We start from the raw sequence: 283,239 nt of genomic DNA, 5'->3' as shown, positions 1-283,239 counted from the left end.
GCACAAGGGCCGCGCAGTCAGTTTGCAAATGCATTCGAAATTGGCGCAGCAGATGCTCAAGTGCTCCTTCGGACTTTGGAACTGACCGATCGATGCAAATATCGAGCATGTTGCTCTAGTTTATACCACTTGAGATTGCCCATCAATATTGGTACACTTGACACACTTGACGTGCTGCAGCATAGAACAACGATGAATGTTCTCGTTCAGCTTCGATTGGCATTTGATTAACATTTGCTGCAGCAAAAACAAATTAAAAGTGTTGCACAAGCTACTTGAATGAGCAACACACTTTACAGCTTACACTTATTTTTAGTTCGATTTTATGAGGTAACGTAAAATGCTTCTTTTTTTACAAGTATTTGATGGAAGACGTTGCCAACTTGTATGTAGTATAAATGCCAGCTGCTGCCATCAATTGACTTGCAGCTTGAATTTCCTGTCAGTTGCTCTTATCCTGTGGCTGTTGCTTTAGTCCTTAAGCTTTGTTCAAGCCTGCCAAGCATATAAGTAGAATAATCTCCTCATTTTATTAGTTTTTTGGCTGCAACTGTTGCGGTGGCTTGTGTAAATTTAATCAGTCAGCTGCCAACCTGCTCGTCTCTACTTTTTTATGCACTGCATCAAATTTCGAAATTGAATTAAGTGCATTTGGCTTTCAGCTCGATTAGGTTTAGGTTTGCTTTAAGTCCTTAATTTGCGGATTGTCTGCCGGCGAGTCATCAGGCGATTAATCAAAATTATTCTCTATGCATGCAGAGTTTATATTTAAGATTTAGTCAAAGTAATTAAGTTGACTCAGCCGACTGAGCCGATCAATCAGTCGTCGTCGTCTTCAGTCTGTCAGTTGGCTATTAACCCTTGCATGACAAATCGCTTTTGACATGCCGTTGCCAGAGAGCTGAGAGCATGACAGGGCAATGTCTGCTCTTCAGAGTTCCAGTGCCAGCTCGAGTTCGAGAAACAGAAGAACACTAATTGCTTTTCAAAGCATTTGCCAAAAGCGAGGGAAAACAAAGCTTAGTCAACAATTAGTATTTGCCTCGACAGCTGAAGCAGGCAAACAAAAAAAATAGCCATAAGAAAATGTAAAGAAAAATGGGAAAGCAAAATGTTAAAGAAATATGTGAAAAGGGCGATTGAGAAGGATTTCATGTATGGCATCGATACATGTTGAGGGCATGTCTAAAACACGTTTTTTAGTGGCCAACATTGCGGCTTTAACTTGCACTAAAAACGAAATCAAAAATCCCCTTTTTCCAAAGCAAAAAGAGTAATGCAAAACTATGCCACAAATATTGTGGTGCGCTGCAGCACGTTGACAGTTCTCTCGTCGAGTGTTTGGCAAAAGGCGTGTGGAAAAGTAAAAGTGTAAAAAAAGTATTGAAAGAAAATTGTGAAAAACTCTTTCTGTCTCTCTCTCTCTCTGTGTGGCAATTGCAGCTGCAATGTACGCTCTGTGGGAGCCACACACACACAAAAATTTTAGGCCTGCATGTCTGAGCAGGACAATTGGCCCCGACGGTTAAAAAAAAAGAGAAGAGGATTGCCCTCAAAGGCAATAGGAATGCCAGATTTCGAATTTAAACCGCAAAAGCATATTGAGCTAAAGGCTTTAAAAGTTTTATTTTGTTTTTCACTGCAGATTCTCTGACATGCGCAAATTTACAAAATCATCTATATAAATTTGCGCCTATTTTGCAGCTAAATAGGCAGCAATATATTTCCGACGATTGCCGTCGGTAGCGTCGACAAAATTCTGCCACCTAAAGCGGCCCCCTGGGTGTAGTCGAAAACTTTTCAAAATGCATAAATTCCCTCGTTCTTGTTTTTAAAGGGGGCAAAGGAGACGAAGCCCCTTTAGCAAGTTTTCTGTAGCGGTTTTTCGGTTTTGGTTTTTTGGGTTTTATGATTCGTTTTTCTTTTTTTTTTGGAGGTTTTTGGCAAACAATTTGCTGGCTTCTGAACGGAAAAGTTTCAATCATTTTGCTGGCCATTGTCATTTATGTGATAAACTCGACACGTACATCATGGTTATTACTTAAGCGCTAGACTAATTTGATCGCAGCTGTTTTGAAACTTTCTTTTCTGCAACTTTTCCACAATCCCATTGGCCATAATCGCATTGCTAAAGACAATGCATAAATCTATACGGCAAAGGTAGGCCACAAAGGCATAAATATCCAATATGAGGCTATATATATTACACACACCCCCGCTCCCAAGAATTTCCCGCCGACTTTTCCTTAACGCTCTGCCGCAGACAGTGGCTTGAGGGCATCATTTCCCGCTGGGCTGCCAGCAGATTTATGATGAGACAAAGTCGCGCGCGTGTGTGACTCCATTAAATGTGTTAATAGGATAATGTTACAGCGCAAATAGCAACGAAAAATAACGAAAAAAAAACAACAACAACAACTGAAAAAAGCAAAGCGGATATATAAAAAAAAATATGCTTTGCGTTTGTTTCATATTTTTCTTTATTGTGTGCGTTGCGGCTCCCCCGCAGTTAAAATGCAAATTTAAAGTAAGGCGCACTTTAAACCAAAGCCCGAGTGCGTAAATTGAACTTAATACACTGATAGAAAATCAGAGCTACTGCTAAAAAACTAAATCTAAATTCACTTATGAATAAAAATTAATAAATAAATTTATTTTGCAGATGAAATAACTGATTTTTTGTAAATAAAAATAATATTATAAATTGATTATATTGAAAGCACATTTTTAAAAATAATATAAAGTAAAAAATACCAGGTAAGTTTTATATCATTTTTAAATTGAATTACTGAGTAAAATAGAATTTGCGTTTTTTTTAACTAGCAGAGCGTAGGGGAATTTATTTTTTAAGAATTTTAATTAAAACTCTTTCAGCTCATTATTTTTTGAGGCTTTTTAATTAATATAATTTAATTTAATATAATACTTTATAGACGACAATTGCGCAACAATCGCAGAATGTGCCCACGGCTAACTAGATAGAGTAGAAAGTGGACCCAGCAGAAGAAGAATAATTTTTGATATTTTTCCATGGGAAATAATGCGCATTATAGAAACTGCATCACAAACCCTTAACAGGGGAACTGAAGTAAGCCTTAAATTCATTCTATAAAATTCTGGGTCACAATCTGTACAAGCAACTGAAATACCAGGCGAACTGAATAGAGTAGTAAGTGAGTTGATCTAGAAATGCAGCCAAAAATGCCTTGTGATTGGTCAATTTCTCATTTCCGCGTGCTCTTGCATGTGGAGCCTAAGAACGGGAGTGTGAGAGGTTGCATCTGATTGGGCAGAATTAAGCCAAGTGGCATAAGCGATTTTGACTACAGGCACCTACTAGTCGCTTCTGTTAGCCTAGTAGAGAATATTAAATTAATATAATTCTGTGCAAAATTTAATGTAAAATGTCACGTGGAGCAGGCGAACATAATAAATTAGTAATTCGCAAGGTTTTCGGCTCTTTGGTAACAATATTCTAATAAATTTTGTTTTTGCTCATAACTCAATACGTATTTTCAGCAGCCTTCAAAAGCTTATTAAAAATGAAAGCAAAATTAAAATTTCAGAAGCGCTTTTTCGTGAAGTGTATGACAAATGGCGGCACACAAAACGTTACCCAAATACAGACGCAATACGCTTACTTACAACAGCTCCTACACACACACACACACACACATACTCATGCATGAGGGTAACCAGAGGACAAACCTAAACACGTGCTGGGGGAGGCAAATAAGGTAAGGACTCGATGTTGCATACATACATATATAGAACATATAGTAGTATAACAAAACAGACGGACGAACTTAAGCACGCAGCTTTGTGTATTGAACATGTCATCGGCAAAATTGTGTCAAAAACTCACCGCAAATACCGAAAGCGTATGACGAGAGTGAGAGAGGGAGGGGATCACCTCACCTTGCAGCTATTGTTGTGCATCAGGCATTTTCACAATATTTTTCAACTATGGCCCAGGCAATGTGCAACGTACAACATACAACGTGCAACGTGCAACATGGCTCGCCACTTTCCGCTTTCGACCAAACCTACCTTCATCTAGCTGACTGCCAGCCTGGGCTATACATCAATTTAACAAGCAAGCATGCACATGGGAAATTAGCTAGCAATAACGGTATTTTCGGGTATGCTGCGACAAAACTGTGCTTGCAACACACACACACATGCAACACATTTGCAGCATGGCATCAACAACTTTGCGGTGTTCTATCCACAAATTGTTGCACATTCTACTATCAGAAACAAGTCCTTTGGCTTTGTCGCTACTACATTTTGTTGTTATTGTTGTTGTTGTTATTGCCGCTGCATCTTCTTCTTCTTCTCTTTGGCCTTTTAGCTAAATTTATGCAGTTTGGCGAAAAATATTTATCAAGTGTGCCAAATACGGGAATGCGTTAAAACATGCTCGTAAATTCAGTCGTAAATATCCTAAAGACTCGACTTTCAATGCAGACAAATAGCTGATGGCCCCAAGTCAAGGGGCCAAAATGCATATGTTGAGCAACCTTTGCAAAAGTGTCAACATGTCGAATTAAAGTATAAACAATTACAAGCAAGTTGCCAATAATTTAAGCAGCATGAAAAGCTGCCAACGAGGGAGTTTCAATATTAAGAATAATAAACGTTGTACTTTGGAATATACCGTGAACGGTAAATGGCACCATTAAAGTATTCCCTGTTGCTCACAAATTTAAATATATAGTTTCTTAAATGCTCGTAACTTTTGTGTTTTTACAGATAATAAAAACATTAAGAGATTTTGATATAGATGGAAGATTGAAGCAATTTCAAATAACCAACTTTAAGTTTAACCAACACTTGAATCGAATATTCGACCATATATCAACCCACAGCTGAACATAATGCAATAAATATAAAGTATAAATCAAATAAATGTAACTTGGCTTAACTAAGTGTTCGCAATGAAATGAAATGACCACAGAGAGACAGCAGTCAGTCTCCTAATGCCCTTAACCACAACGCGTTCGAGGCGCACTGGCAAATGCAATTGAATTTGATTTGATTTGAAAACGAGTGAGAGAGTAGGAGACGTTGTCGGAGAGCCAACACAGACAACAGCTCGAAAGCAATCGCCACAGCCGCAGTGGCAGCCACAAGAGTAACAGCAACAACATGTGGCACAGACGGGCAAAGGGAAGTGCTTTTGCCTTTACCTTACGCATCAATGCAAATGTCAAAGCAATCATTGCATGACCATGATGTCGCCAACGACAGAAGCAGGAGGAGTGGGAGTGTCCAGGGTTGGAGTAGTTACGTCAGACACCATGTGCAATTGAATGGCGTCAACACGAGGCCCACCAAGGGAAAGCCAAAGCCAAAGCTAAATCCAAAGCCAAAGCCAAATACGTAGCCATGGTCCCTCACATAAGAGAGAGCACCTAGAATCGCACCTTGAGGCACGCACAGTTACACGGAGTATGTGTGTGTATTTGTAGATATGTATATAAAGAGATTTGTTCACTCACGATTAGTTGACGCTGGCGCACACAGTTTCCGCGCCATTTGCTGTCACTTCGCCAGTTTGCACATCGTCAGGCACACGAAGATGACGTCGCCATCGACATCGCCATCGCCATCGCCTCGCCATCGCCATCGACGACATCGACGTCGCCTGCCAAGTTCGCTCATGCAGCACTTGAGCAGAGTATTTTTTGCTTTCTTTCGTTCTCTCTGACTCTGTGTTTTGGGGACAACTCAGGATCTTAGTTCTTCCTTTTGCTAATGGTAACTGGAAATGGAAGCGACTGTGGCAACGACGACAACGTTGATTGCCGTTTGTTGCTGTTGCTGTCGGTCTTGTGCCCCAATCTTTTTATTATTGTTGTTGCTGCTGTTGTTGCCACTGTTGACATTTGCGTTTTTTTGTTGTTCTCTCACTGCAATTTTACGTGCTGTTGGCCATGATAATCGTAATACTATTGACAATGTTGATGTTCAATTTGCCCAACTGGCCTATAAATTTTCAGCTACTTGGCCGCACGTGTCAAAAGCAGCTGCTACAATTTCGGCTCAACTGGCCCCTCGTTTATCAACTTAACTTAACTTAACCATGAGCTAAGGTCCAATGCCAATTGGCTTCCAATGGCTGCATCTACTTGAGTGCCATCATCATACAACCACCAAAAACCAAAAACCAATGCTGTTATTGTTTGTTATCCTTCTGGAGTCAGCCAAATATCAATTGCACTTGAGCTGACTCCAACTGACCCTCCACAATTGGTGGAGGCCTGTGCCGCGCCAGAACCATTGCCAAATCATGCCAATCACTCTGATTGCCCAATGCAATTTGGCTTTCGCTTTTGTCTTGCATCTGGCAATTGAATTGCCCGAAATTAGCTTCAGCATGTGGCAGCATTCAATCTACTTCCATTCAATGCGATGACCTCAGCTAATCTTCACTTTCGGCGAGACATTTTTCAATGGGTAATGCATCTAAGTGACACTAATAAGAATTGCTTTAATTGATTTCTTTAAATTTGCCAACATTACTTTTAATATCTCTTCTTGAGTGATTTATTTACAGTTCACATTATATTTAAAGTCATTCAGAACCTGAAAATTTAAAGTTCATTAAAAGTTATTAAATTTAAAGTATTTTAATGAGTTTAGTTTTAGTTTCATACTTCTAACGATGTCTTTTTCTGCCTTGTTAATTGCTTCATTTATTTATGTTTAATTAAATTTAAAACTTAAGCTTAAGGCTTTTGCACCTGGTGCTATAGAAATAAAAAATGTTAATTGAAAATATATCCAACTATTATAAACAAACAAATGATATTTATTTTCTTTTACCTACATCTTTCATAGCAAACGTTTCTCTCTCACTCAACGTCACCAAGGTAAGCGATTGCAAACAATACCAACTATTTCTTAAAGCTGCTCTGCTTCATTCTTCACTACACGCAATTGCCTTTTGTTCTTTTGTTTTTCGTGAAAATCTGCTCAGCGGTTACAGGGTATTTCATACTCCCAGCACGAACACTTTTCGTTGTCTCACTTTTCGAGATGAGGGAGCTAAGGAAGTGGAATTTGCCAAGTTGCACAATTGCGCGCAAATAATTGAAGTTGGCTTCGCTGTTGTTGCTGCTGCTGCTGCTGCTGCTGCTGCTGTTGTCGTGGTCTTTGTTGTTCTTGCCGCTTTGTGGTTGTCCTCGACGGCATGTGGCTTTAGATTGTAGTCTAAAAGTGTGTGTGTGTGTGTGTGTGTGTGTGTATGTGTGTGCGCAGTTCTCTGGAGTACTAAAGCACTAGTTGGTCTGGCCAAAAGCACTTCGACTGGGACTTATTGTTGCTGCGGTCTGTGGGCGCTTGGTTCTAAAACTTGATTGATTTCGAGTGCGCTTTAAATTCACATTGCAAAGCGCCTTAATGCAGAGAGGGTAGCAGAATTATTTTGAAATGTGTGTACTTATAAATGAAGAGCTCGCAATTGTCTATTACCTCGAATGTAATTCCCACATTTCTTAGCATATTGGACTCGACTCGACTCGACTTGCTGGCCGAAACATGATAATATCTACTACGCCACACTTTGCTTCAATTATATACCAACTAAGATATTTAAAAGAGGCCTGGGTGTAGCCACGCCCACACACACACACAGTCGTAGACACACACAGAGTGTGTAAGTGCAAAAGTTTTGCTATTATTAAGAGCATCGCCTCATTGTCGGTTTTGTTGGACCCCACGGACTGCCCTCCACTCAACTACATGCTAATGCTACGTGTCGACACACACACACACACGCCCACTCACACACGCACACACTCTATTACATATAGAACCACACAATAAAGCAAAATATATGTTGCACAACTTTGTTCATATTTTTAGTGTCAGGAGTACAATAATTACGTTCATTGACTTTGCTAAGTAGCCAACTTTGTGTTAATGTCATTTAGTTGTGAAAGCGAGCGACAGTGTGGCCAGACTTTCGGCATATTTTCTGCATATTTACATAATTGAATGTGCGCCTCAAATATGTGTCCTCCACATATTATATGAACAAGTATTAATAAAGTCGTAATAAAGTTGTTTAGACAATTTCTGTGGTATTAGATTGTCGAATTAAATTAAAGTATTTTGGGTGCAATAAAGTAATTTTAATAATATTATTACTTACATAATAATTTTGTAGTTTAAAGAGAAGTTTATTTCCTTAATTGGCTTTACATTTGTGCTCTAAAAATAGAATTGTTTTATATTATATTTAGGTTGTCAAGGAAGAGGACTTCCTCACCGACATTAAAAATATTTAGAGTCTGCTAGTCATCATTTCTATAGAATAACTTGCTAATTGGCAACACATTCATTCAACAGTAGTCTCTTTTAGTTGCTGTTTACAAAATATGTAGATATAAATGCTGGCGTCATCTACCATGGTCTATTCTCTCTGCTTCTTTGCTTTTCTCCACTCATTTATTGACGCCACATTCATTCATTAAATTAAAACAAAAGTCTTTAAAGTATCTTTTACGCACTTGCATGCATTCATGACGCTCGCTAACAATTGAATTAGTACAAATTATGAAACAACTACATGCTATCTATTTCGCTTCGTCTGGCTTTTTATAGCTGCACGTAATAATTGTTTCCAATGCGTCACACAAACAATTACAAAAGCAAACAAAAGTGCAAACAAATAAGGAACAAAAAAAAAGCAGAGTCAAAACAAGGCAACAATTGCACGCACGCTCTATTGATTTTGTTCGTTATTTCTGCATTGCTAATACGCCATGTGGTACGTTTATTTTATTATTTAATGGGAAAACATCGATTTTTTTTTTTTTGCTCTGCTGTTGTAGGCAGCTGCCGCCACTGTGGCCAATGTCAATATCAAAGGCAAAGCCATTGGGGAGAAGCCCTACAAAAAAAAATGTACCAATGCCTGCAAATTGTTTAGATTCTGGAATAAATGCAACACTAGACCTGTGTTCGCGAGCTAATTGAATTTGCTGAGCTCGTGCAATGCCAGGTATAAATGACGGATTGCCGTTGACCGCTAATTGAAAACGACGCGAACAACGCAACGCGGCGTAGTTCAAATTTTTCTTAGAAAAACCAAAAACTAAAACTTAAAAACAAGAGAAAAAGAAATTTAACGGAATATTTTTAAACGAATTTTTTGAAAACTATTTAAAGACAAAGACAAATAAGAATTCGATTGCAAAATGGTGGTCAACTTCAAGGTGTTTAAAAAATGTTCGCCGAACAACATGATCACGCTGTACATGAATCGGCGTGAATTCGTGGATTCGGTGACCCAAGTGGAGCCTATTGGTAGGTGCTCTTTAATGTGGAATATGAATTGAAAACTTTGATGGGGAGTTGGGAGAGAAATAGTTTTGATAGTGAAAAAATACACTGAGAATTGTTATTGATAGATGGAAATTATTAGGAACTTAATCGTTAACTTGAGGAATAAAGCAAATCTCAATGACTGAAAGGAAAGAAAATTAAATTATAAAAAAAAGTAATACTTAAAGAAATAACATTGAGTGGCAAAAATTATTCTGAAGTTAATCATGAACTTGAAGAAAGAAAGAAAATGGAACGAAAAGAATGAAAATTATCTTAAAAATAATATTAAAAGTTGTATATGCAAAAATCTTTAAATATCAGAATATTCCACAATTTAGTTTGTTTTGAACCCAATTATCAATGCGGTTAATTTATTTTGTGCAAGTGAGTAGAATAATAGTATAGTATTTTGTAATAAAGCTGTTCTAAGGTAAGCTAGCAATCTTAATTATCAAACAGAAATAATTCTTTTATGCAAATAAATTGCGACAGTAATTGAAAAGAAAGTATAAAGCAACATTACTTTTGTTCGAACATTAAGCCTACTATATTAGAAATCATTAGCTAATCATTACTGCCGAAGCAAATCAAAGTCGCTGCTAACAACGATATGGAGTAGATTAAGGAACTCTGTGCGACTTGGTTAATCGGCTCATGCAGCAGGACTTTAATTAAATTAGGGCTTAATTTATGCAGAGCAAAACACAGAGAGAGTACGAGGCAGTTACAACAGCCACAAAGCTGCTTATTAGTTACGTGTTAATTGGCCAAGCATGGAATATGGCCAAGACACGTGTCTTGGCCACTGGACACTGCAATTGTGATTGCGGCACAGCCACCGAATGGGATAGTTGGGTCCAATTAATTTTGCGGGCTATTTGCAGATGGCATCATTGTGCTGGACGATGAATACGTGCGTCAGAACCGCAAGATTTTCGTGCAACTCGTGTGCAACTTTCGCTATGGCCGCGAGGATGACGAAATGATTGGACTGCGCTTCCAGAAGGAGCTGACGCTCGCCTCGCAACAGGTTTGTCCGCCCGTCAAGCAGGACATACAGCTGACGAAAATGCAGGAACGTTTGCTGAAGAAACTCGGCTCGAACGCTTTCCCATTTGTGATGCAAATGCCAACGAGCTCGCCCGCTTCGGTGGTATTGCAGCAGAAGGCCAGCGATGAGAGTCAACCATGCGGTGTGCAATACTTTGTGAAAATCTTCACCGGCGACAGCGATTGCGATCGTTCGCATCGTCGCAGCACCATCAACTTGGGCATACGCAAAGTACAGTATGCACCCACTAAGCAGGGCTTGCAGCCATGCACAGTGGTGCGCAAGGACTTCTTGTTGTCGCCCGGCGAGCTCGAGCTGGAGGTGACACTCGACAAGCAGCTGTATCATCATGGCGAGAAGATATCGGTCAACATTTGTGTGCGCAACAACTCGAACAAGGTGGTGAAGAAGATCAAGGCAATGGTACAGCAGGGCGTGGATGTGGTGCTCTTCCAGAATGGACAATTTCGCAATACGATTGCCTTCATGGAAACGAGCGAGGGTTGCCCCTTGAACCCAGGCTCCAGTCTGCAGAAGGTAATGTACTTGGTGCCCACATTGGTGGCCAACTGTGATCGTGCTGGCATCGCTGTGGAGGGTGACATTAAGCGCAAGGAGACCGCACTGGCCTCCACAACACTGTAAGTTTGCTTGAGACTCAAAAGATTCTGAATAGTATTTAATTCTGATGAACATTTCGCAGTATTGCCAGTCAGGATGCTCGCGATGCCTTTGGCATTATTGTTTCGTACGCGGTGAAGGTGAAACTCTTTTTGGGCGCTTTGGGCGGCGAATTGTGCGCCGAGTTGCCCTTCATACTCATGCATCCCAAGGTGAGTTTGCACACTTCGTTAACACTGCAACTCGTTTAAACATTATTCTATTTGCAGCCCAGCCGCAAGGCTCAACTGGAGGCTGAGGGCTCCGTGGAAGCTTAAGCAATTTGTTTACCTCAATACAGAGTGCATAATAATATATACATAACATATATATTTATACGAAACAAATCTTAATCAAAGTGTTTACAAAACAAAAACAAGAAACCAAAGCTGATGTTGCTGAATTGTTCTGAACTGCAGTCGTCGTACTTTTCTTATAACAAATCTATTTTCAAACTATATTAAATTATGTGTGTATGTGTATTATAAACGCTAAACAATTTATCTAAAATTAAAAAAAAAGAGAACGCTATCATGGGAATCATTTTGCTTTGAAATAATTATGAAGTGCCCGCAAATCAGACTCTACAAGCTGATTTCATTAATGCAACACGCAGCACCACAAGATTCGATCTACGGCCCAAGATTATGCATTTATTCAAGTGAATTTGTGGCAACCGAATGTTGCATGTTGCATTTAATATGCCCCACCACATGGGGCAGGCAAAATCAATATGTTATATGCTAATCGCAACGTTTACTTTTGTGGCTTACTAATTTCAATTAATTCCAGGCCCAGAGCAAATAGCTTCAGTGTCTGGCAGAATTAATATTCGTGCTAGGCAACAGCATAACGCATTACGTATACGTAATGAACTGCATAGCTGGGCGTATTGTTTAAATGTGGTCGAAACATTCTTGAATTTAATTTGAATATTCTCCAACGCCAGCAAACATTATATCTCCTCGATGGATAGTAATTAATAATGGAGCTTCGATTTGAAGAGGAATTTAAATCGAATAGTCAATCAACATATTCGACACTAATTAATTTCTTGATAAACTGCTGTAAAGTACTTAAAGTTTTCGTCGTAATTATAATTAACTATGTTTAAGTGCTTATAAACGCCAAACACCTGACGTTTAACAGATAAGATTATTGTTATCTTTGTCAGACGCCCTCACGAACTGCAAGCGATTATCTACGTGGAAACAGTAGTTAAGGCACAAGGAAAAAATTATTAGTCCCACTTATATTATACGCTTTAGCCAGACGAAGAATGCAAGTGTATTTGAGATAAAGTTTGAATAGTTAATATTCGACTATTAACAGTGAAGAAATTATTATCAGTTTATTGACATTGATAAAGTTATTTATGTATCGCAATAACCTTGCTGATCATTTTATTGAATTAAAAATGATTTTCTTGATGGTGATATGTAAAATTCGCTTATCTAAATCTAAATAGAAATAGAATTGATTTAATATCATTATTGTCAGAAAGAAATTAACTTTGATTTCCTTAATTGCAATAATTCAAAGCAAATTTGCCATGCTAACTAACTTTGCTTTAATAAATGCTTACTTCTGCGAAAATTTAGCAATGAAATTAATACCTTTTTTCGCTAAATCATACTTAAAATACCAGTTGAAAATGACTGCATTGTTTCTATGTACTTTTCAATGCCCAATAATCGCTTTAAAGTGATAAGCTAGTTAAACCCTAGAATGCTATCAGCATACTCTAGATGTATTGAGTGCATTGTGCATATATGTATACAAATGTATATGGGTTAGTGAAACGAAGCTATATAGCTTTTGATAACCATGCAATATTGATAATTATGTATACGACCAGTTGGGCGTTCCGAATGATTGAGAAGAAAAAACAAAGCAAAACAAAGCAAAAGGGAAAAATCGCTTGGCGATTAAGCAACGATTATCGCATTGGAAAAGAATAAAATCCGCAGCGATTAAGGCATAATGGGTTAGTTACAGTCTAGAACAGTCAACGGAACGGTCGCAAAATGTGCTGCGATTGCTGTGGAGTGACCCAGCAGAAGGTCTGGGTCTTTGGCATTGGTACGATTTTCGCAATATCCGGACTTTTGTTCGTCATCTGGTGGCCCGGTTTCATAGACAACATGATAATGGAGGTGTGTAATTTAAATGTTATATACTTTTGATTATGAAATACTGTGATTATTACTGATGCAGAGTTTGCCGTTGACGCCCACTTCGAAAACCTATGACAAATGGATTGAGCTGCCAATACCCGTGTATATGCGAATGTATCTCTGGAACTGGACAAATGCCGAAGATGTCAAACTGAATGGTGCTAAACCCAATTTCAAGCAGTGTGGACCCTATGTTTACAGAGAGGCACGTACGAAAATGGATCTGGAGTTTAATGAGAATAAAACTGTGACTTTTAAGCAACGTCGCATTTGGTACTGGGAGGAAGAACTCTCGGGTGGCAAGCAAGACGATATGCTTACGCTGCCACATCTGCCCTCGATTGTAAGTAATTGAATATTTTTTATGCCCACTTTAGGTTAATAGGGTATTATAATTTTGTGCCTCAATCATCGAGACGAAATAGTTATGTTCATCTGTCTGTCTGGCTGTATGTCAGTCCGTATAAAACACTGGATCCGAGAGGCTATAAAATATAGAAATATTTTTTTAAAATCATTTATATTTTCTACCTCGGTATATTTTAGTAATCCGCACTGTTTGCTTTTTATTTTATTTTATAATATAAATTCTTTTAGGCTGCCTCAATTAGTATGCGCAACAGTCCCAAGTTGATCAAGATGTTTTTCAACACAGCTCTGAACGAAAATGGCGGTGCACTCTATGTTACACACACGGCCAATGAATGGCTTTTCGAGGGCTTCTACGATGAGTTTCTGCACTATGCCATGTCCCTGAATAATCCGCTTGCACCGCCCATTGAAACGGACCAATTCGCTTGGTTTCTCAATCGCAATGAATCGAAGGAATTTGAAGGTGTATTTACCATACATTCGGGGGTGGGAGATCTTAAGGAAATGGGTGAAATTAAGTTCTGGAATGGTAAAAATCATACGGGCTTTTATGATGGCGAATGTGGCCGCCTTAATGGCAGCACCTCGGATCTGTTTGTACCGAATGAGCCGAAGGAGAAGCCGTTGACCATTTATATCACCGACACCTGTCGCATTATCAATTTGGAATTTTCGGGCCAAAGCTATGAGATTGAGGGCATACAGGGCTGGAAATATGAGATTACACCGCATACCTTTGACAATGGGCAGCGCAACGGGGACATGAAGTGTTATTGCTCTGCGGAGAAACAGGCGGCCAACAATTGCCCCGCCTCGGGTGCCACAGATCTCGGTCCTTGTGCCGATGATGTGCCAATGTTTTTGTCGGCGGACCATTTCATGTATGCTGATGAGAGTTATGCCAACACAATCACTGGCACCGAGCCCAACTATGAACGTGACAATTTCTTCATCATCATGGAACGGAAATTGGGCGTGCCGCTGCAAGTGAATGCTGCCGTTATGATCTCATTGTTCATTGAGGAGGACACGGACATTGAGTGAGTTAATGTCACACTTAAAAGCAAACAAACTCAGTCATAAGCAATTTTCATCTCTTGATACTTGCAGCATTCTGAAAGGACTGCCCAGTTTTTATGCTCCGCTTTTCTCGTCCACAAGTCAAGCTGTCATCAACAAGGAGCTGGCCTCCGAGTTGAAGGTCCGTTTGACTACTGCTACTTCTATGTTTGCAGTCTATTTATTAGATTTATACACCTTCTTTTTATAGCTTGCACTGAATCTGCCTGCAATTGGACGTTGGACTGGAGTGGGATTCCTTTGCGTCGGCTGCATCCTCCTCATTGTGGGCATTGTGCTAACAATCAAGCGCAAATGGCGTGGCCAGGCGGCAGCTGATAGAGCGGCGCTTATCAACAAGGACTTGGGTTCGACAAGCAACACTCCAGATTAATGCTATCAGTAAGATAGTTGGTATTCATATTAGAGACTATTCTAGTACAATACTTTTCATATTGTGATTATTATGTTTTTTTTTTTCGTTGATTTAAAATAAATATAACTAAATTTAGTATTCTAAAGCGGCATTTTCTATTTAACTGTAAAGTGATTGTCTCATATTTAAATATTTTCTTTTTTAGCTAACAATTTAGAGTGTAGCCAGACTTGCAGTAGGGAAACACAATTGTGAATCTGTGATCTATTTTATTATTATTTTTGATAGATTGATATATATGTATAGAAGTAGATTAATCTAGAGCAAGAGGAAGCAATGATATCCACAATATTATATTCATGTGTATTACGTATATAAATAGTAATGTAGATAGTTAAATAGTAAGCTAGTTAAAAGCTAAAAATTATTTAGTTGTGTGGATCTCTCTCTATGTTTATACCCGCTACCCATAGGGTAGAAGGGTATTATAACTTTGTGCCGGCAGGAAATGTATGTAACAGGTAGAAGGAGACATCTCCGACCCTATAAAGTATATATATTCTTGATCAGCGTCAACAGCCGAGACGATATAGCCATGTCCGTCTGTCCGTCTGTGTGTCTGTCCGTCTGTCCGTCTGTCCGTATGAACACCTAGATCTCAGAGACTATAAGAGATAGAGCTTTAATTTTTTTTTTCGACAGCATTTGTTATGTTTGCACGCAGATCAAGTTTGTTTCAAATTTTTGCCACGCCCACTTCCGCCCCCGCAAATCAAAAAAAATCGAATAACAAGCGTAAGTTTCTAGAGTTGCGAATTTTGGTATATACAATAAATACTACAGTAGTTATGATTCCTGAAAATTTGGTTACGATCAGATAAAAATTGTGGAAGTTATTAAAGAAATACTTTTGTATGGGCAAAAGCGCCTACTTACTAGGGGTCTGAGTTGCTTTGGCCGACAATCTGACACATTGTGCCGTCTATGGTATATTTTGAATGGTGTACTATATCGATATACCAAATATACCATTTGGTATATTTTTAGTATTTTTGCAGTATGGTATATTTTGAGAAAATACCGCAAAATATATTTCTTTTATTCAAAATGGGTAGCGGGTATCTCACAGTCGAGCACACTCGACTGTAGCTTTCTTACTTGTTTCTTGTTGTCATTGTATATATTGTTTAATTTATAATTAGTTGAAGCTGCCCTATTGTTGATAGCAGCATACTAATTTAATCATGAAGAATTTCACTTAACACAAAAGAAGAGAAATCATATGCACAACAGAAAGACATATTTCCTGTTAGCTCCTAAATGTATGCAACACTGAATTGCACCTTCACAAGACCTTGAAATTTGTTTATATTTATGTGCTATAAATAGTTCCACTTTAACCATTTTAATACGGCTACTTTATCACACACTTTTACTACCCTACTTATTAGCTTAAACTTTGAAGTACCTACGATCATGGGGGGTATTTGCCTTTGTATAGAGTTTGATATATACATAGAAATATACAGAGATACATAATACGAATTTTTACAATTTTTGATTCGAGAAATTGATTTTTGATCACAAGTCAAATGTGTTATAAGCCAAGGGTTTAAAAACGTTTTCTATTTTTTATTTAGGTGCTTTATTAATCATAATCTCTTTGTTTACAAAATGCACGGTCTTATCCGTCTCAAGGTTATTGCAGATAATGTGCAGCCACATACATAAAATTAACGAGATTAAGAATAATAATGGGTGATTTTCCAAACTGCGCATTGACCCCTTATTTTAACCGATACCAAGTAAATGGGAAATCACATCAGTGTGCTATTTAATAGATTCTTAACATGAAACTAAAGTTCTGACCAATATTTCAACTATTAATAAAACTACCGCAACTAATCTAATCAATCAACAACTATAATTGCTTATTATTTTTGTTTTTGATAGCATTTGCATTTGTCTATCAACGTAAAAGCGATTAACCCATTGTCAATCGAAATAAAAGTGCTAGAATTATAATCTTATCATATGTGTTCGCAATGTTTAAAGATCTCAATCTCTGTATAAAATAAGGCCTACGGCTCAGTTGAGTCAACAGTCGCCATTGTGCTGGCAAAATGTGTTGTAATTGCTGCAGTGTGCGCCAACAAAAAAATCTGGGTCTTTGGCCTAGCCGGTCTATTGTTAACACTCGGCATAGTGCTGCTCTCCGCCTGGCCGACCATCTTTCGGCAATGGATGCAGAGTATTTTGCCACTGGCACCCAATTCTTTTATGTACAAAAAATTGGATAACCACACCAACGCCAATCTACACTAGTTTCTATTTGTTTAACTGGACAAATCCGGAGGATTTGAACAATCCGAATGTGAAACCAAATTTCGAACAAATTGGACCATATACGTTCAGTGATTATAAAGTGAAAGAGGATTTGGTGTGGCAGCGACCAAATGTTACCTATTATGGTACGCGAACATTTCACTTTTTGCCCGAGCTGTCGCAGGGTAAATTAGACGATGTCATCATTACGCCAGCTTTTGCCACGCTGGTGAGTAAGCTAAAAAAAAACAAGTGAGAAAGCTGCAGTCGAGTGAGCTCGAATATGAGATACCCGCTACCCATTTTGAATAAAAGCGAAACAATGCGGTATTATTCCTAAAGTATACCAAATTATAATACCATAAAAATACTGAAAATATACCGAAGGTTATTTTGGGTATATAAGGTTCGAAATATACAGCTACGCATTTGAAATAAAAGAAAATTAATTATGTATTATTTTTAAAATACACCAATTTTTAATACCGAAAATATATAATACTAAACCGAATTATATTTTTGGTATACCGCTTCCCATTTTGAATAAAAGCAAAACAGTACGGTACTATTCTTAAAATTCTCCAAATTAGTATACCGAAAAAATACCTAATTATACCAAAACCTATTTTCGGAACATCGAGTACAAAATGTACCAGAATGTTAGCCAAAGCAACTAAGACCCTACTGCAATAGGCATATTTCACCAAATGAAAGTATTTCTTAAAAAACTTCGACAAGTCGCGACTCTTTCTTCAAAAACTAAACTGATCACGTGTTTATATTCTTTATGGGATCGGAGCTGACTCATTCTTTCTTTAAAATACATTTCCTATGGGTAGCGGGTATAAAGAAAAGTAAAATCAAAAAATCACAAAATAAACTGCTATCTTTTTGCAGACCGCCGCTCGTTATGTGCGCCAATATCGTCGACCGTTTCGTAAGATTATTAATTTTATGCTAAATCGCGAGGGAGGCAGCACTTATATGAAGCACACGGCCGGCGAATGGATGTTCGATGGCTTCTACGATACGCTGTTTGAGTTTGCGCACAAATTGCATTCACCTTTGATACCGCTGCCGAGCGATCACTTTGGCTGGTTCTATCAGCGCAACAACTCGAAGACCGCTGAGGGTAATTTCACAATACACACAGGACACGGAGATCTGCATCAGATGGGCGAGCTGCAGATGTGGAATGGCAGCGCACACACTGGTTACTACAGCGGCGAGTGTGGCAGAGTCAATGGCAGCACGGGCGAGTTGTGGGCACAACAGCGGCGATATGATGAAACGATTTCCATATTTCTGTCCGATGCATCACGTTTTATCAATATGTTCACCGTGTCGAATGTGACGATGCATGGCATCGATGCCTGGCGGTATGAGACGACCGAGCTAAGCTTTGACAACGGTCAACTGAGTCCAGATACCAAATGTTTTTGTGTCGCCAATCGTCCGTGTCCTCAGAATGGTGTACTCGATTTTTCGCCAGCTGCCTATCATGGTCCCATTTACATGTCACATCCGCATTTCTACATGACCGACGCATCCTATAGAGAGAATACAACTGGCCTGCGGCCGGATGCCGTCGAGCATGGCATGCATGTGATAATGGAACCAACTCTCGCCGTGCCCATGAGTCTCAAAGGACAAGTTATGCTCAGTGTGCTGGTTAGTCGAGACGAGGAAATCGAGTGAGTTGTCAATACTTGGCTTTGCTGGCATTTCTTGTTAACTTTTCCATCTCTTTTCATAGCTTACTTAAGCATGTTGCTTTCGATCATTATGCTCCACTTTTTGTAATACAAATCAAAGCCGAGTTGGATGATAGTTTGCTCAGTTTGCTAAAGGTCAGTTACAGACAATTCTATCAAGTGCAAGTTTAATTTTATTACTTGTTTACAGCTCGCATTGAATGCGGCGCGAATTGGGCAATTTGTTGGTCTTGGTTTGCTTTTAATTGCCCTCGCAATGCTAATTGTGGGCGTGATCGTGACCAAGAAACATAAATGGCATAATGAATGGCAAATGACAACAAGCGATAAAGTGAGTGTATTGCCAGAAGTGAGAGAGAATAGTAATACCCCCAGCAATCAATGATTGGACGTCAAGTGTTGTGCCATTGATAACGTAAATGTTATTGTTATATTTTTGGATGTTTAGTTTATCTGAAGTGCGCGGCCATAAAGTAGCAAATTCCTTTGACACCGTGACGCAAAGTACAGAAATTTGTTGTTGTGTGGTTTTGGCGTGCTGCTGCTATTTGCTGTTGGCTGGATTATCCAATTTGGGCTGCAGGTGTTGCGGTTTGCCCGCAGCTGCGCTCTCGTCTAGAATTACACAAAATTATGGCCTCTCAGATATGCTAAATTTATTAATATGTTAATAATTGTTATTGTTCCTTTTTTGCTCTTTTGTTGTGCCTGTTTGTGTGTGCAACACAACAACAACATCAACAACAACAAAAACCTTGAGCACGTAAGCTGCATACTTTACGGCGTACGAACTCTTTCACCTACACACACACACACACACACTCACCCAGCTAACCAAATTGCTAACTGGAAATTTGAAAAATGCCAACAGAATATTATAAGCGGCTAATTTATATGCGACTGGCACGCAAACTTACGTTTTGCACACACATTGTTGTCGAAGAACCGCAGCAGCAGCAGCAGCAGCAGCAGCAGGACCTTTGCTGTGCCAGCCGGGAAGGACGCGCAGGATGTGGGTGGACGATGGGGACCCACAAAAGTTAAACAATGTATGAAAATATGAAAATTATATGCCAGCAAGTATGTGTTGGCAATAACTTTAATAAATACACATAAGTTATGATTAAGCGTCAACCAAGCAGCTCGCATTTCGCTCTCAATATATTTCAAGCTACTTTTGACAAGGACTTAAGGTCTCACAATAAATATAAGTTTATTGCAACTTGCAAATAGAGAAGTGATTATAAAAAACTATGCAATTTAATAGAGTAAGGATATTTATTATTTATCAACTAAATTAGTTAAAATAGAAAATTAAATGTAAACAATAAAGTATTGAATTAAAGCATTTTATAATTCAATTCGAGCAATTCTGCCTTATTTTTTATTTTTATTATTCTCATTTGCTAGCATCGACAAAAGCAAAATGATGATTTTTCTGGTTGAAAAATGTTTGTATACCCATATTTCTGCGTTTGAATGCATATTTGATAGTCAAATATATTTTAATGTGAAAACAGAGCACATATTGTTGTGGCAAATGCCTTGACAAATACGCATACTATACGGAAAAATGATTTACATTCATTCATTTTGCAGGCTCACATATATTTTTGGTATTTTTAACCGAGAATAATTTACTGGTGACTGTATCCAATTTAAATATGTTTTGTTTTTACTTTTTTTTGCGACCAAGCTTTCATTTTCAGATTAAAATTTATTTATACTTTTTGGGCGAACTATTTAAGACAGCATTTGATTTATGGACCAAACCAATGCCATTTTATTAAATGCCGTGCCATGTACACCACGCATAATAAATAAATGTAATGTAAAGTGCGCTAAGCCGTAGTTTTAAATGAATGCAAATAAAATTATTACCAAAATTGCTGACACATACAAATGTCGAAATAAAAACGGACTGCAAGATTTACGCCTTTATTTTCGATTTACTTTTTGGGTGCCCATTAAATTTGTAGTGTAAGGTACATTAATTGTATTATTATTATTATGAATTACAAAATATTTAATAATTAAATAAACTTGACATTCTCTATTTGTCATTCCAAAGTTTGTGACTATTTTGTAGTCTATATTTTATTTTTATGGTACTTATTATTTGCGTAATTCGTGTACATCTCTTAACTAAATAACTGCCACAAAATGTGCGGTTATGCGAGTAATGTTTAATGAAATATTTTTAAAATGCCACAGCTTCAAAAATAGAATGTAAAGAGATAATCTCAGTGCTGGGTGACTACCTCAAAAGGAACGCAGAAGAACCAGGTGTTGAAATGTCCTCAGAGTTGACGTATTCAAATAAGCACACTGCTTAAGAGAGGCATACAAAATTGCTAACGGCATTTGCAACGCTCTCAACTTACTGGTATTAATGTTAATATTAAGAATTTAAAAATAATGTTTTTTAATATCATGTTCAATTCTATTCTTTAGTTGAAATTGATTTAGACAGAGTAAAAATTGGCCATACAACACTTGCCACGTCCAGTTAATTAAAGTGTATTGAACATTCGGCTCATAAAATCCATTACTGTTTGTTTTTTTCTGTTTTGGGTTCGTGCAACAGATCGAGCCACTGACCGACTTCATTATTTGACTTTAGTCCAACACAAAAAAAAGGCGCAAAAATGTCAGTAAATACAATATGTAGGTGTATATGTATTTGGCTACTAGGAAATAGGTCCGTGATGTAGTCGATGTATGTGTTTGTGTGAGTGAGGCAATTTTCATGTATAAGCCAAATGGCATTGTTGCTGTTAGGACTGTTCGCTGGACGGGTCCATCGTTAGACTGTTGGACTGTCCGTTTATGTCGCGAAAACTTTGGTGTCCTAATCTGCTGCCTGACTTGCATACTAATTTGTTTGCTTTTTGGGCCACTTCTGTCCCGGTTGCCATCTCCACTTCAGCTTCAGCTTCGGCTTCTAACTGGGACTCACTCTTTTTAGATGGTTTTCTTTGCCGCCTTTATGGTCTCTCGCTCTCTCGTTTTGTTGACAACCCATAGATTATGTTGTTGGCTTTGGCTTTTGTGTGTTGTTGCCCCAAAAGCCGAAAGCATGTTTCGCCTGAGTATGTACGACTATGTACTTATGTATCTGTGTATGTTTGTGTGTGTGTGTATAGATGTATGTGTGTGAAAGCTCTCAGTGTCATGTTCGCTCGGCTTATGCATTCAGTTTGGTAACGTCCTTCAGTATCCTGTACTAGAGTGTCCCGTCCTGTCTGTGAACACCATTGGTTGCTTTGTTTGTTTGTTTTGCTTGCCCCTCCGACGTCTATAAAGCCTTGTTTAGCTGCTTAATTTTTCCCTTTGTCATGTTGACAGCCCTTCGACAGTGTCTCCCTTTTATTTTTTTTTTTCTTTTTTTGGGGGTTCTCCGCTTGGGTTGATTTCGTTTCGTTTGCTTCATTTTGCGCACAATTTAATGTTATTTAATTGGCATTTAAGTTTATGAAAATGTTTGTGTTTTGGCTGTGCATCCACAGACTTCAGACACGACCTCTCAAATAATAATAATGTCGAGGTCAGTTTTTATCTAAGGGCTGCGCGTGTATTTCTGCTAACTTGTTTGTCCTTGAAACACAATTGCCAGGAGTTGGTGTTAATGCCTTTCGGTTGTTGAAATTAAAATGAGGTTTGCAAAATAAAAGATAAAATTCTAATTATGTTCATATTTATTTCCATAGTTTTGAAATTACTTAGTTGAATTTAAATATTTACGAACAATTTAAAATAGTCTCAGTAATGATAAACATTTAATATTTTTTTTCTAAATTATTAAAAAATTTATTATAAATATTTAAACACTTTTAAATGATTATTATTATTTACTGGGCATTTGACTTAACTAAAATCAATAAAATGTTCATACTAAAAGTATGCATTAAATTTCGTAACATTGCGATGCAACAATTTTAATTTGACGTCCTAAAAGTATGCTACACTTTCAATCTGATGCTTGTTACTGATCTCCAACTGTTCTCAAACTGTAAAGTGCATGCAATTTATTCAGCACCCTAAAAGTATGCAGCAAACAATATGTAAAATTTTAGTATGAAAAATATTCGCATTGCAGAAACTGTGTCACAAAACCTATATAGGGGGACTGGTGTTGGCCATACAAAAAAAATGCAAACTCATTCTATCACTTCTTGGAGCACTTGGCGCCATCGTAGATGATCTCCCCACCACCACCAACCCCTCCGCTCACCGTCCACATTCCGATGATGGCTTCAGTTACTCACGTCAATCTCGACAAGATCCCTCGCAAAATACCACTTGGAGCAACTGAAAGACCAGGCGAACATAATCGAGTAGCAAGCGGATCAGTGTATTAATGCAGCCAAATATGCCTCGCTGCCATTGGTCAATTTCTTAGGCCGCGTTCTCTTGGATGTGGATCCCAAGAGCGGGAGTATGAGAGCTTGCATCTGATTGGTCAGAATTAATCCACCTGGCGCAAGTGATTTTGACTACAGCCACCTACTAATCACTTCTGTTAGCCTAGTAGAATATGTGGAATTACTATAATTCTGGCCAAGATTTCTGGTAAAATGTCACGTGGAGCAACTAAGAGCACTGTGATCCTCTCAGAGCGAGAGCATCGGGGTGCATTTGTATTTCTGTGTTTTTGCTTGCTGCTAATTTATGTTCGCCTGGTGCTTCACTTCGTGATTTGGCAATTTTTACTTGTACGCGAAGACTAAAATAATGAGCTTTTATTAGCTGTAAAATGTTTTTTTCAAATTTGAATTTAAGGACACATATTCCTATGTTCGTAGAACTAACTTTGTCAATAATCGATCACCGCGATCCAACACTTGTTCAAAATAACTGTAGATCCACAAGGAAAATATGGCAGTATAATAAACTTCAAGAATACTTTGTGTTTGACGGAGGAATCTCAAGAATCTAATTGAGATATAAACTATTTTTTGTATCTAAAATTACTTACCATTACTTACCGATTTCAATGAGCATTTATAAATTTAAAGTTGGCTCATAATTTATTTGTAAATTTTCGATTTAATTACTACAGAAGTGCATTTAAATGTACTATTATTTATTTTCCTCAATTTAATATACAAATTTTCATAGCGTAGACACAATTTTAAAATTTTTCCACAAACTCAATTAAATAAATCGACCTGAAGTTAATTTTCAGTGACATTTTGACCACAATGTTAACCACAATATTCAACAATATTTTACCAGAACTAAATCTTATTTTGTCGTTTTTTAAGCGCTGCTGTTCGCTCCATTCTGAAATTTATGGTGCAATTTTCTATTCGTTGTGCAGTCGCGATGCCTACAAATTTTATTCGCAACCAAATTGCATTGGCCTTTGGTGTCGGACAAGGGCTACAAAGTTGACAGCAGGGCACAGGATGCACAATCTGAAAATAATAAAAAACGGAATAGAAAAAAGTTACTATAAACAACAACAACAACAACGACAGGGACAATGACATTTAAAAATTCAATTCGAAAATGCAACTCGGAGAGCACACAGCACGACTTTTTTATAACACACAAAACAAAAATACTTGATATTTTTTGTTTCAATGAATAAAATTGGAAATTACTGAACTGCTGCATACACATGGGACACACAACAAATTGTCTCTCTATTTTCATTTAGAATTTTTTGATTTTAAAATAATATTTCAGAAAATCCAAACGTTTTTTTTGGTGCACATAATACTTTATGAAAACGATCATAAATATTTTGTAATTATTGCTAAAGGGACGGGAAGGAAGGAAAATATTAATGTAGCAACTTTGTTGCCGTGTCAAAGTGATTATGTATTAATTTATGACTGTTTGTGCGGCAGTTTTTGGTTGGTTTTTAGTTTGTTGAGCGAGCAGAAGCAAATGCAAAAATGCTGTAATTAAAACTGCGTTCAGATAACAATCATTATTCAGCTGCTGGTGCTGCTGGTGCTGGCCATAATGGGAGTTTTCATTTGGTCAGCAGAATATTACGCATACGCCATGTGAACGACGTAGTGCGTTTTAATTGCCGCTGCGTGCTTTTATGAAGTGCACATAAAATGTTCGCATCGAAGTTAGCTTTTGCACACCATCGTAAATTTGCAAAATGCTTTTTTGTGAGTTCCACATTTCGAACACTCAAAGCGAGGCGTGTCAACTTTAGCGACACGCAGAAATTTAATCAGCTATCAGAGTCACTTAAGCGCTGCACTACCAGCCAGCTCTTTGTCAATTTCGATGTCTTGCTGACACGACGCCAAAGGGCCACTTTTTGGGGAATCGAAAGTCCAAAATTGCTGCGCACAAAATTGCAGCATTAACTGAAAAACTAGTGCTGCTGCTGGTGCAAAAACAATTTGCCAAAGGATAGAAACATTAAAGGCTTCCAAGAAGGCAAAATGAATTCAAAGGGATAGTCGCACTCTGTGTCTATGTGTGTGTGAGTGCTATCGAAGGACACTCGCAAGCTGCTGCTGCTGTTGCTACTGACAGTGCTGGCCTTTGCTGACCATTATGCTCAAGAGTTGACTGCATAAATTGCTGCTGCTAGCAAGCTGGCGTTAGGCTTAGCGCCTGAAAGTATGCAGCATATTGGACCTTGTTTGAGCATATGACTATGCATATTTGAATGGCAATTTCCTCGACTTCCCATCACAAGACACGCCTGCCCAGCAGCCACGCTGTCCAGCCGAACCGAGCTGAGCGGAGCCGGGTATCGATGCAAACCCAATTTCATTGTGTTTACTGGCACTTTATAGTGTATCCAGTGTATCAGTATCAGTTTACAGCATCAGAGGGAACTTGTCTTTCCACTGAGTATACGCATAATTGCATTTCGCATTCATTTCCAGGCCATCTGCACATTTGCCTTAGCCTTTATTTACTATACATGCTGAAAAAATTGCAGATGTTAATATACAGCTGTTGCCAAGCATTTAACGATGTTATAACATTCATCCATAACATTTCAATCAATTCAATCGCAAATTTCACTTCCGTATCCGTTTTCCGCAATTTATTGATCAACAACAACAATTGCGACGGCTGTGCAAAAATGCATTTAACAATTTTCACACTTAAACCACAGAATTTTGTTAAATTCACATTAAAAATACATGGCCAGCAAATTGGCAGCTGCAGCTACAGCATCAAAATGTCACTGCGAATTCCATGAATACGCTCTCGCGTCCGCTTAACCAGTCGTGTGGCACGGGAAATACAACTGAATGTAAAAGAGAAAAGGAGGAAGAGGAGTTGAGGGAGGAGGAACAGAAGCACGATGTGGGGTAAAAGTGCCAACAGTGGGCAGGTGAATGGCTCATGTGATAACAGCGTTACACGACATTGCAATTATATATGTAAATATCCACATGCCACTCCGCGTTGCATGTGTGACAACTACATATATGATGTAGTGTGTACTCTCATAGACTGATGCCAAAAAAAACGACGAATATAAATGGGTCAGAGCAAGAAGAAGAACGCGTCGTGTCGCTTTCGACGTGTCTAGTTAAAGATAAGCATTTCTACTGACTGCTTAAGTGGTTGATAATCAGGCGACAACTGACAGTAATTTCCATTAAACAATATTGAATTGTAATTCAAATTTAAACCAAAGTAAAAAAAGATGTTAATTTCTGCGAGTTACTAAAAATAAGTAAGAAAGCTATCATACTTTCTCGACTTTGAGATACTCGCACCTCATTTTGAATAAAATCAATACAATGAGGTATACTTAATAAAATATACCCAATTCATATACCGCAAATACAATTAGCTATATTTGGTATATTGATATAATATACTACATTTAAAATATACCGTGGAATGCAAAATATACCAGATTTGTCAGCCAAAGAATTGCCTGGGGCAAAACGTTTACATATAATACCCTTCTACCCCATGAATATCAGGTGTAATATTATTATATTATTTTCAAACATGTTAAATTACAAATAGATTTTCAAAGGGCGGTATTAATAAAATCATACAAAAGCAAAACTTCTAAAAAAAAATTGTACATAAATACACTTGTCAGAATATTGACAGAGAGTACAAATTAGATCAACACATTTCTAAAAATCTAAAAAGAATAATTTAAACTTTGAACTTTAAACTTGTATATCCAAAAACAACTCCACTATCGACAAGATTTGAAAAGACTTGTTAAACAAAAAAAGATGTAAGAATAACGAATAAACAATATATCTCAAGAATTTGTACTTAAAAAGTTAAACCAAATTTCATGCATCTAAGGCTGAAATTAAAAACTTTAAAAGTGGCCGAAATAACTAAATTTTAGCACAAATATCCACATTCAACATTGTAAAGCCTATTCAAATCAGCCGCCAATTAGTCGACACTGACGCAGTGCATCATTTGATATGTATGTTTATATGGGCATCTACATTGATTGTGCTATTGTCCCACGTTCCTGCCCGCCCACTAAACAATTGATCAGATGATTGTCTATTCAATAATGCAAATACATAGACAACTTTATGCCCTGGGACAACATAGTATACCAGGGATGTTTAATTAGGCAGCTTGTTATGCAACCGTCTATTATAGGCGCAACATTTAATTATGGCAATATCTGTTTTCGATGTTGTTATTACAGCTGTGCTTCTGATTGACGCACTGTGTAGGTGAGTTGAAAGCCCGTCTCCGATGCATTTGTCTGGGCATCGCTCGAAAAGTGAATAACAAACGGAGGCCGGGCGATGAGTCTGCTGCCCGCCGGTTGATTGCCACAATAATACGTGGGCTGCAGTGCCTGATTATTGGCCACATATGAGTTGGCTATCATTAGATAGTCGGCAGCACGTCCCAAGGTTCTCACCGTGCTGTGGCAATCCTCATCGTAGCCAGGACCAAGTGCATCCCCCGTCGATTTTGATAGAGCAAAGTGATCCAAGCTGAGGCTGTAATATAAAAAATAGTTAGATAAGATTATGGATTAATCGATTTATGCTCACCTGATTTCCGTATTTGCGGCACCCGCCACACAGATGGCATACCGCATGTTGGGCATGTAAATGCCACCTGCAAAATTGAAGCTAGCAATGCCGCCCGATGTGCTGCGATAATACTGATCACAGCCAAGCGGTGCTAGCAACTCCAAATCGGCTGCTGATGGAGCCGTCAGAGTCTGAATGAGTTGGGCTGCGGGGCCATTACCCGAATTGCCACCAAAAATGGTGCGTGGCAACAGATTACTGAAGAAAGGCAGCATTGTGCGCACTGTGGGCACGTTCGTCGATGGTTGCTGTTGCTGCTGCTTGGCCATGGGCAACGTGTTGGCCGGACACTCGAGTTGAGTTAGCGTCAACTGCCACGTTGTCGATGGCGAATGGCTGGCGAGGCTGAAGTGCAACTTAAGTGCCTGACCCCGTGGCAGTTGCACGTACAAATGCTGTCCGTTGTTGCGGCCACAGAGCTGAAAGCGCTGCACTTGCAGAAAATCGGCACACTCGAGCACTTGGCTGCTCGCATTAAGGCGCGGCTGTGGCAACTCCAGACGCTCAATATCGATGCGCACTTGACAGACCTGTGAACTCCATGCGGCCACCTCGTATTGGCAGCTATCTAGCGTGCTTAGTTCCCTCGCCGCTGGACTGCGAAGCACAATGCGCTTTTGCCTTATGCTTGTTCTCGCATTGCATTGCAGTTGACAATCGATGGCAGCCAGCCAGCACAGTTGCAACATCAGCAGCAGCTTCATATTATATTTTTGTTATTTGCCAGTTTGTAAGTTCACGTTGATTTAATTTCAAAATATTACCGTACAGCGCCTTTTATCGACTTCGATAACAGCAAATATCTCGCATTGATAACTGCCATTGACATTCTCGTAGTTAACAGATAACAACACAGATGTGTGATAATAAATTGTCTCAGCATCTGGCAACACAATTCGAATACGAGCATTCAAGTATTCGTTCATGTATTCACACCCTTTCTACTCGCATTCGGTCTTGTTCATTCCTTCGGCTTGTCAATGGCAACAAGTTGTCAACTTGCGAAATATGCTGCGACGACAACAGATGAGTCAGCGATGTCTCACATGCTTTGTAACAACAACAATAGTGTCTGGCTAAAGCACAAGAGGTCATGAGTCAGTGACAGGAAAGAACCAACAACCAACTTCATTTCAAGTTAAAATAAATTGATTTCCATTTAATTTAGCTTTTATTTAATACCACACACTTTTCACTAATTTGTATGTATTCAAGATTAACTAGGCCCTAAGGGCTTTTCCCACTTTCCAGGTAAATAAAACCGCTTAAATTCATATTGCATTATTATCATTCATCATTACATATTTCAGTTCAGAAACCACAAATCACTATCAATTATTTAAATTAATTTCTTCCCTGCTTTTGGAATGTGACATTAAAGGTTTAAGAAACTAATATATATTATCTTATATTACCAATCTATTTTTCAAATTGTACTCTCTTCCTTTTGACTCTAGTTTGAATTATCATTGACATAAATAAACATGATATAATCTGTTTATATTTCAAGAAACTTTACAATAAAAATAATAAAAGTTAGACAAAATACTATAATTATTTAAAAATTTTTGCCTATACAAAAAATAATTAAAAATAAAATGTTTTACGATTATCTTGAATTAAAAATTTAAAGCACTCTCTGGAGCCAATTAAAGTTTTCAAGAAATAGTTCTACAGTAATTTGTGGCATTTTTCCCAATAAATAACCAAGCAAGATTCTTTAGATAATTTTCGAAGTTTTCCCCCTATATCTTAAATACCAAAACTATAAATTCCAAAATCGAATAAATACCACTTTATTTGGTCATGCTTTAAATAAAAATTCATTGGCCAAACGTTTTATCAATAAATGCCATAAGCAAGTTTTACGCACATTTTATGACACACACAGACACGCTAACTTACACACACACAAACTCGGGAGCAAACCAATAACTGCTGATGTGAGGCGTTTATGGCAATCTTACACCTTTTATGGCTGCACACCGCACAGCACCACACCGCACATCACACCGCTTCACTTCGCATCGCATCGCCCACCTCAACATGGCAAACAATAAAATGCCTGGCATTTATGTGCACATATTTCTGATTGTGTGTTAAAGCTGAATGCGGAAGTGTGTGAGTGTGCAACTTGTGTGTATGTGTGTGTGTGTGTGCGATGTGTGAGTTTGGTCTTAATTCATTTACGCCATAATTTGTGGCATAGCTGAGGGCGCAACTCCAAGTGTAATTAAAATTAAACAACAGAGCTACCTGTGCAAAGAAACTCTCTTAACGTGTACCGACATTTTAAATATAGAAATATTAACAAAAAAAAAAGGAAAAAAGTTACAGTCGAGTGTGCTCGACTGTGAGATACCCGCAAAAGCAAAACTGTGCGGTATTATTCTTAAGGTATACCGAATTAATATACGCCAAGAATACAAAAATATACCGGATGCTATGTTAGGTATATTTGTATAATACTGTTTTCAAAATATACCATAGGGTAAACTACTAAACTGTAGGTTTTATTGTATGTACACACATATGTACAGAAAATCGCGACTCTATAATGCCCTTCTAACCTATTGGTAACGGGTATAAGTGAACGAATCCAAAGGACAAACGACACGCGTTACAACGATCAGGTAATAAGAAAATTGCATGTAAGGCTCGATTAACATATCAAAAAATAATGTTTTACAGCAAAGTTTTCCAGCTTTTCGCGCATTTTTTGCTTAGCATGCGACAACAAGCTGGCAAAAATATAATGCACACACCATGAAAAACATTCGCGTTTGCGTTTAAGTTTCACAAATTTATGACCCAAGTCGAAGCGCAGCAAAAAACAAGCTTCAAAATTCTGCAGCAGCAAAAAATCGTGCAGCCGGCGCATAAAAATAAAACTACTAATAAGTTAAAACAAAGCAACAACAACAACAACAACAACTACAGCAAAAATTGTTGAATAAAAGCGAAAAAATAACGAGAAAAAATTGGAACGAACTGATGTCGTTAGTAAAAGTAAAAATAAGTACAAACGAGAAGAAATTGCTTGCACTTAATATGAGGAATATTTGATGCTCTAAAGGATAGCTCATGAATTATACGGAAATATTTAAGAAATAAATATGTTACAGATTTAATGACACAATATTTAAAATGTCGGAAATTTTATTTAAATTAAAAAAATTGACCTAAATAGAGGAGTACAGGGAATCATAAGAAATTAAATATACTATATGACACAATATTTATATTATTTGATATTTAATATAAAGATATTCCAAGATTTTTTTCAAGACTGTTTAAACATTTCATAATTTCACTTTTGATAGATTAACAGTTCTGTTAATTTCATTATAAATATCAATGAATTAAAGCTTAAAAACGTAAATTAAATTTTTATTTTTAATATATCCATTCAAGTCTATCAAAATTACATTATTTTAATGACATAAATTTTTAAATTTACATTGCCTTTCACAAAAACTATGCCATAACAATTTCAACTGTACGTAAAGATTCTACAATAGCTTCGTAACAACAAAAAGCAGTGCAATTTACACTAAAAATGTCTCACTTTCTTTTGGCAGCTGGAAGCAAAGTTTATGCCCAAATGGTATCACATTTTTTTGCCCGAGGGCATTCAGCAAAAGTTTAGTAAACCGCAGCCGCAGCAGCAGCAGCTCTTGCTCTTATTTATGTCAATGTTTTGTTTTAGTTTTCGCTTTTTTTTATGATTATTATTGTAGTTGTTGTTGTTATGGATGTAGGAGGACGCAATCACTTGCCTAGCTAACTGCTTGCATGTCGTACCCACTTGTGCTACCTTTGAACTTGCAATGAGCGAAGAACAAAGAAACAACGACGAAACAAAAAAAAAACACCGACGGAAACTAAAAGTCCGTGTCTGGGTGTGGTCTCGGCCCTGTTTTATGTGATCAACAACATGTTTTGTTCTTACTCAAGTTGTTCGTACTATGCTTGAAAATTGCTTCAGCGAGAAATATAAGTGCAGGCACGTCAAAGCCAAACACAAACACACACACACACAAAACACCAACACAAAAATGTTGGCAAAAGTTTTTTGTGCACTTTTCTTGTTAGTTTTGAATAACCACCTCATAAAAGTAATACGCCAATGTCCTTGTCCAATGCAAATTGCAATCGTTGTGTTTGTTTTATTTCACTTTTCTTCTGTGCACAGCTTGAGCATAATAGTAAAAGTTCTTCACAGCGAAAGTAGGTTAAAAGCGTCTCTCTTGCCGATGAATCAAAATTAATTGACATTCGATTGGCTGGCAAACAGATTGCACAAGCTGATTATGCGAATTCAAATACATATATTCGTGTACTTTATACAAATATATAGAGTGCTATACTGCCACGCCCTCTAATCATAAGCAGCTACATCATCAACAGCAACAACAACAACAACAACGAGCTGAACAATAACAGGCATCAATGATGGCGCCATCTAAAATGGAAATCTACCGGTAACAAGGACATGCATATTTTTCCACCTTGTGTTGATTTCCCTTGCCTCTGCATGTTTCGCAGTTTCACCATATTTGCTTATCATGTGAAATGCATGCAATAACAACGGCAACAACAATAACAAGTACAATATGTATGGGCGACGTGTTGCTCAGTTAAGAAAAACTAGCTGTTTCCGGTGCTCAAACACAGCGCCAAACTGATTGCAACACAAGCTAAAAAAAAAAGGAAATAAAAATAAAATGAAGATGGCAGCACTTTTGTTGATTTCGCTATAAATTTAAATGCAATTGCAACAAAAGTGCAACAAATAAATAGACACAAATTCGTTGTGTGTTCTCAACAGCAAAATCAACTCTATTCTCTCGACGTAAACGTAAATTGCTTGAAACATTTTCGCCACAATTGCGTCAATTTTCTAGAGATTTTGCAGTGCAGAATGTGCTGGTAAACAATAAATGTAGCTGTTTTATTGTTTGCCGGAAATGTTGACAAGCGCCACGAAAACAAATCAAAAACTTCATGTAAATAAAATGGGCATAAAGTGAGCTGCTGTGGAAACTACTGGGAAACTGTTGGGAACTGTTGCTTTAGCAGGGCTATGAGGAAAATTGCAAAACTGTTTTTCTATTTACTTGTATTTAATTTAATGCATTCTGATAAACTTTCTCTCTGTCTGTCACTTTGCCTGACAATTTGTTATTGTCTTTTCTCCACACCCCCTTCCCCAGCTAAAAACTTTTGTCCATTCAGCAGCAACAATTGAGTCTGGCTTACACTGCGTATGCGTATTATTTATAGTATTGCATTTATTGTTAATGCGCTTATGCGACGCCTTTTTCTGTGTATATAATAAATGGACATTTCGACCATATAGCATTAAAGAATTATCATGTAAATCTTTAAAAGGCCAACAGCACTCATCATTCAGTCAGAGTTTAGTCCCTGACATTTGCCAGACAAACAGACACAGACTTATTTATGGACGTCGACTGCAGCCATGGATTCACTCAGAGCAGAGAGCAGAGAGTCGAGTATAAACTGCTGGACGTGATGGCAGCTTCTGAGTATTTCCTTCATATTGTGGGCGAGTATGTGTCGGCGACTGTCAACGACAGCAGGCGGCACCCTTGTCTTAGTTAACCATATGATGCACTTCCAGAGACGACGACGCACAATACGTCTTTGATTTCCGTTTATGCTTAAGTTCAAGCACACAAGTGAGGCGAAAGTTGTGGCACACGTCCAAACCTTGAATGCTTTGAAGTGCACTCGCATATTTATGCAAGGGCATTGAATTGGCTCTCAACGCAGCTCAAGCGACTTAGCTTCAGTGTGTTAAATAAATAAATAAAGCATTTATTTAAATTATTGGCTATCTAAAATATCGTAAGCAATTGTATAAAGTTTTATTTGAATACAACTCTGGTAAATAAATATTCAAAAAATTCCTCAAACTTATATTGATTGAGTTAATAATTGCCTAACACAGATTTAATCTTTTATGAATTGCATGACATACATTTAACAAATTCTTAAAATGCTGTGTCTTTTCATTTTTGTTCACCAAACAGATTTCATAAATATTCCTTCCATTGAGAAACATTTAAAGATATGCATTTCAATTAATTGGCTTTGAAATCGTTTAAAAGAATTTAATTTCTTTAAAACCACATAATTTAAATATTGTCTTTAATAATATTATTGAAACTTCATGCAATCTTTGAAAACGAATTGCATGTGCAAATTGTCAACTATAGATTTGACTTCGTTCATGATAAAATCACATGAATTTACATATATTCATATTTATAATATATGCATATTGGCAATAAAGTAAGCCACAAAATATTGCAGTTTTAGTAAGCCAGGTTTTTGCTTTTATCTAATCAGCGTTTTGTTGACTTTTTCTGTGGACACACGCACATCGACATAGGCATAGATATGAACATGAACATGGGCAATTTGTGTTGCATGCATGCATGAAAATATCTTGGAAATTTTGTATTTATCTATGCAGATGTCAATTAATTGATTTGCCGGCCAACTGTTTGCACTCACTTAATTGCGGTGCAAAAGTGATAAGTGCTAAAATGCTAAAGAGTAAATGGTGAATGGCCAAAGGGAATACATTACTAGGTATAAAATTGTATAAAATGTTGGGCAATTTAAAATTTGCAACGATTACGCTTAATACGAAACTGTCTGCACGTAGTGCAAATAAAGCCACAATACTGCAGCAAGCCATGCGAATTTATATATGCAGTCGAAGAAGGAGGCGGCGTAAAGCCAACAAACATACATTCAACCAGCTGGACAACACGCGACGTATACTTAATACACACGTATACGACGCGTGACTGCTGCACTCACTCGTTGAGTATTTTGCAAAAGAAATCAACTTAAAATGTGCAAATTGTTTATATTTCCAAGAAGACCAAAGAAAACACATTGCGAGATGCAATATTTGCACTCACATGCTGATGCTGAGCTGCAGCAAAATGCTTGAACTCGTGTAAGTATGTGCTGGACATTGAATAAGATTAATGAAGGTTTTTGTTTATGCTTCTTGTGCGGTCTTCCAGCCGCCTACTGCGGTATCGCCAGCCGACCCGCAGAATGCTTCGCCCAGTTGTTGCAAGCAAGCTGCCAGTAAGACAGACAGATGGACGGACAGCTGAGCAGCTGGCGGGCCATGTTCGGTTTGCTGGGGCAGACAAAAAACATATTTCAATGATGATTTTTTGGGTTGCACTCAACGAAAAAAGCAAACAGCAAACGTTTTGGGCGTCAACGCAACTGACCCACAAAGCAGACAAGCACTCCCACAAAAAGCGAGAGCCAAGAGAGAGAGAGAGAGAGAGAGAGAGATACAGAGAGAGCGAGAGCTATGTGAAGTGTGTGAGGCAGCAGCAGAAAGAAGCCACAGACAACTGTCACATGCATGTTACGAATTGTGACAATTTGGTTAATGTTCTTGTAGATTTTTATTGGTCTGTCAGTAAAACAATTTCAAATTCTGTTTTCAATTTGTTTGCTTGCGAAAAAACTTAAAAAAATATATAAGATAAATAATTTATAATCAGTGCTCAACACTTGCAACTTAATCACAATATTTATGTGCGATCTCATTTTTCACTTTAAAGCTCCTTAAAAAGCCAACAGTTGTTATTAATTAAGCATTAATTTCATTTCACCAAACTTTTCCCCCTTTTTTTCTTAGTTCGTTCGCGCAAAGTTGTGCTCTGCCAACGATTTATTCCAGTCGAATGCTTGCACACGCTTCATAGAGTTTTTCTCTTTATTTTTGCCAGCAATTTTTTTAGGTAAATTATTCGCACAGCTCGAACGAGAGAATATAACTCATAATAAACACAAAACCGCCAGAGTGAAGCCCCAGACACCTTTAATTAGAGTTGCAGTCAAACTTGGCCAAAAGAAAATAGAGTGGAAAAAATAAGCAGAAATGGATTGCGGGCAAAATGGAGAAACGGAGCAAAATATATAAAAGTAAACAGCGAGTGGTAAGTAATCAGCGCTAAGTATGCACTCCGTACCTCCTAAATAATCCACACGAATTGCAATTTAATGAGCTCATTGACAGCTCATAGCAAAAAAAAAAGAAAGAGTTAACGTGAAAATAAGTTAGTCGCAGCTAAATGGCCCGTAACTCAGTCCGAGAGATAGAAGATTTACGTGAGCAAAGCGAAAATTAAATATTAATCATACTCGTAATGCACAACGCACTCGGGACTTTTAAGCGCCAGAGCGATGAAAAACAAAAAAAATGCGAGAAGTAAATTTAACAGTCCACACATTTTTCCCCAAAGCAACGAATGGGGCCAAAGCGTTACCATTTTTTAATTAACCACCAGGGGGTCGAGCAGCGTGTCGCGGGTCGCGAGCTGCGAGTTTGCGAGTTGCTGGTGTCCTGTGCACCGTCGGGACAACCGGCTGTCAGTAAAGCTGAATGTGAAGCATGTTGACATTTGTTACCTCCATGCAACTTTATATATACATAGCACACACGCACACACACACATAAGTTGCCAGCAAAGTGTGACAGCAGCCACATGACAGCTGTTGCACGAATAGTTTTTTAAGTACTTGCTAATGAGTCTGCAGCTCTCTGTCTCTCTGGCAGCCATCACTTCTCGAGCACCTTGCTGCAAATCGCAGAGCTTAAAGCCTTTGCACTTATCAATCAATGTTCAAATAAATGTCAAGCATATTTTACTCTACTTTAAGCAAGTTTCTTTCTTTAAAGTATGCTCATTTTTTTTAAATCTTTCACAAATTAGGGTAAAATTCTTACATACGCACTTGCATTTATTATACACAGCTGCTCTTAACCCTATTCTCATGTTACTCTCTCAACAAGACAAAATTGTGAATGCCCAGCGGGCAGCTGGGACTAAGAACAATGGCTAACAATGTAACGCATACGCCGCGTGTGCAAGTTTGAGGGGCGGGAGTGAGTGAGTGGCAAGGTTCGCTGGGGCACAATTATGTAACAAGATTTTTCGAGAACTCTGTTGTATTAATTCTTCTTTTCATTTTTGTCTCTCACTCTCATTCTTTTGTTTTTGTTTCGTGGCGTTAAATTTAAACAACGAATTGCTGCGAGTTTACTGCATAAATACGAGCATAGCAAAGCAAGGCACAGCAAAGCGAAGCGAAGCAAGAAAAAATGTATTCACGGTATAAATTTGCACTAAACTGGGATTCGAAATGGATTTTCTAAGCTAAGGAAACAAAAGGGCGGCTCCAGCATAATCGCCATGAATGAAAGCGCAGCATCATCGACTAACATCAAGGAAAGCAACGATGGCAACGACAACGACATCGGCGATGACGACGGTTGATGGGTGATGGGTGACAGCAACATGGCCATGACAGGCGGAACAAACGAGCTTGGCGTATATGAACCAGATCTACAGCTGCTACAACGCAGGCTCGCAATCTCAAGTTAGTGTTGGAGTTGGAGTCGGAGACGGAGGTTCGAGGGTTAGATGTTAGTTTTTCTCTAGTCGTAGTCACTCAGCTTAATATATTTGCATGCTGCTCTCAGCCGGTGTGCTGCGTGGAAAAAGGAAGCTGTGTTATAAATCGCATTAAGTGGATCATACTTTGCATATGAAGTGCTGCTGCTGCTGCTGCTACTGCCCAACAGCCTCAATGTCGACTGCCTTGCGATAAAAAGCAAGCACTCTACTGCTACGACAACAACAATGAATGAGCGAACACCAACGCAATCAAAATTCAAAAGTTTCATTTCACGTGGATTTTCCAGCTTGGGATTTTTAGTGGTGCGACGACATTTGTGGAACAACCTCTGCGTTTTATGCTGTCAATTGTTTGGCAGCTGATGATGAATGATGCCGATAGCGTCATAGCGAGTTGATAGCGAAAATTTGTAGCCGCATTAAGTTGGGCCCCGTGCTAGAGCAAGACCGTCGTTGTACACCTTAATGGCAAACTGCATGGCTGTAAATTATGCAGAAAAACTTTCCAGTTCAGTCATTGCGGAAAAGAAGTGAAAACTTTTTTATGCGAAGCTTAGCGGCACTTTTCATTTACTTTGTAGTATTTAATATTTATTTAAATTACTTGAAATTGCAATCCAAATTAATTAAAGACAAGCACGAGTTGAGAATATACTGTCTAAGGTTTATCATGCAGTTAATTCCACTCTCCACGTGCTGTTTTTACAGTTTATCTGTCTAGACATCTCAAAATAAGACTTTTCGCCTTCAACGAAAACTTCATCTTCATGAGTCGCCATAAACAGTTTGTCATAAATATATATTGAACTGTCTCCTGTCTGCCCCACCCTTTCTAGCCCCCTCTGTTCGATGTCTGTTCTTAAAAAAAAAAAACCATACACAAACATGCAATCATCGTAAAATGGCCACTTAAAGCCAAGAAAGCTAAGTAGCCAAATTTAATTGATTGTGTTCGATTAAAAGAAAACAGAACAACATTTTGTTTCTTCCAACAATCAATTTAATGAAATTAATTTTCATTTTGCAGACAACAAAACTTTACATTCTCTTTAAAGTCAATAAAAATAAAGGTCTGAAATTTTTTCTTATTAAATTTTGCTTTAAATCCACTTCAATTTGTTAGTAAATTTGATATAGAAAGATCTATAAGTTAGATAATTTATAGCTAGCAATACATAGCAAAATGGTTAAAGCCAACCCGTTTAGCATTCATACTGTAAATAAACAAAAATAACTCAAACAAAACCCTTTAAAAAAAACCTTCAGTAAAATAAGCGAACAATAGGCGAAATGTATTACTATAACAACTCCAGCTTGTTAATGAATAATTAATAAAATGCAAAACAAGTTTTTGTGCGCTTGTACATTTTAATTGAAATAAGTATTTAAAGGCCAATAAATTAAAACGTGCTGCTGCCGAGTTGAAAGAAAAGTCAGCAGCGCACACCGAGGGGGCAAGGACACAAAATGATACAATAACTACACGGACAACGACAGTGACAACGACAACGACAACGACAACTACATGGGCAGCCATTACAAGACAATACAGCAAGGACATCGTCAAGTCCTTGCCACTGTTTCCCCCTCTCTCTCTCACTTCTACTTTCGAGATACGCCCACAAATGCCATTAGAGCCGAAAGAAGCAAAAGAAAAAAAACGAACGAATGAAAGAAAGCAGTCTTGAGCGGCATTGCTGTTTGGCGTTGTTTCCTATCGGCAATCGCATAAATCTCGTCCTTTGAGAGTTGTTACCGGTTCACAATGCGAGCTGCGAAGCGAAGCGCAGCGTTGCCACCTAGTTGCAAATTGTACGCAAGGGTTTCCTTTAAGCAATTACAACACGCAGTTTCCTTTTTATGCACTCACAACTCGGACTCGGACTTGGACTTGGACATTCTGCTGACTTCACATTGCGGCAACGTGACTTTTATTGGACTTTCTTGGATTATTTCTCTGTATATTTTTTTTTTGCTACTGGCTTTTGTTGCTGTTGTTGCTGCGTTCATTGCTAAAACTTTTCGTCTCTTGTTTATGGCATTTATCGTGCTATTTATTCAGCTTGTTATGCCTTTTGTTTCACAAAGCCAACTCCAACCCTGCCCGAAAAATGCCAAAGCCGAGTCGCAAGTTCAAGTATTTGCCTAGGCTCACGGTTCTCGACTCCTTCTTTGCTTCTGTTTCCCTTTCCCTTTCCCTTTCCATCCCCATCTCTTTATCCGTCTCTGACTTCGACTTTCGCTCACGGTATACGCATATCCCGCAGCGTTTGTGTAACGCGCCTTGGCGCTTATCTAAACGATTGTCTGTGGAGTGATTATGAGTGTTGGAGCTTGTTAGCATAATTGACGCCCCGTGCCCGTTTACCAACTGCCACCCCCACCCACGGTCCTCAACCCTCCCACGCCACATCAATGAACGAAATGCTACACAAAAGAGCCGACAAAACACTCTAAACGCAGATACTGAATAATAATCAAGTGCTATTTGGTTACAATTTCATGCCTAATAATAACTTTGATTATGCGCACCAAATGTGAGAGGCTCTAATGATGGCTGCGTAAGCGTGTGTGTGTGTGTGTGTGTAAGTTCGGGTGTCTTCTTGAGGATGCATATGTGTTTGTGTAAGTGTGATTTACAAGTGCCGAAACAAAGGTGAATTGAGGTTAATGAGCTGTGGGGCAAACCAATTTGTTAAATTGTATCTAAGCATTGTAAACAAATTGTTGATTTATATTAATTTGATTAAATTAATACCACAAGTAATGTAAATATTAAATACTGTCCCTAAACAAATCACTTTACTAATTCAGAACATATTTAATTTCAACTTTTTAAATTAAGAATTTAATTTGGATATAGTCTCTTCGTTAAGAAAGAAAAAAAAAAATTATAATTTGTGTTTCAAAATGTACGTCAACAAAAATGTTTGTTACATAATATATACTGTGACTTAATTCATTTAAACTTAAAATATAATTAAACAATAATAACAAGTAAGAAAGCTACTGTTAAGAGTGCTCGATTATGGATTCCTCTTTTTTTCAATAGAAGCAAAACATCGTGTTATTATTCTTAAAATATACCGAAGTAATATACCCACAATTTTCAAATATACCATAGACAGTATAAGGAATTCTGATGAACTATTGCATTCAAAATATAATATAACGTGCAAATAGATTGCTACCAAAGCAATTTAGCCTCGACAGCAGCTGGCGTCTTTTGCCAAATAAAAGTGCTCCTTCAATAAATTTTACAACTTTCATCTATTCGCAGCCAAAATTTTAGGAAATCAAAAATAGCATACTATAATTATTATTGTACATATAAAAATCACATTCACAAAATAAATTAGTAACTCAAAACTTATTTAAACCTTTGAAATGATTATTGTAGACTATAATTATTTTCCCATTTGTTTAAAAATTGTAATTTAAAATGAAAAGCACCTTAAAGTAAACATGACTTAAATGTCTCTGAGCATGTAAGTTGTCTGCCATTTCTGTAAGTGAATTTATCTTCATTTTATTTCAATTGCCAAGATTGTTTTTTGCACACTTAACACACTCGACAGCTGCAGCAGCAGCCGGAAATCAGGACAATTAACAAAACGCAGCGCACTCGCATAGAGAACGAAGCCAGCAACCAGCAAAGTAATCATGCTGAAACACCACAAAACACAGCACAAATTGCCGCACACCAATGCAGGTGAAGCCCATTAACACACATAGACAGACTTCCATACTTAGAGCGACAGTGAGATAGTTTAGAGCTGACAGAAGTGCAGAGATGTTCGGCATCAAAACCAACAAAAATAAAAAAAAAATAAATACCTTTACTGCAGAGAGTGAAACATTTGCAAAGTTTTTAAGTAAATCAGTTAGAAAACTGTTTTAACCAGCGTGGAAAACGCAAAAACAAACCAGAAAGCAAACGCCGCGATGTTAATGCCAAGTGCAAACATGAGAAAGACAAGTGACAACATGTTAAGATACCGCTTGATGTTTAAATTCCCACACTGGGCTAAAACTGAAGTAACATGTTTCGCTATCAAGCTCTAATGCTGATTGCACAATCAGCTTGTCTGAAAGACGTAAGCACACACACACACACAGTTATTGCGCATACGACCTGTTGACTGTGGCAACTACCAATCCCCCAAAAAAAAAAGAAAAACACAGCAAAATGCTTTGCGTGTAATTATCGTAAGTGCTGGACACAACAACAACAACAACAGCAACAGCAACTAGCACAGGAGTCCACCTCAGAGCATGTTGGGGGAAAATGTATCTTAAAATTAGTCGCAGTTTAAATTTCTCTTTTGGCTCCTTAAATTAATGCCACAACATGCCACAATGAGGTTGCCACGTTGCTAGCTGCCACAGAAAAACTGATTTCAATGTGTGTGGCAAGCGTTAAAAAATTATTCTCTGATATATTTTCTACACTGCAGGTGGGCGAAGCGTGAGCGCATTATTGCGCATTTAGTATTTGGAAATTTTCTGTATAGTATAGGCATATCAAGGCCTATTCAAGTTCGTGACAGAAGAGTGAGAGAGGGGGGCTTGAGTGGAGGAGGGAGGCGTTGCGGATGCGGATGCGGGTGACGCGCTGTTAGTGACTTTGCCTGGCGTCGGGTGCTGCCAAAAATGCGGCATGCCGCGAAATTTGCCGCTGATGGTTTTGTGACGTGCTCAGAATTTCAAATCAGCGCAAAGCAAATAAATATTTAAATGACTGCGAAAAATCAACGACGAGTTCTATTTAGACTTTTGAATAACAATGTTAATATCTGATTGTTATAAATGAATAAAACAGATTACAGGATTAGCACCAAATGGGAATTTATGAATTATTTAAAAGCAGCTTAGTTTAAATAAGTAAGAACGAAATGAAATGAATTGATACGCTAAGCAAATCTATTAACTAAAAAAATTAAGTGATTAAATATCAAGTTGAATCAAAATAAAAGAGCAAAATATAAGAAATTTAACAAACTTACTAAGAAAATAGTTGTTTTCTTCGGGTTTTCTTCTCAATCTTCTTAATAATGTTTATTTAATTCTATAAATAATAAGAAATCAAAAATTATGATTAACTTTTATTATTTAGAAAATGAAAATGAATTAAACATGTTTAATAATTATTATTAAATGCTACAAGATTCTAAAATATTATTTTAATAAGCTAAATACAAATACTTTACTTTAGTTGCAATTATCTATGCACAATCTTTTTTCACTTTAAGTATATTTAATCTGTTGTGCTTTCTTGACAATCAGCTTAATGTAGGAGAAAATTGTAACCACACACATGCACATCACAATTCCCAGATATTTGAATATTTGTCATCGGAGTCTTTTGAAAACATTCCGCAACAATCACCAAAAAAAAAAAAAATCGAGAAAAAAACGAAGATTGCAATTGCGATTTCCTTTTGCGCAAGCGAGAAAAATCTTGTTTTGCATCAATAAACATTGACATTGGCGCTGTTAAGCTTGCACAAAGTACACACACATGCACACAAAAGAGACTGAGTGTCTGAGTGTGAGTACGAGTGTTGAGCATAAATAAACTTTCGGGGCAAACAAGAATGCATTTGATGTTGTGTGCCATAAATGATGAATGTTGGAAGCGAATGTGAGCATAAGCGAAAGCAGCAGCAGTAACAACAATAAAAGCAACCAAAATGCAAGTCAGACAAAATAGCATAAACAACTTTAAGGCTAATGCATTAGGTATATGCCAACTGATGTGTCTGTCCATCGAAATAACACAAACAAACACATGGAGCCATAAAAACCTTGACGTCTTTTTCCATTATGCTTTAGCTGCATTTTCATAAAATTGCATGCAGCTGCCGCTGCTGAATTCCAAACTAAATCATCTCTGCTCTTTACCAAAAACACCTGCTCAAACTTCCTCTATTGAAATACACGTTACGTATACTTGATGAACTTATTAATAGAGCAAAATGGTTTGCCATATGTGGTGTACTAAGGCAAGTTATTAACTGAGTCGAATTCGGAGGTGCGGTTTAATTTCATAACCACATCCACACACAGGATATTAATCTGAAATTTGCAGAAGCTGAAGAGAAAGAATTACGTAGAAATGATAAAGAGCATAAGCATAAGCCTAAGCCATTAGCCAGGCTTAGAGCAAGGCAAAAATCATAAGCTTCTAATTTTGCTTTACCCGAAAATGTGATGAGTTAAATGAAGATGTGAGATGTGTGAGGCAGAAGGAAGAAGGAAATGTGTGCTGTCTGTGTGTGATGTGGCATGCGGGCGTATACGTAATATGCCTAATGCAAAACGCAAACTCAAATAAAAGTGATATACGCCAAGAGAAGAGAAAAGACGTTACGCAAATGTATTTGTAAGCAGCCACTTAGCACACTTACGAGTGGAGTTTGAAATATGCTTGGCAGCTGACTGCTTTCAGCGCCAACAACAGGCAACAGCAACAGCAAGAGCAACAGCCAAAAGCAGCAACAAGAGCAGTAGTCATAAGTGGAAAGAAACAAAGCAGGCAGCCAACATGAAGAAAAGCTAAAATCCTCATGAGAATTTGACAACATATTCACACGGGGCCCACGAAAAAAGACCCAACGACGAGTCTCATTCTATCAGTGCTCAGTGAGCTCGGTGCTCGGCAATCTCAGCGCGTGCCGCACGCTTTGCGCATTTAACGCGTATTTTGCACTGGCTGCTGACAACAACAGCAACAACAACAACTATGCCATGAGTGTGTGTGGTTTTGGGGCGTCTTTGGGTGTGTGGGCAAATGTTTGGCATATGCGAAAATGCTGCATAAATTGTTTTTTTAAGTCACCAGCAAAAGTGAGTGAAATGTGAGCTGAGCTAAGCTTACTACACACTGCACTGAGCTTTATAGCTGCCCAACCCCTGAGGGACATTGGATTTGCACTTTGACTTTAGCGAATTTGATATAGTACTTTCATTGTGATAGACATCAAGTACTGACAGCAGTCAAGTGAGCTGCTGTCACCGCAAGTTACCACAAAAAAAGCAACTGAATACAGTCAAGTTATTTTGACACTTTCAGCAGGCGTCACTAAAAAATAATTACATCAAATACTAGTCAAAATCACAGTCAACAAACAATGGTTGTCAACTGGCCCAAAAAAAAAAAACAGAAGTCTAAAATTACTTCATCACTACAGCTTTTCTGTGACTTTGTTGGCTGGCTGGGCTGGCTTTAGCTGACTTAGTCAGCGTTTTTCACACGTTTTCAACTTGGCCAATTTACGGCTACTTAGCCCGGAAAAGTCGTCTCTAGCCTGTGCTCCATTTTCATTTCGTTTTTTTCCTTTTATTTTTTCGTTCTCCATCTTGGCTTGAACGTGCCAATGGCTTGGCATTAATTTTCAGTAAAATTTACAGATTTCACCTGAGCATAATACCTGCGGGATTTTGTTGCTCGCCGCTGCATCTAATTTGAAATTTATGTAATGTGCGTGCTTGTAATTTGCTGATTTAATTAGTAGCTATAATTCATTTGTTTTCAACCACAAGATAATAAATGGCATTTAATTGCTGGACATTCTCGAATTGCTCGTACTCCTCCTAATTGCCTTCAATTCGCCATGGGTAATGCTTTGTGTGGACTTATCAAGCATATCATAATAGAGTGCTTAATATGATGAAAATGCTGGACAATAGCACTTAAATTTCAAGGCATTTAAGGGAACTAAATGAGCTGCAAACGAGATTCAACAAATCATAAAATCGAATTCACATTTCAATTTAATTAAATGAAGCATTTGAAATGTTTTGGATTATCATTTTTAAAACAAATATATAATATGTAAGCTCATTATTGCAATTCAGAGATTATGGCGTATATTTCTTGCTTGCTACATTTAATTGCAATAATGATTAGTTGAATATACACATTACTTAATTACCAAAATGGAAAATCACTTCATGGAAATCCTGCCAACACACTCAAACTGATAGATAATGTGAAAATTTACAGTGTGTCCGATTCATAAATCAGTTAAACATTTGTGTAATCGTTGACCAAAATGAATCACCTGCGACACATTGGTATAATTCGAATCTAATATGCGGTTAACCATTTGTGCGACCAATCTCATAGATAGATAATAAACCAATTGCATGGAGTGCAGAGCAGCAACAAAATGACAACAAGCATTCCGCAATAATTAATAATCATTAGTAAGCCGCACATTATTAAGTGGTCGACTAAATATTGAAATTACAATGGTATTAATGCCATCAGGAACAACATAAACAATGCCCTTATTATGGTAACGGCTGCCAGTCTGCCAGTCTACGAGTCACCCAGGCAGCAACAAAAACAACAACAGCAACCACAACAACAAGAGCAATCATTACTGCAGCAGCAGCAGTTGCACCACCAACAGCAGCAGTGACAACAATGTGCAAACTGCTTTAAACAAACGACGAGCGGAAGCTGTTGAGGGGACAAGAACAACAACAACGACATATCCAAAAGCAACATTGTTAAGTACGCACGAATATTTCTGTGTGTGTGTGTGTGTGTGTGTGTGTGTCTGTGTGTGGGTGCATTACAAATCATGAGCATGCGTGTGAATTACAAGAATGTGAATTGAAACAGTGACACACCCATCTCATGCTCAAAACCAAAATGCAAGCTCCATTTCACTGTTATTGCAATGTCAAAATGAAAGCGGTTCTCAGAAACAAATTCTACACGAAAGTGTGATGAAAAGTAAATAAATTATTTTTAAGGAATTCAATTATTTTCATAAAGATGTAAAAAAAATTTTCTAAGAACGCATTCAATTATATTTTAGTAAAGCAAAAAAAAAATGAAACAAATTTCAACATATGTGATCATTAACAACCTAAATAACTAAATAATTAAACTTAATTTAATAAAAAAAAATAGAAAACAAAATTCAATAATAAATAAAATTAAATAAAATATAAAAAAAAATACTAATTAAACTAAAAACAAATTTTGGTATTTTAATGAAATAAAAATAAAAAATAAAAATGCCATAAAATATTATAAAAAAAAAATGATTTAAAAAAAAATTAAATAAATTTATATGAAACTAACATAAGATAAAATAAAGTGAAATAAAAATAAAACAAATCATCATAAAATAAAATAAAAAAATAGTTATAAAACTAAAAACAAATTTTGTAATTCAGTGAAATAAAAATATAAAATTAAAAAAAAACCAAATAAAATAAAACAATTTGCAAAAGGTTAAATTAAAATAAAATGAATTATAATGGAATAATAATACTGTAATATAACACAAGGAATTAAGGAAGTAATTGTAAGGAATTAAATTAAAGAAAATTGTAAAACTAAAAACAAATGTTGTAAAAGTAGTAAAGTATTTTAGTTGGTAATCAGCAACTCACATGCGAAAAGCGTTTTCTGAACGTCGACTGCAATTCAACGCGATGTATGCTCAGTGTTTGTAGGGCGGGAAAATGATTGTGGTTTCGAAGTGTTGCCAGTGCAATTGCATTAATAATACTACAGACGAAGGACGAGCACGTCGACGTACTCAGGGCACAAACAGCGGCGATGGCGATGGCGGTGGCGACGGCGGTGGCGACACCAACAACGAGGAGAACGACAATTGCAAGTGGCGCAGACACAAACCATTGCATACTTTTTGGCGCACGGAATTACATATTTGACAATAATTATGCCCATAGCTATGTGTGTACTTGTATATTAACCTGAGTGTGTGTGTGTGTGTGTGTATAGTGTGAATGTGTGGCATTTGTAGTAGCCATTATGCAACATAATTTATGCATGCTTTTAATTAAATTCCATTACTTGCACTTATTTTTGCATCAATTTGTTTGTCGCTCCCCTCTTTCCAAATCATTTTTGACCCAAATTCTTTAGTCAGATCATATTTTAATTTGCGATTTAATTATATAGGATTTTTAGCAATTTTTTGGCAATGAAAATTAACTGTCAAAATCCATTTAAATACCGTTTAAGTACTGCTCATGCAATTAGACAACATTAATTTTTGCATATTTAATAAAAGCAGCAGTTTGTAATTGACAAATGTTTTAAATGTATTGCAAAATACCGCATAAATAAACACAAGTGTTGCCTAAGCGGATTTTCTTCAATGTTAATTGCGTTAAATGAATATTTGGCAGAAAACAGATTGAGAGCATTTGAAATAAATTATAAAAACTATTAAAAATAACATTTTTTTAAATGCATCGCATATTGCACTTTGTTGAATAATTATTTCTGATATTAAAAGTCAACAAACTATTTAATAAAAATATTTATTTAATTTTTACCATACTAATAAATAATTACATTAGCTTAAGTAATTTCTTGAATTGTTATTTATGGTTGCAAACGAGAAGTAAACAGCGTTTTAATTTGAATGATTTATGCATTTATTATGCAATTGAATCAAACCCATTTTATTTAAATGCCATTTTAATGAGTTTATTTGGTGCTAGTTTAATTATTGTATGCAAACAGCAGAGATATTGCTCATAATATTCAAACAGTTAGATACATTTATATGTATAAATAATAAATATGCCTGTCTGCCTGTGACTTCAAATCGACAAAGTCAAGCGAAATCACTTGAAACCCAAGCCAGATGCTGAACAGTTTATTAGGTTGGCTGGCCAAGGGGATGGACTTCACTTAACTGTAGTAATTTGCCAAGCTCTCATAGAGAAAGAGACAGATAGCAAGGTAGAGAGTGAGAGAGAGAGACGTTAAGCCGTTAACCGGTTCAGCAATTGAGCTGCAATCTAGGCCCCTAAATCAATTGGGCCAAGTGTCAGTTGTAGCATGGTCAACTAATGATGATAGATCAAGCATACTTACACTTAGTCACTCACTGACACACACACACACACACACACACAGGCACACACAGGCATACACATGCTCACACACACATTTGTGAGGATGACAGGATGCCGTCGTTGCCAAGTATCATTATGTGACACCGTAACTAATTTCATTCTCGGACAGCAACGTTGGTGGTCTATCCCCATTGCAGATGTAAAGGACATCGAGTATCCTGCCATATACAACAGCAATAAGAACAACAAGTTTGCGACTAAGCGAACAGCTTTTGCTCATTATTATACCCGCTACCCATAGGGTAGAAGGGTATTATAACTTTGTGCCGGCAGGAAATGTATGTAACAGGTAGAAGGAGGCATCTCTGACCCTATAAAGTATATATATTCTTGATCAGCGTCAACAGCCGAGACGATATAGCCATGTCCGTCTGTCCGTCTGTCCGTCTGTGTGTCTGTCCGTCTGTCCGTCTGTCCGTCTATCCGTATGAACACCTAGATCTCAGAGACTATAAGAGATAGAGCTATAATTTTTTTTTTCGACAGCATTTGTTATGTTTGCACGCAGATCAAGTTTGTTTCAAATTTTTGCCACGCCCACTTCCGCCCCCGCATATCAAAAAAATCGAATAACAAGCGTAATTTTAAAGCTAGAATTGCGAATTTTGGTATATACAATATTTACTATAGTAGTTATGATTCCTGAAAATTTGGTTGCGATCAGATAAAAATTGTCGAAGTTATTAAAGAAATACTTTTGTATGGGCAAAAACGCTTACTTATTAGGGTCTGAGTTGCTTTGGCTGACAATCTGGTATATTGTGCCGTCTATGGTATATTTTGAATGCGGTACTATGTCGATATACCAAATATACCATTTGGTATATTTTTAGTATTTTTGCAGTATATTCGGTATATTTTGAGAAAATACCGCAAAATATGTTTCTTTTATTCAAAATGGGTAGCGGGTATCTCACAGTCGAGTACACTCGACTGTAGCTTTCTTACTTGTTTATTAATTGGTTTTAATGTTGATGGAAATACGAGTAGTTTGTTGCACTTGCTCCATAGTTTCTTGCACAATTCAATTATTTTCAACATGCTCAAACACAAAACCAGCAACAAGTATTTTTTCTCTCTAAATAATTTCAATGATGCATATATTAACTATTTGTTTGCCATACTCGATATAAATATTTCAACATAATTTTAATTAAGAGAGAGAGAAGTGATCGGAATTTGTGTGGTTGGAACTTTGGCATTTTTCAGGTGAATATTTTACATTTTTGCGCTTAGCTAAAATCGAATTATAAGCGCGATTAAAATAGCGAGAGGTGCTCTTTAATTAAAGAACTTAATTGCGATTGTACTGAATGTTGATTACAGAATTGGTTTATAAATATTTGTATTAAACATGTTTTTATTAAAAACGACAATAAACTAAAAACATTATCTCTCGTTAGTTTTGCTGACTATCTTTGTTATCGAAGCTCATAAATAGAATGCTAAGTTGCTTATCAAGAAAATATATTATATACACTGGCAGTTTTCTTCAAATAATCAGACTCTCAATGCAAAAATATTTATACAAAATACGTGGTTGAAATGAAAATACATTTACTCAGTTTAATGCTGGACAAATGCTTACGAAATAAAATTGCCATTTTTTATTTAAAATGTGCCTTAATGTCAATGCTTATTATACTTGTTCACAATTAAAAATGTAAATAAACAACAGTAGGAGTTGATTAATTTGATAACCCGAAATTCAGTCTACTTTTTACAATAAATTTTTATTTCAATTAAATCAATCAAAGAAAATGTTGCGCAAAACTTTGTAGAAACTCAGTTTTAACTTTTTGCACCCAAAAAGAGAACAACCTAAAGAAAAGGCATCACCTACTTCACTACCCCCATAAGAAATGCAAGTCTCATTAATTTGGTTGGCTTGCAATTTAAAATTTAGTGCAGATTGTCGGTCCCCCAGTTAATTAACACCTGTGTGTGTATGTGTGTATGTGTTACTGAAGCAGCAACCAGAGGCGACTAGCTACCAGAGGGGTTTGGTTGAAACCAACCACTTCAGTCACACTTTTGTGCCGTCGCCGTGTTCGCTGACGCAAAGCGGAAGTGGCACTTTGGAAGAAGAAGCCGACGCCGCTGCTGCTTTTGTTGCGGCTGGCGATGCTGATGCTGATGGTGCTGCTGTTGCTGCTGCTGCCACCAGTAAGCGTATCGAAAACCGAAACTTTTGATGGAAAAAGTTTGCAACAACAAACGCATTCTGGGGCCGGCTTTGGCGTCCTTAAAACCGTCAAGCAGCAACTTGCTATAATTCTCGCACATTGCCTCATGAATTTTGATTTTTTTTTCCTCTCGCTTTTTACTTATTTTTGATTTTATTTTTTTTTTTAAAGCGCTGGCTTAGATTTGAATAATGAGCTTTTGCTAGGTGTAAAGGTAGGCGTGCTCTAAGCCGTGGCGGCTAAACAAATTTATGCCTAGATAAGAGCATGTCCAGGGCACTGGGACTGAAACAATTGAAATGTGCGAGATGCAGCACAACTTTTGTTTGAGGGTCGCGACCAAAAGTGCTACGTGAATTGTGGCTCTAGAAATAATGGCAGAGTTCAGGCCTCGACTATGACAGGACCACCATGAAATACGACGGCCAAGTTGCCAGCCACGAGAATTCTGGTTAGTTGCACTTACATAGAAGGCCAAAAGGACCTCTCTCCTCGTAATTCATAAGCAGAGAGCTGCACTGCGTTTAATGTATGTGCGTTTGGTTGCTGTGGGGCCACACATTATGCTTTTGACCAACATGGAAAAGCCAGCAGCCGCTGGCAACAAATTGAATTGACTGTCAGCAATTCTCGAGATTTGCCTAATTGCTCAACAACATCAAAGGCAAACAACTACTTAAAGCTGACGCTGAAGCTGTAGCTGTAGCTGCAACTCATGTCTGTCTCCGTCTCTATCTGCCCCAACATCTTTTGCTCTTATGCAAATGCGCAATAGCAACAAAAACTTTGTCACAAAGCGCAAAAAAAAAAAGGTGGGGGGGGGAGAAGGAAGACAGACCAGAGGGAATGGCGGCAAGCAGAAACTGCAACAGGGGCAAGTTTTTAACTCAGTGGTAGCCGCAGCTAGAATGCTGATGACTTTGGTAACAACTTAAATTGTTTGGCAGCACTCACTGCAGATACTCTTGCAACGAGGGCAAAGTTGAAATGCGTTTAGGGACTGTCGATTTGTAAGCAAACTGCTGCTTCTTCTAATACTATGTCGTAGTGTCAGCAATCCGAATATATATAGTATATATCTAGTGAGCAACGTCAGCCGTTTAAGCCAATTATACCGTCAACTTTAACTTATGACTGCAATATCCCAAATGCACACAAATTGTTATCATACTTAACAAAATTGCTGTCAAAGCTTTTTATTTGTAAAATGTAAAAGAGATTCAGTTGCTTTAGTGCATGTTATATTTAATATTGTTGAAGCATTTTACAGTTCAAATATATATTTTATTCATGCAATCTTCATCCAAAATTTGCTTATAATATAAAATAGTTGTTTATGATATTTATAATATATTTTGATAGCATTTGAGTTTCACTATTGATACTTTTTCTTATAAATAATAATGAATTTCTTTTCACTTAAGCCACTTGAAATAACGAATGGCATTGAGTTTAATTTGCCAGTTTAGAGTAAATGTAAGTGCCCAATAAAATAATCACAATAAATAAATTATACACAACACACAACAGTATCCCCAATCGAGTCCAATTTACCATTGGATTAACTGGCCTGCAAGCAGCCAAAAATTGCCCCTCTTCGGGTAACTGCATTTCCTCTTCGAATTGAGGCACGTCGATCACTGTCTCTGGAGTGCTATCATCATCCCACAGCACTTCTCTACTTTCCCTAAAGAAAATTCGCATTTAGTTGACTATTTACACATAACAAATTTGATTCGATTTACCGATTAGGCATTTTGAAGAAACAAAATCCGCGACTCGACGTTGTTGTTAGCCTAATGACAATGAGCAAACTGATCCCAGAAAACAAAAGCGGAGCTGACCAAAGGCAGCGACGCAACATTATGCTGAAGTCAGCATTTGTTATTCTAAGAAACCATTGGCCTCCCAGGAATATATTTTCTGAATTTGTATATACGACCAACAAAGTTGTCAACCAAACTTATTTAAGTGCTTGAGACCATTTAAATATCTAATTATTGTAAAACGTAAATATATTGTAACATATGTAAAAGCAGCACTTTTGTTATTAGCTTAATTGTAATTCTATATATTTGAAATTATACAATTTAATTTAATTCCAAGCATCAGCAAAATACATTTTTACTCTGTAAATATTTTTAATGCGTGAAAAGAGTATAACGATTTAATGCGGAGTAATGTAACATGAACTAATTGTAAAATTCCTTATCATGTGCAGATGGCTTTAACTCTGCTTTATGCTCTGATAAGGTATTAGTTTATGATGGAAAAATATTTAAAAAATTTCACAACTCTTTCATAAGTCTTTACTTAAAAGAGAAGAAAAATAATTCTTTCATTATGCAACCAAAAAAAAAAATCTATTTATTCAATTCATTCCCCAGGGTATTCTGATTTCCACTCTCCATTTTCAACATTATTTACATTTCGCATATATATTAAGCTAATTATAAATTTGAATACCATTTGCTGGGGGTCATTTGACACTTTCGGCATGAGAAATTTACCGAAAAACACCAGTTGCCGGCACTGTAACATGTTTTATTATCTAACAATTATACAGTGTTTGCTTGTAGTTTAAATCAATACATAAACATATTTAACATATTTGTATTCGTTAGAAATTTAACCATTAAAAATACGATAGTAAATATCAACAGCAAATATTGTTACAATGTAAACAGAAAAGGCATTTGTTTAACTATTTATGTGTTTGTAAATGCGGCCTTTAAATTTGATCGGTTTATGTGGCCAAAGAAGAACAAGTTGCGAGGGAAATCGACTAAAAAATACTCTTTAAAATTCATGAGTCTCGAAGTATGGGTTTATGTTAAAGCATTTTGTATATAAAGCAAAATAACTAATTTAATGAAATTTAGAGTATTTAAAGTTATCGATAGTTGAAATTGTTGGAATACAAAATTAATAATCTTAAAAAAATATCGCTTACCCATCAAAATATGTATCTCCAGCTTATATGAGTGGTATTGTGGTATTTGACTTCAAAATGCAATCTGCAAATATACTGCATAAGAAAGAGCAGCGTCAGAAAGATTTTTGTTTATGTTTACTTATATGAATTGTAGTGGAGAAAAAGAAACTTTCAGCGCGGGCAACTGAAACGCATTTCATTCATGATGAAAGCTAACGACAACAGTCAACAAAAAACCCATAAAATCAACAGTTTTGTATACAAAATATAGAGTTGTCAGTGATATAGTAAGACTTTTTTCTGGCTAGTCAGAAAATTCCAACAACGAGAGAGAGCCACAAAATAATTGAAGTCATAATTGATAAGGTTGCAGTTTTGAAAGAGTCAAACGAAGAATATGTGCTATAAGTATTCTCGGCTTCTCACTTATCTTATCTGAGTCAGAAAAGCACACACACTCAACAGTCAACACACAACACAGTTGTTGAGTTGTTGTTGCCAATTAACACCTTTGTGCTTTGTGATAATGAGGCAGACAAAAACTGCTCACTGACGACAGAAACTGGTCGATTCGAATCGTTGTTGTTGTCGTTGTTGCTGTTGTTGTTGACTTGCTGTTGACTGTTTCGACTGCCTGAGAATTGTCGCTGCTGCTCGATTAGTTGAAAGACGCACGCGTTACGGCATGGACACAGACGAGAAGAAGGCGGCGGGCACATCGTCGGGCCATGATGAGATCGATTTTACCAGCGGCTACGAAACACAATATCGCAAGGAATACAGTCCATTAAAACCGATCTATGTTCCGCCACCGGATAAACGCAATGCCTGGTTTCGCAGTTGGCCAACGATACTGATGATCCTCTTTCTGGCCAGCGTATTTCTCCTTGGCACCATTCTGCTGGTGGTGCAAGTCTTCACGACGAGCGTGTTGCAGGTGCTGCTCATTGTGGCTGCCTATGTGGCGATAGCAGCTGTCATGATCTGGATGGAGGTGCAGAGCATCAAAGTGCGATGATTTCTTCTTAGTCATCCAACCAACTTCGAACAGTGTGACTAATGTGACGAAATATATCATTTTGTTGGGGAACATTTTTAAGTGTTGTGTCAACTTATTAAATATTATCATATCGGAATGAAAAGACTTTAATATAGTTAATACCAATGCCAAATAGCGTTTAAATACTGCGAAAAGGAAACAAATACTGTATTTAGTATTTATATAATACTATAACTTTGTCGTGCTCCTGATACGATATGTATATGTGTGTGTGTGCGTGTGTATCTTATGTACAAAACCTGTTAAGTGTAATCAAACCGCTTTTTTTATGACCAATAAATGAAGCAACCAACACATAAATAAGAAAATCATATATATAGAGTATGTTCTCTTTATCCGTTGTGCAAGATAAGCTAAATTCAATTGAGACCTAAATCACTATTAGTTAGTTAGTTATTGCATCGAGTGACAATGAAATATAATTGGTAACACAGCAGAACTCTCGACACTGAAGGTCATCGAGCACAGAAATATAAACTCATATATAGACAGTTATACAACAAAAATAATTTATTGCAATAAAAATAAAACTTGTGAATCAATGGCGCAAACCACGCATTTATTGACTTTTTATTTCCATCGAAAAGTATGAGAAGTCGCTGAATATTGAAAAAGAATTTTTTCCCACAATATTGAGAGAATAGTTGCCATCCATAAAGTTCACAAAGAATTCAAAAGTTTAAACTCTCGAAATTCTGTGACGCACTTTTGTTTTTATCTACCAGCTTACTTTAATAGCTAACAATTGGAATTGGAGCAATTATAAATTGAGATTGTTTATTGAAATTCCACTTGATTGATTGGGTTGGGTAATCTATCAACGAAGTGTAACAAGTTTATTTAGGTTAATTCAATTAGCAAACTGAACTCATTTAAATTGTTATATATTGCATTCCCTGAACTGAAAATATCTGTTGCACTTTTTGCTACTGCATCAAACGTAATTAAAAACTTGCAGCACCATTGAGTTGCTAATTTGTAAACACAACTTTTAACATGCACTTGCAATTCGTTTTCACTTTTCACTTTTATTTTCGAGAGAAGAGCAAAACATAACAAAGGGAAATCTCATCCTTTAGAAACAAAATAGTGAACGCGTTGGGGCATTAAACTTTAATTTCCGCTGTCAGAAGACAGGACGGGGCAAACAGCTGAGTTACCTTAATTACTCTTTCTCGTTCTCTCAGATGTCGAGCCATGCTAATTATTTGCAGTGTGCAGTACATGTGGATTACTCTCTCACTCTCTCTCTCTCTCTCTCTTCTTTCTCTCTCGCTGGTTTTCTTTCTCCTTCTGCTAGTCCAGACGACGACGCCGGCGTATTTAATTATAATGGCAGAGTGCGCTTAGCTTAAGCATTAATGCCATTTCCGTTTGTTGACGGAGACGGCGATGGCGATGGCGATTGCCGCGCACGATGAGCGACAGACTCGGAACGAAGGATATTCATTTTGTGGGACCAGCTCAAAGAGGCGTGGTCCTTTGTTTTTCTTCTTCATTTTTTTCCATTTCGGTGTTTTTCTATTTTTAGCCACTGCCGGGATAAGAGTGGCTTTCTAATTAGACGCTTGCCATGGCCTTTACACATAATTTTTCTTTGACTGTGCAAAAGATTACGCTGCATATTATAGGTCAAACCTTTGGCATTGCTTTCGCTTGAAACCGTATTTCTTTGGTGTCTACGGCTAATTAAAGTGGTTAATTATTTGCTACAAAATTGTACCGACAATTAATTTTATTTAAAGACAACTTCCCATTGATTGAATCAAAAAAACAAATATTAAGTTCATACGAAATACGAAAAATTCAATCAATGCCTTACAGCGTCAGAACATCTCTCTTGACTTTAATTGAACAAGTTTTTTTCACAATTGTTAAAGTTGCACATATTTTCCAAAGTATTTCATAATCGAGTCTACATTTATACACGGCTTCAGGCATTCATTGATTTATTGCTGTCCTGCCACTTGACCAATATGGTCGATAAATGTTTTATGGCAACAAAAGCAGACTGCGTTTCATTGTTTTGCGAAGTAGTTTTTTATTTACGAATATTTTTTAAATTGTATGCAAAGCTTGAATAATACACAATAGTTTAATTCAAAAGTAAATTGCACAATAAAACAGGCTTCAAGGAAAACAGAGAAAATACTGTTACTCCTTTTATTGGCTGGGAAAATAAATCTAAGGCTTAAGTAAATCTTACTTGAATGCTTTTTATTTAGCTACTCAAGTGCTGGCAAGCTCAACGTTAGACTAACTAAATGGAAAATTGTATCCAAGGCATGCAATGAGTATTTGAAAAGTCCTTGGGAACTGAAGACTCAATATCTATGAGAATATATATGAACATATAATATTCGGTTTGTATGTCAAGATTTAAAATAAAGAAAAACAAGTAAGAAAGCTGCAGTCGTGTGTGCTCAGTACGGTATTATTCCACAAAATATACCGTATTAATATACCGAAGAATATATTGATATGGTACTACCCGAAAATATGAGAAGAAAGTCCTACTTACTGGCATTCTTCCTATACCAAAGAGTTTATTAAATAACTTTAACAATTTTCATCTGATTGCATCCAAACTTATAATACCCTTCTACCTTATATGTAGCGGGTATAAAATATACATTCACTTTAGAAGCCAAATTTAAAGCAGAAAATAACAAAGACTGTGTCAATGAACGCAGCTTATTTGAAATGAGTTCAAGCACCTCTCAACGTACTTTATGCATTCCATATTAAATTGTAATCATATTGTTTTATCAGCTTCGTAACAGATTCAATTGATAAATCGTGTATATGTATCAATTCCGTTTTAAGCAAAAGTGCAAACAAATTTGATTATAGACAGATTGTATACACAAACATACACGAATAAACCTTTAGTAAATATTTATTGTTAATAATGTATGTAAATTATGCACATACGGAATGTATTTTTTACGTGTTATTTTTTTTTTACCAATAAATTGACATGCCAAAAGCAAAAAGACGACCGCAACACTTTCAATTAGAGTAATTATTTTTTAAATGATTCAACACAAATATGCTGGTAAATATGCATTTTGTAATTAGCATTGAAATGCTTTAAACGTTTGTAGTTGAAAATTTCAGAACTGTCGTCGCGAATGAGTTAGCTGTATTCATTCAGATTAATTGAATACAAGCGCATTTGAATATTCAATTAAGTTCAACTGCCAATTTGTTGTTAAGCTGATGCGGTGCTAACCGAAAAACGTGAATCATTCGCAATGAAAATAAACCCATTCAACTCTTTCTCGATTTCGTTTTGCTATCATTCATTCGACTAGCCAAAAATTGGCCAATTTCAGCTCAATATTCAAGCACCTCCTCAGGCCTTTTCAGAAAAATGAGAAATGTTCATAAATTTTTCAGTAAAAATACAAAATATATTAAAAATATTTAGCCAAAAACTCATCACATGCAGAGATTAAACTAGTTTTCAAATATCAATATGATTGTCAAAAATACATTTTTAAAATTTATTTAAGTTTATACAAATGTTATCTTTATGCAAGTTTCCTCGTGTATTTATTTGAATTAAAAATTTAAATAACACTTGAAAATCTTTTCCAGTATTTTTCCCAGTTGTATTTTTGTAAATTGGAGCAAAACCAACTCAAATCAAATCTTGTTGATCTACATTCGTCAACTTCCAAACCCAAAACTGAAAAGTGCAAATACGACCAGCTGAATAATTGTACTGCATATATATATATATACTATATATAGTGTATTTGTAACGAGTAACGAGCATGTCAAAGCATTTTGTGACATCTTTTATTTATTCTGTAAGCCCGAAAATGCCCGAAAAAGTCAAGAGTACGCAAACAACGTGCATAAATTACCACAAAGAGACACGTTGAGCATCAGACTTTCTACTGCTCCAACGTACTGTGTATATATGCAGTTCAGCCATAGTTCTCCACTGCAATGCGAAAATGTGTTGAAATATTAAAACGAAAACAAAACAAAAAAAGAAAAAAAAAAACATCGAGTGAAAGAGTGAAAGAGAAAAGACCACACTGCAAAATTGTAGCCAAATGCAGATGAGCTGCATTCTTTCTATGGGAAAGTTTTTGGACACTTTTGTGAAAGCCTAACAGGCCACTTTAGTTTTAACCGCAAAGTTTGCTGTGTGCTCCGACCTCGTTGCACTTTTGTGTTGGGCATTGGCCTTTCATGTCATTTAACTATTTTTAGTTTTTTTTTTCATACTCTCAATACCATGTATTAGAAATGGGGTATTTAGTTCCAGCATTTTCTTTAATTCAATTTATGCTTTCATCATTTTTTCATTATAAACGAAGCTATATCATTGATGATGTTCATCTGTCTATCTGGCTGTCTGGCTGTCTGTCTGCCCTCTGTAAGTCTGTTCATCTGCCTAGATCTCATAGACTAAGAGCTAGAAATATATTTTTTTTAACAGAACTTATTATTTTAAAAAAAAATCGTATAGGAAGCTTTATTTAAAAATTTGGTACAAGCAATAACAACAACAGTTTTTTATGATTTCGCTGTGATCAGATAAAAACTGTAGAAGTTATTAATAAAATTATTTTGTTTGACGAAAAATGCCTACTCCAATCGTGTCTTATTTGCTTTGGCTGACAAACTGATATATTTTGATCTCTATGGTATATTTAGAATGTAGTACTCTATCAAAATACCAAATACAGCCTTTGGTGTATTTTGAGTGTACTACTCTAAAGATATTCCATATATTTCGTATATTCCGCATATTTCGTTATATTTTACTACTTTTTAGTATATTTACTAATTGCATCTTCAGACTGTCGTTTTATTGAAACAGTGTAGCTCACTCGACAATAGTTTTTTACTGGTAATTTCTGCCTCTTCATGATATCTCCTTCTTGGGCAGGGTATCATTCAATTTAGCACTCTCATTCATGTTTGTTTTTCGCTCTTATGCTTTCTATTTGATAGCAAATCGCAAGGACAATTGTGTCCAGCACACTGTTGATTGCCAGCGCCAGTACAATGGGAATCTATAGGAATGCTTGTGGCCACACACACACACACACACACATCAAAAGTGGTCTGAGTGTGTCCATGTCTGGACTATATTTATTTAGATTTAAGTCAGTGGCGCAAAGCATAAGCTGCTCCTAAAGCTTTAATCTGCACGTTGAACACATTTATTTGCATATATAGCTTCATATATGAACAATAAGTATTCCAACAACGTTTGCCTTGGCTTTATTTATTTATTCTCTTCTTTTTTATTATTGCCTTATGGTCGATTATTCGAGTGTATTTACTTTTGCCCTTTTTTCTTGCAGCTGCATTTAATAGCATGAAAATTAATTTGACATTTAATAGTATGTTGCATTGTTTTCTACCTGACACATGGCATATTTGTTTATTATACCCTATGCTCATTAAATTCAATAGTCGAGTATATTTACACGTCTAGCTTCATAACTATGCGATTAATTCATGTACATTAAAGGGTATGTAATAATCGCTCGCTGCGTCTAGGTGAAATTTACCTTGTTTATTTATTGTATTAATGTTTGCGAAATGCAAACAAATTGAGCTGGCATATTTTATGCTCGCCTTTATTGTCACGTGTCGGTTGCCAATGATGCCAGCATATTATATTTATGAATAACACAAATAAATCAGCCAACCAATGGCCTGTTAATGTGTTAATAATTTCATGCAGTTGCCGTTTCGCTTGCGCACACTTGATTAATAGACAATTGCAGTTGCAATGTGTATCAAGAAATCATATTAAACAGAAATTAAGGAAAGCAAATTCCTAAGCATCAATTAATTGTTTAAACACGTAAATAATGATGTAGTTGGTCAAAAAAAACTGACAAAATAAACAGGTAATTTTTCCATGCTAAATCATGTTAATTAATACACTAATTTATTGAATCTTGAAGCGAGTTAAATTAACGGTGAAAGCAACATGGTCTGTTAATGTTTTTAACTAATATGAGTTTACTTTATTTCTAAATTAAAATAATATAAAATGAAATAAATTGTTATTTCAAGCATTCACTTTTCGAAATTTGTGTTTAGTAATTTGCACAAAATTTATTCGCTGTACACCGCAGCGTATGCGTGTTATTTTTGTATGCTGGCAACACTTCAGGTTTGAGTCCATGCTAAAGTAAGCTTTTCATAACTTGTATTTGCGAAAATATGTGCGCAAGCTAAAATGCTTTCAAAGCTAACGACATTGCACAGCTTTCGTAGTTGTGTCTTAGTTAAGTATAAAGCTTTTATAAACATTTAAAAATACACAATTATTAAATGAAATATTAGTGTAAAAAGGTTATGCGACAATTTATTTTGTCATCCATTAACAACCAACATATGATGGAATTTAAAAAATGACAAATTTGTCAGAGGCAAATCCCTGCATGAAATCTGACAACCCTAGGCACGACGCATTACCCAAGGAGCCCTAAAGCGCCGACTACGATGATGACAACGACGACTGCGTCTAGCAACGACGCAAGCAATGCGAAAGCTTCTCAATTTGTCGTAAATTTTCCGGCACAACAGACGCAATCATTTTTTGGCGGAGTCGCGCGAGCTGTGTGTTGAGTTGAGCGCAAAGTAAAGAACCAAAGTGAAAATGCTGAAAAACGTAGAAAATTCTCAAATGCAAACTCATAGACAAACCTAATCGAATTAAGTGTGCAAATTTTAAAACACAAAGAAATAAAAGTTGCCTTAATTAACTTAACAAAATGTTTGGCTAAAATGAAATAGTATTTGGTTTCCGAGCGAGGGAAAAGAGACAGAGAGCGAGTGTGAAAGCGAGAGAGTAAGAGAGTGCGAGTGATTGCAGAGGAGAGAGGGAAGAGAAAATTGTGCAAGAAAAGCAAGTGCAATAAACTGTGAATTATCCAGAATTAGCGCTGGGCAACAGAAATGCTATTGCTCTCTGTCCACGGGACGAACAATGATAATTCTATTGCTGAATGTCCAGCTTTATCGTCGTATATGTGTATTATGCAAATTAATTTCAATTGGTTTGCACTCTGGATACACAAACGCAGCAGCAGCCACCGCAGCAGCAACAAGAGCTAGTCACAGCAGCAGCAGCAGCAACAGCAACAGCAAAAGCGGCTTCATTTTCATCCTAGCTTGTAGCTGTTGTTGTTATTCTTGTTGTTGTTGCTTGTAGTAGTTGTCGTAGTATGCGTAGTTGTAGTTGTAGTCGGTTGGTTGCTCGCACTCGTAGTAGTAGTAACTATAGTTGTGAATAGTTTTTCCACTCGGTTTTTCGTATACACAATTTGGACAAACGATGTGATGCTCCGCCACATTCCTGAGAATTTTCCCCCCCTAATTTGCAGCTCGGCAAAAATTGCGAATGCTCACCTGTGTCCACCTCCAGGTGCCAACCTCTCTCAACCTCCCATCTACATTATAAACAAGTGTGTGTTTATGGAGAACTATGTGTGCGTGAGCGTGTGCATGTGCGTGTGTGTGTGTACGTGCTTGCCTTGATTTACCGGCTTTTGTAGCGGAAAACCCATGAAAATTGTTTCACAAGAATTTTTTAATCATACGTGCAATGCACGTCGCTTTTGAGAAAGTAAACGAAACCTTAGCTCTAAAGTAATTAAAAAACTATGTTGAAAACATAAAAACTAGAAGCGCATGCAACGGGAAAATGTTCCACACACAATTATTCAACATTTTGTTGCCACACTTCATTTATTCTACTAGAAATGCCAATCGGAAGTTGAGATTAAAGGTTGAACTTAAAGGTTCCGAAAGATAATATCAAGCAAATTAAAGTTGCTATTTAAAATTCTGTAAGCTATTTGATACTAAATGTAATTTTCCTCAAAGAAAAGCTATTTGAGATCTAAGGCTCAAAGAAACTCTCTTGATGTCTTTATTTTGTTGAATAAGTTTATCTTCTATTTTCATGAATAGTTTATTTTAATCAACATCTGATAGTTTTAATTTGTGCTTGCAAATATAAATAATTTATTTACTTAATAACATATTTTCAATGTGCACAACATCAAGATAGCATTGTCTATTTAATATATTTTTAGAACTTAATCATCCGCAGCCCTTTTATGATAAAAAAAAGTATACATTAAAAAGTACAATACAATTTAAATCAAAGATAATCATCATGCATATGAAATGCAGTCACTTTTGCCGGTGCCTACTGAGAGTTGACTAAAAATAAAATATCCGCCTGACAATAATATCAATTTCAATAAGAACTGCTCGTTGGCTAGGGGAGAAGAGTAGGGGAGAAAAGCAACCGGCAGCAGGTTCAGCAGTTCCATGCCACAAATGGAAGCGACAGCAGAGCACACAATCAACAAAAAGCATTGCACGAGACTCTCATTAAAAAAGCAGTCGAGTCGTCGGCATACAGATAAGAAGCCGAAAATGTTAATTTGTATAACAGCAAAAAAAAAAAAGAAAAACTACGAGTTCGAGTTGGAGTATGAGAACAACTATAAGCTTGAGAGTGCTCATACTTCTGATACTGTTGCTGCTGCTGCTGCAACTTTGACTTTTGCTTTTGCTTTTGCTTTTGTCATGCAGCACAGTGTGGACACCGGCTGGGTGACTCTCAACAGCAATCACAGCAATTGCGGGCAGACAGAGAGTCAGTCAGCCAGAGATGCTCAGTTTCTACAATAGGGACAGAAAGAGACACACACACTATATATACATACATACATATATCTATATACATACATATGTATATGTTCATGTGAGTAGGGACAACGTTGCGACGTCAGTTGCACAATTTTGCACAAAAAACCAAAGCATAATCATGAATAATGAGCGCTTGTGATAAGTGAGAAGTGCCCAGTGGCAAATGTGAGCAACATTTTAACAAAATTTTATATAATTAAAATTCTTTTATGTTATAAGTCAACATTTTACACACTTTTCCGCCTCTGAACTGTAGTAAAAACGTAGCTAGTAGCTTCGCATTTTTGCTCAAAGCGAACTGGTTACCCAGTGTCGCAGCCAATTTCCAACTGGGCACTCGTTAAGCCCGCTTTGGACTCCCGGTTGAACGCTTAGCGCGCCCAGACTTGCAGTATGAAACGGGAATTGGTTCGGTACGGTTCGCTAAATGGTCGCCAAAGGTGAAAAGTTTGCCAAGAGTTTACAAACATTTATGCAGCTACAATACAACAAAAAAAAAAAAGAAACTAAAACTACAGCATATTTATTTTTGTGTTTTGCCTAAAAGAAAAGTGAAAATTTTGTAATTTCCATTTCCCCACACATACATTTCCATCACATTTATATATATTTACGCGTGTGTATGTGTGTGTAGTCTTTTCACATTTGATTAGTTGGGTTTGCCGCCCAAGCCAGCGCTTGTGTCACAGTTTGGATTTATTTTATTTACGCCGTAGTCGACCGTTTAGTTTGTCAACTTCAATTGATATTAATTTACTTTCTTCACATTTAGCTGCCTCTCTATGTGAATCTGAATCTGAATCTGTCTGTGACTGTGTCTGTATCTCTCTGCATGTGCCGCTGACTGTCAGCCTTGTATGCGATCAGATTTAAGCACAAAGGTCAGCAAATAAACAAATTGTCGCATATTATGGTTGTTTATCATACCGAATAACAAAACACACACACACACTTTCGCGTTTGCAAATTTTTCACATAAATTCGCAATAGTCGTAAAAGTATCTTTAGATACAATTGTCTCTGCTGCGGCAAAGCAAAAAGAGGAACACAAAACTGAACTGTTAAACACTATCTTGAAAACTGTCAAGAAAATCGTTTCAAAGACTGGTTTTTCTTCGCATTTTCATTTCGATCGGATTTTCTCAGACAGCAGCACGTAATCGAGCCAAATATGTCGAAAAAGCTGCAAAAGCTGTACTTATAGCATCAGGTCCAAATTCAATTGTGATCCGCTCGATACTCTATTCTGGGCATATAAACGAAACTGTGATTTCATTTGCATACAAAACACTTTTCGAGAGCATTAAATTGAAGACTCAACGCCAGGCATTTCAATGAGTTGAACACGCTAAAACAACAAAAAAAACTAATCAAAAAAACTGTCCAACTCGGTTCCTTTTTTTTATTTTTGGTTGCTCACTTATCTTTTTCCAACAGCTTTTGGCAATTATGTAAAGTGTTTGAGGCAAAGAATTTGCAAGTGAAAATGAATAAAATCGTGGTACCATAAGCATTACGAAACTCAACAAAACTTGAAACTAAAACACTCCAGAGAAAAGAAAAGAGAGAGAGAGTGTGTGAAAACTCTTGAAAAGTGCTAACAATTAAAAACAATTTTCGCAACAATAGACAAAACTAAAACTTGAATGTCACACAAAATGTTGCAAGTGCCGGCAGCAACATTGTTGGTGTTGTTGTTGCTCATACAGCTGGTGGCAGCAGCAGCAACAACCACTGGCGACAGTGCAACAGCAGCACAAGCAGCAACGACGGCAACAGCAACCAGCATCATGGAACGCCAAATTGATTCAAGTCTGAAGAATGCCAAGCTGATTGAGAGCAAACTGCTGCCCGATTTGGTGGCAATGCAACGCAATCAGGAAGATGACAAGTGGCAGCACATTTACCGGTTTATCGACGATGGCTTTCCAGTTTTAGAGCTATACGGCTATAAGACCAAGCCTGGTGAGTGCGACGAATGACACACAAATACAAATATCAAGCACACTCACACACACACTCACACATACACAGACTGAAATTCAATTTAAAAGATACTCAGAGGTATTCAGTTCATTTACTGCTGTGAATCATGGGGGCAAAACCATTCGATTACTTGTACGGTAATAAATACCAAATAAATTATGTGTTTGGAGATGAGAATATTAAAGATATTTAAATGTGAAAATATTACAGATGAATAATTGAATAGATCAAATAAATAGAATAGATTCTTTATATAATATAAAAAAAAAATTAGTAATATGATAAAACAAAAATAATATAATATTTAATTCGATGCAATAATAAGTAGGAAAGCTGCAGTTGAGTGTGCTCGACGGTGAGTTACCGTCTACCCAATTCAAATAAAAGCCAAATAGTGCGGTATTAATTTAAAAATATACCAGATTAATACCACAAAAATACTACAAATATACCAAAAAATATATTTTATACCATCGAGCGCAAAATATACCACATTGTCAGCCTAAGCTACTAAGACCCGTTACAACAAGACGTTTTTTTCTATACAAAAGAATTTGTTGAATAACTCCTAACAAAATTGTATCTGATTGCAACAAGAAATATACCGCAAAAATACTTAAATTTACCTCATTCTATCTATATTTGGTATATCGATACAATAATAGCCCCGTTAATAATTATGTATGTCTTCAATAACTTCTAAAAACATTATGCGATCTCAGTCAAATTTTCAGAAATTATAAAAACTCTATTATTGTATGTATTTTTTCGGTTTCGAGGGGATGCCCTCTGCCTGTGACATTTTTTTCCCGTAGACACAAAATTATAATACTCTTCTACCCTATGGGTAGCTTTTATAAACAGTATTTAATGATTATGCAAACAATTTGTAAAGCAACTCCTTAAATTTTTCTTCTAAACGTAAAGAAAAACCAAACATTATTATAGTAAATTTGTTATATAATTCAAAGAGTTTTACAACAATAAACTGTCATATTGCAAATAAATAAATAATCTAGGGTTTAGAATGCGTCAGATTGTAATGCTTTGTCCAAGCCTCTGGGGAGGCAACAAGCAGACTGTTTGTAAACATGGACAAAACCCAACTATAGTAGAAAACCTCGAGAATGTGACTGCGATTATATTGAAAAATATTCCAGTTGCTGCGTTCCCTGGCACTAAATAGAACCAACTTGTAGAGGCAGAAGATTTGCAGCTACAAAAAGAAAAGAAATATAGAGAATGCACATAGTTAGTCCCTAACTCACCTGAGATTGTTTCTTGCCATTCTTTCTAAAGCGCAGTAATTGCGATCCAAACTGCTTCTCAATTGAGCTTATTGAGAGACATTGCTGCAGCAGACAAAGTGGATAGAGCATTGCGTAAACCGAGATGTGCAGAAAATGCCTAATATTATGCTGATCGTACAAAAATATATGAAAGTTGAGCATAAATGCCGTGAGATGTGCTAAGAGAGCTGTCCAAACGAATGGACGGAAAAATGGTTCAAAACTTTTCCGCAGTTTCATCAATGCCATATAGTGATCCAAGAGCTCTTTGTGTGCGGTAGCTGTGTGGCAACGTCGGAGTTGCAACTGCTGTTTGTAGCAGCCATACAGCAGCAAAAGTCCCAAATGAACCAGCATTGAGAGCACAAAAGGTTGAAGGCAAACAAATAACACAGCCGATAGAAAGCAAAACCTGCTGATTATGGATTCAGGTCCAACATAGGGCAAACGACTGATTTCATATTCGGAAAACATATCCGCAGCAGGAATAAAAGATTCTTTTACATACACAAGAAATAGCCACCAATTGATGGCAGGTTCATTTCCACTGAGTCTTCTACTGTCACGATAAATGAGCACAAATTCGTTGAGCATCGTTTGCACCTCGTTCTTGAAGTGTTTATAGATATACAAGAAAGCCACACACACGACTATGTATTGATACCGCAAGATGATGGCGCTGAGATAGTAAACCATTTGCAAGCCATAATCATTGGGATTCGCAGTTAGCGATAATATCTGCAGAAAGTGTTTGATATAAAAGATTGAGTACAGAGTCATGGAAAGATACATCCATGGGCGAATCCAGATGAAGTGCATCAGCGAGATGACGAATTGCAGTGCTTGACGTCGCTTAAACTTGCCACATTCTGGGGCATAGCGATAGATGTTGCAACCGAGCAGAGTTGCCAACGCAGCGAGAATTTGTAATGTTTTTGTTAGAGCCGTCATCAGTGAACTGAGTCAGCACAAGCAGTCGAACCATTCCATATTCTATGAACCCATCAAGTGGGTGGCTCAGTGACGACGACGACGACGTTGATAAATTGATGATTTGCTAAATGATTGCATCATTGCTTTAATGGTTAAGGATTCGGAAAATATGGCCATGGTCAAGTGAAGAACAACCAAAAAAAAAAGTGATAAATTGAAACCTACTCTATGTGGTAAGGGTGCACAAACGTTTTTGCTAGAAGCGTGTGTGGAAATATAATATATTGTGTAAAGTAGTTCAAGTTGCAAAATAAACATTTTAGCTAAGACTCTATGAGAAGGACAAAACAAATTTAATCATGAGCACCTCAAAAATGTAAAAATAAGGGCAATTTAATAGTAAATTTAGTATATATTTAATGTACTAAATAAAATACAACCGAAGGTAGTAAAAATATTGCAATTTTGAACATTCAAATCTGTTCGTTTTTCAAAAAGAAATACTCAATTCTCACTGAGATAAAAATCATAATTTTGATGTTATAAAACACATCTTGATTTCAAAACCATTTGATATTAGACCGAAATCATATTAATGAAATGATTTTTAGGTTTTATTTTAAGAAATTGGCATTTTTCAAATTAATATTCTTATAGAGAACTCATTTATAAATATAAATGGTCTTAATGTTAGAAACTGTTCAGTATATGAAATAATATTATATCAATATTTTCAATATCAACAGTTTCAAGCCAATTACAATCTGGCATATTTTGAATATAGTATGTTCAATATACCAAATATAACCATCGATATAATTGTAGTATTTTTGCAGTATGTCATACATATTTTAAATTTAATATCGCATATATTGACCTTTCTTACTTAATTCTTTGGGCCTTTGCACACTTTAGCATATTATTAACAACCATAAAATAATGCAAATTAGCAAAATTCGAACCCTAAACTATTGTTTAGACAAACTGTACAGTAAACGTAATAATGTATTTATAGCTTCGAAACCGTAATCATATCGTTTTCAATATTCAAATTCGAGTTCAATACAGAATATTAATATTTCTGATATTCCAAGTTTCGTAATTATTGCAGAGAACTAATGCCAAGTAATTTGATAAATCATTGTTATGCTCGTGATCGAATACACGCTGCATAATAATGAATCCAAGTACTATAGTAAACCCGATAGACAAACACTCCCATTAAATCGCACGTGCAACTATTTCAGTATATGATAATATCAAAAATTGACTAAGCTTAGAAGGTTCATTGTCTTCAGTTTAACTATAGAGTAAATGCAGGAATTACACTTAATTAAAATACAAAACAACCTGCAATTATTTTTAGAATGAATATACATTTTAAAAAACGTAAGATAACAATCTAATTTATAAATTATTTATTTTGTAGATCTACCCTACACATTAATTATACCCAAAATCGATGTGCGCAGCATTGAGAAGCCGCGCCTGAAGGAGTTCATGTTGGAGCATTTGGTGCCGGGTAAAATCTTTGATAGCTACAACACCGCATCGAATGGCAAGGAAGAGGAGGAGTCAATTGGTAATGGGAATGGACATAAAATCGTTTTTCGTAAATTGGAAAAGTCGCACAACAATGTTTGGCTACTCAATGGCCAGCAAATACTCTACAAGCTGCGTATCAATGAACATTTGATGGCCATCGGAATTGATGGTTATTTGGGCGATAGAAAATCGCCCTATTCCAAGCGCAACATACAGGAAACGAACAAGTGAGTACACCCGAATTTTGTACGGAACACACTTTGAAACTATTTGATTTACGACTTGATTAGAGAGTGCACAAAAAAACTTTGTGTGCTTCAGTCATAGTTTTCTGTTTGGAATTTCTATTTGATTTGCTTGACCCAACAAAACTTTAGTTTTTTGCATTTTTAAAACATTTTTAACGAGAAATTTTTGGCAGTGTAAGCCTTAATGCTACTAGTTTGTTTGCGGTCAAATAGTGCACTCATGCGAAATTTATCAGCACACACACAGTCCTAGAAAAGTTTCAGTACTTTTTTTTTTGGGTAACTTTTCGAGGCACTTCCTTACCACCCATTGTCTCTCTCTCTCTCTCTCTATCCCTCTCTCTATGCATCTTCTCGTCCGTTTCTATTCTGCAGTCGCTACAATGACCCACAGCCGTTGGAGCAGCCAAACATTACCAATGCACATGCCAAAGTGGAGCCCATTATTAAGGAATCAAAGGCCAGTCCATTGATGTCGTTTCTGGCCAACATGAAGACGGGCACCAAAGTCTTTCAGCATTTTCTCTCCAAAAGCAATCTGACACGCATTATGGATGATAATGCCTATACGGTCCTCATTCCATCGGACAATGCCTTTCAACGTTGGCATCCCATCGATTGGGGCTTCTATCCGTTCAGTGTGCCCGAGTTCACCGAGAGTGTATTGCGTAATCACTTCCTGCCCATGCAGCGCCCGTTGCGCATCTCCGATGTTAAGAATATGGATCAAATGGTCGTCCACACCATGGGCGGTGAGGATGTCATCTTCCATGGTCAACGTAAGTGCCAAAGTTCTTAGTTTACATATTTAGCAATTTGCAAATAATTTACGATTTTCATTTTCCCCAAAACAGCCACGCCCACTGTGAACAATGTGAGCATTATGTCGGAATACACACTCTCCAATGGCAATCAGGTGTTCATCATCTCCGAGGTTCTATTTGTCTCCGAGGCTGTGGTTTCCAAATTGCATCAGGTAACAAATCACACACATACACACACACACTCGCACACCGCACACACACATTCTTTGAAATATGAGCTAAAGTTGCATGTTATCAATGCAGATGCACAAGGATAAGGAGACGCCTCCTTTGCTCGCTTTCCCGTGGTTTGGCGCACAATTTCTATCGCATTCATTTCTGGCCTTGGAGCGAGATTCACGTTTTACGCAAATTACAAGGTAAACTTGAATATTTATGACACTCAAGCCATGTAATCAATTAACCAGCAAATGTGAAAGCAATAAACCAAATGAGTATTAGATCAGCACTGGGACAAATTACATTTTAAATGAGACAAGGGAAGAAAAGTTGAATATGACTAAATTGAAATTTGAATAATTAAATTAACAAATTAAATTTGAAATGGAAAAGGTGTCAATTGAAAAGAAATAAGTCTTGCATTTATCTAATTTGGAGGAGAATAAATAATTTGTTGAATTAAGGAATTAAATTTCAAACAAATTTAAGTTGAGAATTCAAATTCATATTTAAAATAAGTCAAGCCGCATATAAGTTTAAAATTTCATAAATTTTAAATTAAATTCAAAATAAAAAAGACACCGAATTTAAGCTATGAGCTATACAAATTTATAAATAAAATAGTGATACTATTAAAAGAAGAATTCTAAAAAGTTTGTAATGTTAGGTCAAATTAAAGTTATATTCAAAAGTCAATCTTTTTAATTATTGCCTTTGAAAATAATAATATGGACAACGAATTTAAGTTTCAACATGACTTAAATTGAAATAACATCACATATTAAACCTTTATTAAACGATAAAGCTACTAATATGTTAAAGTTAGTATGGAACCCGTTGATGTTTTACAATACCAAGTCTAAAGAAACGAGTTTAATACCAAATACTATAGTTCCTAAAGAAAAGTTTAAAAGTTCAATTGGTAAACCAACAAAATTAGTTTCTGATCTAATATATTAACATATCTTTATTCAAATTAATTGTAAATATATATTTTGAACACTTCTTTTAGATATCTAAACAATGCGGAAATCGCACCTCATATTTCTGGCGCCAATTACACTTTCTTTGTGCCTGAGGACAAGGCCTTCGAGAAGCTGGGCTTCGACAGGCTCTCCGATGATGTTATGGCAAGTTCTCAGTGAATAATTTCTAGCTAAACTTTTCTAATATTGTGAATTCCTTTTTATAGGCATCGCAGCGCGGAATTAAAATGTTATTGAATCACTTTGTGCGTGGACGACTTTACAATCGAGATCTGCGGGATAACGAAGTGTATGAGACAATTGGCGGGGGACATGTGAAGATCACCCGTAATCCGGGAAGTAATTACACGAGCGTGAACAATGCACAGATTACGGAGAGCGAAGTGTTTGTCTATAATCTGGGCACCATGTACTACATAGACGATATACTTTATTCGCACATGCTGCGCGATCACATCACCAAATCGACTAAAACGAGATCGGATCGAAATAATGGTGAAGCTGGCGGAGGATCACGCAGCACGATCCGTCCCAGCGATGTCGAGATTGTGCCCAATGAATTTGAGAGCGAGCACAATGGCGGCGATTATGCCATACATGGCGATGATGATGATTTCGAGGATGAGATTATAACGCCCAAAGCGTTGCCCGTCCAGATCTATGAGTTGCCCAAGTAAAAGCACATCGAATCAGATTGAGATTGATATTGAGATTGAGAACAGAGAATGACAGAATTAGTTTTGTGAGGAACGTTTTTTGGCCGAGCCGTGTGGAGGAAGTTTGATAATACATTATTGTGTGTGTGTGAGTGTGAGGGAAGACGCGCGCTTAAAGCGTTTTGTATAGTTCTGAGCTAATTTTTTAAAGATTTTTTTAGTTAGAGTTTAGTTTTCTTAAGTTTAGCATCGAAATGAGGCGGTGAAACGAAGTATACTACGAAAACAAGCAGCAACAAGAAACAAAATATACATACAACTCTCTAATCCTAAACAGAAAACTTATCAGCAAATTTTCAAATGAAGCTTGTAGAAATAGCGAGAAATTTAATAAAAGAAATACAAGATATAAAACACTGAAAATTTATGCAAAATTAAAAAAAACGAAAACAAATACGTATATACTTATATATTATATAACATATGTATATGTAGGAATACTACGAAGTATATGCAATTAGTCGCTCTTCGGATCTTTGTGCTTCTTTTGAGTCTAACCATAGAAAGGGAATGAGTGTGGGAGAAGGGGACGGGACAGGTAGGGGAAGGGGGAGGGACATAGGAAGAGCATAGCGAAAACATATCGGCTATCTAAAAATTTAAAACATTATCTGAGAAATGAAAAATGTAGCGCAAGAAAAGCAAAACAAAAGATACAATTTTTGGAATTCATCGTAGCCAAGCGCAATAGTTGTGAACAAAAAAAGTAATATCTATCTATATATATATATATATTATAATATTATGACAGATATTATATACAATACTTTTTTAGTTTCTAATTATGATATGATAATTATATGTATCTGTATCTGTGTATATGAACAACAACAAGAAGGAAAAGCAATGAAAATGAAAATCATGCAATTTTATAATAGTTTGTTAAAATACAAAAATAAAACCATAAAAGACAAACAGTCATTCTGAATTTTCTCTTTTTTTGAATTTTTATTATGAATTAGTTAAACGCAATACATGTAAGTATGCTTAAAACTACAGTATATCGTATATATTTGTATATTTTTGGGAGTATTGTATATGATTTCTTTTTCTTTGATTTTTTTGTTGGGTTTTTGTATAATTCTTGTATATAGCTATATGTATATAATAAGTATGTATGTCTGTTTTTATGTAAATAATACCTGTTATACTAATTGACCTAAACTAGAGTTGCTCTCTTTCATCTTTTCAGAATTGCAAAGAAAAACTTAAACAAAGCAGAGTGCACATAACAAATGACAATATCTCAAGGAAAACACTAACAACTAGTCTCTCAATAGTGAAAAGTTTTGGAGGGGGCAGTTTAACAAACAGAACTTTAAATCAAATATCAAATGCGTATTGCTTAGATAACTATTTCTACTACATAGACTACTCGTCTGGCTTATACATAAAATGTGCATGATATGGCGCATTTGTATTGCATGTTTTATCCGTCTTCTATATGGCCTTTTTACTACTTGAAGTTTTGAAGACATACATCTTAGATTTCTAGTATTCAAAATAGTATTTATAATAATATTCGAGCTTTGGTGAATCTCCTCGAATTACAATGTATCAAATTCTACAATCATATGGGTAATTCTCTGGCGAAAATGTCGTGTGCGACACTATCTAAAATGAACAAAAACATTTACCGAAACATTTTTTATTTTGAGGCAACACGAATCTGATAGCTCTTGATTAGCACTTTAATTAGAGCTAAGAATGATTTTTGAATTATTTTCTGTTTTAAGATAATCACAAAAAATGAAGGAATTTATATATTTTATCGTAAAACAGAAAATGATCCTAAAATCAGTCTTAGCTAAATATATTGTGTTAATCTGGAGTTATAAGAATACCTATTACTTATTCTTAAAAATGTTTCAGTTCATGTTTTATTGTCGCACGCCACAAATTTCGCCAGAGAATTACCCATATTTAAATTATATTATTTTTTGTGTGTGCCAATTTCTTGTTACGCTTGAGATCTAATTTTGATACCAAATAGTTTGTAGCTTAAATTATATTACAAATTAATTAAGTAAAATAAAATCGTGATATTTGTGAACGATATCAACTAATTGTAATTGGGAAAATATATAGGAGTTTTCTTCAGTTTTCAATCGTTTGCTTCATGAGCATTGTTTGCAGTTTGTTGGTTATTAGTTGCTGTAGTTGTTGCTGCTGCTGCTGCTGCTGCTGAAGTTGTTGCCACTGCTGCTGTTGCTACTGTTGTTGTAGTTGTCGTTGTATCAGTCTCGTTATCACTCAAATTCATTGGCTCCATCAGTTCCACATCCAATTCTGCAATACTTCCGCCGCCCTCTGCCGCAGCACCGCCGACAGCTCCTTCCAGCTCCTCAGCTGCTGGCTGCTTCGGCTTAAAACTATTGTTTTCCGCATTCAGTTCGTAGTTCTTGAAGGGATCAGCCAACTTCGAAGATGACTTTGGTGTACCTTGAGCTTGAGCTTGTGCAGCAGCACGTTGCATGCGTCGCTGCTGATTGCTGAACGTGGGACTCTCCGATCGGGCGCGTTGCAACAACGGACGTTGCTGCAGTGGCAGCTGTTGTTGCTGCTGATGATTGTAGCTGGCATCGTACTCTCGCGATCTGCCAAACTCAAAGCCATTCTGCCACTGCACATGCACATTCTCATACGATGGATCCTCATAACGATAGCTGCTGCTAGCTGTCGAGCTATTCGCTTGTCGCTTCTCTGCACCACTGCGGAGTCTGCTTAAATTGCTGTGCAGCGGACGATTTGTGGCATTGACATCACGTCGCATTGTGCCGGCACTAGCACATCCGCCATGAAAGCGCATCATATCCTGTGGCAAGGGTCCCAAGCCCAGGCGTGGCGTGCCATATGGATTGGACATCTGAGAGGCCACCGAAGCGGTGTCGCAGCTAACGCAATCGCGCGAGAACATAAAGTTAAAGTCAATCACCTGGAGACAGCACAAAGTGATGGAACTTATTTAATTGTTGGCCCAATAAGATCTTATTACCAGAGATAGCAAAGTGGAGTAAGTTGAAGCGGAATGTAAAGCAAAATAATAAATGTAAAGCAGATGTGAATTTAGCAAATAGAAAGCAACTTGTGAATAAGAAAAGTAAGATGAACAGCAATATCAATAAAAGATTAAAGGCTTATTAATAATGTTTGTGCTGAGAAAAAGGCAATATTAAGTTAAAAAAGAATCGAATTGTTAGAAGAAATTTTAAACCAAATTAGAAAATATTAGGGTTAAAGAAAAAAACTTCTTGTAAATTGAAAAATATACAACAATACCAAGAAATTATTGGGACATTGCTTAGAAGATAAAAGAGAACTTGTGAAAAGAAAGACGAACACCCAGTAAAAGACTAAAGCTAGGATTATGGAAACAGAGCAAAAAGCGATCCAAAAGTAGCGATTTAATGAAAGGAACAAATTTGTTGGATGAAATTTTATTCTAAAATTAGAAAATATTAGGTTTCGAGAAGTTAGCCCAAATAACTTTTTTTGAATACAAAAATATAAAACAATGTCAAGAAATGTGTGAAATAAATAAAAAATGTGTTATAAAAGTGTTGTTGCAGAGAGATACACAATCTAAAACTAGCATTTAAAAAACGAACAAATCTTCTTCAAGTTAAGTAAATTATTTTCGCTGCAAGAATGATTATTTGTTTAAGAAATAAAACATCGCATTGTCAATGATTTCAATATCAATTAAAATGAAACGAAGACACATAATTAAAGAGGCTTAACAATATTTCAAACTGAATTGTTATCGCTTATTATTTACAAAATCGAATGATGTGCAGATGCTTTAACAGATACCAAATATACATATTTTAAGTAGAGGCAGTGAAAGTAAAATGTTACAAAGAAAGAAGCAAGCAGAAAATAGATTAAATATAAATGGTAAATATGAAAGATAAATAAGCAGTAAACATAAAGCAAACATTCATATAAGATTTATAACAAGTTTGTCTTCCTACCTTGCACTCGGGTCCTTGGCCTATCCAAAGCGGCAGCCACTTGTTGACCAGCAGCCACTGCAGACTCGATTTCGATATGCGATTCAATGTGCCATTCCCAGCATCACCTGAAGAATTTGAACGTGTGGCGCTGCTTGAGGTTTTCTTGGCCACAGTCGCGCTTTTGGCGGTTGTTCCTGATGTGGAGGCTTTCTCTGCACCACTTGAGCTAGCCGCTGATGCTGCCGCAGCTGTTGCATTGTTGCTGTGGCTGCTGCTGCTGCTCGACTCCTTGGCCGCCTTGCTGGCTGTCTTCACTTTGGGTATGGCGCCCGTTGGACGCACTGAAGCTGTGGAGTTGGCAACACTTTCGCCTATTGCTATTTGCTGCTCTTCTACAGCGGCTGCCACTGAAATTGCAGCTGTGGCAGGTCCCGCCGAAGCAGAGCGTGCCGCACGTTCCATGGACACATTGGGCGTGAGTGGCGATGTATGATGAGCAGCAGCAGCTGCAGCCACCGCTGCCGCTGTCGTCTTATAGATGTTGGTCATGCTCTGCGAATTCTCGCCATGCAGGCAGCTGAAGAACGACGAGGCGCTGTTCTTCACCGGCACCTTGACATTGCCGTACTCTGTAGCAGCTGCCGCAGCAGCCGCGGCAGCAGCCGTTGCACTTGTGCCCGCAACTCCGGCCGATGCGCTCACATAACCCTGACAATTGGGCACTGTGCAGCTGCTGTTGCTCGCCGGTGCAGCGGCGCCATTTGCATTCAAGCGTATGTGTCCCACGGTGCCAAAGTGCGAGTGCCCGAGCACAGCGTAATGTCCGCCCAGATTATAATGATCGATGTTGCCGCACGACGAACTCAAATGCCTTTCGATGCGGCCAATGCCATGGCCCAACACATCCAGCCGCGTGTAGAGCGGCACTCGACTGCCCGCCACAGCAGCAGCGGCAGCCGCTGTGGTGCGATAAAGCGGCTCATCGCGTATCTGCTCGTAGATATTCTCATAGCGCATGGCATTGGCATAGGGCAGATTGTAACCATCCGTGGATTCGGTGTCATCGAAGCTGCGCTGTCGTTGGCAATTGTTGCGATTACTGGCATAAAGTGGCGCACATCTCAAGCCGCTGCCATAGCGATTGCCTAAAAAGAAACGTAGTTAATTGAGCTGCTAATCAGAGACTACTTTTGAGTACTTGCCATTCTGCATATCGATGCGAAAGTTGCGTCTGTAGCCGAGCCCGGAGCGCACGGCACGTGGCACATCGTAGGCAGCAGCTGTGCTCGACGAGCGATCATATAAATCATTGCGATAACTATTGATGGGCAGGATGCGTGCCTGTTGCGGTGGTGCAGCTTGTTGTGCTTGCTGTTGCTGTTGTTGCTGTGGCTGATTGGCTTCAGTTGCCGCAGCCTGTTGTTGCTGTTGTGGTTGTTGTTGCGGTGGTTGCTGAGCTTCCTCAACATTAGCAGGGGCATTGGCAGCAATTTGATTGTTGTTGTTGTTATTGTTGTTGCTCGGCTGACCAATTGGCGCATAGATATTCTCATAATGCGGATGATTGGCTGGCTGCTGTTGTTGTTGTTGTTGCTGATGTGCTGGTGTTGGCGGCGTTGCTGCAGCAGCAGCCACAATATTGCCATAAATAGCACCACCGACAGCGCCCTCCATGGTGCCCTCAGCCTGGCTATTCTCATCATCCAACAGCGCTATGGCCAGCGAGGCCGCTTGCCTGCAAAACACACACAAAAATAGCAAGGTTAACAATATTTGTTATGTGTGTAAGGTAAGCGAAGATGTGTGTTGGCATTTAAGGTGGTAGCTCTTAAAAAAAAAGTTAAGATGTCTTCAATTAAATTGGTAAACTACAAGTAATATACGACTTTTCTATTATAAATTATTAATGAAGTATTGGAAATAAGGGGCATGAAACACAATTAAATTCTGATAGCAGTTTCCTACACTGTGGGTTAAACAATATAAGAAAATAATATGCAAAAGTGCAAGATGCTGAGAAGATCATATAGTAAGCGATTCAGTATGTATGTCTATCAAAAAAGATTAAACTATTGTCTATAGTAATTAATGGTCTATAAATTCATCATAGAAAGTTTTGTTTTAATATATTTACAAAGTTTTCGGAAATTGATTATGCCTCATATGAAATATTTAATAGGTAAATAGGGTAATAACACAAGTTTTCGAAATCGCATTAAGTAATATTATTATAACGCCGAAAATTTGTGTTTAGTAAATACAATTTGCATACAACACCATGACTTTGCTGTCTATGAGAGCTATGCGATATTATGATGCCATCCGGTCAATAAAAACAATCTACAATGCCGACAGCAAAAATAAGAAACCCCGCCTAATTTCATAAAAATAGCTTTCAAATTGATTGACTAATTTGCATCAAATCAAACGGACAGCCGGATACTAGAATTTACGTCTAAAGGTGGCAATTAAAATGAGATTTATAAGAGTTTCCCAAACTTGACTTGCATGCTTTAAAAACTATAGTCTATGATAACTATAATACTGAAAAGTAAATAGTTGAAATTCATAATATCAGCTAATGAAATGTGCTTCCTAAAGTTTCTTCCAGTTAATTTGAATGTTTTACAACATATATTTCTATAAAAAGTATAGTATAAATTAATACTGAATAGTATGTAGTATAAATTAATACTGACTGCAAGCCGTAGTTGTTCTAGCTACAGCATTGAATTCTAAGCCATATAATATATAGTTATAATAAATAAATTAACATTTTTTTAACTTACCGTGCCAATGCGCCCTGCTCTTCCATTCACAAGGGCTTATCTATCATACAGACTCCCGCATAGCTGCGTCCGATGGTCATCAAGGCTGGCAAAATGCGCCAGCTATCCGAGTCCGGGCAGTAAACCTCAACCGAAGCCAAATTCGAGGTGCCATCGTCCCCTCCAACCACATACAAGAGTCCATCGTGTGCGACAACGCCAGCATTGCGACGACAGTAGGACATATCAGCAACGGAACGCCAAGTGTCCGTCTCAAAGTCATAGGCTTCCACAGATTTGCGCACCATGGGCCCATCGTGACCACCGACAGCATAGAGTATATTGTTCAAGACGCCAACTCCAGCACCGCTGCGACGCGAAGACATATCCGCAACGCTAGTCCAGACATCGAGCTCGGGATTATAGCGTTCGACCGACGAAAGACATTGCCGCGAGAAACCATCATAGCCGCCCACAGCGTAGAGCAGGCCATTGACCACGCCCACACCGACAGAACTGCGTCGCGTGGACATGGAGGAAATGAAACGCCATATCTCAGTCTTGGGATCATACATCTCGGCACTCGATAATCCCGTGGTGCCATCAAAACCGCCCACAGCATAGATGCAACCATTGAGCACAGCGACGCCCAAGGTGGAGCGACGTGCCTCCATGTTGCTGCAGTTGGCCCACTGATCGGTGGCCGGATCATAGACATCCACAGTGCGCACACGCAGCGATCCATTGAAACCGCCCACGGCATAGACTTTGTCGCCCAGCACCGAGAGTCCGCTGCGACACCGACGATTGGGCATCTCGGCGGCCTGATACCATTTCTCCTCACGCAAATCATACCACTCCACAGAGCGTATGGCCTTCGGTGCCTGGCCGCCAATCACCAGCAGTATCTTGGGCATACCAACCGGCTTGCGGGGCACGGTGCGCGCTGATTTGGTCTCTGAGGGCAGCAGATGATAGGTGAGCGCCTCGATTATCAGATTCTTGCACACAATATTGCCCTCGAGCAGCAGTTCTTTGTCCACCCGCTGAGTGATGTACTCCTTGGAGAGGAAGGGCAGACGCACGTGCTCCATTAGCAGCGAGGTGAAGTGCTCTCGCATTGGGACATCGTAGCGCAGCCAGGCGATCACGCATTCGTAGACACGCTCCTCGTTTGGCACCGAGATGCGATCATTTGATATTAAATTTATCACTTGCTCGTGCGTCAAATTCAGAAACTCGTCAAATTGTATCACTTCACTGTGTATGGAGAGAACAAGAGAGAAAACATTTTAGAAATGTGACAGTAAATTAAAGCAATTAATTATACGCATAAGGTAAATAAATATATAGCATGTGATCCAATTTGGATTTACTTAGTTAGAACTGGTTCTTGCACAAGTTGAATACACTTTTCAAGGCTTTGAAAATGTGAGTAAAAGGCGTCTAGAATTTGAGTCTGCACTTCAAGGCAATCTTATATAACTTGGAAATTCTTCTATGCACTGATACAATATTTATAATTCTGTTTAAGAGACTCATTTTGGATATTTTCAAAACTATATTAGATTATTTTTCGGACCCAAACTTGAAGTGAAATATATAAAACTAAAAGTATTTCGTAATTCAATTCGTTAAAAAAATATTACAATATAACAGGCTTAAAGGTTAAAAATAATATTTGAGATTTAATATATATTATTATCATTATATTATTTTATATTTGATGATCTGGGAACTTTTGAAAAATAACTTCCAAAACAATATTGTACTAAACTTTTTAAGCTAAATTGTAGTTATTTTCTCTTTACTCAATTTTCTAGCACTCTCACTTTAATCCGACAAAATATTTTTACTTTAGAAGCCCTCGAAAATATTATATTATCATTTGAAAACAGACAGAACTAAATCTAATCAGTGCATGATAAAAAAATACTTTTTTACTTTGCGGCTTAATTATAAAGTTTGCGGTTAACTTTTAAAAAAGTGCAGCGTAACAAATCGTTTTAAAACCTGGGCTAACTATAAAAAAAGCATAGTAGAGTTCCCTCGTTGTAGAAAATGAATTGTTAGCAAACAAATTGAAAAATAACTGCAGTCATTATAACTAATGATCTTTTTGGGTGTGAGATCGCAACCTAAACATCATGTAATCAAATTAAGTACATTGCAAGTAATTGCATTGATTGATGGATTTATTGGATACTTATTCGATTGTCGATTGGCGGCATCGCGATACTCACTTGAAATGTTGTTCAATGTAGGTCTCGGCATAGTTTAAAAGCTCAACGCAGCCATGCAGATCAGCGAATTCACGAATGCCCAGACAATTGCTGGCATCCAATTGCGTTTGTAGAAAATCACAGCAGGCATCTCGGACATCGGTGAGCTGCAGCAAATTGGCAGCTGTCAACAGCACCTGGACATTATCCTCATTCACCTCCACATTCGATGTATAGACATAATCTATCAGCAGCTCAAGAGCTCGAGCATCGACGCTCTGCAATGTGATGCGAGTTTTCCGGGATTCCTCGAAGCTGGTGAACATCGCATAGAAGTAGGGACTGCAGGATGCCAAGACCATGCGATGGGCATGAATCTCCACATCGTCAGCCACCAGAATGACATCACAAAGTTGTTTTTGTCTGTAATAAAAAAAAAGATAAAGACATTAAGTATGGCATATTGAGTAAGGTCAGCAGGTAAAAGCTTAGCATACACTTTCTATAAGGTCTAAAGAACAACAAAAAAGACATAAAGAAACTGAAACAGTGACGCAAACTGATTTGAATATGATTTCATAGATTTGCTTTTAATCAATTCAAGTATTTTACATAGGCAAGTAGCAGAATTTTATGATAAACGAATGCATACTTTGACATTTTATATTTGTATCTTAAAATGTATATTTAAGGAATCATAAGAGGGAGAAGCAAAAACAAATAATACCCATCTTGTCTATGGGTACCGGGTATAAAAATGCTATCAGCAATTTAAACTGTTGTTATCTGCCATTTCTGAGAGAATTAATTATCGGTTAGTTGGTTAAGGCTTGTTTATATAATATTTTAAAAAACCACAATCTAACCTTCAGCAATAATTATGACTTGATAGCCGGATTCGATTCGCAAAGCACTTAAATTCAACTCGTGTGCTGAACTCTATTCATTCTACGAGTTTTATAGTAAAGATATGCAAGATCACAGTTTGTTATAGCGAAATATTCAATGAGTATTTTACTATTTAAGATCTGTATTTGTTGACATACATTTATTGTTAAATGCAATTTAAACTCAAAAAATTCAAACAAATTTTTAAAATCTTAACATCATTTTGATGAATTTAGTATCTTATCTTGAACATAATAATATTTATTTTATAACAATAATTTCTATTTATATAAATTTGAGTTTAACTTGTTTTCTAATTTCGAATTTCCATTTTGAATCTCTTGTTTTTGAAGCATTTAACATAATAGATGTCATTTTAGGCCTTTTTTCGACAACTTTTAATACCTTTATTTATCTAAACATGTGATTATGCAAATATTGTTATTAAATTTAGAATTAAAACAAAGATATCTTGGAATTTTCAAACGTATTAATTAGATTTAATAAATTCCTTACAATAAAGTTGACTGGACTGCTTATTGTGCGTAATAATTAGAAACATATTAAACAAGTTAGGCAACTTTTCAATAAAAAAATGTCATGGTGTCAAAAACACTTTGCAGTTAAAATTTAATTGGACCACTGTGCGCAGCGCTTTTGGGGCATTGGCTTACAGCAACAATAATGAGGGTAAGAAACGAGTTTGCCGCCAAAAAGTTTCCAACAAAGTAGTTTTCCATTTACACAGACAGTTCCCAATTTCGATGATACAACACGGAAGTGGGAAGTGATCGAATAAATAAATAAAATCAACTCAAACGAAACGAAACGAAAAAGCAAAAGAGGAAGATGAAAAAATCACAAAAACAAAACAATAAACTGTCGTCAAGTTCAAGGGCACATTAGAAATATGAATGTGAAAATGAAACGTTAAATTAGCGAACAAAAATTTAAAATGAAGAGCAAACAAAAACAACAACAAAAAGCATAAAAACGCATTACAAAGTCGAATGTTAATGCGAATGGCCTCTTGACAAAAGCAAATAAAACTAACACCAATAATAATAAATGTGTGTGTGTGTGTGTGTACACACTGGCAAACACACGACACTTGTCTACTTTTGTGTGTATGTATGTTTGTGTGCAAACGGACAAACAAAGCGTAATGCGCAAAAAATGCATGTGTGTGAAGGAGAAGGGTGATGATGCTGCTGCTGCTTGACCATCGTTCACATTATTAGCAATTAATTTCATATTTTTGCCAAGACCAAAATAAACACAAACAAAAGTGTATACACATAGTATGCTATCTCTTTCACACTTACTTGCGCATCTCGTTCATGGCATCAAAGGAGCGTGAGGTGTGCTGTTCATTGCTGTATTGTCCCACGGTGCCGCGCTCCTTGCCATTGGGTCGCTGTATGTGCTTTTGGGAGCTCTCATCGAGGCTATTTTGGCTCGCATAGCGCAACAAACAGCTGCCGCGTTCCAATCCACTGCCTTCGGCGGCAGGATTCTGTTGATGCTGCAGCTGTTGTTGTTGTTGTATCAATAGTCGCTGTCGCTGCACCACACCCACTGCAATGCCCAGACCAGGTGCTGGCATTATTACACCTGCTTCCTGACCTGCACCCGCAGCCGCCCCCGCGCCCGCTTCAGCATTCTGCTGCTGTTGTTGTTGCGGCTGCTGTTGTTGCTGCTGTTGATTCTGTTGCTGCAAATTGCCATTGCTTAGATTGCTCATAATACCGATCGTGTATTTGGTTAATAATGCAGTCAACGCTATCATTCACACAGCACGCGCGATGTTGGGAATGTAGAGCTAACAAAATTCACAGTTTTTTTCAGCAGCAACTTTGTGCAACTTGAACTCGATGTAAAGTAAAAAATTTAACTACGATGCCGAGCAGTGTTAAGCAACGTTAGCAGCGTGCATGTGTGTTGAGCAACAAATAAAGACTGAACAGCATTGCTCCTCACGCTAACAGTAGCACTCTACTAACAGAAAGAATACAAATGTTACCGCGCTTACTCTTTTTCGCAATCAAATGTTAATTCAAATTACGAACTGGTCGCCCTAGCAACCACAGCACGCAGCAGGTGTATAAAGTAGAGAATCGATTAAAAAAAACGTGTATTTCTACAGAAATCACTTCAATAAATGCTGAAAGCAATTCAACTTTATTTGTTAAAACCTGTTGACACAGTTTTATATGTTGAATTGTATATACGCAAGTGTAACCAGCTATGGAACTATTAGTCTTGGTATATTTGGTATATTTTGCGTCGTTAAATAGTAGTTTTTGACTATCTTAGTTGCGGTCACCCCAAGCGCATCATAATTTTTAGGGCGGTGTTCGCGTTTTGTTTTCGTTAATTATTCCTTGCAAACCAGCATACAAAATTATTAATTATAAATCTAATCTAAAATGCAAGCAATAGAGAAATGTGTGCTGGCCGCCTTATTGCTGGGCTGTGTGCTGCAAACAGGTAAATCGCATGCGCAGCCTGCGACTGCGTAGTGTGAAAAAAAAACAAACACAAAACAAACTCATTAATTGTGTGTTTCATGTGCCCGCAGCTTATGCCATCAAATGCTGGGATTGTCGCTCGGATAACGATCCGAAGTGCGGAGATCCCTTCGACAACAGCACATTGGCCATCACCGATTGCCATCAGGCACCTGAACTGGAGCATTTGAAGGGCGTGCGTCCAACCATGTGTCGCAAGATCCGTCAGAAGGTGCACGGGGAATGGCGTTACTTCCGTAGTTGCGCCTATATGGGAGAGCCAGGAATTGAGGGGGATGAACGCTTCTGTTTGATGCGCACGGGCAGCTACAACATCTTCATGGAGTATTGCACCTGCAACAGCAAAGATGGCTGCAATGGAGCAGCGCTGCAAAAAAGCAGCTTCCTCAGCGTTTGTCTGGGCACCCTGGTTGTTGGACTAGTCGCTCATTTCCTTCGAAAATAGCCCCAAGTGGATTAGTTCCATATGCTATGTGTGTAATATGTGTGCCTTCGAATAGTAAACTTAAAAACTATGTAACTAATGTCCGTCCAGACTTCATAATCTTTCGATGAAAACATATCTCGATTCTATTAGTTCACATTCCATACGATTTAAGCTCAATATGTATTGTCCATCTTTATATTTGCTGTCTGCATTTTTTGCGTGCAGCTTTTTTACACATAATTTTACTTTAAGCAACGAACACATTTACAAAATTTTTATTTGTAACGCAATATTTGTTGCGAAAACCGAAATAAATGAGAAAGTAATTGAAACCAATTTCCACTGTGTATTTAATTAACAATTTTGTTAATTGTTTGAAACCACTTTCAATCGTTTACATTGTTCTATCGATTTGCAAACTAAATAATCGAAATAATTACTTCAATTTTGTTATTCCTCATTAACCTATCGACTTTGAATTTTCTATTCACTTTAATGGCTTTCGTCAAGTTGAGGCAATTGATCGGAAAGTTATCGTTCTGCTGCATTTTTGTCATCCTTTCCTTCTCTACCTTCGTTCGTGCGAGTGTCGCGTCGCTTCGGTGTCTTGATTTTATTTGTGTGTTTAAACGGTTTTAATTTGTTATTACAATTACATTTTTGGTGTAAAATATTGTCGAGTACCGTGGTCATTGTTTGTTTATCAACAACAATTTGTGCGCCTGCGTTTATTGTGTTTTTTCATATATTTTTATCTTGTGCAAATATTGTGTGTGCAGCAAAAGTGCCGTTACTTCTCGTCCGCTTCGTCAGTGTTGCCAGTGTTGCCCTATTAAAATTTGTGTTTTTTTTTGCGTTTTATTTTGTGTGTTGCGTGTGCGTCTGTTTAATATTTCGAGAAAAAACCAAATTACTCAACATGGATCTGGATACTGATTCAAATATTTGGAAGGAAGCGGATGACATGCTTTCTATTTTCTTAGCTAATTTGGATATCCAACAATATGAAAGGTTTGTTTTTCAATTTCATTTACAATTTGACAGGCGCCATTTTCTTTTACATTTTTTACATGTTTATTATTAAAAAAAGACAATTAACATTATGACATTTAAATTTCACACAAATTGTACCAATTATAAGTTAGAACAATGTTTTTTTTTATTAAAGTGCCATTTGCACGGCGAACATAGCAAACAAAGCAGCTGCACTGAATGCCACAAGGCTGGCAGCGCTAGACTCGGAGGCGTTGCACAAGTCTCCCTTGCAGGTGAAGCATTTCTCCACTTTGAGGCTGTGCGACACTGTGCACTCGTTCTCCTTCTGTCCGATCACCTCAAAGTGACAGTCACGTGACACAATTTGGCCGGCGGTATCTGAGGAAATAAGTTTTAAAAATTAGATTCATTTTAATTGCTTCTAGTCTGGGATTGATTCAAAAGAAAAATTTTTTATTGAATGAATTTGATTTAATTTATTAATGGATATTGATAAAATTCTCATTTATGCTGTCTAACTGCAGTAATTGTATTGAATTTTTCAATTAATACCGTCGCTTGTTTATGCTACAGAAATCTAATAATTCGTTTAACTTCAGGTATTTAGATCACAAGCGTCGTTTGTCACTGAGCCAGCAGGTCAAAGCTTCTCTTCATTAGACACAGAAGCTTTAAAAGCTTTAGTCAATGCAAGCAATTGGATGTGGGAAGTGAAATGAGTTGAAGCTATACAGTTTTGTGCAGCCAATCGAATGCATGCTTAAAAGCTCCGATGTGTGCATGTTAATAAAACTCATTGAGCTTCTCTCAATGCATTGTTTAAAGCTTGTATGTCTTTAAAGCTTTGAGATACACTTAATTTCATATGGCGGATTTACGTTAACAATCTGATGCATTTGCATATCAATAAAAACGCAAAGTTTCATATTCAAACAATTATACCCTGAGATAATTTTTTAATTTTTTTTAGAATTTGAATGCTTTCAAGGAAGTATCTATAATGCAAATATTTCTAATTATTAATCTACCTGAGAAAGTTATTGAACTTAATGGGCATTTATATTCACAAATCCTTTGTTCTATATTCTGTGCACACAGGTTCTTATACTGCATCTATATATACGTCATAAATAGATAGATCTACCGTTAATTATTATTATTTTCAGGAACTGACTAAAATATCAAAAGATAATCTTCAAATAAAATTCCACGAAATTCTCTTAAATTGTTGCGATGATCTCAACTTTCGTTAATTTTGGTATTTCAATCTGGTTTTTAATTAGTTAGTATTATATTACTTTCGCACGCCTCAAAGATTTCTTTATTTCATTCTAGCTCAATTTCTTTTTAATTGTTGTTTACGTATTTGCATTGACGTATTGCATATGGTTGAGATTTTTGTTATATTGAGGTGTTCAACCAACCAAATGTTAAACCCACACGAAAGCTTTATAAAAGTCAGATGATTTACATTCGCAACGAGTTAGCAGCCTCAAATACAAAAAATACAATTCGTAATCCAACAAAATTTGATTGAGTTTCACGTATGACTTTTGTTATTCTATCAAGACTTTTCTGTATGTTAATTGGCATTGGCCTCCTATATGCGACGTATCTACGCAATGACATCACGAAAGAATTTATTTGTTTATATTCGAGGCGTCTATTTCTATTATGTTTGCTAATGATGAAGCGAGCTATATTTGTTTAGCTTTCACTTACCACTTGTGACCACCTTGTTGCACTTGGTCACCGGCTGCAGTTGCTCCATGGTGGCTGGTTTAAGAGCGAGATCACAATCCACCTGTCGAACATTAAGAGATGGTTCGATCTTGTCCTTGGCGCAATTGGGATCCGTCAGGGATTTGCATTGATAGCACTTGATAGCAGTTGCTGTAAATGAACAAAGAAGAGCACATTAGACAAGTTTAACATTGAGAATATATATTAAACTTATTTAACTGACAGATTATTATTCTCACATTTGCTCAGTTACAACCAGTTTACCTGAGCCGCCTTCTGTTGCGTTACGTTCATTATGTAACGCCCTCGGATGGAACAACAATGTCAATTATCATGTGTCTCTATTTAGCTACTACAGTATTTATATAAAGACATCTATATACACATATGTACATACATATATCTTGTTTGGAAGAAATACGTGCAGAAAATGAATTTCATGCCAATTCCGAAATAGTTTTCATATAGAAATGTTTTACGTATTAATGATGTCATCGTATATTTACTCAACAAGACATGTGTCAAATGATAAATGAAAAATTTAAAAGATTATTGGAAATATTCGAATAACTAGTTTTATGTTTTCTTTTATTTTATTTGTTTTGTTTTTTTTCACAGCTTTATTCAAATCAAATTCACTCTAAGTTAAATTTTGAATGTTAGGAAATCGAAACTGGTTTTGGGTTTTGAGTTTTTCAATAATAATCGTTGACCTAAATGCGCAGATTTCACATTTTGTGTTGCACTTAGAACTAGAAACTTACCACTGTGCATGAGGCACATGGCAATCAACAGAGAAGCGAACACTTGTTGCAGCATTTTTAAAAAATTATATAGAAATTCTTTTTGCGAATTTATTTATACTTTATTTGTTGCAAAGAACACACAATGTGGGAGACGCGAGATATGTTTTGAACACTTTCGATGCCGCTGAATAACTGAAAGCGCATTTTGTTTGTTTGCTTGTGGTTGGCGGCGTCTTCTCTACTCTTGTTTTGAGTGCAAGCCAACGCAAAGCTTTGCTCAGTAAATTATTTAAACAAATCGACTTTGAGTGAAACTCAAAACGAGTTCGCAGCGTCAGGCAAAAAGCTTAGAAAAAAACAACAACTGGAAGCGTCAACAATAATTATTGTAGAGATAGAAAAAACTATTTTGTTTTGATCGTCAGTTTCGCTAGCCGTTGAATTGAACTCTGGGAATTTTTTTTTGGGGTGTGTTATGCTGAGTCTTTGATGTATTATATGATGTACTACTATATGTATTTCTGTGTGTTTGTGGATCTGTTCTGCTTTTCTTTAATTTAATTAGATTTATTGCGAATGCTTTTAATTGAAAGCTGGCACAGTTATTTGACATTCTGCGAGGTGACTCATTTTGCAGTTGAATGGACTTTTTAGAATGAAATGATTTACAGATGTAGTTTAGGCATTTAACTTCTCTTACTCTTCTTGCTTTCTTAACCAGGGAATACTTAGATAAAATTGGTTTGAAATTAAGATCTCAAATTAGATTTCGATCAAGTTAAATGCTAGTTTTATTGTAGAAATAGTTTATGCATTAACAATCATATTTGGGATACATTTTAAAAATGTAAAACTGTTTTTTTAGTTTAGACTGAATAAGACCCTTTTCTTTCTTAATAGTTTTTATATCCGATATTCATAGGGTAGAAGGGTATTATAACTTTGTGCTTTCAGGAAATGTATGTAACAGACAGAAGGCAGCACCTCCGCTTTATAAAATATATGTACATACATATATACTTTCTTTCTAAGTAGTTTTTGTTAAGTGTTATTTGTGGTGTTTTGTCCGATTTGAAGTACATTAAATTAAATAGAGTTAAAGTGCATTTATTGAACTTCTACTATAATGCACCCTTTGATTGTTTCATTGTTGTTATTATTTATTGGGTATTGTCTTATTTTACATTTACATAATTTAATTAAAGTTTCAATTAACAATTATTTGATGTAGTCAACAATAATTTAAATGAATGTTTCTCAGGGAAATAACATAGCTATAGAGTACATCATTGTGTAATCAGTGGTTGCCCTTTGCCTTTTTCATAGTTTTAAATAAAGGTTTTGTTGCATTGTAATTAAATTAAATACAAGCTTAAATTTACAATTCACGCACGCAGTTGTAATAACAATGTAAATAAGTTTTGTACATGGAAAAAGTTTGATATTTTAAGAATCTTAAATTATTGATACAATTTGAGTCGCTTTATATAACTTCGCATTTTATGTCTCCTCAACTCGTGCTTGGCTGGTCAGGCTATAACATACTGCACATAAGCGGTTCATTAGCCTCTCTGCTTGGGGGGAGAACAAGCTGGAAAAGTATTTACTGCATTGCCTGTCTGTCAGTCAGTCAGTTCTTGGGACGCATTATGCACGCTGATTGCCATTTTGTTGCACGATATTTGAGCTATCGACCCGCTGAGATCTCTTCTGTCTGTTGTCTTGGTGATACGAACTTGAGGCGCAATTGGGCGCACTGAACACAGACAGCTCAGACAGCATTGACTTTAAATCCTTACACACAAAATAAAGGAAAGAAGGGATTGATTTTTTCTTTACTGTCGAGAAAAAAGTGAATAAAAGTATATCGGATTGCTTTGCTAGACGCTGAGTCTGCCTATCAATCAGCAGCTGGCAGGTTAAAGACTTGTGCTTAAGTACTCGCAATCTTCAATCAATAAATTTTGATTTGTTGACCTTTGCATGTGTACAGATATTTGGTTTATTATTTACCCCACTCACCGCTGAAGCTTCAGTCCGAGCTTGAGCTGTTTTACTTGTTTCAATTGCGCAGTTGCCTCAAGTCTAAAAAAAAGCTCCTCAACTTCTCTCGGGGCTGCGCTTAAATTGATCTATAAGCTGAATTATATACATATAACATTCAGCATTCATTTGCATGTGCTGCGGTTGTTTTATATGATGCGATAATTTCGTCGAAATAATTTTGTGAATTTCATTCGAAAGTTCGAACAATTGTAATTAACAGCATGGGGAATTGATTTACATTTTCGCTGACCAACAATTGTACAATTTTGACATTGTTGGGCATAATTAACAAATAAGCTGTTCCAGCAAACTTGATAAATGACTAACAGATACTCTGTAATTTCACATTAATCAAGTTGTATTGAGTTATTAACTGATAGGGTATTTAATTGTGCATGTGCAACAGGGCGTATACGTGCTGTGTGTATAGCAGACAACAAATAAATTGTGCGGACAAACAAATTCCAATTTCCGGCCGCAGCGTGTCATTTTGCCCAGTTAAATATTTCACACTGTGCCACACAATGCTAATCATTTTCATAGTTAGCCACCAATTTGCCCACATAATGACATGGCCAGCGGGCCATTCTCGCGCTTTGTTGCGGCCGTTTGATTTATTGAATAGCATATCTTAAGCCGCTTTGCGTTACTCATCATCATCGTCATCATAATCAGCAGCAAGCAGCTGCATTATTATTATTATCAACAACAATACAATTTGATTGAATTTTTCACTAGTGAAAAGCGCACACAACGCTCGCTTGCTTTTTTTTTTTTCTACATCACATTTTGGTTGGTTGACTGATAGTTGTTGCAACTACCCCCAATTGCTGTTGTTGCTACCGTTTCTCGTTCTGTTTGTGTGCGTCTTCTGATGCTGCTTCTTATTACCCTGGAGATGGCGCGTCGGGTTAGAATTCAATTATATGGCAGCATAGAATTTGAAAGATAGAGATGCCACAACGACAAGACCATTCGAAATACAAGCAAGCTGCTTTATACCCTGTACTTTAGTAGGAGATGTAAGACCATGTTGTTTACTTGCAATATAAAGAAAGTCGAATTGAGAAATTGACACATTAAGTAAGAAATTGAAAAGTTAACGTTAAAATAGATTATTTTGATGTTGTTATAAAAGGTTAATGTGAGAATGCTTGGAATGTTTATAATTTGTCTAAAAAAATGCAAACAAGAAAGAGGAGAATAGCCATTTTAAAATGATTTATTTATAGATTCTTTTCAATGTTTAGAAGTTGTTAAAAATGCGAATAAAGACTTCTTTAAAAATATATTTGATAAAAGGAGTTTCTAAATGTTCTGAATTAATATACAATTTAATATAAAATTGTAGTTTATCTAGAAATTCAATTTTCTAAAGACAACTTCAATAAAAGTAGAAAAATATTTTAGGAACAGTTAGATTTTTCTATAAGTTGCCTTACTATCCTTACTTTTTTGAAATCACATTTTAAATGCAAAATGTCTTCGTATCTTTACTTTTCCAATTTTAATTTCTTTGTAATTCCAGGGTATATTTCTATTCGTTCTTGTGTTCAACTTGCAACTATCCTATTTGTTTGGTTGCTTGTTATCAGCATTATTATCAGGCAGTCACTGTGCTTAGCTTGTGGATGACTCATGTCCCATCGTCCAGCGTCCATCGTCCTGCTTCCTGCGTCCGAGTGCAGCGTACGGTGTCTGTTGGCCATTTTGCAATATGATATTTATAGTTATTTTCTACTTATATTATATTCAATCTGCACAATCTGCGCATTGCTTGTTGTCCGCTGCTTTGGCTCCATTGTTGCCAAAGATTTCCTGGCCACAGAATTTGACTTGCTCTGCACACAATTTTAATAAGGCAACTCTCTGCTCTGATTTCACCTCCTTTTCATTCGGCATTCGCCCTCTCTCACTCTCTCACTCTCCCTCTTTCTCTCTCTATCGCTCTCTTTCGGTTTGTGTCTGTCTCGTTTTGTAGGTGGACGAAATGCACATTCAATTTGGGTTTTCCAGACTTCATTCCAAGACCATTGTCATTTCATTTGGAAAACTTGCTGTTGCAGAAACACGAGCAAATTTTCAATTTAAGCTTGGACTTTGCTGCTCTGCTCTGCTCTGCATTTAATGGCGTGTTGGAAAAAACTAACGACTAGCTCATAAGTTATAAGGCAGCTCACAACAAAATAGCAATAGAAATAGCAAAAATAGTGTGCTAGAGAGAGAGAGAGAGAGAACAACTTCAACATAAACAAATTGTTTGGCACTGTGGGCCCAAAGAAACAAAACGCCCATATAATCTGTTCAATAACTTGGAAAATCATTGGCAATAAATCAAAATGACTTGCAGGAACTGGCAGCTAGCAAAACCAGCAGCAGGAGCAGAGAAACAGGACCAAGTCTATAACAACCACACATAACCAAATGGCCAGTCTTCATTGTAGTTGACTTGAATTGGGTTTGAATCGCCTCTTTAAGTCATGTCTAGTTGGCGAAAATTTCAAATTCAACACATGGGCGGCATAAATTTACGCCAACATTTTACGCAATATCAGCAGAAAATCAAGAAAGCGAAATTCACAACGAGACGAGTTGAAAGACATTTACAAAAATACCCTTTTTCTTATGAGTTGTAGAATAATTATTAAATTGTCTTGCGAAATTATTTTAAATTTACTAAAATAACACATTTAATTTAGTTGTCTTCCTTATTTAGTTGTTTTCCTTACATTTCGGCAAATATTGTGTTTTAAATCACTTTTAAAAAATATTAAGAAATTGTGCATAATTGACTTTATTTTAACAAGTGAAACTAGATAAACTTAGCATACAAATATTTTGGTATGTGTTGTGTTGTCATATGGTTAAGTAATTACCTGCATTTTAAATGTTGCGTAAAATCAAAAAATAATTTATAAAATGTTTAAGAATGAAGTCAATTGAATTGACTAAAATATGCTTAGATTTTAAGCCTTTATATTCTCAAAATATTCCATTAATGACTTTTTATTAAATAGACTTTAATAAGAGGAACTCATTTCTAATATATTCAAATATGAATTGAGTTGTCGAAAATTATATAATGACATGCAGTTTAAGAGTGGGGAGAATTTAAAAACATTTAAATGCAAATTGAATTAATTTTGTAAGTTACAAAAATTCAACTTTCAACTATTATTTTTAAATATTTTAAATCTAGTTTTATTTGTCTTCTTAAAACTCCGATCGGTTCAATTACATTTCTGTTTATTGCCAAACACTTTTCATAGCTAAACTACCCAATTGTCGTGCATTAGGAATGTGCCAGCTTTTTGGGGGTTTAGAATACTTTTCTAGCTTTTTAACGCTCCCGTTAACACATCATTTTCGGGGCGGGTGGCGACGCTTCTGCTGCTGCTGCTGCTGCTGCCATTGCTTCCATTATCATTCACTTGCGATCAAATGAAGTGTGCAATGTGTTGTCTCTGTCTCTGTGTCTCTATCTGTGCTTTGTACATCTGTGGGTGCCGCTGTTATGAGTCGACCCTCAAATGCTCTGGCACGAAATGAGCCTGGTCCAGAGGTGCTCAGAGTGCTCAGAGTGCTCAGAGTGCTCATCCTTGGCTACTGCTTGGCCCAGTGATACGTGTGACTGTGTGTCCACGTTTAATGTCACTCGCAAAGTCGCAAATTGCTCTGCATGAGCTTTTTATGTTCATGCAAATGTCACCAGTGCAGTCACTGATGGCTTTGCATCGTTGCCATGGACTACGACACTACGACAGTGCGACACAAACACAAGGCGGAGAGAGCGGACGGGGCGTATACGTAATGTGCCCGTTTGACCGGCCTTTTGTTTGGCTGTGACGAAAAATGCACTCAAAACTTTACACAGAAAGGCCATAAGTGGCCCAGACTGAAGGAGTGCAAGCAGGACTGCAGGACAAGTGGACGAGTATCTCTCTCACCCATGTCCTGCCACTGTCCTGTTGTCCTGTCCATTTGCCTGTTTGGTAATTTTGTGCTTAGTGCTTGCTGGCCAACGATGGCACCAAAAATCTCTCTCTATGTGCGTTGCTTTCTACTATCTCTTGTTTTCCGCTTAAAATCAGATGTCGAAATAATTTGCAACACGCCGTGGCACATGCAAAAAAGGGGCATGGACAGCACAGTTGGGTAAGGAGGGAGGGACGGAGGGTAAAGCGACAGGGACTCTCTTCGAAAGTGGCACGTGTTTATGGGCTTTGGACAAATGGCACATTTGTTGCTCAGCTCAGCAGCTTAGCTTAGACAAAACAGCTCTCAAAACGAACTGAGTTGGGGGGATAAATTGAGTGGATTGTTTGAAATTGTACGAGCAGGAGACAAACACATACCGAGAGCAATAAAAAAAGAAGAAAGAGAAAGAGATGAATGCGGTAAAGTGATACAACTGAGCTGCTAATGGCATCTGACATGTGAATTAAAGATCTGAGATTAAATTATTTTCGGTATACAATTTTATTTAAACTGCAGCAATTAGCATATATAAAAAGTATTCACAGAATTTGTTCAAAAACCTGTCAACAAATATGAATGTGCAATGAAATATATATTTATAAATGGCTCAGCAAGTTTTAGGTGCTTTTCACAAGAAATTCAAACTGGAAAAGAAGAAATTTTAAAAAATAAATTAAGATGTTTTTGTTATGCAATAAAGCTACAGTCAACATTTTGAATAAAATCAAGACAAAAGTACTAAAGTATACTATAAAATCAAGACAGTGTAGCATTATTTTAAAAATATACCAAATTAATATACCACAAAACTACTAAAATATATCGAAGGCTATACTTGGTATATTGATATAGTATTACATTCAAAAGATACCATAGAGTACAAAATATACCAGATTTGCCATACATATGTATATAAAGAAATTTCACGTCATTTTAACTTACAAAATGAAATTAAAGCAAGGAAAAGCATTCAAGTTGAAAACAACACCTTCACAATAATTTTCACCTAATTTGTCACTTTAGATTAATACATAATTACATGTGAATTATGTTTCGCACATTTTGAAGGAGACAGCGAATGAAAATGTGTGTATGTAATTATCTTCGATCTTATCAAATTAATTTTCTAACAGTTTTCTTACTAATTGACCTAAATATTTAATACGCTTTTGTGTCAAGTGCAACAAGTTGCAAATTAAGTATTTTACACAGTTTGCAGGCATAATTGGTAAGCCTTTGAGTGGATTTGCACACGAATCGATAAAATAATAATAAAATCAAAAGCAACAATTTGACACAAATTTGCTCGGAAAATGTAATTAATGAATGCAAGCTGCAATGCATTGAGTGTAAAGCACACACACTCACACACACACACACACACACAATACAACACAACACACACTTATATACAAGCTAAATGAGAGCTGGCAAACACACAACAGACAGTAAGCGACAATGAAATTTCGACAGAATATTGAAATGCATTAAAACAACAAAAATAAACACGAAACTGAATCAAATTGTGCTAAGAGGAGAGATAGCGACAGATATCTCTCTATCTATCTCTTTTGCTCTGTCATCCTGTATCTGTGTAGCCGGAGACAACAACAAAGTTAATTAAATTGTGCACTGGTAACAGCTCTGGAAATTAAATCTATCTGCCAGATGCTAGTGCGCACTCCCAGTGCATGAGATGGCATAGATACATGGGCCTAATGTGTTTACATAATACAAATAATGTGAAAATAACAATAAATTAAGCCAAGCAGCAAACAAGGCGAAAGCAAAGACAAACACACACACACACATACACAAAGCAAACCAAACTGAAATGAAAATCGAAATCCAGGAGAATAATGCCACAACATAATATAGATGCGATAGATGCGAGAGCGGTTTAATGTTTAATCAACACACACCGAAATACGCGCATTTTAAACTAGTGATTAAGCTTAGATGCCCTTTGTTAAATTCATAATGTCATCGAGTAGTTAACATTATCTAATCTCAGCTTTGGGTTGCACAAAACATTCGAATGCAATCAGAAACGCCGAGAAATAATTGATGGCTGAAATTGTTGAGAAAATAAGTGGTTTTTATAAAGTGGACTTTACAATAACGAGTGATTACTAAACGTACCTTGTATTGTAAAAAGTATTCGAACAAGTAGATAAGTAACGATTAGTTAAAATTTAGATAAAGAGTGATTAACTTGATATGAACGAATAATTATTGTAACGAGTAACGATACTAACGAGGAGGGATTGAGTAAAGAATAGTGATAATAACAAGTAGTGATACTGACAAGTAGTATTAGAGAAAAGCTAAAAGATAGTGATTGTAACGAGTAGAAACAGTAAAGAGTAACGAGTGTTAATAAAGGAAGTAACGATTATTGTTGGTAACAAGTATACTAAAACCAAAGACTAGTTATAGTAATAATAGAATAATAGCAACGATTAGTGATAGTAGAGAGTAGAGATGGTAACGAATAGTGATAGTAACTAGTAGCGATTATATATAGCATTAAAAGCGGAGTATTTATAGAATAGTGATATTAACTAGTAGCAATAGTATAGTATTGAGAGAGGAGTATTTAATGCCAATAGCGAATGATTACTGTAACGAGTAGTGATAATAACGAGTAGTGTTTGAGAAAAGAATAGTGATAATAACAAGTAGTAATAGTGATAAGTAGTATTAGAAATAAACTAAAAGGCAGTGATAGTAACGAGTAGAAACAGTAAATAGTAACGAGTTGAAATAAGTGCTAAAGAAAACCAAAGAGTAGTGATAGTAATAGTTTAATGAGATAATAGCGACGAGTAGTGATAAATCAAGCAACAAATAGTAATAGTGAGGTCTTTGAGATTTTATTACTTCATTTCAATCTTGAATATTCTAAAATATTGCATCCACTATATTGCAGTCACTACATCTAATAAGTTATCGAATGACCCTCGTATTTGTAATATGCAGTGGGAATATCAATAACAGCACAGCTGAGCCACCCAAAAGTGCAATAAATTAAAAGTTTTTGCCAGCCTAGGCGACAAATAAATTCGTTATTATTATCGTCTAAATGTCAAAGCGCATTAAAATCAAGTGGGCGAACGAAGCATCGATATCCAAGTCGTCGGAGGCTGGTTGAAAGCTGAGGACGATTTGGAACAGCTGTAACTGTAAATGTAAACTGTAGCCTGTAAATGCTGCCGCAGCTGAGCAATCGTGGCAATAAACCACGAATCGAATTCGCTTCAAACTGCTGCTGTTGCTGCTGTCTCGTTGTTGGATGCTGCTTCTTCTACAGTTGCTGCTGGTGGCGTTGGCTACCCAGAAACACGGATATAAATTTCAATTTCCGACACTCTAAGTGGCGGGGCAAATGAAATAACATTTTCATTTAACCTGCATTCGATTTCGCACGGTCGTGTGTGCGAGTGTGTGTGTATGTGATCTACTGTGTGTGTTTGTGTGTACGTGCATGTCCATTATCGACTGCCGCTTCAACTGTTCCCTTGTAGAATTTACACTCTTCTTGCTTGCAGCCTGCTCTGTTGTAAGCTCAGCAAAGTGCGGAGCTTGCCTTTTGCATTACAGATTGCATTCCTCTCGTTGCATGTTGGCCAAGCATCAAACACGCAATGCCAGTGCGACCGAGAGACACACTCGTCGTCGTCGGCGTCCTTCTGCCTGGAAGAGGGGGCAGCAAACAGGCAGCAGCACAGTCCTGCACATGAGCATCGGCAGACACTCATGAAATTGGCCATAAATAACATTTTCTTTACATTTCATTTGGATAGCCAAGCATCCGAGTGTTGCAGCTGCTGCTCCACTAGCTTTTTCTCCTCCATTTCTTCCCCTTCTCGGCTTCTGCTTCTGCCTGCTTCTTAATACTGTTTGGCTGGCTTCGTGGCAAGGCGGCTTAACCAACTGGGCGTGGCTAAGTTGCAATTAGCCACAGCACTAAGAGTAAAGTCCTCGCACAAACATTCCTTCTCTTGCTCGATTTAAAACTATGTATACTTTGCACACTTGAATTGGCTGTCGATTTGCAGCTTAGACGCTAATTAAAGTTGATTTTTTGGGCAGTTCAATTTTCCAAGAAAGAAATTCTCTAGACAAGACAATAATTCAGTGTAGGATTATTTCGAAGTTCTGTAAGCAATTAAAAGTGGATTGATTTTTGGCAAAGTAATGGACTTATTTGGGCTTGCTTTACATTTATTTCGAATTAAGGGTTTAAATATTTATTAAGCTCTGCAAAATTAAAGTTCAAATTATCTAAAATTTAAAATAAACTAACAAACGTGTTAACTATTCCAATTAAATGTATATAAATGCAATAAATAAAGTATTGAATGTTTATTTTTACGAAACTGGTTGCTTAACAATTTAAATATAAACTACATTGAAAGCCTTGAAATATTATTTTAAAAGCATTCTAAAGCTACTTGCTTATTGTTGATTTTATTTTGTAAATTGCCACACATTTCCCTATGTGAAACTATAAGTGGCACAGCAAGTGGAGTAGATAAACGAGCTTACCGAAAGCTAAAAATGGAGCAAAACAAAAAAAAGGGGCAACTGAAATCATAAGAACGAGAAGCGAACACAAAAAATTGTGGGCAAAAAAGGAAAACTTATAGCTGCTCGGACTGATTTCCCCATGGAAATCAGTTTAGCAGTTGGGCCAAGGAATCATAAAAATCTGTAGCTACAGTAAAAACAATCTCTAGCCAAGAAGCAAGCCGGTAAGCAAGCAAAGCTAAGCAAATAAAATACGTGTGATGACAAAAATCAAAGAACATGACATGAAATGCGTTACGCATACGCCGCGTGTACAACGTACTTTTCATATGTGTGTTTGTCGTTGGTAGTTGTTGTTTCGATTGGTTCGTGGCTTGCTTGCTTGTTGACTGGCTCAACAATTTCTATAAAATTCACCCCCCTTTTCACCCCCCTTTTGCCGCTCCTTGCTGTGAATGCTTTTTAGTCCTGCGGCTCCATGACGGCAGCTCCTTATGAGTGTGTGTGTGTGTGTGTGCGAGTTCTTAAGTGAGGAGTAAGGAGACTAGCAGACAACTCTTGAGTTTATTTCATGCATTAAAAGCTTTCAGTCTTTTTACATTATGTTGTTCTTGTTGTTGTTGTTATTTCTATTGGTTTTTGCGGCTGGGTAAAAGTTTCTGCAGCATTTATAGACTTTTGCTACAGCTTTTGCGCAACGACCTCGAATGCGGTTTTTGTGCCTTCTACATTTACTATCAGTTGGCAAGTATCGTCTGGCATTATTTAAGTTTCCCCATCCAACATTGTAGTTGTAGTTGTTGTTGCTGCTATTGCTGTTCTCGCAATTGTGCGTAAAATGCGCTTCCCTGTCGAATTGTATCTAATTCAGCTAATTTGTCGGCTGTTTTCACGCTCAGTTTTTCCAGCCGCGCCTCCGCCATTCAATTTCAATTATTTACCACATGCGAGTTCTTTACGCTTTCCCCTCTATCCACTCTCTCTGCTTGTTGGGGCTAAATTTAAATTTATTGGCCGTTTGGCGCTTCGCACAAACATGGCTATAAATCGAAACGTTAGCAGTTACCAGTTAAACAATCGATGTTTTGTTGTATTTTCGGGGTGTGTGGCGAAGAGAACGCGTTGTTGGCTAGTTTAACGAGCAGAGCTTTAGCTAAAATAACAAAAGGTCGCTGGCAACTAATGAACAACCCAACGCCGAGAGAAAGAGAGAGAGAGAGAGAGAGCGAGAGAGACGGTGCCCCAAAAATAATAACGTAAATTTTGCGAATAGTCGGGGCACTTATCCTTCTTAGTTACACTTCAGCTTTTGGCTCTTTGTTTTTCGTCGTTGTTGCTGTTGTTTTTGTTCTTGTTGCTTGCGCTGTTTGGGGCTACAACGTGCACTTATTGATACTTATAGCACCACACATACACGCACACACACACACACGTGCACATATGTGCGATATCTCTCACACTCACACACACACACACACATGTGCATCTGCTTGGGTTTCTCATAGCTCCCTCGGGTCGCTTGCAGTGCTGGCAAAATAAATTCAATTTTGTAAAACTGATTCCCCACACAATTTCCACACGATACCAGCTCTCGCTCTCTCACTCTCTGCCTTTCTCTTTCTACCCTCTGTTGCTGCTTGCCACGCTGTTTGCTATCTAAGTGTGCGTGTTGCATATGTGCAAAATTTTAAGCGAAATGAATATGTATTGGCATTTAGCTGAAGTAGCTCTAGGTAGCACTCCACCAGCAGCTGCCAGTAACAACAACCACAACAACTACAACAACAACAAATATACTAACAACAACAAAAACAACGCTGCACTCTGTGCGAAGTAGATAACAATTTATTGCCATCAAGCGCGCCAAAATGCTATAGTAAAAGTTAATGAAAGCAATTTGTTTGACTAGTGAGTTCAAAAGTCTGTATAAAAGGATGAGGTTAACGCACGCATCGACTTAAGCACGCATTTATTATCTCTTAGAAATCCTAGCAAATACCCTGTAAATATTATAATCAAGCGTTGATCCCAAAAACAAATATTGAATTTTACGATAAGTGTTGGAATCAGACACATTTGAGTAAAACTTTTATATTCTCCTTAATTCACACTTTTGAGACGACTTTCTTGTTTGAAATTTTATTGAGTTTGTGATAACAATTTTAAGCTATCTAAAGCATGAGGAATGTTGATTTTTCACTTACAAATTCTATATTTTTATATTTTTCGAATCAATGTAAGGCAGAAATTAAACAGAAACTAAAAGCATCGAAATAAATCAAATGTTAATTTATTATGCTCTTGTGTTTTTGATAATAATTCTAAGCCTCCTTAAATTTCATTTTGTAGTTTTATTCTCATAGCTAAAATTAGAAAGGAATGAATGTAAACCAGAAATTTAACAATAACTAAGGGGCATCGAAATAAATCAAATGTTAATTTATAATTCTTGCATAAGAAATCATATTTTCATTTTCATATTTTTGCTCTCACCAGCTGCATTTGATTTGTAATATTCACTTTTATATTTCTTGAACACAATTTTGTTACGAATATTAAAAATTTCCAAATGAAACATAATTTTGCAATAAATCACAATATTACACTCTCTACTTCACTCCACTTCACTTCTCACTTTCGCGTTATGTGGTAATAATAAACCAAAAGAAATAAAGCGAATTTGTAATTGAATAATTCAGGCGAATTTGTGCATATAAAAGGCGCTTGGTGTTGATTCGAATTTTTAATATGCTGCAATTTGGTGTCATAAAGTTTGATTGCCTCGAGACGCACCAGGGACTGACTCTGGGTCTGTGTATGTGTGTGTGTGTGTGTGTAAATGCAATCAAAGCAACAGCTTCAAGTGCCAACTGATGACTCCAGCGAGGGGAAACAAACTGGAGACGGCTTCAGCACTCCCAGGCACAGCGACTTTTCAATCAAACGCTGATGGGCCTTTTTATGATTGTTGTGTTTTTTTTTCGTTACGTTTTCCTTTTGGGCTTCCACAGAGAGACGAGAAAGGTAACCCTTTCTGACCAGCCAGGAACAGGAGCAGGACAAAGACACACACACGCACAGACATGTTACAATTGGCAACCAAAATGTTGCCAATTCGACAACGGTACTCAAATGAATTGGCGGTTATTGTGTGGATGGTTGGGTTGGCGTGTGGCATTGCGTTTGCTTTACAGTTCATTGGATTGCCACCGCACAGAGAGAAAGAGACAGGGAGAGAGAGAGAGAGAAAGTGGTGGTGGTGCCAATCTTCTCTGGGCATTGGCAAAGTAATCACATTTAATATGAAACGCACTGCAGCAAACCCACAAGAGAGAGGTTACGGCAACTGTGTGTGAGAGAGAGTGTGTGTTTTTGTACGTGCCCGCATAAAAATAAATGCAGACATTTCTCATATTTTCTTTTTTTTTTTTTTGCTGTGTCTCCACAGTGTGGAAAGAGATAGAGATAGAGTGTGTGGGAGGTGCAAGCACTTCCTGTGACCACTAATTGAGCCAGCGGAAGTCTAGAAGCCGCACAACATAATTTAAATAAACAAAATGCCACTAAGTGAAGTTTGGACCGCAACAGGACGCCAAGCAGACCAGACTCCAACCACCCACCAGCTAATAGCTGGCCAGAACTTGCACTTCCGCTTTTAGCTGGTTGCACTTCTACACACACATACACTCTCTTACTCTCTCTCTTGTTATGCTTTACTCTGCTTTCACTGCCTCGTTGTCACACACTAAACACATTTTTCAAAATGTTTCCGCTCCGAATGAGTGTGTTGTCATGTCGAGCAGCAAGTGTATATAGTGTCCAAGTTGTTAATGCAATCACATAGCATTCATATTCATCATAAAACCACAAAAGACAATATACATGACTCCCAGCCAAAGTAAAGGGTCACACACTACTCATCCACGCACGTTGGGCGCCACACACACACATACTCCTCACTCACACACACGTTGGACGCCATTTGCTATATTGCACGTACATTTTGGCCTCTACATTTGCCTAAACTCAGCCAACTACTCATATCCTCTCTTTCTCTCTTTGCTACTTTGACTTTTATTCCCTTTTCTAGTTTGTTGCTGCGTCGTGCGTGCTTCTTTGATGCTCTGAGGCCCATTTGGTTACGTTCTGATACACTTTTCCCAGCTAGAAATTTTCCTAATTTGCATAAAGCTTAACGCTGCACTACTGTATACTATATATACTGTCTGTCTGTGTGTGTGTGTGTGTGTGTGCTTCTTCTAACACTTGCATTTTATCCATATTTTCTTTAAGCAACTCTGCCGTTTCTTGTTGACTGGCTGCACCTAGTTTCTGTAGTTGTACTCTATTGCAAACATTTATCAACACTTTACAAAAAAATAATCTGGCAAACTTCTTCTCACTCGTGTCATAAACTGAACACTTGATTTGTGAAAATTGTTGCCGCCTTTCTGTTGAGGTGATGCCCTTTCTTCATTTTGCTTGCCACTGCACCCATTGCAAATTGACAAAATGGGTTAGTATGGATTTTATAGTGGTAATATAATTTTTAAATTGATCCTATAAGTTAACTCGGAGATGAAAGTGTTGTTTATTAAATATAAAGCGATATTTTTTTCTATTTTTCTATATGTCAACTATTTTATATTGGTCACTTTTAATGATTCAACAATTCAATTCTGGCAATAAATAAAATACATACAATTTTTGACTGTGTTTTGTCAAAAGACACTCAGTCTATAGATCTCTAAAGTATAGATTAACAACTTTATTCGTTAATATTATATATTATTATCGTTACTTAATTCATTCTAAATTCAAATTCAAAATTTAAATTTGTACATGTATTTAGAAAACACCAATTCAGTTTTACATCCCTAAAGTATACATTAATAACTTTATTAATTCATACTATTTTGTACCTTTTTCATCATTCAGTAAAATCGCTGGCCTTCATCTTCTGCTTTTAAAACGTAATAGTATCTTACTTACAGGGTATTTGTTACGTCAAGTTCTCTTGTTTGAGGCGCACTTATCAGTACCTTTCCTTTTTTTTTAATCATAGCTCACCTGCTTCATGCGCGCTTTGCTCTTTATTCAGCTAGCTTCTGATGCTGCAGTGCTCGGCATAATTGCAATGTTTACCTCGGCGCAGGGCTAAGTGAAGCGTTAAGGCGGCGCCGTTGTCAGCACAGAGCGGGAGGCGGGACGTTATACTCTTGATTAAAATTTCTGATTACTACACTGATAGCAAAAGAGCGAGAAATGCATATAAAAGAAACAAAAAAAAAGTGGAAAAAACGTCGAGTAACAAAAACAAAAAACCAACGAGCAAAAGGTGCCACAAAATTGCAACGACGGCGCTTTGTGACAGCAGGCGCTGCCACGCCTCCTCCATCAGCACCCTTTACCTAATAACATATCCAGCTGGCACAGCTACTATCCCTCCATATTGTAGCTATGTGTGTGTGTTGTTTGGCTTTCATTAGACGAGCTATGATGGCTCTGATGTGATGTGCCTTGCAAGTTCTTTCTTTGCCATGATTGATGATTTCAATTTGAATTTCCATGTCGGGTATCATAAATAAAAAACGAAGAATAAAGGAAGGAGGTAGATAGAATACAAGGAAAAAAAAAAACACCAACTGCCAACTTAATTTAACTTTTACCAACACTGTTTTGCACTGTTTTGTGTGAGTGGCAAAAGCGCGACTGTACTTCCGGCCGTTTTTCGCTGCACACAGCAGATGAGAAACCTGAAACGCTAATTAATGATGCCCCATGACAGAAATTTATGTGCATTGCAAAAACTTTTGCAATATTTGTTCGCATTTAGTTTGGCTTCGTCTACACTCCTCCATATGTTTGTGTGTCTAGTTGTGTGTGTGTGTGTGCTCGTGTTTCAGCACTTCCGTTTCCTGTATTAGGCCGGATAAATGTGGAGTGCTCACATCACATTTGTTTACACCAAACACTCCGCGAGCATCTTGATTTTATCAGACGCTTTGATACACAGTTTTAAAAGTTGTCAAGCTTTACCTTTTCTACTTTTCTCATTCTTTCATTCCTTTATTTTATCTTTTACATTATTAATGATGTTTGTAATTATCTAAAACTGTAAAGGAAATGACATAGACTTTAATATCTTTTCTCCCTTTCAGTTAGAGTATTAGCAGATGATTAGGTGCGCTTAGTTGCCTGCCATGTTTATTAATACATAACTCGTTTTGCCATATTGTGTGTCCAGTGTATGCATGTGTCCATTTCCATGTTCTCCTCTCACTTGCTTTAGGCAACTTTGTCTACTGCTAATGGTCATCGGTTGTTTTGCCTGGATTTCATTATGCATTGTTACCAGCAGAACACTTTTCGCTCTCACTCTTTCTTTTATTATCTCCGTTTCATTTGTGATTCAGTCGAGTACATTCGTGTTTATACCTACAACTTTTGCTATTGCATTTCTGACATCTCCAGTCCATATGTCTTTTGTCTATCAGACTCTCGAGCTGTGGCTTTTCCTGCGCTTGAGGTGTGCTTTTCATTTCTATGGCATCATCATCGTCGTTCAAGTTCAGGCTTTTAGCAGCGTGGCAGTTGTTTTTGCTGCACCTGCGGCTGTTTTTGATATGCATTGATCGGTTTTAAGCTAATTTTAGCTTATATCTTTAAGGCAGCTTAAATACTACGTTAATATTGATTCGCTTTCTTCGCTTTTTCTTATCGATTAGCAATTTCTTATGAGCGTGTTGCGGTTCGTATTAAAATGCTTCACACTTGTTAAGCTTGGTTGCCAATTTTGCATTTTACACACCATTTGACGCCATCAGCAAACTGTCTATGAAACTAATGCAACTATGCTGCAGCTATAGAACGACAACAACAAAAAAAAAAATGCCAGATAAAATGTTAGTGAGGGAATGTGAGTAAAAAACAAAGAGGCAAACAGCAATGCACATTGACAACGACAATGACGACTTGTCAAATATTGACGTATCTCTTGAAAATTGTGCTCCAGAGCGCGGCTCATCCAATGTAAGCAGCAGCCAATGGCTGACTCCGTTGCCTCCGTTGCCTCCGTTGCCCCCTCACATCTTCTCTGTGCTGTGTGGCAGCGTCAGCAACATCATCAACTGGTTGGCAACACATGACGCTGCTTCCCAAACCCACAGAACTTTAACACCACACACCATTTCATCTCCACTTCCTCCTTGCATCACACACATCATTTGTGCTGTTGCCTTCGACATTTTTGTATTTGTTTCAAGTAGTCGATTCTTTTTTCCCTTTTTTTTCCCTTGTCTCTCCTCTTCTTTTTTTGCCTTCGCTGCACTTTTCCTGCCCCGGGTGAAGGCCCAGGCTCTGGGGCAGAGCATAGGACTCGATCCTCCATCTCCTCTGGCACTTCATTTGCTGCGCTCAAGTGGATCCACTTTCATTTGTTTGCGCACTGTACAAAAAAAGTGGAGTATACGCTTTGAGTTGTAAGTATGGACTTGAGAATACCCTGTAATTGCATAAATAGCTTGTAATCTGTAAGATATAATAGTACTTAATAGTACTTTTATTTTAATATTCCAAAGAATACTGCGAAGAATTATTATAATATTTTTGTGAAAAAAAAGTTCAACTTTTTTTCTATTCTCGAACTATATTGTTACAAAAAGGACATCCAAGTATCATAATCAAATGTGTTTATTATCTTCGTTTAATATTCACTTATTTAAAACAAATTATGTTTTCTACGTGGGTAAAACAAATGGAATGAAGGATTTAAAATGAGAACAGCAAAACACTTTTGGTGTTTGTATTTTTCCAGTTACTTTTAATTCTATATTTGCTAATCCTATTTGTTTAAAATATGATTATTATATTTCAAAAATTAAAAATTTGCTTATCAATATTTTTAATTTATTTTAAAATTACATATTAATTTTAGTGAAAATATGATGAATTTCATTAAACTATTCTATTATGATTATATTTTACACCAGAAATTTATAATTTATATGAATTTAAAGTTCCGTCCGGAGATCAAGAGAATAGTTAAAGAGGAAGTCACCTAAATGAAATGCTGCTTCAGCAACCCAATTATACCTTTGCTCTTGTTGTATCTATTTCATGGCTACAGGGTATAAAAAGTAAAAGAACAGGAAGAGCAGCGACAGCTCCAATGAGTTGCTTGCTTTCTTTGCCACCATCCTTTTATTTCTCTCCTCTCTTTTTTTTTTTTTTTTTGTCACCCCGCTTATTGTTGTAGTTTGCAGAGTAGCTGCCGTCGCTTTTGCTGCTGCTGCTGCTGCTACAACAGAAGCTGCTGCTGCTGATTCAGCTTTGTTTGCCTTAAGCCTTTGTGCAAACATTTTGCGCCTGAGAACAGGACCCAATCCTGTGCCCCTCCCGGCAGTCAGGAACCAGTAACCAGGACCAGGCTGCATAATAAAACCGAAAATACACTAAACCCATGCAGAGTACAACACAAAAAAAAATGAGGTACCATTACATTGTCAATGGCGATGGCGGCGACGTTGTCCGTTGTCCGTTGCCGTTTTGTTGCACGCTTTTGTAAGCTTTGTCCGATCCCCCGAGAAATGCATCATCAATACGTCATCGAAGAGGTTGTTGCGTGGCAGAGAGTCTTGCAACCAACCAACCATGTGGCAGAGGCCTTTGTGATGGACTCATCACGCATCATGCTTCTGTCGTTTCTCTCTGCCGCTCCCTTTGCTTTGTCTGCCTTTGGCATGCAATTTAGCCCAAACTCTAGATGTTTCCTTTGTTGAGCTCTTCTTTTTTATATATTTGCTTTTTTTATTAGTTTAAGCTAAGCTAATTATGCAAAAAAAAAATTGCAATTACTATTGACAGCAGGCACAAGAAGTGCGCTGCAATAACAATAATAATGCTAAGACAAACACCAACAAGGCGCAAACAAACTTTACACTAAATCCTTACAAATGTTTATCTTTTGCTTAATCCCGCACTTAACTCTGCTAGACCCGCATTGGCCTCGGCCCAACTCAAGGGCCTCCAAAAATAAAAACGAAGGGGGACAATTTATATTCTTCTTCTTTTACTTGCAGCGCATGTAACTGGCAAATTGCTTAACGCTATACAAAGCGTGTTTGCCGCGATTCCTTTCCAGCCAACAACCTTCTCTTCTTCTCCTAGGCGTTGCTATTTTCTTAACACAGTTGGGCAAAAGTTTTGCGCACAAAATTTTGTGCTCTCAGAAATCGGAAAGGAAGTCAGAGCAGCGCAATGGCAATGACTTCGTCAACCGTATGCTTTTTGCCGCCAGCCAACAAAAATTGTGTGCAACGACAACTTTTTTATAAGTAGCTGCCGCCTGCAACCCGCTCTTGAGATTGTCCCCCTCACCCCGTTGACGCTTAAGTGCTGACCACTATCACGTCGTCCTTCATTTGCACATCGACCACGAACGTGCAAAGTTTTCTGAGCGTTGACTTTAGCCAAACTCCTCTTCGACTCAACTTCACTTTGCATCACTTTTCCTCTCTCTCTCTCTTTCTGGTGCTTGTATAATTGTTTTTCTTTGCCGTGTTGCAGTTGCTGTTGCTGGCTTTTCGGGTTAAAAAACAAATAAAATATTTGCAATTGTCGCTACTTTAGTTGTTTGGCAAGCAGTTTGGAGTCGGCTTCGGAGTCGGAGTTGAAGTCACAGTCGAAGGATGCGTCTTAATCTTTTGTTGATGCTTGTTTATTTTGCAATTACTTAGGCGTTTTGTTTGCGTCTGCACTGCGGCGTCCGCCCAGATTTCTCACTCTCCCCGTCCCTGGCAAGTGCGTTTTAAGTGCTCCACTGCGTCGTTGTCGTCGTCGTCGTCGTCCTGTGGAAGCTTCGTTTGTTTGTTTTCCTTTTTTGCCTTTTGTGGCCCCCTTCCAGTCGCTGACTGCGCTTTTTTCAGCTTAGGCTTTTGGGAGTTTCGACTCAGCAGCAACAGCAGCTGTGTCAAGCTTGAAAGTTGTTTGCCTAATTTCATGCTTTGATTAGTGCTAAAGGTGCGTTTTAAAGCCATGGTGATTATGCATGAGTTTAAAGTATATTGTGAATAAAAGCTAAATACATTCGCTCGTTCATCAACTGCTTTTGTTAGACGCCTCATTAGACAACGAGTCGCAAAAACAGCTCTCACAACATTTTCAATAAATCAGCACTTCTATGCCAAGCATTCACAGAAAAAAAGGTGCCTCATAAAGAACACAATTAAACGCCCATTAATCAAGCGATTGATGTGAGTAAGATATTGTGAGGAGGGAGAGCACAAAAAATGTGGCTAGCAACAATTGCTAAAATCACTTGAGCTGAAACTTTTGACTGCCACACAGTCAAAAAGAGGGAGAAGGATATCCAAAAAGAAAGAGTGAGAAAGCAATATTTACACACACACACACATACATTGAAAACTATTTGCTGCTTTAATCGGAAACGGAAACAGGCTGACAGTCGGCAGTTAGGCAGGCAGTCAGCCGGTTGACAGTCAATCGATAGATGAGGCATCGTATCGATGCAGCTCTCTCTGTCTATCTGGTTTGTGGAGGAGGCGTGGCAGGGCCGCACTTAGTTTTGCCGCACAATCAAAGCGGAAGTCATTTTCGTACGTTAATTGACAACAGGCCAGGAGCAGCAGCAGCAGTAAACGCGAAGGCATACGAAGCCAAAACCCAGAACCAATAACGATTGACAACCACGACCACGATGACAACGAGGAATGGGTGGGGGGCAGGGGGAATAAGGGTTGCGGATGAGGAGAGAGCATGACGTTGATGGTGTCGCTGACGTCGTCTATCAAACTGTGACCGACACACAGTCAACTCTCTTCCCCTTCCCCTCATTCCGTTTTGGGATTTCGTATTTGTTATATGGCAAAATAGTTGAATAGTTTTGCATTGTACAAAAGATTGTGAATGGGGAGGTTGGGCATGGGTTTCTGTTTTAAATGAAAGCTTAATGAAGCTCTCTCGTTGCCTTGACTCGCAAGCTACGTGCACGATTGGTTTTCCAGCTTAGTTCTTGAGAGGAAGCGCCTCTCCTCTCTCTCTCTCTCCCACTCCACTTTCAGTTTGGTGTAATAATTGAGACTGATTTGTGGCACGAGACGATTTGAAGTTTGTGAAATTGAAAGCCTTGTGGAATTGTGGCATGCCAAAAGCGGAGATTGCGCTCGCTGGTAAACTTTTGTGAGACAGTTTAAATTGCAGGAAGTGCCCTGACCGGGAAAAATATTGTAGTCAAAGTAGTGAAGCCTTTATTATGTTTTGAGGTCGTTTTGTGCTGATTACCGTCGCTGTTGCAACTCGTTTAGCCGCCAGCGCGCGTATTGCGTCAAAAACAGGCGGAACACAATAAAAAAAATGCAATAGTATCCATGTCACTTGGCATTATCCCATACACACAATGCAACGGGGAAGCTATAAACAAAAAAAAAAGTAAATAAAAAGAGAAATGAACGTATGACCTACTAGATTGGCCCCGACATCAACTGCATTTTAAAATAAACGAATACGAATGCGAATGTGAATATTGTGAAGGCATCGACGACTGGGGGCTGGCTGCCATTTTGTTTTAGTTGTTCTCTGGCTGACAGGCAGTAAGTCTGTCTGTCATTCGAGTTCAGTTCTCGCTCTTTATTTTCCCGTTGTTCTTGTTGTCATCGTTGTTGTTGTCTCTTTTATGCGAAATGTGCCGCGTACTCATTCGCTGTCTCGCTCACTCGCTGAATCGGCATTATTTTTGTGTTGCATACGCTGGGGGGCTTGGCACGTTCATGTCAAACTGCAGCAGTGGCAAAACTGTAGCTAGCCGTTGGTTGCCTGCTGCCTGCTTGCTTGGGTCATCGATGTTGATGTTGATGTTGATGATAACGATGATGATGGCGATGATGATGACAGACGGACGCTTTACGGGCTTGGTTAGCTCAATTGTTATAATCCTTCTGCGTGCTTGTGTGTGTGCGCTCAAGAAGTGTGTGTACAACAACTTTTCAATGCAGTTTGCTGCCAGCCAGCCCGTGGTAACATTTGCATATTAAAGTTGGACTTTCAACGCACACTGCTGTTGTAATAATTTTGTTTAATTTGTTTGTAACAAGGGGTTGACAATATGAGCAAGCGACAATCAATAATTTGTGCGTGACAGAGGGAATTTTCTAAACTATAAAGCACCACAAAATAGAACAGCAGGAAGCTTGCGGAATTTTATTATGAAATTAGTTTTGTAATTTTATTTTATTATTCAATTGTCACTTTCAAATATTCTGTTTTCAGAAGGGTTAGAAAACTCCATGCTTTTTTTTATATAAAATACTATTAAATGACTCATCTGACAGAGTCGAACCTCAAGTTAATTATTATGTATCCACAAATTCTCCTGTTAAAAAAATATAATTTCTAAAATAATCGTCAAAAATACATTGAAATTTTTATCTTATTATTGCATTTTTTAGGATTTCCTTGTTAATAAAAGTTTTAACAAAAATAATCATTATACTTATGGTTATCTTTATTTAATTTGTGAATAACTCTAATATTATTTTTTTTGTAATAAACTATTGCTTTTCTATTTAACCAATTTAAACTGATATAATTAATGTGTAAGGATAGATTTGATACTTAAGTGTATTCAACAGTCGGCACTTTTCTTGGTCAACACGTTGATTATGCTGGCCAATCGTTCATCCATTTGAAACTGCAGCATTTGCTGCTGTTACTGTTGTTGCTGCAATTGTTGTTGCTACACTTGTTGTTGCTGCCACTCTCGTTGTTGTTATTGGTATTGGTATTGCTGTTGCTGTTGGTGATGCTGTTGATGAGACTGACATAAAACAATGTGTTATGCGCTTCCCGAATGTTGCACAAATGAATGCCACACAGCGGGGCTACACAATTTTTATAATCAAACTGATAGCTGTCTCTCTCTCTATTGCCGTCTCACTCACACACTGCGATGGAATGGTTTACAACTTCAAATTAAACTAATTTTACGAAAATTGTTGGTCCCAATGTGCACAGTGCACAGTGCGCTATTGTTTTATTTGCTTACAAACTGCTTTTGTTTTTCAGTTTCAGCTACAGCGCAGAACGGATACGATTGCTTTGGCTTTGGAATGGGTTCGTTTTTGGTTTGGTTTTGAGGTTTTTCCTCCTTTTTTTTTCTCATTCGTTGGTTCTTGTTGTTTCCATCATTTTTGATTGCCCATTGTGATGCGTTGGATTCGCTCTGGATTTTTGGCATTGTGACTGTTGCCGTTGAACGGAAATTGATTTGTGCATTTTATGTCACGCTTTTGTTATTGGCATTAACCCGCTATTAACAGACGCCGCAGCGTCAACGCCTCCCATTACTAATAGCTCTATTATTATGCTGTTTGTTTGCCGACAGAGCACAGTTTATGTTCTCCCCCGAAAGAAATATTTGAAATGCGTTTTTTTTGGTCGTTTACAGTCGCAGTTAATTAAGTCTATGTTAAATTTAATGCAGTCGCATTTTAATAATTAAATTCCAATGGCAATGTATCGTATTTATTGATTTCCGAGCTACATATTAATATTTTCTCTTTTGATACAAACTTCCGGGTGGCAGTCGAAAAACCTTTTTAAATTAGCTTTAATAAACTTGTGCAATTCATATTGCAAATTTTGTTTTAAATAGCTGAAAGTAATTGGATCTTAAATTTAACTTATAAATAATTTATGCTGACTAAAGATACTAGTTTAGTCAATTATGAATTATTTGTGCTTCACACTCGTTAGGCAGAACTTTTTGTCTAAAGGAAATGTTTGTAGCAAACAGAAGAAAGTATCTCCCACCTTATAAAGTATATACATACATATATTCTTGATCAGCGTTAACAGCCGACAGTGATTTGCCTGGCAATTTGGTATATTTTGCAATCTATGGTATATTCTGAATGTAGTACATTTGTGGTATTTTGATTTGGTACACAGTTTCTTTTACTCACAATTTTATTTTCGCTTATTTTGTTTGCTTTCCTCCCGCAAATTATTTTTATCAATATTCTTTTGTAAATTGCTATGATTTATTTAATTGTGTTTATTATTTATTTACAGGTAAGACCTAATTACAATCACATATACTGTCACAGCTGTGCCTAAATATTTGATGGCTGCCCATTCAATAATGTTAAGGGACAATGGTAGGTAAAAATAAAAACAGAAAGTTGTGAAACTTCATATAATAACAAAGTAATACACAAATTCTTTTTATATTGTGCTAATAGAAATTTACATTAAGCAAATAAAAAACTTCAGCTTTAATTGGTTTCAACTAAGCAAATTTCATTGGTCGCAGAGTATAAATGACTAAAGCAAAATCATATCGAAATGTATGCGCAAATTTTTGCATTTTATTGGCGCGTAAATTTGTATTAGTCTTTAATTTATATGTTAATTATATGCCATTATTGCGTTTCATTTGCGTCTGTGTGATTGTCTGTCTGGGAGCTAGAAGCTTAGGGGGAGAATGTTAGGCAATTCGTCCTGTCGTCCTGACGTCCTGTTGTTGAATATTTGCGCCTGCTGTTGCTTTGTCAGTTTTTGTTAATTATTTTTTGTGTGTGTGTTTGTGTGTTATGCTTCGGTTCACATTCCTAACGTCGATGTTGTTGCCATTGCCGCGTTGCCTGCTGCCTTCTAATTATTCTTTATTAAATTTGCTGATTTGTGAGAGTGTGAGCAGAGAGAGTGTGGCAAAAAAATAATTAAAACTCTGCCATAGACATGCTGCATGTGTGTCCTTGGATTTGTGTTTATTTATGATTATTGGCAGTCGACTAAATTAATTGAGAATTCCTTGCCATTTGCCTTCGACTGGCCTTGGCGTTCGTTGCCAATCTCCCTCTCGCATATGGCTTACTCAATATTTATGCTCATCATTGTTGACACTCGGCGCCATTAGCCAAGCGTATCAGTGCTATATATTATGATTTTTGTGTATCTCTCTATCCTCTATACACATTTTCTTCTCTCCGACACGCAGAGCCAGTTCATTACAAATTACCCAACATTTATAACACTTTCGCAAGTTAATCGCACTTCAGTCAATGTTTGTTTAATAAAATGAACGCCATTCGTCGGTCATTTCGACGACTACAGACTACAGAATATATACATATGTATGTATTGAGTGCGAAAGCTTGGTCATATTGGTCAGCCATTAGTTGCTGTTATTATCCTCATTAGACTAAATGTTAGCTAATTTCTTTATAACACTCTAAAATGCTCGGGCTCATGGGTGTTGCAAATTGCAGGTCATTACTACTTGGACTACAAACTCAAAGTACGAGGGCATAAAACTAAGCAGAGAGATATGTTCTAGCTTCTGTGTATGTTTCTCTTTCTCCTTCTCCGTCTGTCTGTCTGGGACATAGAGGCGGTGGAAAGGTATGCTTGGCCATTAAGTTGCTTCGTTCATTATTTATTGACATTGTGAGAATATCTGCAGCGGTTGCAGATAATTACAGTATTTAAACTATAGTACTATAATGGCAGTGGTTTGCTTCTGCCTTTGCGGTGCGTTAGCTCTAATAGCACAGAGCTGCCCCTAATTGAAAATTGAAGTCAATGGATTGCAAAGCACTATGATTATAAGATCTGGCAGATATTTTGCTAAGCCATCGATATCAATTATAGGAATTCAGTATTGTAATTTGAGTTAGTAGTGCTTTAGCATGGTATCGTTTGCCTTATTTGCCTGAATATTCTACTTTATAAAATTAAACGAGCAACAGTAGATGATAGTGAAATAGAATTGTCTAAAATTTGAAGTGGAATTAAAGTTTTTGAAGTAAAAAAAAATCTTTTTCCTGTGTTGAACTTATCTAATTGAAAAAAGAACAACGATTTATATGCAGCATTATAAAAAGAAAAGCGAAAAACATAGCTGGTGTACTTTTTAAAAGAATGCTTCCTTTATTTAATATTTTTGTAGACTTTTCTCATAACATAATTTCCCATAAAATTTTAAATTCTGCAGAATGACAAAGTTCTTCTTGTTTTGCAAGCGCTAACTAAATAGTGGTTATTTGTAATTGTATTTGTTTTAAATATACTAATAAGTGATAAATTGTTTTTAAAATTCAATTAGAATAATATTGCTTAAAAGTTGTGTTTTGCTTAGAATTGTTCGATTAAAGTGCCATAATTTAAAAATTGTTTCTTACTATGTTGAAAATTTCTCAAATAGCACTTTTAAATAGACGTTAATATTCTCGCCTGAAAACACAACTCATTGTCATAATGATTTACTGCTCTTGGTTATAATTCAACAATAATACGACTAATAGATTCAATTACCTTGGCCATTATGTCAAATCATTGTGGTGCCTTAAGCCAGGTGCAAGTCGCCACGAAAAAAAACTTTGACAATTTATCATTGCATTTATGCCAAAGAGCGCAAACAAAGAAATAAACTACTTAAGCCCCTCCCAATGGTTTCCCCTATTGAACGATTGCCACGTCCTGGCAAAAGTAAAAGTAATGCCATTTTCGTCATCCACAGGTATTAGCAACACGTGCCTCGCGTTGTCCGTTGTCCTGGTCCTGGTGCTGTGTTGCCACTTGTCAACACTATTGATACGGCAAAAGGAAAAAAATAAAAATAAAGTAAAACCTAAAACCAAAATCAACATTCCTCCCTCTCTTTCTCCCTCCGCCATGCTATTCATCCCCTACTCAAGCTGTCATTCATGCGACTCATGTCGCAAACATTTTAACTCCTCCCCGAGCCGATGCCGAAGCGAACCGAAATGAAAATCTTTTGTTGTCGTTGGGTATTAATCCATTCGTAGCCCCAATGTGGTGCGTGACAAATTTCGATAAAAAGCCTGAACTGAACCTGAACTTAAGGCAAAAGGAGGTTGTACCTAACATACATAGAATGATTGTCTCGAGTCCAGCCCCATTTAACACTTCGTTAAACTTTGGTAAAAATGAAAAGCTTCGCTGCTGTTGTAAGGAGAGGGCAACGTACAGTGCTGGTCATAAATATTTTAACACACATACTACTAAAAATGTGCAATAAAATGCAACGAATTACATAGTTGAAAATGTAAACACACGCAAGACGGTCCAAGACGACGACGACGGCGATGAATGGAACGCCAGCTATAAAAGTCAATAATACGTTAAAAGAAAGAGTCGGAGACTGTGCACTGGACATGAACATATACACGGACCATAGACATAGAAACATTGAGCAAGAGAGTGGGGGGGAAACCCCTCAGGTTTTCCCTTTACGTGAGCTAATACAGTTGCGTATTGTATCGGCCAGAGAGAGGAGTAAGAGGGAGAGAGAGACCGGGAATGGTCAATACGTGGGGTTACAGTACATGGCTCAGACGCCGGTCTGCTATTAAATTTCATAGCCTTGTTGTTGCGTATTTACGGCTGTTAAAGTTTTTAAGTAGCAACGTTGCCGGCAAAACGCATTTACGCTCACTCGTTCGCCTCTGCATACCATGTGTATACACATTTAATCGTAGCGTAGCCATTGAAGTGATCGATGTTAAGAGCTAGCGCAATTTTTTTTCGATGCTGCAAAACCATTTTAATGAATGGAGCAACGTGTGCGTGCTTGGCGAGTTCATTATGACCTCTCACTCTATATTGATGCCGAGTCAGAAGTATTTTTTTAAATAGCTACTGCATGAATTCAATGGCTACTTTTGAAATATTGAGTAACACCCGCTTTTTCTATTAGCTAATTTATGGATATTACTTTGAAATTAATGTAAGTTTGTGTTATACATGTTATGTAGTATTGTACGCTACATTTTCAACATAATAGTATATCGATATACCAAACAAAGAATTTAGTATAGTTTAGAATGTTTGGTTTGGTATATTTTAGCATTTTTAATATATTAAGTATGTTTCAGAATTCTCCAGTATATTTTAAACGTAATAGTAAATCGATATACTAAACAAAGAATGTGTTATATTTAAAGGATTTTGATTTGGTATATTTAAGTATTTTTTTGGTATATTCATTAGTATTTATTGAAGTAGAAGTATTTTTTTTTAATTGCTACTGCATGAATTCAATGGCTACTTTTGAAATATTGAGTAGCACTCGCTTTTTCTATTAGCTAATTTATGGATATTACTTTGAAATTAATGTACGTTTTGTGGTATTGTACGGCATATTTTCAACATAATAGTATATCGATAAACCAAACTAAGAATTTAGTATAGTTTAGATTGTTTGGTTTTGTATATTTTAGTATTTTTAATTTATTAAGTATGTTTCAGAATTCCCCAGTATTTTTTAAACGTAATAGTAAATCGATATACCTAATAAAGAATGTGTTATATTAAAGGTTATTTGATTTAGTATAGTATTGATTGATGAGTAGGGAAATATAGCTAACAAAGATTTTGGTATATTTTAGTATTTAGTATATTATTATTTCAGTATTTTCGGAATTTTGTGGTCTTGCCTCTATTAACAATGTGAAGCGGACATCAACCAGTAGAGCATATTCGATTATAGTTTTCTTACTTGTTCATAAATAATGCTTAGTGCACTTATTCCATCTTATATTCACGTAATTTAGTTTACTATTGGCCCATTGTCATCCTATTTTAAAATGATTTGGAGAAAAATTAAAACTATACATTTTAAATTCAATAGCTAAATAAATAAATAAAACTGATGCTGCAGAGCAGTTTTCAGTCGAGCATGTCAAGTCACACGCTTATTGCAGCTTAGCTCGTGGTTATTACCCACTCAACACTTGCCACTTGCGTCTGTGTCACTGATAAGCCAACGTTGGCTGTGAGGCAGCGTCCCCTTACGGTATTTTATGCCGTGGCGATATCGCTTCGATTTTCGAAAATCGAAAACGCTGCGATCGTCGCATTGTATACTCGTAGTATTGGAATAGGGTGTTCAATCGATTTGTTGCTTATCAATTTCGAAAATAGCTCGCGTTGCGTCTCTATGTTTATCTCCCGCGCAGTGTGTGCTCTCGTTGATATTTTGCCGCCTCTTAATTCTGGCATAATCACCGATCGACAACGATCGACAGTCGACGGTCAGCGATCATGAGCATTATCATTGAAAAGGCACAAAATACACACAAAACACAATTGAGTGTCGCATGCTGTCTGACTGACTTGGCATTTCAGTTTGTCAGAGTCTGTTGTCTTGATAACGTTCAACGTTTTCCCACTTTGCACATCTCGTATCTCGTATTTTTTTCTGATTCTCTCTCGTCTCTGTGTGTGTCTGCGTTTCGTTCGTTTTGTGCGTCCACAAAAAAAAAAACAACAACAAATTTTGATCAAAAAGTCAATAAAAAACAAAAACAAAATAAAATTGCAAAAAATAAAAGTATATTACAAGTGCCGTTGCGTAATTGTCGTCGTTGCAAATAATTCAAAGAGCAAAAATATTCAAAATATTCGTACAAAATCTACGCTTATGTCATTACGTCTCTCGTAACGTGTTAAACGTCTCTCGCTTTATATATTTTTTTTATTGTTGGGTCAAAATTGTTGGTCTATACTTTGGTATCAATATTTCTTTTATTGATATTGTCAAATTTCTATTTGTGTGTGTCTCTATCGATTTATGTGAGTACTGAGTACGCTAAGGTGATTAGTTTTTAAGTCTATGTGTTCCATATTTTTATATATGTTAATTTTAATGTACATGCTTTATATTTTTGATTTCCCTTCTATCTATCTGTGTTATCACCTTTTCTCTACTCCTTGCATTAATCTCATGCATATTGTTTCAATGTTAATCGTTTATAAATATGTAAAACTATATTTGCAAAAAAAAACGAAATTAAATTATACACAGCTGGTGAAATGCTGATAAGTTATTGGATTTTATGTGTATATGTGTGTGTTTATTTACGTGTTAGTTGCCCTAACTTTTGCTATCTGTTAGCCCTCAATATACGTCAATAAAAATGTCCACCTGCTGGCGCTAACAATGTGCTTAGTAAGACCTTTCCCCAGTGCAATGCAACAAAGAAAAAATAGAAAAATCTATTCGATTTTTAGAGTACAAAGATTGTCGTCAGGGGAAAATAAATTCTAGAATTAAAGTAACAAAATTGAAAGCTTGCATTTTATAAAATATAAGTAGACTATTCTAAGCACCAGCTGCTCGTATATTGCTTGAGCATTTCCCATTTAATTGTTCATAATTAGGAGTACTTTCTACAAGCAACTCTCCAGCTATCGCTTTATCAAACTTGTTGCATGAATAATGGCGCTAATAACGAGGACTTTGGGGACCAAAAACACACAAAAGCAACACGAGGCGAGGAGCAAAATGCTTAGATAAATACAAATAGAAAATGGGCATAGTCTTAGGTCGTACTCGTTGTGGTATTGTTTACATTGACAAATGCCAGTTCCTAATGCCAATAAATGAACCATAATAATATTATTTATAGCCCTTAGCTCAAGCTCTGCTACTGCTGCTAGCCAACTTACATAAATTTTATTCTACATACAAATATATATGTATATATAAAGATATATTTCCTAATGGGTCACAAAAGCCAACGGTGAGAGTCTGGTCTCTGGTCGTTGCCTCAGGCGGCGATTCTTTAGACTCGTGTATAAATTGCATTGATATGGTCTGCTCCAGATTGGTTGGAGGGGGGTCATTGCTAAAGCAGCTTCGCAGTTTGCAGCAGCATCTTTTATTTTTGCTTGTTAGCAATGAGAAATATCCCTGTTTGTCTCCCTTTGTTATCCGCTTTGCAGTTTGTTTACTTGCGTCTATTGTGCATTTTTATTGTTTATATATATTTTCCTTTTTTTTTGTGTTGTATATGTGTGTGTACTCTATATTGTCTTGTGCTGGTTGTCGTTTCATATTTTCATGTTGACTCCAATAATATGTGTATTAAGTGCGTTTGCTCCGTTTTTTTTATATTTTTATATCAGCTCCTTTGCCTTTGTGCTTTGCTTTTTGTGTGCATGTGATGCTGTTCATTTTCCTCTCGTTTCTTTTCATTGTTTTCATCATTTTCCTTCTTTTTGTTGTTTATAACATATGTTCATTTATGTTTCCTATACTTGTTTACAATGCGTCGACGACGACTAAACTCTGACAGCATCAAAGTGGTATTGATGATGTTCTTGCTGCTGCCGCTGACGATGATGATGATGATGATGGCGATCATGTTGAGTATACGACATGTAACGCAATAATGTTTAACTTGCAAAGTATTTAAGCCCAAGTTTTGACCCCTTTTATTTTTGCTCTCTTTGCACATTTATAATGAAATTACAAATTATAAACTCACAAAAGAGCGCTTAACACAAGTTGGCCAGAAAACACAAAACAAAAAAACACAAAAAGTTGAGTTTTGCGGCAGGTGAGTAAACTTAGCTCTCAACTTTTTGGCTATCTTTGGCACAATTTTCCTCTGCCCCGCATCATCATCCTCAATAAACAAGCTGAAATATTGTTGCAAAAGTTGCATAATTGCTTTGGAGTTTTGCTTGGTAACTTTTGATATGCCTTAATTAAGTTTTTCGGTTCTCATTCAAATATTTATAGGCCGCAAATAGCCAATGGGGAAATCGGTTTGAAATGTTAATGGGTTAGGACCAGAAATAGTTGGCTTATAATTAGAAAGCAAATACGTTGAACGAGACAATTCTCTGTGGAAGATTTAATTTGTTTTTGTTTTAACTCACTTCAGATGATTCGCATATAAATGTCTGACAAATTCACCGTCAATTTACATTCGATTCGAGTTACTTAGTTAACTGCCTGTTGAAATTCAATTTGACACGCACGTGAGCATCATCAAATGGGCCTAAATCGAGCGCTGAGTGTTGAATGTTGTGCTTTTTTTTTTGTTTGTCATTTACCAGCAATTGCATTAAAATTTAAATAGCCAAAACAAATCGAAAGCGCTGTGCCAAGAAAGACATTTGCTAAAATTGGCAGTGAACAGTCGAAACAATTGCAGCACGCAAGCCAAATCACGGCAAAAGACTTTCAATCAGCCAGTAAATTCTATTTATTTTTTCTTTCCTTGGCCAACTGCCAAACAGTCAGAGTGGGAAAAAACTGCAATCGCATTTCTCTAATCAATTAATGAAAGTGCTGCCGACGAATCGCGAAATCTTCTTCAATAGACAGCTTGGGCATCAATTGGGCTCATAAATAATTAAATAGCACTCGGAACTACTTTTGTTTTGGCCGCTAAAGTGATTAAGTAGAGGCGGCTCGGGTAGGATTTGTAGGCGTGACAGATGCCAGTTGCAATTTTAATTATGCCGTTGAGCCACCAACACACGAAACGAAATAAAAGCAACAGAGGCTGAGGATACTGTTTAACTAATCCTTTTTCTGCGCGCAAAACTTGACTGACAACAACAACAACAAGAATGAGAATAACTACAACTACACAACTACATCTACATCATCATAATCATCAAGAATTGTGTTTGTCGTTGAGTCTAAAACAATAAACAAAGCAAAGGCAGCAACTACCAACATTATCGCACATCATTATCATTGTCATTCAGAGCGCGCACAGCTTAAAAACAAGCAAGTTATTGATAGCTTGAGTAAAAGGTTGGCTAGAAGATACCTCGCAAAAAAATTACAAATTAATTAAAAAAAATTTTAGAATACAATAAAATCAACAATATACAATAAAATACAATAAATAAATAAAAAGAATAAAACTACGTTAAGCTGCAAAATTTAAAATAACATTAAAATTTCTCTGAACAATTTTACGAAATTTATCATTATATTTAGAATTAGAAGGTTTTACATTTTAAAAATAAGTTTCCAAATAATAAGAAACCAATCCTAAACAATCTCATCTTAATAAAATTCTTATGAAATAACTTAATTCTATATCAAAAAATTAATTTTGGAATATTTATTCTAAAAACGATTATTTATATGATCAGCAAAAAAAATTAGAGATATAAATGTGTGATATTTTTAATTTCCGAGCTGAAAGTAAAAGGTATAAAATTAAAAATAAATACCAACAGAAACATAAAACTGAATTAAATGAAATAAACGAAATTTGTACAAATGGAAACTTTTCGTTATATTATTATCAGTAATAAATTCTATTAAAGTGTATAACATTTGTTACTCAATTTATGTGAAAACATTTTATTTTCGATATGAAAAAAAAGGTTTCACAAATGCTTTACAAAAGTTAATAAATTGTTTTAAGTTTTTTGATTTCAAATTCTAAAAAAACCTTTTTCAAATTACATTTAATCTTGTAGATACTTTTAAAATGCAATCTCATTAGTATTGTGTTTTAAACTGAATTTAATTTATATAAAATTATTATATTAATTACATAATTATTTGTCTATATTGGTAATAGTTACCTTGGTACTACTGCCTTCTTTTATGGCTTACAGGGTATTCGAATTCAGCCAACAGGCAACCCTCATTTACCCCCATTCGTGGCAAAGCGTTCTCTACAGCTTTCTACGACTACATCGAGTATAACTGTATTTCACGTCGTGTCGTCGTCTTTTGATATGCTGTTTGCTTTATTTTTCTGTTTAGTTAGTTTTTATGAGCGTCATTATTTTCGCTTGCCATGGCGCTAAGCATCTTAAGTGCCGCCATTTTTGGTGGCGCACAGAGGCTCAAAACTCTTGAAAGTTTTCTGCGGCATTCTACGGCGCTAAGGGATGGTGAAGAGGGAGCGAGGATGACTCAATCTGTTTGCATAGGCGGCGGCGACAAACGATGTTGGCTTATAATTCAACTTTTGCCAGTTAGTTTTAAAAACATCTTAATAGCGCAAAAGATGCTGGATAGAGGCAAAATCTCAGACACATAATGTGCCTGTGTCTTTCAACATTAGGCAAGGCCTCTTTTGCGGTTGAAATTTTCACAAGTTGTTTGCGATTAATTGCTGCCAAATTGAAATGATAAAGAAAATTTTTCTAAGAATTTCAGAGAAATAAAATAATATTAAAATGATGTCAGATTGAAGCTGGGGCTAGTTATTGAGGCTGGGGAATCTGAGCACTCTGTGAAAAATGTCTCAATTGAAGTGGAGATTTATTTTTATGTTTGTGTACTGTTTATAAAAATCAGATTGTGTAGCGTACATATAATTTTATAAAAGTTCAATTTCGGCATATTAGTGGCAAAATTCTTAATGTGTTAACTTTTCGGCCGTTTTGCGTCACGATCTAAGCATAAATACAAAATTCGCAATAGTGCAAATTCAAAGTTATTTATTTAGTTTCAATTCCTTTTTTTTTTATTCTTCGTGTTCAAAATTTCGGCCAAAGAAACAGTGCAAGCAATCAATAAAATATACAAAAAAAAGAGAATAATAGGTAAGTGCAGCCAAAAAAAAAGTAAAGAAAAACAAGTTGGTCAAGTGTTGCAAGTTGCAAGTAGAACAGAGAATTGTTAGTGGGGGAAGGTTTGAATTGGTGACAGATTATCAACTGAATGGCAGTCTTGTTCTCTGCTGCTTGTCCAAAGCTCTTGTACCTTTGAGTGTTCTTAACAGTTATTGAAATTGCTGCAATTGAGTTCAGTGTGCTCGAAGCTATTTAATTGCTGCTGCTGCTGCTGCAGCTCAGCGAGAAAACGAGGACGATGACGACAACAGCAGCAGCAGCACAGCAACTCGACTCGACTTGCCTTTTCTCGACTTTTACCCGCAGGTGTTGTAATCTAGCAACCTTCCATGTCTCTTCGCATCCTGTTGTGTGCATGTGTATATGTTTGCCAGCTTATGCAAGTATATATATGTGTATGTGTGTGTGTGTGTGTGTATGTGTGTTTGTGCATCCTGCTGGACCTGGGCCAAAAGCAGCTCTCGAGTGCTAACTAATTTCGTCGCTGTCGTCTTCTGTGTTGTAGTTGAGTTTCGTTTCGTTTCGTTTCGTTCGGTGTCAGCAACATTTCTTCAATTGGTTTCGTTTGCTTGCAAGCTTACCTTGCCTTTCCTCTCCTCCCTCCACTCCTTTTCCCATGTCAATCCGACTGTTCCTTTATGGTTGTGTGTGTGTGTATGTGTGAGTGTGAGTGTATTGCCGCAGTTGTTGACTCGTTGCTAAAAACTTGGGCCAAGCCAATTCCTTTTTGGCCAAGTCATCCAATCCATGTCCCGTTTCTGCGCTTTATGCACTGTCCCCTCTTCTCTCCTAAGTCTATCTGCTCTCTCTTTAATGCTCATATGATCTGGGAGTGCAACTGCATCGCATTTTTATGGCACTTGCTGTTTACTTTTACCGCTGCAGTTTCAGTTTGCTTGTTATTTTTCAGTAGAAGCCGCCTGTATCTTATTTTTTTGCCCGAACTTTTTCTTGTCTGTATCTCTCGCCTTACTGCCTGCTGCTGTCTCATTTGGATCGTAACATTTAGCTTAATGTTTATGGCGTTTTTGCTCCAAATTGAGACGTGTGCTGTGAGAGTGAGAGAGAACTCTCTCACTCTGCTAAACAAGCTTATAAATTATTAGCAAAAGGGGAATTAATTTAAGCTCTCATTTCTACTTCTAATTCTATTTTCTCTTGCACATATGTTATCAACGATATCAACTGACATTTTTTGCCTCATTAGCTTGCATTCAAATTGCGATTTGTGCATAGAGTCAGAGTCTAACAACTTTTCTTTGACATGCGATGCCAAACGACACAACATACAAAAGAAAAAAGGAGGAAAAAAATCAACTCCAACCTCAGTGCAAAGCTGTCAACGACGCCACGTAATTATTAAGTTGCAGGCCACCCACAACATCAGCACTCACACACACACACACTACGACACTCTCTCACACATTTCATTTACTTTCTATAATTTCTCTAGAAATTCCGATTGCACATGTGGGACTTTATATTGGCAACGCTGGAAACCAATTAAAATGCTGCACTGCTGCTGATTATGCCAACAACGTTCTGAATGCGATTCTATCTGTGTGTGTGTGAGTGTGTGAGTGTACGGTAGTGTGTGTGTGTGTGAATAGATTGGTATGTGTCAACTAAGTGCAGTTAATTAGTGCGAAAATCACTTCAGTTGGCTGGGGACTTTTCGCTCAGATTTCTTTAGCTGTTTGTGTTTTTCCGCTGAAGCAGCTTTTATGTTTTTTTTTCTCCTCTCTCTCTCTCTCTCTCTCTTTCTCGTTCGTTTTTCTTTTGAAATTTTCACATTAATTGCTCTGCTCTGCGCGCTCTCTCTCGCTGTGACTTTAGCCAGCAATCAGCCGGAAGGCAGCCAGGAGAAGCTAAGCTACTTGGGGGATTTACTTGATTCTGTTGTCGCTGCTGCTGCTGCTGCTTCAATTGCTGCTGTTTTTATTTAGGTTACTCCGCGATTTCCGGTTTGTTTCCTTTTTTTTTTGTGGCCAAAAATAAAACTAAGGACCGTTATAACTATTTCCAAAAATCAGTTCGTTGATTTTGCCACCAAACTTTTTGCAATCACTCTGACATTTCATATTTATTTAGGAAAATTAACATAAATGTTGCATGAGAATATTTGCGAATTTATTGATATATAAATTTGTCTCTAAAAGCATTTATGCAAAATGATAATTTAGCATTTCATTTTATTTGACTATTAAGCATTTGCTTTTAGTAAAACTATTTACTAAATATTTCGAACTATATTTTATTTATTTTCGAACTTGTTGTGGACATTATTATTACCATATAGTTTTTTCTAATCATGAACTTGACAAGTGTAGAGCTTACATAAAATTCATTCAAGTATATACATTATTCATTTTAGTTAAAAGAATTCACTTAAATAATTCTTAAATTTTTAAAAATTAAACCCAAAAATCCCTTTCAAATTGAATAAATAGTTTAATAAAATAAAGAGCCAAGAAAGCAACAAACGTTGACGTCAAAGTTTTATGTTTGTTGCATGACTTGGACAAAGCTCAACATTTTTTTGTATTCCTCTATCTTTCGCAGAGTTTTGTATTTTTAATTTATTAAAACACTAGAGCAAGAATAATTTTAATATGTTTATTTTATTTTTCACTTTCACTTCTGCCTAATTTACTAAATTTCAAGCATCATAATAATTAAGAAAAAAAAAACATTCTGTTGACAAATCTTTTATCATAATGTTGATTGTCCTTTACGATTTTAATTTAATGTAAATTAGAGAACATTATTGTAAGTTTTTTATTCATAAGTTTGACAACAACAGAACGTAAATATTTGCAAGTTATGTTTATTATATTTTGCACTTTCACGTTTGACTAATTTTATCCTAATTCAATAAATGCTTGCATTAAAAAAAAAAAAACAAACATTGAGATCAAATTTGTATGCTCATTGGCAACAACTTAACTTATTGTAAGCTTTTTATTCACAAATGTGACAGCAACAAAACATAAATAGTTTTAATTTATGTTTATTATATTTTTCACTTTAACTTTTGACTAATTATGGCGACTAAGCAGCAAAAATCCCTTGCTAATTGTATAGATAGTTGCATAAATTAAAACCCAAAAAAAAAAACCAACAACAAACACTGAGATCAAAGATTTATGGTCATTACAAGACTTGGCAAGTTCAACAACTTAATAAAAAGCAACGCACAGCGCGCCAAAGAAAAAGAAGGAAATATGATGGCCAAGGAGAGGCGGGGCAGCCGCAGGGTGGCTGGACGTGTTATTTACTCTGTTGATTAAGTTAAAATACCGCGCAGAGATCAGCCAGGCAAACAGGAGTCAGTAAGTCTGCGAGACTTGCTTTAGCTCAAGGACAAAGCTAAGCTCCCCCTCCACTTCTCTCCTCTTATCATGTCGCCAGCCAAGCGACAACCGAAAAAAACTAAACTGCTGCAAAGGGAGGGCAGAGAGAGAGAGAGAGAGGAAAAAAGCAGAGAGACCATACGCCATGCAGGGATTACATTAACGCAATTTCTGGGGCTAAGGGCGGCGACCCCAGCGAGAGTTGGCCAAATTAAACGCCCACTTAATCTCAGCTGGGTCAACTTGTGACACGAAACTCATTTGTGCCGACCAGGCGAATTCTGTTTTTCCCAATGTGTCGCCGTCTCTCTGTGTGTGTGTGTGTGTTGAAATGGCGACTGAGCAGCGAGCAAAGCTGTGGGACCAAGTTCAGGGACAATCAGCAGCAACAGCGTCAAGATCAAGGCACACACATACTCTGAGTCCAATTGCCCAAAGGGAAGAGGGAGGCGGGAAGCAGCCCTTCTTTTCTTTCTCTCTCTCCTTTTCTCTCTGTGCTGCGCTGTCTCGCAGGTCTAGTCATTTTCAATTAATTTGGCAACGTGGGCAACTCCGAGACTGAGAGAGAGACTCGGGGAAACGCCGGCAAAAGAAAAACAGTTTTCAGCACTTTTGTGTCAAAAGTTGTTTGTCGTCGTTGTCGCGACATTTGCACTGAGTTCTCTCTCTCTCTCTCTCTTTGCCTTGCTCCGAGTCTCTCCCTGCTGCTTTCGAGTGCAGGAAATGCGTACTTCCTGTTTGTTGTTTCAGTGTATGCGTCTCCTTGGGGGGGCAGCATCAGTCAGAGCTTCAACATATTTGCCTGCTCTCTCGTCTCTTCGTGTCTTCCGCTCTTTTCCCCCCAAAGACAATGTATGCACTTGGCTCTGCCTTTGTCTGCTCCCCGAAAATAAAAAAGAAGTAGAGACCTCCTTGGGTCAACCATAAACTTTTGCTTGCAACTGCCGCATAATTTTACATTTTGTCTCGTCTCGATGTGGCATGAACTGCTTCTGTTCTGTCTACTCAATGCACTGGGCTTCGTTTTCGTTTCTCTTTCTCGTTTTTTGTTGGTTTTGTTAAAAAGTTGCTACCATTTATCTGTTTTGTATGCACTTGCTCGTCGCTCGCTCTGTTTCTCTATCACTTCTCACATTCTCTGTTCATCCTGTCGCTTAAGAGTATATCTATTCTTTTTTTTTAAGGCCTTTAGCATGGGCCCGTCTTGTGCAGTGTTTGTCTCGAGCTTTGAGTTGCTGCTGCTGCACATTGGCATGCCAAATGGTTCAGAGGGGAGGCAGCTGTTGTCTAGCTTGAGTTCCCCAAGCTGCATGAACTTCCTTTTGTCGCATTGTACAATACTACTGCTCTATAAGTATATAGTATGTGTGCGCTAGACACTGTGGCAGTTGCTTTAAGGAATGTTGCAAGCACTCGAGTTCGAGTAGTGGGAATGTGAAAAGAAGAGACATGCTTTGTGCCGCTTTTGTTTAATCGAAATTGTATTAGGAATTTCCTTTGGGAATGCACTATTTCCGTGAATGAAACGCACACACACACACACACCGAAAACTTATAATTAGAAAACTTAAAAAAGAATTGCTTAAACGAATGCTGGCAGATTTGAAAGCACAGCTGCCATCTAGAGCATAGAAACATTAATGTATACCGCCGAAAAATATTTGCAATTAAGCAATTCCTTTGTGCAATGCTTAGATAAACTTATAAATTGGCGAATTAAATAAATAATATAATTATTTCCATCCATATGCATTTCCTTCGTACAATGCTTTCTTTTAAGTTAGCAAATATAATATTTTTTATATTTGTTTTCATTCACACTTTAACATATATAGAATGCTTGAAAGAATTTGAGGTCAAAGACATGCCACGGTGTAATTAAATACACATTACAATTTTCTAGAGAATCGCCAGCAAAGTTGTCTGCAAAGTTTTGCTTCATTGGGAAAACTGTTTTTTTTTTACTTTTCCAAGAATATTTTTCATGGTCAGTCTGAAGCATTTTCTAGACATTATTTTTTCTTGAGCTAGCTTGACAATATCACCAACAAATAAGTTTTTATACATTTCTATAATATCTGAAAGTTTCTAATGATTTACTTATTATTTTCGCATATTTTTTTCCCATTAAGTTGTCAATATTTAGTTAACAAAATGAAATATATTGTTAGCCTTTTAAGTTTCGAAAAATATACCAACACTTATTTCATTTTGTGCTATACTTTTTCTGATATTCGGATGGTAGATACATTTCTAATATGATTCTATAAAATCTTATTATATATTTATTTAGTTATCTGTTCCTTTATTAAGCTATAGCATTATAACTATTTCGGTTTGGTTCATTAAAATGCCCATAAATATTAAACTTAGTGAAACCAATATAAACTAGCACTAAAAATATCTTTGAATTTATGAAATTTTCAATTGTAATATGGAGTGCTTCAGAATAGTTTTGTCATTGTTCAATTGATTTCTCTGGCACATCGAAGCAATCTGCTAAAAGTTTGGCAATTGTGCCAATAGTTTGCTATTCACTTTGCACACCTTGACAACAGTTCGTCATTAAATTTGCATAATGAAATGCTGTCTCATATACCTGTGGGGGGCGGGGAGTGGCAGAGGGTTGACAAATTTTGCAGTTGGGCAAAGTTTTTGGTCGAATGCACCAAGAGCAAGAGCGAGAGCGAGGACGAAGTTGCCTCAAAGGCTGAAGTGTGTGTGATGCCTGCGGTTCATTTGGAGTGCTTCGGATAGATTGTCATGGTTGCCAAAGGCAACAGCTACACGACAACAACACCAACAACTACAAGAGCAGCAGCAGCAACAAGCATAAGCAATATGGGAGACATCAATAGACACAGCACAGCGCAGTTGGACATACTCAAAGTGGAAGCAAGACCAACAACAACAACAACAGAAACAACAACAACAACAACAGTTGCTGGCGACCTCAGCGACCACAAAAGTAAAGTTCTTCGTGTTGCTGGTCGCGTAAACTTAATGGAGTTCGGCAAAAGGCCACAGGAAGTAGCTGCTGTGTGGGGCGGCAACGAATAAGGGCTTAGTGGCAGCGGAAGGCGTGGCAGCGGCAGCGACAGAGGCTTTTTGGCCACGTTACTCCGTGACGCTGCGGTGCGTTTGCGTCTCCTGGTCTCGTTTCTTGCCCCATCTCCAGAGCTTTTGCTGCAACTGTTGCTACTGAAGTTGCTCTTATTGTTGTTGTTGTTGCTCTTATTGCAACATGGATTTCCGTTCGCTGCCCTCGCTTGCTTGCTTGCTGGCTGGCTGGCTGGCTGGCATTGTACTACCCACTACTTTATGGCTTACCACATGTGCACTTTGTAATCTGTCGGCGTTATTGCATTGCGGGTCGTTCAGGGCGGAGACGAGAAAGGTTGAGAGTGCATTTCGGTGTGGTCGAGGCCTTTTCCCAACTTCTCTCTTTCTCCTTCTGTGTATTTGTGCGTGTGCGTGTGCGTGTTTGTGCACTTGCTCTTGTGTCTGGCGTAGTCGAGTGCGCCTTTCAAGTGCTTTACTTAGAAGCTGCTACGACTTTATAATCAATTTGAAGCACTGTTTATGATACAGCCAATTGATTTCCATTTCTTTTCTTTATTGTTCTTTATCTTTGCAGGTGAGTGTACGCCTACAGAGTCAACTTTGTAACTATTAAGAGTAAGTGTTGCGGGCGTTTAGGAAAAATAGCACCGCCTCATAATAACTTGCTCTTCATCTATAAGCTTCAGACTACATCAGAGTTAAACATAAAGATGCAGCTTCCAAATGAAGCCCCTTTATTCATAAGCGTCTTTCTAAAGAGGTTTGCTTTCTTTCACATTTGTTGATAAACTTGCCACTCTCTATTTAGTTGATTATTAATAATAGTAATTATTTTCTAATAGTGAAATCTTTTCTTTCACTTTCATTAATATTTTTCAAGTCTTTCTCAAAAATCGCCTGAGCTTCATTAATTTTTTTATTTGCTTCATATTAACATAAAGATGCAATTTAAAAAACGAAGCCTCTATATAAATATGCCTCTTTCTATTATCCTCTTTCTGTTATCTTAATCGACGAACTTCTCACTATCTAGTTAGTTGACAATTCTCTATAATTATTATTTCTTCATAGTTCAATTTTTTACCTTTACTTTCATGAATATTTTTGTATATATCCAATATATCCAATTTTTTAATTTATTATTTATTTATCCAATAAATTATAATTTTCTTATTTTTTTTGGATTTGTTCTTAACAATTAATTCGCAATTTGTTGCATTATTATTTGGTCAATTTTTTGGAGTATTAGAATTTTATATTTCTGCTTTATTAATTAGTAATTTTTTTAAAGAATTCGAATTCGAAATAATTATATAAAATAGGCATGAAAATTGTTCAAGTTAAACTTTAACTATAATAAGAAATAAATCCTCTTAAATGTAGTCTTTGACAAAGTCACAAGAATCTTTTCATGTTAAGCACTTCAAGTGATTAATATTCTATCGCTTTGTTCTTCATCGACTTTGTCAGATATTTATGCATAAATATATCGCCTTTTGTCGCCTTCTTTGTACTATGCTGTTATGCTGGTAAATACACAAGTCAAGTTCCATTACCTGACCACAAGTACCACAAATATTCCATGCTCTTCGGTTGTCATGTGATCTATTTGAAGCCGTTGTTGCCGCAGCCAGGAGAAGGCGACCTGCGTCGTCTGTGGCTCAACTTAACAAGACGCCTCATAATCGCATCAGGAATTTCCCTGTTAAGCGGCAACAAACCCAAAAAAAATAAATATATATATATATTTTTTTATATATACGAAGAGAGAAAATATCGCAACTTTTGGCGCGACGCGACAGTGGAGAGAAGAGGGAGGAGCTGTGTCGAGTCCTTTGTGGACAATGCAAACACACTGAGCAACAGCTGCTGTTGCTGCCACCGCGCCACGCCGCCCACCTGCCGCCTTTGGCCCACAACTTCTTCGCACAATACACAAACAAGCAAAAGTTTGTAAACAAAAATTGTTGACGGGGTCGACGTAGAGCACAAACCACCAGCGATAGGAGGCGGAGGAGGAGAGAGAGCGGTTAGAGCTGGTTTGAAGGTGGGTTAAGGTTCTCGAATGCAAAAAGTTTTTACATCATGATGCTGTTGATATGCCTGTTAGTACTAGTCGACGACGCTGTTGCTCTCGCTTCCCATTTCCCAGTACTCTGGTTTTTGTGGTACTTGCTGTTGTTGTTGTTGCTGTTGCTGCTGCGTATTTATTGTCGTTGTTGCGGCGACCACAGCGGCACTGGCAACATTAACCCGCTGCTGATTGTTGTTGTTCTTGTTGCTGTTGCCGTTGCTGTTGGGTTTTTCTTGCTTACTACTGGGAGCACATGCTCTGTGCCCCCTTCCCCAAGTTCCACTTGCTCTTTCGCTTTATTTCTTCTATTTTTTTTTTCGCGGTTAAAGTTGTTGGCATTTGTTAGGTTGGGGAGCTTGGTCTTTGCCATCGTCGAGACCGATGACATTGCACGTACATCAGTTACGGCAAGGTTCAGGTTTGGTTTTGTTTAGTTTGGTTTGGTTTGGTTTGCTACTTTGGTTTGCTTCGTTGGTTAGTTAGTTGGTATTTGTGGTTCCCTTAGGAGCTGTATTAACGCATTGAAAGAGCACAAAGCAGCCGTTGAGCTGCCGAAAACAAGTCAAAGGACTTTTGGTTGGTTGTGGTAAATAAGTTTGTTCTTTTCTCTAGTCTATCGCCTATTTTAATCTAGCAATTAAATTGTATTTCATTTTTTTGCCCACCTTTTTGCATTAAATTGCAATTTGTTTACATTTTTGCTTTGGACATTTTTTTGTTTTGGGCTTTTTTAGCCCGCAAGTCCTTAACCGTTTTGTTCGTCACACTCAAAATGTCCTTTAACCGTTTCAATGCTTTGCGTCTGCGCGCTCTTTGAGGATATTTTGCGCTCTTTAAGGTGCTTGGAATTTCCCTTATGCATTGAATATGCTTTTTAAATAAACAATAGATTTATTAAAAGGCTGTATTTCTAATAAATCAAGTATAGTCTATTGCTGTTTGACATTTGAAATCTATTCGTCGGGTAGTCTTAAAATAATATAAATACATTTTGCGATATTTGGATTTAGGTTTTAGAGTTTGTTTTCAGATATTACCAGGCTCTGAAATAAACTAGAAATTATTTAGTATTATATTGCATTTAATAGCTGCCTTATATAGGCTTTATTGTTAGCCATTCATGCATTCATTCATGAGTGACTAGCGATGATGTCTAACAGGTTGCTGGCAGTGGCAACATGTGGACACGCGAAGCATTGAAGCGACTCGCAACGAGGCAAGCGGCGATTTATAACCAACGAATACCACGACAACCGGAGAGTTTCGGCAACACACAAAAGAGAGGAGAGCGCTGTTCGTGTAATATTTTAGTACACTTTGCCGCCTGTAAACAGAGAGCCATTTCCCAGGACTTATGCCAGGAATCGCGTGTCTGGAGGAATAAATTTCAACGGTGGCCCGAATGTTATGCTGACGACATCATCGAGTGGAGGACTCGAGCTTTAGTACAAATCGTGCATTCAAACGGTGCGGATGCGCGTTGTCCCTGTCGTCGTGTGTTAACGTTTTCTTTCGTCGTTCCGTTCAGCGTGTGTGTGTGCTTGTGTGTGTGTGAGACTCGAGGTGTGCGTTCATTCTCGGTGCGCTGATAAGTAGGCAACACTTTCGCGTCAAACGCACACTTTAACTGGCTCGCAATTAAAATTACAAACATACACAGCATCATCAACGTCAAAAGGATTCGTCGACGTCTTCGACATCCTTTTTGAGTGCACAATTAAGCGCGCGCCAAACCAAATTCAATAAGCACGCGAAAATCAAAAAAAGGAAATCATAAAAAGAGTCGCAACAATTTTTGGCTTCATTCCCTCAATAAAAAGTGTATGCCAAAAAGTGCTGTGGCACTTCAAAGTGCCCGGGCACACAACAAAAACACACAAACACGCTCAATATACATATATATAGAATATAAGTATATTCACCCAAGAGTAAAGATTGTGCGTGTGTGAGTGTGTACATAAAAGGCGACAAATGACAGCGAGTAAGGCAACAACTGGTTGCCAGACTTTGTCCTTTAGCTGCACGAGCGACGAGGCTCAAATTAAATTCCAACGCAACGCAATCTGCTTAATAAATAATTAAGCGTAATTAAAGTGTTAAAACAGATATACAAAAAAGGTATTTTTATTGTACTTGTGAATTATGCGAGTGTGTGCCTGTTTTGCGTGTGACTGCGAAACGTGTGTTTCAATTCAGTTTCTTTCTTAGTTGTACAGAGAAAATTCGCTGTTAACAAACAGCTGAAAACAAATTTGGTAACTTTAAATTTGAGGGAAATCTTGTCGGGGTTCAGTGAAGATTTCCTTACTTTGCTGTACAGTGAAATTTGCTGAAACTAAATTTATTACCTTTAAATTTTCGGGTTTCTTTGAAGATTTCTTATTGACATGAAAGCATAATTTTTGCGGAAAAATTAATATGGCGATTGTCGTTGTTCGTTTTTATTGCCCATAACCAATTTGTCAATTAAATTGAAAACATCTGCATTAAATTTTGCATGAACTTCTTTAATTCAATACCTTTTAAAGTTCCCTCGAATTTAAACGTATTTCTAACACAATTTCTCTCGAACTGCTGCGTTGACTTTAGTGACTTTTTACTGTAGTTAGCCGAGCTACTGTTTATTCTTGTTGCTGTGGCTGTTGTGAATGTGTTAAATGCAAATGAGTTTGTGTCTGTCTGTCGCTGCGTTTTCGCTTCGTTTGCCTTGACTGTTAAGCTTTATCAATGGCAACAACAATTACACATTTTTACGTCTTGAGCATGTGTCCTCATCTATGTGTTGCAATCGTTGTTGTTGCTGTTGTTATTGTTGTGGTGGTGGTGGTGGTTGTTGTTGTTTTTGTTGCTGTTTGCATACCGGAAATGCAAAACTTCAACAGCAGCAAGCAGCAGCAGCATCATTGTCCTCCTGCTGTTCCCATTTCCTATGCGCTCAACGAGCTCTGCTGTGTTTGTTAGGGGTGTGTTGTGTAAGTGAATGTGTATGTGTGTGTGTGTACGAGGTGGAGAATGTTGTATTGTATGTATGTTTTCCATTGCAATATCCATTTCCGTTTGCTTCTTATTCAAGCAACAGCAGCAGCAGTGAGACAGAGAGAGAGAGAGAGCCGCAGCAGCTGAGCATAATAAATTTTTAATTTCATTTGCTTTTATTTATTGTTTTTTTGCCTCAATTACATTACAATTTCTCGCTCGCTTTTCGCATTTTTTTTTTCTCATAGTTGTTTCTTCTTCGCTTCACATAATTCAAATTGTGTTGTTGTGCATAACTTAAATGGCAATTTTATTGTTTTTATTGTTATTGCTCTGTTGCCATTTGCCAGTCAGTTTTGAGTGCTTGTCTCGCCGCTGCCACTTTTGTGTAAATATTTAATTGATTTTTAATATGCGCCATGCATGTTTGATGAGTTGTTTTGATTTCTTCATTTCGACTACGCAAAAATCTGCACTCGACTTTTTCCCATTTAAAGTGTGTCATTCATAATTCACACAATTTTTGAACTAAATGTTCCACAATAATGACAAACAACAACACGCTGTCGGGCAATTGAATGATTCAATAATTTAGTGAACAACTAAACTAAAATGATGACAATTAAAATTGAAAGTTAATAACAATTAAAACTGTTGAGCTAGTAATTTCTTAAATCTTGAATGTTCAATTATTAGTTTGTCACTTAATTTAGGTCTTAATGCTCTTCCCTTTAAACTTAAATACATATATTTGGAATATTTTAATTAAATAACTAATTGATTAGTTTTTTTTTTTTTTTGTTGAATTTGCTCACAAACGTTTTCACTTTTCACTCGCAATTTTTTATTTGATGACCTAAATGATTTACGTTTAATGCAATACTGTAAATAATTGATCTATAAATTGAATCAATTTATTTTGTTGCATAGAAAAAACATAGCTTGAATATCACAAATAGGAAAAAAAAAGTACGCAAATTTGTATTAAATTTAGCAATTTGCGCAAATATTTAACCGCAATTCAATTGGCAATTATCTGTGCTGTGTCCGTTCGACGTGCTCTTGCCGCAAATGTTTGTTGCCTCGACAAAGTTTTTGGGTACAAGAAGCAGACCAAAATGTGCAAAACCCAAAAATCGCACGCAAATCACGTGCAACGTTGGTTTTGCGGTAATAAACGCGAACGCAAATGCGAATGCGAACGCGATTTTTCACGCTCTTTTCTCTACTTTCTGTCTCTTTGCTTCTCCAATTTGATGTGTATTTTTTTTTTTTTTTTTTTTTTGGTTTGGTTTTCTGCTTGTTGACAGTTTCTCTGTAGACCAAACAAATCCAAAAGACTCTCTTGCAACGAGCTTTTAATTGAAAAACGTGATGCGGATGCGAATTTTCTTGATAGTATATTTTCAGTTTATATTTCTTGAACTTCTGCTCGTTCCTCTGCCCAAAAAAAAAAAGGAACACACATTTTATTCCCTTTTAATTAAATGCATTTGCATGCTGCTCTGTTGTTGTCCAGTCCAAATGTTTTGAAAATTATTTCCGTAAACTTGTCAGCATTGTGATTTATGACTTTTAATTAAATGCCTGCCTCCGACACGTGTCGTCTTTTGCCAATTTCATTTACTCTTGGAAAAAAATTTGAATCTCACAAAAGGGAAATTCTTTGAACACACATCAACATTCGAGCTCTTTGTTCAGGTTTCGACTTACTGGGCAGCCATATAATTATGCAATTACGGTTACCATTTAAATAGACATCAGCAGCAGAAGTGAAATAAAATACTTCATCCTGTGATGCAACTCTGTGGAGTTGTCTGCGGTTGCACAAGTGCCCAGACAGACAGTTTCAGACTCCATGACACGAACTCCTCGTGGTTGTTACTCGCCCTTTATACAGTGCGTATCTAATTTGTAACCAGATGAAGGAACAAACAAATGATGAAAGCAAAGCAAATGCCATTCGAAGCCATTAGAAAGCCATTGACTAACGAGCAAATGGATGGAATAAACTTTTGAAATGTTTACGTGGCTTTAAGTAATTTATCTGCATATTTATTTATTGTTAGTGGGAGCTAGCAATAGCTCTCTAAATTAAATTCAATATGAACGATTAACATTTTATAAAATCAAAAAAGAAACGGCTCAAATTCAGAAATGTGCTTTAATTTATAAATAATTTTGTTCGTTTGATTCTTTGTTTTAAGGATGAACAAAATTACAAATATGAAAAAGGAAATCTAAATTCATAGGTGACATCTCTCTCTTAGTTAAGTAATAAGTAATTTCATTTGGTTTGTTATTTCACTAAAATTATTTACACTCTATGAAATCAGAAGGAAATCGTTGAAAAGAAAACCTATCAAAATTAAATTAAGAATTAACTAATACACATGTTTAAAATTAAGTTCAGAAAAAGTCGGAATTCAGTGATTTGATTTGCCTATCACTTATTTCATTTTAATTAAATTTGATTGTAATTTCACTAGAATTATTTGCACATTACCTTTTTGAAATGTCAACGAAATTGAAACAAAGAACACCTTTCATTTCTATTATTTATTCTTAGAATCAGTCTTAGTCTACAAGACAGGAAAACAGATTATATTATAAAGTAATAAATATATAAAAATTCTAAATTAAATTAAGAGAAAGTCTCCAACATGTGAAACCATTTAAGAATTCAAATTTAGTTACCACTAATATAATTGGAATAAATCTGTTGCGTACTATTTTAGTGAAATTATTTAAAGATGTCAACTGAATCGTTTCGAAGAACTTCTCGCTATATCCCCATCTCAAATTGGCTCGGTAAACAAACAGAAAATGACCCAAATATATAAATAAAATAAGATAAACCAAAATTCAGAATTAAATATAAATAAATATTGTTGCTTGCAAATTCACCTAATTGAAATCTTAAGGAAATTGCTTTAAAGAAAACCCTCATTGATATATCAAGTATTCCGCATATCAGACAATGAGATAGATAAGCAGATTAACTAAACAAATACATACATTTTAAACTAAATTAATAGATAGTCAAAAACCATCAAACAATTTCATTTAAATTTAATATGAATTAATTTAGTTACTTTGAATTTCACTATTATTTGAAGGCTAAATATTTGCAGACGTCAACTAAATCGTTTCAAAGAACATCTCCCCTATAAAGGTATATCCGCATATCGCATCATTCATTCAATGACTCAGTTTCAGTCAACCATTTTCGCATTGGAGTGTCTTCTGTCTTTGCGTCGCGCTCATCAGTTGGGCCTGCCCTTGAGTATCTGTTTAGTAGTGCGCTTAACTTAACTTCCGTTTCCGCTTTGTACGGCTTCCGTTGAGCGTTATTATCTAACTAACTAGTGGCACTCGTGCGCGTAACGTTCTTTATGCCACAACCCACACTATCTCTTTCCCTTCACTTCCCTTGCCTGCTGTGTGTTCTGCTTTGCTTCGTAGATTTTGCATCTCAAAGATGAGTAGCTCAGTGGTGGCTATAGTTATAGCTACAGCTACAGCTGCGTGGCTGTCCGTTGTCGGCTGTCGTTGCTTAACGATGGGCGCTTCAGTTTTTTGAAAAATTTAATTACAAACTCTCTGAGGCATTATTAGAGAGATAACAGGATAATAACGATGGCAAGGACGATGTGCCTGGCTTAGCAGCTGTAGCATCAGCAGCTGTGCTCCACTTCCAAGTTGTTGCCTTTGCTCTCTCTCTCTATTGCTTTTGCCGTTTCCTCTGCTTTTTAGCTACTCCTTTTTTGTAGGCTGTTGCTGCTGGCTGTGGGCCATTCTCTGTCGTATGCAAATTTATTTCCATCTTTTTTTCAGTTGCTTTCTTTTGTTGGCCAGACGCCGCCGCCGCTTGACTCGTCGTCTGTCTGCCTTTCAATTAGTTTTGCAAGACTAGACGCGGTGGCACGTGCCACACGCGTTTCTGGCCTGTCATTGTCCATTTTATTGAACGCTCAAAACTAGGCTACACGTTGTCACTTTAATTGAGCGCCGTTTGCAATATATTTACATATAAATTTAAGGTTTTTTTTTTGTTTTTTTTTCTCTTTATGTTTATATATTGGCATTAATTATGTTTGAAAAACGAAAATATGCCAGCGGGTGGCCATCAAGTATGCATTTAATTACCAATCATATTTCAATTAATTGGTTATAAAAAACCGCTTAAAAATACATATATATTGTTATTATTATTTCACGCTTGCCGTGGCCTCCAACAATTTCACTTTAAAATTTATAGTTTTAATTACTATTAGCACAGATGCAAAGCCAGACTCGCGGCCAATAGTAATGCCATTTTTTTTCCATTTTGTTGTATATTAAACGCGATGCAACAATCCGACCGACCGACACTCGCTAAAGGATATTAAGTATACGCACATAAACCTTAATCCATTGGCAACAATTAAAAGCTTTATTTGGTTGGTTGGACTGGCTAAAAGTATGCCACAACTGAATAACGCGTCTGATGCTTTTTTATGTGATACCCTGGATTGTGAGTGCTGTTGGGAGTATTGAGTGCTGATGACTCGAAATGAGTTTAAATGATTGTAAAGCTTAGCTGCAGCTTTCATTTAATATTTCTTGTTGACTTCTGAAATTTGTAAAAAGGGAACAACCATAAAGTCACTTTACAGCGTATTTCAAAGTTTAAAGTTCTGCTCTTTAGTTATTTTGAATGTTGTTTAAAACCAAGGCATTGTTTACTAATTGCCGCTTTTTTTGTGTTGCTGTGCGCAAAAGTTTTCTATAAAAATTAATTCGCTTGTTTTAATTTTCATTTGTGTTTGTATAATAATTGAAGCATACTATTTGACACAAATAAAAGTGAAAGGCAGAGTGGGGGAAAAAGGAAACTGAACTTCGTTTTGCAATGCATATTTATAGTTAATTAATATATTGCAAAGTTCGCAGGGTAAAACAAGAAAAAAAAACTGGTATATGATTGCGATTGTGTTACATGAGAGTGCTTCAAATAACAATGGCAACAAATTTATGTTGAGCCGATTGTAATGGATTTTCTATTGTTGTTAATCCGGCAGTTTAATGGCAAAAAATAGTCAGCCTTATGATAACAATTGAATACTATTTGTATTATTCTTTAATTGTTCAACGTTTTCATAATTATGTATCATTGAATGTTGAATAAATATTTTAAATTCTCCACTCGCTTCTTTTTTGATGACCATGCATTGTCTGTTGTGTGAGTTTGTGTCGCGTGTTTGTTAATTGAATGAAGCTGCTTACCAACTCCCTGGGCAGCCAATTAGCGCACGTCTTGACAAGAGTTTCGCATGTCTTTATTAAATGTTGCAATGTCTGCACAGCTGCTGGTTTCCCCCCTGCTCCTACTCCTGTGTATGTCCTGGCACTTGCTATTTTTATACCTGATACCCATAGGGTAAAGGGGTGTTATAAGTTTGTGCCCCGGGAAAACTGCGTAACAGACAAAAGAAGGCATATCCGACCCTATAAAGTATATATATTCTTGATCAATGTCAACAGACGAGACGATATAGCCATATCACTCTGTATACCTCGTTTACTTTTTACTCTTTGGTATATTTTCAATGTAGTCCTATAACAATATACCAAATATAGATAACATATTAAGTTAGTATATGTTATGATTTATAATGCTTAGTTGTCTAAGGTTTAATATATTTGTGGTATATGAAGTCGCTATATTTTAAGAAGTTTTTGCAAGTCGTAATATATTTTGCGGTATATTAATTTGGTATATTTTAAAATTAATACTGTACTATTTTGTTTTTGTTCAAAATGGATATCGGGTATCTCTCAGTCGAGCACACTTCGTACGTGTCTTTTTTTTTACTTTGTTTTGTTCTGTTCCTTGTTGTCATTGGCTGCGTGTGCCCGTAATTTAATAAATTTAATGAACATATGCCGTTGCCAGCTGCTGCGCTGCTCCTGCTCCTGCTGCTGTTGCTGTTGCTTGTCCTGAGGCGTGGAAAATAGACTTCAATGCGTTGAATGTCAAAGCATCAGCTTTCTTCCTATTCTATTTTTCAATGCTTTAATGTGTGTGCCCCATTTCCCAGCCCCCGACCCGAAAAATATACTGAAATATAAATGTTTCGAGAGTTTGATGACGACGACGAGGCCAAGGGATCATTGCAGCTGTTATGCCAGCTAGTTGTCTGTTCTGCTCTGCTCTGAAGGCGAAGGCGGCTGTTAGATTATGGAGCATGTGCTCTGACTTATGATTGATGCCTTTTGTTATTGTTGCTGCTCTGTTTTCTGTTTTTTTTTTTTGTGTGTCTCGTTTCTTCTTCCTCTTCCACCGAGGATATTTCTCTTATGGCACGCCGTGTTGTTATATTTTGCCTGCTGCTTTATTAGATATAATATTTTAGTGGCCTTTGTTGCGTTTGCCTGTGCAGACATGTGTTTACTTTTGTTTCCTCCTCCAAACAAACACATTTTTATAGATATATGGTAAGAGTATGTTTGTATTTATAACAAAAGCAGGGCACTCAAATGACTCTAAATGTCTCTCTCTTTTGGCTGAATGAAGCACAGTACGAGTGTTTGTGTGTGTGTGTGTGTGTGTGTGTAGCTCTAAGTTATGACTCGAATGGGCTGCTGCTCCTCGAAGTACACTCCCCTCATCTCCCTCGCTGCTTAGCTATAAATGTGCCTCGCATTTTTTTCTCAACATTAAAGCGACAATATTTTCATGGAAATTGCACATTTTATGAGGCATTTTCTTGGCTTGCAAATTGTTTCTTTTTTATTTATGTGGCTGGTTTAATTGACGCCGAAAAGGGAACAATACAGCGATAAACATAATGAAAATGTGCTGTAAAATAATAATGTTCAAATTGTGTTAGTTACTCTTAACTGCTTTGCATGTCACAAGCAATTTTCGGACGAAAAAAGTTTTCCATTTTGTTCAATTGAGCGCCTAAAATGAGCGGCTCTCAAATGCGAAACAATAGCGAAAGAAGCGTTGGGCAGCACAAAAAAAAGATATTCTGTATTGTGAACTCGAGAGTAGTCTTAAATTTTCACCTGACCAAACTTCTCTGGCGGCGGTCAACGGTTGTCGTTGATTCCCAGATCCCATTGTGGGAACTGTTGCCATTGTTTTCTTTACCCATCGCTCGTTCGCTGTTGTTGTTGTACCTGGTTGTTTTTGTTGTTGTTGGTCGAGTGGGTTTTGTAGCTGTGGTCATCATCATACAACCACAAAGGCAGACCAGTCAGCCAACCAACCAACCATCCAGCCAGTCAGCAGGGGCCGCCGCGCCGTGCAATGAAGCATGCTACACATTATTTTGCTGACCCACAGGTTATGCATTCATGTAGCATACTTTTCAGCGCACAGTGCGCACACACAATATCTCGTCGTTGCTTTCACTCGCAGGTTAAAGGCAACAGCTACAGACTACACACAAAAATTGCCGTTTAAACAACGTTTATTGACAGTCGACGACTTTGCCTTAAATTGCAGCGTTTACAATTTTTGCAGCATTGTTTTTGCACTCCATTTTTGCTTTTGTTTTTGTATTGCTGTTTTCTGTTATTTATTTGGCTCAGATGTTGCACAATTTGTTGACTTCGCTTTTTGTTTTTGAGATAAAGACAGAGTATGCGATTTATTTGTGATACCCTTTTTGTGTGGGAAAGGATAATTGTGAATAATAATTATAGCTTTGAACTTAGGTAGCAGGATTTTTGTCAGCAGGCATAATCATTATTATTATTATTACTTTATTGAAATAACGAATAAAGTTCCTTATTGATATGGTATAAAGCGGCTAAGCCCTTCAGGCTAATAACAAGTATAATGCTGATAAAACTTAAATTTGTAGTTACTAAAACGTATGAGTATTTTGACTCTTCAATATGTATTTTAAGTTCATAGTTAACTTTTTTAACTAATTGAGAATTTCTTTATGAAGTCGTATTATAAGTATAGAAATTAGTAAATATATGTGTATTTTAGCGTTTTATTTGCATAGCTCAGAAAGAGTTTAACATGAGTAATTATATATTAATATATTAATTTCCCTAGTACTTGCCTTTATTTAGAGAAACTTTATGAAATGAAATGCTCTTAAGAATTTATATGTATTAATTATTATTAATATATAGATTTTCTGGAAACTTTCAATGCTTGTCCATAAGGGTATATTCGAGTTTTTATACTTTAAAATTGTACGCTCTCTTGCTTGTTTTAACTCTTGTGTGGTTAAATTCATTTCTTTTGCCATTGTTGTTGTTGTGGCGCGTCAGCTGCCGTTGGCATATATTCAATATATTTTGTTTACAACGCCCGTTTCTCACGTTTTTTTCTCACTCTCGCCGTGTGTGTGTGTTGTGCAAGTGAAACGAGCTAATTTGTTTACTGCAACAGACTGTTTTTCCGCTATTTATATGCCAGAGTTTGCCCGCTGGTAACAGCTGAACACAACGGGGAGCGGAGTTCACTGACTTTGTACACATTTTGTGTGTGTGTTTGTGTTGCAAATGCGAACCGCAAAGAATTTTTTGAAATCAATTCAGAGTACAATCAAGAAAATGAAAATTACTCGTGCCGAAAACTCTGCGGCTGCATAAATTAACAATATTTTTTTAATTAAGTTTTTTTCAAGTCCTGAATATAAATTTTTAATGCGACCACCGCCATTCTTAAACAATTAAATGTGAGTTTAACTTAGGGTGAAAAAGTTGCTTTTGTTTTGCGTTTTTTTTTTTTTTGTGGAGCTTTTCTTGCTGCTGACCTTTTGCCTTTAATATGTAAATCCTAATTAGAAGCTTGCTTGAAGGGAGAAAACGTTTATTAATATCTTAAGCGAACGGAAATCTCTGTAAATGGCGCTTTCAAACTCACACGCACTCAGGCCGACATTTATTTAAAATGAAATCAAATTTTGTAGGCCCTTTGTTGGGAAAAGTGCTTTGCCTAATTACGGCCAAAGTGAAGGCGAAACAAACATCCGCAAATCGGCCAAGAAGTCGGCAATATTTGTTATGTATGCTGTTTCCCGCTCTTTCAGTATTTTATGGCCCACGAAACGTGAGTCAGAGCGAGTGGGAGGGAATAAGAGATATGTTAGATCTGACTTCACTCATACACTTCTTCTCGTTTTCATTTTGTGCCCGTCTTCTACCGGCCATGTCATAAATCTCACGATTCCTGCATGAAACTCAGCTGTGCCTTGGCTTTATTGCTGCCCGCGTGTTCTGTATTCGTATTCTGTGTGTGCGAGGGTGTCTGTGTGTTGTCAGTAGTGGTGTGTGTATCTGTTGTTTTTCCTACTTTTATACATATAAATTTCAACGTAAAATGTCTTAATAAAGTCACTCCGGCTCAGTCTCAGCTCTCGCATTCGCCATGCCAACAACATCTTTATGTCAAGGACATTTTTATGCCTGCCACAGCCGCCGTTGTTATGCTGTGAGATTTGACTTAATGATTGGCGGCAGGATGGCGGCATTTAATAAATATAAAAATAACGCAATGCTATGACGAATTAGATAAATGATATCTGAGAAAAGTGTTAGCTATAAAAATATATTTGTTTTAGTAATATGTTATAAAATTATTTAATTTATGAGTTGTTTAAGAAGGTTCTAGGTACATTTTTTATATGACGAACTTTTAAAATTATTTCAATAATCCACAATTCGTATTCATATTATGTGGAATGAATATTTTGGGAATTCATGATGTGGAATGTTCGGCAGCAGGTCTCATTATGATAGCTCATAAGTCTGGAGTTCCATTACTTGACATTATTGAGACTTATGAAGGGAGTCAAAAAGTTTATTTGCAACAGAAGCTATTGAAAATGAAGGAAGTATATTAAATTCGCCAGAATTAAACGCAATTGTCAATTCATCAGGTCATCTATTAAGAAATTTTCTGAATTTTTTCTTGCAATATCGGCCACTTTTGTGTTTAATTGAGTAATTCGCTGAATTTTTTCCATTCTCCATTTTTGTGTTCAATTTTTGTTTTCCCAACAAACAACAATAACAAAACTAAAAGCTTTTTAAAATTAAGCTGCTAATAAAAATTGTTCAATTTAAAAATCTCTAAAAATTTCGTTTATTCAATTTTTGCAATTTCTCTTTAAAAGCCTTTTGTCTATGCGCAAAATTACGCACGTTGAACGTAGAGGAGAGTATTTCACAAAAATCAATAACTACCAGCCGCACAACCAGCAGATCTTTCATGCATGCGTATGTAGTATGTAAAAGTATGCACCAAATTTATGCAAACCAAAAACCAAACAAACGCTCGCCACTTCCGCCAAAAACTGACAACGAACGAGACACACACAAAAAATTGTAACAACATGGGGGAAAAATAGTAAAATGTGAAATCATTTTATACCATAAATTCAATTCGCTTCCCAAAAATGCATTAAACATAAATCAATGAGCGACAGAGACAATCAGATTACCTAAAATAGAGCAAGAGCGAGACAGAGAGAGAGAGAAGGAACTAAACAATGGCCTGTCATTTGCACTCAGCGAAGTGAACGCAGCAGCGGGCAATTTAAAATTGTCACAAAATTTATATGAAATTAATAAAATATTTAAAACGTTTTATTAGTTTACTGGCAACAACAAAATTTGCAAACAATTATAAGCATATTAAACTATTAGGCGACTGTGTGTGTGTGTGTGTGTGTGTGTGTGCTTGTGTGTGTGACAAACACTTCATGGCAAGCGTGTTGTGTGTATTTGCATTGGTGTCTCATAAATAAATGCGAAAAATCTGGCGCAACTTTATTATGTAGACAAACGCCATTTGTTTGCGCGAGAGGCGCCAAATTTGCATATCAAAGCTGCTAATAGAGAACAACACACACAGAGAGAGACAGCGAGAGAGCAAGAGCAAACAAATAAACGGACACTGCAGTTGTATGTGTGTGTGTGTGTATTGTAATGTGTGCTGCGTATGTCTGTGTCATAAATGTGTTATTTATGAGGCATATTAACAAGCGACAAACGACATCCAACACACACACACATACGCAACAACAGTGACGCCTTTATACAACAATCAGTACTACATTACTCATACGCACTGTAGCACATTTATTGCCTTAAATAATTGATGCGGTCATCTTAGACGCAGCCAAACAAATCCAAGCAAGACTTTAATCAAATTTAAAATGATTGAATGCATTTTGCAATAGTTCGCTTAAAGTCGAGACGAAGCTTAAAACAATTCATTTCATTATTATTCTTCTGTCAACGATAATCTCTTTTAACATTTCCATTCAAGTGCAAAATCAGAACAAACGACAATCTTCAATTGTTTTTCCTCTCTGCAGCATTCCTTTGAGTATCGTTACTTTTTCTGTGGCCTTCAGTCATTCAATTACCGTGTTTATCTCCATAGAAAATTCAATGCACAAAACACACACATTCCATGAAATCTAGAATTAAATCCTTTGCGCACACTGACAAATCTCGACATTTTCACTGACTTAATTCAATTTAACAGTTTACAAAAAACAAAAAGGGAACGGAAAGAAGAAAAAAAACGAAAAGGGTTAAACAAACAAAATGAAATGTCCGATAATATTTTTAGCACAAAGGTGAGAGACAAGAGCAGAGAACAAGAACGAGAATGAGAATGAGACAAAAACCAAAAAAAGGACACTGACTGGGCAAAGTCAAACACCTGCAGATGGCAAAACAAAAGGAAAAATGAAAACTGAAAATGAAAACCCTTTGAGAGAGAGACTACGACCTCGTGATAAGCGTGCGACGTGCTGTCACAAAATAAAGTAAAGATATCGAAAAAGGGGTGCACACTTTTTTTTGAGTATTTCTGTTGTTGCTTTTGACCTTCGACCCCACCCGCAGTGTTAGCTATTTTCGGCCACATTTGTCTATTACACACGAATTAACATGAAGCCCAAAAATAAACAAGCAACAGCGACACAGACCCAAGTTTATCTCAATGTCTGCATCTATATAACTGGGGCTATTCCTCTCCTCACTTCCCTCGCTTGTCGATTGCATCCCCCGAAACAACAACAACAACAACAATAACAGCAACATGTCAACAGCTTTGTGCGTCACTTTTGTTTGCCTTCTCTCATATCTTTCATACCAAATTCCTTCTTTTTTTTTGTTATTGTGACGTTTATTTTGTTTTAAGCTTTGGTTTGTTTTTGTGTATTTTATGCGGCTGCTGCACATATTTATTTGCCCAAAAAACCCTATGGCACTTTTATCAACACACAAAACGTTGATGCACCGACAGAAGAAAACTCTGTGCACGATTTGTTGAATGCAGCGAAGCGCACGAACCACAGCCTGAAATTATTTGCAAATCATTTTAGCTTTTTTTTTTCTGTTTTACTGCTCTGCGTTTCATAGAACGTTTGTATTTTATGGGAAATCTATGACAGGCTTATCAGTGTGCTGCATAATGGTGCAGTTGGGAGACTATAAACATATATTGTGTATACTCTTTGCCTGTAATAAAGTGTAAAGGTGTTTAGTATTGTGATTTTAGTATGGAATAGGAATAATGTATTTATGTTAATAAAACAGTAAAAAAAAAATATAAATTTAAATATAAAAAAAAAATTAAAACTATAAATAAAATAAACAATAAATATAAAATATAAATAATATTAAAAATGTGATAAAATAAATACGAAGTTAATATAAATAAAATAAAAATATATACAAATCCAAAAAAAAATTTAAAAAATATAAAAAAAATGCAAGTGTAGATTATATATTTTACGCAAATTCAAAAAATATACTACTAATATGGAATATGAATAATGTTGTTTTGTAAAATAATATTACTTTCATTAAAAGAAGTTCTTTTTTCACATTAGGACGGTTTTTAAATATACAGAAGTTAGTTTTCTTTCTACACAGAATAACAAAAATATTTAGTTAATAAAAATTAATTCATTTTCTTATTTTCGTAACTAAATCAGTGGAGTAGTTAAAAAAAATATAAAATAGATTTTTATTTACATAAAGTAAATAAATATTGTAATAATTTCAATAGATCTCAATAATATTTCCAATTTCCAGTACTTAATCAGTAGGATAGTTAAATAAAATATAAATTATATATCTTTCTACACAAAATTGAAAAATATGAATTAGCGGATAAAATTGTTTTAACAATACTCAATTGTTGTGTTCAGACAACTACTTGATTAATATAAATTAGATATAATTAGTATAAATATATTTATTTGTATATCTCTACTAATTTTATAAATTATACATTGTTATTAGTAATTCTCAACTACCCTGCACTAATAGTATTATGTTTGTTTTGTTTTGCATAAATTTCTAACAGCGATTTAAGCATAATATACTTTATTTTGCTTTTCTATTTGCTGAATTTTCTGTACATAATTTACAATATTTAGGTTATTTGTATAATTGAATATTCGGTTAGTTGTCTGTGTACATTGTAAGCTTATTTTTTCAACAATTTTAAAGCCCATTGTGTACAGTAGGTCGAATTGAGCTGACACCTTGACTCGGCCCTGGACTCTGCTGTCAACTGGTTTTAATATATCACAACGCAAAATAGCTAACGAACTGCATGACAATGTCAAATATCGGGGGCAACAAACGATAAATTTTCACAAAATTGACAACATCAAATTGATGGGCCAATTTGGAGAGGGGTTTATGATGAGAGCAGGCAGACGGGAGGCAGAAGGGGGCATGGCATATATCGTCAACAGTAAAAAATAAAAAGGAGCCCAAACATCAGAGAGAAAGAGAGAGAGAGAGAGCGGAAGGACGTCGCTTTTCCGTAGATAACATTAAAAAGCGAACATCGAACGCATTGAGCAGCGACATCGCGTGTCAATGAAGATTATGATAGGATATATAAAAAGCAGCAAGAGCAACAAAAAAAAAACAACAAGCAACAGTAACAACATGACAACAGAATTGGACATCGTCGAACGTCGCGCAATATGACTGACATGTCAACACACAGCTCGAAACGAAAAACAAAATAAAAGAATCATAAAACAAAAACCAAAAACAAAAATGGCAAACAACTTAAAAATGAAAACGGCACACTGAAAAAGTTATTTATATGAATTTTTATCAGTAACCAGAGCAAAAAACTAGAACCAAATGACAATTGACAATACGAGAGCAGCGAGTACATATTGTCAAAGTTTATTTCATTTATCAACCCGGTCGTTTGTGTTTGTGTGTTTACCAAAGTCGAGCTCGAAAACTTTGCAGATTATATCCCCTCATGCACTTTGGCTTTATTACCGCCGCACTCAATGCAGAGCAAATCCTTTAAAACTCTCGCTCTGTAATTAGCAAAACCAGATGAGAGCGAAGAGCAAGAGTTATGCGCCAGCCAGCCAGACAGACAGACAGTCAGAAGTGCTGCAGTTGTTTGCGGTATTTGCAGACTGTACTTAGACAGCTAGAGAGGGAGACTAGACTGCTGTATACTCGTATATTGGCTTTTTGGGCTCTGCTTCGCATGCAAATCACAACGGTGCAATTAATGTGTCGCAACTTGTCTAGCCATGCGCAATTGTTGTCTCCTGGCTGCCGCTTCCCTTACCTTGCCCCCAAATTGCCTCTTTGGCTAATTTGATATTTAAAGCTGCGTTCGTTGACCAGCTAAATTGTCGACAGTCTGCCATATTTCAGGATTAGCTGCAGCAGAAGTTTTTTGCTTTAATAAATATAAATATTTAACTCAAGTCTAAAGTAATTAATTTAATGTATTAACTACTGGCAATAAATATAAATATTTAATGTCAGTATTTAATTGTGGTCTTGAGTTAAGAGTATTTATGCTCGCTACCCGTCGAAGAGGGCAAGTGCGACCCTAAAAAGTAGATATATTCTTGATCAGCGTCAACAACCCTGATGAGTGATAGAAGTATAATTTTTGGACAACACTTGTTATGTGTACAGCAGATCAAATCAAATCAATAATCGAGGAGTAGTTAGTTTCTTTTGTTGACAATCTGACATATTTCACTCTATGGTATAATAAATCGATATACCACCAATTGCTATATTTAGAATATTGATATAGTACTACCAAATATATAACGATTTATATAGTAATACATTCAAAATGTTATATCAATATACCAAATATAGCACCTAGTATGTTTGTAGTTGTTTTGTGGTATATCGATTTGCTATATTTTAAAATAAGTACCACATTGTCTTGCTTATATTCAAAATGGGTAGCTTATATATCACAGTGTAGCTTTTTTACTTGTTTACTTATTCCATAATCTACAGCCAATAAATAAATATGTATTTTTTTCAGTATTCATTTAACTTGTTTCCAAAATTAAGAGAATTTCGCTTAAGGCATTCTCTTCTACTACACTTTATTTGCTCCAGTTTATAGACTTAAAAGTATAGTATTTTTATACCTAAATTAAAGCACTTTGACCTCATTGCGTGTGCCTGTTTCCTAGCTTCGAAACTTGCCTGCTTACGACGTGTCCAAACCAATTAACACATTGTCCACTTTTTTAATGCCCACCTCGTGGCAATATCCGCATCGCCCCACACGACAATGTGAAATGCCAAAAACACTTAAACTATTTGGCCAAACAACTTTCGATAGCCGGAAGCACTGAAAAAAAAAACGCTGTGGTGAGAGTTTGAACTGAAACTGAAACTGAAACTAAGACAGCAAACTTGCGTGTCAAACACTCGCAAAAGCAGCCAACTTTTTTAATACCAAACTGACTTTACCTTTATTGCTCTCACTCACTCTGACCAGAGACCACCAGAGCAAAGCTATATCTGCCACCTATTCAAGAGCTTGCTGCTGCTGCTGTCCGAGGGAGTGAAATTTATGTGCCCCATACACGCAGCACGCGGCACATTTCTCATTTAACTGCCTCTTTGCCATTTGCTAATTAATACCAAATTCCATTTATTTCAACGCTAAAACAACTAAATTTTCTCACTCCCCCTCCTCCTCCACAAAGTTCAAATCAATTTTGTTGCTGACTTTTCCTATTTTTGTGTTGTCGATTTTCTGACTTTTTTTTTTTGTTTTGACTTTCTCTCTGCGAGATTTGTGAGCTTTTACGACTTTTGGCATGTCCAAACTTGGTTTGCCATATTCTGGTCTATTGCGTGTTTTAATGGTTTGGGGTTGCGGCGGGTGGGGAGAGAGGGAGGAGGGAAAGCTGAAGGAGGGAGGAGACTTGCTGTGTCAGCATCGTTTAGCTGCGATCGCACGCAAAAATATTTGTACGAAATAAAATTAATGGCGTCCATTGATGTTTTATTAATTTATACAGCGTTTCGTTTCATTTGGGGGCGCCTAGAAATAAAATATATTGCTCATACGACGCGTGGCTTTGCATTATTGAGTAATTAAATACTAATTAAAGCGTAACATGAGCCAATTTTCGTACATTTTCCCTTGATTTTTATTAGTCTGTGTATACAAAACAAGGTCCGAGCCGTTAATGAGCTGCATTCAATGGAAATAGAGAGAGAGAGGGACTTTAAGATGATTAGATTTAGCTGTTTCACTAATTGGATAGCTTAAGTTATTGCTTACTGGGCGCGTGAGATTAACATGTCAAATTGGTTAATTATATTGTCCTCGAGGGAGCATATGATGACGTTGTCATATATGCTGAAGGAGTTTGTGATTGAGAATAATGGTTGTATATTACTTAATAGAAATATTTATGAATATCAATACAGGAATTAATAGTTCTAAGAATTCTAATGAATATCGAAGATAAACATAGTGTGCAATTTCAACTTTATTTCGCACACATAAAAATATCTTTAATACCATTTGGGTTTACTTGATTGAATAATTCATTTTATTATCACTGACATTTTCTTGGGGAATGCCAATAAACTAAACGTTTCCGCTTTGAAGATAAAAGGAATACCTTTATTTGCCTGTACTAAATTTTATTATCAATAATTTTGAAAAATGCCAAAAGCATTTGCAAGGCTTGTTTAAGCTGCTATCTTAATTTGGGTAACTTGATTACCTGTGCTCTCTTCTCTCTTTATCGCTTTGACCTACCTGCATTTCATTTTCTTTGGTATTTCATTTAAAATTTTACGAGGCATTTGAGACTTGTGCTGTGCCTGGCACTTTGCTGAGGAGGCGGAAGGGCGTACACACAAAACATGACACAACAATTGGCAAGCTGCCAAACCTGTCGACCCCTCGAAACTCCGCTCTGCCCCCCCACATTCGTGACTGACAGTGTTGCAGTTTTTGTGCGGTGGAGAAAGAGAGTTCCAATATAGATAACAGAAAATAAATATAAATTATTGCACTGCGCTCTAACTGTTGTCCCCCTCTCTCAGTGTTGGTTAGTCTGGTTAGTAACTATATTGATATTGTCCTTGACTATTGTTTAAACACAACAAAAAAAAACAAAATGAAAAAATGTTTGCAAATTGCAAAATATCATTTGTGTGTCCAGAGCTACTTCTACTCACCACTACACTGTTTTGGGAATTTCATTTCGCATATTTTCTACAGGAATGTATATCATGTTCTGTGTATTTTCCAATTGGTTTTATCCCCCCCACACAGCATTGTCATATGTCTGTGTGTGTGTGTGTTTTTTTTTCCTGTGGATTGTTGTACATTTTGTTTGATCCTTGGCAAGCAATAAATATTGGCATATGCAAATTGCATTCGAAATTTCAAGTGCCTCTCTCACAACCAATTGCTAATTTTGCTGCCTGCAAATTGTTCTTGTCGTTGTCGTTGTTTGTTTTCTAAGCATAGCCAGAAAAAAATAAAAGAGTTGCATAAAACAATTTTTGCAATTGTTTCAGTAAACAATTAACTGCAGATTGGCCCATTGCCATTGTCAGTGCACTTTTTGGCCTATTTTCTTTAATACTAACTGCAATTCGAAACTCTTCGCAATTGGTAAATATGGGAAATATTCTTATTTGCATTGATTTCAACTTGAGCTCAAATACATTCAGAAACTCCATCTCAAGTAAATAACAAAAGCAAGCACAGAAGAGCCAATATTTAATTTGAAATTGAAAAATTTTGTGCAACTTGTTTGCTGGTGTTTCAGGTATGCAAGGAATTTTCAAATTGTATTGTATGCTTTGGCTAAATTTTGTTTCTCATTTAATTGAAATGTCTAATGGAAATGTTTTTTTCTTTTTTGCTTTTTTAAATTAAAATTACTTTTGACTACATATTTATAAAATTCTTTCCTAGAAACAGGTAACTTATATGATTGAAATATTCTGCCTTTCACTTTTAATTAAATACTTATTGTGGTTATGGGAAAATAATTTATTTATTATGCGGTTACATCAATATAGACAAGTAATAAAGCTACAGTCGAGTGTGCTGAATTGTGTGTGTTGAATTTAAGCAAAAAGTACGGTATTCTTAAAATATACCACAAATCACTAAAATATACAAAGGATATATTTTGTATATTTATATACCATTACATTCAAAATATACTAATTTTGAAATAAACTTAATTGTCAAATGCATTTTTTCCCATACAAAAGTATTTGCAAAAAATTTTTTAAAAAATTGTATCTGATGAGAACCAAATTTTCACAAATCATAGATACTTGTTATTGTATGTACCAAAAATTAAATTGCGCTTGTTATTAGATTCTTTTCGATAAAGCTAAAGTACCTTTCTATTCTATGGGGGTAGCAGGGTATAACAAGTATTTTAGAAATTGAGTCGCCTTGCTTAATCAAAGGTTTTCCTTCAGTTTTCTCTTTTGCTCTTCCAATTTGTTTGTCTGAATACATAATGTTGTGGTTGCTTAAGCAACTGCTTTTTGCCTTTGGCCATCATCAAGCATGCGGCGTTTATCAAAACACAAACAAGCCAAAGTAAAAACCAAAACAACAAACTATGATAATAATAATGAGCAGTTGCAGAAAGTGAAGTGAAGAAAAAAAAAATGAAAAATGCAGCTGCGAAATTTTGTTCAAAACAACAATTTTGCAGACAGAGAAAGAGCAAAGAAAAATAAAAAAAAAGACATACGCGAGGGGAAAAGATGACAGATTAGCGCTGGAACTTTCAGATGCTAGGTCAAAAGAGTGCAAGGGAACGACGTCGACGACGACGACGACAGTCGATTGCAGCAGCAGTTGTTGAGACTCGGACACGTCATCAAAGTTGCAAACTCGCGTACATGAGGATTTCCGGTAAAATTGAGAAAGTGCTGAAGAAAACGAGAAAGAAAGAAACCAACAACGACAACAACAACAACAAAGTAGACGCGATTTTGGGGTGTTGTTCAAGGGGCAAAGTTAAACGAAAAACTTTGCAATGCGCAAAAAAATATTTGCCATACGTACAATTTAAAAAAAAAAACCAAAAATATAAAAAAGAAGTGGAAAGGTTAGCCGCCAAAGTCCTGCGAAACTTTTGCTAATGAGAGTAAGAGTTTCCTTTGCTGTTTTCGTTCTTCATTTATACTTTTTTTTCCTTCTTCTATACTTTGCGGTGCCGCAAACTTGTAACTTGCCCACTTCAGTACACTTCACTGCAGTTGGCTGATTTTCTAGTTTATTTACTTCTGTCTACTTGTTTTTTTCTTCTTACGAATTTTTACTTAGTTGATGACATAAATAATTCATTCATTTGATAGGGCGCGACGTTGCTTAACTTTTAATTAAATCACAAAATGACTTTAATTGAATATATTTCGACGAACAAAAGAGTCTGCCAGTTTGCCAGAAATAAGCTATTAAGCCCTTAAAGTCTAATAAAATAAACAGTAAACACACTTAATGCCTTGATTACTCGAGGCAGAGAGAGGACACACAGCCCAACCTTCTCAGCTGCTTGAAAGTTGAGGCCAACAGATTTATGCTCAGCCAGCCAGTCAGCCAGCCAATGTTGACCTCAAATTCTCAACCAGATGGTCAGAGCCAGACCGTGAAGGTGCCGGCCAAGTGGTTGGCTCTTCTGCTAGCGAAGCATAAGCAATTTAAAAACGCAAAAAGAATATCGATTGATGCTATGAAAAACTACTTGAAATTGTTGAGAATATAACACAAGCAATTTGTTATTTTTGTTTCTTTTTGGCAGTAACTTGTGGCAGCAAGTAGTAAATTTATAGCAAATGATGTGGCGCTGTCTTAAAGTAAAATATTGACAGTTGACTCGCCAAAAAGAGAGAGAGCGAGAACGAAGCAAAAGCTAGTGTAGCATGAACTGAGCTGTTGCTGCCAGGACAACCAGAACTTCAACTTCCAACTTGCTGTCGTTGTTGTTGTTTTGGTTGTTGTTGTGTGTCGACGTTTTTTGGCTGCTTCGGCGAAAAAGCAACAAGCGCGCACAACCAAGAAGTAATTGCTTTCTGCTACTCATCCTGTTCGTCCTTGGCATCGTTTTATGTGCCAGCATGCCATGACTATGCTCTGCTTGCGGTCGTTTGTTGTTATCGTGGCTGCTCTTCTTGTTCCCTACAGTCAATTTAAACCATAAGAAAGCAGCGAACAGCGACGGCTTCAAAAGTGAATCTTTCTATATTTAATTTTTAGGCATGTTTCTTGTTTAAAACCAAAGTGGGGAGTGAGTGGAGACACACACATACACACACGCCAAAGTTGTTTTTGTTAGTGCTTTATAAATATTTCACTCTATACACGTGGCGTATACGCAATATATTTTATTCATAGAGATTCGAGAAGAAAAAAGAAAATCACTGAGAGTGAATCACATACAAGACACACACACACACCCACGTTGAGTGAGTTTCCATGTTTTCGTGATTACACAACTTAAACAATAAACCCTGGACACAATAACAACCGAAAATTCATAATAATAATTGCAAACACTTCAATCGTGCATAAACATGTCTGCCTGCCAGCCTCCTCTTGCAACATGCTTGAGGGCGTCTTTAGGACTTAATAATAATTAGCTGACTGAATGCCTGACTGACTGACTGAATGAAGGACTAACTCACTGCCTGCCGCCTTGCTTTGCCTTGTCTGTTAATAAATTTTACTGTGTTGAGCTTGCAGTTTGTGTGTGTCTCTGCTCATTTGGTCGTTGAATTAATCATCATTTTGGCCTGAGCTGGCATTATTTATTAAATTGTCAGCTGATAATTTATGTACATCATGCTGCCTGTCCGCTTGTGTTTTGCCGACAATTTCCGAAATAAACTAAAGAGGCAAATAGCATATTAATTAAAGCTAAACAACAACTACAACTGCGGATGAGATCATATTTGACATATGACAAGTGCTTACAAATGACTTGAGTCGATAGCTGATGGCTTGGCTTAAATAACATTTCATATTGAATAGATTTAACTTGATCTGCTTTCTGTAAATAATGTTGACCTTTATTTGGGAATAGTTATGCAACTGTAAAAGTAACACTTTGAATATTTTAGTAGAATTTCTGCTATTTTTAAAGCTTCAAAATGAAAATGAAAATTTATTATTTTTTTTCGCTTACTATTTCTCCTACTCTCTGCGCTCTTTATTCTTTTCGCTAGAAAATCTCATTATTTTTTTGTGGCTCGTCGGCTTCCTATATCACGTCGTACTCCACTTTCCCACTCCCCCTCTCCACAGTTACTGTTCCCCGTCCAATCTCTCTCTCTCTCGACCAAGCGCCATTCAATAGTCTCTTTCCTGAGCTGGGTGTTAGAAAGCAGTTCTCCTCGTTGTAGTCGCCGCTTATCAACTTTTTCCACTTAGATTTCCTTCTCACTTGCATACCAGTGTGTGTGTCTCTGTGTGTGTGTGTGTGTAGTCTGGGAAATTCGCGTAGTTTCGCATCGCGCGAAAGCTAGACAGAGACAGCAGCATATTCATTTCTCTTGCCATTTGCTTTATTTATTTTGCAAAGGATTTATGTTTTTGGGTTATGGCGCTTGTCTTTGACGCTGCAGTCACCATTCTTTTTTTGCTTTCCTCTCTTTGCTTCGCTTCTCTTTATTCATTTTTCTGGCTTTGGCGCACATTTTCTATCCCCCATTTCTTTTTTTTGCTTCATTCTATTCGCCAGTTTGATAACATTGCACAGCTAGTTTTTAAAGCCTTTTCAAATTCTATTATGCGACAGCTTTGCTGACTAATGAAAAATATGGAGAAGAAAATAAAATGAGAAATAAAACAAAAGATGCCGTCTGCTGTTGTCTCAAGCGGGGTTTTTCTTTAACTATAATTAGTGTTGTTACTGTCATTGTTGTTGTTGTTCTTGTTGCGGCAAACTTGGCTAATTAAGTCGCAGACTTGGCATAGTTTTTAAAAAAAAATCTCAAGGGAAAAACTCTTAGAAGCGAAATAGCTAAATTTTCATATCATTTAAAAATTTATTAATAAACAGATATGTTGAATTGCTAGAAAAATTTTAATTTAAGAAAGTAAAAATGTAATATATTCAAATTCGAAAATAAATGTGAATGATGAGATACTCATAGAAAGAAAATAACTGAATTTAAAATGCAAGTTTCTAATATGCAATTAAAAATCAATATCATTAATCATAGAGGGAAAATTATCGAAATTTAAATGCGGTTTTATTTGCAAATTTGTAGATTTCAGAAATGTATATAGAATACTATAAAATTATAAAGCAAAAAACATATTAATCATTGAGGGAAATGAACGGAATTTAAAATTCAGCTTTATCATAATATTTTGTTAACAAACAAATTTTGAATTTTTATACAAAAAATTGTCTCCATAACTAAATTATCTAATGACACCTTAAAGTAAAAATTATATACCATGCAGCGATAGTTTGAAATTTCAAAATGATCTGTCAATCAAAAAGTAAATGAACAATTTGCCAATAATTTATGAGAATGAAAATTTATTAGCTGTTATTGTTGGAAGAATGAAAAGAGCATTTTGTGGGCAGCAGGTGTTTTCAATTTAGTAAATACTTGAGAGCCATAAAGCTTGTTAAAGAAAATGCCAGAGCAACAAATTAAACACTCATTTAGTTAAATATACATTGCATACTTTTGTGGCTTAGACAAAACGAGAAGCAAGACAGAGAGAGAGATACGTAAAGCGACTATCAATCATCTGTTGGCTTAAAGCGCTTTTCAATGGTTTTACAATAATAATGTTGAAAGGCTACTGCACTTTGCGGCCAGTTGGCATTCAAGTATGTAGTTGCAACTTGACCACAACAGAACCGTACAGAACGGAGCTCATGGCAAAAGCATCTTACAAGCTTTTTGGTTAAGTCCCATTCACACAAGCAGCGATATAGTAAAGGAGAGAGGAGAGGAGAGTACACACCTGCTTCTTCAATAGCTTGGCTTGGCTGGCAGTTCACTAGCCCTGTGCACAATTTGTTGCAAGTATCTAAACTAGAATGTTTGTTTAGTATCTTTTACACTGTGCTGCATTGTTGTTGGTTGCTTGCTTGGCTGGTTGGTTGGTGAGCTTTCTTTCGTTGCTACTACGACGTACTTTGGACTCGGCTCGGAAACTCGGCCGCAGGACGAGCTAACACTGTGTGTTGTTGTCTAGCCATTCGTTTGTGCATGCTTTGCATGCTACTCGTCTGTGGAGGAAGGGAAGACGGGGGAGAGAGAGAAAGAGGGGCATGTGTTGGTTTGCTGTTTGTTGTATGACATATAAAAGTCAACTTGAATGCGCTGTGTAAATTTAGCCAGCACCCGGCCAACAGCCTGGCATTGCATTCCCACTCATTCTCTCTTTAAGAGTGCTTCGAGTGTGCACAGTACATTTGTAAGCATGTGTGTGTATGTGAGTGCACTATACACTGTTGCAAGTTTAAGTAGTTGTGCGTGTGTGTCTGTGTGAGTGTGTGTGCCAAGGAAATGGTTGCATTTGAAAGGAATTTGCCTTTACAAGATTTTACTCTTTGCAATTTACACGCGCCGCGCACTTTTCCTTATATATGTATGTATGAGGCATATACACAGCTATATCAAGTCGAATTACATACAGATATATACTGGCTATATCATCTGTATATACCTTACATACATATGTACTTGTATTGTATGCATTTGGCTTTTGTAAATGTTGCTTTCTTATTACATGGCATTATATCGTGCCTCTCTCGTGTAGTGTTGTAGCTCTCTCGTTGTTGTTGTTGCTGTTGGGATGTTGTTCAGGATGTTGCTCTGAATGCAGGAAGTCATCCTTGCGATGCAGCATAAAAACTGATTTATTATATATGCTCAGGCTTTTTTGCGCTTAATTAGCAAAAAACATCAGCTTGTAATTATACAAAATAACCTGAGACACACGGTTTACTACTACGTGCTCAGTCTGCCAATTTAAATAGAAAATTGTTTAACAGGCATGCTCTTAAAATTTGACTTATCTTGTATATTTTCTATAAATAATGTGTTAAAGTAAGCTTAATTTGCAGAGCCTTCGAATACTTATTTACTAAAAATTACACCATATAAATCATTTAATAAATATATTAATGTAATATGAACAAATTTTCAGATTAGAAAATTAATTTAGAAAAATGAGTTACTAATAAAGAAAAAGACAATAGTAACACAGTTCTTGAAAACAAGCTCTTACGCTTTATTTGGTCTACACCATACTCGATTAGTATATTATATTTATTTTTAAAAGGCATCGCAAAGAGAAGTTTACAAAAAAAAAAAGTTTTCATTTACAAAACATTTGCTTGACAATCTGGCATATTTTGTACTTTGTGGTATATTTGAAATGTAGTAGTATATTGATATACCAAATATTTAGTATATTTCAGTATTTTATTATATTAATTGGGTATATTTTAAGAATGAAACCACACCTATTTCTTTTTACTCGTCATTCTTATTTGTTAAAACAAGGACTATTTTCATTTAAATAAAAGAAACTAAATATATAAAAGTTATTATATGAAATTTTTAGAACGCTTCAGTTATTTTTAAGAATCCACAATAGATGCTTTTTGAGCAATTTGTTGATATCGTATTAGGCTCCACTCTTGCTTTAAAGATAATCAAACATAAATTGTTCATTTGATTGAATTGCTTTGCCTTTTCTTGATACATTCAGTTTTTTTTGCGCTTCGAAGTTCATCAATTTTGGTTGATCTTTTTTGTTTGGGCAGAGGCATTTGCTGCATTTCGCACCCGTATCAGGAATCAATTGGGCTTTCTTCATGTAATCAAAATCTGTTTATCATTCAGGCTTCTTGTTTCGCATGTTTGCCATGAAAAATCATTTCATTTGGCTGCTTCATTTGTGTGCAATGCCTGATGTACTGAGAGCGAGGCCATCGACAGCACGGCAGCAACAGCAGCATCATTCAAAAATCTCGCAAAATGCTGACCATAAAAGTGAGCTACATTGATAGACAAAGAGAGAGAGAGAGAGAGACGGAAGAAAGAGAGTTTCAGTTGGCCTCAAGGGACACACACACAGAAACAGACAGAGTCCACATACTTGGCTCTCAAATGCCATTGCTGCTGCTGCTGCTGCTGCTGTTGGCATTCAGTGTTGCTTTCTATGGCTCAAGTGTTTGCATTTTACAACCACACACTCTAGGCACGTGTGTGTGTGTGTGTGTGTGTGTGTGTGTAAGTGAATGTACGATGTTCTGTGTGTGTGTGTGTGTGTTCGTTTTATGTTTGTGCGTTGGCATTTTGTAGCTCGAGTTCTCTAGCAGCAGCTTAAGTGAAATGTAGCTGACCTAAGCTACAAAATAAACACAAATGCAATGCACACACACTCTTATACACTCGGCACACACTTTTCAAAAAGGGTGGACTACACACGTAGGCGAGTTAAAGGACAATGATAAACGCAAATGTCAGTGCACATGACACATAAAAGAGAGAGAGGCGAAAGCACAAAGACAATGCCACTGCACTAGACAGAGAAAGCGATTGAGAGTGAGCGAGTGAGCAAACTTTTCTTTTTCTCAATTTTTAGTTCATTTTCAGAAGGGGTTGTGTGTGTATGAGAGTGTGTTTGTCTGTGTGATTGTCAAGGTCATCATCTATACTAATAATTTCATGCTGTCGTCGTACTTTTTTTTTGTACTAATCCAATTTGCAATCTCTCTTTGCCTCCCAACTTTATCCCTCAGGCAAATAAGCAATAAATAAAGCAAAAGCCTAGCAAAAAGTGTGTGTACAAACAGTGAGAGGGAGAGACAACAAAGCAAAAAAAAAAACAGCGAGAAAGGCGCGAACAACTTTCGGTGGGTGTAAAGAAAGAAGAGACAGCTAACTGGCGAAAGACAGAGAGAGAGAAAGAGAGACATTGCAAGTTGAACGATGCTGAGCTCTCTGGACGCGCTTGCCGGTAAAATAGCCAAAGCGACGCCGGGCACAGGCGCCGTGGCGGCCAGCGCCAATGGCAATAAGCCAACAAATAATGCACATCATCCAGCGCATCAGCATCATCATCTGCATCATGGGCAGCGACATCATCAGCTCGATTATGATTATTCCGCTGTGGAAATTGAACCGCCCGCCGAACAATTGGCAAATTCACCGCGAAATGAACGCGAACGTTTGCAGCAAGCTCAACACGCCTACGAACAGCAAGCACAGGCTGAATTGGAATTTGGGCTGGCGGATGTCGACACTAAAAGTTGTCTAACACTCTTGAGTCATCGGCGTAGCAGCAACAATATGCATACACTGGCGACGGGCAAAGCAACGAGTAATGGTGGCAATGGTGGTGGAACAACAACAACAACAACAGGAGTTGCGACCAGGCCGCAACACTATCATCATCCCTATCAGCGTCCATTGCGACCAGTTTCGCCAGTGGTGCAACAGCAGCAACAACAGCAAAGTCAACAGCAGCAGGCATATCAACAGCAGTTATCACATTTGGCAGCGCTGCAAGATCATCATCAGGAGCTGCTGCAAACGCAACAGGAATTGTTTCACAAGCAGCTGATCAATATGCAACAGCAGCAGGAGCGTGAGCGACAAGCGTCGGTTAATTTTAATGATAGCTGCAACAGTGATCACGACTCACAGCAAGAGTACAAAATTTGCCTGAGGGATAGGTGAGTGTGTGCCACGCCCACAGCCTTACCAAAACAACAACAACTACAACACACACACACACTCCCAAAAAAATCATCATCACGCATGCCACAAATAAATACTTGACTAATTACCACTTTAATCCTCATATTTTTTTACTGTTTTGTTTTTCCATTTCATTCCATACATTGCATGTCTGCACTTCACAAAAAGACAAACGTATTTCATTAACTAAAATCAACAAGCAGCACAACAAACTTCAGTTTACCCCTTTAATGGTCATACAGTGAAAATGCATTAAAATAAATATATGTATATAAGTATGTATGTATATAATGTATATATATCGTATAGAGTATATCATCAGGGGAGTTGCAAGAGTTGGTTTTGCAATTGCACATGAATGCATTTGATGTGCTGTGCACTCAGGGGTGCATTAAATCCCTCATTTCCCTCACATCAGCGAGGCATGATGTGAATGAGTCAGACAACAGTTCAAGTAACTTTGCACTTCTATTATTAGCCCTAGAGCTCATCAATATGTATTGACTTGGCGTGAGCAGCACTTTCATGAACTGTTGTAAACTACATTCAATTGCTGACACGATATCATTAAGTTTTACGCAGTAATATTATTCCAATTCTGTTTTAACTTTATTTGCGATTAATGGCGTTACTTTTCTGATAGACAATTTTCACAAAGATGCTTATTATTTGGGAAAAATGAATGCAGTAGTATATTTTTCTACTTTTACATAGTAATATTATTCCAATTCTTTTTTAATTTATTCCTTACTTTATGGCATTACTTTTCTGGAACAAAATTATATTTATTTGTGAAGAGCTATGTCAGTTGCAATTTAGTATATTTATGTACTACATATATGAATTTGTTAATTTTCCCCGTTTTTATTGTAGCTTTACAAAGAAGCTTTTTTTAAATTATTTGTTTCGATTAGTAGTACACCAAAATAGAGTTAAGACAAATAATTTCAGCTCAAAAAGTAGTATATTAAAATACTGTCAAATACTCTTGGAATTTATAATTCATTCATTACAAAACATTCTTTATTATATTTATTTATTATTATTGTAAGTATGAATTAAATTCTATACTATACTAAGATACAGTTAAAACATATAATTACAGCTCAAAATTATAAAAAAAATAACTTCGAATTTACAATTTATTTTAAATACAATAATTTCACCATCAATCAACTATAGTTAAATTTTTTCAATAATTCAGACAAGAATCAACTATTACATTAAATATATATATGTATTTTACTTTCCATTTTCTTTTAATTAATACTACAATATAACTATTCTATATCACCATTTCTTTATTACTTAAAATAATTATCATAATAGTAGTGCAACTAAACAGTTTGACAGTCTTTCATTAATTCATTAATGCAAAGTTATTTGATCGAAAAATCTCATGCAATCTGCTTTAACAAATGACTCAATTAATTTAACCTCTCCTCAACCATGCAAAGTCATTGCTAAATATTTAATTTCAAGTATAAAATATTGTCTTTTAATTAGTCATCAATTTGAACATAATAATTTAAAGTGTTATTATTAATTGAGGGCAGTTTAAAAATGATGGACTACAAAGCGCGCAGCATAATAAATAGTTATCGCATTTATCAATACGAGTATTGGCGATGATTCAACACGCGTCTAGCTTATCAGACTTTCCGCTCATCAGTTTCATAGGTTTTACTGGGTATTAAGTGTGCATAAATCAGCATTAATTACAAATTAAATATGAAGCTTGTGTCCAAGCACACTTGTTGATTGTCTGTGAACTCTCGTTGATTGAGTTCATTTTGCTGCACATTTATTTCGAGCACAAATGCTGTGTCTAGAGTCAGTTTGTAACTCTGTCATGTAATGTGTCTGCCAAGAGCAAACACGTCAAGAAAAACAAGAAACAAACCAATTCTAGAAAAGAGACAAAGAAAACAAGGGACAAAAAAAAAAAACAAACAAAAAAAAACGACGCCTGAAAGCGTGCAACACAATTTCGTATGTGACTCTGAGCAGTTGTAATTTGTTTGCAAACGAAAATGTCACAACAACAATAGAGTACAACACCTTGACAACAACAAGAACAACAACAACCAACTGAAATTCACGTGACAAATTGCTGCTGGGCGATGTTGTAACAACGTCTTAAGCAGAAGGTAGAGAAAAGGAAGTGAAAAAGCAAACACGCACACATAAAGCGAAATAGAAGTAGATACACATCTGGCATTTAACTTTATTATACATGTGCATTTTAGTACCAAAGAGAGAGAGAGAGAGAGAGAGGGGGAGAGAGTCTTAACTAATTTAATGTATAATATCCATTTGACATATTGTTTTCATGTTTCACTTTGATTTGTTGCCCACTAAAAGAGCCCTTTGACTTTATGACTAAGAACGTCTTTTGCTCGTTTTCTCAACCAACACTTAGCCTCGATTGTGACCCGCCTTTCACACATGCTAATATTTTTGGGCGTTTGGTCTAGGCGCCGCCTTGACAGTTCTTGGCTCCTAACAGAATTACACTGAAAGCAAAATAGTTCTAAGAATTTAGGCAGCAAAATAATGTGATTTCGGGAGAAAAGTTTGTGTCTGTAAACAATATAATTAAACATAAAAATGTGGCCAAGTATTTTAAGCAATCAAGAGTGACTTTTTAAGAAAAGTTTTAATTCATCCAAATGTATTTTCCTACTTCTTATTTATTCCAAAATTTTCAACAATGGAAAAAGCAAACGAAAGTAAAAAAATTTATTTATCCAATTGATATCATTAAGAAAATAGCTAAAAATAAATTCCAAAGCTGATGACGCATTTGAATTCACAGTTAAAGCAGATTATACAAAACTTGACTTGTTGCGTGGTCGCGCCCTTATTTATTAGCATTTTATTTTAATTTGCATTTGCGTTTTTAATTCACATTTCTTGCAGTGAGCTGCACCTCTGAACTATTTTTATGCTTAAAATGACAGTTGACGTTTATTTTTATTATTGTATGATAAAAATTTCTGAAGTGTGCACACAACAACATATCCATTTGACATTTTATGTTTATTGTGCAGTTGCAGTTTTGTTGTGACATTTGCGTGTTTCTTGCTGCAGCTGTGTTGGCACCGTTCATTGACTTTAAAGCGCGTGTCGTAATGCAATTAGCCTTAAAAGAGTCAGGTGCCCAGTTCAGTTCGTTGGGTAATCGAAATCAGTGAGAAACGAGGGATTTGCATGTGTCGAGGCATCAGTCCAATTAGTTGCTACAGAGAAATAAAGTAGAGAAATCAGTAGAATAGATAAGCTGGTTAAATTTCATATAATCGTCGAAGGCAAGCGACTTTCCATAATAATTACGTAAATTTGCCGTTTGCAGCGAAAGTGAAAACTGAGCGACAAAAAGCGCCTTTTGCAAATAAGCAGAAACAACACAGACACAACACGCATACATAGATATATATATGAACAAATGCATGGAAGTTAACAAAAGCTGTGGATGGTTTTTCATTTATTAAAGTGGCTACGCAGAGGAGAAAGCGCACAGAGGTGGGGGAGAAAGTAGCAAAAGGCAGGCTCTCGGACACGTAAGCGAACAAACATCACTACAAGCGACGTCGACGTCGTCGTAGCGAATGAGTGAGACTTGCATATGTATGAGACAAGTGTTGTCTAGTGTGTGTGTGTGTGTATGTGTGTTTTTTTGAATGCATGTATGTGTGTATATGAGTGCCTGTGGGCAGGAAGTGAGTGCAAAAGTCGGTGAAAAGGTTATGTGAAGCCTAGTTGGCTCGTAAATACGCTAAGATATTAGATTGGGTTGAATAAAATAAAGAAAAGAGTATAGATTAATAGATAGAATAAATTCGAGAACACTGAAGTTAACATAGCTAAATAATTGTCTGAATATTTTGAACAGCTTCAAGACTCGATACAGTAATTTTTATAATGTTAAATGTATGAGCGAGCTTAATATTTGTATTAATAATTTGAAAAGCACTAGGGTTTAATAAAGTACTATAATTAATCTTGAATGGAGACACATTTACTTAAATCAAAATTGATAATAAACTTTAAATAATTTCTGATATGAGGTGCATTTATATAATTTTCACATTCTGAAGAATGATAATAATCTGTAAATGAGTAGTTGCAAAGTGAAGTGCAATAATTTCTTAATTAGTTAAAGCAAATTAACGCTTAACTCATGGTAAAAGCTATAGCGAGGACTTAAGCTAATTCGAAAAATTACTAAACTTAAGTAATCTAGAGAAGCAAATTTAATAAAATATTTTATTAATGGAAACTACCATTTATCTAAATCCAACCTGTCCGTTGTCATAACTAAAGGGCACTTAAGTCTTTTTAATTCTCTTTGATAATTAATTTATTTCAAAAGGTTAGATTTAATTAATGCTAACACTAACACATTACTGAAGTACTCTCTGCAAAGGCTTTCAGCTTATTTTTTATAATTTTTCAATCGAAGCAATCAGCAGTTATATTATTCCCTCCAAAAACTCATATACTCAGCTGCTTATAGAGTAATGCTCGGAGCATGAGCTTGTATATGGAGATATTCGCGTTTTCTACATAAAATTCAGCCTTTAGAAGACCGCACGAGTGTTGGGCTTGGGCTTGGGCTGTGTGCACATTGTCTATTATGCATAAAGAAACAACAACAACAACAGAGTAACAACTTTGTATATAGCACCCACTCAGCATGTTGTTTTTTAACTCCCGGTGGCAGCAGCTGTGTTGCATTTGAGTTGTTGCAACCTTCGCTTTAAGTCTTGCCATGTTCGTGTTTGACCCTCGAGTCAGGGACTAAATAAGATGCAGCTGGGCTTATGACACCTCAGTGTGCCGCGGGCAATGCCGGTCATTTAACCCACTAAGCAAACACTTTCAGCGTTGCAGTGAAATCAAAATCAGTAGCATATTTTTTATCATATTTTGCTGGCTAAATTTTAGCCTTGTCTCTTTTGGTTGACATTTGCATAACTATATATACAGCTCCGTTGCTGCATTTATCGTTGGTTAAATACAGTATGTATGTGTGTGTGTGTGTAAACTCTTCACCTTTATTATTTTATGAAAATGTTATATGCATAAATGTTGAAATTTTTGGGCATTTGTGTGTTTATGATGGGGATTTTTGCTGGGTTAGCATATCTATTTTGCATATGGGTTTCATTGTTCATGCTATTTGGCAAAAATTTGTTATTTAAATAAAAAGAAGTTGCATATAAATTATATGCATGTGTGGAATTTGGGGGTGCATGATGTTTTGACGTATACGTGATATTTGAATATGCGCGTTCTGACCCAACGCCTAGTTTACCCTTCAGTCCTTCGTTTGGCAAATATTTGAGGGAAAAATCTTGTTTTAGTCATTGCTGAAAATGAAATATGAAAGTTATGTTGTCAGTTCTAAATGGAAAGATCTATCACATGTTAGTTTGATTGAAAGAAATATAAATGAAATTGTTAGTATTATCATTTTTGATCTATGGCTGTCGTTTATCAGGATTATGTAATGTAAATTGTCAGTAGAAAAGTTAGAAACTAAAATGAATTTATTGCTAGTGAAATATTGTTGATAACATTGCTTTAAAAAAATCTAATTTCATTAATACACAAAACAGTTTTTATTGTTAGCACCTTGACTGCAATTTCCTTTGGCACAGCCCTGAATACCAGTTGGAGAAATAAAAATTGCATGATAAACAAAACAGACCGCTACATAAATAAACGCGAAAAACAAATAATGCTTACAAAGTGCCGAAAATCTAGGGGCAAGTGAAAGAAAAAAAAAACAAAACCAAACCGAGAAAAAGGAAAATTTTGTAACTAGAAGCGCTGACGACGCCGCAAAAACCCAAAAAACTAGCAAAGTTCATTTCCACACCAAAATCAATGAACCAAATGGCGGCAAGCAGACACACACACACACACAGATTCAAACGCAAGCAGACGCATACTGAGGCACAGACAGCGCACAGCTTGTTGGGTTGGGTCTAGCTTTATAGTTTGTGGAAGAAGAGGGAGTGAGAGAGAGGGAGGGAGGGAAAAAAGAGGAAGTGGAAACGTTGGTTTTTGGTTTGAAAATGGGTAACAGCTTTGCAGCTTTTGTTTTGCCATTGTGGTGTACTACGTTGGGTTGGAATCGGTTCGTTTGGCCTGGGAACGTGGAGAGAAGGCTCTTTCCTCTCCTTTTGCCTCTTGCCTGGCACAGTCAACTGTAGCCAGAGACCGCAACGCAGTTACAAAAAAATTCACACACACACACACACACATACAGAGCAAACACCAGCAAACATTTGCAAAAGAAGCCGAACAAAACTAACCGCAATTTTCGAGGCGCTTGCATGCAATAGAAAAAGAATTGAAGACAGCAAAAAAACACACAAAAAAAAGAATGTGGCAACAGCTAGAAGTAGAAAAAAAAAATGGGAGAAAAACTATAGCATAGCAAACTGCTGTTGGTTATTTTATTAATGCTTTCACTTTTTGTGCAAACATTTTTTTTTTATTGCTATATATAAACATTTATATTTTTGTTTATTTTATTTACTTTATGCGGCCTGAGGCGCAGCCACTAAAGCAACAGCCAACTGTTGGGCATCTCACATAAAAATACTCTAGAAATCAAAAACTTACTAAAGTTTAAAGAGAAAATTGTTGGGAATGAATAGTAAGAGATTTATTAATGATAATAAATTTTAAATTGAATATTCAGGCAGTAATTTTTCTTTAGCTTTTCCGAAAATAGTTTTATTTAAATGTAGAATGCATGCAGCATAAATACTTAAATATAAAATTATGAATTTTATTGAATTCATATTGTTTTTGTAATTATTAAAATAATTGTACTCAAATTGGTTATCCATTTAGTTTGTTTCCCTTATTATTTTCCTAGAATAATTTAGCTAAAAACAAGTGTTGAATATTGCAAATAATTGTACTTAATTGAATAACCGGAATTCGTCGCCTACTCCAAAAAGGAAAGTAATTTGATTGTATGTTGTTTTTCTTTTAGTATTGTGGTATTTTAAAATACTGGCAAGTGCTTTTATTGAAAGCATATTTAAAGGAGGAATCGTAATTCGATTTAGGGTATTTTTTAATAACTTTAATGCAAGCGCCTTTATATATCATTCTATTCAACTTAAATTCTACTTTACTGAGTATCCCCTTAGCTCATCATTAGACGCTTTTCTCTTTATCCCCATACATGATATATTTTATTTTATTTCATTTTATGTGCTAACCAAAAACCGCAACCAGCATCAACTCTTATCGACTGCTCTTTGGCTTTTCATTCACTAATTTTGGGGCTTGTACTAGGGAAACAAACTGTGGATGTTTTAGTTATTGGTTTTCTCTCCCACTTTTTATTCTCTCGTTCCCCCCCTCTCTCTCTCTGTTCATACTCGAGGGCACACCGATAGGGGCAGCACAAAAAAAAAAAAGAAAAAAACTTTTCAGACTGCTGCGAGGGTTTCAATAGCCAATGTATGAGTGTGTTCGTGTGTGTTGTGTATGTGTGTGTGTGTGCATGTGATTAATACTTCTGGTCAGGCATTAAACCCAAAACTCCTCCGGCTGTGTTTTATTTGAAGAGGCGACGCTGCTCTTGCTGCTCGCTCGCTCGCTCCCGGTTTCACAATTTTTGGTGCATGTGCTTTCATTTTATTTCTGTGAACGTTAAGGACACTTGAATAATGATGGAACAGACCGAGTGGCACACACACACACACACTCACACACATATTCTCTGCTCCTTTCCGACTGCCGCAAATTTGTGGCGCATTCTCGGCCCTGTTTGAAGCTCCATTGCAAAAGTGCTGACATGTTATTTGTGCAGTTAACGAGCTGAGTTATTTTGCGGGCACAAACCGCACTTGAAAAACGGGCAAAAAACAACAACAACAAAAGAATTGAAAACGCAAAAAAAAACAGCAAAAATAATATATAAAAAAGGAACATAAAAGGCAGGTCAGCTATTGAGGGGAAAAAGTCTGCTCTTCAGCAGCTCATGGCCATTGATTTTCACTTTTCTGCTTAAAAAATTAAATGTGTTTTATTGAATGGCCTGAATGTGAGTTGTTTTGTTGTTTGTTTATGCGATTGCCGCTCATTAAAATCGAATTGCAATATAGTAAATTCTGCATTGCCTTCCCCCACTCCTTCCCTAAACAAATTTTATAGATTTCAAATTAACATTTGCACACGTTTTCGGTTGTTGTTTATTTGTTGCGAGTGCATAATTTAGTATGTCGTTTCCAATTTGCTACTCAATTAGCTCAACACACACACTCACATTAAATGCTAATTCTCTGTTGCATTTTATATTGGTTTGAATAATGTAAAACGCATGTGGTTTTAGGACAGCACAAAAAATTTATTGCCAAAAATATGCTGCAATATTTGGCAAGCTTTTCGCCGCTAACAAGAGTCAAAACGGTGTCAACAGACATTCACTCCTTAATGTCAAGCAGTCTTATATCGCCAGAGCTCTTACCTTGTCAACATTTTCATAAATTAAAACAACAATTCAAAGAAGAAACAAATAAGAAAACTGTGCTTGAACTGAATATACGCTGCAATACAAGTTTATTATATTTCTTTTTCAATTGTAAAATTGTATTAATTTTTATGTATATGTTGATCAGTTCATTTGTATTCAATGAAATAGATTATTTAATTTTTAAAATGAATGTTCTCTCTTATCAATTATCGTTGATCTTTTCTACATTCCATATATTTCAGTCAGTTCATTTCTCTTAATCTTTAAAATTAATGGATAAAATTGTTCTTTCCATATGTACATATATCGATCATTTCATTTCAATTCCAAGCATAATATTTTAACTTATTTTTCGTATGGAGTAATTAGCTTTGTGCCCTTCAACAATTTCAATTTTAATATATAATTCCATCGGTTCATATTTTTCAATATAGAATAGATTAACCTTAAAATTGAGCAATACAAATATTAGTATGGAATTAGTTTTTTCCATTGTCTGTCAGTCAGTTCATTTTTATTTAACTGAAAATATTTGAACTACAAAATTGACAAAAATATTCTCTTATTACTATAAACTTTGCGTTTTATAAATTTATAAATTTTAGATTAACTAATAAATGAAGTAAATGATATTTCAAAGTAATATAAATACAAAAACTAGTATTTTTAGCAAGTAAATTTTATTCAACATTTAACTAGTAATGTGTGTTGTCTGCCGCCTTCATTTATTCAGTTTACAGGGTATAGGAGTATATTGCTTTGCGCCCATCAAAGAGTTGCAGGCATTTGCTTGTTTATTATTTTCATTTTGCTGGTTTCATTGCCAGAAAAACAGCGGACGCCAACGAAATGTCGAGCCCTAAAAAGTATGCAATACAAAAAGCGCGCAAAACAATAAAACATAAAGCGCAAAACAATTGTCGAGGTCGCTGCTGCTGTTGTTTTGTTTTTGCTTGCTTGCTGCCTTTGTTATTACCTTGGAGATTAATTAATTGCAAGGCACAAAAATATGCTACAAGTTCGGCGGCTTCCCCTGCTCCCTCTCCCTCTCTATCTCACTCACTCAATCGTTCGTTCGTTCTTTCTGCCAGTCATTTCCGGTCGCTTCCCTCTATCGCTTCGTATTTATGTGGATACAGTAAAAATATATACAACAAAACACCACACCGCAGAGCAGCAGCAACAAGATGATAATTTTCAGGCTCGTTTCAGTCCACCCGCTTGCCCAACTCTCTGCTGCTTTTGTTTATGGCTTTTTCTTTTATAAAGTGGAAAATTGCAGACAGCATTGTTTGTTATTTATTGCCATTTTGATATGAAACCTTTTTTACGCCCATGGGCTATAAGGAAATCAACCCCCGCCAAAAAATACAGAACAACCTAGACAACTTTATGTGTGGGGCTCTCGCTGCTCATTCGTCTTTGTTAGCAAACATGTGTGTGTGAGTGCTAGTGTGTGGGTGTGTGTGTTTTAGCCTCTTTGGGCTGTCATAAAAGGCACAACTAATGATTTGTTTTTGGCATGCTTCATCAATATCAAGTGGCTGACAATGACAGCTCCTCTTGTCTTGTCTTGTCTTTGACTCAACATTAGCATTAATGATTAACATAAAAGAGAGCGCTGCATTTACATTGATTGGTTTTTTTCTGGCTCTTTATTTATTTGTTGACCTTTTTGTTGTGGCAATGCGGAAATTATGGTTTGTTAAGCTGATTTTATTGTCGGTACTACAAGTTTATTAGTTCGAAACTAGAGCAAGAGGCTTATTTTGGGGTTGGATATTTATGCCACATTATTGATCAATATTACTACGAATATTTGATTAATTCGACACTAGTCTTAGAAATTTACATTAATTGCATATTTATTGATTAAGTTGTTTGGGAAATATATTATTCTAATTTCGGTTCTATTTCCCTTTTTCTTTGAGGGGCGTGCCCTGCAATTTATTATGTTTGGCTGGCTCATTATTTTGCATTTCCCGATTATCCGCAACACATTTCTCTTATATATGATTCGCTAAGCTAACTCAATCAGTATTGTATAAAACCAACGGTCGTCCCTCACATTTAGCCCTGTCAACCCTTCTTAGCATTGAAATCAATTTGACAAAAGCCACATAAATTTAAATAAATTGCGGCCACATAAATTTAGACATGAACTTAGAGCACACACACGAGTACGAGTAAAAAAAAAAAAAAAAAAAAAGGCAGCGGCAGAAGGAAGTTGTATAAACCAAAACACAAATAAACTTCCAGGCGACGACTCAACTAACAAAACAAACAACAGCTAAAAAAAAAGGGTAAACGAGAAACTAAAATGGATCCTGTTACGCCAGAGTCCTTGTAAGCTGCTCAGAGAGAAAGAGAACTGCGGTTGCTGTTCGCAATGTAAACGAAAATCCAGTTGGTTGAGAGGAGTTTTCCTCCTCCTAGGCTGACCGTTCAGATAACTAACGAAAATAGAAACAACAAATACGATTTAAGCTGAGAAAATCAAAATGAAGCATAAACAAACAGCAGCAGAGGCAGAAAAGTAAATGGAGCCAATAATAGAAAGAAAAAAATGTATATATACGTATAAGAAGATTACCGCAGTGGAGGGGAATGAGGAAGACACAAGTTGCCAGGGCAAAACAGGAAAGTGTATAAATGAAAAGAAATCGAAACCGATTGCTGTGTGTGTGTGTTGTAGTAGGCAACACGATAAGCGGGCAAAAAAGAGTCCGTCTCGGCATAAATGAATGCTAAGCAGGCGTCTCTCTCTCTCCCTCATTCTCTCTTTCTCTTTCTGTGCAGCAGGCAAAACAAAACCGAAACCCGAAAAAGCAACGTTTTACCCCTAGGGAAATGGTTGGCTGCCTTGGCCGCGGCAAGGCAAAAAAGGCTTTTCATAATATTTTTAGACATTTGACTTTTGATTGAGCGCATTACACGGTCGCGCTTCCCCTCCTCTCTCTCTCTCCCTCCCACCCTCTTGCAATTTGGACTGTCGGCAATTTATTTGAGCCCTGCTCTCTGTGTGTCCACATTTCAAATGCCTGCCAAATGGCAAAATCAGACTTGGGGTCTAAGCAGCAGCAGCGGCGTTCGTTCGTTCGCTATAAAATTAGATTGTCTTGGGCTTATGGCAAAAGATTTCGTTTGAGCCCTGCTGCGAACGCAGTGCTTTTTATTGAAAATCTTGGCCAAATATCTAAACGGCGGTGTTTTATTACCTGTTTGCTGCTTGTTGTGGGAAATGCTTTCTCAGCTTTGCTTGCAATAATGTGGTATATTTAGCGCGTGTTTTACATTAGACAACAGAGACAACAGCTTAGCGATAAATGCTTTGGTTTTTGGTTTTTTTGTGGTTCAACGAATTGGAGAACAAGAGCAGGAATTTGCATATAAATAGTGTGGGGAGAAGGTGTAAGAAACGATTTTTATTACTTAAAGTCGTTATAAAATCATTAATTGAAATATGAACAAGTAAGAAAGCTACAGTAGTTGAGTGTGCTCGACTGTGAGATACCCGTTACCCATTTTAAATGAAATCAAAACAGTACAGTCTTAAAATATACCGAATTAATATACCATATCTGGTATATCGATGGAGTACTACATTCGAAATATTCCACAGACTTTAAAATATACCTGATTATCAGCCAAAGCAGCTTAAACCCGATTGAAGTAGTCTTAATTTGGCATAATTAAGTATTAAGTATTAAATAAAGTTATAATAGAAGGGTATTATGGATATCGGATTTAAAAATATCATATTTGAATAAAAGATTTTATAGACACTTTAACGTATAAAACGCAAATTTCACTAGCTAAATTAATCTTAAATAGTAAATAGATGAAACTTATTCTTTAAGCAGAAAGTAAAATATCACTTGAAATTGCAGTTTTTAATCAAATTTTGGCAATTGTCTTCTCTTTTAAATTGAATGCCCTTAAATAGCCGATTCTTGAGCGGAAATTCATTTTTATTCTAAGAACTTCCTTGTGATTTTTTCACGAAATTTTTTGGACTTAAAGATATCAATATTTTTGTCTCTTTTTTATTTTAATATTTTTGTAGATCTTTTTTTACTTGCCACATTTATACGCATACATTACATAAATGCTGGGAAGTATTTCTCTTGCAATTCACATCAGACTTGTTGCCTCCTTTATTCAATTCTGATTTTGAGCTTCACTTTCGCATTTGCTTTGTAATAAAATGCACAAAAAGCCCTGGCATAATGTTGGCTTAAAGAAATTAAATCTTTTAATGCTTTTCTGTTCACAATTCCAACCCCAGTGTGGCCTTTGGTCCCCCTTTCGTGCCCTCTCCTTGGCTGTCTATACAACATCTGGCTGCTGTCTGAACCAAAAAGAAAAGAAGAGAAGAAGCAAATCAAAATTCAACTTTTTGGCAAGCCAAGAAAATAAGCAGAAAAGTAAAAGTGACAGACGCTTTGCTAATTTTCAACTTTGCTTTATACAATTTTGTTGCTTGCAGTGTGAAGAAAGAAATGAATGAGGAAGGAGCATAGATGATGAGGGGAATAGAAATACTTTAAAATGTGTTTGCCTCTGTTTTTATTATTTATTTTGTATTACGACGTCGACGACTTTGACGTTTTCGCTCGCTCGCTGGCTGACTTCCTTCCGTTTAGCTCATTAAACAGACAGCTGCAGGAAAACCAAAAAAAAAAAACAGAGAGAAAAGGCTCAACTTTTTGTCTGTCTTTGTCAGACACAATTCTCGCTGGCAGTGTCTTTGGCATTTGTACTTCTGCTGCTGTTGCCTTTCATTGCCTTCAACGAAATGTGAAATGGCCGCTTTGAAGGCACTCCGGGGAGTTCTTCCCCTCATCATACACAGACACACACACACACACACACGCGGCCCTTTTATATTTATTTGCCGTGTTTATGCCGCGGCTGCATAATTTTATTTGTTTGCTTAAAAAAGAATTAAAAGCGGTTTTTCCTTTTCTTGGGGTGCTTTTGCTTTTGCTTTTGCCCCAATCCGCTTAATCGCTTTTATGTGCCCTTTACGTACATTGCGCATACGCAGCGTGTGCCGGCTGTGGCACTTGCTTACTTTTTTTCTCTCTCTCTCTCTTTCTCTTTTTTTTGGCAATTGTGTACATTAACATTTTGGTTTTATGACGCTTGGATTGCTGTTAATGTGCGCATATAAAATTGTGAAGTTGTGGTTTAATTTGTGCATTTGGGTTAAACATTTATATGTTACTCGAATGCTATAGCAAAAGTATATTTTTAGCTGCCGCCTGCTCAAAGGCACAAGCAAAGGCACTGACAGTTGCACAAAGAACTTGGACAGCATTTGCCCCTTGGCTGCACTGTCATTGCCACATTTTGCCCTTTTGCTTGCTGCTTCAACTTGTTTACCTGTCCATGCTCATTGGCCACTTAAAGACAAAGGCTGTTGCAGTTGTAGTTGTTTGCCCCGTTGCCAGTTGGCAGTTGCCAATCGACGGTGCAACGAAGCGGCAAATGCAACACCACGACACGACAGCAGCAGCAGCAGTAGAAGCAACAACAATAACATGACGTTCAGGCTTTAACACAGTGGATATCATTTCCGGCCAAATGAGTTTTGCCAGAGATGATGACGAAAATGGAGTGAGGCAGACACACGAGAGACTGAGGCAGACAGTCTGTCAGAGTTGTTGCTTTGCAAGCACGCACAGCAAAAAGTCTTTTACTACGACTTTTTGCCAACTCTTTCTCTCTCTCTTTCTCTGCCTCACAACATAGATTTGTATGGCATTTAAAGCGAAATTGCATTCGAAATTCCATGCCTAGACGCTGACAGGCGTCGTCTGGGCCACTGACATCGGTGTCGGAGTCGGTGTCTAGCCAGAGCCAAAGAGTGGAGAAGTATCGTTAGCAACATTTGTGGCAGCCAAAGCACAGCAACATCGAAATGTTGCAGCTAATAAACAGAGGCCAAAGTTCCTAGTCAGTCGAAGTTCCTAGTCAAACGCGTCGACCAAAAACGTCAGCAACGTCAACACCTTTGCCTTAAAAAGTAATGCCAGACGAAGTCGAAATACTCTTTATTAATTGTCTACAAAAATCAAGCTCAAGTTGCTGCCAATAACTTGTGTTGCGCTAACAAATTTGCTTGAATGAATTAGCTGCTGTGTTGTTGTTGTTGTTGTGTGCCTTCTGCTGCTGGTAATTGTTGTTGTTAGCAATTTCCGTTGCAGCATTTTAGGCGGACATTTGTCTACGTCCCTTCCTCCTCTACTCTACCGACCTGTCTGTCTGCCTAACCCGAAACTGGGCTAATTGGCTTGCAGTTTGTGCATTTTTAATTGAAAATCAATAAGGCTGAAGTGCCGTTGCAGCTGTGTGAGTGTGTTGCATCTCTTCTTTCCTCCCTCTCTCCTTCTCTCCGTCTAGTCTTTGATATATGGGACAAGCAGCCGGCCTAACAAGCGACTACAACTCCAGAGTGTGCCACCTCGGCCTGTGCTGTCAAAAATGTGCAGTTAATAGCCCTTTACAAAATCTATGGCTCTGCCCTTGGCCGTAGTAGCTTAAATCCGGCGCCTCCTGCAGCAGTTGTCAAAAATCAACGTTAACTTTTTAATAGTTTTGTTGCACCCGAAAAAGTAAAAAAAAAAAGAGGTGAAGCGCTTGCAGCATTTTCAAGCTCAAAGAATGTTTTAATTAAATCAAAAGAGTCAGCCAACAGTTCGTCTCACGTGCCAAAGTTTGCGCAAAAATTCATTAAAAATTTAATTTACGCTCAACAAGTTTAAAATATGCAGCAAGCAGCAGCCAGATGATGATATACTGACTCAAATGAAAGCACGCGACTGAAGAATGCATTTTTGCTAATAAGGAAAGAGGGTTTTCTCTTCAATCATTCTTTAAAGCCAAAAAGCTAAGGCATTTGCTGAAGGATTTATGGCAATATAAAGAGGTTGAAAGTTTTTTTTTTTGGCATAGGCAGCAAGATTTTTTTTGCTTTTTTCTTTGCTTGTGCTTGGCATTTCTATGTCAATGTATGCTGCGAATTTGTGGCCCCCACTTTTTGCCGTGTCTACCACCTGTCTTCCCCTCCTCACCTCCTTCGTCGGTGTGTTCGCTGAAGCAGCCAGCCAGCGTTGGGACAAGCATCGCTGCACAGCAAAGTGTTGTTTTACCCTGTACAAATGTGACTGTTTGTATGAGAGAGTTTACACGAATAAACAGTTTACAAATTGTCATTGGAAATTCGATTGAAAGTATGAAATTAATGTAAACTTCCTTAAGTATTTAGTGCATATTATGATAAACTAATTATTTGCAAAGCTGGCTTTAATTTTCGTTCAACAAGTTGACAACTTAATAAAATACGTGTCGACTTTCTTAATGAAATTTTAAAGACGCGACTTAAAGCAAACTCGTTCAATTACCCAAAGTTAAAAGTGGTAATATCATAAAACTTAATTTGATTTTGCTTCAAAGCGACATGAAATGTGAATTTGAGTTGAATCTAAAGAGAATGCGATTTGAAGTGTGAATTTAAATTGTAGTTAATCTAAAGGGAATAATTTGTGTGATATTGAAAAGTTCTTTTTTTGGGAATTTTTGAGAAAAAGAACTGTTTTAAACCATTTAAGTAAGACTAACTTTTTACTTGAAATGTTTTAAACGTCTTCTTAAATTAAATGTGTTTATGATCTTTATTGGATACCATCTCGAGTACTTAAATTAGCTGTACCAATTATAAACATTTAAATTGCTTTTCACGTGTCCATTAAATACAAAATTTATGATGCCGCCAACTCATTAAGAAACAAATGAAACGTATTTTGTTTAGAACAAAACTATTTCATAGTTCAAATTGTTGTAGGCATCTTTTTAAATGAATTATGTTTTTAAATTATTTATTATTGATACTAACTTGAAGCGCGAAAGCAGCTGCATTATATTATATTTTGTAATTTTCTATTATTAAACAATAGATTACAAATTAATTCACAAACTAGCGTAAATAACTACCGTAAATTACTGGCTGAATATATTTTGAATTACGTTGTTTTATTTGACACTCGTTCAAGTAATTAAAAATATTTATAATATTTTCTATAATCAGCTCATAGGCTTGGCTAACTTCTACGGTAACTCATTATCGAGCAAGTTGCAAAAGAAACAAATGTGTCTGATGCTTGCTGCTGTTGTTGCTGTTGCTGTGCAGCGAGGCATGCACACGGTTAACATTAGTCTAAGTAGCACATACATACACCCAAACACACATATACATACTCTTGCATACTCCGCACCCTTGTCGCAGTTCTCCCTCGCTTTTTCCCCCGCAGAGCAATGCTAACCTCTGGCGCCTATCTAGGGAATTCGGAGAGGGCAACAACACACTGAAACTCAAGTTGTGTGTGAAGAGTGTGCACTAGTGTGTGTGTGTGTGTTTTAGCATAACGCGTTGATAAGCTAAAAGGCTAAGGGGTTGTGCGCCAACATGCCAGCTCTGAAACCTTAGCCTGTCTCTCAGGGTGTGAAGGGCCGACACAAATTTATAACGCACACCGAAATGAAAAAATGAGTAAAAAAATGAACTGTCTAAAAAGCCAAAACAACGCTGATAAGCGACCGCTTTGGCCCCCGCTCGACTCGCTGCCCAAAATGTGTGTTCACTTAACATATTTTTGTTGGGGGTTGCATTGTTACTAACCACCTTCCCCCCACCGACCAACATCGCTTCACACCAACAACAACAAAAAAGGGGTGTTTGTGTCTATAAAAATTTATGTCTAACCGGGCAAATGCCGCAGCTCTCGGTTTAATGGTGTGAATTATATTAAGCGACGCTCAGTATGCATGTGTGTTTATGTATGTGTGTGTGTGTGTGTGTGTGTGTGTGTGTGTCTACCGAGACAGCTGTGCTTAGGGGCGTGGTTGTGGGTTGGGGGCTCGTTGGCTGCCAGCGTGTGTGTGCGCTGAAGTCCGCTTGATGTGCTTGCGACACCCTCCATATTGAATCCCCCTCCCCTCTCTCTCTCTCTTCTAATCTATGTGTGTGTGTGCGTCGCTGATTTGTTTTTATCGCAGCTCCCGGGAGGCATCAATTATGCTGTTCTTCTACTCCTCGCTGATGTTGTTGTTGTTGCTGTTGCTACAGGAAACCAAGCTGAGCAGCGTTTAATGGAAAATAACAACTCCACTTTGTTCCTTTCACGAGGGTCCTTAGAAAGTGTGCTAGCAAAAAGCGGGCACTTTTAATAAATGCGCCACAGCCAAAGTAACTGCTACTGACGATGCTCCATAACAAGCGATGAGCATCGAGAATAGAATAGAATGTCCAAGGGAAGCAACTAGCTTTTGGTAGCTTAGTAGCAACTGTTTCGTATGTTTGCTCAACAATTCAAAATAATATTGAATATTGTGATAAATATGTATTGAAATTACTAGTTTATCTTCAATGATTGGCTTACCTTTTTTAATTTACAAAATATTATTTTAAGGTGTTTCTTAATCTTATAATTTAAGAATACAAGGGGCATGCCAAGGAAAGCAAATGTCTATTGGTAGCAACTTCTTCGTATGTTTTTGCTCAGTTTCAACTAATATTCAATATTATGATTTAGAATTTGAATTTTCAAGTTTATCATTAAAGATTGTCTAACTTTGAATGTTTCAATTTAAAATAAAATTGTTCCATAATCTAAAATAATTTTAGTTAATAGTGTTCTTTTGCAAATAATTAATATTCTCTCGAAAATATTGCTGTTAAAAATAGTTTGAGGATGAATAAAAAACTGCTTACTTAAGCAGAACTTTTCTGCTCATCCAATTTTACCAATTGTATTTCTTGTAATTTATTCATATTTTGATACTGAAATTCACTAATCGGATATATTTTTCAATTTTTTTTAATACTTAAACGTTGAACATATATGAAGAAGTTTACTATAATGCAATGATAAACTTTTCTTGACAAATAATATATTTAGTATAATCAACAAAAATAGTGTCATGCGTTATCTTTACATTTAAATTTGTTGGATATTCATCAGGCAACCCTAGTATTCATCTGGGCACACTTTCAATAATTATCGATAGTTCGATGCAAACTCTTTTGAGTCTCTCTTAAACTCTGAGCAACATGGAACTAAATGTAACTTACAACTTAGTTACAATTTAATTCAGATTTAATAATTTAAAACTATAAAACTAAAATAAATTTGAATAGTTTTGAAAATCAAATTTTTTCAAATTCATCTGGAATTTTTTTGTAAGTTGTTTTCTGAATATCATAAATATGATAAATATGAATTCTAATACATACTTTATTAAATCAAAACTTTCAATTTTTGTAAGAAACTTCAGTGTTCTCCTCTGCTTCAAAACAGGTTGTAATAAGTATGCTATAGAATGCCATAAATTGCCTATATAGATAGTATGTGCGCAGGCCTCTTCGACTGCCTCAAACTTGATACGGCAACTTAGAAACTTGCTTGCTTTGCTGCTTATGCTCGCAGTATGGTAACCGCAGAGTCTTCGTACATTAACCCAGTTTTCTTTTGGCTGTGCATGCCTGAACACCTACTCCAGTGGATTAGAGTGTGTGGAAGAGGGAGGAGGGCGGTCTGCTCAGCTGTTTTACTTGCTTTCAAGTTAGCCGACGACTGCTTGCTGATCCCTTCCACCAACACTTTACCACGCAGCACCGCTCCGCTCTCCCTTAAAACTGTGTGGCATAAAAGCGAGTCAAGTGCGTGGCAAGTTTCCTAATTACGCGAGCGTGCGAGTTCTCTCTTGACATATTTTTTTTTTGTTTTTTTTTTTTGTGTTTGTTTGGTTTCGAGTCTTGCAGTGAAAAGTGAGGAACAGAGGTGAGGTGTGCATAGGCATAGATAGAACATATAGAAGCACTTTTAGCCACACTTTATGCAATCCATGCGAACCAACCGCAAGCCATGAAATTTGATGCACATATTGCAGCTATGTGTGCTGTGCTGTGCAGTGCTCTATTGAAATTACTTGGCCTGGTACTTACCCGTATTTGTAGTTTGTATGGCATCGCTTTAATTACATTTTATACAAACATACATACATATGAGAGAATATGAAAATTATTTGTTGCTCTTGTATTGCATTTTACAGCAAGAAAACAAAAAAAAAGAAGGCTTCAAAAAACGCAGAGTAAAAACTTTGCTTTTTATCTACGTATAAACCAAAATGAAAAAGAAGCCTTTTCAAATGCATTTAGGCATGGCAACGCTGTCAGTGTGTGTGTGTGTCTGTGTGTCAGAGAGTGTGTGTGGCAAACTCTCCTCTCTGTGTTTGTGTGTTAACCCAAATAAACCATATAAAGTGATAATTAAACAAGTTTTTTTTAAGCCAAATGAGAAAATGAGTTTTTAGACTGTTTTTTGAAAATTGCATTAAAATTAAGTTTCGATATTATACGTACTGAAATGAGTATTTAGCCGCAAATTAGAGTATGAAAACAACTAATTTAAATATTTTGTAGATAAGTTGAACTTGTTTTGAGGAGAAAGGAATTTTTATGCAAGTAAAAGTAAGCTTGATGCTAAAGCTCGTAGTTTATTTTATTTGTAGTAGTAAAAAAAATTTAAATAATTTAATTTACTTAAATACCTAGAATTACGCTTTATAGGAGGCGAGTTTCAAAGATCTCCGCAAAATATGCAACAAAAAATGAGCCAAGCAATAATTGCGGCGAGCGCATAAAAGTATGCTACACTAAATTTCTACTTTCGGTTTGCACTTTACACGCTGCAGTGCACATAATCAACAGGCTCAAGCACAATAATAACAACAACGATAGCAGCAACAACTATAATAAAAAGTATAATTACAACTACACACACACATACATACACGCACACACAGACACATAAAAGAGCAGCCACAGCAGAACAATTAAAACAACTGAGTTGCCATATTTGAAGTGAGCTGCCAAGAGTTGAAAGGAGCATGACAAGGACTCGGCACTGACTCCTCAGACTCAACAACAACAACAACGAGAACGACGAGAACGACAACGACTCATAATCATAATCATGTGCTTCCTCTAACAACAACTACGTTTTGTTAATTGTTCTCTCCCTTTCTCAGTGCTTGTTTGTATGATTGTGTGTGTGTGTCCTCTTATTTTGCCATTCATTGTGGCCAGCAAATAAAGAGAGAAGAAAAATGCCAGCAAAGGCACGCAAGGACATGCATTTAATTTGGCAAAAATGCACTTTCTACTCGCATTTGCACAACTTGTTGTGTTCTCCCCTATCATGCTTCCCTTTTCTATTTCTATTGTGGCATTGCACAACCACTGAAATTGCTTTTAATTGTTGCGCTCGTCATAATCATAATTTTTAATGACGAAGCTTGCTTAGGACTCTCTTTGGACCAGGTGGCCATCAATGAAACTAATTTGCAAGGCTTGAGATACAGCAAGATTGAGGAGAGAAGAATGCTGTAGAGAGGAGAGTGAAGGGAAATGGAGACACAAACAGAGTACAGAATATTTTATCACAGCTGCAGCCTCTAAACACAGACGACAATTAAAATGACCATAAAAGTGCGCAGCCAGAGGAAACCCAAAGCAGCACAACAACAACTAAACTGAGCAAGTGATAGGAGAGAAGGAAGAGAGCGGAGAGCGGGGGCAACTGGCATTTCCTTGAACTCATGCTTGTCCCTTTGGCTGCGTCTCTCAACCATAAATTGTCTGTCTGTTTTATTGTTGTGTAGCACAAAATTAGGCGAAGCTTCTCTTTCTTTCTATCTCTCCACTGCTTTCTCTTTCTCTCACTGTGCGTTTTGGTCTCATGTGTTTTGCGGTGCAAGAAATGTGACAATTAAAATTTTTGGGTTCTCGTCTTTTGTGGCCTTTTGTCTTGCCACTGTTGTTGTTGTTGTTGTTATTGCTCTCGGCAATTGTTACATTGTTGCCTGCTCTTTAGGCGTCATATGAAGTCTTTGTTAGCTTTAATTGGCTGCCTAAAAGTTCCAAATTAAATGTGCTTTAAAAGTTTTATGCAAGATTTCGAATAACCCTGAGGTTGCCCAAGAAATATGTTTTGTGAAGTGAGCAAGTGAGCAGCCATAAACTTTTACATATGCCTAATCAGAGTGAGAGAAATAATTTTGCCATAAAGAATTCATGCTCAAGTGCTTGCCTCCATTGCTAGGCAAAATAGTTCTAAATTTTTGATGCGTCAAGAAAAGTGATGAGGAGAATAATTGTCATTCAAATATAAAGCATTTTAGAAATATTTTAAGATTGAAATAAAATTTAAACATAAAGTAAATTTATGTGAGGTGCTTACGAAGCAAATAAATATCTACCATATACCATATTTTAATGGCTTCTAAGCCGAATGAAAAATGTCCACTAATTGCTGAATTTAAGCAGTTACTTTATTGAAAGTCTTAAAATAAATCAGTTACATAGAAAAAATAACATTTAAGAAGCTTATCAATTGAGTTGTTAGCAGATTATAAGAGCTTGAAGAAGTGGGCATCGTGTCATCATTACTTCCCCGATTCCAATTGCTTATCGCCGCAATGTTGATGAACCTTTAATGTTACGGTTTTGCTTTGGGACAATTGTCAGAGTGTAGATTTCTTTCTTGACTTGAATAACTTTAGCATTTATTATTTCCGATTATGACATTGTTCTTTAATCTTATAATAATAAATCAATTTTCAATTATTAATTTCGAAAAATGCATAGGTTGGACGTATGAGCATCCTTGTTATCTTTGGATAATCGATTTCGGGCTTATCATTTAAATAACTGTATAAAACATTTTCAAAAATAATAAATTATAATACAGAATTATAATTAATAACAACATTTACCTTGAATCACAAAAAGGATGCCACCAACCAATTCCTTTTTCACGAGCGCAATTCTCATGGTTGCCGTGATCATATTTGGCTATTACACGATCCCAGTATATCCAAATGTCCACTGAATTTTCCCAAACTGAGAGTGTAATTATTTTTTTCATCAGCTAAAGTTAGAGAAGATCCATCTTTTGACGCAATTTAAAAATGAGGCAAAACCTAGATACATATAAATTTTCTTCGACAGCAGTTGTTAAGTTTGCACGCATTACAATATATTCAATAATAATGTTTATGATTCCCAAAAATATAATATCAACAATACTGTACTGTTCACAATGGGTAACGGGTTTCTCACAGTCGAGCATACTCGTAACTTTTTTACTTCTTTTTATACTAACTATCTAAGCCTTCACTTATCATGTTTTTGTTAAACCAATCATTTTTCTTCTTCAAATTATAAACTTATGTGGACTCATTATTTGTACTAATTATTTTTGTAATTTTCATGGAATTTGAAAGAACTTTATAAATACTCTTATAAAATTATACTACATATGCTAACAGCGTTAGTAGTATTTAATTAAACTAGTTAAATGAAAATGCTTTAAGAAATTTGACGACATCGTTTTTATCATTCCCAATTAATGGTAAATATTTTTCCTTGGCAAACTCTTGGAATTTGCTCGAGCAATTTGACATTTAATTTTAAATCAATAGAACGCTGTCTTTAATGACATTGCAAGGACACACATTTGAAGTACTCAAACTCAAACTCATATTCACACTCAATGCTCAATGCTCACCACACTCACATATTGAGTTGACGGTTCATTTGGTTGCCACTTGATAAGCAAAAGTCCCCAATTCTTGGCTGCCATCGTTTCATTGAATATTCAAAGAGCTTCACCGCTCGTTGGCTGCTGGCTGCTGGCTGCGAACTAACGCAATCAAGTGCTCATTAATTTTGCTGGGCATAAATTCGTCATCGTTCGCCTCGCTTCGCTTCGCCTCTTTTCTCCACTCTCATCTTCATCTCTCGACGATGTGGAGTCGGAAAACTTGATGAAGGCACCGCAAAATTTGCTCATATGCAAATTTACAATCTCCTCATCCCTGTTCGAACATTTTCCATTTTCTCTGTTGCTGCCAAGTTGCTGCTTTCTTTTGTGGTTCTGTGTGTGTGGATTTTTTTTTCGCGTTGGCATTGTTTGCCTGTCCTTGTTGCTGTGTTTTGACTTCCCTTCACCGTGCCTCTTTCCTTTGCCATCTTGTTGCCGCTTCATTAGACGTCGACGTCGACGACGAAGGCTGCCAAAAATGTGTTGCCTATCAACAGGCGCGCGCTCGACCAACATTTTCAAGGATATGAGTTGTTAGTTAATGTTATGGCTGCCGCATTTCCGGCAACGGCGACGACGACGTTGCCTAATTTTTGAGTGACGAGCACGAAAATGTTCCTTCGTCCTTCGTCGTCATCATTTGCTTTCTTTTCGGGTCTCTGCTTTGTTCTGGGTGGCAACGCTTAAACTGTCGTTTAGTTAATGATGTAGCATGTAGTTGCTTTGCCACTGCTGCGATTGTTGAGTTGTGCCGCTTGCCAACACAACAGACCAGGGACAATCTTCACTCCATGCCTCATCTGGCACAATTTCCACTTTCTTTGACATCGCCCGGAAGTTGCCAGTGGCTGTTAAAGCAGCAGCAACAACTACAACGACTCCTTTGAGCCACCAGCAATTTGCTTGCGATTTCTGACTGTGCCGTCTGCCTGATGGCCCTCAACTCGATGCGAACTTATTTAATTTTTCTCACATCATTTTTTGTTTGCAGTTTTCAGTTTTTTTTCCTCCGATTTTGTCAAGCGTCTCATATTGTTTTTTCTTGCTTTTTCATTTTTCCTTTTCGGCCTGCCACGTGCCGCGCTTAATGTGCCGCAAGGACATGTGATAAAAATATATAAAATAAATATGCCAGCCAGCAAGCAGCACATTTAATATTCAGTTTCTTATGCTTTATACAACTTATAAAGTGAATGCAATTATTACAGTTGAAAGTCTGTTGAATTGTGAAATATGAAATATTTCTTGCCAGTTCTTTTAATTCAATTAAAAATACAAGAAAAGTAAATGATCGTTGGGCAGTTGAAATAAGTTAAAGTTTAATTTTAATTTTCGCAAAAACAGTATAAAATTATCATTCACCACTTATGAATACTACGATTATTTGTAAGTTTTTATATTGAATAACTATTCATTGAGTTTGGAAAATAGATATTAATCACATTTCAAGTCAGCAACCTGATCTCAACTATTATTTCAACAAAAGAAACTCGAAAAGTTCAGGCCAAACACATAACGCATTTGAAAGAACGCAGCTTATTTGCATATTGTTTTTCGGCTACTTTTACTTTAACCTTGAGGTCGTCTTCCAAGTCCTTCACTGTTTGTGGGGAAAGGACAATTCAGCAATTATGCAGCTAAGCTCTCGCTCATTCTTCTTGTCTAGACGATGGAAATTGCGGAGCTCTTTGGACCTTCTGCTGCTATCACCTGTCGCATAAATAGTGCCAGATGAATTATTGAAGCCCGACTGCAAAAGCAACTTTAGCAGACGGCAAAGGGCGGTCTTTTCTCTCTCCCCTTCCCCCTCCCTCTTCTGCCTAGAAAGAAACCGCAGTAACAATTTTCCTACTTTTTTTTTGTGTGTGTTTTAAGATGCTTAAAAGCACCGCCGCCGACGTCTGGCAGCTCGGTTAGTTGGGTTTGTTGTTGGAATCCTTGGGATCCTGTGAAACCTGACTCGACCAAGTCTGGGCAGCATAAAAAGTTTTCATTTCGCTCGCTGCAAAGTAATAAAAAGCGTCGAGGCACCGTTATAATAAGCGGCGGCAAACAAAAAAAAAACAACCCAACGTCGACTGCTGTCGCTGTTGCTGCTACCGCGGCTGCTTTTCGGGGCACACATAAGTGGCACCTGTGACCATAACCGCACACAAGCAACAGCAAACACACACACACATACACACTCACATACACTTCTACTAGAGCGCATTTTGTAGCGCGCTTTTAGGCGAACGCATAAAAAGTGTCTGCTTCAAAAGTTTGCAGAGCGTGTGTGTGTGACTCGATAGCGAAATGTTTTTGAGATACCCTGTAAAGATGCTGGAAATAAGATGAAAAGCTTTATATCCTCATGATTTAAAAAGTTAAAACAATAAAACAGTTGAATAATCTAAAAAGCTTTCTACAAATTCAAAGCAATAAGAAGGTTGAAAAATCTTTAAAAAAATTTGAGATGAGACTTGAGATAATTTAAAAGAAGATGCTATAATTAAATTTAACAAATATTTTTAAATTTAAAAAAAAACTAATTGAAACCACAGTATTAAGTGTTTTAAAAGTATATTGTTTTTAATTGTACATTTTACAAAATATTTTTATATTATTTGCTTTTTAATATATTTGTTCTAAATAAATTACAATATATAATCGTACATTTTACAAAATATATTTCAATAATTATTTGTTAAATATATTTTTAATATTAATTTTAATTTTCAAGAATGTGCTGTTGCTTTATGAGCTAAGTTTATGTGCGTCTATATTATATTTTAAAAAAGGGTGTCTTTCAAGTCGTGCTCAACCATCGAGCGTTAGCTGTAGAGTGAGCTTGTTTTTTCTTAAGGCTTATAAATATAATTCGACAGGCGACGGCGTTAAGGCAAATACTCGTGTACTCAACAACAACGACAACAAGAAGAACGACAGCGACAACGACAACGACGGCAACAAATGTTGTTTAAACAAAGTCAAAACGAGCAGCAGCAAAAAGGAAAAACACTCAATGCTCTCACTGAGCGTAGGCAAGAAAAGTTATAAAGTTGTTGCCGGGGCATCAAGAGGCGTTTAAAGGCGTCTACATGCAACACAGAACAGCACAGCAGCAACAGCAACAACTGCGACAACAACAAGCACATAATTTCAGTGTACTTTAGCTGTTGGCTTCAACTCCTGCTCTTCACTTCACTTCTCTCCTCTGTCGAGCAATTTGCCAGCCATTTTATTTGCGGTTGTCGTACATTTATGTGCCCCTTAATGTTGTTGTTGTTGTTGTTGCTGTTGCAATTGCTGCAGTCTCGACTCTTTGTATTTAGTATAATCTGCTGTTGTTCCTTTGGGTCCTTTGCTCCTTGTTGACCATTTAAGTGCAAGTCTAATTACACAGAAATTGTTCGAGTTGTGCATTTTTCGTCGAAAACTGTTTTGTTGTCTCGCCACGTTTTCTTCCTCTTCTTTTGCCTTTAATAATTCTCGCAAATCCAACTTCATTTAATGTTTTGTTTTTGTGTTTGTTTTTATGTTATTATTCACTGAACATGCACTATTTGGTATTGTCTAGAAAAACACACACTTTAATACGCATTAAACTTATGAATTTTACAATTTTCTTCTCTTTTCATATTCCTTGATGCAATTTCTCTAGGTGAGTAAAACAAAACTTTTTAATCTACCGCTTAAGGTGGCAGACCGTAATAATTTTTAACCAGCAGCTCAAGAAAATGCAACTGAATGCAGTTTGAGTGTTTGCTTAAGATAAGCTTTATTTTCTTAGCAAATTAAAACCTTTCTTGTGGTGTTGAAATCACTAAAATTTAGCACGTTCGTAATGTTGATATTTTAAATTATCAACTCAAGAAGAATTTTGTATTTAAAGTTAATTTTATTAACTTTCTGAATAGAAATACTCTTGATTGTTTATTTTAACAGTTGTAAAATAAGCCATCATCCTATCTCTGAGCTTACTTTGAAAGTAGTACTACATCGATATAACAAATATAAGTTTAAATTAATATACTATTTTTCAGTATATTAATTTAGTATTTTATATAAGGCTCGTAATTATTCTCTTAATATGGTATGGTAAAAAACGGGTACCCGGTACTTTATATATTTCAGTATTTTTCAGTTCATTAATTTGGTATATTTTAAGAATCAGTATTATTCAATTAATATGGTATATTTTAGAAATTCCCGCTTTTTACTATACCAGATTAATATATTAATACTTAATATCTTAAAATACACTAAATTAATATACTAAATAATTAGAGAAAATACTTTGTTTTGCTTTTTTTCATATCTCATAGTTGAGCACACTCGAGTGTGGCCTTCATACTTGTTTTAAAACTGTTTCTAGAACACTTTCTTTGTGTGCAATCTTGAAAATCTTTTCAAAGCGATAGCATCTCAGAGTTCCATATAAAGTTTTGCTCTCTAATATTCTTTTTGCATCTTCTAGACAATTTTGTAAGCTTTCAATTGCGATGTTCTTATAGATTTAGAGACTCAACTACTTGCCACTTGTGCTCTTACTAACCCAGTTGACACAAGAAGCACAAGAACAGCACAGCAACTTGGTTTATTCCACCTCCACCCTTCGTTCCCCCGCTCACATCGCAGACATCTTTTGCGATTCTCTTCCGCTAGACATGACACAGTTTTTGCTTTCACTTGCACATTTCCGAACCCGAAGCAATCTTGACAATCCTGGCAGCCACTTGTGTTGTCTCTACTTCCCCGTCTTCGCCCCGTCTCGTATAAAAAAGAAAGTGCCATGTCGTCTGCCAATACAATAAATATTTAATGCACATGTTATTACATCAATAAGTGTGTCACTCTCGCACACACACACATAGTCATATATATGGAAGCTACAGAGATATTGTGGGAAAGCTTTTATCGCTCACCTTGTTGCCAGTTTTGCCATTTTCATTGCCTGCGGCACAACCGGCGTATACGTAATTCGGCCAAATATATTGCAATAAAAAAAATATGTATAAGAAAAAGAGCAAAAAAGTAAAGAAAAAGAGCAAAGGCATAAATGTGGGTTGTGTGTGTGGTGGAGGCAGCAAAATTGTTACACGATTTGTATTGTGTTGCCCAATATAACATACATTTTATATTGATGCATAAATTTATGCACATTGAATTGTCAGCTAGAATTGTTGCCATATTAAATTTGATAAATCGCATGTAAAAGTGAGCCAAAGTTTTATTTATGACAGAGATAACAAGCGAATTCATCGAAACCGACAACTTAAATACACTTTTTGATGGATGAAATATGTTTGTAAAATGTGAATTTTCTTAAATGATTCACTTCGAATTCTTGTACATTATTATTGCCAAAAAAAAAAAAACTTGATAGTTAATATGGAAATGTATATATTTTTACAAGTACAGGAACATTTTTTAGCTGAAAATAACATTTAAATATTTGAATATTGTTCTTATATTTTTATATAATTTTTTCATCACTATAATTTTGAAGTGTTTGTTCTTTTTATTAAAATAAAAATAAATTTCTTGACAGCCATCGATATTGTTCAAAATTATTTCTAGATTAGAAAATATAACAGAATTTCTTTTAATAATAAACGTTTGAAACGTTTGTTAAAGATTATTTTTAGAAATCAAAATATTGTATAAAAGTTTTTGTAATATATAATTTTTCTACATTAATCAGCCTTGAACCAATTTATTGCCCATTTAAATTATTTGCAATTTTCAACACATGCAAAATGTGTTATTATAAATGACTACTATAAGTTAGGGTATTTTTTTCCGTATGTATTTGTGTGTTTTTATTTTGAATGCAAACAAAAATATTCTTTGCATTTTATTATTCATGTAAAGAGGTTTTCACTTTGGCAAACGCGAGTTAAGCAAACGTAAAATATAAATATGTATATTTAATAGAAATATGGGTCAATTTTTTATGCATTACCTTTTTGACAATGAAAAAAAGCTGTCAGAATGCCAGGCAAAAAAAAATAAAAGAACGATTAACTATTTTCTTATTGATTGTCAGCCTTTTTTTTTTGGGTGCGTTTTTTGTTGATATTTTTATGGCGTTTGATGTGTGCGCCGTCGCGTCAATCGCTTTTGAGCGTTCATAATGCCACAGGACAATGCACATGGAACGTGGACAGGACTTGCAGGACTCACAGGACTCACCCAGCCTGGCCGCTTGCGTGTTATAAACCGTTGCATATTTTAGGGCGCACAACAACAGCAATAAACCAGCAAATGCAGTTTTTGCGTTGAATTTTTCATAGCTCACAAACTGAACTGTGTTTATCCCGCGTTTGCATTCGCTTTTCATTTCTTTTCCTTTTTTTGATCAGTTAAATTTAACATCAGGACCAAACAAAAAAAGCGAAATGAACAATATTTTTTCGTAATTAAAAAAGGCGTGTGAATAGATGAAGAGTTGAATGATGTGAAGGGAGGTGAATGTCAAACTATTCGTTATTCAAAATTTAATATGCATTTGACATGTCAAAACAATAAATTCCCAGCTGTGGGAAATGCGGTGGCAAGTCAAATGCCTGTCGCTTGGCATCTAAAAAAAATAAATACACAATCATACAGATAGTTTCAGCGGAATTTATAGAAAGCTATGAATGCCATTGCTTGTGCATATTGAAGGTATTTATTTTAATATTTCTTTGGCGAATAATAAATTGAGGTGACGCGTTTAGAATTTAGGATTTAAATTAATATATTCGTTCGTGCTTTGAATGTCAACCAAAGTAAAAAAATTATTATAAACAAGAAAAATATTGAAATTCAAAATTTTAATAAATTAAAACTTTATTTCATTCTTTAAATTTCGGTTGATTTTCTTAACTTATATTTTTACTTTATTTGGCTTATTTAAATAACAAAAAAACACAGAACATTTAGAACAAACTCCATTTAAACTTTTTATCTGTTAAAGTTCCTTTCATTATCTTAATATGTTTTAACTTATATTTAATACCAATACTTTACTAAATTTAATGTTATTTAAAAACACAGAACATTACCTTAAGAACCCCTTGTTTATAGATTTAAATTCTTTTTGAAAGAATATATGAAAATTTCGGTTTATTTTTAACAGCATTGTTCAACTTATATTTAAAGTAAACTTGAATAAATGTAATGTCAATTAAATACCATAGAACATTTCATAAAACAAATCATTGAAGTTATATTCTCGAATATCTTCAAATTTCTATTTATTTTTAAAAGCAATGCTGACCTCATGTTGAAAGTAATCTTTGATAAATTTGATCATAGTCAAAAAACTCTTTGAAATTCAACCTTTTGATAAATTAAAATTCCTTTCATTCAAAGTAATGTTCTTAAAAGAAAATCTTCAAATGCCGGCTTATTTTTAAGAGCATTAAAAAAATTTTTGAGCTTACATACTTGTGATAAATTACCTTGGCGAATTTTTGTATTTGTTTAGTATTTAGTCAACAATTAGGCTGAAAAATTTAATCAACTTTGCTCTCGTTCCCTTTCGTTTTTTGCAAATGTTTGTTTATTTGTTGTTTGTCTGCTGTGTGTTCACTCAATTAATGAAATTTGATCAAGTCAGCAGAAGCTGCTCCACCATGTGTATCTGCTCCCTTCTCTCTCCCCGCAGTTTTTTACCTCCTTCCACTCACATTTTCTGTCGCTCTTTGCACATTGCTTTAGTCTATTTACGCATGTTAATCAGGCGTGCGATGGCAACCCTGAAAAAGGCAAAAGACTCAGACAGCATTTGTTGTTATTCTTGTTGTTGTTGCGTGTGTGCTTTCTCATTTGTGTGTGTGTGCGTGACTCGTGTGTAAGCCTAAAAGCTGCTTAAATTTTTAATGACTTTGCTTGTGTTTTTAATTGTGTGCGTGGCGTTTTGCATGTCTGTCTTTCTCTTTACCGTTTATCTGTGGGTGTGTGCTGCCTGTCTCGCATCTATGTATGTGTTTATTTGTGTGGGTGTGACGGCATCGTTTATGAAAAAAAATTACATTTTAATTGTGCTTTTTGTACTTCTTTGCGGTAAATTGTTGCCAACTCGAGAAATAGGCAATATGCTTGCATTGGAAGCAGAGTTTATGAAGTTTGACAATTATCAGAAGGAAAAAGAAATATCAAATATAATTGAGTAAAATATTAATTTTGACAAGACGAAAGAGGAAAAACACAATAATTGAGTCAAATTTTCATATTTTATTTAGGAGATTCAGTATAGAATTTATCACTACTTAAAACCATTATATTTATTATAATTTTGTAATTTATTTGCATTAATTTTCTTCTCATATTAAACGAAGAGTTTACTTTCAAAATAAATTATAAAAGCTGTTAAGAATATACAGATTATAATTTTCTTAATAAACGTAATGCATTTCAATAACAAATATCATACATTAAATTGTTTTCAAGAAGCAGATTTGAATCTTTACAATATGCGCAAAAACATCAATTTGTTTCAAAAATTACTTATTCCAAAATTGGAATTTTAATTGGTAAAAATTATGCCTAGTAAAAATAAGACTTTCCTATATCTCTATATTCAGAGGCATAATTTAAGCGAAATTAGAAAATAATAATAATAATAATAATAGGTATTATCTTTTATATTTTCTGTTAGCATCGTTGTTCAACGAAACAATTGTATATTTAGATGTATCACTCAAATCGAAAAACATTCCAACAAAGCTATCGTTATCATCATTCCGACGCCCACGACGCAATATAGTTAAAAGTAACAAATATATAAATAAATAAATATGTGTATCACACTACAGTGCTATTTTTATGGTCGTCTCTTCCCCTCTCTTCTGGCACCTGCTGTGAGAAATCACGAACGCAGACAGCGCCTCCGACCTGTTGCTATCTCTTTTCCGCGCGCTGAGACAGCGACAACTAACGGCGACAATTTGTGGTCTCTGTCGCTCTTTGGCTCATAAAAATGACGCCCACGCATGTCACGTGTTTAATTATTTACGTGACTTGGCTGCGTTTCACCTCTCCCTCTATGTCCCTATTTCATCTCCCACTCGCTCCTTTATTATTTCTTTCTCACTTTTTTTTTGGTTCGCTTGTTGTGTTTGACATGCGAATTTTGTCTAAATATTTATTGCCAGTTTTGCCTGCATGTGTGTGAGTGTGTGTGTATGTGTGGAGTGTCTGTGTGTGACTTTTACGACTCTTTCGGTTTCTTTGCTCTCAAAGGGCAAACTACGCGACTGCCAGTCGCGTCGCCAGGCCTGCCAACTTGTCTAAATACAAATGCGAGCCCCTTTAAATGCTTGCTTGTCTCGCTTGTGGCTGCAGCCAGGCGTTAAGGCAAAGTCTGTAACGTGGCTAAAACAAATTGTGGGTGTATGTGAGTGTAGATGGTTCACTCTTATTGTGACAACAATTTGATTGTCTTTTTGTTTTTATTTTTGTTATTTTCGTAGCCTACATTTGTGCACAACTCTCGAATTGCGAAACATTTTAAGTTTTGTCACACAAAAATTCTTTTTAAAGAGATTGCTGAAACAGAAGTTTATAGTTTACTTAAGTTTTCACTTTATAAAGCAGTTTTTTTTAACTAACTGTAGTCAACTTTTCAATTGTATAATAGATACTGCTTTTGAGATATTGATTGCATGAACTTATGCTAAAGTAAATTCACTTAAACGTAATTTAAATACTTTAAAATGTTAAACTGAAATTATATTTTTTAGCTTCTTGTTTATAACTTCATCAAACACGTTTTACATGGCAACAAATTGTTTAGTTGCTTCAAATTCTGATCAATAAAAATTTCATATATTTCAAATTTTCAATTTTTGTGAAATTTGTTAAGAAATATGCAAAATTTATTCATCTTGTTATTTTTATTACCCAACTCAAGTCACATACCAAATATTTTCACAATTTAATATTAAAATAACGTGTTCTTCAGCTCAATTTGCCAAATTCCGATTTGATAGCCGCAATATATTTCCTCTTTTGATATAAAAATAATATTTGCTGCCACACAGAAATTCCTTGCAGGATAAATCCGTACAAAACGATTTGAGATAACACATAATTTGTTTATTTCTTTGACTGTCTGCTGTGTTGTTTGCTTTGTAGATTTTTCAATAAACCAAATTCCGATGAAATGTTGCAGCTCGAGGCAAAAGTAATTTGGATTGTTTTTCAATAAATTGATGGGTTGGCCGCGACTTATCATTAACCTGCCGCAGGCGTTGCACCTGACACAGTTCGTCCCCCTTTTTTTGTGTTTTGTTTTTGGGCAATTAGATACTGAGAACGGTCTGCTTAACTGTCTTTGTTGGCACTTTGCTGCCTGGGCTTTTCTTTTCATGTCCCCGGGGCGTCGTTGGCAAATGCCCATTATAATGATTATCTTTGCTCGTTTGTGGGTTGTCCCGTTACTCTTTTATCCTTTCACTTTCATTTTCGCTTTCGCGCTGAGTTGACAAAATCATAAAAATGTAGTCGACACAACAAATTATACAAATGTCTCCCGCATGCTCCTGAACGTTGAATATAAACTGAATTTACAATGCTTTTTTCCCGTCGTGTTGTCACAATTTTCGGTAATGGTCCCAATGCGACCAAATAACATCTCTGTCTGCTTACTTGTGGTTGTGCTTTCTCTCCTAATGCGTTTAGAAATTGTATTTAGAATGCCTACACAAAATGTTGGGTTGTGGCTTTAGTAATTGTGTCTAGACAACATATCATCCACATGTGAAGAAGTTCTCTTCTCTTATGTTGTGCGAAGACAATTTTAGATTAAATTGTGACGCAATATTCTAATATTTATCTGGCACCAGGGCATCGTTAAGGCTGAAAATTAACTGTTGAAGTACCGTATAAACTGAGTATCTTTCACTCTGAAAAGTGGCTTAGGTATTATCCAACTTAGTCGAGGCGCTTAGAGTGGCATTTAAAATTAAGTTAGCTTGTGGATGGGGAAAATTTTATTATAATAATTGCTACGTTTTCACGTAATTTCATATATTTATTAAGAGTGTGCAAATGTTATTCAGAACACGAAGAAAATATCTACATTGAAAATAAATACAACAAATTTAAATTTTAAATTGAAGTTTTCTATACTTTTCAAAAGTCTTTAATACAATCCAGTATTTTTTTTTTTTTTAATTTAATTGGGATTGACTTCTGTAGTAAAAATATAAACTAAAATATAAAATAAATAAATCATTAAATTTTAAATTTATTATTTCTTGTTATATATTTTCGAGCTCTTCAAAAAAATGTATTATTATTATATTCCACAAAGAATTTTAAATTATTGTTTTCGCAGCTTAATGAAAGCCTTAAACCTTCTTTATAGTTTGACTTTAAATTTGCTGTGTAAGTGTTAAATGTTAAAATGATTTGATATATCAATTTATTAACAAATGAAACATTTTTGAACTCTATAAAAATGTATTAAAAATAAATGAACGCGCAAAATTCTTTAATCACATTTAAACTTTTTTCTCTTAAGAAATAATTTGAAAATGTGCATTTGAATAACAAATAGATTTGATTTTGTTAAGGAAAGCAATAAACTTAAGTTGAACTGTCATTTCTATATTCGATTTAAGTAAAGAAATCGAAATCGTTCAATTTTCTATCCATACGAAAGGAGGAACTTCACTTTGCAATTGGTATGACAATTCATTAACATTTAAGTGCTCAAATATTGAAATGCATATGGCGCAAGTGCCACAGAATAGCAGAGATGCATACTTGCCCCTGCCACAGCTGTAGGCAAGTAAAATTTATGCGCCAGTTGCATTGAATGGGAAAGAGATTCCGCTGATAGTGCGCGAACTCTGAGGCACAGGCCTGCGGTGTACAGAAGGTGAAAGGGGAAGGAGGTGGGGAGGGAGGGGCTGAGGAGTGCGAATTGTTTCAATTTCGCCGGCAAACAACAATTTTTGTGCAAAAGTGGCGACAATTCTGTTCCCCGCCCGCCCCTTCTCCCCCTACGGGTGTTCTACATGGATGCCCGACGCTCTGGAATTTTCATTTATAATTTTTCTTTTTTGGTTTTTTTTTTTGGGGAGGGCTGCAAGACTTATGCTTCGAAAGTGTTCGCCGAAAAGCGCACATTAAAAAAGAATATATACTATATACATACACATATATGAAAACCATTTGATTCAATTTTACCAGCTCACACACACACACACACACACTCGGGCTTACCCGGGAGCCATGCAAATCATTTTCCTTTTTCCATGGTCCACACGGTCCAACATCGTCGTCGTCGTCGTCGTCATCATTGTCGACGGCTTTTTCTTATTTCTTTCTTTCGCTTTTTTTCAAAATGAATCAATAAATTCTTTAGCCTGCAAAAGAAGTTTAAGCAAATTTTTGTATTTGGGCGCGCGTTGCCTTTCCCTTTTATTTTCTACTTAATACTCTAACCGAGAGCGGATTATTCCGAATAACATTAAGTTCAATATATTTCATTAATATTTGATCATCAATTTGTAAATTTACGGCTCCCACAATTGTGTTCTTCTTATTTATTATTTTCTAAATCCTTTGAGAATATTTAATAATTACAAAATTTTTATTTTAAAAATGTTGACCTATTTTTAATGTTTTGAATATTTAAATTCTATTAAAAAATCGTTTACTTTTTTGTCGACATTTTTTATATTTTTCTTATTATTTCAAGATCTTCAAATTCCGTAAGCGCTGTAGTTGAAATTTTTAGCATTTTTTTAGTTTTATAATTAAGTAATTAAATATGATTTTTGATAACCTCTTTTGTGTTTTGATAGTTTCTAATGAAATTTTCTGTCCACATTTTTTGATCTTTATTTTCCTATAGTTCTGAAGTTCGAATTGTATATATTCATAACTGCAATTATATTTCTCTTATTATTCCATAATGAAATTTGGAATCAACGTTTATATATCTATATATTCCGATAGTTCTATAGTTCAAATTATTAGAATTGTTTTTAATTTTTGTAATTTTGCAAGAGTTTGTTGTTAAAATTTTGTTGTTTATATTTCTTATTATTCCATAATAAAAAATTTAAAACATTACACATTCTTCGATCATTATATTTCGATAGTTCTTTAGTTCAAATCATTAGATTTTTTTTTTGTTTTTATAATTAAGATTTTTAGTAACTGTTTTTTTTTATGTGTTTTTTATTATTCTTTAATAAAATGTTCATTCTACATTCTTCGATCTTCATATTTCGTTAGTTCTACAGTTGTACAAAATGACCTAAAGGGTATTTGCGAATTTGTTCAGCCGTTATCGCAAATGTTGTTGATGTTTTGTTTTTGCGTCGTTCTGGTTCAGAAGCCGGCGGCGTTTTTGGCATTTTTTGCGCCACAATCGTCGGCGTCATCGTCGCTGTCGCTGTCGTTGTTGTTGTCTTTGTCGTGTCGTGTGTCGTGTATGTATGTATGTATGTGCGAAATGCCGTTACTTTTTCAGGGTTCCCAACTCTATCGGTCGCACAGCAGCAACGCTGCTTCTTTTATCTCTCTTCCTCCTCCCCCTCTCATTCGTATGTGCACATTTTAATAGGCAACGCATTCGCTTTAAATTTGATATGAATGGGAGTTTAAGGTGGACGACTCCCATGTCCTTTTGCAAAAAGGATAAATATACGTACATATATATTTCATTCATTCATTCATTTCATTGTGGTCTCGTCCGGTCGCTTTATGCTCTCTCGTTGTCCTGTGTCGGACTTTGCGTATTTGGTTGAGTTTACATTACGCTTCACGATTTTATTTTATTATAATACATTTTCGTTCTTTTTTTTTGACCCCCCTTTTCTTTCCCTGCTATTCTTTTTATTATCCCCTGCATCAGTGTGTGTGTGTGTGTTATTGAGGGTTTCTCTTTGTTACTGTTTCTTATCTTTCATACCATTTTTTTCATATTTGATATATTTTGTGTCCGCAAGATTTACTTATTTAATTTGGTTCGCTGTGTGATTAACTTTGTTGAATATCTTCTTACATTAATTTCTTTTTTAACATTTTCATTTTAATAGAGAAAGAATTGGCAAATGAAAGACAGACTCTATAGTGGTCAATATTTAATGTAAACAGTGCATATATTAAATATATTCAATAGAAAATTGATAAGCTGATTTATTATACCTTATTTTAATGGCTTTTATAGCGAATGAAAAAGGAATAATTGCAGAATTTAAGTATATTTTTCTAAATTGAAAGTTTGTTAAAATAAATTGTTTAAATAGAAACAAACAGGTGAGATGCTTATCAATTGAGTTGTAGCCAGATTACTATATAAGATCTGAGGAACTGGGCATCTTGTCGTCTATGAATTCCATTATCTCTACAGTCACGCGACATTTGATGAGACCGCTTTCGTCTACATGGTATATCACTTTTGATTAGTTTTTGAATCAAGTCTTTAGTTGCTTATCGCCGCAATGTTGACGAACCTTTTTGGTTACGAATCTGCTTTCTTACTTGACTTGAAAAACTTATAAATATTTTCTGGTTGATAGAAAAGGGTTTTTTTTTGCAATCGAAAAACGTATATGAGGGACGTATGAGCATTGTTGTATTTTTTGTAGTTGGACATTTAATAATAACTATGTTATAATATTTATGATTCCTGAAAATTTGGAAGTCATTAAAGAAATACAATTGTATGGGAAATTCTTCCAATTACTACAATTATTATTTGCTTTGACCGATAATCTGGTATATTTTGCACTCTATGATATATTTTGAATGTAGTATTATATCATTATACCAAATTTAATTTTAATTTGGTATATTTTTAGTATTTTTGTGGTACATCATTTCGGTATATTTTAAGAATATTGCCGTGCTGTTTTGCTTTTATTTAAAATGGGTACAGGGTATCTCACAGTCGAGCACACTTGACTGTAGTTTACTTGTTGTACTAGACTTAAATTATATAAAATAAAATTTCCATTTTTAACTTTGGTATATTTACTTCCTCCTTTAACTCAAGGGACGTATGAGCATATTAGCAAATTTAATAATGGGGTCACAAGTCGGTACTTGATAGCGGGGCCTTAGATTTGTATTCCTGTACAAATGGAACAAAGAAAAAAAAGATGTATACAAACAATGAATAGCAATTAACTGCAATATTTACCTTGGGTAAGTTTTGTAGGACCACCAGCGGACTCCATGATCGAAGATAAGCTTGATATTTTTAATGATATATGGTTCTTCACTATAATAAATAATGGGTCTGTCTAGCAAATCACTAGTTCCGTTGCAATAACCCAATGTTACTTCATAGCGATTATTTCTATATTTATTTTTATCTACTTTAAAGTTGTCGTACCGAGCATATTCAATACGATCGTCTGATAAAACCAAATGAACATAGAGCTCATACCGTTGCGATCTCGTCAGGCTATAAAGCTTTTCTAACCCAAGGAAAAAATTACTTTTTACGAAACTGAATCCTTCACGATACGAGGACACGTTCCCATTAATCATATTTTCACCAATACGCTGTTCTATAACTATCCATCCAGGTTTTGCTAACTCGCTATCGCATAAAGCATTGAAGGAAGCAACACCCGAAACTTTGATTTGATGATCACCTGCATTTTCAACATTTTGTAGTGGAATACAACCAGTTGGATGTTCTAATATTCTGTCAAATTTTCTAAGTTGTGTTTGACATAATTCGTGTTCTCTTTCTTTTTTCTGTAAGTTCGTTTGCGTTTCCAGAATTGTTCTATGATGCTGCCAACGAGTTTCGATCTCTGTCCTTACCCGATTCTCACAAATGCCTATTTCCTCTTTACATTTACCACAATCCTCAGAGTGTCTTGATTTGAATTCCTCAGCTTGACACAATTTCAGTTCGTTGTCTTTTTCGATTATTTTTTTGTTATAACCCTCTAACTGATTGTCTAACTGTTTCTTGTTGCGAATATAAATGTCTGCAATTTGTTGTTCCTTTTCAGAAAGTGTAGAATTAAGTTTTTCAACTTGAACATCTTTTAATACTAACTTGATTGATTTCTCTGCTAATTCATCTTTGCATTTTCCATAATTCTCAATCAATTTCCAATTTGTATGAATTATCTTTTGAAACTCTATTTGAGATCGTAATTCCTTTACCAAATCATCGTTGTTTTTCTGTTCAATTAACCTTTTTCTTAAGTCTGCTATGATTCTATCTTTTTCTTTGCTTTGTTGTAATTCCTCTTCAACCTGACGGAGATAATCTAGCATAGGTTTGACTACGGTGTAAGAATGAGTACGACACTGGTTTTCCATATCTCGGTTCAATTGGCACGTCTAATCAAATTAAATAACATTCACTTTTAGCATTAAGTTTACGCTTTAAATGTTTTCTCTCACCTCAGATCCAATAGCTGCGATTGCAGAGAATTCGTATACTATGAGTATCAACACAATTTTTAATTCTATGCGCTTCATTTTGATATTTGCAACTGCACTCGATGCAGTAAAAAACGAAATTAAATGTGGAATCCAAATGGCATCGCACTTTTATATATGAAAGTGAAATCTTTGCTGGGTAATAAATATAAATACAAATGCACAATCACAGCAAAGTTCATTAATATATTTGTGCTTTATCTCTCCGAAAATGTAATAGAAAATTTAAATTTGAATGGCTTTCTCCTCAGACTGACATCATTGGCAAATCAGAGAAAAACAGTTCATCGAACTCAATAATATTTAATTTATTTATTGTTAACGATTCATTTATTATTTTAATGTATTTGGAAATTTAAGAATTTTGGCTTTCAAAAAGTATCGAATGTGCTCGATTGTGAGATTTTCTCTAAAAGCAAAATATACAAAAAGTAATATTTGGTATATATTCAAAATATGTATATGTAAAAAAAATATACTGGATTGTCAACTGTCAAAGTTTGTCAAAGCAATTGAAACTGAAAATAAATTAGTTAAATTAAGTTTTTAATCAATTGTAGTCAGTTTTACAATGAGTAACAAATTTGTTTAAACAAAATCTGCAAGTTCGTTAAAGTTGGAGATTTTTAAATGCTTTTTAAATGACGTAAATTTTTCAAAATGTTTTTTAAATTTGTTGACCTTATAAGAGATTTCCCTTGATGAATTGTGTCTCAGCACATCAAAATTCATTATCTGCTGCCCGACTTAATTGAGGGGGAAGAAGCCAAACAGACTGACCGGAAACCAGAAACCGGAATTTGGCGCATGCATCGACATTGTGTGGTTGATCCTTGAAGGACATTCAAACTGTCAACCTCTAATTAGTCAACAGTAATCCAGACTGCTTAAGAGTGAGAGAGAGGAAGGAAACACGCTTAAACCAAACAAATGCCAACTTTGATCTATTTACAAGCAATTATTAACGCAGCAACAAAAAGAGCAACAACTAAATGGAGACTACAAACGATTTTACATTTTTGCTTAATTACACACGAGTCTCAACTTACAACCCCCAACCGTCCCCCTCACCACTTTCGTATGCTCCGCTGTCACTTTGACTTTGGTCTGGCCAAAAAATGAGCTGCCTCTTAAAACTCTCTTTCCCCCTCTCTTAACTCACGGTTCATGGCTTCAACTGAGTTCTCTCTCTGTCCATGTCAAATATTTGCACAAAAGTCTGTCGCTCTCTACCCTTTGCAGCTTCGCTTGGAATTGTGACTAGGGGAAGTGGGGGAACGCATGGGGAAGGTGCTGCAATGATGATGAGCAGCGCCAGACGCAGCTTATCATTGACAACAAAAAGCGCAACGCAACGTCGGCGTCGGCGTCGTCGTCGACTGCTTTTCGGGGTTCACTGACTGTCAACATTGGCTGGCGCCCCTTTCTCTCTCTCGCTCCCACACCGAACCTTTGGTGCTGCCAACTTGCACTTTTTGCGTGGTTATCCTTGGCTGCCAGCGTTGCCAGACAACGCACAGTCAGCGCTTTTTCGTTGAAATAATATAAAAAAAAGTCGCATGGATCAACAGAAAAAGTTGTTGCTCTTCCTCTGCCCCACAAAAAAAGGCAAAGAAATCATTTTAAATGCGGCTTAAAATTATCTTTGATAAGCGTGGCGAAATGTGTTTCTGCTGAGTAATTTATAGGCAGGCGCTCAACTCGACGACGACGTCGGCATTAAAAGGTCCTTCAGATCAAAGTCGTCGCAGTCTAAGTTGGTTAGGGCAAAAAGTTTAAGCGGCTTACTTTGCTCTCGCTGAAGGGGTGAGTTGAGGGGTCAGTACAGCAGTCAAAAGAGGGAAGTGGGGTTATCAACTAAGGGGATCATTTATGACAATAGGTAAATTTCACAATTAATTGGGCGTATTATGTCTATGCGGAATTTTTATTTAAATGAGAACATTTTTTAAACTGCTTCAATTATTATTTGAAATTTATTTGATTTTCATTAATTTATAAGAAAAGGGAAATTTTTTAAAATTTGAATTAGAATTAAAATTAAATGTATTATTTTAAATGTATTACTTAACTATTTCTTTTTATCAAACATTTTTCTTAGACTGTTATGTTTTTTTTAAGTGGTTTAACAAAATTGTTAGTCAAAATAAGAATTTCAACTAAATATTGTATGGCGCATCAATATAAAAAATAATAAGAAAAAAAGTAGCACCATCATATTAAAGTAATATTCTCACAATTCGTCGCTTATCTTGTGTCCCTTATAATAATCTCATAACCCTAAGTAAAGCACAGCTCAGAGCACTGGCAAGCAATTTTGCTTGAGCACATATTGATTTGGAGCTACCTCAACTTGCTCCTCGCTTTGCTTTCTGTTCTCTTCGGTCTGCTCAACTCTCTTAGCTTCGGTGTGCGGCCACAAGTTGACTTACAAATTGACATTATGAAGCATGCGTAACCATAATAAAGTAAAGAGAAAACAAAGCAAAGCAAAACAACAAGAATGAAGTTCTGTTAGGCAACAACAACTACAATGCAACCGCAACTTGACTGCACTTCTTTTTGTTGTTGTTATTGTCGTTGAGTTTTTGCACTTGATTTGTGAAGCAGACGCTTCAAATTTACCTTCTGTTTTAGTTACCGTTTGCCCGCAGTTAGCAAAGCAAATACAACAGCAAAAACATTGCAAAAGCAAAGCAAAACAAACGCAAGCAGAAGTTAGGCAACTCAAAAACTGTACTGAAAAATGTACTCTAGTAGTTTGAGTAAAAATTGTGTTTGACTTTGCTACGAAGTTATAGAGGAAGGGCAAAAATAATGTACATAGCAAACTCATGTTTTTTGTTAAAACTACTATTTATAGTACGAATAATTTTATATTGCATTTGCTAATAATGTTAACTTTTATAATGTAATATATTGTTATATTTTTCAATTGGATTTTTGATTGTTGTTCTCTATACTGATTATCTTCCAATCTGATCCTTTTATCTACCACATATCCCTCCACATCTTGACCGTATTTTCAATTTTGCTTTTTGTTTCATGTTCAGCATTTCAAATATTCGACTACCCTACATACAAGCATATGTATGTATGTATTAGAATAGCATTGGTTGCTGTCAATACCCTTTCTACCTTTTTTTTGTAACTTTTGACTTGAGTTTGACTTTTTTGTGCTCTGTCAAAGTGACAGGCGATTTCTCTGCTGTCCGCTTTTGGAGCACAATTCGCAATTCCTTCTTCAACTCGGCAAACTTTTTTAATAGATTTCAAATTTCGCTCCTCCAAATGCCCCACAATGCTTTTCTCTAGAGTAATCAAGCAAATTAGAGAAAGACCCAAATCCAAATTGTGCGCCATCTTTAAGTTGGTCCCCGGGTAATTTGGGCGGCAAATTGTTGACAGCTTTTTGGGGGGCAATGTCGACAAATGAAGATAAATGTGTGTGTGCGTAGAACAAAAAGAAAACGAGAAAAGTGTAAAAAAAAATATGTACGTATATATAAACATATGTATAATGTAAAAAGTGAGGATTTTATCAAGTATTTTTGTTTACGAAAATTAAATAAATAACTAATACACCCACTTTTACTGACTTGCAATTACAGGGTATTAAGCTTGTAACTGTAACTGTGCTATTGAAACAAATGCGATATTCTTGTTAAGTCGATAGTCGAAGGAAACTTTTTTTTTTAAAATGTATTTTCGCATACTTTGTTGCTGCTTCTTCTTTTTCGCATGATGAAGATGAATTGCACTTTGAACTTTGATAGAAATGCACAACAAGCTTTCTCTTGCCTTCTTCGTCCTTCTCTCTCTTTAGATTTTGTTGTCCATGTTGTGCGCGCAAAGTTGCAAAGTTTTTAATAAAATTGTTGCGACTGCATGTGTTTTTTTTTTTTGTGGATCAAATGGCAAAAAGCATGTTGTTGCAATGTTGTCTATTGGGGGCATAAGGAAATGCAATAATTGTGTCAAAATGGCCGAGCGCTCTCTTAATGTGCGCCACAGTTTGAAAGTCATTGAGCTCCCATTCAAAATAACTGCCAAACTGCATAACACAATTACGCTGACAAAGTCAGAATGCTAAAAGAGCGGGTTAAATGAGCAGGAAGAGTGGTGGAAGAGAGGGCTGCAAAGTTTCAAAGTTTCGACGGTGTGCATAAAATGCCAAACAAAAGTAACAATTGCAATAACAACAAAGGAGAGAGACGCGATGAAGTCAAAGAAATTGCGACATAAAAGTGAAACTTGCAAGCAATTTAGAAGTTGGTGCGATTAAAATAGGGAGAGGAGGCGCGCACAAAGGCAAACGCGATAGTGAAGTAATTAAAATATTAGGTGTGTCGCAGTGATTTGAAACGCATAAAGAACAAAAAAAAAGGATGAGAGCACGTACGAAAGAAAGGGGAAGCTGCCGCATTTATGATGTTTAATTACATGTGTGCAACATGATATGATGTTATGTTTATGGTTCATTGACTTTGATTATGCTTATTTCAATAACAGTAGCTCTTCCACCCATAATAATAAGCTTTAAATACGCTTAAATTTCTACTGGGTTGAGTGAACTATCTTCTTCTTTGTTTACTTGACGATTTTCAGCTTGAGCAAACCTCAAATAGAATTAACCTGATGGCCATTTGCTAGTTCAAACATAAAAGAGGAGCGCTTGTGAAATTGGGTCAACTAAAGCAAAGTAGCGAAGACCTAGAGCCATGACTCGATACTCGGCCAAGGAAATGGATAACTGGGCGTGTTTGTGCATGTGGCTAATAGGAGGTATCGTTTAAGGTAGCAGTGGCAAATTTGAATTAGCTTGACGTAGAAAAATTGAAACCTTCCAAGTCATTTGCATATTTAAAGTAGAATGGTAAAAAGGAAAAATGAAAAACGGAACATCATCATTTGACAAATGATATTTTTAGGTAAAATTAAAGTTAGTAATGAAAGTGATAATTAAATGGAAGCTAACCGTAAAGGATGGATACAATTTAATATGCTGTTACAATATTTTGAAACGCACTTTATATGCTGCCAAACTTTATGTGCTTGCTTAAGAGAGCGCTGCTCTCTTACTCTTTACTTTGGCAAAGGCGAGCTTTAAAACAAAAATAACTGTTGCCTTTCGTCAGGCACTGCAACCGCAACTAAAGCTAGCAACGCAGCTTCTCTCTCTATCTGATGAACAGTTGTTGTTGCCTGTCACCAGGCGCAATCGCAGCTCGCAAAGCAATTGCTGCTTCTCAATCTGCTCTCATCCTCCCGTACAGAACAATTGTTGTTGCCTGTTGAACAGGCGAAATCATACAGCATTCGTCTCCTTCGCTATTGCTGTGCTGCTCCAACTAATTAACACTTCTTAACACTTAAGCTTTCGCTGATTTGCTCTAAAATGTACAGTTTAACGGCAGGCAATCGTTTTTGCCTCATTATGTGTACTTATGTTATCTCACTTACTCCTTTACATTGAACTGCAACTGCCTGATTTGCAAAATTGATCTTTGAATTTGGCTGCTGCGCAGTTCTCGTTCATTTGTTCTTCGACGTTTGCCGGGTGAAGAAACTGAAAAAAAGGCGCTGCGCGTGCGTGAAAATATCTATTTTGTGGGCCACATTTTTAATTAGTGCATTTTGTAGTCACCGTGTTGCAGTGTTACATGGAATCATTTTAGATTGAGAATTTGCTAGTTGTTTTTTTTAACAAGTTGACATTTAATTGTGCTGCGTGCGTCCGTTTTCTATAGTACACGATTCTATTTGTTGTAAAACGATTCGCCAGTGTTGTTGAAATAACAATTTATACAAAAAGAAATCAATATGTTTAGTAGCCGGGCTTCGTTTATGGGCAATCGCCGCATGATTTTTGATTTCTCTGAAAAGAGCAGCGACATTTACATGGAGTGAGTATTGTGTGCATCTGAACCTACACTGCAAAAACAGAGCAGGTAGTGACTCAAAAACTGCACAGCATATCGCAGTGTAGTGATTCTAAAACTGTACATGATAAATTTAAAAACTAACCTCTCCTAATTGCGTACTTTTAAACTTACCTTTACACACTCTCTTAACTGCGATCTCTTCTGCCTTTTTTTCTCTTTGCAGTGCATTTGGTATGAGCGATAAGAGCAGCAGCGCAACCAACAGCCTGCCAAATAGTCCAATACATAGCAACAACAACAATTCATCACTGCTCAACAACAACAACTCGAGCTTGGTGGGCAGCAATAATTCGTTGAGTGTCATTCCCTTTGGCAGTGCCAGCAATAATAACAACAACAACATGTCAAGCGGTTTACTGAGTAACAACAACAACAACAGCAGTAACAATAACAACAACAATCCATGCAGTGCCAATCGTAATGTTGTCAGTATGGATGATGATTCATGCTTTCGCCTCGACTCGGACACAACAGTTGTCACCTATGGCGAAAAGGAGCCCGATCCCGATAACATCAAGATGTTTGTGGGCCAAGTGCCCAAGAGCATGGACGAGGCGCAACTCCGTGAAATGTTCGAAGAGTACGGACCGGTGCATTCGATCAATGTACTGCGCGATAAGGCAACCGGCATTAGCAAGGGTAAGTCACTCTTAAGACTTATTGCACTCTCTTAACAATGCAAAACATGACATACTGCTTGTCGTTCGCTTTGCGCAGCTTTTGACTGTACATGTGTGTGTGCTTGCTTAGTTTGCATTTCAATTCATGTTATCCGCAAATTGCTTTTACTCGCATTTTTTATACTCTATGAATTCGCTAATTTTAAATATTTACTTACTTAAATAAATTTTATTTATTTACTATTAAATATTTTTTATTTTATAATTAAAATATTATTAACATATATTTTCTAATATGTACTTTCCTATATATTTTCCATTTAACAAATAAAAATACTATTTGTTTCACTTGTAATCTCTTTTATTACCTTTGCATTCGAGCTACTGTATTCAAATCAGATTAAATAATGCGTTTAAGAGAGCAGAAGAACAAAAGCTTAATTTCCAATGAGATATTGGCTAGTATGTTGTCTCGCTCTGTTGGCTTTTGCCTTTTGTGCTTTGAACGAAGCAATTTGAAAGCCTCTCAAATGCAGAAGCAGCTGCTTTGCTATATCTCTCCTCTTCATTTTTCTATTCATAACGGCATTTCCACTTAGTCTATTGCTATTTCAATATGACAATCATGAATGCCCATTGTCAAAATCATATCATTTTTTTTTTGTAGCTACAAATATTTATTTTTGTTTAGCGACTGTCCATTGTTATCCTTTTTTTTCGTTACACTGATTTAGCTCCATTTCCCTTTCCTACATCAACTACTGGCTGCTGTCTCTCTTAAGCACTGTGCCTCCCTTAAGCTCTCCCACTCTCTTTATCGCTTTGGGTTGTGCTGCAGTTGACAGGCGACGGCAGCGGCTTTGAAATGTGGGCGTGTGCATGGTCAGCATGTCATCAATGGGCGTGGCGCTCGTAAGAGTGTGTGTGTTGTGGGAATGTGTGTGCGTGTGTGTGACAAAGTAAAAGCGCAAACAGTTTTAGGAAGCACTTAAGTGGCGCGTTGTGTTGATGATTTATGACAGCGAGTCAGATATAAGGCGAATAAACGAGAGAGTGAGAGAGAGAGGGACATATGGTATGAGCTTTGGGCTAAGTGCCTATACAACACACATACGTGTGTCTGTGTGTCTGTTTATCACTTGAGCTTAAAAGCGCGCGCGGCATGCCAGAAACACAAATCGACACAAATTGCATTTGAAAGTTATTATTTATGCCTGTCAAATACGCAAAAGAAATATTATGAGAACAGTTCGAGGCAGAGCGAAAGAGAATGAAGAAAAGGGGCCGTGTGGGCGTGTCACTGACCTAAAAAAAACTAATGTAGAGTCGAATGGTTTTTTTTTGCACTTTCTTTTGTGGAACTTTTGTCGTGTGTCGTTTGCACTAAACGGAAGTTTTGTTGTTTTCTGTGTCCCTCTTTTTTTTTGTCATGTGCAGTTTTATTTTGGCTGCAACTTCCTGGCTACAACATTTCCATTTAGCCTGGCCAGTAACTCAGTTTGGCCCAGTTTTCCTTCTCTTGACTGCGACAAAAAGTTTGCCGCTCCCCTCCCACTTATGATGGAGATTTTGGATTTTGCTGTTGCAATTTTTATGGTAAAACGCTTAGCCAAAAGCCAATAGCACCAGAACTCTCCGCTTTTCTCCACTTGTGGGTGAACAACTATCGCTGTCCCGCTCGCACTCGCCCTCGCACTCGCTCTGGCAAATGGGAAATGGGAAATGACACTTTTAAGCGCGACGATGACCTCTGAACCAGAAAGTCGTAAATAACCCTACACAAAATTTCCTTTTCATTTCGACGCAAACTTCAAGAGTTCCTTCCCTCCCTTTTGCTTCTTTCTGTGGCGTTTTTTTTTTTGCTTTGTTTTATACATTTCTGGGCTAATGCCTTTTGGCTAAAAACTTGTTTTTCTTTCACACTAAATTTCGTTAGCGGCCAGTTACTTTTTCGAGTGGATTTTCAATGTTGTTTTGTGGGTGTTGTTATTGCGGTTCCACTGTGGCTGCTCCTTCTCCTTACCTCACCACCACTTCTACTTCGTCTCCACTGTGGCTAGCCGATAGCTCAGGAATATAGAGAGACAGTCAAGTCAGGGTAGAGAAAAGGTTAAGCTCTCTAGAGTCATAATTTATTAGCATTTGCGGCAAAGGGGTTTTTACCTGTAGTGTGGGAGAGGGGTAAGAGGAGTGCAAAGGCTTGCGGTTGTGTTTCAGATTGTTCAGGTGTAAAGCGCGTTGGGGGCGCTGTTTCAGCTGTGTTTTGGCCAAAAGCATTTAATTTGATGGGTTCGCTTGTTAAACTACAAAGAATTGCATTTTGAAGGGTATGACAGACTAAAGAAAAAATAAACTATATTTATTCAATTAGAGACTGGATTTATTAATTATTTATGGATTTACTTCATAATAAGTTTATTTTTTAATACTAGATTATTATATAGATATAATTTTTAAAAGATATAACTTCTTTTTATCTTTTATCTAAACCCTAGCATATCTCTTAGCACATTACATACATGTATTTTTAAAATTTTTGTTCATATTTGTGGGTTTTGCGTAAAATGTTATAAAATGTGTTTCGTGTTTTATAGTACCAAGTTTTTTGAGTGGCATTTTGATAAGGGTGCGTGCTAAATACGACAGCAAGTGACAAACTATTCACAAATTGCACTTTAGCTGGGAATATTTGTTTTACTAAATTAGTGGCTAATTTTTAAAGAATTTATATTCCACCTCCAAAATATATAACCAGAAAAACGTCTCAACTAAAGCATAGCATTTATTTTGCGCCACATTAAGAGCTTTTCTTGTCAGCTTTTACTAGTTTGTGATTTATGAGAAATGTATATAGAGAAAAAGTAAAGGAATGGTGGAATATAAAAACCGTAAAGTGGCTGACCAAAAATCACACAAAAACAAAACCAAAAACGAATAATATAACTGTGTGTGGGTTTTTTTTGTCAGGCAGGCAGCAGATTCTTTTTAGCGCCTCCCTGCGCCTTCTATAACATCTTCGTTTTTGTCGCTATCTTTGCGCGTTTGTCTTGAGAACTTTATTTTGCAAAAAAGCTTTCGCCTCGCTCTCATGCTGTCTCGCTCAGCAGCTGTCCGCTGTCACCAAAAGAAAAGAATAGAGAAGAGAAGTAGCTGAAAATGAAACGCACTCACTTATCTACCGGCTACATCAGCCTCCTCTCTCCTTCCCTTCGTCCTCTTCCGGACTGTGCGCCTGACATTTTTATTTAGCCGCTTGCAGAGCGTGAAAAATGCATAAAATTTCACTTAATTTCCAAAATCTTTTCAATTTCAAAGTCTTTTTTTTTTGGCATTTCTTGAATTTCGTTTTTTAGTTTTTTTCCGATTGTGGTCTTGACTTTTGGTGTCCACTGAACTATTGCTAAACGTTTGTCACTTTCACTGGCAGGAGAATAAAAGCGAATTCACCCTCTATATGGTGGCTATAAACTAAATTCGATTGGAATTGCAGTTGGAGTTGCTGCATTGCAGCTCTTGATCTGATTCTATTTCAGCATATCGTCATCTCGCTCACACGTCCTCTCTCTCTCTCTCTCTCTCTCTCTCTTTGTTTGCGGCTCCAGTCGTCCAGTAAATCTCTTTGCAAAAGTTTAATGACATTGATTTATTTTACTTCGATTAATTCGTTGCTTTCTCCCTCACACAACAGATTTCTTCTGGCACATCTTTTCTATACACACACACATACACACACACACACACACACACACACACACACACACACACAACATCCTCTGGCTGGACTTTGGCACGTCTCGGCCGCTCTCGATTTCATATCTTAGAATCCTTGCCACGCCCACAAAAGCCTTAGTCCGCCCATTGCTTTGGATTAAGTTTTTGTCCAAAAAACGTGACTGGATGTCGTTTTCAGCTTTTGCCACCGATTTTGTTGTTGTTGTTTTTGTTACTTTTATCCGCATTGTTCCCTCAAGCAAAAGCTCATGAACTCTCTCCCACAACTCTTCTCCTTTATTGCTCTCCCACTCTCTCGAACTTATCTGTGTGTTACTCCGTTTTGTTGCTTGTTTTGCTGCTTTGATTCTAACTGCAGTTGACATGCACATAATGGGAATTGAGAGATTTCTCTTCTGCTCTTGCTGCTGCTTTACCACCTCTCTCTCCTCTCCTCACCCTTCTCATGCTTCTTCTAGTCTTCGTCTTTTACTCTTGCTTATCGCGCGATTGGTTTTCGTCTTTGGTTTCCGTCTCTCACAGTTTGTTCTTTCACGTCCACACTCTTTCTCTTTCTCCCTCTCTAGCAGACGATATTTTATTGCATTTGAAATCGTTTCGATTTTCTTTCATTTGTTACATTTAACGCTAGTTTAATTTTAAGTGATATTTAATCTGCGATTGCAAAACGTAACGTTTGCTTTACCATCTCATCCCCTTCAATCCCTCTTTTTTGTCGTCTCCCTTTGCAACTGTGTGTCTTTGTCTATTCGTTTTTGATTTGTTTTCGTTTTCTGGGTTAAGTGAAATCTGATATATTTGCCAAAGAAGCGAATAAGTTGAAATAGTAATATCTTAGGTATACTTAGTTTTAACTTTTGCAGCAGCTTCTAATGAGCTTTTGTCTTAATAATTAAGCTTTCGTTTTAGTTGTCTGATTTAAAGCTTTCAACACTTTTGTGCTTAAACTAATTTAATTGTAAGTTTTTTTCTTTTATTTCAAAATATTCAATCAAAAGCTTGCAAAAAAATGCAATACCGAAATTTATACTAAAGGAAACACATTTGTCCTTTACATTTTATGAGTTTTTTTTTGTTATCTCTAACTTTGATCGTAAATGTGTTCACATCACGTTCAGTTAAAGCTTTAATGTTCCGTCTGTCAACTTGCTGCTTGCACTTCTTTGAAGTGCATTTGGTTTTAAAGTTTTAAGCTTTATGGGGAACACTGAAAAAAATCGCGTACCCCCTTCACAATCCGCCATAATTCCCACGCATCCGCTGCGGTGACATTGGTATTGGCATTTGCCTCTCTCTCTCTTTCCCTCTCTCTCTCTCTAAACCAGGAGCGGATATCAGAAAAGCCAAAACGAGAAATGAAAATATTTGCAAATATGTGAAAAATGCAGAAAAATGCCGTTTGGCAACGATGGCGACGACGACGATGACGACACCGTGGAGAGTATGCCACAAAAACAGCGACAGATTGAATTACCCAAGTGTTGAGAAGGAGCGAGGGAGGGTGTGTGTGTTGGGCTAGGGATGTCTGTGTGGCAGTCTGTGTGTAGGAGGGGGGAAGGAGCCATGCCACAACGCATCACGCTTCAGTGAACGAGAGCCGTCGATATGGCCGGTAATTGCATTATGCAACTATTGCCATATTAAGTTTTGTACTCACAGTTAGTGGTTGGGGGCCCAGAATCCAAAATTAAACCCACCTCCAGTTGCTGGTGGAGGGGAAAGGTGGAACAGCAGGGTTTTCGGATAAGAGTCCACGTTAAATGGAAAATACGCGAGAGTCCGGAAATGGTTTTCAACTCAATTTTATAGTCTTTTTTTCGTTTTTTTGTTTTGTTACAATTTTCGGCCACAGATTTTTAGAGTGGAAAAGAACAAAAAAATCGAAATGCGAATTTGAAATACTGCTTAAAAAAAATTGTGATATTTGGGGAAACTTTCTCTACAGCTATTACATTATTAAATTAAAAGTGAATTTCATTTTTACTGAAACCTTATTTTCTTTAGTTTAAAAAAATTTGGTTAAATTTGGATTTTCTTAACCCAAGTTTCAGTTCTGAAATTCTTAAATTCTAAAATAATTTACTTGATTTTATGAAGCATTTTTCTTTTATAATACAATGTTTTCTATTGTTTTATGTCGTCATTTTAAAGATTTGTTTATCATCTAGCCTAGACATTTTGTTGGCCTGTTTAAGTGTCGTTTCGGCTGCTTCAATATGCTTACCACCTGTCCCAAGCCATCATAAATTCCAACACCTAAAACACTTACGCCTCAAACCTTCTCACACACACACACATTCACTCAACAAAACGCGACACATTTACTCAATGTTAATAGAAGGGGAAAGACGCAGGTTTAGGCCATAATGCTTAATTTAGTGCTGCCATGTTGCCACATTTGCCACCGGCTTCCGCAACACGCCCCGTTGCGTTGCCATTTTTGCTTGCCTGCCTGCTAATAATAATAATTTTCATAATTTTCTTTTCTACCGTCGTCGTCGCGACGCTTGAAAATAAACTCCAATTTAACCCTTATGCTAATCTCAATTTTTCTCCACCTCTCACTCTCTCTCTCTTTCTTTCACTCTTTCAGGTTGCTGCTTTGTGACGTTTTATACGCGACGTGCGGCACTAAAAGCTCAGGACGCTCTGCATAATGTGAAAACGCTGAATGGGGTAAGTTTTTCCTGAACACACATTTTTCCAACATTTTCTGCATGCATTTCTCTTCTCTTGTCATAAAATTTCACATAATTTGTGACATTCATTGTCAACGATTAGTGACAGCAAAAATTGTGAATTAAGAGTATTTTTATTTTCAAGTGCTTTGAGCTTTTAATGGAAGTTACATGGATACCCTGTAGTTGTGCAGTTTGTGAGGGGGTATATTAAAGTATTTGACAAATATGAAATAGTAGTAGACAGTAAAGAAATCAGATAGTGAGTATCTCTTTGGTCGCTTAAACTCGACTCAACTGTTTTTGCTGATTGTGCGAATTCACAAAATGGCGAAAACCAGCTGCCGCATCAACTTATCATAAACGCAATCATGCAACACTGCAACAACAACAACAACAACAACAGCAGGAAATAGCTGGCTGGATTTCAGCATCATGGTGCTGCTGCTGCCTTCATTATGGCTAACTGACTGCGTGACTGACAGATTGACTGGCGCGTGGACTGACAGAGCCATGACACGGCACAAAAAATGCATACAAAAATGATCAAAACGAAGGGAGAAAGCGGCTGACTGAGTCTTTTACACAGCTATTCGACTGCCTAGATACCCTGTAATTGTAGTTAGCGCGATTAGAGATCAAGGCAAATCTATAGCATTCTTTTTCTGGCCTTAAACAACTTTACTCTTTTGCCTTGCAGAGGGTATGTTATTGCAGTATTTTTGTTATTTTCCAATATAGTTTTTTGCACACACACACACACACTCTAAAGGGGCCATTTTCACTCCCCATGCAACCCATAAAATGCAAGTAATTTCAAAGTTTAGCCTTCTGTCCTGCCAGCTTAAAAGTATGCAATGCAAAAAGGCTGCAAAAAAACGCGACATCGAAAAAAATATACAAAATGCCAAAAAAAGAAAGAAGAATGGAAAAATTGTTAGCACAAGACACGCGCCAAAAGTTTTTTCTGCCAAAGGCAACAAAACCACAGGCACAAAAATGTCAATTTGCGCTTTGGAGCTACAACCAAAGTTGTCAGCAATGCGAGAGGTCCCAGCAGCAGCAGCAGCAGCAATAACAGTAGATTGCAAGGGTGTAGAAGGGGGGACTGAGTGTAGCTGCCACACATGTAGATTGAAAGGGGGAGAGTGAGAGGGAGGGGGCAAAACATAAAGACAACATCAGCGAAAATCCAACGACTTTGCCAACGTTAAGGCACATTCAATGTCTCTTGCGTTTCTAAAGTTCTTCCTTTTTTTTGCTGGCTTTTCTATTACGCCATCAAATCAGCATGAATATTATTATTTGAAATGTCATGTGTCCCCCCTCCACCCCAACGGAAGTAGTTAAAAGGGTTGGAAGGAAAAGGAACGAGGAGAACTAAGCTTGTGGCATGCCACGTTATCAGCGCTCGGAATCTGACATAATTTGCATGTCCTGTGACAGTGCCAAAAGAATTGTGCAGCTGTGCAACAATATTTATTTTACAAAATTGCCACTGAAAGGCACAACAATTGGGCTCAAGAAATATGTGCAGCAGTGGTGCAGGGAGGGTGGCAAATTGGTAGAAGGGGTAGAAATTGTTGGCAAGTCAAGAAAGTTGGCCATTTTGTGACATGTGTGTGCGTGTTGCATTTGGCAATCGTTTGAAAAACTGTGAGCTCGATTGGCAATTGTAAATTATATTTACCTAAAGCAAGTTGGCAGCACCGTAGCGACAATTGGAATGGTTTTCAATTGGAAACAAATTGTAAATTACATATTGTTAAAAACAAGTTGGCAGCACCACAGCGACAAGTGGCATGCCTTTCATTGAGAAGCGAACTGTGGGAGGAATACTATGGTGAATTAATCGATCTAATATAATACATTTTGAGAAAAGTTTAAATTAAAATTATATTTTGATTAAACTGCAAATGAATATAGATTAATAACGTATTTTAAATGTGAAATGATGATTGATTAAAATGAGATTTGAGTAAAATAAAGACAGGCCACGTGGGAAGCATTTGCAAAACTGTGTCTTCGCTTCGGAATTGTAAATCATATTTACCTAAAGCAAGTTGGCAGCACCGCAGCGACAAGTGGCATGCCTTTTCATTGAAAAGCAAACTGTGGGCGGAATGGTGAATGAATCGATTTAATATAATAAAATTTTGAGAAAATCTTTAATACAATTTATATTATCAAAATTATTATAAATTATTAACGTATTTTAAATGTGAAATGATGCTTGTTTAAAGAAGATTTCAGTAGAATATAGACAGGCCACGTACGTGTTGCATTTGGGAAGCATTTGCAAAACTGTGCACTCGCTTCGCAATTGTAAATCATATATTGTGAAAGCTGGTTGGCAGCACTAAAGTAACAAGTGGCATGACTTTTAATAAACGTCAAATCAAATATATGTGGAAGATATTTCCATAGATGAGCCACTGACTCTTCGCCTTATTGTTAAGACGTAGATTTACTCACCACTCATAATTCAGTAGGATTGCTGCAGTTGAATTTATTAAAATAATTGTGTCATAAAAAGAGGCAGAAGCTGATAACATTTCAACCAATTAGCTGCAAAAGCTTGCGCTTGCCTCCTAATTGCCACTTCCTGCGTATAACACAACAAAAAAAAACTAAAAAAAAATGTAATGGCCAAAAGGAATGGGGTGTAAATAAAAGGGGGCGTGGTGCGAGAGCGCATAAAAATAAAAAGTCGAAAAGGACAAAAGCAGGTTGACTTGGACTGCAATTTGTAGCAAGTCGCCGTGTTGCGTGTATTATTTACGAGCCAAAACAGAGAGTGCGAAAGCAGCAGTAGCAGAAGAGGAGGTGGAAGAGGGGGAAGAGGGTTGCAAGGTGTAGAAAGGGTAATGCGGACAAGGACACCGCTACCATAGTGCTGCTGATGTTGGCTCATAGAAATAGCAGCAGCAACGCAGCCTGTCGTCGTTGCCAATAAATCATGGGCCATTAGCCGCGCGACTTGGCGACGGAAGTGGTTGGACAGGAGGAGGTGAAAGGGAGAGCGGGAGAGGACTCCACTTGGCCTCGGGACTGACCTCGTGCTGCGGCACGTTTTGCGGCAGCTTTAAGCTTGTTTTAATTAGAAGACGCTGCGCGAAAAATTACATTTAAAACGCTGCCGTTGCAACAGACGAGGGGAAGGCAAAGAAAAAAAAAGGGAAATGCGAACGCATATTTTAGGATTTTCACGCCCTTTTTACTGCCTTTGAAAAGAGTGGGGCGATGTTGTTGTTGTTGTTGTTGGACGCAGCGCGACCGCTGAATAAATGTGTTTGGCTTTAGTCGAGGATTTGGCGGCCAGTTAGAAACAGCTTGTCGTCGCTTCTCTCACTCTCTCTCTCTCTGTCGTTCTCTTTCTGTCTGCTGCATTCATTCATTATGCAGCTTAAGCGACAACAACAACAAAAAAAATGGTGGGGACTACGACGCTGCTGCATCAGCATATAAATGGACTCAACTGTATATATAGTATAGTATGTAGTATATATATGGTATAACTTGGACAATTTCGGCTCGTTGTTGCGGCGTTTGCATTGCGCCAAAAGCCTTGCAAATTAATCGCCAACTGCGGCGTCGTCGTCACAATTTATCAAATGTGATTAACACGGCAAATTAGGTAGCAGCCAAGAGAGGTATTTAGGGTATTTAGGCAGCAGAAGGAAAGCTTTACTCTATGATGGAAAACATATCAAATTTAACAGATGCAATTTAGTAATTCCATTATTTTCTTTTCTTTTCATCACTTTCAGATGTATCATCCAATTCAAATGAAACCCGCCGACAGCGAGAATCGCAATGGTAAGTGCTGAACTTGTTATTGTAATTCTTAAAACTTGACTGATGGACGCCGATCAATCAATGGCCAGTTTATTAAACCGTTTAAGAATGGTTTGCTCTGGTCAAAACTCTGTTAAAATGTTGACAAAGCCTAAAAGCAGCGAATATTTGCCTTTCGACAGCCAATAAAATTGTCCCTGCTACAATTGACTGTGACGATGTATACGATGGACAGAGGCCACGTTTTAAAACTGCATTTTTTTCGAATTTAAAATATGTTTTTTCGCGTCGTCAATACAGTTCTCCTCACACGCACTTTGAATACCCTATTTTTGCTATAGAATGGAACTTGATGTGGGTTAGAGTGGAGATGTTTTTCTTACTTATTTTTATTGAAAGCGCACTTTTAAGAAGAAATTCATCGAAATTAACTCAAATTTGCAATCATTAATATTCGGCTTGCTTAAAGGAGAAATTTCTTTTTGTACTACATCGAACTGCAATTGGCAATCATTTATTTAAAATATTTAATTTCAAGATGAATTTTGTAATAGAAATTTGGTAAATAAAAATTTACTATATATGCCATTTAAACTACAGTTTGCTGTCATTAATTTAAGATATTTTATTTAAAGGAGAATGCTCCTTTATCAAAATGTTTCAAAATCATTAATTTAAAATATTCTTCATATTTAAAGGAGGTATTTCTTATAAATCTTAACAAACTTTTCATTAATCAGTAATTTGAAATAATCAATTTAAAGCTCAATATAAAGGCATCGAAATTAACCGCATTCGGTTTAGAGATGTTTCCTTTAAGTGAGCATTTTTCACTTCATCAAAATGTTTCAAAATCAATAATGAAATATTCTTTACATTAAAAAAAGTTTTTACTTATAAAACTTATTTAACTAAAACTTATCTATCTAATTATAATTTTGAATTATTCATTATTAAGTATTCGTTTGAGAAATTTCATTTAAAATAGAATCCTCTTAAAGAATTTTCATGCCAAAGTTTCACGATTAACAATAGAAAATATTCAATGCTAAGTTGTAATCATAACTAATTAATAACAATTTTTATCGTTCATCAAAGTTGCATAAGAAGATTCGTGTGGTTGCTGTACAAAAGGGTATTAACTATTAAGAGTTGATGCAACGTTGTTGAATTATTTTTATATTTTATTCTCCCCGCTTTTTTTTGGTCATTGTCAGTTGTGTGTCGGTCACTTGGCAGTTAATTAAAAACCATCAATTATGTGTCGGCCAAGTGCAGCAGCAGCAGCAACAGCAACAGCAGCAACATCGCCCGCAGAAGGCAAAATTGTTTAACAGCGCCAACGAAAAAGTTTTACGAAAAATTTAATTTATGTTAATTTTTTGTTGGCAACTTACGTTTTGCTCCGCTCACCCCCTTTCTCTTTCTCTCTCTCTCTGCATTCCACTCTTTCCATAACCTATCCGCTTGTTGGTGGCCCACGCACGTGGCTTCTTCTTTTAATTATACCCATGAAATTAATCTGCTTAAGTGACCACAAAAATGTTGACTTTTTCCCACACTCATACACACACACACACTCTCGTGAGGCGAAAGCGTGAGCTATAGCAATTTTTTAATTGGCGAACTCTAGCGTCGCTTATTGTTAACAAGTTGCAGTAAAAGTGCAACCTCTCCAAAAAAAAGGAAATGCAAAAATAAAAGTTGCTGACATGCGGCTTCAGTCCCGCCCCAACTTTTTTGCTCTACGTGTAATTACGCTTGTTCAACATGGCGTATGCTTAATATATATCTTGTTTTTTTTTTTGGCTTCGTTCTAGAAACTTTTTTCGGTTGCTAATTAAAATGATGATGGGGTAATAATGGACAAAACTGATAGTGAAATCAGCTAGAAAAGCAGCCAAGTTAAAAATAATAAAAACAATGTGGCAACAACTAAGGAAAGGCAAAAAGATAAGCAGGAAAAAACACTGATTACATCACAACTATAATAGCTATCATTACTGCATTAGCATTTGATCTCAGTTGATGTTCGTTAGGTAAATTCTAAATAGAGAAAACATTTATTTGAGCATTATTAGCTGATCGACTTAACACATTTTACAACGATTATGATTAAGTCATTTGGTTTTTATGCACTTACTTGCCACAAGACCTCACAACTATAATTAGTTGAACTGAAAGCTGTGCAGGTTGTGTGTTAATGTTTCAATTTGTGTATTTCAATTTCAATTTTAGATAAGCTTAAAAGCGTAACGCCCGCAATGCGCCTAAAGCGATGCAATGCAAATGTAAATGCATTTGGACTAACTCCAACGTTTGCCGCATTATAGACACATTATACACACACAAACACACACACACACACACAGAGAGACAAACAAACAGATATCTATTTATATTTATCTACATAGAAAATGTATCTGTACAGTAACGAGTAAGTCGCATTTGCCGCAATCGCATTTCGATATTGCCACAAAGCCAAACGCTAGACAAATGCTCTTCTTGTTGTTTTAGGTTTTTTTTTTTTTTGCTTGTCTCAAAGTTTTTCGCTCTTTTTATTGTATTTTGTATTCGTGCTTTGGCACTTTAACCTCAAAAAATAACAAAGATAGTATACAAAAAGAAAAAAAGTATGAAAAAACAGAACCAGACTTTGCAATAAGCATAAAAAATAGGAAAAGTTTTACTTTTGGCCTGTGCACAGAATTTATGCCAAACAGCGGAAACGATATAATAGAAAAAGATGGCAGAAATATATATATAAAGTCTGTATTGAGTTTAGATATAAAAGGGAGAGAGGGGGGAAGACGAGGAGGGGAATGGATCTGTCGTGGGTTTATGCCTAGGAATTGAAAAAATAAAAAGACAGCGAGAGGCGAAGGCAACGGCGCAACGTCGTAACAACAAACGGAAGGTGGCAATTTAATAAAATGCTTGAGTGAGTCGCCGAGTTTTGTTTCCTGCTTTCTCTCCACTTTCTCCGCTCCGCTCCGCTTCCTCTCTTCTGTCGCACTGCAAAAGTATACTTTTTGGCAGGCAACCTTTGATTGGTTTTTGGTTTGTGCAAGTGTCGTTCTCGTCGGTTGTTCTTCTTCTTGTTGTTGTTGCACAGTTATTGTTGCTCTGTTTGGGTTGAAGGACTTTGCAGCGCGAAAGATAGTGCTCAAGAAGAGTACTTACAGTGCTCACTGTGAGTCATCACAACTGTGACTGGATTTGTGGGAACACAACTTTATAGTTAATGGAATAGCAGTGAAGCATTTGAATGCTGTATTTTTAAAAAACTGATAAAGAGATTCTTAGAAATATGGTAGAAAATTATACAAATTTAGAGTGCTTGATTCTTGGAGTAGTAATTTATACTTCTTAGTAGTTATTTTTTACAAATTTAGAGTGTGTTTAAATGGTTTTAAATAGCTTTTTATAAAGAGAATCTCAGAAATATGATAGAAATTTATTCAAATTTAAAGAGTACTTACATATATTCTTTATTTTATAAGATTAATATATATGTAATGAAAAGAAACTATTGTAGTTATGTTGATTATTAGATTTGATGATTAGATTCGATTTATTGGTTGCCACAGAAGTCTTGAATAGAGATATTTAATCTATTAATACATGTAGGGAATTATTACTATTTTTATTCCGCACGTTGCTTGATAAATATGTTTATAAACTTAATATAAAAGCCACAATATCGTTCTTAGCCATTCCTCATAGACTTTCACAATTGAAACACTGCGCTTAAACAATACTTGAATTACAATCTAAAGCTCTTATTCATTTTCTTTCCTTCGATAACAAACACGCCATTATAAATTTTCTTTTAGCCTTATAAACACACAACAAATGGCGCCTCATTTCCACTTGAACTGCAGCAAATGCAGTTAAATTTAATGGCGCTGACCCTGGGTTAGAATAACGGGGCAACGTAAATACGTCAAGTGTTAAAATGAGAAGAGAACTAAGCTAGAGAAATGGTGGCGACAGCCAAACACAATAGATAGACACCAAGGAGGAAGCAAGCAAAAAAAGTGCTGTGGCAATAAAGACGATTTGCATTAGGGGTAAAGTAAGTAGAAAACATGAAAGAAAATGACGAGCAAAGTACGCAGCAGACAAAATGCAACTCTCAAATCAAATGAGTAAGCAAAGAGAGAGAGAGAGCCAAAGGAGGAGGAAAAATGAAAGAAAAGTGCAACGTGGTAATCAGTGCAATTTACATGCAAGCAAACTTCAAACAGACAAAGAGTCAACGAGGCGACGTTAGAATGGAACGATGTCAAGTTTGCTGGCGTCAGTTTTTTTTTCGTTTGCAGTTCCCCGACAGCATTTCGTGGGTGTTATTAAATTTGCAAATTCGTAATGTCAAATGTTATTTTTTTTTCCATTTTTTTTTTTTTTTTTTTGGCGCTGCATACTTGAGGGCGCGCCAGAAATGTGCAGCAAGCAAGCGAGGAAGAGTAACCAAAAAGGCAGACATGTAAACATTTTCATGGTTATTCCACACAATTTGCGAACGCGCAAGAAGAAATATTCAAAATGGATTGTATTTGCATTCGCCGTCAAGAAGTGTGTGTGTGTGTAAGAGGGAGAAAGGGAAAACTCTCTACTCTATATGCCGCATATGAAATCGATATGCAAATGCTGTGCGAGGTTTTTCCAACAGAGCAAAAGTAGAAGGAGAGAAGGAAATATTCTTCGAGTTTCGACTTCCTCTCTCTGCGATGATGATGCACGTATTGTTTGCTTGTAAACATGATAAAAATTCAAATTAGCCATTATGGCAGCACAACCCGAACCATGTGTGTGTGTGGTTGTATGTGTGTGTGGTGTCGCGTTGAAATGTAAAATGTGGCTAGAAATTACCGGAAGGCAATTGTGAGAGAACCTTGAGAGAGAGCAACGCGAGTTTCTCAAGCACAAGAAGAGTTCATACACAAAAATTGTGTTTGCATTGATGGTTGTATTTTGTTTTAACTTTCTCCCACTTTTTTGCTGTTTATGGAAATCTATCTAAATGGATGAATAATAAGCAAATAAGCTGTTCACATCAAGCAATTTCGTGGAACAGTTTAGTTAGGCAATAAACTGTTAGCTACAGTATTATTTAAGTCAGTCTGAGAAATATCTTTTAAATCATCATTATCTGCAATGAAAAGCATAGATAAACTGATTAAATTGTTTAAACGACCATATGTTGATTACATTTAAGCGTCTCTTTGTTGCTTCAGCTGACACATTAGTATATTTTGCACTCTATGGTATTTGGAATGCAGTACTATATCATTATACCAAATGAAGACTTTGGCATATTAGTTTCGTATATGTCGACAACCCTTGACTGTAGATTTCTTACTTGTCTTTACTTTACTGGATATGTTTTTTATATCCAAATTTTTACTTCGTTTGTTACATTAATATTTCCAAGTCTTTCTATTCACACATTAAGTGACTTGTTTCATCTTCTATCTTACAATTTTCTGCAAACAAAAACCTAAAATAAACTTATTTGATTATTTAAATGAATAAATGTGGACTCAATTTTTTTTCGTTCGAAATGTTACATCAATTCTTCTAAGGTTATCTATTCCTACATTACTTACTACGCTATTCAGTGACTTGCTTTATCTTCAGCTAGTTTCGTGCAACTGTTGTGAAAACGGATTTTCTATTTATCATTAACAAAAATGTACAATGAAATGTTTTGTGGCGTTTAGAATCTTTCGCTCTCTTTCTACCTTTCTACTTATCCGCTCTATATATAGCTTAAAATACTATAGTCTATATAGTCGGTCTTTTTCTTTTCGTGTGTTCGCATTTCGATTCTAATCATAATTAACGCACACGCAATAGTTTACACGACATCGAAGTTCACCTTAAAAACTCCGCGTCGCAAGACCAAATGTGTTAATTAACTCATTAGCAACAGCAGCAACAAAATGCAATAGCAACAACGCTCAATGTTCAACAACGAAATAGATGCAAATGACTAAAGAACACACAAACAAGAAACTAACATTAAAAGTCATTTAAAAAAGAGCACAACACACAATTTCATAACAACAACGACAACAAAAGTTGTAAATCAAGTTTTTCTAGTTATGTCCGCCCAGAACCTTTTGACAACTGAAGATCGTGATGCGAGATGAGTTCGAGATGAGCTACGATTGAGCGAGATGCAGATGAGCTGCGATTGAGTTGAATTTGAGTCTCGCGTTCGTTGTTCGTTGTTTTGCGGTTCTGAATATTTGTGTTGCTGCTTGCGACGTTTAGTTGCAACTAAAACGTCAATCAGTTTAAATCGGACGTTGATTTACGAGCTGAATATTCCAAATTTTCATCCATTTTTCAGGCGTGTTATTTAAATACCGAAAATATACCGCAACTGTAATTGTGTGTGTGTATGTCGAGAGTGTTACATGTGACGTCGCTTAATTAGTTGCAGTGTGTGTCTGGCCTGCATAGTCCTGCTCTTCCCCTTTCGAATCTCACTCTCTCTCTCTCTCTCTCTCTCGGGTGATTGATGTCAATTTATTTTTAGTGATTTGATTTTTGCCAATACGCGTTTTTTATACACACACACACACACACGGCATGCGAACTGAATGTGCTTCATTGTTGCTGTGTTAAAGTGAAAAATAAAGTAAATATATATATATAGATACTATATATCGATTTAGTCTGAAATGCAATTTTAATCGTTGTGAAACGAGGCGTGAAAGTGCAGACAAAAAAATAAATAAATATCCACAACAGGGTGACTCTTCAGAAAAAACAGTAAATTACATTTGATGCACAACCTGATGACCTATGTAAGTTAATTATTGGTTTATTATAAAATGTGGTAAATTGACTTTTGAAACTAAAATTACTTTAAACGATTTATAGTTCGGAAAAGTCATAGAGATCGAGTTGCCTTTAAATCTAGAATTAGATCACTAAATTTTTATAAAATAAACAATAGAAAATATAAACAGCTTAAATCTAAAATTAGTTCAGGAAACTGTTTCTATATGAATAATATAAAAATTTATAAAATGTTGTAGTACATGTAAGTTATTAGTTTATTGTAAAATGTGGTTAATTTGGCTTTTAAATATAAAACTTTTTTAAATGGTTCATGGTAGCAAAAAGTTTTATGAAATATAACATAGTAATATTGCCCTTAAATCTAGAATTAGATCAGGAAACTTTTATTAAATAAACAATAGAAAATATAAAAAGCTTAAATCTAAAATTAGTTCAGGAAACTGTTATTGAATGAATAAAAGAAAAATAAGGTGTGAGTTGCCCTTAAATATAGAATTGGTTCAGCAAACTTTACTATTATATAAAGTTTAATTCTAAAATTAGTTTAGGAAACTGCTTTTTTAATGAATAATATAGAAATTATAAAAAGTTTGAGCATTAATTAGATTTCCATCTCTATAATAAAGCCTATCATTAATATAGATTGATGAGCTGTTGGTTCTTCATTCATTTTCGATTTTCTCTCACTGCTGTTTATACCCCATTTGGGCTATGAGAAGTACATAGGGTATTAAAGTGCCTACTCTATGCAGTCTCTCCACACTTTGTGCTCAGTTTAATTAAATGCCGAATGCCTTTCAGAGATCAGCTACCAAGTGCCATCTCTGACAAGCAGCAACAACAAGAACAATTCCTTTACTCGCACCTATAATTAGCGCCAATAGCGAATCGAACTATTTGCTCTGTATTTATATCATCTATAAAAGCACCTCTTGATAAATTCATTGTCTGCAAATCGAAAGGAAAACTCGATTCGATGCCAGCAGCGCCATCGTCAGATTCAAAAGACGAGAAAGCAAAAAACACACGCTAAAAGTGCGCAACAAAAATAACAAAAAAAACGCGAATGAAAATCGACTAAAACTTAAATGTTAATTGTTGTAAAAAAAGAGCACAAATAAAATATCAAATAAAAAGCTGTCATTGTTATGCCTTTATCGCAATAATTGTTTCACGTTAAATATTGAAATGCAAAAACAAGTCAAATAATTAAATAAAATAAATTCTCATTGTGCGTGGCTAAAAAAAGATAAACGAGAAAATCGTTGCGTGTTGCAAAAAAATAATACACAACAATTATTACTGTTGATGACAATCTGAATTATCAAAAATCAATGCAAAAAGCAAACGAAAAGAGGAAGAAGCTGAAGTAGAAGAACGTGTTAACCTGACGCTAATTGTTTAAAAGTCGAACGCTGTGTGTCTGTGTGTGTGTGTGTGTGAATGATGATGTCGTGTTTAATATTTATGATATTTGCTTATTGAGTTTTCCACTCGCTCAATTATCAATTCGTCAGCGAATATATATACTACATACATATATATACACATAATACATACATATTCTCTTTGGCTTTCTCTGTTTCTCTCATTTGGTTGCCGTCATTCTCCTTGCGGCATTTTCGAATCTTTGCCAACGACTTTGTGTGTGTTTTTTAACGCTCGCTTATAGCTCTGTCTCTATCCCACTCTCTTTCTCTCTGTGTGTGTGTGTGTGCTGACACTCTTTGTGTGTATGTGTGTGAGTGTAAATAAGTGTAAAGTATTTTCAAGAATTTTCTCTTCTTCGTCGCCATCGTCGTCGTCGTCATCTGACATGATAAATAATTCAACTGCAATTGGTTTCGTAAATAGCCAAGGCTGCAGCAACACTGCAGCAACAGCAGCAGCATCAACAGCAGCAGCAGCAGCAGCAGCAGCAACAGCAACTGAGTATGGCAACAGCATCAGCATCTGTGGCAGTGGCAGCAACAACACTGCCAGCAGCAGTCAATTATCGTCAGTAATTGAGAATTTATCCAATAATAGCGACATCGCGGCATTGTCCTCCACTTGCACACCATCATCATCATCAACATCATCATCGTCAGCATCAGCTTCAGCTTCAGGTTCAACTTTAGCGTCGTCATCGTCAGCGTCATCGTTGCTGGCATCGTTGTCGCATGCCACGCATAAATCCTATCCGCCAATAAATTCAGCATATTGGCTGCCATCGTTGCATCCATCACCGTACACAGTGCCAGGTATGCAACAGTCGCTCAACCTCAACAACAGCTTCGTGACTCTCCTGACAGACAGACGGGCACCCTATCCATACACCCCCCAGCTCAGTTGTCCATCTTCATTCAACTCTTCACTCTCTCTCTCTCTGTTTCTCCTTATTGATGGTCTGTTGATGTTGAGTGTTATCTACCTTGTTTCAGTCTGGCTTGCAGCAGCAGCAGCTGCATGCAACATCTTTTCCCCCATTCCAAATTGTTGCTAGCGCCAACTTACATGCACATTACAATGTTCTCCCTCTCTCTCTCTTTCTCATTCTCTCCCTCTTTCTGTGTGTCCGATTGGTGTACGTCCATCTGCTGTCCTTTAAAATTGGGTAATTAAAGCAATTTATTGGCCACCAAATTGCCAAGCAGTGTTGTCATTAAGTAAATTGCCGAAACAGCGCAAGTTTTGTTGCCAAAAATAAAGTTCAGGGGGATTTGGCTTCAATCAGCGTAACAAAATGACAGTCGATTGTTTGTTTCCGCTTCTTAGTCAACTAAATGGAGGACCATTCAATGGCTTGAAGATAGTTCAAGTGCTTGTATATTTAACTTGAAGTTCTTGAGGATTGAAGTTGGAGAGTTGCTGAAAGAACAAAACTTATCTTCAAGATGTCGCTTTTGCTTATTTCTATATTGTTTTATATACATTTTCTTTTAAATATTTAAAGTTAAAAGATGTAAAGTTGGCTTTACTTATTTTAATAGTTGTTGTATATTTGAGAAAAAGTTAGAATCAATTAACTATTCCTTATTCCCATTTTTTTTTTTTGTATATATAAATATTTCACGGAAATCAAAATATAATTGGATATACTGGATGAACAAAACTTGTTACTTTTACTTTAAAGAGAAAAGATCTTATCGCTGAATCAGTAAAAATCTTTCGCTTTGATGTCATTTTTAACTTTTCCTAATCTTTTATTTCATCTAGTATATTTATTTAGATATTTTTAGATGAATAGTTCTTAATTGAAGATACGAAATATAAAAAGAAAGAACAAAAATGTTGAGGAGAAATTCGCTTTTCTTTTTCAAAATAATTTTACTTTTTTCAAAATATTTTAATTAGAAATACAAATTGAACTCAAAAGAACAAAACAATTATATTTTGCGAATTTTATGCTGTTCTTAAAAATTAATCTTTGAATTAAAGTCACTTTTATTAATTTATAAAATCTGTCTTGCATATTTTAAGACACGCACTTTACATTGTGATAATATCCAAATGTATTTCTCGAGCTATAGCTTCATGTTTCGTCAAAAGTATTTTCTGCCTTTCAACTTTATTAACTACAATTTTTGCCTCATTGACAATTGGCTACAAAGGCCGCATGCAGCGCGTGCGACAGGTGAAAAACTTTTATAAGTGTTGTCGCTTAACAGTAAATTTCACACAAAATTAAGTGTAAAATATAAATGTGTGTGTGCTCACCATAAAACCATGTGACAACAACATAAAGTCGAAGATGAAATGAAATTGCAGTTGAAGCTTGAGCAGCAGCTGCTTCAACCTGAGCCTCCATTGATCCCCGAGTATTTCAAACAGCCAAAGTGTCATGCCAGCAGCACGCACATGTCAAAGTATATATCTCCTCTTAGTTGGCTATATATATATACGTATACATACTATATACGTTCTGAACAGATTCGCTTCCTTTGTCGTTGTTATTGTTGTTTTTTTTAACCAGCGACAACAAAAAGAATGGCAAAATTGTTGAACTGCACCACAAGTTGAATGTGTGTTAATGATGTTAAAGTCAAGTGTATATTGCGGCCAAGCGAGAGGCAAAGGGGCGTTTGCCATTTGGGCGTGGCTTGTGGGAGGCGGCAGCAACAGCAAGAGACAATGGCATTGACATGGTTTTTAATATGTTTGGCATATGTTTCTTTTGTTTCTGTTTTTTTTTTTGTTCTCCCTGCCCGCGTATTTCTCTCTTGTTTTTCCCATTTTTCTTTTTTGTGCTTAATGCGGAAGAAGGAAAATTGTGAATGATGTCATTCTGCATGCACTCTGCTGATGCGATGCGATGCGATGGAAGTGAAGTGAAGTGGGCGGGGATGAGGAACGGGGTCAGAGTTAAGTATGTCGCATCATGAGTGAAGTTCATAAACAAAAATCTCCTGGGTAATTGAGATTAAAAATTTAAATTGTAATGTGACAACACACGAGAAGTTATGAGAATTTTAGTTTATAATAATCTCATTTCAAAGAGTTGTTTTAATATTAATGCAAAATCTCGATAACGGCTTGAAAGCAAGTTTTTAAAATATACATATATTTTTTTTGCTTTGGCTGACAATTTGGTGTATTTCAAATATATTTGGTTATGCTTTTTAAGTATTTTTGCGATATAATAATTTGGTATATATTAAAATGAATACCTCACTTTTTTGAATAATGGTAAGCTTTCTTACTTAATTTCTTGAAATTGATGCATTTTTAAGTGTATGTATTTTTTGTTACCATTTTTTCATTATACAAATCCAATCCAATCTTTATTATTATCGCCTTTTTCGGTGCACTTCTCTTTGCCATTTTTCATTTGAAAATTTGTCACATCTACCCATTAGTTTCATTCTATTTCCAATGATGCCTATAATCATATTTATCTGTCGCACGAAATTATGCCATATTATCATATCATATTTGGCTGCCCAAAGAGCTCGCTTCATTGCTCTGCTTTCACATTGCATTCAGTTCATAAATCTGGCAAGCAAATTGGCATGCAAATTTTAACTGGACTTTAATTTTCTGCTAAATTAAACGCCAAATGAACTGGCCACGTAGCCAGCACGTGACGGCCCCAAGGACCCCCCCTTGTGACTCCCTCTCTCTCTCTTCTTTGTCCCCTTATTGTCCTGCTCCGCGTTCTGGGCTTTTTAAACGAGTTCTCTCTCTCTGTGAGTTTCTAGCGTATATAAAAAATGTAATTTTTGCGCACACAAATTTATAACCTTTAATTGCTTTGACCCAAAAACGCAGCAGGCGGGCGACAATTCACCCAGGACCTGGTTTTTGGTTTCGTCTCTCTCTCTCTCCCATCAGCATGTGCATATGAAGGCCTGGCGTGGCCTGGCCACAAAAGCCACATTGCCTATGGCCTGCATAAAGTTGTGCACACTCCCTTTTTGGCCACTCCTCCTATCTCTATCTCCTCTATTGTGTGTGTGTGTGTGTGTGTGCCTAATGCACTTTCACATTCGCATTTGGCGAACGCGTGTGCCATTTACCCACATTGTAAAGGACTCTCACACACATACACACACACAGAGAAGTGTTGGGGGGGTCCATGACGTGGCCCATTTTCTAATCTGAGCGTTGCGGACTGCGCTATGCTCCCTGGTTCCGGCTGCATTTCCAGTTGCCATTTTATGCAAATGAATTGGTTTTTAGTGAAATGCTTCACACTTTGTTTGGCCCCGCTAGGATGCCGGGATGCAAGGCGCACAGTCAGACAGTCAGCTAGGAGCGAGTTATCGCGCCACACGCCGTCAGATTCATCGCGTCTTGTCTGCTCTCCTCTCTCTCCCTTTCTCTTAGTTCCTCTCCTGGTCATCAGAGCCAAAGCTAACTGCTTGACAGTCGCGCTTCAAGTGGCCACAGAGGCGTCTGCAACTGGCAGCTGCTTTTGAGTGCAAGTCTAAGTGAATGAATGATGCCAGCATTCACTGACTGACTGCCTGATAGACTGACTGACTGACTGACTCACTGGCTGGCGGCTTAACTTACTGACATTTGCATGCCTGTGGAATGCTTCAAGATAATCATATGCCCCCCATTGCAATTTTCACGTTCACTTTGCTGAATATTCATTTGGTAGTCACAATATTTAGAAATTGCAGTTGAAGAAGTGTTAGTCGCAGTCTTTAACCGTTCTGTTAAAGCTAGTAAATTCATTTGTGTGAATATTTATTAAGTGAAAATATCAAAAATAATAAAATACCTTACTTCTTTTGAAGTCTCTTACATGAGAATAGTAATCTTCTTTTTATACTAAAAACTTTCGAACTATTTCTTTTCTTTTACTATATCTCAGTTGACAATATTAGTAAAAGGTAAAAATGTATGTACATATGAATAATTATCGTTTGTCATAATATATAATCCCGCATAATCCCTTTTTAAAGCAGAGTGTTAATATCAACAAGTATGTTAAGAAAGCTACCGTCGAGTGTGCTCGACTGTGAGATACTCGCTACCCATTTTGAAGAAAATCAATACAGTGCGGTATTAATTTATATATTTACTAAAAATATACCAAATTAATATACCACAAAATACTAAAAAATATACCAAAGACTATATTTTATAGCGATAGAGTATTATATATTTAAATATATCAGAGAGCAAAATATTGTCAGCCAAATCAACTAAGGCCCTTGGTAACGGGTATAAAAGAAATATCTAATCATATAATATCTAACTTTGAGAACTATTTCTATTTGAAAATATTCAATGTGTGTTATTTGCATTATTCCTTTTGCTATGCAATAATAAGATTACAGTATATAATAATTACAGGATAATAATATAATAATATATATCTTAAATATTATCTTAATTTACTACACTTATGAATGAAAACTATGAAAATCGATTTCATTTTTATAATCAGCATATATTATAATATTATGCATTTTTATGGCCACTTTTGTCCACATTAACTCTCACCTTAATGCAGTTTAATGTCAATAAACATTGATTGAGATGACTTTTATGGCGTATATATTTAAATTGCTTAACATTCGATATAATTTCTGTATCCATGAAATAAGTTAGCATAAAATTCCATAAATGTTTTGGTATACTGCCGAAGTTCTAGTGCTTCATTTGTGTTATTAAACATTCCAAGGGTCACAAGAACAGAACCCCATTTGCATAAGTGTCACATGTTTTGCATTGAATTTACGCATAATTCAATTTCTTGTAGAATAAAAATCAACAGAAAAAAAAAATAACGACCTTATCGTTGTATAGAGAAGCTGAACACAGAATTCGATGTCATAATCATAACCTTCTGAATCGTGACAACAACAACAACAAGAAGAACAACAACATGCTGTCTGCCTGCCTACACATCCTAATATCCTTAAACGAAGTCCGAATAAAAACCCAAGCTGAACCCATAAAATGCAATAAAGGAAGTTGAAAGTTCCGACACAGAAACCCATTATCACAGTTACGCACACACACACACACACAGACAACACAGTGGAGAACACGCATTGTCCGATCATTGGGTAAAAGTTTTAACCCCACACATAATGGACATCATGCAGGACATTCATTTTTTGTGTGTGTCCTTTGGCTGACCCTCAAAATGTGTAAAAATGCAAATAATTTTTGGACTCGCCTCGTTATTGTTATGCTCTTGATTATGTTGTTGTTGCTCTTGTTGTTGTTGTTGTGTTCTCTCTGTGTACTAAGGAGCAAAGTATGAAAACATGTCCTTTTTATTGCCTTTACATGAAAATTTATGCTTGTAGAGTTGTATATTTGTCCCATTCCCCATCCCCATCCCCCGCCTGCAGTATATTCTGCTTTTTTCTGCATAGCATAAGAAGAGGAAAAGAATGGCTCATTTTATTGGCTTGTTGTTGGCATTAGTTGTTGTTGTGTGGTTGTTGTTGTTGTTGTTGTTGTAACAGGATAAGCAGCACACACATCCGAACAACAACACTCACTTTGCTGACTGGGCTCAAAATGTCATATCGATTTATTAACCTGTGTGAACTATTGTCTCTTCTTCTTGTGTGTGTGTATGGCAAGAGTTTTGCTTTTACTGCTGTTTTCTTGTTTTTGCTATTGCCTTTGGCCAAGTGATAAATGTGAGCAAGTTTCTTCAAATTGCTCTGAGGGGATAGTGTTTGAATTTATTTCCTTTTTTTTTTGTGTGTTACCAGTATTTTCTTTATTTCTGGTTTTCGTATTTGGTTCAAAGCCCCAAAAAGTGTTGGCAGTTATGGCATAATGGAAATTTATGCGAAAACTTGCTGCCCTTGCAATTATCTTTTGATGTATACATTTTGAAAAAGATATATACAATATAAGTATATACATACATATATTCTCTTTGCATTGTGAGAACCTTTTCCACTTGATATTCAATATTTTGGAAATAGATTAAACGTTGTCTTTGAGGGTGAAGCGACAACGACAAAAACAAATTTCAATGCAATTAAAATGTAAATTCGTTGCCAAAGAAGTTTATGCAATCGAAAGCGAAGGCGAAGAAAGGAGACAGAGAGCAGCGCCCTAAGCGTGGCCAAAGGATAAAGGACATGGCAACGCAGTTGTCGCAGCTTGCTACTTTTGTTGTCTTTCTATCGTTAAATCGACTACCAAGTGGTGGGAAGGCAAATGCTTAAAAAAATACAAATTTATACAAAAGAGCATTAGAAGCGCAGAAAGGGGAGCGTTAAGAAACCGCTGCGAATAGAGATATAGATATACCACATATATAGTATGAATTCACATTTGAATAGTGCGTGCAGTTTTCTTATTTTGCATTTCTTATCCTTTTAAATTGAAATTCTACTTTCGTTTCCAACCAGAGTTTAGAATAGTTTCTTTTTTGTTGTGGATCAAATTGTTGCGGTAGCAAGTTTATTTTGGTAAAAGAGCAACTGAGCATAGAATACGAATCTTCAACAAAAATGCAAATGTTATATTTGTTAACCAGCTTCTAAAAATATGCTAAAGTTTCTAAGCTAGTTTTCTTATACAATGTTGTACAATATTTTATGAATTTCTGGGGGGGTTTCTTTTATAACAAATCTCATATATTATATGTTAGTATTTTTTTGCAAAATTGTATTTTTAATGCTGATTTCATAATACATTTTAAAGTTGTGTAAACTAAAATTTGATGGATTGAAATATTTATTTGTAAGAGTTGATAAATATTTTAAAGTTAAGACAAAATTTAATGGATAGAAATACTTGCATAAATACTTCATTTTGATTGTATTAAATTCGTGTCAAATTTATAACTCATGTTTGGACATTATTATTTCATATATTTTCTAAGTGCAGCCATGAGCTCGCAGGTTTTTGTGCCACTTGCCACTTGACTGCTGCTGTGCTTCCTGTGTTTCCCCCTTTTCCTCGCACTGCTTCTTCTCCCACTTCTCACGCACCCACAAACACTCGACCTGGAGTCCAAAAGTGGTAGCTTAGCTCACTCATGGCAAAAAAGCTGCACACTTTGCACACCTCTCTCTCTCTCTCTCTGTCTGTCTCTCCCCTTGGCAGCTTCAATTTCACAACTGGCATCTCATGCTTTAGTGCTGCTAGAAGAATATTTCGTGCACATTTTGAAGGCAAATCCAATGAACATTTGCAGCTTGCGATTAAAATTTAAATTTTATATGCATGAAGCGAATACAAAAGAAGCAGCGAACGAGAAACCAAACGAAAAATGAAAAAACGAAATGAAATGAAGAATATTTGCCATAATTTCTTCGACGCTCTCGACCCAAAATTAAATTTAATAATGCAGAGAGGAGAAAAGCTGCTCCCAGATATGCTGAAAATGGCGATGAAATTTCATTAGGTGGCAAGGTGATATATTTTTTTTTCATCTCTCGCGCGCTCCATACATGCAAATGTGTGGCAGCAGCCAATGCGTTTATGCGAGAGGGGCAGAAGGGAGAGAGAAGTGTGTGGTGTGCTGAATGTGGCTTATTGATAAGTTTGCTGGTGTCCTGGCCGCAGCGCTTGATTAGATTTTAGCCAGCAGAAGCAGAAGCAGCCGCTGACCCGCCTCTCAACAAATGCTGCTGCTGCTGCTACTCGATGAAAACCGCAGCCACAACAACAGCAAGGTGGGGATAAAGAGAAGGGGTGACGAGGAGAGGGAGGGGGGACATCCATTGGGCGTTACATTATTTTTGCGAAAATTTGTTAAATATGCCAAACACGCAGCGATGCATGCAAAGTGGCAAACCAACCCAACCCAACCAACCAACCAGGCAGGCAGGCGGCAGCAGCCAGTCAACCAACCAAACAGAGGCAACACAATTCCAGCTACAGCTCTCAACCCCGAAGTCATCCAAGCGGGCAAGCCAGCCAAGCCGAGCTAACCAGCCGTGGCATTGCGTATACGACGCGAGGAGCGCGCGCTTCTCATATTTGTGACATAAATAAGCTAAGCCCCAGGTCCAGGTGCAGCAGAGTACGAGCCAGAGCCAGAGGCAGAGAGTCCAGGGCACAAAACAGCCAGCAGCAGCAGTTGCCTGGAGTGCAGCCGGCAAATATGACCCGCTTACATACGGAATCAGCAAAATGTGTGAGGGAGAGAGGAAGAGAGAGAGGAGAAATGCTGCTGCACAGTGACAACATGTTAATTTGTTCAGCCAACTCGCATGATTATGATTTACACACACAACTATTAGCATAAAGATGGAAATAATCGATAACGAGAATGTGCGCGCTGATGCTTAAAAGAAATGAGAATATAAAGTAAATGCAGCCGATATCGTAAATACACATATACATATATAACACAGTGTACTTCACATCATCATCAACAGCATCAGCATCAGGCGAGTCGATGTTATATGACGTGCATTACATTTGGTTACTCTCGGTTTGAGTTGCGTTTTTGCTCTCTCTCTCTCTCTCTCTCTCGTTGAGTGGTCGCTCGGTTAGTTGAGTTGCATGCAAAATGCCAAATGAAAATAACACACAAAAAACACACACACACATACCGAACTGAGTGTGTGTGTGTGTTTGCACAAGTGGCCGCACTTAGTCGCTGCTTTGCCTCTTGCTGCTGCTGCTTCTGCTGCTGCAGGTGGATGCAGAATGCTTTATGTTTTCAAATTAAAGTCGAAAGCGTGGCAACACTTAATGTGCGCCACTAGAAGCAGATTAGTTGCATTAAGGCAAGAAGAGGGGAGGCAGAAAGGGAGCAAAGAGGTGAGTCTTGGACTCAGGTCTCAATATTAATATTTTAAAGAGCAAGAAGAACACTGCAGGTCGTCGAAAGAGACTTGAAGTTGAGCATTAAAATTTAAATTGAATTGCACTTGAGCATCTGCGAAAGAAGCGCAATTTAAAGTTGAGAGCTTAAGGTTGGCAATTTAAATGGGATAATTAAAATAGCAACTGGAAATTTATAAATTAAAAAATTAAATATCGTTAATATATTGCAGTTGTATATATTAATTATTAATTCAAAATTGCTTATTGTTTCAATTTTATAGTTTGAAAAAAGTTTGCGATACTTTACCAGGTATTCTAAGAAATAATAGCGATCGATTCGATGTTTTTTTATACAACCAATGAAGCTTCAGTCTGATTGTAAAGTGTGATAAGAATATTTTATAAAGGTTAATATATTCAATATACTTAATTTTTAAATATTTTGCTAGGTGATATTTTATTTAATAAATTATCAACTTAGTTGAATTTAAAGTATCAAAAAGTTATTTTTTGTGCTGTCCTAAACGTATTTTTTTTTATATAAAAAGGTTAGATATAATTAGACTATACACTAAAGCACTGGCTGCAAAGGCCCTTGGCTTTCGTAAACCTATAAACTTTGCTAATATTCATCAGCAAAGTTCGATTCGAAATGTAAGGTCGCGCTGTCAGAAAATTGACAACTAAATATTTGTAGAGAGTCTGGCAGAAGTTTCGTTGGCATATCTCTGGCATAACATTTGCTGCAACTGCCACAAAAGTGCTTGCAACAGCAAATTCTCTGCTGCAATTGCAACAGCAGGGCAAAGAGAGACAGAGGTGTAAGGAGGGAGATGACAGGATCAAACTGTGTGTTGGCAGTCAGCCATGGCAGGACACATAGCTCCCCACCTCCCCACCATCAGCAGCATCAGCAGTAGCAGCAGCATCGACACGCATCAAATTCAATGAATTTTAAATTTTTTTTGCCCAATGTGGGTGGGAATTTGATTGTTGTTGTTGCTGTTGTTGCAGTTGCAGTTGCAATGCGATGCGATGCTACTGGGATTATGATAATATAGCTCAAGTGCAGTTAGCTTTTGCTCCTGCCGTTGCTGCTGTCGATGCTGCTGTTGCAATAATCATAATAATAATGCAAGTGCTGATGCTGCCGATGGAGGCAGCGGTTTGCATTTGATAACGATGATGATGCAGCAACTCTCCCTTTGCTCCCCTCTCTCTCCCTCTCTCTCTCTGGGAATGGTAATGGCAATGTGACTCTAGAATGTGGCGGGGGCAAAGGCCATTTGCCTCTTTAAGTGTTTGGCAAGTGAAGGTATTATTCTCTGCTCATTATAATGCTCAGCTAAAAATGTATTTTACAATTGCACCTCGATAATAATGTTAATAACACTACTAAATGCTATGCTTAAAGAAAACGCTGTGTTCGCTACACTTTTGAGCTAATAATCAATATTTTCCATAAATAGCTTAATTATGATTTTAATTGATTTCGACCCGAAAACAGGGGAAAATTCATGTAGTTTCTAGCTGTTGCTGTTGCAATTATAAACAATAAAATGAAAATTTCGGCACAATCGAAAATTTGAAACCATCGATGCGATGATAAAATGCACAAAAATTATGCGAAATAATTGCTGTGAAAAAATGTTGCTGGCAATTGCAAAAACTGCATACATATAACATATTAGTGTAATTAGATTTTCGCACTAAAAGCTAGATAACTAGATGAATAAACGATCTTCTTGGTGGTTGGCTTTAAAAATGCTGGCGAAACAAATGCAAAAAATTACGCTTTAATAAACCGCATTTAGGCGCATTAATTATTTAGTTGGATGGAGAGAAGGGAAGCTGCTTTGCACTTCCGGTCGAAAGCTGGCGGCCAATTGCATATTTGATAACAATTAATTTGACCAGCGGCGCATTTTGCGTGTTTGTGCAAATAAATTAGCTCCTACCACCCACAAATTTGTGTTGTCCCCTTGTGCAAACATTTGGCGATATGTTAAATGTGCGCCAATTAGTGAGGGACCAAAACTCTTGCTGAGCACAGACTGTGCCCCATTCGCAAATTTTAATTTATGCAAAATTAATTGAGCAATGTTAAATGGCAAAATTAACTAAAAGCGAACTTCACTCCACTTCACCTGGTCACTGATCTCTGGCCCTGCCCTCAACCCACTTGTAACTGGGCCAACCAACTACTTGGGTGAGGAGGGGAACTGCGAAGAAGTAGGTGCTGAATATTCCTCTCTAGGGCAACAGCAATGTCAGCAGTTGCCATCGACTGCAAACCTTGTCATGCGATATCATTGAGGTCGGTCTTAGACTGTGAGTTGAACTCACGTCTCGCATTTCACTTTGTGTGACTGACTTGGCGACAACTGTGTGTGTACTTGTGTGTGTGTGTGTTTGTGTGCTGTTGGCAGTATGTGTGTTTGTTTGAAGGCTGCTGTGGTTGAGGCTTTCCGCATTGCGTTTTCTTCACGCAGCGATTAATTTACCAAGGCCAAGGCAACGTCAGCTAACATACTAGAATTCTTGGCTGATACCCTGTAACTAGTGTGAATAATTATCAGATTAGCTGGTATAAATGAGTTGCAATGCAACTAGGATTTTGTATTTATAAGAATCTAAAAATATTTATATGTTTGTCAAATTATGTTTCAATAGAATCTTAATGTCCTAATCCCAATTTTTTAGAGGGATTAAAATATGCAAATTCTCAGAATTTAGTGATGACATATCATTGATCTTTTTGTAATATGGCAATCTATTTTAATAATATTGTAATAATAATATAATATTATATTTTTTTAATATGCTACTGCATTAGTTTTGTACTTTATCATAATTTAATGCAAGGTTAAATCACTACAAACGAACTTAAATCCGTAATAAAAACTTAGTTGACTTTTCCTGACTCTTTGACTATGACTTTGCGCTGACTGACTGACTACAAACTTTTTAAATATCTCTAATCTTAATCTTTAAGAAATATGCAAAACATGAAAAATGTCAGTATTTGGTGATGACATATTTATGGTATATCTTTGATCAGTCTTTTATATTGCGAAAAATTTTAAATTTATTTTTTGAATATACCTATTGCGTTTACCTAAATACTTAAATACATTTCTGTTAAAGTTATATAAATGTTACCATATTACTAGCTTTGCTACGCTATTATGTATCCAGTTTTGCTAGCCTTTTAGATTAAATCACTAAAAACAAACCTTAAATTTTAACAACCGTAACAGATACTTAACATAGTTGACTTCAGACTTTTTGACAAAACAATGACTTTCTTAAATGAATTACCATAATTTCTAAGACAATCTCTTTCTTCTCTTTGCAGAACGCAAGCTCTTTGTGGGCATGCTAAATAAGAAGCTGAACGAGAACGACGTGCGCAAACTATTTGAAATCCACGGTGCCATCGAGGAGTGCACAGTGCTGCGGGATCAGAACGGTCAGAGCAAAGGTTGTGCCTTTGTCACATTTGCCACCAAACACGCCGCCATAGCGGCCATTAAAGTTGTAAGTACAGTAATCTTTATATTGCTTTAAGCAATCTGTGTTTACACTTTACTTTTGTAGACTATGAATCAGAATAAAATCATGGAGGGCTGCACATCGCCGTTGGTTGTTAAATTTGCGGATACGCAAAAGGAGAAGGAGCAGAAAAAGATTCAACAGATACAGGCAAATCTATGGAATTTGGCCACAAACATCAATATACCATTGGGACAGACGGCGACCAGTGTGTCGACACCGATACTGCCAAACCCACCGCAACAGCCGTCCCCAGTGATGGGAGCCGATGCTCTAACACCTGCCAGCATTCAATTGCTTCAGCAGCTACAGACAGTCGGACTGCATCAACAGCTGCTGCAAGGTATGAGAAATATATATAAATATTACATTAACTAATACTAATTTATACCCTTTATTTTCAGCACTCACTGGTTTGGGTGCTGCACAGCAAAACAATTCGACGCAGGACACGACGAGTGCGGCTGCAGCTGCCGGCTTACTCAATCCACTTTCCGTACAAAATCTGGCTGCCATTGCCGCCATGACGCAGCCGAGTCTATCGAATGCTGCCACCTCGCCGGGCAGCGCGCAATTGACCAACACTGCGGCACTTTTGTGTAAGTCTTTCTCCCACACACACACACCGAACTCTAATCAACTAATTTCCCTTTTGCTGTCAGCCTTGACAGCTGCCCAAAGCTTTCCCTTTTATTCATACACTCTTCGACTTCGACTTCCACTTTATCGATTTCTAATTATTTTGTCGCCACTCAAATGTGTCGTCCTCTTCTTTTTGCTCTCTTTGTGGAGGTCTGTGTGTTTATTGCCTGTAATGTCTGGGCAAATCACTTGTGGCTTTTGTGTTTAGCTAGTTAGTTTGCTTTTATTTAGTCGCGTGGTCTTCTGCTTGCCACTTGCATAATGATGCCATGTGGTTGCCGCCTTGTTGTTGTGCTGTCTCTAGAATATTGTGCGATAATTGGGTTAACTAAATTGCTGACGTGAGAATTGCTCAAGATACGAATATAGACAGTTTGCACAGCAAACGCTTATTAATGATATTAGCCGAGATGTCCGTTTACGTTCTCCTTGAACTCAATATTCTAGCACGCTGGCTTAAAGCAATATTTAATGTGTTTTAAAGACTTCTTTAAGACTCTTTTATAAGTATTTATTTATAAGTATAATCAGATAACAATAGACTATTTTAATAATGCTTCCGTCTATTTGTGAAATTATAATTCTCTTAAACTCTTTTTTAATATTCACTTATAAAAATAGGAATGACATAAATAGGTAGCTAGCAATATGCTCAAGTAATTCTTCTGTAATTACAAATTCATCCTATTTTGGGCCAAGGCATTCCATCTTTTCCTTGCACTTAATTGAAGCGAACATTAACTCAATCCTTTTGCCATCAAATCAATTCCATTCTATGCGCATACAATCTTTTCTTGGATGCTTTAAAATAAATCTGCCTCATGTGGCAGATAATTGGATCAATTAGCCTAATTCATTAGCTAGACGCGTGTGTTGCCAGTTGAGAAAGCACTTTCTCTGCAGTTAATTTTAGATCTGAGGAATGGATTGCTGTTTTTTTGTCTTGTTTTCTGCCTGTCAATCTTGTGTTGTCTAAAAGAAAATTCGCTCAGTTAATTGAATTCGTTTTCAAATTACTTCGAGTGACTGAGTTTTGGGAATTGTGATTGCCTTAAGACTCTATATATATTAAGTATGTATGTATATAACCTAACTCAACTCTAACATGCATATTATTTCTCTCTTTCTCCATGCTAACCAACTACGTGGATCTAACAATGTATATATAAATTATGTTTTTTAACCCCTACAAACACGTGCTCACACACAGGTCTCTTAAGAAAAAAGGCAGCAGCTGCCAAATCGTCATCAGCAGCAGCATCGTCAGGTGAGAGGAAGAAGATATTGTAAATTTCTGCTTTTGATTTGAATTTCGATTTGCTGCTCCTGATTTTGACGTAGAAATTTCGTTTTCCGTTTCCGTTCGTTGTTTATTTTTCATTCTTTTCTTTTATGGTTTCATTGATGATGCAAAAAAACTTAATAATAATGGTTATTAAGCTGACATTTAAAGCAAACGAAGCGATGCTTATGCCATGTAACGCTCACGTGGCTGCTGTTTTACGTCGTCGTTTACGTCACGCGCCAAAGTTGATGGCCGTAAAGCAGCAGCAGCAGCAGCAGCCAGAACAACAACAACAACAAGAACGATGGCAAGTGCTGCAACAACTACAGCGCAAAAGTCAAGTGAAGCCGTAGCAAACGAACAGCGCACAAAATTACAAGTTACACTCTCTTGTGAAATTAACAACACGGAACTTATTGCAACAGAGTAGCAACAGCAGCAGTAGCAACAGCATTCGAGGCAAAAAGCAAGTGCCAAAGGAGTGGCAATGAGTCAAGGGACATTGTGAGTGCAGCAAGGGGGGAGGGGTAGGGGAAAAGAGGCAGTGGCAGACTCTCATTGACTTTTTTTCTTGCCGCTTTTTCCGCTTTGGGGGCAAATTGCAATGGCGAAGCAAGTTTCAACTGCAACTTGCAGCTATCGCGCCAAAAACCCTCGCTGCAGCAGTTGCAAGTCCTTGCAATGTGACGATAAAAACGAATGTTGTACGAATGCAACATAAGTTGTCTAAGAATTATGGCCTGTCGCCTGCGCTGCCAATAGATCCCAAGAAACAGACATAGAAAACACAGGGCTAAAAGAAGAAGGGTCTCAATGGGGAGAAGTGGAAAATATTCGCTTAAAGTGTCAAGGAAATAAGTTAAGCAAGACAGATAAAAAAGCCTTTCTTTTACAAATAAATAAAGTTTTCAGCTTTAAAGAATATTTGCTAGAACTGTAAAAAATTATTTTCATTGCAAAGGCAACTTCCGAGAAAGTTAAGCACGGCAGAAAAAACCTTGCGTTAATTTTAAAAATGAATAAAGTTTTCAGCTTTCAAGAGAGGTAGAAAATATTTGCTACAACTGCCAATGCATTACTTTGAGTGATGGAAAATTCCAAGAAATCGGGCAATCGAAGAGAAAACATATTTAAATTGGCAGTTCATAAGTCTGTAAAAAATCTTCAAAAATATATCTGCCTTCTGAGAACTTCCTAAAAGTCCAAAAATATCTTCAGTTTCCATGAAGAGCATCAAGATTCACCCCTTCTCTTCCATTTAACTGGGTTTTTTTTCGCTGCCTCACGCAGCTATTGTTGAGTTTTTAACAACGAAAATCCCCCTTAAAAATATTCGCACTAAGCTGCGCATTACCAAGTTAATTTCATGAGCATCTGCGAACCGTAAAAAAAGTGCCTGACTTAACCAGAGAAATGCCAAAAACAACACAATACAGGAGAGTGAGCATAAAGAACGGAAAAAACGCCAAGTTATTTAAGCGGATTTTTCGTGTCTGCCTAAACTACAAATACAGCAGCAGCAACAGAAGGCAGCAGCAGCAGTTGTAGACAAAGCACTTGTCTTGGGCCACGCCTCCTTTTTTCTAGAAGCTGTTCCCTATGCTTGCGGCTGAGAAGAGAGAGAGAGAGAGAGAGACTCACTCTAGAGCTGCTGTGTTGTGTGCACTTGTGCGTGCTCATCATGTGCCACTTGAACGATTTCCGGGGCACTTAATTTAATGAAATATTAAAAATTCCTCTAAAAGAGAAAACCCCCACCTCCGTCTCCGTCTCCTCTCGAAACAAATAAGAGGGGAGAAATTCTGCAGAAATTGGGCGAAGAAATTGTGGAAACTACTCAACCAAAAATCTTGTAGTTCATAGTCTCTCGTTTTGCTGCCCAAGCATTGCAGCTGACAGGGGTCAGTAAAGAGAAAAGAAAAACTCTCACACACTCATACACATACACACACGCTTACATAGCGCCTATTTCCCTTGGGGCAAAAAGATTGCGGAGAAAAAAATTATGTGTAAAATGAAAATTTTCGGAGTTTCTCCTTGCCTAGAATTGCCTCTTTTTTTGGGGAGTCAACTGAAACATAAACTATACTATAAAATCACTTTAGGAGTTCGCATTGTGTTTTTGCTGTCGTTGATTGCTGTTGTTAGTGTTGTTGTTCTCATGAAATGGGCCAACAAATTGCGCTCTCTGCGCTTTGTGTTTGCTGCAAATTGTTTATGGCAGACACACACTACAAAAACAAAAATACAACATGTGCCTATAGATGGAGTCTTAATTGTTGCTTCCTTGTTGCCTCACTCATTCCATTGTTTTATAAAATTATAGACAAGCACTTGTTGAATTGATTTTAGATTTAGTATGAGATGAATCAGATAAAAATTGTATAAGTTATTTAAGAAATACTTTTGTAATGCAAAAAAAAAAAACCAAAACTGCAATCGGATCGTGGCTGCTTTGGCTGGCTCGTTAGAATATTTTAATATTATTGATATACCAATAATTGGCTTTGGATTTACTTATTTGTGTTACCATTCCATTTTTTTTATAAAATAAATTTTATTTACAAGTATTGAGACACTATTTGGATCAGTTTTCAAGAATTTACTTGAGGTTGATAATAGGGTACATTTATTTTGTTGTTGTGTGATTTCTTTCTTTTCAATAGTACTATGGCATTTCTTTACCATATTTCATTCTTCCAACTTTCATTCTTGTCTTTCCTTAATATTGTGTATTAATTATCCATCTCTTCTCTTCAACTCCTAATATATTTACCGTCATCAAATCAAAAATCTTCCACATTCTATGCTCTTTTTGTGTCTAGGCTTCGCATTGCTCTTTTTGAGAGCCAAGTTAAGCCATTGCCACAGTTTGAATTGGTCTTTATTAGCATTAGCAAAAATACGAGAGTATTTGGCAACAAAGAATCAGGCAAATCCTGCAACAATCTCAAGCGCATCAAATTCAAAACTTTACCACCACTCCCAAAAAATATAAAAAAAAACAAAATCAAAAGCCAAAAAGTAAACAAAATCAAAAAGAAAAGTGGAAACAAAAGCAGACGAAGCTGCAAAGGCAACAAACGGCAAAATCTTAATCAAAGTTTTGTAAAGTGCAGTAAACTATGTAGTTTATACTACAGCTCCCATTTTCCACCCTGCAACCCTGCCGCCAACAATATTCGAGAGCTGATTTTTAGGGTGCTCCATTGTCGGAACACGTTTTCAACTCTGTTTTCAACATGGCTCTCCATTACGTTTGTTTATACACTTTTTCGCTCTTTGCACTTCAAAATCAACAGCATCAGCTGCAACAGCAACAGCAAAAGCAACAACCACTGCCGAAAGTCTTGAAGTGCCTGCAAGTGGCAAAGTCTTGGCTAGACAAAAAAATTAAAAATAAACTAAAATAGAGTACAACAAACTCGCCTTGAAATTGCAAAAATTTGCTAGTCAAAAAGTCAATGCCAACGGGCAACAGTCGGAATGGAGAGACAGAAGAAGCAAAGGCATTAAATAATTTTAGTTTCCCACTAAAAGATAAATGAATGTAGTAGCATGCATATCCTGTTGTTTTTTGAAGAAGGTAAAGATATGTAAATATGTGTGATTCTTTGGCGAAAAAATTGATTGCAATTAATTAATTTTTAGTAAGATTTTTTTATAACTCTAGATTAGCATTTCAGGTAGAGCTAAGAAAATTTTAGAATTTTTTTTTCGTTTTTAAATAAAAACGAAAAAACAAAAGTAAACGAATTTGTACGCAACATAAAAAAATTAACAAACTTATATATTTTGTAGTCTGCTTTAACCCTAAATATAGTGTTAATCTAGAGCTATACAAATAACCTTTAAACAACCTTCTTAAAAAAGTTCCAGTTTATGTTTTTTTCACGGTAAATAGTTCTGTCAAAGAATTACACATATTAATTACGTCTTGTATTTTTTGGCTATCTTCAATATTTTGAAGTTTATCAATGGTTTTTAAAACTCTTTTTTTCATCTCTTCTAAGTTTAGTCGGCTCTTATTTTGTGTGCAATTTTGCATTGATAAAGTGTTGTCTAGTATTAGTACGATATATATATTTCTATTATTTTAAATATGACGGCAAAGCTATCTAAATTTAGTTTAGTCATTAAAACGTTAAACTGTCTTAATATGAAGTCAAAAGAATTACATTTTTCATTTTATATTGAAATTTCTCTATTCTCTACTCTATCCAATTAGAAGTCTTAAGAATGTATATACTTTACTTACACTCTACAGGGTATTGAAAGTATCAAATGCTAGCAGTCAACTCAGCAGCATTTGCGTTCTGCATTTGTTGTGCCTCAGTTGATTGTTATTATTGGCCAGGTGAAAGGTTCAGTTAGTCTGTAGCCTAACAACATGACATGTTGCATGCATTCTACTTACACTCTGTTCTTCTTTTGACTTTTGTCTAAGAGAGGAGCATTGCCTTTATCCTGTGCACCTCTCTGTCTCCCCTCTGGTTGTCTGCTTTTGCTCGCCATCAACAACAATTAAAACAATTTCTTCAATTTCTTGGCAAATATGCAAAACTTGTTTGAAAACTTGGCTTTTGCTGTTACCTTTGGCTGTTTTTTTTTTTTTTTTTTTTCTTTTTTTTTTTTTTTTTTGTTTTTGTTTGTTTTGTTTGTATGTTGCCAAAGACTGTGCAGGCTTCTCTTTCTGCAGCTTGGCAAGCTGTTAAATTAAAAATGTTGCCCCCCAAAAATTGATTGCAACACCTTGCAGCAGCAGCAGAAGGAAGGTGAAGCAACTGCTGCTGTTGCACATGGGGTAAAACTTTTAAAATTAAATCTGTAAAATCTCACAAAAGTTTCCAAATGTTGCTGCGTATGTGTGTGTGTGTGTAAGAGTATGTGTATTTCGTTTCTTTGAAGAACTTTTCGTATAATTTTGTATGGCATGGAAATAATTTAAAACTTGACTGAAATTCAAACTTGCCTCGCAGTTGCATGATATCGCTATCTCCTTCTCTCCCCCGCTTTCTCTCTCTCTCGCTCTCTCAGTTGATGGCTTTCGTCTCGTGACATCATAACTTGTTATTAGCCAAATTAGTTATCAAATCCACTGGACGCTCATTGTCAACGCCAAAAACACCCAAACACACACACTCACACACACACATGCAGTGGGAAACTCATTAATAACAGTCGAGACTATGGACAAGAGAGAGGGGGCGGGGACATGTGGCAGTTGGACAACTGCAAACCACAAAATTGCATTGCATGACGGGCACGCAAAACAACTAAATAACAAACAACAGGCGTCAAATTACACACAAAACACAAACCAGAGACCTGAGCACACAAAGCGAACACGAGCGAGTGAGAAAGAGAGAGAGAGGATGTGTAAAAAAGAGACAGAGAGAAAACTATAGCTAGAAACCAGTCGGTGAGTTGTGTACCACATGGCGTATGCACAACAAATTAATTTTAGATTTATATAATGTATTACTTTTACAACACTGCTTCGCTCTACAATTGTATGTGCATGTGCCTGTCCCTGTGTGTGTGTGTGCGAGAGAGTGTGTGTATCTGTGTGTGTTGCTGTTGTTGGAATATAATCAAATGTCGCTCGCGTCGCGTGATGTGGTGTGTAAAATTCGATGATTAATTACGTCTGACGCGAGGTCAAATGGAAGGTCAGCTAAATCCACATAATCATATAGTAACAAACGTTATTATATAGTTTGATTTTAAACTACAGTCGTAAATCGTTGCAGAGTGCGTAATAAGATTTGTTCTTTAATGGATGACTCTAGTCAGAGACTTAGGAAAAGTGTTGATAGATAAATTAATAAATAGTTGCAGTAAGGAATTTAATTCTAACATGAATTAATTTGCGTATTTTAGTAATGGAAAAAAGGAGGTACTTATTATTTATTTCTGAATACATATTCTCTTTATTCAACTCTTAAACGTCAAGTGCCTGATACCTCTTTAAGTATCTTATTGCATATATCTTAACACTACTTAATTGTACATATGTTACAGTTATGTTCATGGTACAATAACGGTAGCCTTGGCATAATATTATGCATCCTGCACTGATAGCCTGTTATCATCCTGACCTAGAGGTTGCTCTCTGGTGTTAGTCGATAAACACAAATTGTTTACGAATCATTGAAATGCTTGTGGTGAATTTTTTAAACCCATCGACATTATCAAAAATTCAATTTAGCCTATTAAACAATATTAAAACAGATTGAAAATATGTTGGGAATAAGTTATTGTAATTGTCTGCAACTTTTGAGCTCAATTTCATTTTCGTAATTAAATTTCTAATGGTTTATTTTTGCTTATACATTTCGTTTATATGTTGAATTTATTTATTGTTTTTATTTCTAATTATATGAAATAGAGTAATATAGTTACTTCTATAATGTATTATGTTCAATGTAGTACATGAAATTTCTTTTTTATTATTTCAAAACTATTATTTTCATGCCATTTGGATTATCTGCCTAAACCAATTTCAACCGCAATTATTAATCTCTTGCTACCACGATTATTTTAATTGTAATTTGTTTTCATCTTCTGTTTTGTGCGCAGGGTCTGATCCGAATCCATTGGCATCGGCGTATATGTCAACAGCCGCTGGTTTACCGCAATTTGGAAGCACCACAGCACTGTCCACCTCCCCGTTGGCCAGCGTTGCGTTGAGCGCTGCTGCGGCTGCCGCTGCGGGCAAGCAGATTGAAGGTGAGTGAAATAAATTGTTGAATTTGTTGGGGTTGGGGGGGAGGAAAGTCGAACGAACGAAGAGTGTGTCAGAAGAGGGGAGAGAGAAGCGAAGGGGTAGATTGCACAACCATCTCACACACACACACACACACACACTTGCTCAGTCGCGCACAAATAGAAATGTCTAAACGCCAGACAATTTGATAAATGCTACAAAATGGCTGACTGCGGTTCTGTCAGTCAGTCATTCATTCAGTCACTCTGTCAGTCCATCAGTTTGTCCGTCTGCCACACGCTTCTGCTGTTGCCTGCCATTATATAAAACTGAATGCTGGCGTTCTTGCATCAGCTGCTGCTGCTGCTGCTGCTGCTGTTGCAACATCAAATGCATTAACCCGCTCATTGCTGTCAGCGTCATTCGCATTCGCATTCATTTTGCGATTTTTCTTTCGCATCCTTTTACTGCTGCTGCCTGTCACGGACGCTGTTTGGTTGTCAATCTACTTAGTTATTTGCTAGATTGTTCTTCTCAGCATCAGCTCGAGCTATTGCGCAATGTAAAAAGCTGACTTTGCAGCTTGCCACTAATGTATTTATGAAGAGATGCAGCAGCAGCAGCAGTAGGAAAAACACAGTTGGCTACGACTAATGAAACGATGCACACAAAACGCAACTTTAACTAGTTTAAATTGTTGAATATTCTATTAAATGCAATCTCAAATACGAAATCGAAAGGGAAATGTAATTCACAATTGAAAAGTTTGTGGCATTTAGGCAGCTTATGTTTGAGTAGCTTATTTTCTGAGATACAATAGACAACAACAACAACATCTCGAATGTGGCAAGAAACTAAGTATTAGCTACACATAATGCCCCATTCTCGATTTCGATTTCGATTTAAAGCTTCGGCTTGATTGCATTTCTGCCTGCCTCCACACAAATCCCAATCCCAGGCAGCCAGTTTTTCAATTGGAAGCAGCACAAAACTTACTCGGCAAAGATAAGAAAAATCAATAGGATCAATCATCTTATACACTTGCCACACACACACACAACGTCAAAGGGAGGAGGAAGAGGAAAAGGCAGACACACAGACAACTAATGCGAATATATATGAACGGTATTTTGCTGCAGCTTAAATTTTTATCAGCTTTTGACACAGTGTAAATATTACACACTTGACACACAATTCCATTAGTCAGACGTGAACGTCGATATCAGAAAATATTGCAACGTCTCCGCTGCTGTTGCTGCTGTTTTGCTCTCTCTCTTTCTTGGTGTGTGGCACACATAACATTAAAGTTGCAACACCACATGGCAGCTAGATAAGCAATAAGAGAGAGAGAGAGAGAGGAGGGAGGTCATTGGGGAGCAACGTCAGTCGCTAAGCAGATAGTCGACGATGACGATGACGATGTCGCTGACGCTGGGGCAGAATGCAAGCGGAAAATGTTTTGGCGTTGCACTTTTTGCCATATTTCCGGTTACATAAGCAACAGTCGTCAGTCCTCAGTCCTCAGTCGTTGTCGCAAAGCAGAGAGCAGAGAGCAGACTCTGAGTCTAGTGAGACCACCGAGAGACATTCAGCGAGCCACAGTCACATATGTATCTAAGTATCTGTGTATCTGTAACTCGAGTTGTAGTTGCTCTGTTGTGTGAGATATATTTTTGCAGTTGAGTGACTTTTGTGTAGCATACATTTCGGGATGCTTTGTCTGTGACTTGTTTGGTTTGCTGACTCATGACGTCTCCTCGCCTCCTTCCCCCCCCCCTACTACCCAAAAATTCCCTCGTGACCAACAAAATACATACAGCAAGACGTAGTCATGACTGTTACCCAAGTATGTGTCTGTCTGTGGGTGTATCTGTGTGTGTCCACATACAAACAAATTGCGCATGTTATGCGACATGCGAGCTGCCATGTTTCCTCTTACTTCCCACGCTTCACTGCATTTGTTTCTAGGAGCAGCAGCAGAATGTCGTAAGATGTGCGGGGGACGCGAAGCCAACTACTTCATAGTTTTCGTAAGATCATAAAGTGGCAAAAAAAGTTATGCATGAGCCATAATTAGTCGTATATTAAGATGTAGTTGGTGTAACAAACTGAGTGAGGATTTGGGATTTCTTCTTCATGCTCCAGTTACGCAAGTATCAATAGCAGCTTATTCGCATTAAAGACTCTGATTTAAGTTAATTTGATAAGGTTAGCAGTCTAGTTTGATTCTGATAAGACTAAATTCGAAATAGATTCTGCCTAAATAGGTTTTGATAGTTATATAGTTAAATGCAGCTGATCAAGTAACTTAGTTTGTTAACAACTTAAAACAGAATAAAATACAGAATAAAATACATTTTATACGTAGATGCTTTCTTACTTACGGTTATAATAATATAAAAGTAACTCGGCTACTTTTCTTGTCTACTATTCTTTTATATCAATCCGCCCACATTCAAATTATTTTTGCAATGAATCATTGCTATTTTTTTTATTTAAATTTACTTATCTAATCATTACAATTAAAAATGCCAAGAACCGAGTCAAAACAAAACATTTTATATAACCGTAATCTATTTGTGTTATTTATATGAATTCAAAGAGATGTTTACAATGATCTGTCATCCTTTTATGAGTTCGTTTTTTCTTTAAAAAAGAATTTAACTTTTAAAAGTGCTTTAAGGACAAACAATTTTAAAGGTCTGAAAGTTGAACTATTTTTGTTTCTTGTCAAATTGTTTCTAACAAGTGCACTGGTGTAACTTTTTTTAACATGAAATTCTATAATTAAGCTCAACTCCTATCATTAACTGCTAATGATACAAATAACCAGAGTCTAGTCTTCCGACTTTGTGGACAACAAAACCTTTAAATAAAAAAGGCATAGAATTACTATAAAATTTATGTGTAACCAAGTTTACCACACATGATTTTTATTCCTATTCGTGGCTTTTTACTTTCCTTTTTCCTGCTTCCTCCTTTGCACACACAAATAGACTTCCTGTTTTGTCTCATTCCTATTTTTTTCTTTTCCCTTTTTGTCTGTGCTTTCTTTCGTGTTTCTTCTTTTTTTTTTTTTTTTTGGTGGCGAGGTAGTTTTTATGTGTGTGCGAAAAACGATTTCCTATATTGCATTTTCCTCTTCCGTTGAGCAAAGATGCCGCATCCGCTGGTGACGTTGTCCTCGTCGTGCCACGTCCTTGTGCTGTTTCCCATTGATGCACATGCACATGTACATGTAACTTGCCTCCAATACATCTTTGCCACGCCTCTTCTGCTTCTTTCTGCTTCAGCATGTTTGCTAACAAGCAGCGGGGCCAACAATTTTTTGCCATATTCTCCCATCGCGGGGCCACAATTTGGGAAGACTCTCTCAAGGGCAACAAATGGAATTTATATGGCAGCATAACACATCTGGTTGCATACATCTTTATTGATTTTCGACGTCGTCTGTGGCAATATGTCGCTAGCTCATAATCACTCACTTGCCGAGGAGTCTAAAGCGGACTCTTCCGCAGTTTGTGTGAAGTCAAGTTCATTGCATGTGTCCAGCTAAAGTCGCAAATCTTTTTGACTTCCTCTTGCTCTTTCGCTCTTGGATGTCACCACTGTGAATGTATGTGCCTCGGTGCTTGCTTATTTTATATTCCAACTTCCGGCTTATGCACATGACTTTAATCTGGCTGCATCCGGTTGGACGTCTCTTGGCTAACCCGCTCACAACTTGCCTTCCTTTCCTCCCCCTCTCTCGTCGTTTGTCACTGTCATATTTGGCTGTCTTTGTCTGCGTGCCTCGGCTTTTAAAGCATTGCATTATATTTATTTACTATATATGTATACTCGGTATAATACTTCTTCCTTTGCAGCTGCCTGCAGCAGCAGCTCTTTATATGTATGTATATATCTCTTTTTTTTTGTGCTCGCTTCCTGCTTAATTTTGCGCCTGTCGTCTGCGCCTGTCTACATGCTTATAACTTGTTTCCTGTTGTTGTTACTCTTCTGCCTCAGTCTCTCCTTCTTCTTTGCTATTGTGTTGTTGTTTATGCTCATGTCGTCATTTGATAAATTTCACATGCTGAGAATTTATCTGCTGCCTGAGCTCCTCGCATCGCAGATTGCACAAATCTCTTGCATTTTTTTTCTCGTTGCAACAAACTTCGATTTCAGATTTCGTTTTTCATAAAAAATGGCAAGAAAACGCTGCAAATCTTGTCAATGTTGTCTCGCAGAATGCAAAAGAAAATGTAACTTTTTGATGAAAGTGAGCGAAACAAATATGAACTAGTTTAGCTCAGCAACTTGTGATGACAATGAACTACAGAGATAAAATGCTTTAGTTGATGCTGTAGCAAGTTTAAGCACAATACGATAAATATGTTAATTCAGCCAAATTGTCAACTTATCGTGCTCATCTCATTGCGATAATCATTATCGTTACTTTTAATGTAAGAAAGTAATTGAATAGATTCATTGGAATAGCTACAAAAGAATGTTTTGACTATGGGAGTAGATAAAGAAGGCTTGGAACACAAGTTCATAAAATATTATTACTGTTGAAGCTGTGTCATTACATTGTTATCAATTGTTGCTTATATTCATGCAAATCTCATTATTAGCTCATTTTCTTAACGGTTCTCAAAGTTGTCTACAAATTGTGCAAATAAATGCCTTAATTATTTGATGTGATTTAATAAACTTTAAGCGATAATGGAAAGAGTTATTCATTTGTCCTTTAATTGCAATAGCTTTGCTGTCCTGGCAACAATAATTTGTGATTGCGTATACGCACTGTGTGCACACACGTGTTGCTCGTTAGTCGCTTAAATCAATAGCCATAGCAACAGCATTTTTTTAATTGGCCCTTATGAGTCTCTAATTATTGTAATAACACCCCGACATTGCCCTCTGCCCACTCACTCCTTTTCTTTCTGGTGGTCGCATTAATTGTTAGGTGTGCAAAATGAGAGAGAAAGAGGAGAATAAGCCACAGCAGAGTGTATACAACATAATGAATGTAAAAGAATACTTGAAAGATGAAGAGGGAGAGAACGGCAGACGGCGCCTCTCAATTTGCTTTCATTTTATAATCGCATCAGTCACTCAGATTGTCAGTGAAGCCTTTGATTTGTGTCTTTGTTGTTGTGCCAGTAAATTCAATCAAACTAAACGAGACAACGCCGCCACTGCAATGGGTAGGCGTGGATTTATATGAGAGACTGTGACTGTAGCTGTTGTCGTTGCACTCCGAGGCAAATGCCTAGCGACAAAGCTGACAAAGATGTATCAATGTTATTAATAGCGCTTCTGGCAAACGATGATGGAGTTGACATCCACATCGAATATGATAACAACAGCAACACGGGAATGAGGGCGAGGACATCAGCGTAGGCACAAAGTTATTTGATTACAATGCTATAGCTTTATAAGCTTATGTCCGTATGTGTGTGTGTGTGTGTGTGGGCGCAAGGCATTTGTGGCATGCACATAAATAGCCATTGTTGTTGCCATTTGCTTTGGCTTTGCATTAATGATAGCGTTGATGTGCAGGCACTGCAGATTAATTACGTATACGACGAGGATTACAATGGGGAGGGGGAAGGGGAGGTCAACACAGCAGACAGAAAAATCAAAGCTGTTGATTGACAGACAACTCGAAAATGCCATAAATATGAAATGAAAACATTGCAAAAATGCCATAAATGCTTTTAGCTGCACAAGTGGAAGGAAGTCTGACAGCGACAGCAGGCAAAAAAAACTGCCATAAATATGAAATTATAACAATTAAATATAAAAAACAAATACAGAAATGGAAATGGAAATTAACCTGAGTTTGATTGACACTTTGCTTGTGCTATGTAGTAAAGCAGATGATGGTTTTGCCAGCTGTTTGGCTGTCAAATTTGCAAACCGCAAAACGCCAACTGCCACTTAAAGCGTCATTAAAAAGCAGCGCGAAAGTGAAAACCTAATGGCAGACATCTCAGACACAGTGACTGGCTGATGACTGGCTGCAGATGTTGCAACTGCTACTTTATACTCTGTTGCTGTTGCTGTTGCTGCTGCTGACGTTGACAGTAATTTGCACGAAAAGTGCAAACCGCAGCAGGACGCAGCTGTTAATATGCGACGGCAGAGACGGCAGCGACTGCACGTGCTGCTAAACAAAATGCCACACGCACACACACTCCCACACACACATACTCACAGGGACTATGCGACGGCTCTTGGTCGCATCATTTCCGCATCCGTTTTGGCAATCAGCTTTGCTCTGCTCTCTCTCTCTCTTTGCGCTGTGAAAACCAACGAACATCTGATGCTCGCTCGCAGCGTGTATATAATTTTAGCTTCTGCTCAACTTTCAGCTCATTTGAGCAACTGTCATTATGTGTGTGAGAGGAGGGTGTGCGTGTGTGTAAGTCCAACACGTGTGCGAGGTAAATTAATTGCTCATTTCAAAGATGAGACCCACAGATGATGAGCTACCAAAATGTTAGTAGATTGACAGTGGACTTTAGATGCTTGCACAAGCTTTAATAATGTTACCCTCAATGGTCACTTTAATTACAATAAAACTAAGAGAAAGGCAGCTTTTAATCTTGCTAAGATTTCTAAAGAATTTATATTTTTTTTTGTTATATTGTTAATAGGAAATTTGTCTGCTATTCACTTCAATTTCTTTGCTTAGATTTGCGAAGTTTTCTTTATAGTAAATATTGATATTCAAATTTAATTTCTTTTCTTATTTTGTAAATAGCTAATTTATCTACTACTCACTACAACATAAACTGCTGTGTTGTATATTTAATATTTAACTACAATAGTTTGTCATTAATTACGCAACCATTAACTGATTATTTTCGGTCACTTTCCAGGTCCTGAAGGCTGCAATCTGTTCATTTATCATCTGCCACAGGAGTTCACTGATACCGATTTGGCCTCCACCTTTTTGCCATTTGGCAATGTCATCTCGGCCAAGGTGTTCATCGATAAACAGACTAGTCTATCCAAATGCTTTGGATTCGTTTCCTTTGACAATCCAGAATCGGCACAGATGGCCATAAAGGCCATGAATGGCTTTCAGGTGGGCACGAAACGTTTAAAGGTGCAACTCAAGAAGCCCAAGGATGCCTCGAAGCCCTATTAAAGAAAGCAAACAAAATAAATGAGAAAAAAGAGGAGAGAAATTTCTACAATTAACAACAAGCCACAACAACAATAAGAAAATGAAGAAGACCAACGAGAAGAAGATCAATACAACAATAGCTAAAAGAGCAACAAGAAATGTATTTTTTTTTTTTTATTATTGAATACACCAACAACAAAAATTTGTCAAATGGAAAGAAGTCCAATGAATCGAGTCAACCGTGTGGAGCGCGCGTGTTTAAAGTAGAACCAAACAAGTCAAGAACCCTACGTTGTACGTATTTCCCCACTTCAATTTCACACCCAAAAATAAATAGTTACCGAAAAAAAACAAAAATACTTTTGAAAAAGTTATGAATTTGTGCCAAAAAATAAACCAATTTTGATATAGCACGTTAAATGTTGAAGTAAATCCAAATCAAATCGATACCTTTAGTGATTAGTTTAGCGTTTAGTTTTTGCGCCTGTCTCGCAGTTTAGTTTGTCAAACAGTTTTTGTTTGTTTACACGCCTTGAAGTTTCTTTCACACACTGAACGACACACTTGTTAATCCTTTTTTTAAGCTCTGTCGTATAGTAATATATATCAATGCACATATATATCTATCTATCTATTTTTAACAAATCTTTTTTTGTACACTTTTCTATCGAAATTACATGACATCTGTTTAAAGTGTTAGCTCTTAAGTTTTTGATATAAAACAACAACGAAAACATAACCAAAAATCACCCCAAAAAAAAAAAAAAAAAAAAGAAAAAAAAGTAAAGAAACGAACCCATTTTAAATGATCCGCACTTGTCTCATGTTTCATTTGTACATCTCATGTTGCAAGTCACAAGTTTTGAACGTTGAAAAAAACACCATCTGAAGTTCTCTATATACTCTAAACATAAATATCTTTATATATAAACATTTCTTTATATCTACTCGTTTTGTTAAATGGATTTTCACATTTTATATGCTGATGCGTATATAAACTATATAGTACATATATATCTCTAGTTGTAATGCTTAATTTGATTTGTTAAAAGCCAACATTTTTATTTGTACTGAATGAAAGAAAATAATGTTTTTGTTTATACTTATCATTATTATTATTATTATTATTATATATTTTGTTTAGTTTTTAATTAATTAACTCTATCACTCGAACCAATGAAATCATAATCCAAAATCAAACTGAATATTTCTTATTATTTTTTATTTTTACTTTTTATATATTGAATTTTTTATTTTTATTTTCATTTTTTCATTTTCTTTATGCTTTAATTTCTGGTATTATAACTGTAGCATTGCTTTTGGCCGCGCAATTTGATTGTAAACTTAATGTCCAAAATCATAATAATATATTTTGTGGTAAATTACTTAGTATCAGCTACAAACTTTTGTTTATGTAAACTACACACAACACACACACACACACATTGAATTCACATATACGTACTCACACTTGCATAAGCTCACACACATACATACACACACATTTATACGTACATCTATAAATATCTCTAAATAAAGTTTTGTTTTCTGTTTCAAAATGCACATTCGCAATGATTTGTTGTCTCTTTTTTTTGCTTTCATATCTAAACTGAATTATGCATAGTGACAGTTACTAATTGATATTCCTAATTCATTTATTTTTCTATCTAAATTAGATGCCAAGTTGACGTTTTCAAGTTGCTCTTTCAAGCTGTTATAATTTCTCTCTGTTTTTCGAAGCTGCTAAGAGTAATATGGTAAGTATTTTTTATTAGTAATTGAGAATGAAATCGGATTGAATCGTTAATCTATAATTTATTCTGTTTCGTTGCAGTGCTGTCGTTCTGTATTTCGCATTGTACATAACATATATATATTATGCTGCCCATCAAATTGCTGTCATAAACAAATTCGCAATAAGTGTAAATTTGAATCCTGTACAAATATGATATATTTGTAAAGAAGAAACCCCCAAACAAAAAACGGAACGTAAAAGAAACGTACACAGAAAACACCTTGTAGACTATTTATAATAATAATACATGTAAAATAGCAGCATATATACCATTTTTAATAAAGCTTGCGAAGCAAACAAATTTTAAACTAATAAAATACATAACAAGATAAGAATAACTGAATGAAAATAGTGTATGCATATACTCCAAATAGTGTGTTTAAACTTGTGTTTACCGGAAAAATAGCATTGACAAATCAAAGTTTGAGAAATTGATTCTGAAATTTAGCCATACAGAAGGCAGCTTTTTGGGATAGCTTGTTTTAGCTAGTTTTATAATTTCAACCAAAAAAAAAAAAAACGTAAGAAATGTATATTGAACATTGCAGCAATATTTGTTTAGCATCAATTAATTTGTCCACTTATCGTAGACTTAGCTAATTATGATGTGTGTATTATAATAAGTATATACATAATATATATATATAAATAGTATCTGTGCATTTTTGTATAACTATCTGGATGTGGCTTTAAATTCATTCTATACACAAATAAAACAATACGCCTAATTTTCACGCTTTTTGTTTAGCAATGGCAAATGTGCAGAAATTGTAACTAAAGTTAAGCGTTTTTGTCGTTGTTGTGTAATTAAATGTAATTAAATAGCGGGCTAAGTGTAATTTTTTAGAGAAACAAAGCAAGGCTGTGTGTTCTAATTACAGATTTAAGTAAATTACCATTTGATATGTGCGCAAATTCAACAACATCATTATGTAACAAAAATCTATAAAACTACAATAAAAATATGACAAGCATAATAATAATTATTAATAACAACAACAACCATTTGCTGATATCGGAACTGTAAACCCAAAAAACAAAAAAACGGGCAGTAAATAGCGAGAACGTAAAAATCTAGTGATAAATGCAGTTAGTTAAGTGAATGAATTATATGAATGTATATGAATATAAATATATGAATCTATATATATAAATAGACGTATATGTAAATGTATATTGTATATTGGTATACAAACTCACACACACACACACATTCACACCCACACACACATACACAGCAAAACAGACAAAACTAAATCAATAAAAGGTGTCATGATTTTTATATTAAACCAAAAAAAAAAAAATGAAAAATGTGTATAATCTTATTATATAGAGACTTGTATATTTATGTCTGTCAGATAAACTGACATGCTTGGCGCGCAGCTTTTGGCGCAATTTATCAAAAATTCTTGAGGCAAAAGTTTTTCAGACGCAAAAAAATGGGAAAATCATGGGAAATGTTGACGCGCAACAACGGAGCGCCAAAAGCAACTAAAGAAAACTTCAACAATAAACGAAATATTTTGCTAAACTTGCGATTTGCATATGAAAAAGTTTATGCCAATTGTGGATGTGTGCAAATGTGTGTGCATGTGTGTGTGTGTGCGTGAGGGATTGTCACAGGGGATGCCTGGGGGAGTGTTGCAAGAGCAGCAGCAGCAGCAGAATTCGTAAACTAAAACGACAACAACGTCGACGGCAGCATGTAAACAAATTTAGCAACTACGTGACGCAGCAGCGCCTTAAGAAATGGCAACGATTTCAAATGCTTTTCCCCCCTTCCCTTGTCCTCCTTTAGCTGCTGTAGTGCTACCTTTTGGTCTGCCAGACGATGCCGCCATGTTGCATAATCCAAATCCGACTCGAAGTCGAGTCGAGCCTTAACGCAAGATTTATTCCCATTTAAATCATGCGTGGAAAAGTTTTGCTGCTGTCGACAGCACAGAGGCAAAACGAATGAGAGTTTTAGCTGCTGGGTGAAATGGGCGAGGGACGAATCAATTGTAGAAGAGAATTTACACACACACACACACACACACACACACCTCTTCAGACAACATTTCATTTTGTCTTGGCATATTCAAATATTTTGCCTTTTGATTACGACAAAAGTTTTTGGCATTTTTGCAAAAAGCTAAAGCAAAAACCAGCTGAGAAGGATAACAAATAAATTGATTTTTTGGCATTTCTGATAAGCGTTAAATATACAACAGAATGAAAGAAAGACAATGCGAATATACATATATAGTATGATTAATTTCAATGGCATAGATAATTATTTTTTTTAAAGAGTTTTTCTTATTGACCTAAAGTTTATAGTTTTCCATATTTTTATGCAAATTTGCGACGATTACAAGCATTCGGGTAAAACAACAATAAATAAGTATTAACTAAAGTATGGTATAGTTAGCATTTTACAAAGATCCTTAAGATCTTGAAATGCCAATCGCCCTGGTCCTGGTTACCTTTATAAGAAAAATGTAATGTCCTGGTAAGATCCGATTTGGCAGAGTAATGAGAAAATAACAGTAATGAAAGGAAAAATTATTTTTGAATTCTAACTGATTTGATTTTCGACGGTTTATTTCGAATTTCAAATTTTAAATTGGCACCGAAAAAAATTTTTTATTGCATACGTTAAGGATGTCATACGAATCTTTTTTTTGAAAACAAGCTATATCTCTGGCATATCCTGTCATATATTCAAAGGACATGTTTTGCTAGGATCACAAGGACCCACTCTACCGATCTGCATCAAAAAAATGTGGGGTCATCTAAGAATCCAACACTTCAAATTTTTTGGTCCGTGGCTCATGGGGATAAGCTAAAATGTGACAATTGCAGGATAACTTAAGAACTACAAGGACGATTGGAATGTCCTTTGGCAGGATTATAGGTCTCATCAATATAAAGTTATTGACACAGGACTCGTAAGGATCAGACAGGATACGCCCGAGATATACGCTATTTTCTTTATTCAAAAATATCCCCTTATCTTGGCTCTTTGAAGGACATTCGTCCTTTTTGGTATACCAATCAGTTTCTATTGATTAGAGTTATCCTTGTGCCAAAGGACATCACGATCGTCCTTGAAACGGCCGAGATACAGCGGATTATCCAATTTATTGTCAAATTTTCTACACCAACCCCTTAAAAAAATGAAAGACAGTTTTATACCATTTTTATTGCATACTTCAAGGATGCGCCATAGAACTTTTTTCGAAAACAAGTTATATCTCAGCCATATCTTGTCATATATTCAAAGGAAACGTTTTGCTAGGATCACAAGGACCTAATCTACCCATCTGCTTAAAAAAAATGTCGGGCCATCTAAGAATCCAACTCTTGTAATTTTTTGGTCCATTGCTTATGGGGAATGAGTGAAATTTGGGAACTGCAGGATAAGGGAAAAACTACCAGGACGATTGGAATGTCCTTTGGCAGGATATAAGGTATTATTAATATCTCTTGTTTAAGAGAGGTCTCGCAAGGAAAAAGTTCTTGTAACTTGGCTGTTAGCAGGATATTCGTCCTTTTTTGTATGCCAATCGAAATGAATTGTCAAGAGATATTCTTGTGCAAAAGTACATCGACATCGACAAGGTTGTTCTCTATCGATTGGCATCATCAAAATATGGGATCCATCTAAGTGTAGGAGCACTTGTAATTTTTTAGTTCAGCAGAACTATAATCCATAAAATTATCAGCACAAAAGTATGCACTTCTTTTTTGTACTGTGATATGCAGCAATTATTTTTAAATTGACATCCTAAAAGTATGCAATTATTTTTGCGGATGCTTTTGCAAATCCCCAATAACTTCAAAACTGTATTGCGCATGATATTAATTGGCTGCCTAAAAGTATGCATCACTTTATATATAAATTTCCATAGAAAATTGTGAAACTACTTCAACTAACTATGAAACTAAGTAATTTTATAATAAATATATAAATATTCTTAAATTCGAATTTAAAACGTACTTCAACGCATTATTAGTTTAAATTAAATAGTTTTTGTTTTTATTAACAGTCAATACTTACCCACTTACCTTTTTAGTACGCATATTTTCCAACACATTTTAGCAGCTTGGGTTTAATTTCTGATTTCGTTTCAAATATTTATTTTGGTAGATATACTTGTTGATGCGAGCGCATTGCTAAGTGAGAGGCACACCTCCGCTCCGCCGACCGAAAAGCACTCAAAGCTTTTTCGCTCACTAGCAATGCGCTCAATGCGTAAGAATGCACTCAAGCTCCAGTGCTCTCAGCTTCTCTCTCCCACTCCTCACCACCGCTGAGCGCGGCTCAGCGCAATAGATCGACGAAATGCCGTCGGCATTTTCTCTATTGTTAGTTCTAATTTTCGCCTCTCTTACATCGGTATAATTACCCCCCAACTCTGTGCGTCCAACAACCCGAAAAGTTTGCAATAAACCAAATATATATAGTGAAAAAAACCGCGAGTGTTTTTATTTCGGAAAAGGATGAACTTGGATATTTTCAGCGCCCCCACGTAAACATTTGGTCCTTCGAGCCGGAGCCCATCATCATCGGCATTCCAGCATACTACGCTGATAAGTATCACAAGTTTTTTCCATTTGTCCTATCACTTCTCCCACGGTCGTCCGCCCCTCAATTTCCGACATATTGTGCAAAAGATTCCAACATCTTTTGCCAAGTTGCTTTCCTTTTTGCTTCGGACGACCTTTTCTGCGTTTATCCTATATATATGTACATTCATTTATAATAAAATATTATTATATTTTTGTTCCGCCAATCGCGTACGTATGTATGCATGTGTGTTTATTTTTGTAAGTGCAAGTGCATATTAGTGAAAAGTGTAAATTATTAAGAGAGCTACTAAAGTGCAAATATTATATATTGTATATTCCATACATATATAAACATACATAATAACTAAAATCCAAGCTGTGTGTACAAGCATTTCGTATTGCTTTTAATTCTTGTCCGTTTTATGTTTTGTATGTCGCGATAATCGCCGACATACATACATACACACATACTTTGTGCACTCTCTCTTGTCCGCAAGCGCTCCGGCTTGCAGCCGCGCTTGCTCTCGCTCTCTCTTCACACACGCACATACCTTTGTGCACTCTCTCTTGTTCGCAAGCGCACCGGCTTGCAGCAGCACTTGCTCTCTCCGAATACAAACATACGTGCACTTCGTCTGCTCAAACGTTTGACAGCGCAGTGCAGACATACATACATACATACGTACATACTGCAAGTACTTCTGCGAGTGAAGTAATAGATTGGCAGGGCAGCGGTAGTCGCACTCGACATACCCTACCCTTTCCTTGATTTTTTTTCCAAGTGATATATTTAGTGTGTGTATTTGAGAGCAACTCCCAGCTCAAGTGTCGGTGTATAGGCTACCTCCAGCCAGTGTCCCACACACATAGACATACCCACACACATATACACACCTACGTATAAATACACTTCTCCTTCCAACACATATCCATATACAAATATATAAATAATTTTTTTTTTTTCGTGACAATTTATTTATTATTTGTTCCATCCAGCGCATCTTTAACCACATTTGTGTTTTTCCAGCATATTGTGTTTTTGTGGTATTTTTCCGTGCTTTTTTTTGTTCTTGTTTTCGACAATCATTTGCTTGATTGTCGCGGGAAACTTCCCCCGGCCCCTTTGCGTTCGTTGCCTGTGTCCGCAGTCCGTACCCATTTGGGTGTAAAATACCTCAGCGCAGTCTGTGGTATTTTTTTCTAGTATTTTTTGGTATATTTTCTACTAGTTGCTACGTTTCCTTCCGTCCCGATCCACAAGATGGCACAAAACAAAGTAGACACAGCGTTGACGAAATTCATCGCCGCGACTGATCGTATCAGTCACTTTGCGACGAGAGTCAACAATCTTTCGGCTGATAGCCCATCCCTTTATACGTGCCAAGTCCGAAGGGACCAATTGCGTTCCTTATGGGAAAAGGTCGAGAATGAGTATGAGGCTTGCTCTTGCGTCATGTCTGAGGAGATGACCACGGAAGAGCTCCCTACTGTTCAGGCCAAGTACGAGTACTGCTATGCTGCCTACGAGCAGTGTGCAGCTCTGTTAGGTGAGCAAATAGCCAGCGCATCCCAGGCGCTCACCCCCCCGTACACCCGTACAACCACAAGCTGTGCAATCCATGCCCACAGGGTGTCGATTACCTCCGTGCGACACCGAAGTTTTCGGAGGCGATTACACTCGCTGGCCCACCTTCCGGGATTTATTCACAGCCCTCTACATCCAGAACCCGAGACTGTCGGCAGTTGAGAAACTTTTCTATCTCAACTCCAAGACCAGCGGTGAAGCCCATTCAATTGTTTCAAAGTCTCCTTTAACAAATGAAGGGTTTCAGTCGGCTTGGTCCAGCTTGACTGAGCGTTTCGAGAACAAACGGTTGCTCGTAAACAGTCAGCTGAGAATTTTGTTCAATTTGCCCGCCATTGGGCAAGAGTCGGGTTCCTCTATTCTGGAGCTGCAGAGCACTATTCAAGGGTGTCTGACAGCCTTAGAGCACTCGAAGATCAACGTAGAGAATTGGGATTGCATCCTGGTTTTCTTGTGTTCTTCAAGGCTCCCCAAGTTGACCCTTTCTCTTTGGGAACAGTCAATCCAAAACAAGAGCGATAATCCAACGTGGGTTGACATGAACGCTTTTCTTCTAGAGCGGCATCACACCCTAGAAGCGATAGCGGAGGTGTCATCCGCCACGAACGCTCCGACGGTTCCAAGAGCCTCACCCAAGAAGGCCCCCGTCTCCAGGCAAGTCAACTCTTTTGAGAGTAGGGTGATCATTAAGACCCAGACCTGCAATTTCTGTTCCCGGGAGAATCATCCGATTCGATTGTGCCCTCGCTTCCTCCAGATGGGTGTCAATGAAAGGGTCAACCATATCAAGCGACAGAAGCTTTGCTTGAACTGTTTCGCACGAGGCCATGTCCTGGCCGACTGCACAAGTGCGCACAGCTGTTTTACGTGCAAGGGTCGTCATCATACACTCTTGCATCGAGTCAACCCGACGCCGACAGTCACTAATCCCACTCCTAATATACAGTCCACTCCTTCCCAGTCAGCTAATGTGCAATCATTCCTGGCAGTTAACACACAAGGTGTTCTGCTGAGTACAGCTGTTGTACACATTTGCCATCACGGCGTTCGGCACACAGCACGGGCTCTGATCGATTCCGGATCAGAGGCTACCTTCATTTCTGAACGATTGTTCAAGCGCTTGAGGATGCCATACACATCCGTTCAAGCCCACGTCTCTGGGCTGACTCAAGTTGCAGCAGCCCAGCCCCGAAAGCATTGCCAATTCCTAATTGGCTCCCCGTTGCGACCAGATCTGCAGATTGAGGCATCGGCTTTCGTCCTTCCTCAATTAGCAGGAAAACTGCCCTCATGCTCTGTCCCACAAACCATCCTCGACAATCTGCCAAGCATTCCGCTGGCCGACCCCAAGTTCTATGAGAGTTCGCAGATAGACGTGCTTTTAGGCGCGGATATCCTCCCATCCGTTCTTCTCGGCGGCTCTCGTCCGAACGTTTGTGGGACCCTCATTGGTCAAGAGACCATTTTCGGTTGGATCCTGACCGGCCCAGTGTCGGGATCCACTTCTAACTCCATCTCGTCCTTTCGACTCGACTGTCCGTCGATCGAACTCCTACGATCGGTCCTGTGACAGGACCCCCCTCCAAATCTATTTCAGTTTTTTCGGCTCGACTGTCCGTCGAACGAACCCCTAAGATTGGTCCTGTGACGGGACCCCACTCTGATCCTTCTTCGGTTCGACTGTCCGTCGAACGATCCTCTAAACGCAAGCCTTTGTTAGGCTCCCATTCAAAATCGGTTCCAACACCTTCGGCTCGACTGTCCGTCGACCGAACCTACACGATTGATCCTGTGACAGGACCTCCCTTAGAGCCTCTTTCAGCTCGACTATCCGTCGAACGATCCCGGACGGAGACGCAGTCTTCCTCTGCACCGATGGCACCGGTCACTCCGCGTGGGGTTTCCGTGCCTCCCGGCACAACCTCGCGCCAGCCCAGGAGCCGACGCGACCACCCGGCACCCTCCAGAGAAGAACCACCAAGGACGTCCCGTGTCCACGTTTCCCAGGCCGGCATCCACCAGGCCGGCTTCCACAGGCCCACTCACCCACGCACCCGGCCCGTGCCTAGCTCCCACAGACGGCACTTTCCAGTGCAAAGGAGTGAGCATACTCCCCACCGCGGCGAGTTGGATCCGTGTTGTCCAGTAAGCCGCATCAGCGAGTCGTTGCCAGGGGCCTTGGGCCTCCATCACTCGCATGGGCGCTGAAGGAGTCTGCACGGCGTCGTTGCGCTCCAAGACACACCCACTCTATCTATCCTGATATTGTCCTGCCGGGTATCCTCCCAAATTTGTTTTTTTTGCAATCCCAATATTGCAAGGGGGGGAGAATGTTGATGCGAGCGCATTGCTAAGTGAGAGGCACACCTCCGCTCCGCCGACCGAAAAGCACTCAAAGCTTTTTCGCTCACTAGCAATGCGCTCAATGCGTAAGAATGCACTCAAGCTCCAGTGCTCTCAGCTTCTCTCTCCCACTCCTCACCACCGCTGAGCGCGGCTCAGCGCAATAGATCGACGAAATGCCGTCGGCATTTTCTCTATTGTTAGTTCTAATTTTCGCCTCTCTTACATCGGTATAATTACCCCCCAACTCTGTGCGTCCAACAACCCGAAAAGTTTGCAATAAACCAAATATATATAGTGAAAAAAACCGCGAGTGTTTTTATTTCGGAAAAGGATGAACTTGGATATTTTCAGCGCCCCCACGTAAACAATACTCAATATTTAATATTTTGATTCTTTATTTTATGCTTACAAAAAAATTGAGTTTACGAGCATTTTTTTTCTTTTTAACATTAATATTTAACATTGAATAGAAGTGAAATTGATAAGGGAACTATTTCTTTATAGTTCTACAACATGAAAATAGCATAAGCTGACAGCTAATAACTATAATTTGCAGATGAGTTTTTCCTGTCAATTGCTGGACGGAATGTTTGCGCTTGCGAGCGTGTAATGTGAACTTTGCCAAGTTCACCCTGCTGTCAGTTCAGTTCAGTTCAGTTACTAAATGTTCGGCTCCATCAACTACAAAATTGCTAAATGGGCATCCTGTTAGCAATCATTGCCAGGAATGTTCATCTTTACCTCCGCAACATTGCCAACTCCTTTCGCACTTCATCTCCGTCTCTCTCTTTCGTTCTCTTTCTATATATATCGATTGTCTCTGTGTGTGTGTTTTTCAAGCTAAGCAGATTAGCAAAGTTTGTAATTACGTTGGTAATTGATTAGGTTCGAACAACAAACTGCTAATAAGATTATTGCAGTCGAGAACAAACCGAGCTGAAAAAACAACTCAACCCGGGGAGAAGCAACAGTAGCATCAGCATCAGCATCATCAGCTGGGGCAGGAGCAGGAGCAGCGGCAACAATGCCCAAAACCCGAACACGCAACGAAATTGAAGCGATTTGTGGCACAAGTTTTGCATGGATCAGAAGCAGGAGCAGGAGGAGTCGAATAGCAGCCACCTCCTGATGCTGTTATCCCCCCAATCTGCCTATCGCTTCGTCTCCTCTGGCTCTCTCTTATTCCCACGCTTGTTTGCACAATTTGTGGCTGTGTGGAGTGTGGGCGTGGCAGGCAGTGTGTGGGCGTTCAAACTGGCTGCACTGCACTGTGGAGTAAATAGCCAGAGTTTATATATCAATCTTGTTGCTTGCCTTTCCTTGATATACTTCGGATTCTGTAAATAAAAATGCAAAAATATAAAATTGATATTTAATAAAGAAAAGAGAAACATACAAAAATCTAAAGTGACTAAAGTGATTAATTCATTTGTGCATTTATCCCATAGTCCAGGGCAAGCAAAGGGGCTGCCAGAAGGGAAGAGAGAGAGAGAGTGGAGGCGGGAGGCCGCAGTAAGCTCACGCAAGCCGGAAGAACAACAATCGACCGCCGAAATAACAATGGCTTTGGCGCGTTTGCCAGTTTGGCATTGGGCGTATTGTTAATGGCATTGCACGCACACAAATGCACACGCAACGACACACACACATACACATGCACAGACACACGCACATGCAAGATAAACAATTTAGTGGCAATGCAACGTGGGCAAACAATCAGTGTTCGACTGAAGATGTGGGACAGACACACACACAGAGTGTACACTGTACTCCGTACTCTTGACGACTGTCCGGCAAGCCCAAGGCGGAAACGGAAGTGCATGCGCCCAGCTGCATCTGCGTGTGTATGTGTGTGTGTGGGAGATAAATGCCAAGGGCTGTGCCTGGGCCTATCACTCGTTGTCACTGTCTCCATTCACTTGGGGGGGAGTTTCGATCGGCTTTCAGCTGCTGATTAAAATCCCATGCTCAGTTGCAGGCAGCCATCGATCACACTCAAAATGCCGCTCAAATAACGCTCTCTTTCTCACGCACACACACACGCATACACTTGCAACTAAAGTGCACAATAACCAAACAAGAAAAAAAAGTTGGAAAGCGAGCAAGAAAAAGGAAAATAGAAACGGGCTTCAAACCATTCGGGAATAGCTGCAATTTTGCACGTGAACACGCTCGTCCTGCCAGCTGGTTGCTGCCTCTCTCTACCGCCTCCATCTCCCTTCTCTTTCTGCTGTTGCTGCTGCTCTGGCATATCACTTCCAGTTCACTTGACAGATATGGCGGCGGGCGTTTTTGGTTGGGCGGCTGTGGGGCATAAGCATCAGCTTGCATTTTTGCCCGCCATTCGCTTGGCTGGCTTTTGGCTCAGCTACACTTTTGTGAGTTTTTAACTTGTTTACCCCTCACTCAACCCTTTCACTTTTACCCTTCTATCTTTTTTTTGCTCAATTTCAAATGCATTGCCAATCCACATGATGGGCATGCACTTCCAATATACGATTGCCAGTTGTTCTCCCGTCGCTGTTGCTGTTATTGTTTCTACGTGTATATTTAGTATAAGCAAATCTCGACAGCTAACCCAGTTTTCTGCTTTTGACTTTGTGCGGGAGACAAAAGTGGTTCAGTTCAGTTCAACTCTCTTATGACTGCTGACTGACAGCCCTCGAAATCTGTTTCCATAATGTAACTAAAGCATTTTCGATTGCGATAACTGAGCGCGGCACTTGGCTAAAGGGAATTGGAGTGTTAAGTAATCAATGAGTGGATAGATAATGAATCTTAAATTAAGAGTAGAGTTCGTTAAAGCAGTTGGCTTTTTTCCTCTGCCTTTCCCGGTCAAACTTAAATATTTCTCTTTGCATAAAAATTACAAATTCAAGCAGTGACTTTAGTTTCTTCGCTGGCTTTCCGGTCAAACTTAAACATGTCTCTCTCTATTGGTAGTTTAACCAAATCAAAATTACAGGCAGATCATTGCCCGCCAATCAATCTATTTCATCTATTTCTTGGCTGTTTCCTGTGGTCTTTCACTTTGCTGTTCCTGTTTTCATTTTATTTAATTTTTCCGCTACCATTTTAAAGTGTTCTCCTACGCATATTATAAGGTTGTCTGCTCTGTGTGTCTCCTGCTTTCTCTTTGATTTCTTCTGCGTTCATTTCCCCTCTTTCTTACACCCCCCAAACATTTCATTCCCGCAACTTTCTTCTTTCTCATGCTGCAGCCGCTCTCACTCTGCAGTCTCTCATATTCTCATCTTTTCACTGCGTCTTATTTCTCCAATTTATTTAACACTCTCTCTTTCTCTCGGTCTCTATCTACCTCTCTCTCCCTTTCTCCCTTTCTCTTGCCTCCCCTCTCACTTTTCCTGGACCTTCCTTCTTTTTTATCGCCACTGGCTGTTGCCATTTCCTGTTGTTTGCCAGCTGCCATTGCAGATTTTCATACACAAATGTTATTTATTTATTTATTTTTGCAGTAAAACTTATTTTGTTTTGCTTTGCCGCGTCCCTCCCTCGTTCCACACGCCGCTGATTACGCACAGAAATAAAACGGAAAAGCCGCGAGAAAAATACAAAACAAAAACAAAAACAGGCACATTACAAGCAGCCGTTGTTTCTGCTCTTCGGAATTGTGAGGAAATCGTGTTGTGCCCACGAGACAAGGGAAAACTTTATCATAAGTGTTTCGCTCGAGTACACGTATCTTATAAACTTGTAACTGTAACTGTAACTGTAACTTGTAAACACAACAGCAGCAAATAATAAGTTTTTCCATATGGAAATTCATGTTATGGTTGAAGTCAGTCGATTGTCGAATGACAAAATCGAGGGGACAAAACCAACGTTTGACCAGCAAATTGCACCACAAAAACTCGCATTTCATTCACATTTCATTTGCTTACAATGTTGTCAAATTGCCTGCATAACAACAACTGCAACAACAACAACAACAAGAATAACAACAACAACAACAATAGCAAGTTATGTGCATACACAAAAAGGCAACTTCAAATCAAATTCAAAATTTGACAAATAACTAAAAATTGCATTTTATTACGCTTCTACGAATGTTGTCGCAAAATTTGCCAAAGCGTTGCAGACTCTGAAAAACTCAATTAAAATGGACTTAGTTTTATTTCCCTGTATGACAGGCGCAAATCAGGCAGTCCTTCGACCCCAAACTGTCCTCATATGTTAAAAGCAGAGTAAAAGCCACACAAATTTTAGTGAAATATAAATGAAGACAGCTTTTGATTGAAGCCACGAATTGCAGATACGCTGCAAAAGTTTAAGAAATAAAAAAAAATAATATGCACATTGAACTAATAATGAAATGGGAATGTAATAAAAATATTATGTATTAATACATAGTACATTATTTATTGTACAAATATTTATTTTTAAATATCTATTGTAAAATGTTGCTTTCAAATTCAACTAAGATTATTATCAGGTTTTACGTATTTGTGTTGAAATATTATTTATTATTAAATGTAACTTTTTAACTTTGTTAAGTCGTAAGACTCGCATCACTTTTCGCTGTCTGACTTCTTAATATGAAATGCATTCATCTTTTTCATAGCCATGTCAAGTAGTTATGTATGTGAGTCCAAGCTCAAAATAGAGAGACAACAAGCAGACAACTTACTGACAACACACACACATACACACACACACACACATATGCAGTTACAGCAACACTCTTTGGGCTTAAAATTGTGGTGATGTACTCGCAAGTTTCAGTCTTCAGTCTGCAGTCTCCAGTCGACAGCAATCTGTAGTCTCTGATTCACCAAGTCTCAGTTTTTAGCTTCAACTTTAGCATATTCAGCGAACACTGACTTGCTCTCTCTCTCTCTTCTTCATTCTCTGACTCTGTCTCTGTGTTGTTTCGCCTGACGTTCTGACATTTTTGCGGTCTGTGTGGTCTTCTTTTTAGGAGTTGTTAAGAAATCAACTTTTTGGCTTTTGCGGTTGGTCGCACATTTAGCTGTAAGTTGTGAGAATTGTGAGAGCTTAAAAACTGCATTTTCCTTCTAATTGGCGCACTTTTGTTTAGCACATTACGAATAAGCCTGCTCACACACACATACACACACACACTTATGCAGACGAAGTTCCATTTGTGTGAATGTAACATAAAAGTCTTACAAATGTCTAACAAGCTTAGCAATTAGCATTGCAGCTGTCATTCAAATTTGCCAAATAAAAGACAAGTTCGCATACAGATTTGATAGTTATTAAGCTTGTCCTTTTTGACAAGCAACAAAAATGTGCTTTAATATTTCACAGCATTTCTTAGATAGCTTTTAAATTTATTCTGACTATATTTTATTTAAAAGAAATTTAATTTAATTTCATATACTTCAATTGTGTTTATCACATTTAGAAGTTGAATTTTAAATTGTGTTTTATCGGGCTTTCATATTTAATTTCTCAAAAGTTATTCTGACTGGTTTTTATATGAAACAAATGTAATAGAATAAATTTCAAACATATTTTTCTCATTTCGAGTTGACATTTAATTTGTGATTTATTGCACTTTAATGTTTCATTTCATTCAACAAATTTAAATGTTATTCTGACTAGTTTTTATTCAAAATAAATTTAATATACTTCAGTATATATTTTAAATATATTTTTCTCATTTCAAGTAGACTTTTTTTTTGTATTATTTATTTTCTAACATTCTTTAAATTTTTGTTTAAAATAAGTTTAATTCAATTCAATGAGCTCAACTTATATTTTTCCCATTTTTAATTGACTTTTCATTTGTGTCTAAACATTTCTTTGCATTCTAAAATGTTACCCAAAGTCTTTCATTCATATTGTGTCGTTACATCTTTTTTGCTGCTTAATTGATAGCGCATATTTTTGGCCAGCTGCTGCCCAAAGCTCGCTGGCATATAAATACGATATAGCCCAACCTTTTTTAGCCAACTGCACAACTGGCCAAAAATCAAGTGCCCTCTGCCCTGGATTGTGAGCTATTAAATTTATGACGTAAGTAAATTGAATTTTAAATTTGAGTATGACAAATGCGCCACGCATTCGAGCTACGTACATACACACATACGTACGCCCACAAACGTGTTAAATCTGGGCGTGGCACTAGGGCAGGCTGCAAGGGGAGGTGGCGAGGGGAGGTTGCATTGAAATTGCCTATGCGCGCACAAAAGTCATAAGTTGGCAATGGGTCGGATGACGACGGCAGCGGTGCAAAAAATTGCCAACAATAAACGTGACGCCAACAACATACATATGTATATAAATTTGTGTGTGTGAGTGAGTGTAAGTGTGTGTGTGTGTGTGTGCTGGCAAAGTGTTGACGCAATGACTAACTGAAACTGCCAGGCAGAGTCTGCCGGCCAGCAGACGAATGGACGGACTGACGCACTGACTGATTGAGTGAATTTGAGATGGAATGACAGGCAGACGCCCAGGGTGAGATTTGATAGAAGAGTAAGGGCAAGACAGAGGGGAGTGAGAGTGGAGGGGGAGAGGTAGAATAGACGTGTAGCTGGCAGTTTGGGCAGCAAATCAAAATCAGCACAAACTGTAATGGAAACGACAAATACGTGCGCAGTTTCTCAACAGCAACAACAACAACAACTGCTTCGAAATTTGTGACAGTAAATTTAACGGAAAGTGCCTCATCAACACGACGCCATATTGCAGGCGATGGCGAGGGCGAGGGGGGGGGGCGTGGCGCACACACTGACGTAACAAATTGTTGAGTTCTTTGCCGCGTGCTGCTCAATTATTGTAAAAATCAAATTGGCCAAAATTTTCTATTACAGAGTAAACAACATGCAAAATAAAGTCAAAAAAACCGAATCTACAATTGCCGCCTCCCTAAGGGAAACTCAATTTGAAAATGCTGCACACGTCGATATTTTTGTTTTTTTTTTGGCTTTTCTTTTAGGCAATGGCGGCAAATGTAGCGTTAACTTGAGCAACGTCTGACAAATCTCACCGCCATGTAGAAATCGAATTACACCCCGAACCAAAAAAAAGACCACCTGACAAGTAGCAGGAGAAGCAAAGCAGAAGTCGTGTATATGTGTGTTTGACAGCAAACTCACGTGTCATGATGCACTTGAGACTGGGCGCAGTTGTCTGTCACACAGCTCTCTAGACTGGGACTCTCGGCTGTTGTCATTGTTTTCGACAGCAAATTTTGATGTTACCAAAGAGAGAGAGAGGACGGGAAACGAATTAGAGTTTTGGGGAAACAACTCCCATTGACATTGTGTGGCGACGGCGAAGAAGATGGTGGGGATTTTCAGCTTTGAGTTCAGTTCTCAAATCAAAAACGTATCAAATAAAAGATTGCGCCAAAAAGCGTAGCATACTTTTGTGCGCAACACTCAACACGTACCCCGAAAAGAAAGAGAAGAAGAAAAACCTGCTGCTGTTTGCTCATGATGTGAATGTGTGACGAGTGTTTCTTCAATTCTTCAATTTTTATTCTCATCTTGTTGCTGTTGTCAGCAAGCGAGGGCAAGCGAGAGACATTGGAATGAGCTGGCACTTGGGAGGTTTTTTTGTGAGTCGACACGATGACACTTGCAACAATGCCAAAAGAAAAATCATCACAAAATCACCAAATCGCAAACAGCAAATCACAATAATACGAAAATGAAAATAAATCTCGATAAAGCAACACAACTTTCTAAGGCACTTCAATGTGAAATTCTATTTACCAGCGCGCGCACTCTGAAGAGCCTCTGCAGCGTCTTAAGAGGTGCTTTTTATAGCATTTCATTTTTGACTTGATTCTATGAATAGAGCAAATAAGAGAGCGTCATATTATATTTAATGTTTATTCAAAAATCAAATCGAAATGCTAACAAAATAAATATCACAAAATAAATATAGAACTTTCAACAACCAATCAATTTAAATGAATATAAATATATCATTTTTCTCTTAAAATTGTAATCCAATAATCATATTTTTGGTTACAGCTCATTTTGTTATAATTTCGCTTTTACAAGTTCATAATTTTAAAACACAATTTATAAAGGCATGTGAGGCGTCTTAAGAGATGCTTTTTATAACATTTCATTTCAGTTGATTCTATGAATAGAGCAGATAAGAGAGCGTCATAGAAAGTATAACATATAAATATTACGTTAAATATAAAAAATCAAATTCAAGTAGTATAAATATGAAAGTGCTATACAGCTTTTCAACAATCAATCAATTTAAATGAACACAAATAAGTTAATAATTTTTTTTTTATATTTGGGGCTCCACAACTTTTCAACAACCAATCAATTTGAGCCGAACTAAATAGTTTCATAATTTTCGTTTGAAAACGTAATTTAATAATCATATTTTTGGCCACAACTCAAATTCAAATTTCGTATTTTTCTCTATAATTGTTGTATAATTACCCTCTTACAAGTTTATAATATTCATTTCTAAAATCATAATAATATTTCGCCGCAGTCCAATTGAAATTATATGTATGTATGTGTGTGTTTTCGTGTGATAATTATTGAACTGAATTTAGCGCATTGATTGAGGTTGCCACACTACACGCGTCGCTTTTTAGTGTGCGCATATTTAGGACGTGTTTCCGCTGGCAGCTAATTAAATAAACAAATTTATGAGTACCTCGCTGTTGGTGTTACCAATGCATGTTATTAACCCAAATTCAGAGTAACCCAACAATCTACCTCTCTTTCACTCTCCACCTCTCTCTCTTTCTCACTCTCTGCTTCTCTCTTTCTCACTCTCTACCTCTCACTTTCACCCTCATATGACAACAACTATAAGTTGTAGCTAGCAATTCAGGCTTTATCCCATTGCCGTTGGCACTGTGTTGAATGTGTGAAAGTGCGCTTGCATAATTTCATTAAAATAACTGTCAAAAATTTCACGTATGCCACACAAACACACACACACTTAAGGCCTGCGGCTCACACACTCACACATCCGCACACTCATCCTACACGCACGTGTAGAAAGGAAAACCCAACAAAATGCTAAACGCTTCAAATTCAAACGTTGCCTGCGTCTGTTGCTGGGGCCGCAGCTGTCAATAGGAATTCTGCAGGTGTCAAAAATATTTCAGGCATGCCTCCCAACTGTCTCTGTATTAGTGAGTGTGTCTGTGTGTGTGTATAAATTGGCATAAATTGCTTTAGGGCCCACGTGCGGAGCAGCAGCAGAAGCGAATCGAAATCGCAATCGCACTTCTATCTGTATTTGAAATTAATTTTCATTATTGGATTGCGCGACTTAGACATCATTATCATGTTCTTATCAGCATCAACGCACACACACACCAACACACGGATACACACATACAGTCATATCTGGCACACATACAGGCCACAAATTTTTGCTCTTGACGTGGCACCTAATCGCTCAGAAAACATTGGCAAAATTCCCCACAAAGCCCACGAATGACAATCGATTTTCGTTTTAAACTCATTTGACAAGTCAGCCAAAAGCTGCCGAATTTTGTGCGATTTAATAATTCAGTGAAAGTGAGTTGAATTTATGGCTTTATTGAATTTTTGGCAGCCATTTAAATGTAGTAAAATCGAATTTATATGTTGATAAAATAAATTTTTTATCAACTCTTTTTTAGAGCAGCACATTTTATGATTTAATTCATTTATGATTTATTGTTTGCCAGTAAATATTATCTATGTTCTTCAGCTAGAGTAAAGGCAATACTTGAAACTGCAAAGACAAACAATCGATATGCTTTGTTAGAGAGCCTTATTGGTCTGCTCATTCAGGCCAAGATTTCAATTACAATTCAAAGGGAAGCACAATACCAATTCCACAGGCATTGCGGCCAGCACAAAAGCAGAGGCACAAAGCGAGATGAGAAATGAAAGAAAGGGGGAAACATTCGTTATGGTTACCCAATGCTTCAAGAGATAATGAAGAGGATACCCTACTCGGCGAGTCCTTGACTCGAGCAAGAGAGACACACAATTTTGTGGAAGCCACAAAACTAACCAAGCAAATAATTTTGCAAAATTGAATTGAATCTCTATGAATATGAATATAAATGTATTGTAAGTGGACGTTCATCTACACGTCAAAGGAAATACGGTAGAGGTGGAGAGCACACTTCTGTGACCAGAAACAAATTGCAAAATTACAAATAATTTGGCAAATTTAATTTGATTTCAAGAGACACAAACTCCAACGTCAAAGTTCCTCAATGGGCCTCGTTTTGTATGTGTGTGTGTGTGTGTGTGTGTGTGGAGGCTGTTTGCGCTTCATTGCCAGCTTAATTGTAAAGTTGTATATCAAAGTCTTTTGGCGGCATGACCAAGTAACCAAAACGAATCCAAATCGAATCACGTCGTTGCCCGAGATGCTTCTTCAGTTGCTGCCGCTTCTCTTTCCATTTTTGCTGTTTGCTGGCCGCACAACCACTTCAACCAAAAATGTCAAGTGAAAAGCATTCAAATCGCTGTCCCTTAGCTTCTCCTCCTCCTCTTTCTTCATCGCCTCCTTCAAAATACATTCAGACAAAAAAACTTTTGAAAATCAACGCAGTCGCCGCGCACCTTTCTCAAAAGGTAGCAAAACGTGAGCTGACTTACTAAGCGACCCCAAAAGCCAAAAACCATAGCGAAATCGAAAGCAAGAACACGTCAAAGAATTCGTGCCACAACACACACAAACACACACAAACATTCTCGTTTAATGAGACCAATAAAAGCCTCTGGGCCAGCCCTCAGACTCAGACTCAGCCTGAGACTCACTCAGGTATCGTATAGTATGTAGGTTGCTTTACTGGCGAAATCAAAAGTTTTTTGCAAATTGCATTTGTAATGGCAGCGACGCTTAAATCTTTTATGAGCTCTCCCCTACTTAAGTATATTACGGGCCCTCCCCGGACAAAAAACAGAACGTTTCAACGCTACAAATGAAATTGAAAGCGCACGCACGTGTTTAAGACGTTAAAACCCTTCTTCCCTCTAATTGTTCACATGGGACAGTTTTCGACAAAACTGTAAACTGTGTGCGACGCCCCTTTTGAACTGTCGAATAAACTGCAATACGTTTAAGCTTTTAATGTGCTGCCGATCAGCAGAATATAACAATGTTGCCTAGCAGGCAATTCAATATAATTTATAGAGCATTTTCTTGAATTTAATTAGAGGCAATATTCTGGTTTAAATAACTTGAATTAATTATTATCAATAGATTGTGGAAATTGATAAAGTAAGAGATTCAAAAGTTTTTATAGAATTTTGTAAATTTTAATTGATAGCAGGAGGCAATAAATAAGATCAGTTGTGGAAATTGATAAAGTAAATAAGTTATTTAATGCAGCTTAAGGATATTGGGACTTTATTATATCTCAAAACAAATGAATTATGCAGAAAACTTGTCGACAATGCCTGATGAAATAAATTCTAATGCTGTGATTGATTATTACAAAAATCTTCAAATATGGTGTAAATTGCATTCATTAAAATTTGTTAGGTTAAGGCTCAATTTCTCAATATTCCCATTTAATGCAGTCTAAGAAAATTTAAGCTCTATAATAAATCAAGATAAATTAATCATTTAGATAACTTTCTGATAAAATTTATTAAGATACATTTATATGCTATATGCTATAATACAAATCTATCAACATGACACAAAAAAGAGTTTAGTAAAGTAAAAACTACAATTTCACAGTAGCCGCTGACAAAGTGTACCAAAAACTGTGTTGTTAACAATTTCTCAAAATCATTTCACTCAAGTAGGCTTAATTTTTAGAAAGAAAATCAAATTAAATCAGTTTTCTATTCAACTGTCTATTGAGAACAACCTATCATTTTATTTAAATTAATTTTTCAATATATTTCATTTCAAAAGCAAAGTGCAAGCGATGTCTCACACCATTCTGTTGATACATCCAAAGCCATCGTCCTCGACTCGCACCTACAGTGAATACGACAGCGTAAAAGAATGTCTGGAGGCAATTTGTCAAATCTACGAAGAGCATCTGAAGCGACAGAGTCCCAATGTACCAACGATAACGTATGATATATTAAAATTGTTCGATTTCATCGACTCATTTGTGGATATTGCCTGTGTCGTTTATCAAAGAAGCACTTCAAGCTATGCGCCTTATAGCAAAGAATGGATCAAGGATCAAATCTATATTTTGTTTCGCGAAAAAGCAATGGATACTGACAATTAAAGAGTTTTACAATTTGTTAATTTTGTGAATAAAAATGTTGCAAGTTGTTGGCTAATTTATGAGCTCAATTGTGAAATGAAAATGAAAATTAATTGTTGTACAAATGTGTCTCGCAAGGAGCGGAACGCGGAATAACAATTAATTAATCATCGGCTACAAGAGCCATTAAACGCAATTGTGTTGCTGCTAAGGCGAAGAAGAGAGCAGAGTAAAAAGTAATCCACTTAAACTCAAATTTGTCAAAAGCATAAAATTACAGAAGCAACAGTGGAATGGCAAGTAAAAAATCGACAACAAGCACAGAAAGTAGCAAATAAAAGTAGCTTCTACAATCGAGCGAAGCAGGTATGAGGGCCCAAAACAAATGATCGCTCATAAAAAGTGACACTTTTTGGCGCGCATCCACTAAAGGTAACGCAAAGTGAAGGGGAAAAATAGTTCGAAAAGTGCCAAAAAAAAAAAAAGAAGAAAAAGGGGGAAAGGCAATGTCGCTTTTCGTCGCATCCGTCATGCTGGTTCCGTCGCTTCGGTTTTATATTGGAAATTTGTTTCAATCAAAGGTTTAGCAGACAAAAAATAGAGGGGTCTAGGGGGGAAGAGAGAGGGAGTATTGCAGTTATGTGCCATATCAAATCACTCAAAGTGTTGTTACAAAGACAACGCCAGACAGAAGCGTCAGACAGCGCCAGACAATGCCAGACAGCTGCCCAGCATCGATGCTGTTGTAGTCGACTTTATTGCCAAATGGTTATCATATTGCTTATAGATTTTGCAACAGGAGCCACACTGACGTTGATTGATCAATATGAGAGCCGCAGTTACCTAACCATCAGTTACTCTCACTCACCTCGTCCGTCCATTTATTTATTTATTTCTTTCCGTTTCGCTTTTTTTTTCTTCGTTTTTGTTGTTGTCAACTCTTCTATACGAATGACAGAGTTTTTTGTTCACAGGCGGGCATCTGCAGCATCGTTTCGAGTGATTTGCTGTTTATGATTAATCATTCCGTTGCCGCATGGGGCAACAGTTGGCAGCCCAAAAGAACTTTTGCCAGCTTTAACGCGAACAGTTGGCAGCAACAAAACAAATTAAAAAACATTTAGGCAGCTGTGGCAAGCGATTCAGAGTCGAGTTGAGTTGAGTTGAGCAGCACTCCAAATTTACGCAGTGCAAACTTATATTTTATGATTTTGATTTGCGTTCTGCAAGTGCTCAACGCCCGCCCCAAAAAGTAGGCAACGAAAAATGTAAAATTTCTTCCTTTCCCCCAACACACAGCACAAACGTGCTGCAAAGTGTTGCTCTGTGTGCCCAAGTGGGCTTAGTAAAACTTTTCGTGTGTGTCTCTGTGTGGGTTTTAGTCTGTGTGTGTGTTTGCAAAAGCTAAAGTATTGGCCTGTGTTCTGAAATTCCCATTCGAGTGTAGAACGCTGAATTGCTAAGCGCTTTTTAACACAGTTGGCTAAATCGACAATTAATATGTATTTTTAAAATGGTTTTGTAGTGCGAAGCTACCTTCTTTCTCAATATTTATAATGATAAATTTAATGGCAATTAAGTTAGTTTTATAGTGCATATAAATGAGAACTAAATACTATATTTTTTCTAAGTATTCTTTCAATATTTTCGGCAACAATCAAATTAGTTTTAATGTGATTTTAATAAGAACTAAATAATATATTTTTTTAGGTACATATTTGAATATTTTCCTTAAACTAATTTGGAATTGTATAAAAATTTTATGTTTTTGATATTACTTTAAATTAAATTAGAATAGAAGTACATTAAGTATAATAACTAACTACTCATTAATTTGACATGAATAATTTTGAGTGTTTTGGTGAGTTTATATTTAAAGTTGTATCTTCAATTGAAAGAAATTAATTATGTATTATATTTTTCTACCAAAAACTATTTCTGAAATGTATAAAATTTCAATAGACATATAAAATAATAATATTTCCATTTATTTATTTCTCTTTTTACATCTCTATAAACATTTTTATCTCTAATGTTTAATACAGAAAATAGAGATAAATAAATTAGTTTCAAAAGTAATTTTATATAATTTCTTTAACTTGTTTGGCGCTTGCGATTTGGCAGCGAAATTGTTTTGAGTTCACTTCATTTGCCACAGCGGGGAAATTGTATTGCATTTTAATAACGCAAAAACGTCACAAGTATTCAAACACACACATTTTGCGTGTGTGTAGAGTGAGAGAAAGAGAGAAAAAGAAGCATACTACATTTCAATTCAACTTCAATATACAAATACACATTTGCCGCAGCTGTTGCGAGTATCTTTCAATATTTTGTGTTTACTTGGATTATTTATGCCGCACCGCAACTTTTGCCTCTGTGTGTGAGTGTGTGTGTGTGTGTTGTACAACTGTATCTGTGACTATTGTATATGTGTTTGTGAATATTGCACATAATTTAAAAGGCAAATTGTTTTTCGATTTCACAAAACTGGCAAAGCAATTACGTGCAATTTAAGCATTGCGAAAATATTTTTTCAAGCCCAGAAAATATATTTTGTAATTTTCTACACATTTTATGCGATTGCTGCTTTTGTTGTTCTTTCTGTTGTCGTTGTTGTTGTTGATGTTTTTGCTCTGCTGTCGTTTCGTTTCGTTTGGTTTTGTTCTGTGAGTTGAATGAAAAGGACGACCCAAACAATTTGGTGTAATTTAATTAAATGAACACAGCAGTGGACCAAAAGCAGCGGGCAGCCTTCAACTCCACCCCCACACCGCTCTTTCCACCCGTTCTGTCTAGACGAGACGACGATGGCCAGCTGCTCCTGGCTGCTGAGCTGCTTGGCTGCTGCCAATTCACATTGCATTGTTCACTGGCTGAGGGGTGCTCAAAATGACAAAAGTTAATGCCTAACAACGTTGAACGAGCGCACGGACAAAGCTGACAAAGGACAACAACAACAACAATAGCGAGAGCAACAACAACAACAACTATTAATAGGCAGCCAGCCAAACCCGAATGAAAATAATAAAAAGGCAATGATGACGATGACGTTCAAGTTGATAGGCAACCTGGCGAAAAAAAAACGACAGAATGAAATGAAAAAGAACACAGAGAACACTGCCAAAAGAAAGCAATGAAAGAGAGAGAAAGCCATGCAGGACACCTGCTGATTAAGATCGCAAATTGAAAATCATGCTGCTACTGGCCGCTGACAGGACACGCTTTTCACACAGCAGCAGCAAGAAAGCAAGCAGAGAATGAAAGCAAAAAAACAACTAAACATTTGTGTTATTTTCATTAGTGCTTCACAAAAAAGAACTTGACTTGACTTCGAGATGGAGTTGGATGTTGAAGTTCAATCAAATGCCAGCACGACTTGTGCAAATGTTATAGAGTTCGGAATTTTCGAATTAAGCTAATCGAAGGCAGATAACACCCCATGTACACATTCTTGCTATCATCATATCAGTTAATACTACCTCACCTACTGATAAGAACAAAAACACAGACCAAAGCAAATCAGGCCAAGCTGCAGGCTCACTGCCAAACATCAAAAGTATTTCTGGCATTCGTCTGAAAACTTTGCTGCTGCTAAGTAAACGAACAAGCTAAGTAGTAACAATTTTATAAAAACGAATAGCAAATGCTCTTAAAACCTGTTTTAAGAAATATCCCAATTAAAAAGAAAATGCGCAAGCTAAGTGTTCCACACTACAAAAACTGATATTGGAAAACTTTTTAAAATATATTATTTTACTTTATAAAATACTATACTCGTATTAAGCTTTTTTTAACCTTCTAATTTTCAACAAACAAATTTTAAAGAATATTTTTCAATCCTCAGACTGCACATAAAAATTTTATTTATTTTTTATTTATTATTTATTTTTTAATCATCTGTAAAAGAATAAGATAATCATCTGCAGAAAAAAATAACTTTAAACAAAACGTTACAAAATACATTTAATCATATTTCATACTAAACTGAAGTGTTTAAGAAATATATATTAAATAAAATATAAAAAATATCTGCGATTTAAAAGGTTTTCTATGTAACAAAACCTATTTCAAAACTTTTTCACACTGCAAGCTGCTTCAAGAGAAATATATAGAAAGCAAAATGTTAAATATATCTTTTGAAATATTCGATTTTGAACTGTTTTTCAAATTATAAACTGCTTAAGAAAAGTAGCAAAAAACTTTTTTATTCATATTTTTTTTTTTGGTTTTCTCAGTTTTTCTAACATTTGATTCATTTAAAAATTGGAGTGTGTTTCATGTAAACTGTTTAAAAATATGGCAAACAAATTTTTGTATTAAATATTTTGTAAAAAATTAATGTTGTCATATTTTGATAAGAAAAATATCCTTCCAAATGCAGTTAAAGTTGCAGAGCTTTTTGGTAGCCTCTGTTGTTGTCATTACATGTTGTGTGGTGACAATGCCTAGAGGTCAGAGGTCAGACAAAAGGCAGCAGCTGACAGGCCAACAGACAGCTAGACAGTTAATCCCGTGCTGCTGCTGCTACTGGGCAAGAGAATTGGCAAATTGGCGCAGTTTGAGTGCGAGTGCGAGCAGCAAACAGAACCAGACACAAAAGTCAAAAAGCGTTAATGAAATTGAAATCAATAACACACACACACACACACATAAAAGTGGAGTCTACTACATATAAGGCTGAGGCTCACAGGAACTGAAGCTGCTCATCATAGCAGAGAGAGAGAGAGAGAGGGAAAGAGTATATCCTGGCCATATCAACAGTCAGATGTCGACTTTGACTGCGCTCAGCGGGCGTCACTCTTGGCACTTGGCCCAGCTTGTTACGAGAGTCTGATAGGCAGACTGGACAAATTAGAAATTTTGCTGCTGGGGGAGCATTTTTCGCAAAATTTCAGTTCGTTTGCTGCCTAACCACAAATTGAATTTAACGCAGTAAATTGAGTTTTGTGCCAAACGTTCTGAATTGAATGTTTAACGCTGAAAAGTTGCCACCAAAAGTGTTGCAATATGTTGACTCTTAACTAAAGTAGAGAGCATAGGAGAGAAATATAGAGTATAAATGAGTAAGAAGCATTTCGCCACATGTGTCGAGAAGTTTATGTGGTCTAAAAACTTGCAAGTTTTCGGCAAGTTTCTTAATTGTCTGATTGAATTGATTATTTAATAACTTCAATTTAATTTCAGCATACGCTCGAAAGTTTTGCGAGCTTAAAACTTTGTTAGCTTTAGGTTCACAATTTTTAGTGCGTGGTTTGTGTTAAGTTTCTCTCAACTCTTTCAGAGT

General features: G+C 36.7%; 12 protein-coding genes and 1 long non-coding RNA gene across 18 annotated transcripts; 7 read left to right on the top strand and 6 right to left on the bottom strand.

Annotated features, from left to right (window-relative positions):
* The first annotated feature begins 9,138 nt into the window (after positions 1–9,138).
* Positions 9,139–11,590, top strand: LOC133849864 (phosrestin-2). The gene is made up of 4 exons (XM_062285906.1): positions 9,139–9,318; positions 10,224–11,031; positions 11,094–11,223; positions 11,281–11,590. The coding sequence occupies exons 1-4, from the start codon at positions 9,210–9,212 to the stop codon at positions 11,326–11,328; spliced, it is 1,095 nt and encodes a 364-aa protein (XP_062141890.1). The 5' UTR covers positions 9,139–9,209; the 3' UTR covers positions 11,329–11,590.
* Positions 11,591–13,028: 1,438 nt separating this feature from the next.
* Positions 13,029–20,312, top strand: LOC133847965 (uncharacterized). Its single transcript, XM_062283318.1, is given in 11 exon segments — positions 13,029–13,206; positions 13,268–13,570; positions 13,825–14,639; positions 14,710–14,800; positions 14,870–15,051; positions 17,139–17,190; positions 17,192–17,326; positions 17,328–17,588; positions 18,257–19,053; positions 19,116–19,209; positions 19,265–20,312. Coding segments are annotated over 11 exon segments (3,054 nt in total). The 5' UTR covers positions 13,029–13,077; the 3' UTR covers positions 19,460–20,312.
* A 3,845-nt stretch (positions 20,313–24,157) lies between these two features.
* Positions 24,158–29,223, bottom strand: LOC133834985 (uncharacterized). 2 transcript variants are annotated; one of them, XM_062264812.1, is made up of 3 exons: positions 28,071–29,222; positions 27,935–28,016; positions 24,158–24,494 (listed from the first exon to the last, which is right to left on the bottom strand). In XM_062264812.1, the coding sequence occupies exons 1-3, from the start codon at positions 28,814–28,816 to the stop codon at positions 24,315–24,317; spliced, it is 1,008 nt and encodes a 335-aa protein (XP_062120796.1). In that variant the 5' UTR covers positions 28,817–29,222; the 3' UTR covers positions 24,158–24,314. The 2 variants fall into 2 exon arrangements, with proteins under 2 accessions (XP_062120796.1, XP_062120795.1); XM_062264811.1 differs by lacking the exon at positions 24,158–24,494 and having other exon boundaries at positions 27,555–28,016; positions 28,071–29,223.
* Positions 29,224–51,933: 22,710 nt separating this feature from the next.
* On the bottom strand, positions 51,934–52,762 carry LOC133850241 (uncharacterized). The gene is made up of 2 exons (XR_009895609.1): positions 52,455–52,762; positions 51,934–52,396 (listed from the first exon to the last, which is right to left on the bottom strand). It is a non-coding gene; the product is annotated as an uncharacterized LOC133850241 (long non-coding RNA).
* A 900-nt stretch (positions 52,763–53,662) lies between these two features.
* Positions 53,663–83,882, bottom strand: LOC133834979 (ring canal kelch protein). 3 transcript variants are annotated; one of them, XM_062264793.1, is made up of 6 exons: positions 83,262–83,882; positions 81,070–81,471; positions 78,848–80,086; positions 77,261–77,793; positions 76,077–77,203; positions 53,663–53,737 (listed from the first exon to the last, which is right to left on the bottom strand). In XM_062264793.1, exons 1-6 carry the CDS (start codon positions 83,723–83,725, stop codon positions 53,666–53,668), a joined length of 3,837 nt encoding a protein of 1,278 aa, XP_062120777.1. In that variant the 5' UTR covers positions 83,726–83,882; the 3' UTR covers positions 53,663–53,665. The 3 variants fall into 3 exon arrangements, with proteins under 3 accessions (XP_062120777.1, XP_062120773.1, XP_062120774.1); XM_062264789.1 differs by lacking the exon at positions 53,663–53,737 and adding an exon at positions 72,155–75,037 and having other exon boundaries at positions 83,262–83,880; XM_062264790.1 differs by lacking the exon at positions 53,663–53,737 and adding an exon at positions 74,740–74,996 and having other exon boundaries at positions 83,262–83,881.
* Positions 54,286–55,258, top strand: LOC133834989 (uncharacterized). Its single transcript, XM_062264816.1, has one exon. It carries the CDS (start codon positions 54,330–54,332, stop codon positions 54,660–54,662), a length of 333 nt encoding a protein of 110 aa, XP_062120800.1. The 5' UTR covers positions 54,286–54,329; the 3' UTR covers positions 54,663–55,258.
* LOC133834983 (uncharacterized) lies at positions 61,240–73,868 on the top strand. Of its 2 annotated transcripts, none has more exons than XM_062264805.1 (8): positions 61,240–61,331; positions 64,854–65,381; positions 69,054–69,396; positions 69,793–70,196; positions 70,272–70,393; positions 70,485–70,600; positions 71,413–71,530; positions 71,593–73,868. In XM_062264805.1, exons 2-8 carry the CDS (start codon positions 65,063–65,065, stop codon positions 72,061–72,063), a joined length of 1,893 nt encoding a protein of 630 aa, XP_062120789.1. In that variant the 5' UTR covers positions 61,240–61,331; positions 64,854–65,062; the 3' UTR covers positions 72,064–73,868. The 2 variants fall into 2 exon arrangements, with proteins under 2 accessions (XP_062120789.1, XP_062120788.1); XM_062264804.1 differs by lacking the exon at positions 61,240–61,331 and adding an exon at positions 63,762–63,856.
* On the bottom strand, positions 66,404–67,974 carry LOC133850819 (uncharacterized). Its single transcript, XM_062287049.1, has 2 exons — positions 66,665–67,974; positions 66,404–66,618 (listed from the first exon to the last, which is right to left on the bottom strand). Exons 1-2 carry the CDS (start codon positions 67,640–67,642, stop codon positions 66,418–66,420), a joined length of 1,179 nt encoding a protein of 392 aa, XP_062143033.1. The 5' UTR covers positions 67,643–67,974; the 3' UTR covers positions 66,404–66,417.
* Positions 83,883–84,248: 366 nt separating the features above from the next.
* LOC133834987 (uncharacterized) lies at positions 84,249–160,956 on the top strand. The gene is made up of 3 exons (XM_062264813.1): positions 84,249–84,426; positions 84,518–85,905; positions 160,868–160,956. Exons 1-2 carry the CDS (start codon positions 84,366–84,368, stop codon positions 84,910–84,912), a joined length of 456 nt encoding a protein of 151 aa, XP_062120797.1. The 5' UTR covers positions 84,249–84,365; the 3' UTR covers positions 84,913–85,905; positions 160,868–160,956.
* Positions 85,958–88,581, bottom strand: LOC133834988 (uncharacterized). The gene is made up of 3 exons (XM_062264814.1): positions 88,398–88,581; positions 87,613–87,783; positions 85,958–86,268 (listed from the first exon to the last, which is right to left on the bottom strand). The coding sequence occupies exons 1-3, from the start codon at positions 88,450–88,452 to the stop codon at positions 86,057–86,059; spliced, it is 438 nt and encodes a 145-aa protein (XP_062120798.1). The 5' UTR covers positions 88,453–88,581; the 3' UTR covers positions 85,958–86,056.
* An 11-nt stretch (positions 160,957–160,967) lies between the features above and the next one.
* On the top strand, positions 160,968–257,075 carry LOC133834981 (CUGBP Elav-like family member 2). Of its 2 annotated transcripts, none has more exons than XM_062264798.1 (9): positions 160,968–161,803; positions 207,519–207,994; positions 214,301–214,383; positions 218,156–218,204; positions 239,557–239,738; positions 239,799–240,096; positions 240,158–240,352; positions 248,263–248,412; positions 255,262–257,075. In XM_062264798.1, exons 1-9 carry the CDS (start codon positions 161,058–161,060, stop codon positions 255,531–255,533), a joined length of 2,451 nt encoding a protein of 816 aa, XP_062120782.1. In that variant the 5' UTR covers positions 160,968–161,057; the 3' UTR covers positions 255,534–257,075. The 2 variants fall into 2 exon arrangements, with proteins under 2 accessions (XP_062120782.1, XP_062120783.1); XM_062264799.1 differs by lacking the exon at positions 160,968–161,803 and adding an exon at positions 206,960–207,316 and having other exon boundaries at positions 255,262–255,717.
* Positions 199,661–201,496, bottom strand: LOC133850185 (angiopoietin-related protein 3-like). Its single transcript, XM_062286217.1, has 3 exons — positions 201,372–201,496; positions 200,143–201,308; positions 199,661–200,073 (listed from the first exon to the last, which is right to left on the bottom strand). Exons 1-3 carry the CDS (start codon positions 201,447–201,449, stop codon positions 199,986–199,988), a joined length of 1,332 nt encoding a protein of 443 aa, XP_062142201.1. The 5' UTR covers positions 201,450–201,496; the 3' UTR covers positions 199,661–199,985.
* A 20,432-nt stretch (positions 257,076–277,507) lies between the features above and the next one.
* Positions 277,508–278,041, top strand: LOC133844660 (enhancer of rudimentary homolog). Its single transcript, XM_062278748.1, has one exon. The coding sequence runs from the start codon at positions 277,659–277,661 to the stop codon at positions 277,971–277,973; it is 315 nt and encodes a 104-aa protein (XP_062134732.1). The 5' UTR covers positions 277,508–277,658; the 3' UTR covers positions 277,974–278,041.
* The last annotated feature ends 5,198 nt before the right edge of the window (positions 278,042–283,239 follow it).

The sequence above is a fragment of the Drosophila sulfurigaster genome, chromosome 2L (genome assembly GCF_023558435.1).
Source record: "Drosophila sulfurigaster albostrigata strain 15112-1811.04 chromosome 2L, ASM2355843v2, whole genome shotgun sequence".
NCBI lineage: Eukaryota > Metazoa > Arthropoda > Insecta > Diptera > Drosophilidae > Drosophila > Drosophila sulfurigaster.
Note: the sequence above shows the minus strand (reverse complement) of the source record. Positions and strands in the feature narration are given on the sequence as shown.

What these genes read in the sequence shown, in the direction of transcription:
- LOC133849864 (XM_062285906.1), top strand. Translation starts at nt 9,210, where the DNA reads ATGGTGGTCAACTTCAAGGTGTTTAAAAAATGTTCGCCGAACAACATG. An exon ending in GACCCAAGTGGAGCCTATTG is followed by an intron (nt 9,319 to 10,223) that starts GTAGGTGCTCTT and finishes GGCTATTTGCAG; the next exon opens with ATGGCATCATTGTGCTGGAC. An exon ending in TCATACTCATGCATCCCAAG is followed by an intron (nt 11,224 to 11,280) that starts GTGAGTTTGCAC and finishes TTCTATTTGCAG; the next exon opens with CCCAGCCGCAAGGCTCAACT.
- LOC133834985 (XM_062264811.1), bottom strand. Translation starts at nt 28,816, where the DNA reads ATGAAGCTGCTGCTGATGTTGCAACTGTGCTGGCTGGCTGCCATCGAT. An exon ending in GCCGCAAATACGGAAATCAG is followed by an intron (nt 28,017 to 28,070) that starts GTGAGCATAAAT and finishes TTTATATTACAG; the next exon opens with CCTCAGCTTGGATCACTTTG.
- LOC133834989 (XM_062264816.1), top strand. Translation starts at nt 54,330, where the DNA reads ATGGACACAGACGAGAAGAAGGCGGCGGGCACATCGTCGGGCCATGAT.
- LOC133834983 (XM_062264805.1), top strand. Translation starts at nt 65,063, where the DNA reads ATGTCACACAAAATGTTGCAAGTGCCGGCAGCAACATTGTTGGTGTTG. An exon ending in AACATACAGGAAACGAACAA is followed by an intron (nt 69,397 to 69,792) that starts GTGAGTACACCC and finishes TCTATTCTGCAG; the next exon opens with TCGCTACAATGACCCACAGC. An exon ending in TGTCATCTTCCATGGTCAAC is followed by an intron (nt 70,197 to 70,271) that starts GTAAGTGCCAAA and finishes TCCCCAAAACAG; the next exon opens with CCACGCCCACTGTGAACAAT.
- LOC133850819 (XM_062287049.1), bottom strand. Translation starts at nt 67,642, where the DNA reads ATGACGGCTCTAACAAAAACATTACAAATTCTCGCTGCGTTGGCAACT. An exon ending in AGAAACAATCTCAGGTGAGT is followed by an intron (nt 66,619 to 66,664) that starts TAGGGACTAACT and finishes TTCTTTTTGTAG; the next exon opens with CTGCAAATCTTCTGCCTCTA.
- LOC133834987 (XM_062264813.1), top strand. Translation starts at nt 84,366, where the DNA reads ATGCAAGCAATAGAGAAATGTGTGCTGGCCGCCTTATTGCTGGGCTGT. An exon ending in GGGCTGTGTGCTGCAAACAG is followed by an intron (nt 84,427 to 84,517) that starts GTAAATCGCATG and finishes ATGTGCCCGCAG; the next exon opens with CTTATGCCATCAAATGCTGG.
- LOC133834988 (XM_062264814.1), bottom strand. Translation starts at nt 88,452, where the DNA reads ATGCTGCAACAAGTGTTCGCTTCTCTGTTGATTGCCATGTGCCTCATG. An exon ending in CATGTGCCTCATGCACAGTG is followed by an intron (nt 87,784 to 88,397) that starts GTAAGTTTCTAG and finishes GTTCATTTACAG; the next exon opens with CAACTGCTATCAAGTGCTAT. An exon ending in CAACAAGGTGGTCACAAGTG is followed by an intron (nt 86,269 to 87,612) that starts GTAAGTGAAAGC and finishes TTATTTCCTCAG; the next exon opens with ATACCGCCGGCCAAATTGTG.
- LOC133834981 (XM_062264798.1), top strand. Translation starts at nt 161,058, where the DNA reads ATGCTGAGCTCTCTGGACGCGCTTGCCGGTAAAATAGCCAAAGCGACG. An exon ending in ATGTGAAAACGCTGAATGGG is followed by an intron (nt 214,384 to 218,155) that starts GTAAGTTTTTCC and finishes CATCACTTTCAG; the next exon opens with ATGTATCATCCAATTCAAAT. An exon ending in CCATAGCGGCCATTAAAGTT is followed by an intron (nt 239,739 to 239,798) that starts GTAAGTACAGTA and finishes TTACTTTTGTAG; the next exon opens with ACTATGAATCAGAATAAAAT.
- LOC133850185 (XM_062286217.1), bottom strand. Translation starts at nt 201,449, where the DNA reads ATGAAGCGCATAGAATTAAAAATTGTGTTGATACTCATAGTATACGAA. An exon ending in TCGCAGCTATTGGATCTGAG is followed by an intron (nt 201,309 to 201,371) that starts GTGAGAGAAAAC and finishes TAATTTGATTAG; the next exon opens with ACGTGCCAATTGAACCGAGA. An exon ending in TCCTACAAAACTTACCCAAG is followed by an intron (nt 200,074 to 200,142) that starts GTAAATATTGCA and finishes CCATTTGTACAG; the next exon opens with GAATACAAATCTAAGGCCCC.
- LOC133844660 (XM_062278748.1), top strand. Translation starts at nt 277,659, where the DNA reads ATGTCTCACACCATTCTGTTGATACATCCAAAGCCATCGTCCTCGACT.